General features: G+C 41.9%; 2 protein-coding genes across 3 annotated transcripts; both read left to right on the forward strand.

The window, feature by feature from the left end:
* Positions 1 to 35,118: 35,118 nt before the first annotated feature.
* On the forward strand, positions 35,119 to 209,026 carry LOC135219096 (RCC1-like G exchanging factor-like protein). The gene is made up of 11 exons (XM_064255532.1): positions 35,119 to 35,194; positions 58,387 to 58,491; positions 105,363 to 105,538; positions 126,627 to 126,726; positions 153,598 to 153,692; positions 161,431 to 161,624; positions 171,283 to 171,455; positions 204,834 to 204,992; positions 206,777 to 206,904; positions 208,340 to 208,471; positions 208,869 to 209,026. Exons 1-11 carry the CDS (start codon positions 35,137 to 35,139, stop codon positions 208,944 to 208,946), a joined length of 1,398 nt encoding a protein of 465 aa, XP_064111602.1. The 5' UTR covers positions 35,119 to 35,136; the 3' UTR covers positions 208,947 to 209,026.
* Positions 209,027 to 244,452: 35,426 nt separating this feature from the next.
* On the forward strand, positions 244,453 to 274,068 carry LOC135219097 (gastrula zinc finger protein XlCGF57.1-like). 2 transcript variants are annotated; one of them, XM_064255534.1, is made up of 2 exons: positions 244,453 to 244,609; positions 271,330 to 274,068. In XM_064255534.1, the coding sequence occupies exon 2, from the start codon at positions 271,404 to 271,406 to the stop codon at positions 272,610 to 272,612; it is 1,209 nt and encodes a 402-aa protein (XP_064111604.1). In that variant the 5' UTR covers positions 244,453 to 244,609; positions 271,330 to 271,403; the 3' UTR covers positions 272,613 to 274,068. The 2 variants fall into 2 exon arrangements, with proteins under 2 accessions (XP_064111604.1, XP_064111603.1); XM_064255533.1 differs by having other exon boundaries at positions 244,453 to 244,540; positions 271,330 to 274,067.
* Positions 274,069 to 285,000: the final 10,932 nt, after the last annotated feature.

Here is a 285,000-nt window from a genome sequence, read left to right on the forward strand (position 1 = left end):
CCTTGCGGAAGGATTGCCGCTCCCACCAGCAGAGCCCACGTCTCTGCTCGAGTCGTTTTGGGCCCGAGAGGGAACCCAAACCGACGGTGGGTCTGCCGCGATCGGAGCTTGCCGATTCTGTCTCGAACCAGAGTCTCTCGTCTCCGGACAAGAAGGCTCTCTCAGTTCTGGCCGGTCGATCAAGCAACTTCCACCTCCTCTACTGCGACAGCTGCGTTTCTACGTGTCTTCGGACACCGTATTTAAATACTCCTTCGGTCCTCCTAAGAGGTTTCGCCTCGACGAGGACTGGAATGAGTCGGAGGACGGTATCGGCTCTCTCCTGTCAGGTGTCGATCAGCCCCACCCAGACACGTTCACAGTGGCGGCAGACCCTTACCTACAGTGAGTTTGTAACCCTCCTCGGGAAAACGTTTTCTCCTGACGATACGTTTTTCCCAGACTCTGAGAGGCCATTGCCGCAAGGCGATGGCTGCTCCTACTCTTCTCCAACTGCTAGTTCCACTGGGAAGGCGAGCGAGTATCCAATTCGTCCCCATTCCCTCTCTCCTTACGGCTACATGGGAAAGGGGAGGATCCTACAGAAGATTTCTCTGTAGGATCCCACGTTCGGGACTGCGCTACCCGGGGGGACCTTCGGGTCCTACCTGACGTAAGCCCCGGTCGTTGAGGAGGAATCCTGCCCCATTCTCGATTTCTACGGGAATCGAGAGGACCACCAGCCGATATCGTTTGACGAATTCGGTGGGGGTTTCGCAGACTGCTTAGAATTCTACGGAATTTCTAGCGCATTCAGAGTGTTCGAGTTTTTTAACGATCTCCAAACACTTACGCGAGACCACGGTCCAAAGTGAGCGAAACGAGAATCCCCGATATGTTACACGTAATCGGGAACCTCGCCTATGCTCGAATTCCTGGAATTTCTAGCATTGGGAAGAAGACTGCTGCTGAAAGAAACTATCTCACAGTAGGCGACCAACCTGGAATAGAGAAGATCGGACGGGAATATCCAGTTTGGCTTGAACTATCGTCTTAGTATTCTGTTCACCATTGAAGCTTTCCTTCGAGGAAGACTTCTCCTTCACTCTCTTGATAGAGATCGAAGGTGGTCAATCTCCAATCCTTATTTTGTTTTCTTGAAGGAAAGAAGTTTAGGATGGAGATCGTTGTTCAGAATCCTACAAATATACTACGTATATTAACCTCGCGACATGATTCTACTAAGCAGTTGAATTGTCCGAGGGGTAGGCGCATCCTAGTTAATCCTACGGATTGCGACTTATAAGAGAAGTATTCTAATTGAACTGCAACTCGGGGTTGCCTGCAACCTCCCAGGAGTTTTCAGTTTCAATTTTATATACTTATGGTTTTGTCACGACAACACCATTTCAACTTTTATATTTACCGAAATTCGTTTGCCTAAATATAATTGCTCGAGCATATCTTTTATGCTCGGTAGTTCTAGCCGAACGCATTCCTTCGTGGAATAATGGATTACCTGGCAACTCAGGATGACGAGTCAGCGAGAGCTCAGGCTCAACTACTGCGTATTGAACTGCCTGATAGCAGCTCAGTATCAGCTGGGCTCCGAGATGCACGGTCATGTATGTCTCTCTCTCCCCTGCTTTGATTGACTACCGAACCGTATCTCTACCCAACAATCATGGAACTTAGGTCTCTGATTAACGGGGATTCTCGCAATAATGAAGGACCATCTACTGCTGTGACGTTAGATTCCATCGCCTTCGACATTGCGAGAATTTTCAACAGAGATATCTCTTGGACTCTTTCATCTTTCTGTTTACCGCACGGTAACAGAAGTCTGTACAAGTCTCCCGCCCGCTGCATCGCACTGCGATAATGCGAATGAATTTGCAGACATCTGAGTTTTGTCTTCAAAATATCTCGTATCGTAGGTGTACAATTGTTCATTGTTCAACCCGAATTACAAGATGTGTCAGAAGACATCACCTACTCTCCGACCTGACAGCTCTACTTCCAAATGTTCAGCCCATGAGAGCAGTTCTTCAGGCGGCTTTCCCCTGTGTTTTTCAATGAAATAGCGGTTAGCGTTTTCAGTCATTTGTAAGCACAGGTTATGAATCTTGAGAATCCTTCTCTCGATTCATCTGTGAAGACGTAGGTTGCATTCAATATCTACCTTCGTCTTCAACGGTACATAGTGTTTGTTTCTCCTTAGCTGAGATTCAACAACCATGAGATGTTTTACCTTCAGGGACCCTCGGTCTCTAGAAGGCAATTGACTTTCGCCTGTTGGGCACATGCCTTAAGAGAATCATCACCTCGCTGTCCGGCATTGGTGACAAACAAATACATTTATTTGTTTGGTCTCTCGGCATAACCCTTTAAAGGCGAAGGTCACGTGACTTACTCGGATGCTTGGACAACTTGCCTCTACCGAACGCAGTCAGTCGGCAGCTGTCAGAGCGCCTGAGTCAGTTACGAACTACGCTGTTGACTTAGTTCGGTTGTTACAGAGCAATCATTACTTCGTTTTAATAGCTGGTCACAGTACCCATACCATTGACACCCACCATAGTGTCGGTGTCCTATCCACTACCGAGAACTTCGCTGCATGAGGATAGGAGGATGCGAGACACTTCGTGGCAAACGGACAGACCAGTATGGGTACTGGACATCACCGAAGTAGAGAAGAGGGATAGGTCATGCGACTATTCCCTTCTTTTCCTCTGAGGAACTGCATGACTTTTCCTGCGAAGTCAAGCATCCAGGGGATGGGATCCGTGATGCTCGATTTCGTACCGAACTTCGTAGCGAAGACTCGGAACCCTTCGGTCCCTCCCTGACGATTGGTTCGAGTCGTTCACAATCCCCTCCCTAATGGACTTCACCGCTTCGATGCGAAGGAGATGCTGCCTTGTCCGCAAGAACTTCTCCGTGGCGCAGGTACTGAAGGCAGGGTCTGGTCCAACCAGACCACATGCCCTTCCTTCTACCTTCGGGATATTGCCCACAGGTCCTTGGATCTTTTTCCTTGGGACCGTGGTGGCTGCTCAACACGTTGTGTAGCGAACCCAGACCCTCGCAGGCTGAACAGCATCGAGTCCTGGTGTGACCGTAAGAATGGATGAGTGAATGAGAGTGTGACTGGCTCCTCTTCCCATCTTTTTCTTCCCCTCTACCTGTGGTTTAGAGGGACAACGGTCGTCACCCTGCTGGATAAGGACAAGATGCAGGTGAGCTACTCCAACAGAGCCCCATCCTATCCCTTTCACTAGGGATAGGAGCGTATATCCCCACTTCCTCCAACAAGGGGGAGGAAGTGGATGCCAGCTTGAGACAACCCATACTTTATGTTGCCTCTTGCAAACAGGAACAAGTTCTTGCTTGCTGGTACGAAGAGATACGCTTGCCTCTCTCTTAGTACTCGGCCCAGAGGTCTGACCATTGATCCTGCGGTGCACACCCCGATCAATCGGACAGAGGCTTGGATCCCTCCCTCGCTCTTACGACCAGGGAGGCATTCCAGGGATGGACGAACACCAGTCTGTTCATCAAAAGACTCAGATTCCTCCCACCAAGAAGTGAGTCTTCCTATTGTTAAAGGACCGATGGTTTGTATTACGTATCGGAACAAATGACAATTTGTCGAAATAAAAGCATTTTCCTAACTATACAAACCTGAGGTCCTTTTACATATAGTCCCTCCTCATGCCACCCCTCACTCTGCGTATTTTGCATGGGCCAAAAGCAAAAGTGATTTGTTTACCTCCCAGTCGCGCGCCGCAGTTAACTACCGTTCTCCCCTTGTTCGAAGCTTACGACCGTTCCAGCTGCCGCTAGCTACTTCCTATTGTTAAAGGACCTCAGGTTTGTATAGTTAGGAAAAATGCAATTTTCGACAAATTGTCATATAATGGAATAAAACTTTGCAGTGTTGTCGTCTGCTGCTCGTAACTGTGTTTGTAGAGTGAGCGCTTAGGAACCAGGAACAGCAACATGGTTCAAGTGCAATGTGGAGTGAATTAAGACCAAAATGTGTATAATAACAATCAAATAAGCACTGTCGAGTTTTCAGTTGTGATGGCAGTAAGGATAAACGACCGATTACAAGGTAAAAATGAATTCAGTTCAAACGACCCCGGGAATAACAAGTTTCATACTTTCACTAATATAGGCAACAAAATGTTTGTTTTATTGTGCTGATTACAACTACAATCTTGAGTAAGATCAATAAATGTTACATATATACGCTAACATTGTTCAAATGACTGCTGGGAAGGCTGGGAAAGATGGTGGCCATCCGTGACTAGACTGGCCAGCCTCAAGATCGCCGCCATATTGGATTTCAAAACTGCCTTGAAAACATATTTTACGAAGAGCGTCCTATGCTTATTTTAGTTCGTTTGGGGCTTTCATATATCACATTATGTTGACGAAACTTCAATCTTTTGAATGGTATGCTTAGAGTTGTAATTGTATTCTTGCTTCACCAATTAAATATCCAGTGAATAAGACCCGGCCAGCGTGATGATGGTGGATTGTCCGTGATTGTTTACCCTACTGAACAAGAATTTAAATTAATATTTATTTGGACTACTGTAATTGATCCCCAGGGGCCAGTACTAAACACGGCGAAATACAGTAGTACCTCAAGATACGAAGGGCTCTACTTACGAAAAACTCGAGATACGAAAGCCAATGCGAAAAATTTTACTGCTCTACATACGAAAAGTTTTTCAAGATACGAAAGGTGTTGTTGCTGTAAAGTCCCGAGATTTGCCCGGACCACCGAGAACAACAATTTTAAAACTCCCGTGCCGCCACCTGAGTAAACTCGCCACCATCCTCCCGCTCTCCCACCATTGGTTCCTGATGCTAGTCACCCCATAAGGTCCTGCTCTCCTATTGGTCAGCATCTACCCCTTGTGCTTTAAGTATTCTATTGGTAAAAGGATGCTGTAAATTGAAAAACTTATTCATGCAATACATTTAATAAAAAAAAAATCATTAGGTAAAGATAGAATAAAGAATAAAAATGAATGGTTATTATACTTTTTGGTAATTTCAGTAGTTGAAGAGAGATGATGAAAATTTATGGCTAACTGTGTAAAGTGATTGCTTGTCGATCGTTTGATACTCGTAAGTGCTGGATGTAAACAGACGTTTTGGAAGCTTTTTTTTTGTTTGTTTTATTATAGTTAATGGTTACTTAATAATTATTTGAAATGAGTATACATGCAATACATTTAATAAAAAAATTGTGAATTAGATATCATAAATATAAAAATAAATCAGACTGCCAACAAATACGTATTTTTTAGAATTCTTCTTCTGTTTATTTATTACGTTACGTATACGTATGTTTCATTATAGCTGTCAGTAAACTCGGTATCTCCATTAGGTAAAGATAGAATAAAGAATAGAAATGAATGGTTATTATACTGTTTGGTAGTTTCATTAGTTTGAAGAGAGATACTAATGGCAATTTATGGCTTACTGTGTGCTAGGAAAAATGATTGCTTGGCACTCGTTTCGTCATACTCGTAAGACGGGTAAGAGCTGAATGTAAACAATCGATTGGAAGGTTTGTTTTTTGTTTGTTTGTGTATTATAGTTAATGATTAATTAATAATTATTTGAAATGAGTACATACTGATTATTTATACATTTTATTGGCATATTCTAAGCTTTTAGCTCTTAGGTTTTGTACATGCAACTTCCCCGGCAGATATATACTCAGCTATAGTCTCTGACGTCCCGACAGAATTCAAAACTCGCGGCACACGCGACAGGTAGGTCAGGTGACCAGCCCACTCCCGCCGCTGGGTGGCGGGAATAGGAACCATTCCCGTTTTCTAACCAGAATTTTTCTGTCGCCGGTAGCAACAACATCGTTGTTGGTACCAAATCCTGCATTGGAATTCTTTTCTCGTTGGCCGAGGATTATCTATTTGACCTTTGGTGATGTACATTGATCTTTGGTTTTGGCATAGCGCTTATCGTGGACCGTTTTTTTGGTTGTTTTGGATTTTGGTTTGGATACTCTTTAAAATGTCTGACGTGGCACCTGTATTTAGGGTGTGTGCGAAAGAGGAATGTAAGGTGAGGCTACTGAAAGCATCGGTGGATCCTCACACGGTCTGTAAAAAATGTAGGGGGAACGATGTTCTGCGACTACACCTGTCTGGAATGTGAGAGTTTAACGGAAGTGGAATGGAAGACCTTGGCTTCTTATGTAAGGAAACTTGAGAAAGATAGAGTTAGGAGGGCTTCCATCAGAAGCTCAAGTAGATCCTGCTCTATTGAACAGGAAGTAGCTCCTAACTCTTCTGTTAATTCACCTGCTCATAGTTTGGTTTCAGCCCCTTCCCCCAGCAGCGAACCTGTAGATGCGTCTACGGAAATGGCTGCAATGAGAGCCTCAATAATCAGCTTGAAATCGCAACTGCAAAGCAATGAAGGAGACAGGTAAGCGCAGGTGATTTGTGCAGTGTCCCCAGTGAAGTGGAGGGGGCGTCTGACCGACTCCGCATTGCTCCTAGGCCTAGACCTCTTTCAGACTCCCATGACCAAGGGAGGAGGAATGTCGAAAGCCGCAAGGGGGATGTAGAGTATTCCCAACGGTCAGGCGTCCCTTCGGCAGATCCTGTAGCCGCTTCCCAGGCTGCCAAGGACAGCTACTGCAAAAGCGTCCTCAGGAAGTGCTTTTCGGACTCAGACTCTTCGTCTCCAAGAAGAGGGATGGAGTTTCTTCCTCTAAGTCGCGTCCTCTTAAGAGATCCTGGAAACGCCAGCAAGCGAAGCGTTGCATTCCAGTCCTGAGCCTTTTCCGGAGTATTCTCCTGCTCGTAAGAAGAGAGCTACGAGATCTCCTGACTCTTCCCTGGAAGCTTCTCACACAAGACGAAGGAAGTCTTGGTAGGACTCCAACAGCAGTTGTCTGTCTTAGTGGGAGTTCTTTCTGAAGGCTCTTCTAGGAAGAAAGACGTTTCTCTTCCCATCAAGAGTTCTGTTAGGAGAGCCTCAGAGAGTAGGCGCCCTGGCTTTAGCAGACGCTCCTCGCCTGAAAGGTTTTTCGTCCCCAGCGAGACCTTCTTCAGTTGCATATGACAGGACTCGTGTGTCTTCTCCTGCTAAGAACGCTAATCGGAAACTCCCTACGAGCAAGAGTTCTCCCAGGAGTTTTTTCTAGAGACGATTACGCCTCTCATGGCAAGTATCAGGAGCCTGATTCGCGGATGTCTCGTGAGAGAATTCGTGCGGCTAAGAGCTCCGGGAGAGAAGAGAGCCCCTCTCTTTTCAGAGCTCCGCAAGAAGGAAGGCGTTTCGTTTGTCGTCCTCTAGACCTTTTCCCGAAGGAACAACCCTCTCCCTCTGGCAAGTACCCAGGAATCAGGAGTCCCGTAGGATCTTCTAAATATCCTTCTAAGGACACAAGAGTTTCGCCGATAGGCGCCGATGATTTGGACAAGTTTCTTCGCCTCCCAGGAGGGATAGGAGAGAATCTAGCGCCTCTCCGGATGGACGCAAAGGGAAAAGGAGCTATTCGCCTGCTAGACGCAGTTACCAGGACGCAAACGTCTCCGCTCCTGGACGACGGGAACAAAGGGTTCTCCTTTCTCCTCGCAGGCGCATTTCGCCTTCCAGGCGTCCTCATCAGGACGCAAATGCCTCTCCTTCTTGGACCAGGCAGCCTCACCAGGACGCAAGCGCCTCGCCTTCTTGGCCCAGGCGCACTCACCAGGACAACAAGCGCCTCTCCTTCTTGGCACCAGGAACAGATGTTCTCCTTTCTCCTGCAGGCGCTCTTCGCCTCACAGGCGTCTGATTCAGGACGCAAGCGCCTCTCCTAGCAGATGCAAGGAGCAGAGCAGAAGCCCGAGTATAGGGAAGCTCCAGGACTCGTGCAGGAAGGAGGATAGAAACAAGGACGAAAGAAAAAGGCTTCTTTCTACGGATCGGTCTCCTGAAAAGGCAAAGCCCTCTTCTCCTGCATCGCTTTTGGAAGAAGTTTCGGAAGAAGAGATATCCAAAGATGCAGGAGTTTCGGACTATAAGAGACTTGCTTCTCTTTTGTTGCAGGTGTTTGGAGACTCGCTACGCCAGTCGGATCCCCCTTCTCCGGGATCTTTATTATCCAGTACAAACTGTCGAAGTCCTCCTCCTTCGTTAGGATGACCCTACTCTTTCTATGAGAAAGTCTCTGAAGAGTCTCGAGAGCTGCTCAGATCTAAGAAGGAAGCGGGGAAGACGGTATTCTCTTGTCCTCCCTCTAAACTGACGAGGGGAAACCAGGTATGTGGTATGACACCAAGGAGCCAATGGGCCTGGGACTCCCTTCGTCCTCAGTATGCGGACTTTTCCGCTCTTGTAGATTCGTCAAGACGACGCTCTCTGCATTCTACAAAAGCCTCTTGGGGAATGTGTGAGGTTGATCATCTCATCAAGGGCCTCTTCAAGACTCTCGAAGTCTTTAACTTTATGGACTGGGCTTTGGGAGCTTTAGCCAAGAAGTCTCAAGAACCAGACTTCGTTACCATGGAAGAGTTGGGCAGTGTATTAACCTGCCTAGACAAGGCGGTTATGGATGGCTCCAATGAAGTGGCAACCCTTTTTGGATCCTGTATATTGAAGAAGAGGGCAGTGTTTAGCTCCTTCTTAACGAAATCTGTTTCGCCTCTGCAGAGATCCTCCCTTTTATATGCGCCCCTCTCTAGTCACCTTTTTCCTCCAGGAAATAGTGAGGGATATATCGAAGACCTTATCAGAAAAGGCCACACAGGACCTGCTGGCCCAGTCAGCTAAAAGGCTAAAACCTGCTGTTCAGGTTTCAAAGAAGGAGAAAGTTCCCTTCCAGCAGCCCTTTCGGGGAAGGTCTGCCCCTAGATCTTCTCTTAGAAGTAGACGATCGGAGAAGAGAGGAAGGTCTTCTCGAAGGCCGTTCGTCAAGACCCAGTGAGACTGCGGTCCTCCAGACAAAAGTCGGTGCCAGGCTTCTAAACTTTTACGAACCTTTGGGCACAGAAAGGTGCCGATGCCTGGTCCCCATATCCATCCTAAAGAAAGGATATTTAATCCCCTTCAGGGAAAAACCTCCCTTCCCAACTACAACTCCAAGGGAGTTGACAGCAAACTACAAGGATTCTGTCAAGAAAACAAGCCCTTCTACATCTCGTGGAGCAGATGCTTTACAAGGAAGCCATAGAGGAAGTAAAAGATCTCTCTTCCCAGGGGTTTTACAATCGCCTGTTCTTGGTTCCGAAAAGTTCAGGAGGTTGGAGGCCAGTTCTGGACGTGAGCACCCTGAACGTGTTCGTAGCAAGAGGAAGTTCACAATGGAGACGACAGCCTCAGTGTTAGCAGCCCTGCGTCCAGGGGACTGGATGGTATCCCTGAACCTGCAGGATGCTTATTTCCACGTGCCAATACAACCCGTCTTCCAGGAAATACCTCAGATTTATGGCTCAAGGAAGAGTATTTCAATTTCGGGGCCTATGGCTTCGGACCTATCAACAGCCCCCCAAGTATTCACGGGACTAATGAAAAATGTGGCTCACTGGCTTCATCTCGAAGGGATTCGAATATCCTTGTATCTAGACGACTGGCTGATACGAGCACAGTCGCGAGTCAGATGTCTGGAGGACTTAAAGCTGACACTGGAGTTAAAACACAGTCCTTGGGACTGTTGGTAAACCTCGAGAAATCCCAGATGATTCCCCAGCAGAACATTGTTTATTCTGGGATTCGGATGGATTCTCGGGGTTTCATGTGTTTCCATCACAGGAAAGACAGAACCGCTGCTTGGAAAAAGTAGCAACCTTCCTAGAGAAAGAACAATGTTCCGCGAGGGAATGGATGAGTCTTCTGGGGACCCTTTCCTCGTTGGAACAGTTCATTTCTCTAGGAAGGCTTCACCTAAGGCCTTTACAGTTCTATCTAAGAGAACATTGGGATCAGAGATCCCACAAAATCGTCCGATTCCTTCCAGATCACGAAGGAAATAAAGAGGACCTGCGTTGGTGGATTAATACGTGCAGGATCACGAAGGAGTATCCCTTCACGTTCCGAACCCTCGGCTAGTGTTTGTATTCCGACGCCTCAGATGCGGGATGGGGAGCCACTCTAGGGACCAGAGAAGTGTCAGGCACCTGGAGGGAGAACAGGTGTCCTGGCACATCAATATGAAGGAATTAACAGCGATTCACCTGTCTCTCATACACTTCGAGGCTCAGATCTCAGGTTCAGTCCTGCAGATCAAATTCGGACAACACAACAGCCCTAGCTTACATCAAGAAGCAAGGAGGGACGCACTCGTTCTCCCTTTACAAAAAAGCAAGAGAACTACTGCTTTGGGCAGAAGATGAGAAGAATCACTCTCCGGACGAGATTCATTCAAGGGGACAAAAAATGTAAGAGCCGACCTTCTGAGCAGGAGAGACCAAGTACTGCCTACAGAATGGACGTTGCATCAGGAGGTATGCAACAGACTATGGAACCTCTGGGGGAGATCAAATATAGATCTTTTTGCCACCCATTGGAACAACAGGCTGGAAAGTTACTGCGTCCCCGATCGCCGACCCAAGGGCGATTTCGGTGGACGGCCTTCTCCTCGATTGGTCCGGAATAGACGGGTATGCTTTTCCTCCGTTCAAAATCATATCGGAAGTAGTAAGGAAGTTTGCAGCAGCAGAGGGAGCCAAACTGACCCTCATAGCCCCGCCCCTTCTGGCCAGCGCAAAACTGGTCACAGAGGTACTGGGATGGATAGTAGACTTTCCGAGATCTCTCCCAAACAGGACGATCTTCTCAGACAACCCCACTTCGACAGGTATCACAAAAACCAGCCCGCTCTCACTCTAACTGCCTTCAGACTATCGAAGGACTTCTCAGAACGAGAGGTTTTTCTCGAGAAGTTGCGAAAGCGATCGCAAGAGCAAGAAGACCATCTACTATTCGAGTCTACCAGTCGAAGTGGGATGTGTTTTTCGCAGATGGTGTAGGACTCAGAAGATATCCTCTTCCAGTACATCTGTGACAGATATAGCTGATTTCCTCCTTTACTTGAAGGAAAAATGTAATCTAGTAGTCTCTACAATTAAGGGCTATAAAAGTATGCTATCTTCAGTCTTCAGGCATAGAGGCCTTAACATTGGGGAAGACAAAGATTTACATGATCTGATCAAAGGATCATATAAATAATCAAATGTATATAATATGAAAGAAAGAAAACAACATAGTAGGAGAAAAAATCCAGGAGTGTACGACTAACCCGAAGGCAAGTCTACCACTCAAAGCTAGCCGAGGCCGATACTAAGAGCCGTGGCTAGGGTCTGGATGGAAGGAGCCTACATAAGGTAAAAGACATGCATGCATGACAAAACCGTGTAGACCGTACCCTAAACAAAGCGGATAATTAAAATAGAGCGTACTTAAGTAAGGGGATGTTCTGGGTATGGGCGACCAAGAATGAAACCCGCCACGAAGCAGAACCATGCTGCCATGCTTCCGACCTAGAGTTCGTATTTATACCTAAAAACGGCAAATCGGGCTCAGGGCCGGAAAAAAAAAAAACCAAATAGCAATAAACACTGAGTACTTAACTTAGCTGCTGCGATGGCTGCACGCTCCATGGTAAATAAATCCAGAGAAAAGGGCACAAAAAACACCGAGTAAAAAAGGGCACGTGTGTATCGTGTGCGCTAACTGAAAAGGATGGCCACCAGAGGCGCAGCAGTCGGCAGCATGGGATGGAGTAGTAGTAGTAAGTGCTGCCCACTCTGTGGGTCGGCTCTCCTCTTGGGGGATTTTTGTAGTGGGAGAATTCTATTGGCATTTTTTGGCTCGTGGTAGTGGTCCTCACTCGCCATATGTGTTCATACCGACACCCTCTTGGAGGGTGACGAGTCAGTTATACTGACCTTTTTCTTTATTTATTTATTCTCTGGTATGTGGTTAGTACATTTACCCTAGAAATAATAGATTAAAGGATATTTCGCGCAGCGACACGAGCTGAGCCCAGAAAATCCTTCGAGACGTCAAAGAACAGAGGTATTAGAGCACCTAGTTGGAACTTAGATGTGGTCCTAAAGTACTTAATGACCTCCAAATTCGAATCTCCCTGTAAGGCTAGACGTTCAGAGATCTGACAAGGAAGTCTTTATTCTTGGTCGCGCTAGCATCAGCAAAAGAGTAAGCGAACTACAAGCCTTAGAACATAATGTTGGCATTCAGGAACGACTCGGCGTTCTGTTCCTTCAAACCGATGTTTTTGGCGAAGAATGAAAACCCTTCGAAACCTTGGCCTCGAACCTTCGAGGTAAAAGGACTTTCGTCTCTAGTAGGTACAGAGCGAGAAAGGGCTCTTTGCCCAGTTAGAAGCCTTAAGTTCTACTTAGAAAGGAAGAACAAACTAAAGGGGAGTAAGGGAGTTTATGGTGCTCAGTTAGAGATCCCGGAAGACAGATCTCAAAAAATGCTCAGGCGTTCTTCATCATCAGATGTAATCAAGGAAGCCCATTTAGCGTGTAAAGAAGAACAACTGGACCTCCTTAGAGTTAAAGCTCACGAGGTAAGAGCAGTCGCTACCTCTTTGGCATTCCACAAGAACTTGTCGATACAGACTCTAGTGGAGCAACCTTTTGGAGATGCAATTCGGTCTTTGCATCCCATTACTTGAGAGACATTCAAGTGACGTACGACAAGTGCTTTACTCTAGGAGTCGTACGTATATGCGGATTCGTTTGCTGGGACAGGGAGCTGAACCCAATCCTTTTTTAGTTTTTAGTTTTATTAGGTTTAGGGTTTTTAATGGTGTTTGGTGCGTTTTATTGGTCGATTGAAAGAGGTGCAGGAGTTGACCCTTTCAAATCGTAGTGCTAACATGTTAGTGTGGTCAGGTGATCGGGATTGGTCGTTATGCTCCTTGTAGTGTTCCTTAAGTACCTAAAAGCTCTATCATGGTAAGAGGGTTAGCCCCCCCCCCGTTGGTATGATACAGGTCAAGGTTCTGCCATGTAAGTGGGTCACCCCCATTGGTACGATCCAAGAAAAGCTCTGCCATGTAAGCGGGTATGCCCCATTGGCCATGATCCGAAAAGGGTTATCAGTCACAGGTCTCATCCTCTCTGAAACTTTGATGGCAAGCAGACTCATAGACAGTATCAATGAAGTCTTCTTCCATATCAGGTAGGAACCAAGGTTGTTTTTGTTGTAATATACCTACGTATGTGTTTCCCTGTTTTTATATTCATAAATAATTAGTATGTAACTGTCTCTTGCCCTCCACCAAGGGTGTCAATCAGCTAAGTATATATCTGCCGGGGAAGTTGCATGTACAAAAATGAATATTGTTAGTATACAATAAAGTTTGTACATACTTACCCGGCAGATATATACGATTAATGGCCCGCCCAGCCTCCCCTCAGGAGACAGGTGGAAAAGAAAAAAGAAAACTGGCTTAGAAAACGGGAATGGTTCCTATCCCGCCACCCAGCGGCGGAGTGGGCTGGTCACCTGACCTACCGACCTACCTGTCGCGTGTGCCGTGAGTTTTGAATTCTGTCGGGACGTCAGAGACTATAGCTAAGTATAATATCTGGCCGGGTAAGTATGTACAAAACTTTATTGTATACTAACAATATCATAGATGTCAGAATCATAGACTAGGCTACAGTAGCAACCGCTAACATAGGCTAGGCTTATTGCTAAGGGCATATGCTAAAGTCTTAATATATGCAGTAAAATGGGGTTGAATATTACATGCAATTGAATATTACTCAAGTATGTACAGTATTTTGCCTTTTTGGAGTCATATTTCTTCCGTCGGATCTGCGTTGTAACCCAAGAACATGTGTTTGTTCCGACACGGCATACAAACCTTCGGTCCCTTTTACAATAGGAAGGTACTAGCTGCACTGGATAGGTCGTAAGCTTTCGAACAAGGGGTTCGGTAGTTAACTGCTTGTCCGACGGCGGCGCGTGCGCGACTGGGAGGTAAACAAACCACTTTTGCTTTCGGCCTGCTGGCGTGTAGACGTGTATCATCGTCTCTGCCCGATCATCGTCGTTGCTTTCGCATGGTTGTGTTTTTCTTTTTCTATGTTTATCTGTGAAACTGAATTGTAAGTACAATCATTTCATATTTATTTCCATTGAATTCAATTGTGAATTAAAGGATCTTGGTTTCTCCACGCCCTCCGATTACCCGAGTGCCGGGACTGAAGGGCGTAAGTGCGGGAATTTCCATTTTTTCCCAGAAATGATTCCCTCGTATTGTGATGCTCGGTGCCGAGGGCCGGGAGAGCGCTCGCTCCGAGCTTATATTTTGGTTGGAAATGTGTAGATGAAAAATCGTAAGTAAGTGCCCTTTTTCATTTATATTTTTTTGACCTGTATGCTCGTTGCCGAGCGAATGCGCTCGGCACGAAAACTTATTCTGTATGGAAGTGGAATCGCAAGTACAGTATTCTTTTTCATTTTCATATATTTATTTTTATTGTAGCAATACTCATTTTGGATCAGTTTCCCCGCTCTTACCCGGAAAATTGATCCTTTCCCCTTTTTTTTATTTGAATGAAGTGAAATCGCAAGTGCAGTTCTTTTTCATTTTCATATTTTTATTGAGATTGCATTATTTACTTGGATCAATGTTTCCGCTATTTCCCGGGAATTGATCCTTCCCTTTTTATTTTGTATGAAGTAGAAATCGCAAGCGCAGTATTCTTTTTCATTTTTCATATATATTTTTTGATTGCAAGGTCAATTCATTATGGATCAAGGTTTCCGTTCATAATCGGGAATGGAATCCTTTTATCCCTTAGCCGCTGCGGTCGGGTTACCGAGGGCGCAAATGCTCGATCCAAGCCCTTATTCATTGTAAAGTGAATCGTAATGCAAGAATCTTTTTCATTTTATTCCTTTTATTATTGATTGCATCAATATTTATTTGGGTTCAAGTTCCGCTCAGTCAGGGAATTGATCCTTATGCCCTTGCATTCGGGCCGAGGGCACGATTGCTCTCGGCTCTTATTATTATTGTTGGGTACTGGGTGCTGTGCGGGGGTGGGAACGAGAATCCCCCCCCCCCCCCCCCCCCCCCGCTCAGCTCCCACAGATGGCCCTTCCCTTCGGGGGGGGGGGGGGGGGGGGGGTTATCTGGGTTCTTCTCCTCGCCCGATCCGTCGAGCGCGGGGAGGGCGCTCGGTGCCCGATATACAATTGTATTCGGGGTCTTCCACTCGTTCGGTGTGGGGCTCACCCCCCCGCGCGCGAGGGGACTTTCCCCCCACTAATCACTACTACTGTTATTTCCGCAGGTGCTACTGCCACGAGGGTGGACCTTGGTGAGGTATGGGCGTCCTTCCATTTGCAGGGCGTGCTAGTGTCCCAGGGGCTGCGGTTCTATGTCTGGGCCTACTGCGGTCACCCATGGAGTGGTGACCACGCTCCAGGTGACGACGTCCCTCCTCACCTGGTGTACTCGCCTCACGTGGTAACAGTCTTGCCTACAGCCGCTGTGAAGTGCCGTTCGCCGTACCGAGAGGGGGGCGTGCCGCCGCCGCTCGTGGTTGCCGCGCTGCCAGACCACACTTCCGCTGCCCTAGAGCTCGCCCCTGGACCTGCCCGCCGTACCAGGATGTTGCTGGCTGCTGCTCCACTTCCTGTGTTTTCCGTGCTGCCCTGCCGTACCTGCCGATTCTTGGCTGACTGTCCATGCAGTTTGCTGCTCTGGCTGTCCCCTGCCATTGGCTGCGCTGGCTGTCCCTGCCGTTGCTGCGCTGGCTGTCCCTACTACCGATGCTGTGCTGGCTGTGCCTGCTGTTCCTGAGTGCCCATACCTGCTGACGTCGTCCCTTTTCGTGGTGGTACTACCCCAGACTTTGGTCTGTCTGTACAGGTGCGTCCCGGGCCCTGTGGTGCTTCGGCTACAGCATGCCCCGGCTCCGCCCTGGATAGCAGATTTTAACGTCTGTCCTGAGGAAGCTGACGAAGAAGAGGAGGAATGGTGTCGTCGTCGCGTCTTCATCTTCTTCATCGTCGTCGGCTGCCGCCTCTTCCCCTTCGACTTCTAAGGCTTCACAGCCGAGGAAGAAGAAGGTTGCCTCCTCCCTCCTAAGAAGTCTCCCTCGGGAGCTTCTCGGGACCGTCTCACCTCGGTGGGACGGGAGGGTTCCTTCCGCTGGTCCTCCTGCTCTTCGGAGCGGGGCCCGTCTCTTCTTCCGCAAGGAAGAAGACTACGGGGACCAGAGGGGTACCGGCTAACACCGGTACTTCCTCGCCTGGTGTCAGTGGTTCTGCCACTGCATCAGGGTCCGTCTCGGCCTCTCGTTCGCGGGAGGTACCGAGTGTACGGTCGCCTACCAGCGACCGTGCAGCCTGGAACCAGACCTCTGAGCCCGCTCAGCGTCAGATTCACGGCACGGGGCGGAAGACTGGTGACAGCCGCTCACTGGCGACTCTCACCAGACCAGCTCTCGCTCTCGCGGCGACCAGCTGGCTACCCGGGGACGTGACTGGTCCCCAACCAACCCGGCGGGCACGGGCTGAGGCTGGGAAGAGGTCCCCCCGTTCGCCGGTGCCAGCCACGGCTGGAACCAGCGACGTGACGTGCCGTGAGGACAAGCACCGGTCTCACTGTGACAGTGGAGCCTGCAGGTCGCCTGACCGTCGCTCTCACAGAGAGCGATTGGGTACGGCAACCAGCACCAGCTCTTCTGACACTCGAGATCGGGGCCGCTGTGCTCAGTCCAGCTGTTCTCCACAGTGAGACGGTTCGACCAGGCCTGAACAGGCCGATCGCCACCGCTGGCGTTGCGATCGCCTGCAGCCCTCCTCCAAGCCTGCTGGTTCTGCCAGCGAGCGAGGAGGGAGCGTCAGGTCTGCCTCTCCCGTACCTTCAACCTCCTCGGGTTACACCGGGAGAGCGAGGTATTGAGGAGTGATCGTGAGGGGGTGGCGCCCCTCTGATCCCACCACGACGCCCTACGTGCCAGGCAGGCGGTTTCTTGGACCGGCCAGGACGTATGCGCAAGTGGATGGAGAAGACCGAGAGGGCTGTCGCTGTTCCCCATTCTTAGGAGGAAGGTTCTCGGAATATGCTCTCGTTCGAAGGACTTAACGGTTTCTACTCTGCAAGATGCTGTGACTTCCGAGATCCAGCAGGAACTTTGCCGAGGTTATGGCGCTGATTCGTCAGCACAACGACCTCGGGAAGGATCGCCGCTCCCACCAGCAGAGCCACGTCTCGGCTGGAGTCGTTTTGGGGCCCGAGAGGGAACCCAAATCGACGGTGGGTCTGCCGCGATCGGAGCTTGCCGACTGTGTTGAACCAGGTAGTCTCTCGTCTCCGGACAAGAAGGCTCTCTCAGTTCTGGCCGGTCGAACAAGCACTACTTCACCTCCTCTACTAGCGACAGAGGCGTTTCTATGTGTCTTCGGACACCGTATTTGAATACCCCTTCGGTCCTCCTGAGAGGTTTCGACCTCGACGAGGACTGGAATGAGTCGGAGGACGGTATCGGCCTGGCTCTCCTCCTGTCAGGTGTCGATCAGCCCCACCCAGACGACGTTCACAGTGGCGGCAGACCCTTACCTACAGTATGAGTTCGTAACCCTCCTCGGGGAAAACGTTTTCTCCTGACGATACGTTTTCCCAGACTCTGAGAGGCCATCGCCGTAAGGCGATGGCTGCTCCTTTTCTTCTCCAACTGCTAGTTCCGCTGGGAATGGCGAGCCAGTATCCAATTCCTCCCCCATTCCCTCTCTCCTTACGGCTACGAGGGAAAGGGGAGGGATCCTACAGAGATTTCTCTTGTAAGATCCCACGTTGTGGGGCTGTGCTACCGGGGGACCCCCCCCCCCCCTTCGGGTCCTACCTGACGTAAGCCCCGGCGGTCGTTGAGGAGGGATCCTGCCCCTTTCTCGATTTCTACTGGGAATCGAGAGGACCACCAGCCGATATTGTTTGACGAATTCGGTGGGGGTTTTCGCAGAGTGCTTAGAATTCTACGGAATTTCTAGCGCACTCAGAGTGTTCGAGTTTTTTACGATCTCCAAACACTTAGGCGAGACCCACGGTCCAAAGTGAGCGAGAATCCCCGATAATTGTTACACGATAATCGGGAACCTCGCTTATGCTCGAATTCCTGTAATTTCTAGCATTTGGAAGAAGACTGCTGCTGAAAGAAGAGTATCTCACAGTAGGCGATTAACCTGAATAGAGAAGAACGGACGGGAACTTCCAGTTTGGCTTGAACTATCGTCTTCGGTATTCTGTTCACCATTGAAGCTTCCCTTTGGGAAAGACTTCTCCTTCACTCTCTTGACTAGAGAACGAAGGCGGTCGATCTCCAATCCTTATTCTCATTCCTCGAGAGGAAAGAATTTAGGATGGAGTCGTGGTACAGAACCTACAAAATATACTACGTATATTACCCTCGCGACATGATTCTTTTAACAGTTGAATTGTCCGGGGGGTAGGCGCATACCGTAGTTAACTCTACGGTTTGTGACCGAGACGAATTGTATCTTAATTGAACTGCAACTCGGGGTTGCCTGCAACCTCCCAGCAGTTATCAGTTTCGATTTTAGATACTTGGTATTGTCATGACAACACCAAATCAGCTTTTGTATTTACCGAAATCCGTTTCGTTTAAATATAATTGCTCGAGCGTATTCTTTATGCTCGATGGTTCTAGCCGAACGCATTCCTTCGTGGAATAATGGATTACCTGGCACTCAGGATGACGAGTCACCGAGAGCTACTGCGTATTGAACTGCCTGATAGCAGCTCAGTATCAGCTAGGTCTCGGAGATGCGCGGTCGGTTACGTCTCTCTCTCCCCTGGTTTGATTGACTACCGAACCGTATCTCTGCCCAACAATCATGGACTTAGGTCTCTGATTAACGGGGATTCTCGCAATAATGAAGGACCATCTACTGCTGTGACGCTCGATTTCATCGCCTTCGACATTGCGATAATTTTCAACAGAGATATCTCTTGGACTCTTTCATCTTTTCTGTTTACCGCACGGTAAACAGAAGTCTGTACTAGTCTCCCGCTGCATCGCACCGCGATAATGTGAATGATTTTTGCAGACATCTGAGTTTGTCTTCAAAATATCTCGTATTCGTAGGTGTGCAATTATTCATTGCTCGCCCCGAATTAACAGATGTGTCAGAAGACATCGCCTACTCTCCGACCTGACAGCTCTACTTCCAAATATTCAGCCCATTGAGAAGCAGTTCTTCAGCAGTATTTCCCTGTCTCTTCATTACTGAAAAGCGCTCCGCTTTTATTGCAACTACGATCCTCACCAGACAGCAATGATAGCGTTTAGCGTTCTCAGTCTTTGTAGCACAGGTTCAGAATCTTGAGAATCCTTCTCTCGGTTCAGCTGTGAAGACGTAGGTTGCTTTTTCTGTACACCTTCGTCTTCAACGACACATAGTGTTGTTTCTCCTTAGCTGAGAATCACTATACTATGAGATATCTTGCCATCAGGGACCTCGGTCTCTAGAAGGCAATTGACTTTCGCCTGTTGGGCACATGCCTAAGAGAATCATCACCTCGCCTTCTGGCATCGGTGACGAACAAATTATTTGTTTAGTCTCTTGGCAAATAAACCCTTTTAAGGCGAAGGTCACGTGACTTGCACGGGCGCTTGGACAACTTGCCTCCTACCGAACGAAGTCAGTCGGCAGCTGTCAGAGCGCCCAAGTCAGTTACGAACTTCGCTTGTGGACTTAGTTCGGTTGTTCCATAACAGTCTTTCTTCGTCCTAACGGCTTGTCACAGTACCCATACCATCGACACCCACCATTGAGTGTCGGTGTCCTCATCCACTACCGAGAAGAACTTCACTGCATGGGGATAGGAGAATGTGAGACACTTCGCTGCAGAACGGATAGACCAGTATGGGTACAGGACATCACCGAAGTCGAGAAGAGGGAACGGTAGGTCATACGTACCTTCCCTTCTTTTCCTCTGAGGTAATTGCATGACTTTTCCTGCGAAGTCAAGCATCCAGGGGATGGGGATTCGTGACGCTCGATTTCGTACCGACTTCGTAGCGAAGACTCAGTTCCCTTCGGTTCCTGACGATCGGTTTAGAGTCCTTCACAATCCCCTCCCTAATGGACTTCACCGCCTTCGATGCGAAGGATGCTGCTTTGTCCTGTGAAAGCGCGACCGCGCTTTCTGAAGAAACTCGACATCCCAGGCTGAGTGTTGAAGACTCTTTCGTCAGCACCAAGATGACCTAGAAGTACACTCCCTCGAGTTACACAAGAACTTCTCCGTGGCGCAGGTACTGAAGGCAGGGGTCTGGTACAACCAGACCACTGGCACCTCCTTCTACCTTTTGGATAGTTGCCCACAGGTCCTTGGATCGTTTTCCTTGGGACCCGTGGTGGCTGCTCAACACGTTGTGTAGCTAACCCAGACCCTAGCAGGCTGAACAGCATCGAGTCCTGGTGGACTGTAAGAATAGATAAGTGAATGAGAGAGTGACTGGCTTCTCTTCCTATCTTTTTCTCCCCCTCTACCCCCTGTGGGTAGAGGGATAACGGTCATCACCTTGCTGGATAAGGACGAGATGCCGGTGAGCTACTCGACAGAGCCCCATCCTATCCCTTTCACTAGGGATGGGAGCGAATATCCCACCCAACTTCCTCCTACAAGGGGGGGGAAGTGGATGCCAACAAGAGACAAACCATAACTTTATGTTGCCTCTTGCAAATAGGAACTTGTTCTTGTTTGCTGGTACGAAGAGATACGCTTGCCTCTCTCTTAGTACTTTGGGTCCAGATCTCTGACCAGTTTGAATTCCCTGCGGTGCACACCCCGATCAATCGGACAGAGGCTTGGATCCCTCCCTCGCTCTTACGACCAGGGAGGCATTCCAAGGTTGGGCGAACACCAGTCTGTTCACAAAAGACTCAGATTCCTCCCACCAAGAAGTGAGTCTTCCTATTGTAAAAGGACCGAAGGTTTGTATGCCGTGTCGGAACAAATGACAATTTGTCCAAAATTGCATTTTTCCTAACTATACAAACCTGAGGTCCTTTTACACATAGTCCCACCTCATGCCACCCCTCACTCTGCAGTTTTTGCTTGGGCCAAAAGCAAAAGTGATTTGTTTACCTCCCAGTCGCGCGCGAAGCGCGACTGTCGGACAAGCAGTTAACTACCGAACCCCTTGTTCGAAAGCTTACGACCTATCCAGCTGCCGCTAGTACCTTTCTTATTGTAAAAGGACCTCAGGTTGTATAGTTAGGAAAATGCAATTTTGGACAAATTGTCATTTTAGGCTGGAAATATAATTTACTGGGGGGTGTTTTTTGGAGAGCTTGGACGGATTAGCCATTTTACATGTAAATGTGTTCCAAGATACGAAAAACTCATAATACGAAGGCCGCCTCAGAACGGATTAATTTCGTATCTCGAGGTACCACTGTACATTGGATGCCCCAATCCCTGGTAGATGTCGTATTCGCGGTTACGTTTCTTGCAGGGTAATTCTACAGAATAGGGTAAACAATCACGTACGATCCATCGTCATCATGCTGGCCGGGTCTTATTCACTTGATATTTAATTGGTGAAAGAAGAATACAATTACAACTTTAAGCATACCATTCAGAAGATTGAAGTTTCGTCAACATAATGTGATTTATGAAAGCCCCATACGAACTAAAATAAGCATGTGACGCTCTTCGTAAAATATGTTTTCAAGGCAGTTTTGAAATCCAATATGGCGGCTATCGTAAGGCTGGCTGGACTAACCACGGACAATCCACCATCTTTCCCAGTCTTCCCAGCACTCATTTGAACAGTGTTAGCGTATATATGTAACGTTTATTGATCTTACTCAAGATTGCAGTTGTAATCAGCACAATGAAACAACATATTGCAATACACTCCCTGAACACCTGAATTAGCCCTGGTCACTGACCAGCCTGAACTATATCCCCACATATTTACCCACTAAGTGTAATATTAACTCAGTGTTACCAACGCTGCAGGTAAAATCTAGTCAAATGAGTTACTTGTGTTACCGTTGGCAATGCTGCCGCAAATACCGGCCACCAGAGGCCTGTCACCTCAATTGTTTCTTGTTCGCCAAGCTGTGCGGATCAGTCTCACATCAAGTGAACTTTTGGTCATTTAGCTCGACCCCACTCAAAGAGTTTTTGTATTTTGGATACAGATTACGACCTTGGACTGTTATTAAGGTTTTTTATTTCTCCCATTTTACTTTGGATAGCTACTTTGTACTCGCTATGGATAAGTTAGAAAATAAACGTCATCGCCGTCTGCAAACGCCTCTGCTTCTGCTTCATCTACAGTTCGACGATCAAGCCTTCTACTGCTGGATATGTTGGTGCTCATCGGCTCTGCACGCCCTTCAAGCGTAGGATGAGTACCCTCACACATGATCGACGTTCTTTTCGTTATTTCGTGTAGGAAGGTTCAGTGCAATACCAGTCAGAGATGTTTGTCTTGGTCAGGAGACAAGGAAACTTTAGCTAGTTATTCAAGAAATTAGTGGACAGGTCATCATCTAGTATGTTAAGCATATTTCTAGCCTGATGAATAATTTAACCAAAATAGAGATAGTGGTACTAGTAGTATAGTTGATTCTAATCGTTCTTTTTCAGCCCCCGTGCCTGTTCCAGAACCAGCCCTAACGGGTGCTGGGGGTAATGGAGAACCGTAAGCCTTTGAGTGGGTAGGTTCTGCCGGCCCCCCCGGCGCGGAGCAGGCAGTGTTGGCAGTAGATTCCCCTTCCCTCGATGTGTAAGTTCTCAAGATGATAAAAAATTAGGTCAGATACAGACGAGTAGGGATAATAGGCGGTAATTCTAAGCCCTCATTCCGCGGTACAGTAGACTATGGCAGTTGACGTTTTCCTATGTTATTTTACCTGCTGAACAAGAATTTATAGAAATATTTTTTTATTCGGTCGACTGTAATTAAACCATAATTTACCTCTGAAGACTACATGACAGTATAAGGGGTATGATGTACCAACTACAGAATTCAAAGGTAAATAACAGATTAGTTACAGTCGACCGGAAAAATATTACCGTAAACTCTTGTAAAGTAAGCAAAATAACATATGAAAACGTCAATTGCCATAGTCTACTTCAACTGAACAATCTTCGAAGTGTTGGTTCGGGGCCATGAAACGTAAACAAACCGCCATTTTGTTCATGAAATTTACCTGTCAGATATATATATGGCTGTATTCTCTGAAGTCCGACAGAATTTCAAAACCTACGACACACGCTGTGGTCGGCCAGGGGGTTAGTACCCATTCCCCGCCGCTGGGAGGCGGGTATCAGGAACCATTCCCATTTTCTATTCAGATTTTCTCTGTCGCCGGTACTGTCAACAACGGTTTTCAGTACCTCCATCTTAGAATTTTGTAAACTTATCATTGCCGCTTAAGTATCCTATTTGTCTTTTGGTTTATTGACTGGGATGTGTGGCTAGGCATACGCTATCGTAATTGTTTTTCTGGGCTCAGCTCGTGTCGCTGCGCGAAATATCCTTTAATCTATTATTTCTAGGGTAAATGTACTAACACATACCAGAGAATAAATAAATAAAGAGAAAGGTCAGTATAACTGACTCGCTCACCCTCCAAGAGGGTGTCGGTATGAACACTATGGCGAGTGAGACCACTACCACGAGCCAAATGCCAAAAGAATTCTCCCACTACAAAATCCCCCAAGAGGAGAGCCGACCCACAGAGTGGGCAGCACTTACTACTACTACTCCATCCCATGCTGCCGACTGCTGCGCCTCTGGTGGCCATCCTTTTCAGTTAGCGCACACGATTCACACGTGCCCTTTTTCTCTCTGTGTTTTTTGTGCCCTTTTCGTTGGATTTATTTACCATGGAGCGTGCAGCCATCGCAGCAGCTAAGTTAAGTACTCAGTGTTTATTGCTATTTGGTTTTTTCCGGCCCTGAGCCCGTATTTGCCGTTTTTTAGGTATAAATACGTACTCTAGGTCGGAAGCATGGCAGCATGGTCCCTGCCTCGTGGTGGGTTCGTTCTTGGTCACCCCCCATACCCAGAACATCCCCTTACTTAAGTACGCTCTATTTTTATTATCCGCTTGTTTAGGGTACAGTCTACACGGTTTGTCATGCATGCATGTCTTTTACCTTATTTGGCTTAGGCCCCTTCTCCATCCAGACCCTAGCCACGGCCCTTGTTATGGGCCTCGGCTAGCTTTGAGTGTAGACTTGCCTTCGGGTTAGTCGTACACTCCCTGATTTTTTTCCTCCTGCTATTATTATTTTCTTTCTTTTATTATTATTCATTTGATTTATTTATATCATTGTTTTGGTTGGTTAGTTTAGGCGTTCTGGCTTGCCTTAGCCTATGGGTTATGGCCCGTAGGGCCTATATGCTACCACTCTTCAGTTCGGTTGCTTCCCGATAGCATCTCTCTGATCAGTTGGTTATGTTCTAGGCTTAGTCATTTGTGGTTTTACCGCCCCGTGGTCACTACGTGATCACGAGGTAGCCAGCCGCCTGTCCAGTCACCCCCCCCTCCCGCTCTTCTATAGAGTCGGGGAGGGGTGGGTCGGTCTACCCATGCTCGCTCCGTATACCCGAGCCTGCCTTCTCCTTCCCTCCCCCGGAGGCGGAGGGAGTAGAGGGACGGGACGGACCCAGACTGGACTCGACCTCCCCGGCTTCTCGTCCGGTCGGGTGGTAGCGTGTGGGGGGGACTGGCCTTTCCCCCCTCCGTTGGCTACCCCTTCCGTCTCTGTTTTACTAGCCCGAGTCCCTGTATGTCCTCTCGCTCTTTTCCCTCCTTACTAGGGCTCCTTTACTACCGGAGACCTGGCATCCAGGGGAGAGAGAGACTAGTCCACCCAGCAGGGTGGACCGGAACATACAGTTGGTCCCTTCTAACCACTCCGTCTCGCTGAGTTACACACTCCGCCACGCACGGGACGTAGTCCGGTACGTTAAGTTTTTAGGTTTAAGATCTTTTATGTTAAACTAGTAAGTTTATCTTAAGTTCCTTAAACCAACCCCCCCCCCTCCCTTACCTGTCTCACCGGATCTCTCCGGGGTCATAGCCTATTCAGCAATAGGAGGGGTTTATGCACAAATTTTTTCCGAGCTCCGCATGCAACGGAGTTCTTCCTGGCTCTTTAGCCTGTAAGTGGATAGTCTTTAAGATACTCATGTGGTCTTTTCACTTACAGACCACCAACTGAGCATCCGGGATGCGCTCCGCCACACTTCAGGACCCATGTGGACCACGAAGTTTGCCGGTCCCATGCTCCATGCGCGACTCCGCACGGGGATATCCAGGTCTGGTACCACGAGACGTGTACCATCTGTTACGATCTGGTGAGCCAGCTCTTAGGACGGGGTAAGTATTCCACTCCGGTAACTGGTCCTCATTTGTTTATAGCTTAAGTCTCTACATTAATCACTCTAACTAATAAAATTCAGGGGGTCTTATAGTCCCTATATAATTTTTAAGTTAAGCTTTATATTGATTTTAGCTTTAAGTTATTCTTAAAATCTAATCAATACCCTCTCTTCCAGGCTCCGGCTGTGAGGGATACCGCACTGGCAACCCTGCGGGCCTGGGTCGGCGGTTTTGGGAAAAACGCCGCCAAGGGTATGCCTTACATCCTTGAGAAGAGGTTGGCGGTGCTAATCTTCCCCGGAGGCAAGGCTACAGGCTATGTCGACCCAGCAGAGGCGGCCCCGACTATCGCTTTTATCCAGCAACAGCTGGCTGCCTCGTTGATGGACCAAGGCCAGGACATCTCCTCGGAAGAAAAAAAATCGCGACGTTGGATATCAATGTAGAACCTGGTAGGTGTAGACGACCTGTTGGTCGAGGTAAGTACGTTGGACACCCAAGGGCTACCCTTGGGTGCAACTGGTTCTTCTACCCCTGCAACCTCTCCATCCTTCCAAGGCTTTACAGGTAATGAGCTGTATACTTCTCCTGACGCTTCAGTTAGACCCAAGGTCAAGGGTCAAACGGTGAAATCCTTGACGAAGACGTCGTCGTCGTCTAAGAAGACGGCTTCGGCGTCATCTTCCTCTCGTAAGTCTCCGGCCAAAAACCCCGGAGCAGAGAGATCTAAAGCTTCTGGGTCCGGCTCTAAGTCCTCGAGGAGTAGATCCTCCAGGGAGAGATCTCACACTCCAGCGGAGGCGTCAGTTCCGCTACCCTTGGTGCCGGTTCAGAGCTACCCTTCCACCTCCGCAGCAGCTCCAGCTTTGGACTCCAATGCTGGTCTGTTACAACAAGTGGGCGATTTGGTTGGGACTCTGAAAAGTAGCATGGAACAGATGTTCTCTCGGCTGTCCGACAGGATTACCTCTCAGGACACCATTATAGCCGGACTGAGCCAAGCTCCTCTAGCCTCTCCTCCACCTTTCAGCACAGGTGGAGCCCAGCTACCGCCGTATGACTCACTACCTCCGTTCTCAATGAACAACCCGTGGAGAGTAGCGTCATACTGCCCCCTTCCAGGACGGACTTATTTCTATCCCGGAATGTGGAACTCGGAGAATTGAGGACTCGAGTTTTACCCGGAAGACCTTCAGCCTCCGTTCATCGGCTATGCCAGGCTCACCGCCTCAGTGCCATGTCTCGGGATGATAAAGTTTTCCAAAGGATACAGTCCTCTATTCACGTGACCAGGCTCAGAGAGAATGGCTCAGGTGTTTTAGAGGACATGGATTGTTCCAACACCGAAAATCCAACCTTTTAAAAGTCCGTTCACGATCTTTACGATGGAAGAGAGTACTCCGCTTCCCTTCTTGACAAAGATCGCAACAACTACTATTCCAGCAGCCCAGAAGGGGGATTCCATGCCTCAACTGAAGGAGGCAGATCCTACGTCTCCTCTACTTCCTTCAGCCGGTGAATGTGGGAAGACTTACCTAATACCTTCTCAGCTGGCAAACTCAAACCGACTGTGCTATGGAGCAGTTTGGTGAGAAGCTACCTAGGCTTCCAGATAGCCTTATCCAGGCAGAGTTCGAGGCCAAGTCACGATTAGCAGGTCTATTAATCTCCATGGCTATGACCGAGGTGGCTACCATTGCTTATGGGTCGGAGCCTCTCTTCAAGCTTCTAACCAAATCTTTGACTCAAACGGTACAGTCGGATATGTTTGAGTTCGCCACTGCCAGGACGAATTGTAGGAAGCATGTCCCTGCAAGAAGCGACAATTCGACACGAGCCGAATAAGTTGCTTATGTCCAGCATCTGGGGAGCAGACCTCTTCCCAGATGCGATGGTAAAGGAGGTGCAGTCAGAGGCTACGAGACTGACCATGAGCCTTAAAGAACCGTTGTGTCTTACGGCCAGGAGACGGCAGGATCAAGCCGGTAAGGGTAAGGCTCAAAGGAAACCTAGACGTTTCCAGCCCTACCAGAAAAAGCAGCCACGTTTTTCGCAGCAAGTTCCGGCTGCTCCCTTAGTGCAAACAGCCCAACCTTCCACCTCAAAGGCTCAGGCGCAGCCTATTTATGTTATCTCCCCTCAGCCTCAGCCCTCCACCTCTTACGCCCTCTCTCCGGCCTACAACCAGGTCTTCGAGGGTCAAGCTTCACAGAAGTATGACCGCTCGGGTAAGGGAGGCAGAGGTAAGCGATCCTTTCGTGGGAGAGGATCGGGAGGTCCCTTCAATAGGGGAAAACATTTCAGAGGAGGCCGAGGAGGCTACCAGAACCAATGAGGAACTTCAGGTAGGAGGGAGGCTGTTTCACTTTCGCCACCGGTGGAACTTCAGCAAGTGGGCTCAGAGCATTGTGTCAAAAGGCCTGGGTTGGAGCTGGTTAGAGAACCCTCCCCCTTCCAGACCTTTCCGCCAACTTCCTTCCAAGGAATTGACGGAGTATGCGGAGGACCTCCTTCAGAAAGGAGCTATAGCGAGAGTCAAAGATTAAAATTTCAAGGTCGCTTGTTCAGCGTGCCAAAGAAAGGCTCACAAAAAGAAGGGTATCTTAGACTTGTCCCGCTTAAACTTAGCCATTCGCTGCGACAAGTTCAAGATGCTCACGATCTCGCAGGTGCGGACCTTACTTCCCCGTGGGGCCGTCACCACCTCTATCGATCTTACCGACGCTTACTATCATATCCCTATGCAAGGACACTTCCGTCCGGTATCTGGGCTTCAAGATAGGAGACCAGACATTCTCCTTCAAGGTAGTTCCTTTCGGGCTCAACGTAGCACCCAGGGTGTTTACGAAGCTGGCGGAATGTAGTAGTTCAACAACTAAGATCGCAAGGGATTATGGTAGTAGCGTATCTCGACGATTGGTTGATCTGGGCTTCAACAGTCGAGGAATGCAACAGAGCAACACTGAAAGTGATTCAGTTCCTGGCCGGAATATCTAGGCTTCAAGATAAACAGGACCAAGTCAAGACTCACTCCAGAGTCAAACTTTCAGTGGCTAGGCATTCAATGGAATCTATCCTCCCATACTCTGTCGATTCCATCAACCAAAAGGAAAGAAATAGCAAAGTCAGTCAAGCAATTTCTGAGTCACAAACTGGCGTCAAGAAGACTCAGGAAAGAATCCTGGGTTCCACTCCAGTTTGCATCAGTGACGAACATCCTAATGAAAGCCAAACTGAAAGACCTAACCAGAATCTGGCGCTCACGAGCAAATGTCAGGTCCAGGGACAAATTATCCTCAGTACCTCTGATTCTAAAGAATCGACTCCGGCCGTGGGCGAAAGTCAAGAACTTGTCGGTATCAGTGCCCCTTCAGTTTCCTCCACCAGGGATCACCATCCACACAGACGCTTCATTTAAAGCGGTTGGGGAGGATATTGTCCCAGTTCAAGGAAGTTCAAGGAACGGGTGTCACCTCAGTTCCGTCAGTTTCCATATAAAAGTACTGGAAGCAATGGCAGTGTTCTGACTCTAAAAAGGTTACGCCCGCCAAAGTGCTCCCACATAAAGCTAGTCCTAGACAGCGCAGTGGTAGACATTGTATAAAACAGAGGAGGCTCCAAATCACGTCATCTAAATCATGTCATGGTAGCCATCTTCTCCCTGGCGGACAAGTTCAGTTGGCATCTCTCCTCCACTCATATAGCCGTGTTAGTGAGGAACGTCATAGCAGATGCTCTATCCCGATCAGTACCTCTAGAGTCGGAATGGTCACTGGACAACAGTTCGTTCCAATGGATTCTTCAGAGAATTCCAGGTCTACAGGTGGATCTCTTCGCATCCCAAGCGAACCACAAACTCCCATGTTATGTGGCCCCCAACCTGGACCCTCTGGCCTATGCCACGGACGCCCTGGCTCTAGACTGGAACAACTGGGAGAAGATTTATGTCTTTCCTCCAGTGAATCTTCTCATGAAGGTGTTAAACAAACTCAGGACATTCAAGGGTCAAGTGGCTCTAGTAGCCCCAGACTGGCCGAAGAGCAATTGGTACCCTCTAATTCTGGAACTGGGTCTTCGCCCTCTTCGGATTCCCAATCCCAGGCTCTCCCAGTCAGTACAAACGAAAGACTGTGTTCGCTTCCTCAGGGATTCTCAAAACCCTAACTTTATGGATTTCATGATAGTTTTGTTTGCTGCAAAAAAGGATGGCGAATATTGACCCGCAAAATATCCTCTTTTTTGGAATCCGAATAAAAGGGATTCAACCTTGAGACAGTATGATGCTGCTGTCAAAAAGTTAGCAACCTTCCTGAGAGAATCGGATATTAGAATCATGACATCAATTCAGCTATATCCTTTTTCAGATCCTTATTTGAAAAAGGCTTAGCAGCTAGCACGATTACGACAAACAAGTCAGCCTTGAAAAAGATTTTTCAATTTGGTTTCAACATAGACTTGACAGATTCCTACTTCTCGTCTATTCCCAAGGCATGTGCTAGACTTAGACCTTCTGTAAGGCCTACGTCAGTATCATGGTTCTTAAACGATGTTCTAAAGCTGGCTTCAGAAACCAATAATGACACATGCTCGTTTATAATGCTCTTAAGAAAAACTCTATTTTTATTAAGCTTGGCCTCAGGAGCTAGGATTTCAGAACTGTCGGCTTTCCATCCAGATCCGGATCATATCCAGTTCCTCCCCTCAGGGAAGTGCTACTTTCTCCGGAACATAGCTTTATTGCTAAGAATGAAGATCCTTTGATGAGGTGGGAACCGTGGAAGGTTCTACCCCTTCCACAAGATGTATCTCTTTGCCCAGTTTCAACCTTACGAGCCTTTCTGTCTAGGACCTCCTCATCCTCATCGGGTCCTCTCTTTAAAAGAGAGGAAAGGTACTTTATCTATTAAGGCATCAGGCAACAAATCCTGTACTTCATTAAACAAGCCAATCCTGACTCTTTCCCAAAAGCACATGATGTCAGGGCAGTAGCCACCTCAATTAACTATTTCCAACATATGAACTTCGATGATTTGAAAAGTATACTGGATGGAATCGCCGACAGTGTTCAAACGCCATTACTTAAAGTCCTTGGAAGCTCTGAAATTTTCAGCAGTAGCAGCGGGTAACATAGTTTCCCCTGACTCTAACTAATCTTTAGTAGAAGATCCAGTCCTCCTTTCTACCTGCCTCACCCAACAGTTCGTCTATTCCTGCCTTGTTCATTTACGGTCACCTTGTGTCTTAGCTGCTTTTATAATGATGTGATGGGTGTCCCTTATTTTTTTGCTAGGACACTCACAGTTGATGATGGATATTAATCTCGTGGATGTCATCCCCTTATTTTTATGGCTAGGGGATACATCTTATTGTAATGGTTACGGGTTTTGTATATTAAGTCATATACCATTCCTTTATATATTATTATTGTTGAGTTTGTTTTGTTCAACTTATTATGTTAATTGCTCTAGAATTTTTGATACGTAGCTTTGACACGATAGATACCATTTTGGTACATATATGCCATATTACCCCTGTATATATGTAAATTACCTTAAGTTAAGAATATTATTAGAATTAAGTGTAATTAACCAATATTTCTATTTTGGTATCACTGTGTATATGTATCCTTGTTAGCAATTATATTCTTTTACTTTTAATTTACTTTTTATTTGAGACCTCTTTTTATTTTGTTGATTTTGTTTACAATCTTGTGCTATTTCTCTGGTACGATTTCGCGCAGCGACACGAGCTGAGTTCCAGAAAAGGGATTTGACGTAAGGAAAATCTATTTCTGGGCGATTGGCTCGTGTCGCCAGCGAAATCCCGCCCTACCCATCCCATCGCCCAAGATTGTCTGCTAACTTCAGGATGGCCACCAGAGCGCAGCAGTCGGCAGCATGGGATGGAGTAGTAGTAGTAAGTGCTGCCCACTCTGTGGTCGGCTCTCCTCTTGGGGGATTTTGTAGTGGGAGAATTCTTTTGGCATTTGGCTCGTGGTAGTGGTCTCACTCGCCATAGTGTTCATACCGACACCCTCTTGGAGGGTGAGCGAGTCAGTTATACTGACCTTTCTCTTTATTTATTTATTCTCTGGTATGTTGTTTAGTACATTTACCCTAGAAATAATAGATTAAAGGATATTTCGCTGGCGACACGAGCCAATCGCCCAGAAATAGATTTTTCCTTACGTCCAAAATCCCTTTTTTATTAACCTTTGCATAAGATGTCTGAATCTAGTTCGGCTAGTTTCAGACTGTGTTGTCTGCAAGAGTAAGGTGAGGCTACCGAAGCATCGGTAAATCCTCACTTAGTACGTATGCACGATAAGATGATCAGACGAGATCGATGTAAGGAGTGTGAGAGTTTGACTGATTCCGAAGGGAAGACGTATGATTCGTATGTATGCAAATTAGAGCGTGATTGAAGTCAGGGGGTCTTCCTTAAAAAACTGCATCAGTAAACAGAAGTCAGGGTAGTGAACCTGCTAACCTTCCTGTAGGAACTTTTTTTTGTTTTGCCTAACCCTGTAGTTATGGCCTACGGGCCATTAGGTTATGTCTGCGAGAGGTAATGCCTTTTCTGTTATTGTGGATTCCATCCGTAATTTGGAATCTAAAGTGCTCGCTCTCCAACAATCATGTTGTGAAGTGTAGTGCCCCTAGTGTTGTGGAGGGGGCGTCAGATTGGCCCTATAATGCCTCTAGGCCTGGACCTCTGTCGGACTCCCAGGACCACAGGGAGTGGGCAAGTCGAAAGCCGAAGGAGGGTTACGGGGACTCCCCACCGATCTGGCGTCCCTTCGGCAGGACCTGTTGATGCCTCCCAGGCTGCCAAAGATTTTTTTACGTCCGCACGTTACGAATTCTTGCATAATTTTGTGATAATATTTTCTCTGTGTTTCTTTGATCATTTTACAGTGTGTTATATACCAAAATGATTGCAATTTAGGTACAATACAACGAAAAAAAAAATTAACTCGTTAGCTTTCACCGTTTTGCCTCACAGCGCGATTTGAATACAATTATATATGAAATTTTGTTTTGTTTTTGGCGCTATCATATATCGCATTATTTATATATGATAATTATATTTTTTTTTTATTTCTGATGGTTGCATACTAAACTTCAGGCAATGACAAAAAAAGGACCAAAAATGAACGCTTAATCTTGAAAACTAAGTGCGCTGTGATTTTTTCAAAAAAACATTTTTTCCGCTTCGGTGCTTACTCCTAGACCCCCCCCGGCATACGGGAGACGATTTTTATTATACCCTTCGGCGTTAAAGGGTTAATATTTGAAAATTAGTAAATAATTTTTATATCATAAGAATGTATTTAGTCATGAAAATAACAAAAATACACTAATTAGTGATTATTTTCATCGGAAATGCCGCAAATAGGCGAATCCCCCGCAAATAATGGGTAGATGTGGTTCAGAGAGAAATCCGTGAATCCAGAGAACGCGAATACAGGGGGGGGGGGGTGGGGGTGGGGGTGTCGCGTGGACACTGTATCTGCATTATCCTCGGGAGAGAGTCTTGCCGAGGCGACCACGCTCTCCTAGACCCTCATCCTTATCATCACTGCTGGTTGACACCAGGATGCAGCTCATTCCATCTTGACAGTGGTGTCATTAGAAGGAATGAGAGCCTCCGATCCTCTTCTATTCCCTCTACTTCCTCGGGATTCAGCATCAGAGGCCTATGTTCCTGGAGGGGTTTTAGTGCCCCACCAAACATATGCCCACGCCATTGAGGAAGGATCTACGGGGTCTAGTGAGGTTCTCCCTCAGGGGAGAGTTGATTGGGGGGACCAGTCTCTTGAGGGGATCGGGGACCCTTTGCCCAGAGTCTTAAACACCCCCCAAGATCCAGAGGACCTTTGCAGAGATCATAGCACTGATACATCAGCATAACAATCTCGGGGAAGCCACTGCAGCCTCCTCCACTGGAGAATGCTCCTCTTATCTCGAAGCCTTTTTGGGACTGAAGAGGGAACCCAGGGTCTCAATGGGGCTGCTGTGGCCATGCTTGGGCAAAGGTGTATTGGACCAGGGGAATGGCCTTGTCTCTGGACAAGAAAATTCTCTTAGGTTCAGTTGTTCGGACAAGCCGCTACCCAACTCCTCTACCTCGCCAGAGGCACTTGTACACGCCTTCTGAGAGGCCTTTACTGACGAAGCAGGTACATCATGACTTGGTTCGCCTGGGTCCCAATCTGTCGCTGCAGCACCTGACAAGTAAGAGAGTACAGGCAGTCCCCGGGTTGTGACGGGGGTTCCGTTCTTGAGACGCGTCATAAGCCGAAAATCGTCGTAAGCCGGAACATTGTAAAAAATCCTAAGAAAACCTTACTTTTAATGCCTTGGGTGCATTGAAAACTATGCAAACAGCATTCTTATTGCCTTTTTCATCAAAAAAACCTTCAAATATTGATTCTTTTGCATTTTTGGTGTCATATGTCATCTGCCAGATCAGCGTTGTAGGCGTCATAACCCTGGAACATGCGTCGTAACCCTGGAAATAATGTCTGATGAATATAATTGAGAAGTGCCTTAATCTTGGAACGTCGTAACCCGAACCCGTCGTAACCCGGGGACTGCCTGTATCTCTCTCAGCAGGAAGCAGCGACACTGGAGGCTACTGCAATGGCAGCTCTTCAAGCAGTCTCCTAGCTAGACCTGTGGTCCTTCACAGTGTCTAGAGTTGCTGCTTCCTCCAGGGCCATTGTCCCAGGGGAAGACTTGGCTTTTGGGAGACTGTGCCAGTCTGGTGGTAGGGTTATCTCTTACCTGGCCCACCAGACGGCAAACCTGTAGGCAAACCTGGTGGTCAAGAGGCGTGTTACTGTCCTTTCCCTTGACCCTGAGTTGGCACTGGCTTATCCAATGGACCGCTGCTGGGTTCCACCTCTCTCTTCAACAGAGAACAGGTGGATGCTGTGGTGGACAAGCGCAGGGATGACGACAAAGACCGGCTTGTCCACTAAGCAGTAGTGAAGACCTGTCTCTTCACATTCCACTGAGGCTAAAACCTCGAGTGTAGCTAGCACCTCCTCTGCCCCGAAGAAGACGAACTCTTTTAAGGGAACATGAGGAACAACCCCGTCTTCTTCTTCCTCTTCGAAGGGAGTGACATCACACCCCTTTCAGTCCTCCTTGCCTTCATGAAAGAGGGGTAAGGGTAATAGGAAGAAGGCGAAACGCTAGGATTGGCGTTCCCCTCCAGTTGCTGCCACTGGTTGGGGGTTGCCTGTCGAGCCATTGGGCAACATGGTAGCGACATGGAGCAAAGACCTGGGTTGTAGATTTCCTTCATTAGAGATACTTACTCCCCTTCGAGTCTCCGCCACCCCACACAACCACCCAGTCCAGCTACCATTGCACATAACAGCTGTGTTCCAGCTTCACCGTAAGAAATTCCTAATGTAAAAGACCTCAGGTTTGTATAGTTAGGAAAAGTACGATTTACTTTTAAAAATTGTGATTTTAGGAAAAAAGATAGTGTCTTGGATGCCAGGAAATGTGGTACTTTGTCAGTCAAGTTTAAATGGCTGGTCCAGCTTGCATTCACAAGCAAAATCCCCATGTAAAGAAGTAGGCTTTTATGTCAGTAAAAATGATAACTACTTTTACTTAAAATTTTTCATATTACTCAATGAATCTTATATTATACTACTTAAGTTTGTTTATTAGAATTTTTATCATTAGCATAAGTTTTTATCTTTCCAGATATGTTGAGGGCAACATGATTACCACAGTTAGAAGGGCATTTACAACCTCTTTTCTTCAACCTGTGTTGCAAGGTAAAGTGTGCACATTTTGACATGAATACAAACCTCCATGTTGATGGGAAAGGTTAGCTATTATAGATTAATGAAAATACAGGTTGGACACCAGATGTATGGTCAAACCTTACGTGGAATTCATTCAATTAAATTGAAAATATGGCATGATAGTAGTATTCTAAAATGGATGTATAGGAAGTTCCAAATACAAAATTTGATTGTTCCTACACAATATACAAACCCTCAGTCCTTTACATTAGGAATTATTTTTCAGTGTAGGCTGGAATACAGATATTAAATTCTTGAACAAGGTGGTTAGGCAGTAACTACCGTCTGGTAGGCAGATAGGCCCGCTGCCTGGATGTAAACACTTCCACTATGCTTTCGGCCATCTTCCAAGGAAGACATATGATTGTGAGCTCTTACTGACTAGCCGTTAATCACAATTTCCTGGTGGGATCTTTTTGTATTTTGAGTGAATATATTTTGTGATTGATGTTAATAATTAATTGACTTTAATGATTAAAATACAAACCCAATTTTTGTGATATCCTTGCTAGCCACCTTTCTCCCTTATATGTTAATGGTCGGCATCAGGGGTACCTACACTGTTATTAAATATTTTCGCCTTTTAACTATCAGGGCGAAAGTGTTTCCATTTGAAATTTACGCTTTGAAAATTATGAAAATTACTGAGGGGAACTTTGGAGGTTGGTCCTTTGTTTTTCTTCTGGTATTTCCTCTTCTCTTTAGTTCTTTTGCTAGCTTATTGGATGAAGACAGAGGGGGGTGTGTGTGGTGTTGGTGTTATCTCATCTCATCTCGGAGGGCGGTGGCCTTGGATGTGAGAGGAGTATACTTATTTTTTTAAAATCATATTTCCTTTCTTTTACAGGCTAACATTGGTGATAGTTGATTACAGCAGTAAAGTAATGGTTGGAGATCGTGTTGGCTATATTCTGACCTCGGAATTGTACCTATAACTCATAGCATGCTGTGATACTGGTCCTCTAGTGTGTGTACTGTCCCCTACTGGAAATCATATTTAATTTGCCGCTGTTATCCTGGAGTTTCGTCACTAGACAACGCCTTCGTGGCTGCCCTGTGATTATTAACTCTAGTATTTCTGCTGGTAAATGTGCCTCTTCCTGTATAAGAAGTCTGCAGAATTTGGAGAGGAAGAAGTCGAGAAGGAAGAGAGCTCGTAAAGTTTGGTCATCTTCCTCTTTGTAATCATCATATTTTTCTTCAATCTCCTCCCCTTCGACTTCTAAGGCTCCCAAAGGAGAAGGTGGTCTCCTCACGGGACTTTTAAGGGTCTGCCTCCTCGAACTGAGGAGGCAGCTGGGTCTTCTGCTAGCTTTCCTGTTCTTTTGGGAACAGGAACTGTCACGCTTTCCCCAGGGCCTAGCGTGTTGAGAGCCATAGAAGCGCAAACTTCGGTTTGCACTTCTGCTGTTAGTCGTAGAGGTTCTGCCCCTTAGATTAGTTCCTTGTTGGGTGCTCGTTCATGAGATACCCAAGTCCACATAAATCTACAGATTCGTGTGCATATAAGGTCGGTAACACTGAGTCCGCTTACCGTCACGACTCGGGCACAGAGTGGAAGAAAGGAGTGAGTTGCTCAGGTGACTCACGCCTTGTCGGTACGTAATTGCTCTCATGGTGATCGCTCGGTACCCAGGAGGGTTGACTTGACGGTCCTGCGGGACCATGCATGTAGTAAGACCGATAGGGGTCCTCCACTCAGTCCTCTTGAGAGGTTTTGCCCTCAACGAGAACTGGGACACGTCACGACTCGGGCATAGAGTGGAAGAAAGGAGTGAGTTGCTCAGGTGACTCACACCTTGCCAGTAATCGCTTGGTACCCAGGGTTGATGTGACAGTCATGCGGGACCATGCACGTGGTGAGACCGGTAGGGGGTACCCCATTCAGTCCTCTTGAGAGGTTTCCTCGACGAGGACTGGGACGCGTCGAAGGACGGTACCGGCCCTCACAAGTGAGGTGTGTGCTCAACTCCACCCAGACCATGGTCACGTTTGTGTGATCGACTGGTCTCGGTGGTGGCGAATGTTTCTCTTGTGTGAGAGTTTCATAACCCTCCTTGGGAAAGCATTTCTCCGGGACGAGAATGCTCCCCTAGACTCACATGGCGGCCATCACCGCAGGTCAATGGCTGCCCGCAACCGCTTCTCCTGCTAGTTTGGCTGGCAAGGTAAGTGAGAACATCCAGTCTTTCTCACCTAATCCCTCTACTTCCTTTGGCTACACTGGGAGGGGCGAGGTGAATAGGAGGGATCCTGCAGAGTGCTCTATGTAGGATTCAGCGTGGGTGACTACCTTCCTCACAGTCTCGGCATTGGGGTTTCAAATCTTACAGTTTGAACACCTAGAGACTGTGTCCTCTCTGGCTTTTTCTGTCCTTTGGATGGATTCCAATTTGCAGTCCCCTATGAGTTCTTGCATTTTGGGAGCCTCGAGCGCATATTCTGTTTAATTGTACTCGCAATCCAGTCTTAAATGCCAGCATATAGGACTGGTTTTTATGCCTGATCCTCCTCAATTTTTACAGGAGTCGAGGAGGGATCCCTCCCTAATGATTGTTTTATGAAATTCACAGGTCTCTGAGTGCTTAAATTCTTTGGAGTTTTTAGCACTCTTCAACGGTTTAGGTCTTCTACGATCTGCAAACACTCGGGCGAGACAAGAATTCCCGATAATTTTTATCACAAGGCCCGGGAATCTCGCTGAATGCTCGAATTCCTTGGAATTTCTGGTGTTCTCATGGTGATTTGGGAGCCTTGCTGAGCGCCTGGATCCCTTGATTTCGCTGGCGCTCGTTGAGTGCTCGGCTTCATCATGTTGCCAAGAACCAGAGCGAGACCAGGCTTGCCCGCTTATTGTCTTGCAAAAGTTGGGTTTTCTCGCCTAGCATGGGAATTCTTTTGAATTCTAGCACTCGCTGAGCGCTCACTATCATGAGTGCTTGGATAGCGAGCAGAGCCTTTACCAGTACAGATGAGTTTGCCCTTCACTCTGATTTGGAGTTATGCAATGGTTTGGAGTTATGCAAAGCTTGGTAATGCATGCAACAGCTTCTAAGTGAGTGGTCAAGTGCATCCTTGTGTCTTGGACCTTAGGGTCCGAACACATGGGACAGCAGACACAGAATCCCTCTTAATCCTTCTTCGTAGAGATTTGGCCTCGAAGGAGAACAGTTAATTGGGAAAAAGTGATAGTTCTTTGCTGACGATTACCACTCATGATTATGTAGTGGTATCTGCTCAACTCACTCGACTCAATTCGGCCGAACCGAGTACGATACGGTCCCAAATTATGCAAGAATTTGGTCCATCCATTGCCTCGCAGAATTGGAAAATCCCAGGTTTTGATACACATACCTTATGGGAATAATTCCATTTGGCTCGAGGCAAACAGCAATTTACCCAGTCAAACTTTTTTATACTACCCATTTTCAATACTTTCTGTGTACTATACTGTAAATTTTTTTAATGTGAAATTGTTCTTATGAATAAATAAAACATTAAAAAGGTCTTAAAAACTTGAAAAAGTTTAAATTACACTCAGGATGGTGAAAACTCTCACTCGTAAATACTAATGATAGCTGTAAGAAATAATAGTAGATAGGGTAGCACGGCCGAGTAATGCATTGTCTTCGTCGTGCACTTGTTATGCCTTCGTTTCATAACACACTACATCTCATTGTTTCTTTTCTTCGAGGGAAAAACTGCTCTCGTTGTTTTATAAAGTTTATGATTGCACTTTTTTTTTTTGACGTCTTCAAGCAGGATTTTATCGATCGCTATTATTCTTTGCCGTTGTTATTAATTCTAAGTTCTGTTTGTAGATTGGTATCACTATTGTAACTGTTGAAATGTGTCTATTTATTTAACTATCTTTGCTGCACGTTACGTCTCCTGGATCCCACCGCTGCCACCAAAATGTTATGCTAACGTAGGGTGCTTGATTGTATGCTTCTTTCTTCTTGATGATTCATTTTGCTGTCTGGTTTTATGTTTGACTTTATGCCTCTTCTTAAATGTAGTTCTAGATTAGTAATATTATTAGTCTCTCAGGAGAAGTTTGAATGAGACGAACGTCAGAGTTTCGTTCTTTACTAATGCAAAAAATACAAGTTACAACTGCAAGCCTATAAATGGAAATCTGGTTTGGACCACTGTCAAAGTTTTTGCTTCTTTACTGTTCGGCAGCGGCTGGTCCTCTGACTTCTGGCCTTCTGAAAATCAGCTACCCCCAGGGTCAAATTTAGCCCTGCCCCATAAGGCAGTGTAGGTTGTAGTTCTCTGCCCAAATGGATTCTTGATTTGAGGAGCAGATCCTTTCTTATCTTTCCCCATCCCCTTTTAGGTGGGGTTAACATGTTAATTCCTCCTCTTCCAGGAAGAGTCAGTTAATTTAACATGTTAATACCTCCTCCCGGAGGTGGCGCTTCATTATTGATAAAAGCTTGAGTAAGTCTGGTGCGAGGTCACAGGTCAAAGATTTTATGGCGGTCTTAAGATTTCAATTGCGACGGTGTTATGGCCCAACTCCCTGTGACTAAGGTTTTGTTATGTCTAGGCTTGTCGATCAAATTTTGACTCACACACCAAAGCTCAATTCTCTCTCTCTTTCTCTTTCTTGTTCTCGTTATTTTCACTGTACATTGATTATTCTCTCTCATTCTATGTTTACGCTACCCTATCTACTATTATTTCTTATAGCTATCATTACACAGTCATTTCCTTTAAAAAACTTTTTGGATGGAATTTCCTCTACCTATCCTCTGCCCCAAAAAAACCCTTCAAACTCCACTATCTAATCCTCTGCTAAGAGTTCTTCTGAAGGAAGGCTTTGTGAACCATTTGAGGTTTCGGGGACGGTGGATCATGCGTGTCTTCACTTCCGTTAGGCCTAACATACTTGGTTATGAGTGCCTGTCTCAGTTTATTTGTCCATTACATTCACTATGTAATCGTTTTCATCTAAAAAAATTTTATTCTAGGATAAAAAAGAATTGATGAAAATTCAAAATTTGATATGAAATTACAATTTGTTAAAAAGAAATGATAAAAATTCAAAATTCAACATAAAATGACAGTTTGTTGAAAAGTTTTATATCTCTCTCTCTCTCTCGTCTCTCTCTCTCTCCTCTCTCGTCTCTCTTCTCTCTCTCTCTCTCTGTAACACATCTGCTTTTTTGTTAATCACTTTTAGTAATCCTTTTCATCAAAATCTATTTCAACAATAGAAAAAAATAAATGATCAAATGCCAAAAGTTAGTCAAAACAAGTTATTCTAGACAAAAAAATTCTTACTTCATGTTCAGCAATGACGGATTTCAAGTTTTCAACTGCTGCCAAAATGGAAGTTGCTCTTTCCTTTGTCTTTAACTTAAGGACAAGCTTTCTAGTTTCAGAAAAACAGGTCTTCCCTTCGACTTCTAGGCAGATGCATACATGGTACGTTTGATCAGAATACACTTTGCAGATCTGAATAATATGTATGGTGATGATGATGATGATAATACCGATCATTCATACACATTGCGCCATGACATCACAAATGCGTGAGGATGAGCCTAGAGCCTTCCGACTTAGCTAGTGGCTGAGCAGAAGCCTTCAGAATACAGTTTGCAGATCTGAATAATACCTATGGTGATGATGATGATACCGATCATTCATACACACTACGCTATGACGTCACAAACACGCCTCTCTGAGTGGATGGGGGGCTACTCTCAGTACAAGAAGGTTCAAGGAACATGGTCAACAACATTCCGCCAGTTCCACATCAATGTACTAGAGGCAATGACCACATTTTTCTGACCCTGAAACGACTAGCTCTGGCCAGGAACATTCATATCAGACTAGTCTCGGACAGCGCTGTGATAGTTTATTGCATAAACAGAGGAGGCTCCAAGTCGAGTCAAATAAATCATGTGATGATTGCAATCTTTTCGTTGGCAATGAAACATCATTGACACCTGTCAGCCACTCACCTGGCAGGAGTACGGAATGTCATCGCGGACTCACTGTCCAGGACAACTCCGCTGGAGTCGGAGTGGTCCTTGGACACAAAATCATTCAGCTGGATTGTCAACAAATTCTGGGCTCAGGTAGACCCGTTCGCCACGGAGTTCAATCACAAACTTCCGTGTTATGTGGCTCCCAATCTGGATCCTCTGGCTCACGCCACAGATGCGATGTCCATAGACTAGAACAATTGGCAGAAGATTTACCTATTTCCGCCAATAAACCTCTTGCTGAAAGTTCTACACAAACTCAGATCTTTCAGAGGACAGATAGCATTGGTAGCACCCAACTGGCCGAAGAGCAATTGGTTTCCTCTTCTAGTAGAGTTGAAACTCCGTCCCAGACGGATTCCCAACCCAAAACTGACTCAAATAGTACAAACTCAGACTGTGTCAGCTTCCTCAAGAATTCTGAATGCCCTAACTTTATGGACTTCATGAAGTTTGTGGCACAGAAAGATGCTAGTATTGACCCACTAAACACCCTGTTCGTGGAGTCAGACGAAAGAGAATCAACACTCAGGCAGTATGATTCGGCAGTAAGGAAGCTAGCCATCTTTCTAAAAGAATCAGATGTCCAAAAGATGACTACGAATCTGACAATTTCATTTTCTGGGCTCAGCTCGTGTCGGCCTATGAAAAGGATCCTTAATATCATTCTTTCTAGGTAAAATTAATCTAAAATTACCAGAGAAAAAAAAACAAAATTAAGAAAATGTCAGTAAAACTGACTCGCTCACTCTTAAAAAGAAGTGTCGGTATGGTAATAGGGGCGAGTGGGAATCACTACCACGAGACAATCACCAATTAGAACTTCCCATCAGAATCCCCTTAAGAGAGAGCTGATACCAACGGGCGATGCAGCCGCTACTACTACTACTAGAGGACGCCACGGACAGCAGCGCCCCTAGCGGACATCCTTAATTTTTAGCGCTAGCGTCAAGACGCATTATTTTCTGTGCTGTGCTAATTTCGGGATTTATCTTATTCTTCAACATGGAACGCTCTGCTATTGCAACGGCTAAGTTAAGTAACTCATAAGTAATGTTTTACCACATTTTTATCTTCCGGGTACCAGTATTTTCCTCCTAAATAGGTCATATACGGTTCCCGGTTGTCTCGTGGTGGCGCCATGCTGCCTCGTTAAGAATTCCCGGTCCTCCATACTGGGACTTCTTATACTTATGGGCTTACTATGTTGCGTTCATTGTCTTTTACATCGAGTTTTAGCTAGTTTAGCCCTCCTACCATCTCTCTTAGTTTGGTATTTAGGGCTATTATTATTATTCCGGCCCAGCATCCCGGCTCTTGCTCTTCATCGGCTATCGCTGGCTCCGAGTAGGCTTCTGTTTCTTGGAACAGTCTGCCTCCTCCTGGGCTTCTTCTCTTTTACTAAAAGTGTCTTTTCCATCTTTTCGATGTACAGTAGACCCTTGACTCACGAACACAATCCGTTCCTAGACCTTGGTCGTGTTCCAAATTGTTCGGGACTCGGAGCTAATTTCCCCCATAAGGTTTAATGGGAATAATATTAATTGGTTCTCGACCCCTACGAACCAATATATATTATGTATATTTTGCCTTATTTTACACAGATAATGTAAAAGTCAGTGTAAAAAACCTTAATATATCTAATAATATAATTTAAAATGGTAAACTAACACTATAAAAACGTTTGTAAAGTGAACACTTACTATGACTGGCGAGACTTCTGGCTTGACGGACAAGAGAAGAGGAGGGTGGTGGGTGGGGAGGAGGTTATTGTGCGGAAGGAGACCCTCCCCCATCCAGGTCGGGGAGATCTCGTTCCGGAGATTCAACTCTTCTAGGTTTTTTTGGTGAACGTTTAATCACAAACTTATCCAATGTCTGTTGCCTTTTCCTTCCTTGCATAACTTTTCTGAAATGGCTCATTAAATTTTCATTGAGCATATTCACGATCCTGTTTCGTAACAATTTTGTCCGGATGATACAATTCAAGGAAGCACTGGACATCATTCCACTTTTCCAATGCGGCTTTTATCACATCACTGCTGACATCTGTAACTTCCTCCCCAGCCTCCTCTTCGTCAGTTGATTGCTCCCGAGCAAGTTGCTCCTGCTGCTTTAATGGCATCCTTGTTTTTCAAAATTGTCGAAATTGTCGACTTGGCCATCTTGTACTCACTTGCGATATCGGTCACGCGAACACCACGTTCAAACTTTTCTATAATTTCTTTCTTTATTTCAATGGTTATCTTCCTCTGCACCCTCTTCTCACCATCACTCTTCACTTTCTTACTTTCACCACCACTCTTCACTTTCTTAGGGCCCATTATGAAGAAAAATCACAAGTTTTAGCGCAAAAAATGCTAAGCGAATTGACGAACGTCTTGTACACAATGAGATGAGACAAAGAGCGATGCGTGGGTGACGCCGTGCGTGGGCGGCTGGAGGATGGCTGTTCCCATGGCAACTCAAACGCTCTCACGTGTGCTGGGCGATTTCGCGCATTTTTCAAATGTTTGTGTCTAAAAATTAGTTTGTGAAACAAAGTGAATTGTTATTTTCCAGAAATTTCCAGCATTTTTCAAATGTTCATGTCTCAAAATTAGTTCATGACCCAAACAGAATTTTTATTTTCCGCATTTTTTTTTGTTCGTATCTCAAAGTTAGTTCGTAGGTCAAGGGTGAAATTTTACCTATAATTTTGGTCGGGGATCGAGTTGTACGTGGGTCAATGCGTTCGTGAGTCAAGGGTCTACTGTATATATATATTATATTTAGGGTGTTAGGCTAGCCTAGGTGCATGTTCCTTGTATTGGTACAGCCTGGTTCACGTGGCCCTCTCACGGTTGTGTTGCTCGCGGCCTAGGCCACTTGCGGTCACGTGTTCCATCGCACCTTACCCTGCCCCTGCCCTCCCTTTCTGGTATAGGGAGGGGCTGGGGGACCCCTTGGTTGTCATGACAACCTCAGTCGCCTTCTCTCTCCCTCTCTGAGGTGGCCAGGGGTTCCTCCCAGCGGGGATATAGGGCGACCACTCATGAGGTACCGGGTCTCCGAGCGGGTAGTCGGTGAGGCGGGGAGGAGTAGGCCATCCCCCCCCCTCTCTCTCTCCCGCCGTGTTACGCCGAGACCTTCCTCCCCCCTCCCCAGTTGCTCAGCCACCTTCCCTCGCTATAACGAAAGGAGCCTTCCGTCGCAACCGGGGCACCTTTGGTTATAGATTACTGGCTCCGCCAGCGGGCGGGGTGGGGACTACTAGTGGTCGGTTGCTTGCCTACTATATCCCTTACATCCTCTCCCCCGCTACCGTAGGGCGTGCTTCTTACCCGTGCACTCTTCTAGTAGACGGGTGGAGAAAGGTTTGTTATTATTGTTATTTTAAGGATATACCCTAATTTTACAATGAATTGTTTAATTGTTTATTTTATTATTATATATCTACCATCCCCGCCATTTTCCGTCGTGGTTTCCATTTACCACCACTCCTGGTTGGTTTCCTTTTGTCCCCGCCATCAGCGGAGCTATAGCCTAGGACACCCAACCAACCTGGTTACCACACGTATTATGGCGGGGCTTTGGTTTAATCTAACTTTATCGCTTCGGCACCAGCGGAGCTTCTGTTAGACTGTAAGTGTTTTCCTGATACTCATGTATCTTTCCACTTACAGGCTACAACTGTCAGGTCCCAGCGGTGCAACGCGACGTTGTACGACCCCTGCGGCCACGATGAGTGCAGGTCTCACGCCCCTTGTGCACGTCATATAACGAGATGATCGTCTGCACCCAGAAGCCTGCGCCATCTGCTACGACCTAGTCGGTCAGCTGGGAGATGGGGTAAGTCCATTATAGGCTTCCTTATCATTTTACTAACAACTCTTAGTCATAAGTTTGTTAACCCCGTTCCGCCATTAGAAGCTCATCTCGCCCTTTCTTTCAGGCTACTGGTGTGAGGGAGGTCGCCCTCGCCACCCTGAAAGCGTGGGTGGGCGGCTTCGGGAAGAACGCCGCCAAAGGCCAGCCGTACATTCTGGACAAGAAGCTGGCCGTCCAGATCTTCCCTGCGGGCAAGTCAACTGGTATGTTGACCCCTTGTCCGCAGCCCCTCTGATAGCCTCCATCCAGCAAGATCTCCAGCAATCCTTTGGGGTCGTAGCTTCCCAGGAGTCGGTCCCGGACGTCGCTGCCCTGGACCTAAACATCGAGCCCATGGCGGTAGGGGTAGAGGATTTGTTGGTTGAGGTAGGTGTGTCGGGCGCCCAAGGTCTTTCCTTGGGTGCTCCTGGATCTTCTCCTGTCCCTTCTTCGAGCGCTTCTTTCCAAGGCTTTGTGGGATCTGAGATCCCTACCCGCTCTCCCGCTCTCTCTGTACCCCCAAAGGTGAAGGGACAGAGAGAACCGAAGACTCTAGCTAAGACAACTTCTAGGAAGTCGTCTTCGTCTTCTTCGGCTAGGAAGTCTTCGACTTCCTACGCCGACGCGGTGAAAGCCAAGCCGAGTTCTTCTCACTCGAAGAGCTCTAGAAGCAAGGCTTCTAAGGAGAAGGCTCGCGCTCCCGCCGAGCCAGTGCCTTCTCCTGCCTCCACCGCTTCCACTCCGGCAACGCCGGTGGGAGGAGCAGGGCCTAGCACCTTTGATCCCACTGCTTTCTCAGCAGTGGTAATGCAACAGGTGGGCGAGTTGGTTGGCTCGCAAGTCTCCGCCCTGGGGACGAGATTCGAGCAGATGTTCGCACAATTGTCGAGCACTCTGTCTCAATCAGGCCAGTCTATACAAGACCTCTCTAACAGGGTTAGAGAGAATGAGGACCGAGTAGCCGGGCTCTCTCAGGTCCCTCTTCCAGTCTCCCCAGTGCCAAGCACTGGCATTCTCCAACTCCCGCCATACGACTCTCTGCCAGCTTTCTCCATGGAGAATCCATGGAGAGTAGCTGCCTACGCTCCTTTTAAGGATGGGATGATCTCTATCCCGGAGTGTGGAACTCGGAGGATTGAGGACTTCGAGTTTTACCCTCCGGGTCTGACGCAGCCTTTCATCGTTATGCTAGGCTGACTGTAACGGCTCTGACTAGGGAAGACAAGATCTCTAGAGAGTCTGTCCTATACAGTAGGGATCATGCCCAGCGGGAATGGGTTCACTGCCTTGAGGACTGGGAGTGCACGAACACTAAGCTCCAGGCCTATAAGAGTCCTTTTACTATTTTCGCGACGGAAGAGGAGGCTTCTCTTCCGTTCGCCACGAAAATAGTAGAGAAGACCCTTCAGGCAGTCCTCAAGGATGAGCCCATGCCACAGTTGAGGGAGGCGGAGTCTACTTCTCCGCTCTTCCCGGCTTTCGGAGAATTGTGGGAGAACTTGCCAGCTACGTTCACGCTTGGTAAGCTCAAACCGGACTGCGCCATGGACCAGTTCGGCGAGAAGCTGCCAAGGCTGCCTGATTCCCTAATTCAGGCAGAGTTTGACGCGCGCGAACCAGGTTTGGCAGGTCCCTCAATTCCCTTATAATAACAGAAATGGCTGCTCTCTTATGCGACGGAACCGCTGTTTAAGATCTTGGCGAAATCTCAGTTTCAGACGGTCCTAACAGATGCTTTTGACTTCTTCCAAGCTAGGAGGAATTGCCGAAAGCACGTTCTGCAGGAGTGTACTATTAGGCACGAGCCTAATAGACTCTTGGCTTCTAGCATGTGGGGAGCGGATCTCTTCCCAGAGTCCGCTGTTAATGAAGTGCACCACGAGGCTGCTAGGCTCAACCAGAGCCTTAGAGCTAGGTGGGGTATTTCGTCAAAGAGGAAACAAGAATCCGTCCCCACTGCTGGTAAGAAACCAAAGAAGGCTGGTAAGAGGTTCCAGCCGTATCAGAAACACAGCAACAGCAGCAATTTGTGCAGGCCGTCCCGGTTACCCAACAGGGACAACCTGCTAGTTCGAAACAGAACCAGCCCATCCTCCTGTTGTCTCCTCAATCACAGCCGTCGACCTCCTACGCAATCTCGCCGGCCTTCAACCCTACATTTGAGGCTCAAGGCTACAACAACCGAGAGGTAGGGCGAGAGGTTACTTTCGCCAGCGTGCGGCAGGAAGGGCGACAAGGAGCAGGCAGTTCAGAGGAGGGTGTGGTGGTCAACCCGCCCATCAACAATGAGGCTCCCCAGGTAGGAGGGAGGCTGTTCCTCTTCCGCCACAGGTGGGGGTTCAGCAATTGGGCACAGAGCATAGTGTCCAAAGGATTGGGTTGGAGTTGGATCAAAGATCCGCCTCCAATCAAATCATTCCACCAAGTACCATCACAGGAATTGACAGATTACGCGGAGGAACTCCTTCAGAAAGGAGCTATTGCGAGAGTTCAGCATCTAAAATTTCAAGGTCGCTTATTCAGCGTGCCAAAGAAAGGCTCAACAAAAAGAAGGGTAATCTTAGACTTGTCAAAGCTAAACTCTTTCATTCGTTGCGACAAGTTCAAGATGCTTACCCTCTCGCAAGTAAGGACCTTACTTCCGCGTGGAGCTGTTCACATGCTCCATCGATCTTACAGACGCATACCATCATATCCCTAATAGCCAGGCACTTCCGCCCATTCCTAGGATTCAGGCTAGGAAATCAGACATTCTCATTCAAAGTGATGCCCTTCGGTCTGAACGTAGCCCCCAGGGTATTCACGAAAATAGCGGAAGTGGTTGTACAGCAATTGAGAACTCAGGGAATCATGGTAGCAGCATACCTTCGAACGATTGGTTGATCTGGGCACCAACCGTCGAGGAATGTCTCGAATAGCCACAAAAAAGGTAGTTCACTTTCTGGAACATCTGGGGTTCCAGATAAACAAAACGAAATCCAGACTTACCCCGGAGTCTCGTTTTCAGTGGCTGGGAATCCAATGGGATTTGTCTTCCCACAATCTGTCAATTCCAGTGGCCAAACGGAAGGAAATAGCAAAATCAGTCAGGCAATTTGTCAAATGCAAACAAACATCAAGGAGAAACCAGGAGAGAATCCTAGGGTCCCTTCAGTTTGCTTCAGGTAACAGATATCCTCCTGAAAGCAAGGCTAAAAGATATAAATCGAATTTGGCAATCGAGAGCAAACCCCAAACGGAATCTCGAGACAAGTTTTGTCAGTAATCCCACAGATCCTTCGCAATCAACTCCGTCCATGGTCAAAAGTAAAGAACTTAGCCAAGCAGGTACCCCTTCAATATCCCCTTCCAGTGTTAACCATTCACACGGATGCCTCCCTGTCCGGGTGGGGGGATACTCTCAGTTCAAACAGGTTCAGGGGACTTGGTCAGTTCAATTTCGCCAGCTTCACATAAACGTTCTGGAAGCAATGGCAGTATTTCTTACCTTGAAGAGACTGCTTCCCCCGAAGAAGTCTCATCTAAGGCTAGTTTTGGACAGTGCAGTGGTAGTTCATTGCATCAACAGAGGAGGTCCAAATCCAAGCATGTGAATCATGTCATGATAGCCATCTTTGCCCTAGCAAACAGACACAAATGGCATCTGTCTGCCACTCACCTGGCAGGGTAAGAATGTGATAGCAGACGCTCTGTCACGGTCAGTTCCTCTGGAATCAGAATGGTCTCTAGACGACGGGTCATTCCAGTGGATAAGCCTGAGAGTCCCAGGTCTCCAAGTGGATCTCTTCGCCTCACAAGCGAACCACAAGCTCCCTTGCTATGTGGCCCCCAACCTGGACCCTCTGGCTTATGCCACGGACGCCTGTCGTTGGATTGGAATCAGTGGAGGAAAATTTATGTTTTTCCTCCAGTGAATCTTCTCTTGAAAGTCCTAAGCAAACTAAGGTCTTTCAAAGGGATAGTAGCTCTGATTGCACCGGACTGGCCCAAGAGCAACTGGTATCCTCTTCTTCTGGAATTGGGCCTCCGACCTCAACGGATCCCCAATCCCAAGCTATCACAATCAGTACAAATGAGGACTGTGTTCGCTTCCTCAGGAATTCTCCAGACCCTAACTTTATGGACTTCATGAAGTTTGCGGCTAATAAAGATGCTAATATTGATCCACAGAATATTCTCTTCCTAGAATCAGATAAGAGAGAGTCAACCATTAGACAATATGACTCAGCTGTTAAAAATTAGCATCTTTCTTGAAAGAATCGAACACTACAACCATGACAGTTAATCTAGCTATATCCTTTTTCAGATCCTTGTTTGAAAAAGGTTTAGCAGCTAGCACTATTACCACTCATAAATCGGCTTTGAAGAAGATCTTTCAAGTAGGTTTTCAGATAGATCTGACTGAATCTTATTTCACGTCTATCCCTAAAGCCTGTGCTAGACTTAGACCTTCTCAAAGGCCTACTGCAGTTTCATGGTTCTTAAATGATGTCCTCAAAACTAGCTTCAGATACTGACAACTCGTCTTGTACATTCATAATGCTCCTGAGAAAGACATTATTCTTATTAAGCCTAGCATCAGGAGCTAGAATTTCAGAACTGTCGGCTCTATCCAGGGATGCGGGTCATGTGGAATTCCTCCCATCAGGAGAAGTTCTACTGGCTCCGGATCGTAGCTTTTTAGCCAAAAATGAGGATCCTCTTGCAAGGTGGGCACCTTGGAAAGTTATCCCACTTCCCCAGGATCCTTCTCTCTGCCCAGTATCAACTCTAGAGCCTTTCTATCTCGTACTTCATCAAGATCCTCAGGTGCTCTCTTCATGAGAGAAAAGGTGGTACTTTGTCAGTAAAAGGTATTAGGCAACAAATCCTTTACTTCATTAAACAAGCCAATCCTGATTCATTCCCAAAAAGCACATGATATCAGGGGAGTAGCCACCTCAATTAATTACTTTCAAAACATATGAACTTTGAGGATCTTAAAAAGTATACTGGATGGAAATCCCCGACAGTCTTTAAACGTCATTATCTTAAGTCCTTGGAATCTTTAAAATTTTCAGCAGTAGCAGCGGGAAACATTGTTTCCCCTGATACTGTATAGTAGTCGTAGGTATAGATCCAGGTCTCCTTTCTTTAACCTACATCATCCAACATGCCTCACCCTATCGCCATGCTACTCGGATATCCTAGCCTTAGCCGCTGAATCATATAGTGGATTGTCCCTTATTTTTTTGCTAGGGACATCCACACTTGTACTGATGGTGTACTTCAGTGTACCTACCCTTATTTTTAATGCTAGGGTTATGCCACAATGTTTTGGTGATATTTTGTAAATATTTTCAAGTAAATCCCTTTTTTGTTTATATTACACTGCATCATTGTAATTTACTGTGATTACTATTTTTAAGTACTTTAAGATTACTACGTTCTGTTATTTTACTGTTTAGTATAAGTTAGTTTAAGTACTTAGTTTGTATGCTGTAATTGATTTACTTATATTATATCCATCATTTTACAACTGCTTTTCATTTGTCCCTTTTTTCCCATCTTGTCTGTTTCTCTGGTACTCTTTCATAGGCCGACACGAGCTGAGCCCAGAAAAGGGATTTTGACGAAGGAAAAATCTATTTCTGGGTGATTGGCTCTGTGTCGCCCTATGAAACCCACCCTTTATTGTTTTCCCCCCCCATGCAGGCAAGATGTTTTTAGATTAAGGATGTCCGCTAGGGGCGGCTGCTGTCCGTGGCGTCCTCTAGTAGTAGTAGTAGCGCTGCATCGCCCGTTGGTATCAGCTCTCTCTTAAGGGGATTCTGATGGGAAGTTCTAATTGGTGATTGTCTCGTGGTAGTGATTCCCACTCGCCCCAATATTACCATACCGACACTTCTTTTTAAGAGTGAGCGAGTCAGTTTTACTGACATTTTCTTAATTTTGTTTTCTCTGGTAATTTTAGATTAATTTTACCTAGAAAGAATGATATTAAGGATCCTTTCATAGGGTGACACGAGCCAATCACCCAGAAATAGATTTTTCCTTCGTCAAAATCCCTTTTTAGAACTCTGTTCGAAAAAGGCCTTGCTGCTAGTACCATTACTACGACTAAATCTGCCTTGAGGAAGATATTTCAGTTTGGCTTTAATATTGATTTAACAGATTCGTACTTCTCGTCTATCCCTAGAGCACGTGCTCGTCTGAGACCAGTATACCCGCCCTCCCCACAACGGTCTCCTGGTTTTTTAAATGACGTACTCAGGTTGGCTTCAGATACTGATAATGAATCATGCTCATATATAACCCTTCTCAGGAAAACATTATTTTTAATGAGTCTGGCCTCAGGTGCCAGAATATCTGAACTGTCGGCTCTCTCTAGAGAACCAAATCATATTGATTTCCTCCCGTCAGGAGAAGTTCTGCTCTCTCCAGATCGGAAATTCTTAGCAAAGAATGAAGACCCACAAAACAGGTGGTCTCCATGGAACATTGTCCCTCTTCCACAGGACCCATCATTATGTCCTATTATTACATTAAAAATATTACATTAAATAACGATAAGTGCCAAATTTTCAACCTTCAGTCAACTTTGACTCTACCGAAATGGTAGAAAAATGCAATTTTAAGCTAAAACTCTTATATTCTAGTAATATTCAATCATTTACCTTCATTTTGCAACAAATTGGACGTCTCTAGCACAATATTTCGATTTATGGTGAATTTATGAAAAAAACTTTTTCCTTACGTGTGCGCGGTAACTATTCCGATAATTTTTTTCGTGCGATTGTCGTAATGTTTACACCATTTTTAAATTAGTCGTTACATAAAGTTTTATAGTATATGGAAATGTGCGCAATTTCATGCACAATACAACTAAAAACAACCCAAGGTTGTAGCTTTTATCAGTTTTGAAATATTTTCATATAAATAACGATAAGTGCCAAAATTTCAACCTTCGGTCAACTTTGACTCTACCGAAATGGTCGAAAAATGCAATTGTAAGCTAAAACTCTTATATTCTAGTAATATTCAACTCATTACCTTCATTTTGCAACAAATTGGAAGTCTCTAGCACAATATTTCGATTTATAGTGTATTTATAAGAAAAAAAAAGAATTTTCCTTACGTCCGCTCGGTAACTCTTCCGAAAAAATCAGACATTTTTTCGTGCGATTGTTGTAATGTTTGCACCATTTTAAATTAGCCGTTACATAAAGTTTTATATATGAAAATGTGTGCAATTTCATTTAGAATACAACTAAAAATGATTGAAGGTTGTAGCTTTTCTCATTTTCGAAATATTTGCATATAAATCACGATAAATAGAAAAAAAAACCACGTTCGGTCAACTTTGACTCTACCGAAATAGTTGAAAAACCGCAATTGTAAGTAAAAATCCTACAAGCTAGTAATATTCAGTCATTTATCTTCATTTTGAAACAAATTCGAAGTCTCTAGCACAATATTTAGATTTATGGTGAATTTAAAAAAAATTTCCTTCCCTCCGCGCTCGGGTTCTCCGCCGCAAATCTCCGAAATGCGTACGTCGCGTTCTCGTAATATTTGCTCCATTTAATATTAGGCGTTTCATAGAGTTTTATATATAAAAATGTGAGCAATTTCATGTAGAATACAACAAAACATAATTGAAGGTTGTAGCTTTTCTCATTTTTGAAATATTCGCATATAAATAATATATAAAAAAATTTGACACACGGTCAACTTTAACTCGTGCCGAAATGGTAAAAAACTGCAATTGTAAGCTAAAACTCTTACAGTATAGTAATATTCAATCAATTATCTTTATTTTGAAACAAATTGGAAGTCTCTAGAACAATATTTAGATTTATGGTGAATTTTTAAAAAAGCATATTTTTACGTCCGCTCATTACAATTCATGCATCATTTTGTGATAATATTTTCTCTGTGTTGCTTTGATCGTTTTACAATGTGTTATATACCAAAATGATTGCAATTTAGTGTACAATACAACGAATAAAATATTAACTCATTAGCTTTAACCGTTTTGCTTACAGCGTGATTTGAATACAATTATATATGAAATTTTGTTTTCGCACTATCATATATCACATTATTTATATATGATAATGATATTTTTTTCATTTCTGATGGTTGCTTACTAAACTTCAGGCAATGAAAAAAAGGAGCCAAAAATGAACTCTTAATCTTGAAAACTAAGCGCTCTGTGATTTAAAAAAAAAAATATTTTTTCCGCTTTGGCGCTCACTCCGAGACCCCCTCGGCATATAAAAAAAATTTGACACACGGTCAAACTTTAACTCGTCCGAAATGGTAAAAAACTGCAATTGTAAGCTAAACTCTTACAGTATAGTAATATTCAATCAATTATCTTTATTTTGAAACAAATTGGAAGTCTCTAGAACAATATTTAGATTTATGGTGAATTTTTAAAAAATGCATTTTTTTTATGTCCGGTCATTACAAATTCATGCATCATTTTGTGATAATATTTTCTCTGTGTTGCTTTGATCGTTTTACAATGTGTTATATACCAAAATGATTGCAATTTAGTGTACAAAACAACGAATAAAATATTAACTCGTTAGCTTTAACCGTTTTGCTTACAGTGTGATTTGAATACAATTATATATGAAATTTTGTTTTCGTGCTATCATATATCACATTATTTATATATGATAATGATATTTTTTTCATTTCTGATGGTTGCATACTAAACTTCAGGCAATGAAAAAAAGGAGCCAAAAATGAACTCTTAATCTTGAAAACTAAGTGCTCTGTGATTTAAAAAAAAAAAAAAAAAAATTTCCGCTTTTGGCGCTCCACTCCGAGACCCCCTCGGCATACGGGAGACGATTTTTATTATACTCCTTCGGCGTAAGAGGGTTAATTATCTTTTGGTACTCACTCTCACCTACCTGCCTCGCTTGTAATCCCTGCCTTTCTGCTTTTTGTTCCGAACTGGATTGCTCATTAACCCACTCCTGTACATGTACATAGTTCATTAATATGTTTGTTTTTATGTTCATTATCTGTTGCATTTTCCTGGTGATAGTATGGACTTGGTCATATTAGGTGCTTTTTACCATTTGTAATTTGTTATCCTTACCTTGGTTATTAAAACAATAATTTTAAGGAATTTTTATTTTCCTTTCATATAAATTTTTTTTTACATTTTATTTCCAAGCTTGTATGGCCAATTCTCTGTTACTGTTTCACTGGGCGACACAGGTCGAGCCCAGAAAAGGGATTTGACAAAGGAAAAATCTATTTCTTGGGGAAGACCTGTGTCGCCCAGTGAACCCACATCCCTCTCTTTTCCTTTTCCCCACCCTTTAGCTGGCCCAAGCTTGGGTGCATATTTCAGGAATGAGGGTTCTTGGCAGAGGTAGTAGTAGCGAGCGGAAGGTAGACGTTGTAAGCGGCACCTCTCTAGAGGGGGATTTTGAGGGCAAAGCATCTGTGGTAGTGGTTTCCACTCGCTCCTGTGCTAGACCGACACCCTTTGAGGGTGAGCGAGCCGGAGGTAGTAACTCTGGCATTCCATATGGCTTTTTTCTCTGGTATATTTAGCATTTATTTATACTTAGAAATGAGTGCTATAAGGAACATTTCACTATATATATATATTATATATATATATATATATATATATATATATATATATATTATATATATATATATATATATATATATATATATATATATATATATATATATATATATATATATATATATATATATATATATATATATATATATATATCTATATATATATATATATATATATATATATATATATATATATATATATATATATATATATATATATATATATATATATATATATATATATATATATATAAAGTCCAGAAGGAGTCCATGATACTATATTTAAAAGGCCAAGTTTATTATATATGAGACGTTTCGCACAACTGTGTGCATCATCAGTCTGTGAATAAAATACAAAGACATATTAAAATCATATAAAGTTAAAAGGAATTCACAATTTAAAAATAAAGTCAAAAAAAGATTAAAAAGAGCAGTAAATAAAAAGAGAGACTACTAAAAACACCAACCGTCCATGATCAGAGGTGAAGATGGAATGAGTTACAGTTGGCAGAGAGAAGCGACGACAACTATGCCAGGTACAGAGGTGAGAGGGACAAATTACCGTTTAATGAGGACACCAGTCTTTTAATATATAACGACTCAAGCGTTGTTAGTTGGTCAGGATGTTTTACATAATCAATTATTGTAAAATGTTCTTTTTTTTTTTAATTTCAGTCTTGCATATTATTGAGTGGTTTCTGATATTGGAAAATTCTGGTTGTTTTATCCTTTGACCTGTACGGAAGCTAAAGCCCAAATGGCTACAATATCTGACCCTCAGCAACCTCCGAGTCGATCCAACGTAAGAGCCCGGACATCCAGGGCATGTGAATTTATAAATAACGTTGGATCTCATGAAGGCTGAAGGCGATCTTTAAAGTTGAAAAACGATCGAATAGTGCAAGGATTACTCGACACAAGCCTGACTTTAAGACACGGAATTTCCTGTTCAATTATACGAGTGAGGTTTAAGATAAATTTTGAATCTGAAAAATACGGAACAGTAGCATAAAATATTTTCTTCGGTACGTCAAAAGTAGTTGTTGATGGATGCAAGAATTTGTTAAGTACCTTGTGGTAATTTTATGTACTAAATCTTGTGGAAATGAATTGGCTTTGAAAAAGTTTGCCAAGAAAGACCTTTCATTGTGAAATATTTGCCATGAGGAAGAATATTTGAGAGCTCTATTAATCAGCGTATAGATGGTGTTGAGTTTAAATGAGTATTGGCAAGAGCTATAAAAGTTATTGGTTACCCGTACCCGTAAGTTCGTTTTTCTGTATACTGCCGTGGTGAATTCCGAGTTATTTCTCGTTACCTTAATATCAAGATATGAAGGCTGCCTCTCTCTACCTCCATAGTAAAATTAATCTGAGAATTCTTTCTCTATCTCTAAATTTTTAGCTGGATTACTGTCTGAATTAAGTAACAATGAGTATTCCTTAAGAAACGGCTATGAATTCCAGCAATTAATCACTAAGCAAGATGGACTATTACATGGTCAGCTTCGACGTTGAGTCCCTCTTTACAAATGTTCCACTAAATGATACTATAAATAATTATACTTGACAAAATTTTTATTGATTGATGATACAACATTTCATGGTTTTGACCGGTTGACTTTTAAACAGTTTCTCGATCTTGCTGTGCAAGATTCGATGTTCATTTTTAATAAACAACTCTACTCGCAGGTCGATGGAGTTGCTATGGGGTCTCCTTTAGGCCCTATTTTTGCTAACTTTTTTATGTCTGATTTAGAATCAAAACTTTTAACGGTTGTGACCCTAATTTTAAACCATTTTATATCGAAGATATGTGGATGATACTTTTGCTTATTTAGACATCATGGCAGTGCTCCTTGTTTTTAGAATTCATTAATAACGCTCATTCTCAGATTAATTTTACTATGGAGGTAGAGAGCGAGGGCAGCCTTCCATATCTTGATATTAAGGTAACGAGAAATAACTCGGAATTCACCACGGCAGTATACAGAAAACGAACTTATACGGGTTTAAACCAATAACTTTTATAGCTCTTGCCAATACTCATTTAAACTCAACACCATCTATACGCTGATTAATAGAGCTCTCAAATATTCTTCCTCATGGCAAATATTCACAATGAAAGGTCTTCTTGGCAAACTTTTTCAAAGCCAATCATTTCCACAAGATTTAGTAACATAAAAATTACCAACAAGGTACTTAACAAATTCTTGCATCCACAACAACACTTTTGACGTACCGAAGAAAATATTTTATGCTACTGTTCCGTATTTTTCAGATTCAAAATTTATCTTAAACCTCACTCGTATAATTGAACAGGAAATTCCGTGTCTTAAAGTCAGGCTTGTGTCGAGTAATCCTTGCACTATTCGATCGTTTTTTAACTTTAAAGATCGCCTTCAGCCCTTCATGAGATCCAACGTTATTTATAATTCACATGCCCTGGATGTCGGGCTCTTACGTTGGATCGACTCGGAGGTTGCTGAGGGTAGATATTGTAGCCATTTTGGCTTTTAGCTTCCGTACAGGTCAAAGGATAAAACAACCAGAATTTTCCAATATCAGAAACCACTCAATAATATGCAAGACTGAAATTAAAAAAGAACATTTTACAATAATTGATTAGTAAAACATCCTGACCAACTAACAACGCTTGAGTCGTTATATATTAAAAGACTGGTGCCCTCATTAAACGGTAATTTGTCCTCGTCACCTCTGTACCTGGCATAGTTGTCGTCGCTTCTCTCTGCCAACTGTAACTCATTCCATCTTCACCTCTGATCATGAACGGTTAGTGTTTTTATTTACTGCTCTTTTTAATCTTTTTTTACTGCTCTTTTTAATCTTTTTTTGACTTTATTTTTTAAAATTGTGAATTCCTTTTAACTTTATATGATTTTAATATGTCTTTGTATTTTATTCACAGACTGATGATGCACACAGTTGTGCGAAACGTCTCATAAATAATAAACTTGGCCTTTTAAATATAGTATCCATGGACTCCTTCTGGACTTTTTATAATTGAATGCTGAAGCATATATATATATCTATATATATATATATATATATATATATATATATATATATTATATTATATATATATATATATATATATATATATATATATATATATAGATATATATACTATATATATATATAAATATATATATATATATATATATATTATATCATATATATATATATATATATTATATATATATATATTATATATATATATATATATATATATGTGTGTGTGTGTGTGTGTGTGTGTGTGTGTGTGTATAACTGAATCACGAAAGTTTGAACGTGATAAATTCATAAATAAAGGTATATACCTTATTATAATATATAAACCATATATATTATATATCTATATATATATAGATATATATATATATATCTATGCTAATATATATATATATATAGATATCTACATTAAATAATATTATATATATATAATATATATAAAATAATAATTTAAATAAGCGATTACCACAGGAAAATGATGGGCATAAATCCAAGCGCTTTCGTCTTTACTCAAGACAAAAGTGCTTGGATTTTTGCCTATCATTTTTCTGTGGTACTTGCTTATTTGATGAAGTCACGTGCATCTACTGGGATTTTTTAAAGCATATATATCTACATATATATTTGTTGTACCTAATGCATATATTTATTTTGGTATTTGTATATTTTAAATTTTAGGAGTGGAGTGTCGACCTGAACAAATGGGAGTTTTTAAGCTACATGTTCGAGGGAAGACCAAGTACAGAAAGCCAATGGACCCCAGTCATGCTGATGAAGTGCCCGGTAGGTATGCTTTGTTTTTCTATATAGAAAACTTACCAAGTAATTAAACAGCTATAATTTTAAACTCACACGGCATCTAAAATTTGAAAATCACGTTAGCGCTTCTTTTGTTTTTGGGTAGGAGACATGGACCTTGCCCACCATCAGGAAGGATAGGTACAACACATAGCTGAATAGCTTAATTTGTCTCTGCCGGTCAATGACTGAACATCAGCCTTGGTGACGTACTTGTTTTTTGTTTTGTTAGCCTTCGAGTGTTATTATTTAGTTTAATTTTTTTCTCTGATTTTGTTTAGACTTAGTATGTATGTCTGACACCAGTATTGCCAGTATTAGCTTTGCTGCAAAACTAGGATGTTGTAATTGTAGGGGTCAAACTTGCTCTATCAATTTAACTTGTCAAGAGAGCAAAGATTGGGATCAAGGGAAGTGGAAGTCCCTTAGGGCTCATTTGGATAAATTAGAATGATGGGAAGAGGAAAGCAACTCTTAGACACTGAAGCTAGAGATGTCTAAGTCCCTTCGCTTTGCGAAAGACTTTTTTGTTTTCTCCTTACGACTGTCATTCGTAAGTATTTCTGGTTCCTCCCATCTCCTTGGGATATCTTAGTAGAGTGGTTCTTCTTAACTAAAGGAGATGATTCAAACAGATAAGTTGAACAGATATAACAACTTTATTCTGTAACTCCATACTAGGAGATGCAGCTCGGTCGGAAGACCGATATGGTTGAAGGTTGGCACGGAACTGCCATTCTAAAGCATCGCGTCGATAGCGGAACATTAGCTATCTCAGCGATTCATATAAAAACATACGTAGTCCGCCGGCTCGGAAGTTACAAGTTTCCGGCGTAGGTTAACAGGTCAACCGCTTCCCATGGAAGTTGTTGTGCAAAGTTATCATTAATAATAAATGCTGATAACGCTCAGAGCTAAACCAGGCTACTGCAGACAGCGCATAGCGTAATCTAGATCTGCTTTGGTCACGTAGGTAGGAACCCTCTAATGCCATGACCTCAGGTCATGGGTTTTTATTTACAGATCATGTAAACTAAATAATGTATTTATTACATTAGGCTCGGACTGCTACCTATTCAAGCCTTGAATAACAAAAGTTACTTTAAACATTGTTACTTAGGAGCGTGCTCGTAACATATGTCTAGGTATAAACATAATAAGTGATTAAATGCATAAAAAGGTTCTGTTACATACCCTTTCTGACATATTCATAAACAAAGATAAATGCATGGAAAATATAGATCCATGTTTGGTAATAATAATGATTAGGTACCCAAAATAATAAAAAGGTAAAAATCAAAAGATTAACATGTATACATGATTAATATGATAATAGGTAACCTGATTAAGAATAATGGTTACTACAGAATATAGCATGATCATGGATAATTGTTAAAGAGTACTTGTCACTCTTTGTAATAGATAAATATAATTGTACAATGGTATAATAGTATAACTATGTAATTGTGCACAAATGCAATATATAGGGCTGATATATTTTATTAGGTGCCAGAAAAATACCTTTAGGAATATATTAATGTATAATATTGGGCTATAATGTTTATTAGGTGCCCGGGAGATACTTTAACTGTTCAAATGCAAAGGCGTGAGTCTTTCTTGTCCTACATTTTTGCCAGCATACGGACCGCTTTTCACACACAACACAATTCCAGACAATTCCCTAGGCACAAACTGAAGTGGCCAGGTTCAGGCGGCCCTAAACTCAAACGACTTGAGTTTAACGGGTACGTCATCTAGACGGGCCAATACGTTCCCTTGGAGATCCTTCTGTTTACGCCTCAGCCTACACCAAGCAAAGATGTTGACGGCGATAACCAATATGGCCGTCACGCTGAACACGGCCAGCAAAATGTAGTAGCGAAGATTTTCTCCACCTGCATAAGTCGGTGACGCGTGGGTCATCTCAGCCAGTTGCGTCAAACGATGAGCCACCCGCGCGTTGTATGGGAGAGGTAGTGATGGGATGATTGTAGATGCCCAAGTGTAGTTCGCAAAATACGGCTTCTCACGTATTATCGTGTTGACCCAACCCCTCTGAACGGTGGTTTAGTTTTTGAGATGTCCCCGTACAACCATCCAATCTGCTACAAAGATAGGGGCATGGGCGGTGGTACCGTCCGGACACACTACGTCGAATCCGGCTTTATAGTAACGGATCCAGGAACCATTATTCATCCTGTAATTGAATTTATTACTGTAAAAGGGATAAAGTTTCCCCAGACAACCTTCGCTTGTATGAGAGAGAGAGCCGTTTAGCACTATGCCTAACTCACATGAATCCGTTGATATAGGATAGAATTCAAAAGAGTCAGCTGTACAAATTTTATTATTCATGGCTTCTGAACAGTGAGTGAGTATTTAAGTCTTTAATGACTGTAAATGATTTCTTATCAGAAGAAATCAGTACATGCCCCGTCAAATTGGATATTACTGGACTTGAGTTATTCGTCATGAAAGTAGGAAACGGTGCTATTTTGTATGATTGCCAAGCATCGGAAGAATCAAAAGGAATTGTGATCATAATTCTATCATTTTCAACGCTGACTGATATTAGGCTATAATAGAACTCTACTTTATGGGCGTCTAATAAAGGAATATAACCTAGTTTCTCCCGTCAGTTTTCTAAAGTTAACGTCAGATCTTTAATAGGCATGAGGTGAGGGGGAGAACACAACCTTTGTTGCTAACGTAATCGCTTCTACGTAATCTTTTGACTTTTCAATAAAATGTGATATTTTCACACGGATATGATCTATTTTCGAACTATAGTAAGCTAATGTAGCCAGCAAATGTTGAACTTCCATGACCTGATCGATATTATTTGAATGTTCATTAACGATACTCATTATTTGATTGATTGAAGATAACTGGCTGCGAAGTTCGGACAAAGCCAATTCGGTTTTGTGTTGCAAAAACTCAATTCTTTTATTTTGATTATTTATCTTAAGGCGATTTGAAATTCCTAAGCCTAGATTCGCAACTGATCCTAAGATGTTTAGTCCAGCCAGAATAAGCGGGTTGCGGCGTTCGAGAGTATTGTGCCGCACAGACCACATCAGCAGGTCACGAGCAAGTTCTTCTGCCTCGGCAGTTTTATTTTGTATGTCATAAGACAACATTTCCGCGACGCTTAGTGTTTGAGCTAGCGAAATCTCTGAGTTAGCATGAAAATTACGTTCGTGCATTTCCTTAAGCGAAATAGCAAACCTCATCAGGTCATTCTTTAAGCTAAGGACGTCATCTTCAGGCAAGATTGCATGCATATCTACCTCTATGACAATATTACTTGACACGATGAATACATCATCTATTCTCTCGATAATCGAGCCATGATTAAATTCTATTTTCATACATTCAACTTACCTGTCAGATATATACATAGCTATCGACTCCGTCGTCCCCCGACAGAAATTCGAATTTCGCGGCACACGCTACAGGTAGGTCAGGTGATCTACCTGCCTGCCGCTGGGTGGCAGGACTAGGAACTATCCCCGTTTTCTAATCAGATTCTCTCTGTCGCTGGGAAGGTAAACATATGTTTGCTTTCCCTCCTGATTTGATTTTCGTGTTTCATCGCCATCGATCTTCTGGGCCGACTTTTACAGGGAAGTACTGGATCGGTGGTTTGGCATACGTTTTTAATAACTTTTTGATAACTTGTTAATAAATTTTAATGAATTAACTTCGAAGTTTTCGAAGAATAGAGTATGTGTAACTACCGAAGTTTTCGGTAGACAATTACATAGTTTGCAAGAAAGGGAAATATAAATATTTATTCATTGATAAAGTGTAATAAATGTTAGAATTTGATTGAGGAAAATAAGGTAACTTCCTATTTGAGGAAGTCAGAAAACATAGAACTAGATATGCTTTCTGTAGAAGCTTTAATAGCCCTCGTTCTGACAAGCAGTTAGAATATTAACAGTACTAGTAGTGTTGTTTCCTCATCACCTTCTTACTTCACAGAAACTACAAATTCATTTGCAATTTGAAGATAAAGGAATGTGGCTCAAGATACGAGCTATTATAAGGTAAGAAGTGATTATAGTGTTCCCCATTGCAATAGAGGGTGCGTCTGATCGGCTCTGTCTCGCTCCCAGGCCTAGACCTCTTCCAAGCTCCCTGGCCCGGAGGAGAAGGAATGTCGAAAGCCGTACGGAGGTTATGGAGAACCCCCACCGTTCAGGCGTCCCCTCGGCAGGTTCTGTAGAACGTCCCAGACTGCCAGGGATAGCCATTGGAAAGGCATCCTAATTCAATGTGTTCCCCTTTTTATTATCGTCTTGACGAATAAGGAGTAAAACATTCAACGGCGTAGATTAAATGAAGATGCAAGATAATCTCGTCCTGGCTATCGGAACCTCAGAAGAGACGGAGAAAGGAGAAGTATATGAAAATATATCTATTCTGAGAAGAACGAATTAGATATTAAAGAATATTTGTTTGATCGAATGAATTATATGGATCTCGTTTAGTGAGTACACATATATATAACTTTTAAGCTTCTAGCTCCTTGGGCATGAAGCTCCGGTAACGAGGCTCAATGCGCCTAAAGCGTCTGAAACAAGGCGCAAAGCGCCTGAAACGAGGCGCAAAGCACCTGAAGGGCCTGAATATGGGCGCAAAGCGCCTGAAAGACTATGAACCAGGATCTTTATCGGAAATGGAAGTCCTTCTCATTCAGAAGAAAGGGAGGGCTATGTCGAAAATGGAAGTATTGTCGAATTCTAAGCAAGAACAAATATACAAGAGATCGGAACCTTCCGCACACAGGATCTTCCAGAAGGCGGAAGATTCCAGATTCGAATATCCTTCCAGACGTACAGAACTTTCCAGGCGAGGATCGCCTTTCAGATGCTCGGAAACCTTTCCAACAAGAAACTTTCAAGGGCGATACGTCTTCTAGGATCCAGGAGTATTCTGATCACGATACTCCTCCCAGGCGCCAGGAGTATTCGAAACGCGATACTCCTGCCAAGCACCAGGAGTATTCCGACGAGCACGATACTCCTCCCAGGCGCCAGAGTATTCGGAACGTGATGCTCCTACCAGGCGCCAGGAGTATTCTAGGCAAGATACTCCTGCTTAGCGCCAGACACTTTCTCCTACAAGAAGAGCCTGACAACCGCCGAGAGTCTTCCAGGCGAAGGGTGTGAAAGACATTCGAGGCTTCTCCTGATAGGGACGGGAGTTGTCGCGCAGGCGGCCGTTGCCCTTGTCAGGATCGTCTTAATGCAATAAAGGCAAGAGCAAGTTCGGTTTTTTCCAGGCAGGGACCTCAAGATGGTAGCACAGGCTGCCGTAGCCCTTGTCAGGTTAGAGTCGGTACTGCGAATAGCCCTTCACCTTTCGAAAGGAAGCGCTCTCCTTCGGTTGCTCAATCTTGCCCCAAATTGAGGAATGGAAGATAGAGCAGAATTGTGAGAATTAGTTCAGTATTAGTAAGAGGATATTAAAATCATCCTCCTTCTAAAATAGATTGCAACCAACCATTTACAGAAAGAGGGGCAATCGTTTGGAAGTTGAACAAGATTCGTACGAGCTCTCATTCATTGATTAGAGGCTCTTCCAGATAAGAAAGGCGTAAAATACGGACTTATCTCCAAGATAATAAAAGCTGGAGAGATTCTCTTCGATCCTCGGTTGTCATTTGCAATATCTTTCGACTAATACTCATTCGGGATTATTGACGAAATGAACGAAGAGAGTAAGATTTCTATTCTTTCTCTGCATGTCGGAAAGGAAAGAGTGTCGTAGAAGGCTTGCTGTATATGACTACTGAATGACAAGTCATAATACGCATACCATAGTTGCCTTTCTGGTTCGCTACGGAATTGTCTATATCCTTACAGGATTTTCCTAGTAAAGACTTCGCTTAAAGGTTTGTTACGACAATACCTATTCAGCCTCGGTATTTAACAAAGGTTGTTTGCCTAAAAATTTGCATTATTGAGAGCTTTCTTAGACTCGAGAATAATTTTATTATATCCATTCATTGAAGGGAGTAACTGGCAACTCAGAATGAATGCAGCCAGGCAGTGAACGACACGGCTGTAATTGTGAGCCAATCTAGTACCATCCGGTTCTCGGTCGTGAACGGTTGGTTACATCTTTCTCTCCTAAAGGATCGAATGCTTCACCGTATATTCCCCATACAATCAGGGACTTAACCACGAATTGAGGGGATTTTTTAGGCAAACATGAATAACATCGTATTCGTTTTGCTAAGAAAAAGGATATCTCTCTGCCTCGGCGAGGAAAGAATGTAGTAGGAAATTCACCTTAAGATAACGATACGCTTAAGCCTTATGCACACACCGTGGTTAATTACAGCGTTCCTACTATCCTTACAAGAGTTTCCTAGATGAATGCTGTTTACCACAATGTGATAGGATTATAAAGAATTTTAATTCGGCAGAGCACGATTTAACATTCATTGGAAAGAGTTGTCAGATCCTACGGAAAATATTCACAGATATCTTCGCAAGGCAGAGGATGAACGACCTTCTTATAGATTGCTTCCTTTTCCTCGAAACAAGAGAGGTAGCAAGATACGCCATCTTTAAATTAAATAGGGGAATAAACTTTAGTTTTTTTTTTCCCCTAGTTGTATATATTCTTAACACATATTAAAATAAATGGGCGTCTAAGGAAGAAGATGAATGCATCATTTTGGCAATAAAAGGTTGGATCCATAGAAGTCACGTTCTTCTTTCAGCATGTGTCGGAAGGTTTTTCTAAGAGATTTGATCGGAATCTATTATAAATATTGGACCTGAAAAACCTATTCACTCTGAGTCTGTCTGCGTGCAGACTGACCAGAAGTAAATATGAATGAGAGGATTTTTCAAGGGAAGCTTGATAATTCCTTTAAATATGTTAAAGACATAGAGTTGCTGCAGATCGTGCTAGATAGAAAGGGGAAACTGTCCTCTTACGATACCTCTGTGAACCACATAATGGTTTTCTTCCCTTTCAGAGGAAGAATCACCTTGGTAATTTATGCTATCAATGAACACAGTGAAAAGATATATTCTGTCTAGACAAAGAATATTAGAGATAGTAGAGAATTAAGATCTTCGGGATCTTATACAATACCTCTATACGATAAGAGTAAGAGAGCTTATACTTAGAATGGGATCCTAATTTGGGCCTCAGATTCCGTGTTCCGACAAGATGGAACTGCTCCTAATCAAATGTTTCTCTTGGTCCTAAACGATCAAAAGGACAAGTGAAATTTTGGGCTTTAGAATCTGGAATCAAATTCTATGACGACTCGGCAATGGGTTCTGGCCAGCATAGTATGTTTGGCAAGAGAACTAAAGCCTTTTATTCCTGGATCAACGCTTTAGATAGAGGTTTCGTTGTCCGGGTAATGTAGTGACATTGTCATCTACAGAAGAAGAAAAGGTTTAAACGTTTACTGACAGAGTCTTTGGAACGCGAGAAGGGCTCAAACTACTTCCCAAAAGGTTCAGAGAGATACATTCAAGAGCTAGAAATCAACCAATTTCAGCTCAGAATCTCTTTAAATTCCAAGGCTCCTTCCCTTCCTTCGGGCAAGGATAGGGAAGCTTCTGCAACGAGAAAACTCATCAACATGTAGGAGGAGAACTCGTTAGCAACGGAAGTATGCAATAATGATCCTCCTCGGAGGAAGACTTGTCTCTTGGACTTTTGAGATTTCCTATTGTCTACTGGATGGAGCGGACTAAATTGTGATGAATGTGCAGGAGCAATTAGCGTCTTTGGTAGGAGTACTTTCTAAGGATCCTACTCGTAAAAAGGATGACAGACTTCTGATTAAGAGATCCAAATACCGATCTCCTGTCGGGCGCGACGAACCCTACAGGGGAGTTGTCGCACAAGCGGCCATCTCTGGGGGGAATCGATGGCCGTTATGGGTCCAGGCGAGGACCGTCGGGGAAAGGAAAGTAACTCCTGCCAAGCGTCTGGCGCCAACTAGGAGCCAGGCGCCAAGTAGGCGCAAAGAGCCTGACTTTACTGTAGATCGTTCTAGGCCAAGATCTTCATCCAAGCAACAAGAGCCAACTGGAGAAGAGAGAACTCCTGATAGGAGTATAGCGCCCGCTAAGCGCAATATACTTGCCATTCGAAAGGCCATTCCATGAGCGATACTCCTACCAAGCCACAGGAGTATTCGGAAACTAGATGCGCCTTCCATAGGTCAGGAGTATTGCGGGAAGAGATACTCCTGCCAGGCGCCTTGAGTACTCTGACCTCGATACTCCTCCCAGGAGCCAGGAGTATTCTAGACTTTTTACTCCTACCAGGCGCCAGGAGTATTCGAAGCGCGATGTGCCTACCAAGCGCCAGGAGTATTCTGAGCTTAATACTCCTAACAGGCGCCAGGAGTATTCGGAACGCGATACTCCTGCCAAGCACCAGGAGTATTCCGATGAGCACGATACTCCTCCCAGGCGCCAGGAGTATTCGGAACGTGATACTCCTACCAGGCGCCAGGAGTATTCCGATCACGATGCTCCTCCTAGGAAAGCGATACTTCTGCCAGGCGCCAGAGTATTCCGAGCACGATACTCCTCCCAGGCGCCAGGAGTATTCGGAGAGCGATACTCCTGCCAGGCGCCAGGAGTATTCAGAGGACGAGGAGTATTCCGATCGCGATACTCCTCCCAGGCGCCAGGAGTATTCGGAGCGCGATACTCCTGCCAGGCGCCAGGAGTATTCTGAGCTTAATACTCCTAACAGGCGCCAGGAGTATTCGAAGCGCGATACTCCTGCCAGGTGCCAGGAGTATTCGAAGCGCGATACTCCTGCCAAGCGCCAGGAGTATTCGAAGCGCGATACTCCTGCCAGGCGCCAGGAGTATTCGAAGCGCGATACTCCTGCCAGGCGCCAGGAGTATTCTGAGCTTAATACTCCTAACAGGCGCCAGGAGTATTTGGAGCGAGATGCGCCTTCCAGACGGCAGGAGTATTCGAAGAGTTTTACGACTGTCAGGCGCCAGGAGTATTCTAAACAGGATACTCCTCGCGCCAGCCAGGCGCAAGCCAGGCGTTAGGCTTCATCCAGATGAGACCCAGTTCAAAGAAAGTCCTAGTCTTCTTTGAAACAATGGTGATCTCTAAAGCACTTCATAAGTGACTTGATGATACCTTCAAACAGCTGAGAATTTAAAAAGCTCATGAAGTGCGAGCTTTTGCAAATTCTTGTTCTTTTCGTAACAATATGTCAGGAAGACATATTAGCTTTAACATATAAGAGATGCAACTATGTGTTGACTGCTCATTACACGAAGGACTTCAAGTTAACCTACGAGAGATTCTTCTCTCTTGGTTTATACGTATCAGCGGATACGTTGCTGGGATAAGGAGCCGACACTGATCCTTTAATAATGAGTTGAATTTATTTTAACTCAATGATTTTTATTGGAGGTTTGAAAGGAGGTTGGGGGATAACTCTCTTTCAATTTAGCGCGAACCCTCATGTTAGGAACAGGTGATCGGGATCGGTGTTGCGCTCCTTAAATAAGTGCGTGTTGTCATATAAGCGGATGTGCTCCCATTGACAAACGCCAGTTAGGTTCTGTCGAGTAAGTGGAAGAGACCCCATCGACAGATCCACAAGAACTCTTGGCCACAGATCACTATCTCGCTAAGGCTCTTGAGATGAAGCAGACTCCTATGCAATAGCTAGGAAGTCAATCCTTCGTCTAGAAACACAGAGGAACTAAGGTCTATAAATACCTACAACATATGTTGTTTACCTGTCTAGTCAGTAATTAGCTGTCTCTTGCCCTCCACCAAAGGGTGTCAATCAGCTATGTATATATCTGACAGGTAAGTTGAATGTATGAAAATGATATTGTTATGATACAATAAAGTTTCATACATACTTACCTGGCAGATATATACAATTAAAGACCCACCCAGCCTCCCCGCAGGAGACAGGTGGAAGAGAGAATCTGATTAGAAAACGGGGATAGTTCCTAGTCCTGCCACCCAGCGGCAGGCAGGTAGATCACCTGACCTACCTGTAGCGTGTGCCGCGAAATTCGAATTTCTGTCGGGGACGACGGAGTCGATAGCTATGTATATATCTGCCAGGTAAGTATGTATGAAACTTTATTGTATCATAACAATATCATTTCTTTCGTCCTAGCGCTCTTTCCATACAACAAAGATGTCTGAATACACAATATCACTCCTAACAATAACAGATTCATTTTTGAAACCTGCAATGAGTAAAACATATGTAATAACTCGCGTAAAAGAATAGGTTTACATACAAATATGATTAATAGATATATATATAAATTATTATACAAGTTTCATAAATACAACCATTTTTTCCCTCACTCCATCTACCTTTCTTTAGATTCTGATATGTGCCAATGGAACTATTCTCACATCAGTGGGTTTGGATACATTTTGAACCCTAAATCTATTGGCCGTTAAATTTTCTAAAATGTTAAACGGGCCTTCAAACTTAGGTGTCAGTTTATAATTTAAACCTTTACGTACGTATACTTGTATGTATACCTGATCGCCCACGGCATATGTTCTAGTTGGCTTAGCTATTTTATCATGATTTTTTTTCATTATTATTTGTGCTTCTTCTAGATTCTTACGAAGTATATTATATCGACTTATGCTTGCATCCATAACATCCTTTAGAGGATTTGATAAATTAGTTGTAGGCGTTAAGATGTGGAAAGGCGTTCTAGCCGGGATACCGTACAGTGCCTCGTGCGGTGTCATTTTAATAGACACATGATACGAGTGATTAAGTGTGCTTAGTACCGCAGGTATGGCAATGTCCCAGTTGGGGTCTGTCCCCCCTAAGGTGCACCCTTAAAATGTTTAAAACCTTACGATTTTGCCCATCCACTAGCCCATTAGATTCTGGGTGATAGATCATGGTATTGATTTTCTTTATACAAAGGAATTCGCACAAGGAGTTAAGGAAATGATTATTGAACTCCCCGCCCGAGTCTGATATAATGATGTGTGGAATTCCATGTTTACAAATGTAGCACTCGTAAAACTTCCTAGCGCACTCGACCGGGGTTTTTGTTTTTTGTTTTAAGCGCTATAAGTTCTGTATATCGAGTCAAAGCATCTATAATTACTAGGAGGTGCTTATTTCCTCTGTCTGACTCGTAAAATCCTGTTAATAAATCTAAATGTACTCTTTCAAAGGGTTGATTTGGCACGGGATAAGCCCCTAGGCTGACAGGTGTCTTCGTGTGCCCTTTGTATTCTTGACAAGTGCGACAATTTGCTATGTGCTTTTTTATATCTGTAAGCATCGTATGCCAATAAAATAAGGATTTGGCTTTCTGTGACATCAAGGAATAAACCCGGGTGTCCATGCAGTGGATTTTCATGCAACCATTTTAAGACAGTGGGTATGAGTGAGATAGGTACCACCACCTGGTTGTTATTCAACTGCGGTGTGTTGCGGGTGTTCCTCGTCACGGATCTACACAGGATATTATCCTTTATGATATAATTCTGCTGCTTATACTTTAGGTATTCCTTTTCCTTCGGATTTCCGTTTAACGCAATGATGATTTTTTCTATTTGCGGATCTTTTCTTTGTTCTGTCTGTAATAGTTCAGCACTCCAGCCCAGATCTTCCTGTTCAGATATAGTTTTAACAATGGGCGTGGAGGTTGAGATATCTATTAATTCAGCTAATGGCTCGGTACAAGATGAAGAGGGGTTGCGTGATAATGCGTCAGCAATGATATTTGCCTTCCCAGGTAAATACCCGATCCTCGCGCCAAAGTCCTGAATGATCATGTGCCACCGAGTTCGCTTGGGGCTGTGACTAAAGCCTTTAAAGAAGTCGGTTAGGGGCTTATGATCAGTGAGAACCTTGACGGGATAACCGTATATTATGAATTTAAAATGCACGAGTGAATTAACAATAGCGAGCCCTTCCTTGTCTATTACTGCATATTTACTTTCGGAAGGTCTCAGTTTACGTGAATAAAAAGCTATAGGGAAAAACTGTTTATCATATTGTTGAAGCAATACCCCACCTACTCCTAGGTCTGAGGCGTCTGTTGCTATGAAAAATTCCTTACCGAAGTCAGGAAATTTCAAGATAGGAGAACTACACAGTTCATCTTTCAATTTATCGAACGCCTGTTGATGAATTTCAGACCATATGAAATCTACGCCCTTTTTTATAAGATCGGTTAGGGGAGCGGCTATGATTGAGTAGTTGCGTATAAAGCGGCGATAGTAGCCGCTACAGCCTAAAAATTGCTGTATTCCCTTGACGTTAGTAGGTATCGGAAAGTTACGGATAGCTGACACCTTATCATGGACGACTTTAAGACCTTCACTAGAAACCGTGAAACCCAAATAGACTAGTTCTGTTTTAAAAAATTCACACTTACTTATCTTTACCCTTAAATTATGCTGCCTTAGTCTTTGTAGCACTAACTTTAATTTACGTAAATGTTCTTCTAATGTGTTGGAAAAGATTACTAGGTCGTCCATGTAGGCATGTAGGATATCTCCTAACAAGTCTCCAAACACAATGTTTATCATACGAGTAAAAGTTATGGGAGCACAACGTAAACCAAAAGGCATACGCAAAAATTCATAATGTCACCTGGCTGTGCTGAAGGCAGTGTATGGGATACTCTCTTGTTCCAACGGAATCTGATGAAATCCCTTTAGTAGGTCTAAGCTTGTGAAATATTTGTTCTGACCTAATAGAGATAGGATATCATCGGTACATGGTACTGGGAATCTGTCAGGGATTGTTTCTTCATTTAAACGACGAAAATCGACGCATATCCGCCAAGTTCGATCTTTTTTTCGGTACTACTATTAACGGAAAATTATAAGGGCTGTTTGATTTCCTAATGACTCCTTCTTTTAGCATTTACCTACTTCCTCTGTTATCTCATTCTGAAATTTCATAGGAAGTCGGTACGAAGGTACATAGATTACTTTCTGTTTGTCCTTGAGCCTTATTTGATGCTCGATGACATCCGTTTTTCCTAAGGTTCCATCCGTAGTGGAAAAAACATCATGATATTTAGTTAAAAGTTTCAAAAATTTCTGCTGAATTTCTTCTTCTTGAATGTCCTTACTGATTTTGTTCTTTATAGATTGCAAAAGGGATTCATCCGCAACTGATTGAGCGTGATTTATCTCAGCTACGGTAAGAATGCGATGTTTATAAACTTCGGCATCCAAGATATGTTGATTTTTGTGGATTACTAAAGTGGTATTCAAATGATTACAGACTTCGATGTTACATTGTTGTTGTGAGCCGACTGTATAAATGGCTTCTTGTGTGACGGATAATCCGTGTGTTTTCAGAGTTTAGGAAAGGATTAACGTTTCAGATCCGGGCAAGGTTCTCTTTACACGCACTAATATGTTCGAAGTTACGTTAGGCTTGAGAGTTTGCGTGCAAGCTGATATTACGGGTGAGCGAGAGTTCTGTTGGGTTGCCTGTATTATTTCTTGGTTCATGAGACAGGTGATTGGTTCTGTAATGTAAGTGACAACTCTGTCTGTCTCTTTATTATCTAAAACTGATTTTAGGGTATTAGAAGACCTATAGAATTTCCCTTTGATATACACGCCGTGTTTTGCAGGTGCTAAGATAATATTTTGAGTGCCCATAGACGGGTATCCGATAATTACTGCGGGATACATATTAATGTTTTGTACAACGATAAAGGTATCAGCAAACGTGCGCTTACCGACCTTGTACTGTACATGAGTCACTCCTACAACATTTAATTCATTATTCCCTATGCCTGAGAGCCTTATTCCGGACTTCTCTATAGGGAAATTTGAAAAGAGTAAATGATGAGTCCTTAAATCCATGATATTACGTAGATTACCAGAATCAAAGAACAAAGTGAATGACTTATGGTCCAAATTTACTGCATGTAAGGTTGGTCGCAACTCGTTTTGACTAATAATTGCATGAATTTGTTGCAAATCTACGGGAACCTGCACAGATTTTTGGATTCGGCCGTGTGTTTCATAGGAAAATCAATTGCCTCACAATGATCTGATAAATGATTAAACTGATTATTTGATACAAAAGATGTTGATATTGATGACCCAACATCGCCCTCTCCCCCCTTGGAGTGAACTACGTGGTATTTGTTTTGTCTATCACACCTTGAAAATTCGCTTGCCCTTGCGAGTTCTGGCTAGACGGCCCAGGAACAGAGGTACCTGAAGCACGATTTGTTTGTTTCTGCTGTTGTGCAGAATTTCCGTTTGGTTGTTTCTTCTTATAGTACTGAAGACCCTTCTTTTTATTTGCACTGGCAACTGGTTGCGTGTTTGTAGGATTCTGCTGTTGATTCCTCGAGTAGCAACGGTTATATGAATGAGTTGAACTATTGTGTATTGAACAAAAACACGTCCGACAGTCTGAAATCATGTGACCTGGTCGTTTACAGTTATAACAAACCATCCCTGCAACTTGATTATTATTATGTACCACATTTACTTGTTGTGGCTTGTTCTCATTTTTCGCAAAAACTTGAATGAGCGAAGGATCTAGGTCGGTACATTTAGACATGTGTTTTTTTATTTGTTTATACACATCTAATTCCGTACTGTTGGGCTGCAATTTTTTGTCAAAACACCGCACTAACGCTTCAGGCAACATTGCAGTGATAGACGTAAGGTAGATCAAACGGATAAAATCTTTCACGTTGATTTTGGCACTCGTAACCCACCCGGAGTTACTTAAACTAACTTGATATTCATTTAGCCGGTCGGCAATTAGCGCCGCCCGCTCGACAACATTAAGCTGAGTCATGGAGGCTTGGTTAAGGATATTTCTCAATGCCAATACTACAACTAAAGCCTCTTCACCCCCATACACGGCACGTAATCTGATTTTGAACTCGTCCCATGTAAGCGCCTCTTGGAAAGAAACCCCCCTTAGATAAGCACTTGCGTCTCCTTTAGCAAAGTCTATGAAGCTTTTGGCCTCCTGTAATTGTACTGCTGGGTCTGTGATGCTTTTTGCATTTAAATGAGCGTCTACAGATGAGATCCATGCCTCAACATTTTGAGGCAGGAACCCATTGACCCGACCTTGAAAAGGGACAATTGCTGACCTCGCGCTAACGAGAGTCACCACATTGGGGTTGCCAGTCGGAGGAGTTGCCATCTCCACTTTCACTTTTTTCTTATCACTTCTATTCCTTGCGATCCTATCAAAATACCTATAAGAGTACACTCGACCACTACGTAAACGCATATGCAATGTACTGTATAAATGTGTTATAATAATAGGAAAATCCCCCAAAAGATACAAAAATACAGATAATTTGATAAAATATTATACGGAGAATTCCTGCAAGAAACGATTAACAACAACGAGAAGAGAAAAAAAATAATCTGCGGGCGAGAACTCGTAGTTGAAGATTGATTCTGTAATGAAGGAAGATTAAGATGGCGAACAACTCACCCCCAGAATACTGGACGATCGACTCCTGATGAACAACACTTCACTGAGGAAAGAACCTGAATAGATAAAATGGTACTTAGCTCTGATTATATGGTGAAGGATTGTTGACATGGGATGACGTCTCAGTTCCTGTCTAAGTCTCGCGTCGGAAGTCGTGATGACGTCACGGTCTTCTCTCAGGCTCACGATGCATGAAGAAGTCCAAGATTGATGACGTCACAGCCTCCGTCCTTGCCCTACTGCCTCTTGCTCTACTCTCTGCGTCCTTGCTCGTGATCGCGTGATGTTTCCTGTGTTTGTTTTCTTCTTTCTGTTGATGTTCGACGCTGCTCTCGTCCAGTGTAGATTCTCGAAGATAAGTGACAACAGTCGCTCAAACGTCGGTGTTGATGCTTGTATTCTTCTCGATGAAGGACATATCTGCGTCTTCATAAAATGTTGCGTTGATTGAAGATCCCGTTTCCTCTGTTTAGTTTTGATGTTGAAGGTGGAAGTTGGTTCTTGTAGACCTTCGGTCGGCTGATATGGGTCTTGTTAATTTTATTCTTCGTCATACGCTGCCACCATATCTAAGTCCCTTCGCTTTGCGAAAGACTTTTTTGTTTTCTCCTTACGACTGTCATTCGTAAGTATTTCTGGTTCCTCCCATCTCCTTGGGATATCTTAGTAGAGTGGTTCTTCTTAACTAAAGGAGATGATTCAAACAGATAAGTTGAACAGATATAACAACTTTATTCTGTAACTCCATACTAGGAGATGCAGCTCGGTCGGAAGACCGATATGGTTGAAGGTTGGCACGGAACTGCCATTCTAAAGCATCGCGTCGATAGCGGAACATTAGCTATCTCAGCGATTCATATAAAAACATACGTAGTCCGCCGGCTCGGAAGTTACAAGTTTCCGGCGTAGGTTAACAGGTCAACCGCTTCCCATGGAAGTTGTTGTGCAAAGTTATCATTAGTAATAAATGCTGATAACGCTCAGAGCTAAACCAGGCTACTGCAGACAGCGCATAGCGTAATCTAGATCTGCTTTGGTCACGTAGGACCCTCCTAATGCCATGCCCTCAGGTCATGGGTTTTTATTTACAGATCATGTAAACTAAATAATGTATTTATTACAGATGTAGCTAGTTTGCAGGCTTCTCCTAAATCGGATGTAGCCAATGTGCCTATTGCACTTCTAACTTTTATGCTTTTCCTCCCTTTCCCAGTCTTCTGACTATTATGACCCCTCCCGTACCAGACAACCCATGTTTCCGAAATTAATGCCCTCGTAGATCATAAGTTTGGGCTCATAGTCAGCACTATGGAGCATTTGAGTGCCTCTGTTAAAGTCTCTTTGGATAAAGGTGTTTGTATTAGTGAAAGTGATAGTGCAGCATTTGTAGAGGAGGTGTCTATCCAGCCCGCCGATGCTTCTAGACCTAGGTCCCTGTCAGACTCCCATGCACCTGGGAGGAGGCATACTGACAGTCCAAGGGAGATTGGTGGTGTGTGCCTCCGGGTAGGTGCTCCCTCAGCTGATCCTGTTGTAATGTCCCAGGATGCAGCGGACAGCCATTGGAAAGGCGTCCGGAAGTCAGTGCACAACCTTTCTTCTGGATCGTCTAGTTGAAATTTAGAAGTGAGGCGCTGTAAGCGCTACGCTGAAGTTCATGTCCCTTGAAGGGGTGAGCTGAAGATCAGAGGAGTGGTTCTCCCTCTCCCTACAAACACAGTAAAGAGGTGGATTGAGTCCTGGTTCCTTCTTTTAGTTTATGGAGAAGCCCAAAATAGTCTTCCTCTGATTGTTAGTTTTTATCTCCTAAGCGATCATCCACTTCTAAGAGGAGCCTTCATTCAGCTGTCAAGCATTCCTTGGACTTCGAGTGCCCTCCTTCGCCACATGAGGATGCTGCTGATGAGCACACAGCACACCATAAGTGTCCAGCGCCTGTCCCCGAGCGCCCAGTACTTGCTCACGAGCGCCTGTCTTCAGCCGAGTCTCATTTGGCTCCAGAAAGTGAGCAGGTTGCGGCCCCCAGATTTGACTGCAAGTTTATCAACATCGGACTCTCTTCTTTCATGAATCGCCCCTGGATCCCATTAGTTGTCGCTTAGATGAGATTATGACTTCATTAAAGGTGAATTCCTCTATTTTGCAAGAACCTCAGAATTTAGCTTCTTCTGATATTTCTTCGGATGAAGAGGTCTTGAAGCAACATCCCGTTATGTCTTTTGCTAGCCTAATAAGATATTTCTTAGTAGCCTTTCCGACTTTATTCACCCCTGCGACTCCAGCTTCTCCTGCTTCAGCGTTCTACATGAAGAATCATTAGATGGAAACATCAAGCTTTCGAACATGGTGCTTTCCTTTTCTTCAAAGAGAAGCTTTAAGGGATTTGGATAGTTGGCTCTCAGACAAGAGAGTGCAAGGTAAAGTGACCTTTTGCAACTCTCCTCGTTTGGTTAGCATGAGGTATAACTCTTACGTTGCAGGAGAAGCTCCTTTCCTGGGAATAGTTGTCTCATCCCAGGGAGACTTCTTTTGCCTGATAGACTCGTCTTGACACTTGGCATTCATGAAAGGTGATGTTTTCAACTACGGAGGTGGATCACCTAATTAAAAATATTTTCAAGACTTTTGAAGTCCTCAGTTTTTGGACTTGACAGTCACAGCACTGGCCAAGAAACTAGAGGACTACGCGGACCTGCTGAAAGAATTTTCAGCAGACTTTTTAGAAACACTTTTGTATGCTGATAAAGCCATCAGAGATGGTTCTAGGGAGTTGGCCTCCTTGTTTGCAACAGTTATTTTGAAGAAGGGAATTTTGTTGTTCCTTCACCTCAAACAGTAACAGTTCCTCAAAAGTCTGCCTTGCTCTTTACTCCCTTAAATTCCAATCATCTGCTCCCGCAATCTATTGTTCAAGAGATAGCGTCGGCTCTTCAGAAGAAGTCGATGCAGGATCTGTTGACGCAATCGACCAAGCGTCATAAAGACCCCTCAAGTCTTCAAAGCAAGTTAGCCTCTCCTCTTCAACAGCTTCCTTTTAGTGCATCTAGACTTCAGACCAGACTGCACTCCAATCTGCGTTCGGTTTATCCAGCTAGAAGAGCCTCTGTAAGGGCAAGCACTCGTAGATAAAGATTCAGTCCTCCGTGCCCCAGTGGGAGTGAGACTTTCCCATTTTTGGTGAGAATGGGAAAGCAGACCAGTGGGTCTTACTAGTACAGTGGTCCCCCTATTCGCAGGAGATGTATACCAGAACCCCCTCTCCCCCTGCAAATAGTTAGAACTCGTGAATAGTTGGAACCCCTATAAAAATGCTTAAAACCCCCAATTTTATTAGTTAAAACTCAAGGAAAACCCACTGAAAATTTTTATACCTGGTTTTTTAAATATTTTTATCACATTTTATGATGAAATTGATAAAAAAAAACCAGGAATTTGTGGATATTTCTCATAGAAAAATACCATGAATAGGTGAATTATCCATGAATAATTGGGGGGAAATGTTCCAGTGAGAAATCCGCAAATGCGTGAGTCCTCGAATCCGGAGAATGCGAATATGGGGATCCAATGTACTAAGAGAGGGATTTGCCATTCCTTTCAGGGAGAATCCTCCCTTAATTTTGGATTCAGTTGTATTGACAGCCTACTCACCAGGCTCTGACAAGTATGCAGCTTTAGCCACCGAAGTCGCTTCCCTCATCAACAAGAAGGCAGTTGAAGAAGTAGATGTCAATGCCCTAGGCTTCTACAGTCGCCTTTTTGTAGTCCCCAAAACATCCGGGGGCTGGAAGCCATCTGGATGTCAGCATTGTAAACCATATTATTACATAAATTAAATTCAAAATGGAGACAGACCAATCAGTTCTCTCCTCCATCCATCAAGGGGACTGGATGGTCACAATAAATATGCAGGATGCATATTTTCACGTCCCAATTCATCAGAACAACAGGCAGTATCTTTGTTTTGTGTTCCAGGACAAAGTTTACCAGTTTTGGGCCCTGCGCTTCAGCCTAGCCACTGTGCCCCAAGTGTTTACAAGAGTTCTAGCTCCATTTTGAAGATGGCTTCACCTAAGGGGCATAAATTTTGCATTGTTCATATACAAAACAAACCTTCGGTCTTAACATTAGGATAATACTAGTGCCAAGCTGGAAACTGGTTGCATTAATAAAAAAACTTGTGAGATCCAGGGACTATTGGCATCGGTACCAGGTCATGGAGTATTATAGTTCCCAGAATGCCCTTTAAGATAGGACGTGATTACTTTCTATCTATTTAAAGCCTGTTTAGTTTGCCCGTTTTATTCATATTTTCCTTTTTTTTCCTCATTCTGGGTGATCTCAGTGTGGGTGTGATCTGTTAGGTGTGTGTACATTGTGAGATATAGAGAATTTTGCTTCACCAAGGGAAATTTCTTCGGGATCTTGTAAGAGACAAAGGAAATGCCCTGGAGTGGGTTTCCTTGTTCAAGATTTTTAACATCGGTATCCACAGATCCTCATCCAATGTGTGGTAGGTGCAGAGAAAACGTATGTACTATTACTAATCCTTGTTCAGTTTGTCGTGGTTGGTCGGTGGAACAATGGCTGAAGTTTTGTGGGAAAAGCCAGTACAAAAGAAAGGAGACGACGCCATCTTTGGATGACCAAGCATTGTCGGCTTCTTTTGTACTGGCAATAAGTCAGACTGGTCCATATGTTTTGTCACCTGCTTTTGATGTTTCCCATACCCATTCAGTCTCTTCCAGAAGGGATTTTGGGTAATTTTATGCATAATTACTCTCCATCATTCCAGGCAGGGAGAGGGGAGCATCGCCATCTTTGTCCCAGATTTCAGCACCCGATGCGCAGAGAATGGAAGGAACATGGTCACCATTAGGCCTGCCAGGCATACCAACCTTGGAAGGGTTGCTTTCTCACTATATGGCATCACGTTTCTACCCTGGCCCACCGACAATGAATGTTCCGCATCTCCCTGACCTGCAATTTATGGGAGCAAATGCTACGGCTCTGACAACAACATCGATGTTTCTGGCGATGCAGAACTTTGGAAACAGTTTTGCAGCAACGCAGGGATACCAGCAGTAGCCACTCAGCCCTACAAGCGTGGTGACGCCACAACCGACGTCACACACAGGCATGGCTAACTCCATGATGTCACAGCCTACTGCTTCTCTCACTACTTTGTTGCCTCCAGAGACGAATACGCTTTCTGACTCATTGGTACACACAGTCATGAAGAAATTACAAGCTCTAAAGGACAAAATAGATAAGAAAGACAAAAAGAAAAGACATAAATCGTCTTCTTCGTCTTCTTCCTCTAGTTCGGCGTCATTGCAAAATTCAATGATGTCACTGCGTGTACCAGTCAAGCGTTGGAGGATACAGGACTTCGTGACTGATCCTCATACCAAGAGAAGAGTAAATTCTTCTTCATCTTCAAGCCAGGACTGTCACATCCCTGTCAGCAACAAAGTGAAGAAGGCAGTGGCTAGGAAAGTTAACGTGTACGGCCGAAGTTATTTACAGGCGTCTGAATGGGTGAAAGCATTGATGACCCGCAGGAATGGTGACCGCTGCGGAGATGCCAACGGTAAGGACAAAGTGTTTAGTAGAGACTCCAGTACTGTTAGGAAAATCAGCAGTGAGTGGGCAGCATTCAATGAAGAACGGAGAACGTATACCAGTTTCTCCTGTAAGACCTTTAAAAATAAGAAGGAAGGATGAGAAAGCTCCCATTAAAAGGTCTAATAATAAAGAGTTGGTAACCTCTCCTGATACACTGATGGAAGGCGTTGTTTTTCTCGATGAGAGATCAAGGTCAACTTCCCCGACGGCTGTCGGAGATGATAGTCCAATGACCTTGAATAATATTAATAGAGATAGAGAGGAAATTAGTTTGGTTTCGAGAGACCCATCATCTTGGAGGAATAGATGGAGTTCTCACTCTAGATCTATGAGGATAGAAGCAGTTAGGCCGTCATGTTCTCCTACTGACCATTCAAGATCAAGCCAACATGGGTCGGATGGCCATGATGCACCCAAACATTTGTCAGAGGATAGAAGTGAACTAGCTTCTCCTGCAGCTGAACACAATACGTTGGAACTGGAGGAAGGGGAAAACCAGGAGTTTCTGGCTTTGTATGCAGAGGTGGTTGATTTGATTCGTCAATTCAAACCTTTCAAGGAGTCCGGAGACACTTGCCAGTATATTTCCTCTGGGAATCGATATGGTATTTGGACTGAAAAAGGATACGAAGGTGTCGTATGAATTACCTTGCTCTAGTCATGCGGAGTCAGTTTTACAGCATGTCAAAGCACGGATTGCTGGAAGTGATAATTCGTTAAGATCAAATAGATCATTTAAGTTTATTAAACCGCCATTGATGAAACATAGGAAATATTATGTGGCACCTATGGTTCCTTTGCTCTCAAGACAAATTAACCCAGATATGGTAAGGTTAAAGCCTGGATTAACCTTGGATCAAGTTAAGATGGAATGCCTGTCGATAACTTGTCAGGAGGCTGCTACATTGGAAGCAACGGCTTCTTCTATATTTCAGACTGCTTCTTGGTTAGACCTTTGGTCAACAGCAGTAGCAAAATTTGTGTCCTTAGAAGCAACAAGAAAATTAGTGGACGAGGCAATGTTTTTCAGATTGCTCCAATCAGGTTCCAAAGCGATTGTGTACTTGATGAATTTGAGTACCAATGTATGGGCTAATATCCTGTTAATGAGGAAAGATGCAGCATTGGCCAGATTAAGCCGCACTATTGCGGAATGGGGATATCCTAGAGTTGCAATTGCCGTTACCAAAGGGTATACTGGAAGCTGCTATAGATATAAGAAGAATGGACACTAACAGCAGACTAGTCCAGCAGGCAGTTAGGAAAACATCTGGAAGTCAGGCTAATTCTAATGAGGTAAGGCAACATCAGCAATTACCTCAAAAGAGACCAGTGAACATAACATCCCCCAAAGAAGTTAGCTCATCGGCCCTTTTACAATAGACCCAACAGAGGAAGGGGTATTATGGGCAGGGGGAGGGGGGTGGTTTGCCTGGCAAATCATTGGAGGGTGTGGCAGGAATTTGGAGGGGAGCAGTGGGTAGTGGATGTTCTCAGAGTCGGATATTTGATTCCGTTCGACACGACCCCACCCCTGACAGAACAACCATTACCACACCTCTCCTACGTTCAGGAATCTCAGGAAGCTCTTATTCTGCAAGAGGAAGTGAAGAAGATGATGGAGAAGGGAGCTGTAGAACACGTATCGCTTCCGTCAAAGGGGTTTTACAGCTGTATTTTCTTGTCCCCAAAGCCAACGGAGATTGGAGGACAGTGATAGATGTGTCAACATAAAATCTGTTGATAAGGAAAACCACATTCAGAATGGAAGCCCCAAAGACAGTTCTAGCAGCAGTCAGGGACAAGGACTTTATGCTGACAATAGACTTGAAGGACGCATACTTTCAGATCCCAGTCCATCAGTCTTCCAGGAAATTTCTCCGCTTCAGTATTGCAGAGAAAGTTTTCCAATTTAGAGTCCTGTACTTTGGATTGACAACGTTTTCCCAAGTTTTTACAAGAATATTCACTCTCATCTCATGTCAACATGGGCGCATGCTCAGGGGATCAGGCTAATAAGATACCTAGACGACTGGCAGGTGATAGCAAAATCCAGAGAAAAATTACTTCAGGACAGGGACACCCTTCTGCAGTTTTGTCACAGCCTAGGCATTGTGATATATCAGGAGAAGTCAAAGTTGGATCCAAGTCAGAGGCTGGTGTATCTGGGTATGATTATAGACACAGTAAAAGCCAAAGTGTTCCCAGCAGATCAGAGGGTAGAGAAATGCAAACAAGTGGTGAATGCCTTTCTGGAAAAGCAAACACAGCCAGCAAAACAGTGGCAAGTAGTCCTGGGAATTCTAAGTTCCTTGGAGAAGCTGGTACCACTACACGGGAGACTACACCTTCAATCATTGCAATGGAGGATGAAGGAGTTGTGGTCGCCACCAGTAGATCACCCATATGAGCAAATTCCCTTGTCGACAGAGGTGAGGAAAGACCTACTGTGGTGGGTGCAGGACAACAATCTGACAGTGGGAGTTTCCCTTAAGCAACCCTCTTCGGATCTCTTGCTGTTCTCGGATGCGTCACTTGAAGGTTGGGGCGCCCTCATGGAGGAGCTGATGATTTCAAAGAAGTGGAATTGCAAGGACAGAACTCCACATAAATGTGTTGGAGTTAAAAGCAGCGTTTCTGGCACTACAGGAATTCCGGGAGAGGGTGAGGGGGCAATCAGTGGTATTGATGTCCGATAACACCACAGTACAGTAGCTTACGTAAACAAGCAAGGAAGCCTAGTATCTCGAAAAGTTACACCTGATGATAGTTCAACTTCATCAGTGGGCTGTAGAGAACTTAGTAGACATCAGAGCCAGATATATTCCAGGAAAAAGAAACGTAATTGCCAACAAATTGAGCCATAGGGACCAGATTCTAGGAACAGGGTGGTCCTTCCATCAGGAAGTGGAAGACGGAATGTTCATCTTGAGGGAAAGGCCGATCATAGACCTATTCTCAACCAGGTACAACAAAAAGTTGGAAGGCTGGGATGCCGAAGGCTTTTTGTGAGTACAGGACGGAACTAGAAGGAAGTGTCCAGGAACACAATATCGTTTTGGTTGAGAGAAACGATCAGGAATGCATACATGACAGGAGACAGAGGGTCAAATAGGCTGGAGAGAGCTAGAGCTCGTGGCATCAGGGGCTTGATTGCTTCTTTGGCATTCAAGAAAAAATGTTTGTGGAGAAAATTTTGAATGTTGGTATTTGGCGATGCCAAACAACTTTCACTTCCTTTTATTTAAAAGATGTTGCCCATAGATCCTTGGACACTTTTCCTTGGGTCCAGTGGGGGCTGCCCAACAAGTGGTATAGCTCATCCGGTACCCCTGGTGGGTCAGTTAGTGTCTAGTCTAAGATGAAGGTAGGAAAGTAGAATGATTGAGATGACTGGTCTTCCTTTTTTACTGCATTTCTAACTACAGTAGTACCTCGAGATACGAAAGGCTCAACTTACGAAAAATCCAAGTTACGAAAGCAAAGACGAAAAATTTTACTGCTCTACATACGAAAAGTTTTCAAGATACGAAAGGTTTCTGAAAGTCTGAGATCCGTCCCATAACAATTTTGAAACTCGCGCCGCACGCCGCCATCTTAGTTATACGTAGTAGACTCGCCACCATCCTCCTGCTCTCCCATTGGTTCCTGATGCTAGCCAAGCCATGAATCCTTCTCTCTAATTGGACAGCATCCCTCCCATCATGCATCTTCAATACATACGTACTACGTGTTGGCGTGCTTTACCTCGGCCACTTCGCACCCGAAACTTTACTGTACGCAATCGGCATTCGTTCCCTCCAACAATTTTGTTTAGTAACGTAAATTCGTTAGTGATTTTGTTGCAGTACGTACATATTATCGTGTTGTGCTACTTTATCGTGTTGTGAGAACATAACTTAATTACGTACAGTACGTAGAGTCATGGGTCCCAAGAAAGTTGCTGAAGTTCACAGAAAGAAGAGAATGCTTTCTATGGAGACAAAAATGAAGATAATAAAAAAGTATGAAGCTGGCTTGCGGTTGAGTGTGATCGCTAAGGAATACGGCCGAAATCCGTCGACGATAGGCACCATCCTTAAGCAGAAGGAAGCCATCAAAGCAGCTACACCTTCCAAGAGCGTCACTATTTTGTCTAATAAGAGGAGCCATGTGCATAATGAAATGGAAAGGCTGCTTCTTGTATGGATCGAGGACAAAGAAATCAATGGCGATACGATAACCGAGACGGCAATCTGCCAGAAGGCCAGCGCTATTTTCGGCGATTTGATTGCCCAAGCCAAAGACGACGGCAGAGAGGGGACATCAACGGCAACCCCAGAGTTCAAGGCTTCTCATGGGTGGTTCGAAAAATTCGTAAACGGACTGGCAATCATTCGGTGGTGAAGAAATTGAAATTACGTAAACTATAAAAAAGTAAAACGAAATGTAAAAATCAAAAAAAGACAAAATAAATTTTATTTTAAGTTTTTTGTAAAGTTAAGTGTTACAGTTTTGTTAATGTGTTTTGTAAAGTTTAGTTTGTTTTTTGACATTTTTTTATGTGTTTCGTAAAGTTAAGTGTACGTATCTGCCGTTTGTCCTCCTCCTCCTCCTCTGCCGCCACTTTCGGAGATAGCCTCACTCGAAAGGTAAGCTTCGACATTTTACGTTACAGTAATAATATTTCTTGTACACTAACATACACTTTATTTACAGGTTTGGATTTTTATTCTTAATTTAGGTATTGAATGGTCCAAATTGTTGTAGTATTTCATTGTTTATAGGTCAATTTAGCTTTATTATGAAATTTAATGGGGTGTTTTTGGAGGGCTTGGAACAGATTAGCCATTTTACATGTAAAATGTGTTCCAAGATACGAAAAACTCATTATACGAAGGCCGCCTCGGAACGGATTAATTTCGTATCTCGAGGTACTACTGTACTCCTTTACATATACAGGCAGTAAGAGGGAGAGTACCATCATGAGCTGGAACAGACTAGATGCAGGTGAGGGGTACAGCCACACTGTAAAGATAATCTAGAGCATAGGATACTTTTCAGTAGCAACACACTCCTCTCAATAATAGGAAGAGAGTGGGGTGATAATAGATCCAGGTACAGGGACTGGAGTGGTTTATGAGAACGGATATCTCTCTGCCTTCTGTAATGCAATAAGCCATGGCATTGTATGGAACACCCAGAGAGGGAAACCAATAGAATCTCATATATCTTTGGTTCAAAGGTTAATAGTCCATTGTCTTAGAATACATCTATTCGGAAATGGATAAAGATGGCAAACTCCCAGATATGAACAAATGACAAATTTTTAACCAATTTGTATTTTTCATAACTAACAAACTTGAGGTCTTAACAGATAAGGCCCACCTCAAACCACCCCTCTAACAGTCTAAACTGGGTTGGAAGAGTAACTGATAGGCCACAGGATGCCAAGGGCATTCTGGGAATTACAGTACCCCGTAACCTGGTACAGATGCCAATAGTCCCTGGATCTCACAAGTTTTTCTATTAATTCTACTGGTTTTTCAGCTTGGCTCTAGTATTATCCTAATGTTAAGACCTCAGGTTTGTTAGTTATGAAAAATACAACCAGAAACCATACCGACACCTTTATATAAGGTGAGCTAGCCAGAATATTCTGGCATTTCCATTTTAGCTTTTTCTCTGGTATGTTAGCATTAATTTACCTTAGAAATGTGTGCTAAAGGGACATTTCACTGGGCGACATGGGCCCTTGCCCAGAAATAGATTTTTCCTTCGCCAAAATCCCTTTTCTCTTTTCCCGCAGAACTCTAGCATACAGTAGTGCCTCAGGTTACGAAATTAATCCGTTCCGAAACTTCCTTCGTAACCTGATTTTTTTGTATCCAGAACTATGTTTTACATGTAAATTGCCTAATTCCTTCCAAGCCCTACAAAAACACCACAGTAAATTTTATAATAAAGCTAAATTGAACAATAAACAATGAAATAGTACAACAATTTGGACCGTTCAATACCTAACCTAACCGTTACTGTACCTGTAAATGAAGTGTATTAGTGTACGGAGTACAAAAAATACTTTAACGTACATGTACATACGTATGTAATGAAATGTGGAACCTTACCTTTCGAGTGAGGTGATGTCCGAAAGTGGCGACAGAGGAGGAGGACAAACGGCAGAAAACATGAACACTTAACTTTACAAAACATTAAAAAATGGCAGAAAACATTAACACCAAACTTTATGAAATGCATTAACAAATACTTGTTGATTATCTCCATCTTTGTCTCCATAGAAAGCATCCTCTTCTTTCCGTGAACTTCAGCAACATTCTTGGGACCCATGGCTAATAACGAAAGTAATTAAGTTCACACACAACATGTATCCAGTGTTGGACTCCGTAATGAAAAATAACTTTACACCATATTTCTTTGGCTTCTTGGGGTTTTGTAAGGCATCATCCCCTCATCCAAAGAAAGGTTCTTGCCAGGAACCACAAGAAACTGGCACCGTTCACGAATGTAATCCAACACTGGGCGAACTAAGATGAGTTGGTTGGGGTTATTCTGGGGTATGGCTCTTCGGTTGAAAGTGTTGAAATACCTGTCCAACACCAGGAAACTATCACGTGCCATAATGCCGCGCACATTGGGCATACTTAAAAAAAAAATTCCACCTCCAATATTGCCTGACGTTGACAGCAGGCATCATTCCAAAAAAAAATGTGGAGCCCCATAAAATGTGCCATGTCCTTGAGGTTGCAGCCCCGCCAGCGATGTGACAACATCGTCCGCAGTTTGTCACGGCAGTACCGAGTATAGCCCGTCGTCTCCGCTACCAGGTATTCCAGCAATTCCCACGTAAGGAACAGCTGAATGAACCCCAGAGCAGTGAGAGGAACAGGTACGGTGAGTCCAGGTGCTGCCGTGAATGGGTGCATGTTAGGTGGGTGGGGTCCTCCGACCACCTCTCGTCACTTTCGGACGTATGGCCTTCACTTAGGCTGACGTGACGTTGCAACCTTCTACGGATACGCGCGCGCACGGTTTCGCACTCGCACTCCCCACTGGCCCATCTCCCTCGCTTTCACCCTCGCTCTCTGTTTCGTCCCCAGCAACAAAACTCGACAACTCCTCCTCCTCCTCCTCCTCAGACTCCCCCTCATATGCACTAAAACCACTAAATTCAAGCTCACTTTCAGCCAGCCATCAAAATGAGGACTTGCAACCTGCTCTTGATCGAGCTCCAACAAGTATTCGTCAATTTCCTTTTATTAGAGGCCTTCCAAATGCCTACGAATGCCTCTCAGGACACCCCGATGCTTCCTAGGGGTCGTAAAAGCCACATGATGTAGTCCTCTGACACTTTTGGCCACACGAGGCCACACAACATGGCGTTGGGAAGCTGGGTCATCTTGGGTGCTTGGTCCCTCTCCAGCATCCAAGTACAAAACACGCCTCACACAATCCCTACCGAAAGGCAAAACACGCTTTTTGTGCTCCAGACAATGTTTGGACATCTCTACGTACGTCTTGTACCACCACAAATACTTAAACACTCGCAAAAGTTCGGCAAAACACAAATGCGGCAAGAGCACTCTCGGATGACGCGTCGCTGGTGCTTGCTGATGCAAGAAGAACGCAATTTGCGCGTACGCGGCTGGGTAACGCTTGTAAACAAAGCAACAGCTTGATCCGTGAACTCCCAGCATCCCTCAAGGCCCTTGATTTAAAAATTTTTTCCAAGTAGGCCTATAACTATTTTTCCGCAAATATTTCAAAAAACTTTTTTCAGTTGACATATCGTACATCAATTAAGCACCCGACAGACAATTTTAGTCTGTATAATACATCCAATTGGTGTTTAAGGGGTAGAATAATACTTTATAGTGTCAACTTGGCTCCTGTTGACACCAGAAAAGTTTGGAGAGTCAGATTCTACTTGGATAAGAACTGTGAAACAGGAGCTTGAAGATGAGCTAAGATTTGTGGAACTTAAAGCATAGTAAAGGGATTTTGACAAAGGAAAAATCTATTTCTGGGTGAAGGCCTGTGTCACCCAGTGAAATGGCCTTATAGCACTCATTTTAAGGTATAAATAATTGCTAAATATACCAGAGAAAAAGCCATATGGAATGCCAGAGTTACTACCTCTGGATCGATCACCTTCATAGGTGTCGGTATAATAACAGGGGCTAGTGGATACCACTACCACAGACCTCCAGCCAATTAGGTCTCTCCTCTCTCAAAATCCCTCACCAGAGAGGAGCCGTTACAACGGCCACCCTCCACTCGTCCCTACTTCTTCTGCCAAGATTCTACATTCCTGAATACGCACCCAAGCTTGGGGCAGCTAAAGGCTGGTGAAAGGAAAGAGAGGGATGGGTTCACTGGGCGACACAGGGCTTCACCCAGAAATAGATTTTTCCTTTGTCAAAATCCCTTTTCTGGGATTGGCCTGTGTCGCCCAGTGAAATAGTAACAGAGAATCAGCCATACAAGCTTGGGAGATTGAGAATAAGAACTAAAACATATATATATATATATATATAAAGGAAAAATAAAACTTTTCCTTACCATCATGTTTTAATGATCTAAGATTAACAATAACTAAAACAGGAGTAAATAGTGTAAAAAACATATATGGCCAAGTTCATACCATCACCAGGAAAGTGAACATAGGTAATAAATATACAGTATATGAATAATGAACTATGTACAAGTACAGGAGTGGGTTGATAAGCAATCCAGTCCGATATAAAAAGGCAAGAAGGGGGGGAATACAAGCGAGGCAGGTAGGTGAGAGGGAGTACCAAAAGGAAATAATAGTCAAAATAATGATAATTAATAATATCCAACTTCACAAACTACATAATTAGGCTGTATCAGGTAAGACAACGTTTCCTGCAGGCGTTTAAATATTGTTGGGGATTTTCAACCCGTATACTTTTCGAGATCATCAAAGTTCATATGATGAAAATAGTTAACTGAGGTAGCTACTGCTCGGATATCATGTACCTGAGGAACTGAAGCCGGATTAGCTTGTTTAATAAAATAAAGAATTTGTTGTCTGATGAATTTTAAGGAAATGGTTCCACCTTTCTCTCTAATAAAAAGAGGACCTGAAGACCTATTAGAAGTCCTGTTAAGATAAGACTTTAGTGTAATAACTGGACATAATGATGGGTCCTGTGGAAGAGGGACAATTTTCCATGGGGACCATCTGTTCTGAGGGTCTTCATTCTTTGCCAAGAATTTCAGGTCCGGAGAAAGCAGAACTTCTCCTGACGGGAGGAAATAAATATGATTTGGTTCTCTAGAGAGAGCCAACAGTTCTGATATTCTAGCACCTGAGGCCAGGCTCAGTAAAAATAATGTTTTCCTGAGAAGGGTTATATAAGAGCACGATTCATTATCAGTATCTGAAGCTAACTTGAGTACTTCATTTAAAAACCAGGAGACCATTTGAGGTCGATTTACTGGTCTCAGCCGAGCACATGCTCTAGGTATAGCCGAGAAGTACGAATCTGTTAAATCAGTATTAAAGCCAGACTGAAATATCTTTTTCAAGGCGGATGTAGTCGTAGTAATATTACTAGCGGCTAGGCCTTTTTCGAACAGAGTTCTAAAAAATGAAATTGCCAGATTTGTAGTTATTGTCTGAGCATCTGATTCTTTTAGAAAGATGGCTAATTTCCTCACTGCTGAATCATACTGCCAGAGTGTCGATTCTCTTTTGTCTGATTCGACAAATAGTTTGTTTAGCGGGTCAATATTAGCATCTTTCTGTGCCGCAAACTTCATGAAGTCCATAAAGTTAGGGCATTCAGAACTCTTAAGGAAGCTGACACAGTCTGAGTTTGTACCACCTGAGTCAGCTTTGGGTTGGGAATCCTTCTGGGCCGAAGTTTCAACTCTAGTAGAAGAGGAAACCAATTGCTCTTCGGCCAGTTGGGTGCTACCAATGCTATCTGCCCTTTGAAAGATCTGAGATTGTTTAGAACTTTCATCAAAAAGTTTATTGTTATGTGGCTTGACTTGGAGCCTCCTCTGTTTAGGCAGTGAACTATCACTGCACTGTCCAAGACTAGTCTGATATGAATGTTCCTGGCCAGAGCTAGTCTTTGTAGGGTCAGGAAAACGGCCATTGCTTCCAGGATGTTGATATGAAGCTGGCGGAATACCGTCGACCATGTTCCTTGAACCTTCCTGTGCTGAGAATAGCCCCCCATCCGCTCAGAGAGGCGTCCGTGTGGACCACTAGAGACTGTAGGGGAATTTGGAGTGGAACTGACTTGGAAAGACTCTTGATTGTTGTCCATGGATGTAGTCTTTTCCTTAGCATCAGCAGAATCAAGGAGATTTTGTCTCTGAGTCTGCTGTTGGCTCTTTTCCACCATACCCGGTTGATGTCTTTCAGTCTTGCTTTCAACAAGAGATCTGTTAGTGAAGCAAACTGAAGTGAACCTAATACTCTTTCTTGGGTACGACGAGAAGCCCATCTGTTTTTTAGAAATTGTCTCGTAGCTTTCGCTATCTCTTTGCACTTGGTTGGCGGAAGAGATAGTTTGTGTGTGGTTAGATCCCACTGGATTCCTAACCATTGAAAGCGAGACGCTGGAATGAGACGGGACTTTTCCTTGTTTATCTGGAATCCCAGATACTCTAGGAATTTTATTACTTTGGCTGTTACCCTGCGACATTCCTTGTCGTTGGATGCCCAAATAAGCCAGTCGTCTAGGTAAGCTACTAGCGTAACCCCCTGAGCTCTTAGTTCCTTAACTATTGTCTCTCCCAACTATTGTCTCTCCCAGTTTGATGAATATTCTGGGTGCTATATTGAGGCCGAATGGCATTACTCTGAACGAGTAAGCCTGTCTTCCTAGTTTGAATCCTAGGTAGGGAGAAAAGTTTCTCGCTATCGGGACATGATAATAAGCATCTGTAAGATCGATAGAGGTGGTGACGGCCCCTCAGGGAAGTAAGGTCCGTACCCGCGAGACGGTTAGCATGCAGAACTTGTCGCATTGAATGTATGAGTTGAGACGGGACAAATCCAGAATCACTCTTCGTCTGTGTCCTTCTTTGGCACGGTGAACAAACGTCCTTGAAACTTCAGGTGTCTGACCTTCTTTATTGCCTTCTTCTGGAGAAGGTCTTTGACATAATTTAGAAGGTCTGTCGTTGGGATTTGGTGGAATTTGACTGGTGGAAGAGGCCCTTTTATCCATCTCCACCCTAGACCTTTTGATACTATACTTTGGGCCCATGAACTGAAGGTCCAATGGTCCCGGGAGAAGTACAGTCTCCCACCTACCTGGAAAGGATCATTGGTTGATTGAGGTCTTACTTCCTCTGCCTCCTCTGAAACCTCTGCCCCTGGAGGTAGCTCTGGAACCAGCTCTGTGCCGGTAAGCTTCTCTTGCTCTACTACCTCTTGCTTGCCTATTATGGGTTTGAAAAGTTCCCTGCGTTTCAAAAGAAGCGTTGAAGGCAGGGGAGGTCACGAATGTAGCCGAACTCGAGGGCTGTTGAGTTGGCTGACTTTGTACTAGGACAAATTGTTGTTGTGGTCGTGCCTTAGACGTCGAAGGTTGACCAAGCTGGGAGACAGGGACTGCTTGCACCACTGTCTGTGACTGAGAGGTCTGGAAGGGCTAATACTTCCTGACCCTCTTCCTATTTTTGGGTTGTGGTCCGGAGGCCTCAAACTTCCTCTTGAAGGGAAGGCCCCAGCGAACACGAAGGTTCTGATTAGCCCTAGCTGCCTCACTGATGACGCCATTAACTACGTCCTCAGGGAAGAGTTTGGGTCCCCAGATCGAAGCCTTAATGAGTTTATTAGGCTCGTGCCTGATGGAAGTGTAGGCCAGGACATGCTTCCTGCAATTCCGCCTAGCAACCACAAAGTCATACAGGTCACACTGGAAAGTCTGCAGCAGCGACTTTGTTAGGACCCGGAATAGAGGTTCCTCAGAGTAGATAGAGGCCGTCAATTCTGCCATAGTAACGGAATTGATCGACCTACTCAGTCTACATTTAGCTTCGAATTCTGCCTTTACCAAGGCATCTGGAATTCTGGGTAGTCTTTCACTAAACTGTGTGGAAGCACACACTGGGTCGAGTCTGCCCACTGTGAAAGTTTCTGGAGCGCCTACCCAGCACTCCAAATCTCCGGGAAAGAGCAGAGAGCTAGGCTCTGTCTCTCTAAGTTGAGGCATTGGTTTCTCCTCTATTCCGGCCTGCAGAGTTAATTCTGCAATCTTTGAAGTACAAGGGGTCGGGATGTTATCCCCTACCACGAACATGGTGTAACAACCTTTATTTGGCGTCAACTTCGTGTTGATGCACTCCCATTCTGAAAGAGTGCGGACCCATGCTGACTGTGCCTGGTCCCTAGGATAGATCACCGTCTCCTTGGGGACTTTGTCTACCCTTACAAAGGCTTCCTCGGCTAGACGAGCGTAACCTGGGAAGGGAAATTGGAGGCCCGCCGGGAAGAATTCATAATCTTCCACCGGATGGGTGCCACATCCCTCAATTGTCAGCATGCCCTCAGAGAAAGGAGCATGCAGAGCCAACCGCCATGGGTTGTTGTCCTCGAATGGTGGGAGCTTAGACGCATCCGGTACAACAAAGGATTGCTGTGTGCCTCCAGACTGAATAAGTCTAGCCAGCAAACTTTCCTGAGTTTGTAGTCTCTGAGCAAGAGACAGGATGGATTGTCCTGATGTTTCTAAGCCCGAAGCGAGCTGAGAAGACATCGATTGGAATCTCGAGTCTACCATGCTGCCCATCTTCTCCATGAGGAGATTTGCAAAAACGTCAGTGTTAAAGCCGGATTCCAACTGTCTGGTTTTAGGACCTTTAGCTCTCGACCCCTTATGTGGGGGAGTAGCTTTCGCCGAGGCAGTCAAAGGCTTGGTAGCCAATGATGACCTGGCGGAGTCCGCTGGAGAAGGCTTAGCTGGTCTGGCAGCCTTATGCAGGGACTTCTTTGTTAGCGTTTTGACCTTGGGGATTACCGAACCAGACCTATCCCCAAGGATCCTGGACTTTGAGAAGCCCTGGAAGGAAGATGAAGAAGAGGATGGACTAAATACTGTAATTTTAGAAATAAGACCTCCTGCCTCACTTTTCTCCCTACCTTCTTCCTGAGAGTCGATGGCCATAGGTTCCCAATGCAGGCTGATGTTATGGAGGAGTAATAATAGTTTATATTTGACAACATCTCCAAGGGTGTGTGTGAGAGAGAAGGAGAGAAGAGAGAGAGAGAGAGGAAGGAGAGGGAGGAGAGATGAGAGAGGAGAAGCGAGAGAGAGAGAGAGAGATTTTTTTTTTTTAGATTTGAGAGAGAGAGAGAGATGGTTGAAGAATGAATGGGAGTGGTTAAATGGCGGTCGGAAGCATGTCTGTTGTGGCGCTCTGTGGGAAGTCAATGGAGGTCTGTTACGAGTCGTAAGCAGTGAGGCGTCTGGTCAAGTCAGAGTTGGTTTTGACAGCGGTTATCTTTTGGTGTTTAGTTGTTTTGGTGGTAATTGATAGATTTTGGGGTTGTGAAGTTGTTGTGCGTGTGTCTGTCTGGTTGTGGTGAGGTTAAGAAGGTTGGTGGTGCATTTTTGGTGTCTGTTAGCGGTGGTTGGGGCAGTGTTGGTTTTGGCGGGTTGTTGTACTTCTGTCAGTCATGTGGTTGTCGTGTTTTTCGGGGTGTTGGTGTTCATCTGCAGTGATTTGTCGGGTTATTGAGTTTTTGTGGGGTTGTGGGTCTCGGGGGGGGTTGGTTGGTGCTTGGTTGTCGGCGGTGGTTGTGTCGGCTAGCCTATAGCCTAATATCCAGTGGACAACACAGCCTAGCCCTGAGTAGCAGAAGCCAGAGGTGAGTACCTGTTTGTGTTTTTTTGTTCTGTATGTAGGTTTGAGTTAATTGTCCTGCTGTATTTTGTAGTGTTAAGTGGAAAGTGTGATTGAGGGTGGGTTTGATAGCCAGACAGGTTAACTTTATGTGGGGAGGTTACTTGTATTTTGTGATCCCGCCACAATGTCTGCTACCTCTCCGGTCACTTCCTCACATAAACCCTCTTCCAGGGGGATCTGGGTATCCAGTCGGATCCTCTCTATGATAGGAGCCGCAAGTTCCCTAGCTACTGCTGCCGAAGTCCTTGCATTGGGATAAAGGAGAGAACACATCTCCTCCGACAGCATATAGGGGCATCCAGCGGTCATGCTCCTACCATAGCCGCCCACCCAGATCTTAAGGTTTGCTAGTGAGGAGGCCTTGAGCGCTAGAGGGGTCTGTAAGAAAGGACGAAATCAGATCCTCCAGAAATTGCCCATCTTATACAGAACTATGATTCAAAAATAAATATTACTAAGGTGCGGATGGTACCTACCGACTCATTAGTTACGTTTTGAGCTAAGGCGTAACATACTTCGCAGCCATCCGGATGCCAGACTAGGATGTTGTCCATCTGCACCGAACAGCTGGCATGAGATCGGCAGACTACATGCCCACAAGGTTGTTGGAGAACGGCTGAACAGCCCAACTCTAGACAGTGTACCATCTGTAAGTTAGAATTGATACATGAGTACACTTAAACTAGTTTTATGACAACTAGTTACAGGGAAAAAATCAACTCCTCAGTAAGAATTCTTACTAAATATCAAGCTGTGAAAGTGTCCGCTTGCTCCGGAATCCATAATCTCGTTATCGTGATCGCTAATACTGACGGAACTGGCCTAATACGAGCAGAACAGGGAGCCAGGTAAACCTGGTCTGAATCTGAACGCACCGGAAAAGAGTAGCTATTCCAAGTTAATTGGAAAAGTATTCTAAACCTAGTTACACCGCCCCCGGAATGGGGGCAGTAGCGATAAAATAGAGAATAATGGAAAACAGAGCGGCGGAAACAGCAGTACTAAAAACTTCTGGTGTGTAATAACCTGGCAAGAGTGATGATAGATCACACTTTGACCGGGAAACACAGAGCCGGAGAAGTACCCACAGAGATTACATAATCTACAACTCCTTAACCTCCTCCGACTAATCCCCCAGGAATAGTGCTCGCTGCTCTAACTGCCGTTCCCCGGAAGAGGTACTAGAACAGCGAGCTAACGAAACACCACTGGAAACAATCCGGGCCGGAAGGAAGAGCACGGAGGGGAAGGGTAACTAGGAATCGCCTGGCAACAGCGACCGGTCAGGTGATTATCACCTTCTGAGAAGCCGTGGAAAACCTACAACTAAAGGGGGCAGAAGACGGCAGGCCAACTGACACCCTAAAGGAGGTACTAGCCGAGGCTATACTAAACCAAAATATTGCAACAGGAATTATTGGAAGTACCAACGAATAAAAACAATCCATCTACTAGCCTAGCCTAACCCTCCAAAATCAGATATACCGATCTGGTCGGGTGGCTTAAGACGGCACCTACTGGAACGTCGCAAAAGAGGAAACTCAGAACCTAAACTAACCCTCCAATATTGAATATATCGACCTGGTCAGGAAAGATGGGTCTAGCGCTTACATTCTGTGATAAGAGAGAATTCTCTAGTAAAGGATCACCTTCCAAAACTAAATTATTAGTCTGGTCAGGATCGCCAGAACTAAAACCAACTAAGGTAGAGAGAAAAAACTCTTAACGGCCTAGCCTAACTACCAAAATCTAACCTAGATCTGGTCAGGTAGGCTAGGAACGATAGTAATGCGGCCAAGGATAGATAAATATTCGTGTAGGACTCCCAACCTCATCAATATAATTGCAAATAATATTGTAACATAAACTAAATAACAATAAAATCATCTACATAAAATGCATGAGCACCGCGAAATAATGATTGTTCTTTTACTTCTGAAGTACTAATATGCGTAACACTAGGCTAGCCTAGGTCGCCTCAACACAATACTTGCGCTGTAGTAGAATGAAATATTATTGCACTTTCTTGAGGGAACCAAATCGCTCCTGAAGGCCTTTGAAATAGAGAGAGAGGGAAATCTCTAATAGGCTATAATTAAAATTGATAAAATCTATTAAAACAACCTATCGGAACCCATCAGGAGCGAAATGGTAAAATTCCATGATAATAGTAACGCATACTGTAATGATCAAAAGGGATAATGATTTATAGTAATAAAAAAGTTGAGGAGACTAAATACGCGAACAACAATAGATTTAAATGGCCGACCCGAGAGACGATACACTCGGCTCCCAAGTAACATTACAAATAAATAACACCACATAAAATGCACCGTTGACCAAACGTGTTTAAAGTCAGCAAAATAATACTCAACTTAGATGAAGATGCTTCTTGAAGTTCAGAAGACATGATAAATCCAAAATTCACAAAAATCAAAATCACAAAAAAACATGTCTACGTGTGAACGAGCGCTATGAAGGAATGTTGAATCTTGGCAGAAGAAGTAGGGACGAGCGGAGGGTGGCTGTTGTAACGGCTCCTCTCTGGTGAGGGATTTTGAGAGAGGAGAGACCTAATTGGCTGGAGGTCTGTGGTAGTGGTATCCTCTCGCCCCTGTTATTATACCGACACCTATGAAGGTGATCGATCCAGAGGTAGTAACTCTGGCATTCCATATGGCTTTTTCTCTGGATATTTAGCAATTATTTATACCTTGAAATGAGTGCTATAAGGCCATTTCACTGGGCGACACAGGCCAATGCCAGAAAAGATATGAGTGGTGGAATTTCACTGTGGCCATCTGCACTACATGGCCTTATAGGTAATGATGGTAGTTTTTGGGACTTGGAATAATCTGTCACGGCAGTTAGAGATCACTTTTTATCAAAAAGGGGACAAGAAGATTGTGAGAGTAGACTTTAGATGTAGGTGCTAGTGGAGTTACTGTTTCAAGGCCTTAGAGAAGGCAGTGGTCATAGAATAATAACTGATGCATGCAAGGTCATATGAATTAGAAGCCTTTGTTTTACCAGTGTTAGTTTTGCTTGTCCCAGTTCAAGTGAGTTGCATTACTTCAGTTTGCTTTCTTGGGCAGGCAGGAAGTGAGGCACCTCTGTGTCTCCATAAATTGAATATCTTTTTGCAATAAGTCAGAAAGTGGTATTTGTTCCGATGAGGATACAAACTATTGTGTGAATTTATAGGTAACATTTGACTGGCAACAGCTTGTGTGGTCATTGAAGGTTGGTACTTGGTAGCTAAATGGTAGTTGATTGGAGAAGTACTTCTTGTTCCCATGTAGGTAAATCAGTCACATTTTCTTTGGCTGCCATGAAGTCTGCATGCCCCCCACTGGTATTTTAGTCACAGAAATTGACTTGGTTTATAGCTTTGCATTAATTGATTAAACATTCTTGAGCTTTGTGCTATTTTAATGTTAAAGTATTTAGCTTGTAGTTGCTCAGTGTCTTGAATATTTTAACAACTATTTTCAACATATTTTATTACTATGAATATGTTAGTGGTTGTATAGTATACTGTGTTATAAATGCTTGAACAACAAATGAATGTTTACAAAGTAGTTATCTTCAAAATTGTGAAAATTGCAATGTTGATGAATCTCACTCAAGTTATATTACAAAAACATTGTTGTAAAATGTTACATGTCCTATTAGGAAGTATGTAGTGCACGATAAAGGGATTTTGACGTAAGGAAAAATCTATTTCTGGGCGATTGGTTCGTGTCGCCAGCGAAATATCCTTTAATCCATTATTTCTAAGGTAAATGTACTAACACATACCAGAGAATAAATAAAATAAAGAAAAGGTCAGTACAACTGACTCGCTCACCCTCCCAGAGGGTGTCGGTATGAACACTGGCGAGTGAGACCACTACCACGAACCGCTTGCCAATAGAAATCTCCCACTACAAAATCCCCACAAGAGGGGAGCCGACCCAAGAGTGGGCAGCAACTACTACTACTCCATCCCATGCTGCCGACTGCTGCGCCTCTGGTGGCCATCCTGAAGTTAGCAGACAATCTTGAGCGATGGGATGGGCAGGGCGGGATTTCACTGGCGACACGAACCAATCGCCCAGAAATAGATTTTTCCTTACGTCAAAATCCCTTTTCTGGGCTCAGTTCGTGTCGCTGCGCAAAAATCGTACCAGAGAAACAGCACAAGATTGTAAGAATAAAATCAAATAGACAAAAAGGGTCTCAAATAAAAGATAACATAAAATAAAGAAATATAATTGCTAATAAATATACATATACACAATGATACAAAAATAGAAATATTACTTAAATTTAACTTAATGCTAATAATATTTCTTAAAATTAACTTAAATTTAACATATATACAGGGCTTACATGGAATATATGTTGAAATCAGTATCTGTGTATAAATATTATGTACAAAGAACTCAAAGCAATTATAACAATAACTTGAATAGAACAAACTTCAATAATAACATAAAAAGGGAATGTATATGACTTAATATACAAAACCCGTAACCATTGTAAATACGATGTGTCCCCTAGCATAAAAATAAGGGGATCACATCAAAGAGATCATTATATACAATCAATTGTGAGTGACCCTAGCAAAAAAATAAGGGGCACCCACTATACCATCATAAGAGCAGCTAAGACTCAAGGTAAACGTAGATGAACATGGCAGGTATAGACGAACTGTTGGGTGAGATAGGTAGAACGGAGGACTGGATCTTCTACTAAAGATTAAGCAGAGTCGGGGGAAACTATGTTACCCGCCGCAACTGCTGAAATTTCAGAGCTTCCAAGGACTTTAAGTAATGACGCTTAAATACTGTCGGCGATTTCCAACCAGTATATTTTTTCAACTCATCGAAATTCATGTGTTGGAAATAGTTAATTGAGGTGGCTACTGCCCTGACATCATGTGCTTTAGGGAAGGAGTCAGGATTGGCTTGCTTAATAAAGTACAGGATCTGCTGCCTGATGCCTTTAATAGATAAAGTACCACCTTTTTTCTCTCTTAAAGAGAGGACCCGATGAGGATGAGGAGGTCTGGACAGAAAGGCTCGTAAGGTCGATACTGGGCAAAGAGAAATATCTTGTGGAAGGGGTACAACCTTCCATGGTTCCCACCTCAGCAAAGGATCTTCATTCTTTGCTATAAAACTACGTTCCGGAGAAAGTAGAACTTCCCCTGTGGGAAGAAATTCAACATGATCCGGATCCCTGGATAATGCCGACAGTTCTGAAATTCTAGCTCATCCTGAAGCCAAGCTTAATAAAAATAGAGTTTTTCTTAAGAGCATTATAAATGAACATGTGTCATTATCAGTTTCTGAAGCCAGCTTTAGAACATAATTTAAGAACCATAATACTGACGTAGGCCTTACAGAAGGTCTAAGTCTAGCACAAGCCTTGGGAATAGACGAGAAGTAGGACTCTGTCAAGTCTATGCTGAAACCAAATTGAAAAATCTTTTTCAAGGCTGACTTGTTTGTCGTAATAGTGCTAGCTGCTAAGCCTTTTTCAAATAAAGATCTGAAAAAGGATATAGCTGAATTGATTGTCATGATTTTAATATCTGATTCTCTCAGGAAGGTTGCTAACTTTTTGACTGCAGCATCATACTGTCTCAAAGTTGAATCTCTTTTATCAGATTCCAAGAAGAGAATATTTTGAGGATCAATATTCGCATCTCTTTTAGCTGCAAACTTCATGAAATCCATAAAGTTAGGGTTTTGAGAATTCCTGAGGAAGCGAACACAGTCTGCATTTGCACTGACTGGGAGAGCCTGGGATTGGGAATTCGAAGAGGACGAAGACCCAGTTCCAGAATTAGAGGATACCAATTGCTCTTCGGCCAGTCTGGGGCTACTAGAGCCACTTGACCCTTGAATGTCCTGAGTTTGTTCAGCACCTTCAGGAGAAGATTCACTGGAGGGAAGACATAAATCTTCTCCCAGTTGTTCCAGTCTAGGGCCAGGGCGTCCGTGGCATAGGCCAGAGGGTCCAGGTTGGGGGCCACATAACATGGGAGTTTGTGGTTCGCTTGGGATGCGAAGAGATCCACTTGTAGACCTGGAACTCTCTGAAGAATCCACTGGAACGAACTGTTGTCCAGTGACCATTCCGACTCCAGAGGAAGTGATCGGGATAGAGCATCTGCTATGACGTTTCTCACTCCAGCTATATGGGTGGAGGAGAGGTGCCAACTGAACTTGTCCGCCAGGGAGAAGATGGCTACCATGACATGATTTAGATGACGTGATTTGGAGCCTCCCCTGTTTATACAATGGACTACCACTGCGCTGTCTAAGACTAGCTTTATGTGGGAGTTCTTTGGCGGACGTAACCTTTTTAGAGTCAAGAACACCGCCATTGCTTCCAGTACGTTTATGTGAAGCTGACGGAACTGGGGTGACCAGGTTCCTTGAACCTTCTTGAACTGCGAATATCCTCCCCAACCGCTTAACGAAGCGTCTGTGTGGATGGTAATCCTCGGAGGAGGAAACTGAAGGGGTACTGATATTGACAAGTTCTTGACTTTTGCCCCAAGGGCGTAGACGATTCCGTAGAATCTGAGGGACTGAGGATAATTTGTCCCTGGACCTGACATTTGCTCGTGAGCGCCAGATTCTGGTTAGGTCTTTCAGTTTGGCTTTCATCAAGATGTTTGTCACTGATGCAAAACTGGAGTGAACCCAGAATCCTTTCCTGGGTTCTCCTTGAAGCAAGTTTGTGTCCTAGAAATTGCTTTACTGACTTCGCTATTTCTTTCCTCTTGGCTGATGGAATCGACAGAGTATGGGAGGATAGATTCCATTGAATGCCCAGCCACTGAAAGTTTGACTCCGGAGTGAGTCTTGATTTGGTCCTGTTTATCTTGAAGCCTAGATATTCCAGGAACCGGATTACTTTCAGTGTTGCTTTGTGGCATTCCTCGACTGTTGGAGCCCAAATTAGCCAATCGTCGAGATACGCTACTACCATATCCCTTGCGATCTTAGTTGTTGGACGACCACTTCCGCCAACTTCGTGAACACCCTGGGTGCTACGTTGAGGCCGAAGGGAACAACCTTGAAGGAGAATGCCTGATCTCCTATCTTGAAGCCCAGATACGGGCGAAAGTGTCTTGCAATAGGGATATGATAGTATGCGTCTGTAAGATCGATAGAGGTGGTGACGGCCCCACGGGGAAGTAAGGTCCGCACCTGCGAGATGGTGAGCATCTTGAACTTGTCGCAGCGAATGGCCAAGTTTAAACGGGACAAGTCTAAGATTACCCTTCTTTTTTGTGAGCCTTTCTTTGGAACGCTGAACAAGCGCCCTTGAAACTTTAATCTGTTGACTCTCGCTATTGCTCCTTTCTGAAGGAGGTCCTGCGCATGCTCCGTCAATTCTTTGGATGGAAGTTGGCGGAAAGGTCTGGGTGGGGGCGGATTCGCCACCCAACTCCAACCCAGGCCTTTTGACACAATGCTTTGTGCCCATTTGCTGAATCCCCACCGGTGGCGGAAAGAACAGCCTCCTCCTACCTGGAAGTCCTCATTGATGTTGGTAGCCTCCGCGGCCTCCCCTGAAGTGTTTTCCTCTATTAAGGGACCCTCCCGATCCTCTCTGACGAAAGGATCGCTTACCTCTGCCTCCCTTACCCGAGCGGTCATACTTCTGAAAGGCCTGGCCTTCGAACACTTGGTTGAAGGCTGGGGAGACAGCGTAAGAGGTGGAAGGTTGAGGCTGGGGGGAAATCACATAAATAGGCTGTGATTGAGCCTTGGAGGTAGAGGGTTGGGCTGCCTGCACCAACGGAACAGCCGAAACAGGCTGGGCAAACCGTTGCTGTTTCTTTTGGTAAGGCTGGAAACGTCTGGGTTTCTTCTGAGCCTTACCCCTGACAGCTTGATCTTGGCGTCTCTTTGCAGTGAGACCCCAACGATCCTTAAGGCTTTGGTTAAGCCTCGTAGCCTCTGCCTGGACCTCCTTTACCATTGCATCTGGGAAGAGGTCTGCTCCCAGATGTTTGATGAAAGCAACTTATTCGGTTCATGCCGAATAGTTGCTTCTTGGAGGACATGCTTCCGACAGTTTGTTCTGGCTGTGGCGAACTCGAACATGTCAGACTGCACCGTTTGAGTCAGTGACTTGGTGATTAGCTTGAACAGTGGCTCGGAACCATAAGAAATGGTAGCCACCTCAGTCATGGCCATGGTGTTGAGAGACCTGGCCAGCCTAGACTTGGCATCAAACTCTGCCTGAATGAGGCTATCTGGAAGTCTAGGCAGCTTCTCACCAAACTGCTCCATAGCACAGTCTGGTTTGAGTTTGCCCGCAGAAAAAGTGTTGGGCAGGTCTTCCCACAATTCTCCGGTTGAGGGAAGTAAAGGAGATGTAGGGTCCGCTTCCTTTAGCTGCGGTAACGGATCTCCCTTTTGGGCCGCTGGGATAGTGACCGTAGCAATCTTTGTCAGGAAAGGAAGCGGAGTACCCTCTTCCATTGTGAAGATTGTGAATGGACTCTTAAAAGGCTGTATTTTAGTGTTTGAACAGTCCATGTCCTCTAAGCACCTGAGCCATTCTCTTTGAGCCTGGTCACGTGAATAGAGGACTGTCTCTTTAGGGACCTTATCATCTCGCGTCATGGCAGCGGCGGTGAGCCTGGCGTAGCCGATGAACGGCGGTTGGAGATCTTCCGGGTAGAACTCGAAGTCCTCAATCCTTCGAGTTCCACATTCCGGGATAGAAATAAGTCCGTCTTGGAAGGGAGCGTATGACGCCACTCTCCAGGGATTGTTCATGCTGAACGGAGGCAGAGAGTCATATGGTGGCAACTGAGCTATCCCTGTGCCGAAAGGTGGGGGAGTAGCTAGCGGAGCTTGGCTTAGTCCGGCGATAATGTTATCCTGGGAGTTGATCCTATCAGACAACCGGGAGAACATCTGTTCATGCTGTTCTTGAGAGACCCAACCAGATCCCCCATGTGTTGCAACAGGCCAGCATTGGGATCCAAAGCCGGAGCTGCTGCGGAGGTGGACGGGTAGCTCTGAACAGGAACCAAAGGAAGTGGAGAAACGGTTGACTCCGCTGGAGTGTGTGATCTCTCCTTGGAGGATCTACTCCTTGAGGATTTGGAGCCGGACCCAGAAGCTCTAGACCTCTCTGCTCCGGGGTTTGTAGCCGGAGACTTGCGAGATGTTGACGCCGACGACGTCTTTTTAGACGACGACGACGTCTTACTCAAGGTTTTAACCACCGTTTGTCCCTTGACCTTAGGTCTAACAGAAGCATCAGGAGAAGTATAAAGTTCGGCTCCTGTAAAGCCTTGGAAGGAAGCTGGAGAGTTTGCAGGAGTAGAAGATCCAGTGGCGCCCAAGGGAAGCCCTTGGGCGTCCAACGTACTCACCTCGACCAACAGGTCGTCAACACCTACCATCGGTTCAATGTTTAAGTCCAGTGTCGCGACTTCCGACGAGATGTCCTGGCCTGGATCAGTCAACGAAGCGGCGAGCTGCTGCTGAATTAGCGCAATAGTCGGGGCCGCCTCTGCTGGGTCGACGTAGCCCGTTGACTTGCCGCCGGGGAAGATCAGGACCGCCAACCTCTTCTCAAGTATGTAGGGCTGACCCTTGGCGGCGTTCTTCCCAAAACCGCCGACCCAGGCCCGCAGGGTTGCCAGTGCGGTGTCTCTAACAGCCGGAGCCTGGAAGAGAGGGTATTTGTTAGTTTTTTAAGATTAAACTTAAAATTAAAACTTAAGTAAAAGGTTAACTTAAAATTATAGGGGATGCGAGATCCCATATAAAATTAGCTTAAGTTTAAGATAAGATTAAAATTAAACTTAAGAACTATAATCTTGTAGGGATTGGCTAACGGAGTTGGAAATACTTACCCCGTCTAAGAGCTGGCTCACCAGATCATAGCAAATTGTGCAGGTCTCGTGAAACCAGACTTGGAGGTTCCCGTGCGGAGTCGCGCATGGAGCATGGGACCGGCAGACTTCATGCCCACAGGGGTCCTGGAGCATGGCATTGCATCCCGGATGCTCACAGTTGGTGGTCTGTAAGTGAAAAGACACATGAGCATCCTAAAAGATATCACTTACAGGCTAAAGGTTAAAAGAACTCCGCTGCATGCCGGAGCGCGAAAAAATTTCGGGCATAACCCCTCCCTTATCGCCTGAATAGGCTATAACCACGGAGAGATCCGGTGTGAGCATGCAATGGAGGGAAGGTTTAATGTAGCTAAATTAAACTTAATATAGTTTAAATTAAATACTAATCTTAAACCTATAAACATGGGACGTACCGGACTAAGTCCGGTGCGTGGCGGAGCGTGTCGCGATATCAGCGCGACGGAGTGGTTAGTAGAGACCAACTGTATGCCGCAGTCCGCCCGTCAGGGTGAACTAGCACCTTTCCACGTGGATGCCGGAGCTCCGGTAGATAAAGAGCCCCAGTAAGGTGGGAAAGGGCGAGAGGGCAAACAGACTCGAGCTAGCAACGGAGCGACGGAGTAACGACGGAGGGGGGGGAAAGGCCAGTCCCCCCCCCCTTAGCCATCCGAGCGTACCGAGAAGCTGGAGAGGTCGAGTCCAGTCTGGGTCTGTCCCGTCCCCCTACTCCCTCCGCCTAGGGGGAGAGGGAGGCAGGCCCGGGTATGTGGAGCGAGCGTGGGCAGACCAACCCTCCCCCCCCCCGGCCCTATGGGAGAGCGGGAGGAGGGAAAGATGACTGGACAGGCGTCTGGCTGCTCCGTGATCACGTAGTGACCACGGAGCGGTAACAAGAGATACAATGAAATAATAAAGCCTAGGATACACAACCGACTGATCAGAGAGATGCTATAGAGAAGCAACCGAACTGAAGAGCGGAAGCACATGGGACCAATAGGACACAACCTAGGCTAGGTGAAGCCAGACGCCGTACACTAACGTAAAACATAATACATAAATAAACAAAATTACTAAACGTAAAGAAGAAAATAAAACAGTAGGAGAAAAAATCCAGGAGTGTACGACTAACCCGAAAGAAAGTCTACCACTCAAAGCTAGCCGGGGCCGATACTAAGAGCTGTGGCTAGGGTCTGGATGGAAGATGCCTACGCAAGGTGAAAAAGACATGCATGCATGACGTAAAAACCCCGTAGGTCTGAACCCTTAATATAAATAGGATAACTAATAACAGAGCGTAATAAAGTAAGGGAAGGTTCTGGGTATGGAAGACCAAGAACGAACCCGCCACGAGGCAGAACCATGCTGCCATGCTTCCGACCTGGAGCTCGTATTTATACCTAAAAAACGGCAAATACTGACTCAAGGCCGGAAAAACCAAATAGCAATAAACACTGATTACTTAACTTAGCTGCTGCAATGGCTGTACGCTCCATGATGAATAAATCCAGTAAAAAAGGGCACAAAAACACAGAGCAAAAAAGGGCACGTGTATACGTTGTGCGCTAACTGAAAAGGATGGCCACCAGAGGCGCAGCAGTCGGCAGCATGGGATGGAGTAGTAGTAGTTGCTGCCCACTCGGTGGGTCGGCTCCCCTCTTGTGGGGATTTTGTAGTGGGAGATTTCTATTGGCAAGCGGTTCGTGGTAGTGGTCTCACTCGCCATAGTGTTCATACCGACACCCTCTGGGAGGGTGAGCGAGTCAGTTGTACTGACCTTTTCTTTATTTTATTTATTCTCTGGTATGTGTTAGTACATTTACCTTAGAAATAATGGATTAAAGGATATTTCGCGCAGCGACACGAACTGAGCCCAGAAATACAATCTGGGTGCTTATTTTAGTTTTAAAACTTATAACATCAGCAATGTGGTCTCTTTTAATTGTTATTTTAATGCCCAACCTTGTAGAGTTTCAGTTTGTTGGTCTTCGGAATAAAGCAGACACATTAGCCTATGTGTGGGGAGTAGCAGATCACGGAGGGCTTGGACGTGCTTCATTCTTGCGGCCTGATCCAAAGAGTAGACAGAAGCGAATGCATTACAGGTTTACACCCCATCGACTGGGACTGGGAGAGTACTATGAGGTACATATTTGAGATTGTTGAATTTGTAAGCATTAGCAATTTTTTAATGGAAAACTTATCTTGGCTCATTGATGTAATATTTTGTTCAGATTGAGGAATATTTTTTATAGTGTAGTTGCTGTCTCGTCCTCAATTAGTTACCCTTTCCATGGTCCATCCAGAGCTCTATAGTCAGCTCCCTAGTGACTAGATTAATTTTAGAGAATAATCTTTTAGCTGGTCTTGTGGCTGGATATTATGTCGTAATGATGAACATTGTAACACGTGATAGAATATAAATGAACTCAGGATAAGAGGGCACTTTCTCTTGTCCTCAGTGAATGCTAAACTCAGTTTATTTAATCAAAACCTCTGAGAAGAAGTGGCTACGAACATATGCACCTTACAGTGAATTCCCCGTATTTGTGGACTCACATATTTGCGGATTTCTCTCTGGAACATATACCCCATTATTCGTGGAAAATTTGCCTATTCGCTGTATTTTCTGTGAGAAATATCCACAAATTCTTTTTTCTTTCTTTCTTTATGATTTTCATCATAAAATGCATTTTTTGGGATAAAACTATTAAAAAACTAAGTTTAAACATTTTCATTGGGTTTTTCTTGAGTTTTAAGTAAAAAATAGGAAGTTTTAAGCTTTTTTATAGGAGGTTTCAACTGTATGACCAAAAACGGACCAAGAAACCATTCATTTCTCTGGTCAGTAATGTACATTGGGCATCTAAGTTGAAAGCTAAGTGCATAATTTTAAGTTCCGGTTAAAAATATTTTAGTTTAGACTGTGGGACAATGATTTAATTGTCATGTGCACATGTTGGTGCTTCTCATGCTTTATGATCATTATTTATAAAAGTGCAAATTGTTTTGAAGAATTTATCGCTATTTAGAAGTTTTATCTCAAGAAATGTTCCACAATTATTATTATTATTATGATACATATAGGTAATCCTTTCAGATAACGATGCCTTCAGTAGCCTACAATGTACATCAATTCAGCAAGGATAAGTTAACTAGACTGTAGTAGATATTGTCTGTAGCCTTTAAAGTAGGATTTTATATACATAAGGTGAACAAAAATAAGCCTAGGCAGTAGCCTAAGTTGACACCAAAGACCTTAGGATTAGATAAAAGGCTACAGACATTTACCTTTCAGCATATAGCCTGTATACTTATGCATAGTCTTAGTACTCTAGGCTATATGTGCATATCCTTAAAAAGGTGAATTAAATAATCTAGATTAGACAATAAGCTAGACTAGGTGTTAGCTTAACTGTAAAGTTATTCATCGGTAAGTTCCTGTTTTATATAGTAGACCATTGGGCTATGAGGTAGTATACCCTAGCTTGAAGTCTACTTATTACACCTGGTTATTTCCATACCCTTAAAGGTGAATTAATTAGTCTGGGTTAGACAATAACCAATACTAGGTGATAGCCTAACTATAAAGCTTCACATCAGTAAGTTTTACTTTAGAAAGTTACTATTTTATATATACTATATATGTAGATAGTTTTCCTATGACATCACAGCAGACAAGCACCTGATAAGCCGTCGCCATCTTTTAGGTCAAGCATTGTAAACAAAGGAATTAACAAGTTTCGTTATTCTTAGGAATTATGAACCTTACCACGAAAAATGGCAAGCAAGGACAATTCATAAACAGAATATTGATTACATTGAGTCTGGAGCCTGCAGTGTGGATGAAAGATTTATACTAATAAATTGAAACTCGTAAATAACAAAGACCCCTACAAGTTGACAACTGAACAATGGAGTTCTGATGTGGATTTGCTGCCTGCAGTTATGTATCCAGATATCGTGAACTATTTGGCTAATGATATAAGCCACCACATTTTGGACCAGCTCAAGGCCCACAAGTCTCTGGAGGCTTACGACTATTTTGTATCTGGCTTGGTGAAGGATCTTAATGCATTGGAGCAACACTTTACTGATGTAAACTTAAGGATAATTGCCTTTGTTACACTTAGAGATGCGATTTGATAAATATCCCTCCATAGATATTAGTGGTGAATGTGACTTTGGACATGTGAAATATTGTAGTTCATGTGAATAATGATATATAAGAAATTGAATAGGCTAAATGTCACACAAATAAGGTTTTTTTGTGTGACACTTTTAGACTGATGTCATGGAATTTTCCATGTTTTTTTTTTTTAAACTTTCCTTCCTTGTTTTTGTGTACATTGTCAGATGTTTTAAGGTTGATTTCCCTCTGTAAGTTGTCCACTGGCAAGAGTCTGCTTTTCAGTTTAATTTTGTAAATTGTTTAATTTTGTAACAAAATTGTAAAACCCAACCTAATCTTGCTGAATATTCACCTAATTGTATGCTGATATCTTCCTGAATTCAGGCCAGATCATCATAGTCCCACCTCATCCAGGGACATAGCACTAAGGAAGTGATCTGAGCAGATTTTTGTATATCTTGATGGTGAAAATGAGCCCTGTTTATCCTGGAAATCCACAGTGCTGTCCTTCTTTCACCAATCTCTTAAGTTTTATCTCCCTAATTTATCACAACAACAGGGATTGAGTAATATGATTTGCTGTCTCTGTCTGACCTATTGTGGCACCTAAACACACTGCAAGTGCTCACCATATTTAAAGGATTAATAAGTACAGTATCATTGCAAATTTCAGAAAAATCATACTTATCATGATTGCGTGTGTTGCATTTGCTCAACACAGCTGCCCTATAACGTGGCCAACTTCTGTGTTTACATCCAGGCCTCATCCTGGATCAGAAACTATCAATACTAGACCAAATAGTTTAGAGCTAGATATAAACAACCTGGGTTAGACAAAAATGGTAGCTTAAGTAATGAGTTTACATATGAGTAAGTTTCTGTTTTTTATATAGGCTAGCCTTTACATTAAGAATGATCTGGAATAATCAGGATTAGGCAATACCCTATACGTACTGGGCTAAGAGAGAACAATTTTGGAATTATCCTATTGTTGGTCTACTTGGTGGTAAGTTTAGTCCAAATAGCCTAGGATTAGATATAAACAGTATCCTAGGATTAATAAAATAGTTTTTAAAACTAGATGCTGATGCCTTTGTGGTAGTCTATTGGTTACATTTTTATTTATTTATTTATTTTTTTTTTACTATTGGTAAGACTACATAGTAATGGAACTCTTATATAGCCTATATCCTTAAAGGTGGCAAAAACTCAGAACAGGCTGAGTCTAATCAGATTAAGTAGGAACCCCCTTTCTAAGGGAATATCCTACAAGTATCCTAAAAAGCAGCAATGGCCAAATTTCAGGTAATGATATTCTTGGCCACAGAATACAGAAAACTAGATTTAAAAAAAATAAGTTTTCTTAATGGTTTATATTCTTAAAAGTTTTAAATAAGCCTTTTATAGGCAGTGAGTTAGAATAGGTTGAGCAGGAACCCTCTAAGAAATCCTCAATTCTTAGTTTGATGTGGTACATTATTTTAGAAATACTATTAGTCTAAAGCCATATAAAATAGTAGCTTGAGTTAACTAAACAAATTAGTTCATAGAAGAATAGTGTGAATGGTATGACAATTCAAATTAAAATTTCATATAGCCAGTGCAAAAGGACTAATACAGCCATATACAGCTGTCAAAACTAACTTGAACCTCAAAGGGTTCAAGTTAGCATAGATTTCTAATAGGATTTACCGCAGACCACCCACCCCCCCCTTATTCACGGGAGATGGGTATCTCACCATCCTATGAATAGCGGAAATCTGCAAATAGTATTTAAAACCCATTCAAAAATACTTAGAACTGCCTATTTTGGTAGTGAAAACACAACTAAACCATCTTGAAATGCTTACTATGTCTGTGTATTTTAACATAGTTTTATCACAAAAAGTGCATTTAGTCACAAAAATTATATAAAAATACATACAGTAATTTGTGAATATTTATCAGTGAAAAATGCTGCAAGTAGTCGAACTTTCCGTGAATAATGGGTATATATGGTCCATAGAAAAATCTGCGCATAGGCGAGTCCACAAATAGCAGGGGTCGACTGTAGTAGTACTAGGATCCATCTAACTCCAAATGAAATGACAGTATCTTCAGGGGGTATTGTAACTTACCCAGGACTTCTGCCCCTTGGTTAACAGGCAGTTACAGTTCAGTTGTTGAAGCTCAGTCAAATTGTGTATGCTTCCCCAAAAGGAATGCACAGTTTGCAGCATGTAATCAATTCTGTAAGGAAATTATGAATACGTATGTAACTTCAAAGATGCCCTTGCCACAGAATAGCAACATATGCATGATTCTGAAAAGGAAATTAAGTCAGTCAAGTACACTCCAAAGTATAAAAGTACTGCATCATGTAACCCAAACTTGAAAGAGGATGCAAATACTGCCCAAATAAGGTCTAATGTTGGAATTCCAACTGAATGAAAAACTTAAAATCAAAACAAGATAGGGGCTCCAATACTCATCCATGATGATACTAATAATCCTTGGTAAGATGCCCCAATGCACATTAACAGCTATAGAAGACATCTTTTACTAGTTAAAAAAGAAAAAGGATCTCTACTTCCAATTTTGAATAAGACCCAAGTTGCTCACCATGTAGCCCCAGCCTTCTGTCCCTTCATTTTCAAAATTATTAATCTTGTCAGGAAAGAATTTTGTAGAGACTAAAAGACCAGAGACAATGGGAGAATTAAGGGATTTTGACGAAGGAAAAATCTGTTTCTTGGTGATTGGCTCGTGTCGCCCTATGAAAGGATCCTTAATATCATTCTTTCTAGGTAAAATTAATCTAAAATTACCAGAGAAAAACAAAATTAAGAAAATGTCAGTAAAACTGACTCGCTCACTCTTAAAAAGAAGTGTCGGTATGGTAATAGGGGCGAGTGGGAACACTACCACGAGACATTCACCAATTAGACCTTCCAATCAGAATCCCCACAAGAGAGAGCTGATACCAACGGGCGATGCAGCCGCTACTACTACTACTAGAGGACGCCACGGACAGCAGCGCCCCTAGCGGTCATCCTTAATCTAAAAACATCTTGTCCTGCAGGGGGGGCAAACAATACAGGGTGGGTTTCATAGGGCGACACAAGCCAATCACCCAGAAACAGATTTTCCTTCGTCAAAATCCCTTTTCTGGGCTCAGCTCGTGTCGGCCTATGAAAGAGTACCAGAGAAACAGACAAGATGGGAAAAAGGGACAAATGAAAAGCAGTTGTAAAATGAGGGATATAATATAAGTAAATCAATTACAGCATATAAACTAAGTACTTAAGTCTAACTTATTTTAAACAGTAACATAAAAGAAAGTTAGTAATGTAAAGTACTTAAAATTACAGTAAACACAGTAAATATAATAATGCAGTGTAATTTTTACAAATTAGATTTACTTAGAAAATTATTTACATAATATACAAACACATTGTGTCTTACCCTAGCATAAAAATAAGGGTAGGTACACTGAAGTACAATAACAGTACAAGTGTGGATGTCCCTAGCAAAAAAATAAGGGACAATCCACTGGTATGATTCAGCGGCTAAGGCTAGAATATCCGAGTAGCATGGCGATAGGGTGAGGCATGTTGGCTGAGGTAGGTAGAAAGGAGACCTGGATCTATACTACGACTACTATACAGTATCAGGAGAAACAATGTTTCCCGCTGCTACTGCTGGCAAAATTTTTTAAAGATTCCAAGGACCTTTCTAGGTTAATGACGTTTAAAGACTGTCGGGGATTTCCATCCCAGTATACTTTTTAAGGATCCCTCAAAGAGTTCCTATTGTTTATGAAAGTAATTTAATTGAGGTGGCTACTCCCCTGATGTCATGTGCTTTTGGGAATGAATCAGGATTGGCTTGTTTAATAAAGTAAAGGATTTGTTGTCTAATACCTTTTACTGACAAAGTACCACCTTTTCTCTCATGAAGAGAGGACCTGAGGATCTTGAGGATGTACGAGATAGAAAGGCTCTTAAAGTTGATACTGGCAGAGAGAAGGATCTTGGGGAAGTGGGATGACTTTCCAAGGAGCCCACCTTGCCAGAGGATCCTCATTTTTAGCTAAAAAGCTACGATCCGGAGCAAGCAGAACTTCTCCTGAGGGGAGGAATTCCACATGACCCGCATCTCTGGATAGAGCCGACAGTTCTGAAATTCTAGCTCCTGAAGCTAGGCTTAATAAGAATAATGTCTTCCTAAGAAGCATTATGAATGTACAAGACGAGTTGTCAGTATCTGAAGCTAGTTTGAGGACATCATTTAAGAACCATGAAACTGCAGTAGGCCTTTGAGAAGGTCTAAGTCTAGCACAGGCTTTAGGAATAGACGTGAAATAAGATTCAGTCAGATCTATCTGAAAACCTAACTGAAAGATCTTCTTCAAAGCCGATTTATGAGTAGTAATAGTGCTAGCTGCTAAACCTTTTTCAAACAAGGACCTGAAAAAGGATATAGCTAGATTAACTGTCATGGTTGTAGTGTTTGATTCTTTCAGGAAAGATGCTAATTTTTTAACAGCTGAGTCATATTGTCTAATGGTTGACTCTCTCTTATCTGATTCTAGGAAGAGAATATTTTGTGGATCAATATTAGCATCTTTATTAGCCGCAAACTTCATGAAGTCCATAAAGTTAGGGTCTGAAGAATTCCTGAGGAAGCGAACACAGTCCTCATTTGTACTGATTGTGACAGCTTGGGATTGGGAATCCGTTGAGGTCGGAGACCCAATTCCAGAAGAAGAGGATACCAGTTGCTCTTGGGCCAGTCTGGTGCAATCAGAGCTACTATTCCTTTGAAAGTCCTCAGCTTGCTTAAGACTTTCAAGAGAAGATTCACTGGAGGAAAAACATAAATTTTTCTCCACTGATCCCAATCTAACGACAGGGCGTCCGTGGCATAAGCCAGAGGGTCCAGGTTGGGGGCCACATAGCAAGGGAGCTTGTGGTTCGCTTGTGAGGCGAAGAGACCTACTTGGAGACCTGGGACTCTCTGGCTTATCCACTGGAATGACCCGTCGTCTAGGGACCATTCTGATTCCAGAGGCACTGACCGGGACAAAGCGTCTGCTATCACATTTCTTACCCCCGCCAGGTGAGTGGCGGACAGATGCCATTTGTGTTTGTTTGCTAGGGCAAAAATGGCTATCATGACATGGTTCACATGCTTGGATTTGGACCCTCCCCTGTTGATGCAATGAACTACCACTGCACTGTCCAAAACTAGCCTTAGATGAGACTTTTCGGGGGAAGCAGTCTCTTCAAGGTAAGAAATACTGCCATTGCTTCCAGAACGTTTTATGTGGAGCTGGCGAAATTGAACTGACCAAGTCCCCTGAACCTGTTTGAACTGAGAATATCCCCCCCACCCGGACAGGGAGGCATCCGTGTGAATGGTTAACACTGGAAGGGGATATTGAAGGGGTACCTGCTTGGCTAAGTTCTTTACTTTCGACCATGGACGGAGTTGATTGCGAAGGATCTGTGGAATTGCTGACAACTTGTCTCGAGATTTGTGTTTGCTCTCGATCGCCAAACTCGATTTATATCTTTTAGCCTTGCTTTCAGGAGGATATCTGTTACCGAAGCAAACTGAAGGGACCCTAGGATTCTTTCCTGGTTTCTCCTTGATGTTTGCTTGCATTTGAGAAATTGCCTGACCGATTTTGCTATTTCCTTCCGTTTGGCCACTGGAATTGACAGATTGTGGGAAGACAAATCCCATTGGATTCCCAGCCACTGAAAACGAGACTCCGGGGTAAGTCTGGATTTCGTTTTGTTTATCTGGAACCCCAGATGTTCCAGAAAGTGAACTACCTTTTTGGTGGCATTGAGACATTCCTCGACGGTTGGTGCCCAGATCAACCAATCGTCGAGGTAAGCTGCTACCATGATTCCCTGAGTTCTCAATTGTTGTACAACCACTTCTGCTATTTTCGTGAATACCCTGGGGGCTACATTCAGACCGAAGGGCATCACTTTGAATGAGAATGTCTGATTTCCTAGCCTGAACCCTAGGAATGGGCGGAAGTGTCTGGCTATAGGGATATGATAGTATGCGTCTGTAAGATCGATGGAGCATGTGACGGCTCCACGCGGAAGTAAGGTCCTTACTTGCGAGAGGGTAAGCATCTTGAACTTGTCGCAACGAATGAAAGAGTTTAGCTTTGACAAGTCTAAGATTACCCTTCTTTTTGTTGAGCCTTTCTTTGGCACGCTGAATAAGCGACCTTGAAATTTTAGATGCTTGACTCTCGCAATAGCTCCTTTCTGAAGGAGTTCCTCCGCGTAATCTGTCAATTCCTCTGATGGTATTTGGTGGAATGATTTGATTGGAGGAGGATCTTTGATCCAACTCCAACCCAAACCTTTGGACACTATGCTCTGTGCCCAATTGCTGAACCCCCACCTGTGACGGAAGAGGAACAGCCTCCCTCCTACCTGGGGAGCCTCATTGTTGATGGGCGGGTTGACCACCACGCCCTCCTCTGAACTGCCTGCTCCTTGTCGCCCGTCCTGCCGCCACGCTGGCGAAAGTAGCCTCTCGCCCTACCTCTCGGCTGCTTGTTAAAGGGAGTGTAGCCCTGACCTTCATACGTAGGGTTTGAAGGCCGGCGAGAGTGCGTAGGAGGTCGACGGTTGTGATTGAGGAGACAGCAGGAGGATGGGCTGGTTCTGTTTCGAACTACCAGGTTGTCCCTGTTGGGTAACCGGGACGGCCTGGACAAATTGCTGCTGTTGCTGGTGTTTCTGGTAAGGCTGGAACCTTTTACCAGACTTCTTTGGTTTCTTACCAGCAGTGGGGGCGGATTCTTGCTTCCTCTTAGATGAAAAAATTCCCCACCTAGCTCTAAGGCTCTGGTTGAGCCTAGCAGCCTCGTGGTGCACTTCATTTACAGCGGATTCTGGGAAGAGATCCGCTCCCCACATGCTAGAAGCCAGGAGTCTATTAGGCTCGTGCCTAATAGTGCACTCCTGCAGAACGTGCTTTCGGCAATTCCTCCTAGCTTGGAAGAAGTCGAAAGCATCTGTCTGAACCGTCTGAAGCTGGGATTTGGCCAAGATCTTAAACAGCGGTTCTGTAGCATATGAAAGAGCAGCCATTTCCGTTATTATTAGGGAATTGAGGGACCTGCTAAACCTATTTCGCGCGTCAAACTCCGCCTGAATCAAGGAATCAGGCAGTCTTGGAAGTTTCTCGCCGAACTGGTCCATGGCGCAGTCCGGTTTGAGCTTGCCAAGCGTGAATGTGGCTGGCAAGTTCTCCCACAATTCTCCAAAAGCTGGGAAGAGCGGAGAAGTAGACTCCGCTTCCCTTAGCTGTGGCATGGGCTCATCCTTGAGGACTGCCTGAAGAGTCCTCTCAACTATTTTCGTGGCGAACGGAAGAGAAGCCTCTTCTTCCGTCGCAAAAATAGTGAAAGGACTCTTATAGGCCTGGAGCTTAGTGTTTGTGCACTCCCAGTCCTCAAGGCAGTGAACCCATTCCCGTTGGGCATGATCCCTACTGTAGAGAACATCTTCCCTAGAGATCTTGTCTTCCCTAGTAAGAGCCGCTACAGTCAGCCTAGCATAGCCGATGAAAGGCTGCGCCAGACCCGGAGGATAAAACTCGAAGTCCTCAATCCTTCGAGTTCCACACTCCGGGATAGAGATCATCCCATCCTTAAATGGAGCGTAGGCGGCTACTCTCCAAGGATTCTCCATAGAGAAAGCTGGCAGAGAGTCGTATGGCGGGAGCTGGAAAATACCAGCGCTTGGCCCTGGGGAGACTGGAAGAGGGACCTGAGAGAGCCCAGCTACTCGGTCCTCATTCTCTCTAACCCTGTTAGAGAGATCCTGGATGGATTGGCCTGATTGAGACAGGGTGCTTGACAGTTGTGCAAACATCTGCTCAAATTTCGTCCCCAGGGCGGAGACTTGCGAACCAACCATCTCACCCACCTGTTGCATCACCACTGCTGAGAAAGCAGTGGGATCAAAGGTGCTGGATCCCGCTCCTCCCACCGGCGTTGCCGGAGTGGATGTGGTGGAGGCAGGAGAAGGCACTGGCTCGGCGGGAGCGCGAGCCTTCTCCTTAGAAGCCTTGCTTCTAGAGCTCTTCGAGTAAGAAGAGCTCGGCTTGGCCTTCACCGCGTCAGCGTAAGAAGTCGAAGACTTCCTAGCCGAAGAAGACGAAGACGACTTCTTAGAAGTCGTCTTAGATAGAGTCTTCGGTTCTCTCTGTCCCTTCACCTTAGGAGGTACAGAGAGAGCGGGAGAGCGGGTAGGGATCTCAGATCCCACAAAGCCTTGGAAAGAGGCGCTCGAAGAAGGGACAGGAGAAGATCCGGGAACACCCAAGGAAAGACCTTGGGCGCCCGACACACCTACCTCAACCAACAAATCCTCTACTCCAACCGCCATCGGCTCGATGTTTAGGTCCAGGGCAGCGACGTCCGGGACCGACTCCTGAGAAGCTACGACCCCGAAAGATTGCTGGAGATCTTGCTGGATGGAGGCTATGAGAGGGGCTGCGGACAAGGGGTCAACGTACCCTGTTGACTTGCCCGCCGGGAAGATCTGGACGGCCAGCTTCTTATCAAGGATGTACGGCTGGCCTTTGGCGGCGTTCTTCCCGAAGCCGCCCACCCACAGCTTTCTTTCAGGGTAGCAAGGGCGACCTCCCTCACACTAGTAGCCTGGAAGAAAGGGCGAGATGAGCTTCTAATGGCGGAACGGGGTTAACAAACTTATGTCTAAGAGTTGTTAGTAAGTGATAAAGAAGCCTATAATCGACTTACCCCCTCCACCAGCTGACCGACTAGGTCGTAGCAGATGGCGCAGGCTTCCGGGTGCCAGACGATCATATCGTTGAATGACGTGGCACAAGGAGCGTGAGACCTGCACTCATCATGGCCGCAGGGGTCGTACAACGTCGCGTTGCACGCCGGGACCTGACAGTTGGTAGCCTGTAAGTGGAAAAATACATGAGTATCAGGAGAACACTTACAGTCTAACAGTTGCTCCGCTGGTGCCGGAGCGAGAAAGTTAGATTAAACCAGAGCCCCGCCATAATACGTGTGGTAACAAGGTTGGTTGGTTGTCCTAGGCTATGCTCCGCCGACGGCGGGGACAAAAGATAGAATCCAACCAGGAGTGGTGGTAAAAGGAAACCACGACGAAAAATGGCGGGGATGGTAAGCATATGAATAATAAAATTAAACAACTCATCGTAAAATTAGGGTATATCCTTAAAATACAATAATATCAAACCTTCCTCCACCCGTCTACTAGAAGAGTGCCCGGGTAAGAAGCAAGCTCCCTTCCGGTAGCGGGGGAGAGATATAAGGATATAGTAGGCAAGCAACCGACCACTAGTAGTGACCACCCCGCCCGCTGGCGGAGCCAGTAATCTATAACCAAAGGTGCCCCGGCTGCGACGGAAGGCTCCGTTCGTTATAGAAAGGGAAGGTGGCTGAGCAACTGGGGAAGGGGGGGGAGGGTCTCGGCGTAACACAGCGGGAGAGAGAGAGAGGGGGGGGTGGCCTACTCCTCCCCGTCTCAACAACTACCCGCTCGGAGACACGGTACCCTATGAGTGGTCGCCCTATACCCCCCGCTGGGAGGAACCCCTGGCCACCTCAGAGAGGGAGGGAGGAGGGCAACTGAGGTTGTCATGACAACCAAGGGGTCCCCCAGCACCTCCCTATACCTGGTAGGGAGGGAAGGGTAAGGTGCGATGGAACACGTGACCGCAAGTGGCCTAAGCCACGAGCAACACAACCGTGGGAGGGCCACGTGAACCAGGCTGTACCAAATCATGGAACATGCACCTAGGCTAGCCTAACACCCTAAATAGAATAAAATTACATCGTAAAGATGGAAAAGACACTTTTAGTAGAAGAAAAAAGAAGCCCAGGAGGAGGCAAACTGTTCCGAGGAACAGAAGCCTACTCGGAGCCAGCGAAAGCCGATGAAGAGCAAGAGCCGGGATGCTGGGCTGGAACAATAATAATAGCCCTAAATACCAAACTAAGAGAAATGGTAAGGGGGCTAAACTAGCTAAAACTCGATGTAAAAACGATGAACGTAAAAGGGAAGCCCATAAGTATAAGAAGTCCCAGTATGGAGGACCAGGAATTCTTAACGAGGCAGCATGGCGCCGCCACGAGACAACCGGGAAACCGTATATGACCTATTAGAAGGAAAATACTGGTTCCCGGAAGACAAAAAATTTAGTAAAACATTACTTATGAGGCACTTAACTTAGCCGTTGCGATTGCAGAACGTTCCATCTTGAAGAAGATAATAAATCCTCGTAAAATGCACAGCACAGAGAAAAATGCGTCTGGACGCTAGCGCTAAATATTAAGGATGACCGCTAGGGGCGCTGCTGTCCGTGGCGTCCTCTAGTAGTAGTAGTAGCGGCTGCATCGCCCGTTGGTATCAGCTCTCTCTTGTGGGGATTCTGATTGGAAGGTCTAATTGGTGAATGTCTCGTGGTAGTGTTCCCACTCGCCCCTATTACCATACCGACACTTCTTTTTAAGAGTGAGCGAGTCAGTTTTACTGACATTTTCTTAATTTTGTTTTTCTCTGGTAATTTTAGATTATTTTACCTAGAAAGAATGATATTAAGGATCCTTTCATAGGCCGACACGAGCTGAGCCCAGAAAAAACAATTTGTCACAATCATCCCAGTTTCGGAAAATTCCACCAAGGATGGGCAACATTACAACTTTCTTCTGAAGGGGAAAAGCTCCCTTTATATATAGCCAGCAATTTAGGATCTCTGTGAGAAGAATCTCAGAGGCAACAGCCTCAGCAGAATTTCGTACTAGGATCCACTTTTTATTATTATAACCTCTACCACCTTTTGGAAGTTGTCACCAAAAAGCTTCTGAAGGTTCTAGAGCAATTTTTGCTGTTGTGGACAAAAGTCTTACGAGGACCCTATGACAAGCACACTGTATTTTTAGAGTGGCGCATAAAAGCGCAAATGGAAACATTGGAGGGCTCAAAATGAGTCACTTCCCAATGTAACTTCATTGTTACATAATAACCTCTTCTTTAAGGATCTGTTTGAGGAATCTGTTGTGGTTAAAACTAACCAGCAAGCCCACCAGTAGAATTGTACAGGGTATTCTCTTTGAAAAAAAAAGGTAATGGGGGAATTCAGAAAATACAAACCAAAAACTTCCCTTTACCCAACCCAAAAAGGCTTGCTTTGATAAAAAAATCCTGTAAGCCTTCAATCACCCAAAAGTTTTCTTCAGAGACAGGTACAGTTAGAAGAGACAGCAGCAAGGAAATCGTTTTCACAAGGTCCAAAGACCCTCTTATAGGAAAAAGGAAAGGAATTGCTGGAATGCCTATCAAGGGCAGAGGAAGAGGCAAGATACCAATAGGAATGGTATGGTTGGCAGGTCGACTTTGATGACACCACAGGCAATGGAAGTCTTCCCCTGGGGACAGCATTATTTTTAAACGGGCTGGGATGGAACCAGTCTCATACCTTCCCTCCTGTAAAAAGGTTCTTACAAAAATCAGACCCCTCTCTGGAAGGTTACATGCAGAAAGGCCTTGTTAACCCTTAGTGGATGGATCGCCTCATATGAGTAGCGATAACAGGTTTTGGGTGGTGGATGGATCCATTTATGGTGAGCATCAATACACACCATTGATTTGAAGGAATTGGGTGGGAAAGAATTTCCATTTCCATTACTTCTATGGCCAATAAATTGACTTATGGTATCTTTTAGACTGGCCAAAATCAAGTGTCTCATGAGCTAGTTGTAATCTTGACTTAAAGGGAGCAAGTACTGGTTCTCTCTCTCTCTCACATGACATTGTATTATATAATGTGTTCATAAATATACTCAGAGGTTACTATTGGTTTTAGTTCTTATCTTTTATATTGTGTTGGTTATAATTGTAATTTTGCAAAGAAAGATTAGAAAAGATGTGTATAATCTAAAAAAAATTGCAGCATCTTCAATCTCAGTGAATTTGTGTAAATATTTTTCAATAAATACTATACTCAGAATTGGTTAATGATCTTAGTTCTTATTTGTTTTGATATTGTATGAGCTGTAGTTATAAGTTTACAAAATAAAATGTGCAAATTTGTTTATTAGAAAAAACATGTATAACTTGTAAAATTTATGATTGTCTTGTAAAAGAGGCTCCACAAGGGGTGATACATAAATAGTAGTAATTATGATAGCGTAGTCTCTGTTTCATCCTCAAAGGATTTACCCTCCATGGTGTGTGCCAGCGCCCTATGGTGATCAGACTAATATCAAAAAAATATCTTTTAGCCTGGTCTTTTAGTCAGGTATTATACCATAATGATAAACACTGACAAGTGATAGAATATAATGGACTCAGAGACAAGAAGGCATTTTATCTTGTCTTCAGCAAAGCTGGACCAGTTTCCTATGTCAAAACCTATAGAAGTGACTATTGTGCATGCGCATCAGCCATCTTGTTTTATGCTCAGACCGGCTACAAGTACTCCTCTGGTCAACACAGACGTAAGTCTATTCAGCCAGCGCTTCTCTATTTTGAGAATTTTTCTTCGAAATTACTCCCCAGAAATCATGGAATTGCCGAAAGTTGAAAGTTAAGTGCTTATTTTTAAGATTTAGTTAAAACAGTTAGAGATGTGTAGGTTGTCAGCCTGGACCTTGACCCTGGCTGACAACCTACATATCTCTTGAAAATGGGCCACAGATAGGGCCTGGAAGTACTCAAGTGTGGAGTAAAATTAAATGTAAATACTTAGAAGTAAACATGTTATACAGTAACACTGATGTTGTGGGTTTATTTTTCAATCTTCAGAAGAAAACTGAAAGAAGTTTTTGTTTAGTTCAAGTATCTTATTAATAGAGAAAGACCATGATAGAAGGAGTACATGTTGAATTTAGGGACAGGACAGCCTTTCCTAACATTGAAAGGTGCCTGATGCCACCTGTGTCAGATGTGGAGAAGCCACAAAAGGAAACTATTCTCTTAGCTGGCAATTTTGCATTAAGAGCTGTAGATGAAACTCTTCACCGGGTAAATGGGACAGGAATTTATACGTACATTATGAACAAGACTCGGGTGGCTCACCGTGTACCTACAGCCTTCTGCCCCTTCACATTTAAAATCATAAACCCTGGGGAAACACATTTTAAAAATTATGTGATAACCAGAAAGCCTGAACCATTGGCAGGACTGAAACCATTTGCTTCCGTTATCCCGGTTTCAGAAAACTCCACCAAAGGATGGGCAATGCTTCAACTTCCCTTTGATAGGCGAAAGCTCCCCTTAGATATTGCAACTTAACAATTTGGTACTCCAATGAGAAGGGTTTTTTCAGAAGGTACATCAGCATCAGAGTTTTGTGGTAGGACCCACCTCGTTAGTGTCTTAACCACTTTCTCATTATTAGCAGCAGCCACAAAAAGGCTTCAGGAAGAATCTAGGATGATTTTTGCTGTTGGGGCTAAAAGCCTCATGAGAACATTATGGGAAGCTGTCTATGAATTTTTGGACTTGCGCGTAAAAGCGTGAATGAAGGTACTGGAAAACTCCAGCAAGTTGCTTCCCAATGTGACTGCCTTATTACGGTCTAATGCCTTCTGCTGAGACCTGTTTGAGGAGTCTATTGTGACTAAAAAAAAAAAAGAACAAGCATGTCAACAAAATTGCAGTGTTTGCTCTGCTGGGAAAAGATTTCAGGAAAGAAAAAACCAGAAATTTCCCCTTATCAAATCCAAAAAAGGCACGCTTTGATAAAAAATTATATAGGCCTCCTTTTACTTCCAACAGCTCTCCTCATACTCAGGTAGGTAGTCAGAAGGGACAGCACCCTCAAAAGGGACAAAAACCTGCACAGGAAAAAGCATATCCTTTTCACAAGGTCCAAAAACCAGCTTATAGAGGAAAAGGAAAAGCAACACCTAGAATGCCCATTAAGGGAAAAGGCAGAGGAAGGGGAGGGGGGATCCCAATAGGAATTGTTTGGTCGGGGATTGACTTCAGAATTTTCAGAAGGAATGGAAGTGGAAGTCTTCTCTTTGGGGACAGCATTGTTCTCCACAGACTGGGGTGGAAATGGTTTCACCCCCCTCCAGCTTTGAAAGGGTTCTTTCAAAAACCGGACCCCTCTGTGAAAGATTACGTGCAGAAGGCCCTCTTAAAAGGAGCCATAGAGAAACATTCTTATATTCGTCACCAGGCACGTCTCTTCAGTGTTCCCAAAAAGGATTCTTCAGAATGAAAGGTGATCCTCGACCTGTCAACATTTAACAAACACATTGTATGCCAAAAGTTTCAAATGACTACAATTGCCCAAGTACGTTCTGTCATTCCAAAAGGGACTTGGACAGTTTCTATAGATCTGAAAGATGCATATTGGCACATCCCTATTGCCATTCCCTTCTGCCCCTTCCTAGGGTTCTGGATAGGAAAAAATATATACAAATTAAAGGTCATGCCTTTTAGGCTAAACATTGCCCCTGAGAATCTTTACAAAATTGGTGACAGTAGTTGTTCGGGAACTCAGGAGAGAAGGAACACACGTGATAGCTTATTTAGATGACTGGTTAGTCTGGGGAGCCACAAGAAAAGTGCCTGAAAAACCAGTCAAAAGGCTTTGTACTAAATTGGAAAAAATCCCGCATCACACCCAGCAGACATTTTCCGTGGCTGAGAATGTGTTGGGACACGGTTTACAGCCTCTTGTATCTTCCCCTCAAAATTCAGAACAGAATAAGGAAAACCTCAAAAGGTTCCTGACACAGCCCATTGCTTCCAGATGGCAATTAGAGCTCATGATGGGTTGGCTTCAGTTTGCATCTATAACAGATCCAATACTCAGGTTGCAACTGAAAAATGTGAACAAATTTTTTATGTCCCATGCAAGAAAAAGGGTGCGAGACAAATCTCACAAAATGCATAAAAAACTTGGGGAGATACTTCGGTCATGGACACAGAAGGAATCTCTGGTAAAACAGGTCACCCTGACTCCTCCATCTGTAGAAGTAACAATACACAGAGATGCCCCGCTGACAGGTTGGGGAGGACAATGGGAGGATCGTCAGGTAGCGGGGAGGTGGTCAGCTACTCTAAGGAATGTTCATATCAATTTCCTAGAGCTGATGGCTTTCTTTTTGTCTTTAAGGAAACTCAAACATCTGGAACAGACGAATTTTGCTGGTCCTAGACAATACGACTGCAGTGTCTTGTATAAAAAAATTGGGATCATGCTCACCTCCTCTCAATATGGTAATGTTAGTCATTCTTCAGATGGCCTAGGAAAACAAGTGGCATTTGTCTGCAATTCACCTTTCAGGGTCTCTCAATGTAATAGCTGACCCTTTGTCAAGGAATACAACAGCCTCAACAGAGTGGTCATTGGACAACCACTCCTTTCAAATAATGTACAACCTAATTCCACAACCACAAGTGGACCTGTTTGCCAGATATGAGAATCACAAACTCCCAGTATGTATATGTGTCCCCGAATGTGGACAATCAAGCAATAGCGAGAGATGCCTTCCTACAGGACTGGAACAACTGGAAGACAATATATCTTTTTCCTCCTTTGTCCCTGATTTCGAAGGTTTTGAACAAGCTCCTAACCTTCAAAGGAACAGCTTACCTAATAGCCCCAAATTGGCCAAACAGGGATTGGTTCCTACTACTTCAACAGCGGACGAAGAGGCCAATTCCACTGCAATCTGCTGTACTGTCCCAGAAAGTAGGAGGGAAAGTCATTTACGCATCCTCCTTTCTGAGCCGAGACCTTCACGTGTGGATTTTTAAAATATAATCTACCTTGAAAACTACTCACCCAATATTGCTAGGTACCTAGTGCAAAAACTACAGACATCATCTATCCGGCAATACCAGTCCATTTGGAGAATATGGTTAGATTATATCCAGAGTGAGAGCCCAATTGAGATTTCTATAGAAACACTAATGAATTTTCTTATACACCTCTTTGAAGGCAAATATCTTGCAGTTACAACAATTATAGCATACAAGGCGGCATTAACAGAACCCTTGCTTTATGGATTTGGGATTGATTCCAACATAGTAGTTGTCACTTCCCTTCTGCAGTCCTTTTCTTTACAGCAGTGGTTCTTTAGGGGGCCGGCCGGAACCCCTATATATGGTGGTATAGGGCGAAAAATGCAAAGTCATGAAAAAATTCATGGAGCTTCATATGGCAATTGAGAATACGTATACAAAATATTTCGTCAAAATTCCTCTTACTTTCGTAGTTACAGGGTAATTAGTTATCGTAACTCAATAAGCCTAAAACATTGATCCGTACTAGAAAATGCAATATTTCTTCTATTATCGTAAATTTTGATAATTATTGTCAAAGAAATTGGGAGAAATGGCATCTGTAGACATTCCCCGAGTCGAGAAGGAGACTTCAGGCTCAGCTACCAAGTCCAGTCCTGATTTAGTGCGATCACAGACTTCAAGTAGTCTACACGTTCTATTTCACCTCTGCCATTCGCCCGCTTTTACGTATGTTAATGTATGTTTCGGCAAGAATTTCATCATGCCAATGAGGAAAAGACAAGGAAAACATCTCGCTAACATACAGACGAAGAAAAATCGCTCAAGTATTATTACAGAATATCATAATATATGCGTAGTTAGTGAAGAGAGAGGGGAGGGTTGCTTAGTAACGCCCCCGTCTTGCTTGACAGCACACGTCACACTATGCCTAAGGCTACGATCTTTGAGCAAAGAGATCTTCATTTATGATAAATAACAAATTTTTGGTTTTTCAATACCCAAAATGGAATATGAAATTCATAATAATCATGATTTATTAAATTGTCTTTGTAAAAAAAGAGTACGCCTTCGAGTTTCACCTCTTGACATTCTCTTCCATTTTACGTTTGTTTATCTTTGTTTCGGGCAAGAATTTCATCATGCCAAAAAGGAAAATACAAGGAAAACATCTCGCTAACATACAGAAGAAGAAAATTTGGTGTAATAAGCCGATTTAGTGAAGGGGAGAGAGAGAATTGCGTAGGAAGGAGTGCCCCATCTTTGCCTCAAGCAGTGCCCCAGGCTGCGATATATGAGCAAAGGGATCATCATTTATGATTAAATTATGATAAATAAAATAGTTTTGGTTTATTAATACACAAAAAATAAATATACATTCATAATACGTAATCATTATTTATTAACATTGTCTTTATAGAAATACGAAGGAAAACTTTGAACGCCCGTATCTCAAAACTATACTTATTGACCTTCAAAATCTATCTTCTCACTTAGTTTTAAAGCTATAACATTGGAATTTGGTATATAACTCAGAAAGACATTATAGAACAATCAAATAGAGCCCTTTTTTCCAATTTTTGTTTCGTATTTTTTTTATAAATTTTTTCTCCTGATTTATAGGGTTTATTTTTTTACCATATTGAAAAATTCATATCTAGCAAAAAAATGACTTTTAGAAAAAAAACTCTTCATTCGATTGGAGGTCTACATCAGGTCTATATATGGTAGTAATCCCAGGTCTTAATATTAAATATCAAGGGAGGAGATAGAATTTGAAAAATGGTTATTTTCGGGATAAATCGCCCTGGCGTCACAAAACCGAAGGTCAGAGGCGAAAATCATATGCGGTTTGGAGATGTCCCAAGTCACCTTATTAAGTGGTATGAATATCAAAGTCCTGTCCTTAAAAAAGGGCATTAGCCGGCCGGCCCCCTTAACCTTTTTATGACCATACCCCCTCTAAGAGTTGATCCTTTCTTTCACGCCCCCCTTGCATCTGTGAATAAAATTCCCTCCCAGATTTAAAGGAAAATAAAAAAAAATGAGAAAGCAAAAGGGTTTCGAGGGGTAGATTGGAGGGGAGGCCAATAATTACAAAACATGGTCAGGGGTAAAATTCCCTCCCAGATTTAAAGAAAATAAAAAAAATGAGAGAGAAGGGGTTTCGAGGGATAGGAAGGGAGGCCAATATCATGGTCAGCCCAACGAGCCTAATTAGAGTAGTAGACTCTAGGAAAGTAACGTTAGAAGGCGATACTTTTACATTTGTTCATAAACTCCTGAATATATTAGTTCTCACTCTTGTTAAGATAATAACGAATATAATTAAAGAATTTTTTTTTCACTTTTCGTTAGGGCTCGCGCCTCCCTTGGAAACTGCTGACGCCCCCCAGGTTAAGAACCACTGCTTTACAGAAACCCGCTCCTGAAAGACTTTCAATTACTTGGTCCCTGAATAAGGGCCTCAGACTTTTATGTACGCCTCAATTCAATGGACCTGATGTAACCACCATGTGCATGCTTCAAAAAGCAATCTTCCTGGTAGCATTAGCATCAGGAACACGTATTAGTGAATTGGGCTTTCTTAGATGGGGATTATATATCTCACAAACTGCTGATAACCAGTTATTGTTACCCCCTAGACAATCATTCCTGGCCAAGAATGAGAATCCTTTAAAGAGGAAATCTATTCTTATAAGAAAACTTAATTTAGCAGACAAAAACATTATACGTACCCAGTTCAAGCACTAAAGGATTACCTAGAGGTCACAGCAGATGTTTCAGAAGGTCCAATTTTCCTACATCGTAGCACGAACAAACCACTCTTTCTACAGTGCTAAAATAACTGGCTTCTTGGCTAGAAAGGCAGAACTGCCATCTTGCTATGAAGGGTTGTTAGAGAGAAACTATTATGCCAATTCATAGCTAGGATGAATCAGGTCGGGCTGCTCTGTATTCCTACACCCCTATTGGTTGTCTCCCATTGCCACCAAAATCCTTGTAGATACTGTTTTTTTAACCAGACTCTAGCAGGCGCTAGAGAATTTCCCCTTACATTAAGACCAAAGGTTTGTTTTGTGTAGGGACAACTTTGTATTAATATGAGCTGCTGAGTTACAGTAACAGTTGCATACAATGTGTATAAAAGCTAATGGAGTAGTCTGTAGTTAGCTACAGTACAATAATAATTAATTATAATTTCTCCATATTTTCTTGTTTTTTTTATTATAGTGACTTCATATTGAAAATTAAATTTTGATGTCAAAATTCCTCAGTACAAAAATTTACTTTCCCTTTATCTTTTCAGGTTAAAGATTTGGCATGTGGTTACGGTTTCACTCTGTTTGCTGTTAACGATTCATCTGTTTCCTGTTTTGGTACTGGTCTTAATACAGATTCTCAAATAGGTATGCAAAAAAGCTTACAGTATCACATAATACTAAAAAAATTTATGCTTGTGGTTACTGAAATTTTTTCAAAATTAAATTTTATCATTATAAATGCACAACTTGATCATAGCCTATTTCATGCATTTCACAAATGGTAGTTTGGTATGTGCATGTGATTAAGGGGGCCGGCCGGAACCCCTATATATGGAGGTATAGGGCGAAAAATGCAAAGTCATGAAAAAATTCATGGAGCTTCATATGGCAATTGAGAATACGTATACGAAATATTTCGTCAAAATTCCTCTTACTTTCGTAGTTACAGGGTAATTAGTTAACGTAACTCAATAAGCCTAAAACATTGATCCGTACAAGAAAATGCAATATTTCTTCTATTATCGTAAATTTTGATAATTATTGTCAAAGAAATTGGGAGAAATGGCATCTGTAGACATTTCCCGAGTCGAGAAGAGACTTCAGCTCAAGCTACCAAGTCCCAGTCCTGATTTAGTGCGATCACAGACGTCAAGTAGTCTACACATTCCATTTCACGTCTGACATTCGCCTGCTTTCACGTATGTTTATGTATGTTTCGGCAAGAATTTCATCATGCCAATGAGGAAAAGACAAGGAAAACATCTCGCTAACATACAGACGAAGAAAAATCGCTCAAGTATTATTACAGAATATCATAATATATGCGTAGTTAGTGAAGAGAGAGGGTAGGGTTGCTTAGTAACGCCCCCGTCTTGCTTGACAGCACACGTCACACTATGCCTAAGGCTACGATCTTTGAGCAAAGAGATCTTCATTTATGATAAATAACAAAGTTTTGGTTTTTTAATACCCAAAATGGAATATGAAATTCATAATAATCATGATTTATTAAATTGTCTTTGTAAAAAAAGTGTACGCCTTCGAGTTTCACCTCTTGACATTCTCTTGCAATTACGTTTGTTTATCTTTGTTTCGGGCAAGAATTTCATCATGCCAAAGAGGAAAATACAAGGAAAACATCTCGCTAACACACAGAAGAAGAAAATTCGGTGTAATAAGCAGAGTTAGTGAAGGGGAGAGAGAGAATTGCGTAGGAAGGAGTGTCCCATCTTGCCTCAAGCAGTGCCCCAGGCTGCGATATATGAGCAAAGGGATCATCATTTATGATTAAATTATGATAAATAAAATAGTTTTGGTTTATTAATACACAAAAAAGAAATATACATTCATAATACGTAATCATTATTTATTAACATTGTCTTTATAGAAATACGAAGGAAAACTTTGAACGCCCGTATCTCAAAACTATACTTATTGACCTTCAAAATCTATCTTCTCACTTAGTTTTAAAGCTATAACATTGGAATTTGGTATTTAACTCAGAAAGACATTATAGAACAATCAAATAGAGCCCTTTTTTCCAATTTTTGTTTCGTATTTTTTTTATAAATTTTTTTCTCCTGATTTATAGGGTTTATATTTTTACCATATTGAAATATTCATATCTAGCAAAAAAATGACTTTTAGAAAAAAAACTCTCCATTCGATTGGAGGTCTACATCAGGTCTATATATGGTAGTAATCCCAGTCTTAATATTAAATATCAAGGGAGGAGATAAAAGAATTTGAGGAAAATGGGTTATTTTCGGGATAAATCGCCCTGGCGTCACAAAACCGAAGGTCAGAGGCGAAAATCATATGCGGTTTGGAGATGTCCCAAGTCACCTTATTAAGTGGTATGAATATCAAAGTCCTGTCCTTAAAAAAGGGCATTAGCCGGCCGGCCCCCTTAACGCGCCTCAGGTCCCTGGAAATGAACTGAATCACTTCTTTGTGTTGTCTGATCCAGTGAAAAAGCTGGGAGATAGAGAGGTAGGCATTTGGCTAGAGTACGTAATTGTTTTATAATAGAAAATTTTTTTTTTTTGTTAGTGTAGTCACTGTTTCGTTCATGAAAAGTTACCCTTTCCATGGTCTAACCAGGGCTCCATGGTGAGACCAACCAGATTACTGTCAAAGAATTCTCTTTTATCTGGTCTTGTGGCTAGGTATTGTGTCGTAATGATAAACATTACAACACAATACCCGGAGTATAAATGGACTCAGGATAAGAGGGCACTTTCTCTTATCCTCAGTAAATTCTGAACCCAGTTTACCACCATCAAAAACCTGCAAGAAGAAGTGGCTATGCACATATGTGCATAGCCACTTCTTCTAGCATATTGCTGTCATATTGTTTACATACTACCAGGAACGGACTAGACAATTACCTTTTCTGGTCGGTCAATGTATAGTGTACTGAAACCGCCACTGTAATTTAAGCTCTTTGCATCTCTGATTTCATCACTGAGGATCATGGAAACATCTGAGGTGAAAGCTAAGTGTATAATTTTAAGTTCCAGTTAAAATTTTTTTTATTTAGATTGTGGAACAATTATTTAATGTGTGTGTGTGAAAAGCCATAAACTGGTGCTTCTCATGATCTCTGATTGTTACTTGTAAAAGTGCAAATTGTTTTGAAGAATTTATCATTCTATTTAGAAGTTTTATCTAAAGAAATGTCCCACAATAATGATGTTGGCAATAGCCTACTAGGCAGTAGCCTAAAATCCACATCAATTCTGTGAGAATATGTTAGGTAGACTGTAGTAGATACTGTCTGTAGCTTATAACCTAGGATTATATATCCTTAGGGGTGAACAATAATAACCTGGGTAGTAACCTGAATTAAGGTAAGAATTAAGATATATCATGTTAAGCTATGGGCCTAGGCAGTATCCCAAGTTTACACCAAAGACCTTAGGATTAGATAAAAGGCTACATACTTTTTCCTTTTATATAGCCTGTATACTTAAGCATAGTCTTAGTACTCTAGGCTATCATGGGCTTACCCTTAAAGATGAATTAAATAATCTGGATTAGACAATAACCTAGACTAGGTGATAGCCTAACTATAAAGTTTCACGTTAGTAAGTTCCTGTTTTATATAGTAAACCAAATGGGCTATGAGGTAGTAGCTTAGCTTGAAGTCTATATTATGCCTGGTCAATCCCATACGCTTAAAGGTGAATTAATTAATCTAGGTTAGACAATAACCTATACATGGTGATTGCCTAAGTAAAAAGTTTCACATTAGAAAGTTACTGCTTTATATAGTAGAACAAATAGCCTAGGGCTAGATATAAACAACCTGTGTTAGACAAAAATATTAGCCTAACTATGAGTTTATTTATACAGTGTTCCCCCCGTATTCGCGGGGGATGCGTACCAGACCCCCCCATGAACAGTTAGAATCCGCGAATGTTTGGAACCCCTATAAAAGCGCTAAAAACAGCCTATTTTGTTAGTTAAAACTTAAGAAAAACCACTAAAAATTTTCATACTTGGTTTTTTTAATAGTTTTATCACAAAAAGTGCATTTTATGATGAAATTGATCACAAAAACCAGGAATTTGTGGATATTTCTCATAGAAAAATACCGCGAATGCATGAATTTTCCGCGAATAATGCGGGGAAATGTTCCCGAGAGAAATCCGCGAATGTGTGAGTCCGCCGAATCCGGAGAACGCGAATACGGGGGGTCCACTGTATAGCCTTTACATTTGATCTAGAATAATCTGGACGAGGCAGTACTCTATACTAGGCTAAGAAAGAACAATTTAGGATAGGCTTAATTAGATAACAGTTTCTTATGACTAAGGGTTGATACCTGATACAGTAGCCTATTAGTAAGGCTACATAATAAAGGGATTTTGACGTAAGGAAAAATCTATTTCTGGGCGATTGGTTCGTGTCGCCCAGCGAAATAATCCATTAATCCATTATTTCTAAGGTAAATGCACTAACACATACCAGAGAAAAATAAAATAAAGAAAAGGTCAGTATAACTGACTCGCTCACCCTCCAAGAGGGCGTCGGTATGAACACTAGGGCGAGTGAGACCACTACCACGAACCTCTTACCAATAGAAATCTCCTACTACAAAACCCCCACAAGAGGTGAGCCGACCCACAGAGTGGGCAGCAACTACTACTACTACCGTCCATGCTGCCGACTGCTGCGCCTCTGGTGGCCATCCTGAAGTTAGCAGACAATCTTGAGCGCAGGGATGGGTAGGGTGGGATTTCGCTGGGCGACACGAACCAATCGCCCAGAAATAGATTTTTCCTTACGTCAAAATCCCTTTTCTGGGCTCAGTTCGTGTCGCTGCGCGAAATCGTACCAGAGAATTAGCACAAGATTGTAAAGGAAAATAACTAAATAAATAAATAAGGTCTCAATAAAACTTAAAATAAAATAAAGTATTATAATTGCCAAAAAGAAATATACATACACATAATTATACAGGTTAGAAAATTATTCCTTAAAATTAACTTAAAGTTAACATATGTACAGGGCTTACATGGAATATATGTTGAACTTAACACCTGTGTATAAATATTATATACAAAAGTAAATAAAACAATTATAATAAAATTGATTCTGAACAAACTTAGACAATAATGTAGTAAATAAATTTATATGTCTTAACATACAAAACCCGTAACCATTGCAAAAGTAGATGTGTCACCTAGCATAAAAAAATAAGGGGACCACATCATAGAGATCAGAATATACAAATAATTGTGGGTGACCCTAGCATAAAAATAAGGGACACCCACTGTACCATCACAAGAGCAGCTAAGACTCAAGGTAGACGTACATGAACATGGTAGGTATAGACAAACTGTTGAATGAGATAGGTAGAAGGGAGAACTGGATCTTCAACTTAAGACTAAGCAGAGTCGGGGGAAACTATGTTACCCGCCGCAACTGCTGAAAATTTCAGAGCTTCCAAGGACTTTAAGTAATGACGCTTAAATACTGTCGGCGATTTCCAACCAGTATACTTTTTTAAATCATCAAAATTCATGTGTTGGAAATAGTTAATTGAGGTGGCAACTGCCCTGACATCATGAGCTTTAGGGAAGGAATCAGGGTTGGCTTGCTTAATAAAGTACAGGATCTGTTGCCTGATACCTTTAATAGATAAAGTACCACCTTTCTCTCTCTTAAAGAGAGGACCTGACGAGGATGAGGAGGTCCTGGACAGAAGGCTCGTAAGGTCGATACTGGACAAAGATGAAACATCTTGTGGAAGTGGTATAACCTTCCACGGTTCCCACCTCATCAAAGGGTCCTCGTTCTTTGCTAAAAAGCTACGTTCCGGAGAAAGTAGAACTTCCCCTGTGGGAAGAAATTCTATATGATCCGGATCTCTGGATAACGCCGACAGTTCTGAAATTCCTCGCGTCCCTGAAGCAAGCTTAATAAAAATAGAGTTTTTCTTAAGAGCATTATAAATGAACATGTCGTATTGTCTGTTTCTGAAGCCAGCTTTAGAACATCATTCAAGAACCATGATACTGACGTAGGCCTCACTGAAGGTCTAAGTCTAGCACAAGCCTTGGGAATAGACGAGAAGTAAGAATCTGTCAAGTCTATGTTGAACCCGAGTTGAAAAATCTTTTTCAAGGCTGACTTGTTTGTCGTAATAGTGCTAGCTGCTAAACCTTTTTCAAATAAAGATCTGAAAAAGGATATAGCTGAATTGATTGTCATGATCCTAATATCTGATTCTCTCAGGAAGGTTGCCAACTTTTTGACTGCAGCATCATACTGTCTCAAAGTTGAATCTCTTTTATCAGATTCCAAGAAAAGAATATTTCTTGGATCAATATCTGCATCTTTTTTAGCCGCTAACTTCATGAAGTCCATAAAGTTAGGGTTTTGAGAATTCCTGAGGAAGCGAACACAGTCTTCGTTTGTACTGCCTGGGAGAGCCTGGGATTGGGAATTCGAAGAGGACGAAGACCCAGTTCCAGAATCAGAGGGTACCAATTGCTCTTCGGCCAGTCTGGGGCTACTAGAGCTACTTGACCCTTGAACGTCCTGAGTTTGTTCAGTACCTTCAGAGAAGATTCACTGGAGGAAAGACATAAATCTTCTCCCAGTTGTTCCAATCTATGGACAGAGCGTCCGTGGCATAGGCCAGAGGGTCCAGGTTGGGGGCCACATAACATGGGAGTTTGTGTTCGCTTGGGATGCGAATAGATCTACTTGTAGACCTGGAACCCTCCGGAGAATCCATTGGAACGAACTGTTGTCCAGTGACCATTCCGACTCCAGAGGAACTGAGCGGGATAGAGCATCTGCTATGACGTTTCTCACTCCAGCTATATGGGTGGAGGAGAGGTGCCAACTGAACTTGTCCGCCAGGGAGAAGATGGCTACCATGACATGATTCAGATGTCGTGACTTGGAGCCTCCTCTGTTTACGCAATGGACTACCACTGCGCTGTCCAGAACTAGCTTTATGTGGGAGTTCTTTGGCGGACGTAACCTTTTCAGAGTCAAGAACACTGCCATCGCTTCTAGTACGTTTATGTGAAGCCGGCGGAACTGGGGTGACCAAGTTCCTTGAACCTTCTTGAACTGAGAATATCCTCCCCAGCCGCTTAATGAAGCATCTGTGTGGATGGTTAATCCCCCACGGAGGAGGAAACTGAAGGGGTACTGATATTGACAGGTTCTTCACTTTTGCCCAAGGGCGTAGACGATTCCTTAGAACCTGTGGGACTGATGACAACTTGTCCCTGGATCTGACGTTTGCTCGCGAGCGCCAGATTCTGGTTAGGTCTTTCAGTTTGGCTTTCATCAAGATGTTTGTCACTGAGGCAAATTGGAGGGAACCCAGGATTCTTTCCTGGCTTCTCCTTGAGGCAAATTTGTGTTCTAGAAATTGCTTTACTGACTTCGCTATTTCCTTTCTCTTGGCTGATGGAATCGACAGAGTATGGGAGGATAGATTCCATTGAATGCCCAGCCACTGAAAGTTGGACTCCGGAGTGAGTCTTGATTTTGTCCTGTTTATCTTGAACCCCAGATACTCTAGGAACTGGATTACTTTCAGTGTGGCTTTGTGACATTCCTCGACTGTTGGAGCCCAAATCAACCAATCGTCGAGATACGCTACTACCATTATCCCCTGAGACCTCAGTTGTTGGACGACTACTTCCGCCAACTTCGTGAACACCCTGGGTGCCACGTTCAGACCGAAGGGAACTACCTTGAAGGAGAATGCCTGATCTCCTATCTTGAAGCCCAGATAAGGGCGAAAGTGTCTTGCAATAGGGATATGATAGTATGCGTCTGTAAGATCGATAGAGGTGGTGACGGCCCCACGGGGAAGTAAGGTCCGCACCTGCGAGATGGTGAGCATTTTGAACTTGTCGCAGCGAATGGCCAAGTTTAAGCGGGATAAGTCTAAGATTACCCTTCTTTTTTGTGAGCCTTTCTTTGGAACGCTGAATAAGCGCCCTTGAAATTTTAATCTGTTGACTCTCGCTATTGCTCCTTTGTGAAGGAGGTCCTCCGCATACTCCGTCAATTCTTTTGATGGAAGTTGAAGGAAAGGTCTGGGTGGAGGCGGATTCGCAACCCAACTCCAACCCAGGCCTTTCGACACAATACTTTGTGCCCACTTGCTGAATCCCCACCGGTGCCGGAAGAGAAACAGCCTCCCTCCTACCTTCAAGTTCTCATTGCTGCTGGGTTGAGTAACCTCCGCGGCCTCCCCGGAAGTGTTTTCCCCTGTTAAGAGACCTTCCTGATCCTTTCTGACGAAAGGATCCCTTACCCCTGCCTCCCCTACCCGAACGGTCATATTGCTGAAAGGCCTGGCCTTCGAACACTTGGTTGAAGGCTGGGGAGACAGCGTAGGAGGTGGAAGGTTGAGGCTGGGGGGAAATCACGTAGATGGGCTGTGATTGCGCCTTGGAGGTAGAGGGTTGGGCTGACTGTACCAACGGAACAGTCGAAACAGCCTGGGTGAAGCGTGGTTGCTTTTTCTGGTAAGGCTGAAAACGTCTCGGTTTCTTCTGAGCCTTACCTCTTGTTGGCTGGTCTTGGCGTCTCCTTGCGGTGAGACCCCAACGATCCTTAAGGCTTTGGTTAAGCCTTGTAGCTTCCGCCTGGACCTCCTTTACCATCGCATCAGGGAAGAGGTCTGCCCCCCAGATGTTGGATGAAAGCACTTATTCGGCTCATGACGAATAGTTGCTTCCTGGAGGACATGTTTCCGACAGTTAGTTCTGGCTGTAGCGAACTCAAACATGTCAGACTGAACTGTTTGCGTCAGTGACTTGGTGAGGAGCTTAAAGAGTGGCTCAGAGCCGTAAGAAATGGTTGCCACTTCCGTCATTGCCATGGTATTGATGGACCTGGCTAGCCTAGTCTTGGCCTCAAATTCGGCCTGAATGAGACTGTCCGGAAGTCTAGGCAGCTTCTCACCAAACTGATCCATAGCACAGTCTGGCTTGAGTTTGCCCGCCGAAAAGGTGTTGGGTAACTCTTCCCACAATTCTCCGTGTGAAGGGAGCAAAGGAGATGTGGGGTCTGCTTCCCTTAGCTGTGGCAACGACTCCCCCTTCTGGGCCGCCGGGATAGTGACCGTAGCTATCTTGGTAAGGAAGGGAAGCGGAGTTCCCTCCTCCATCGTGAAAATGGTGAAGGGACTCTTAAAAGGTTGAATTTTCGTGTTTGAACAGTCCATGTCCTCTAAACACCTGAGCCATTCTCTTTGAGCCTGGTCACGTGAGTAGAGGACTGTCTCCTTAGGGGACTTTGTCATCTCTAGTTCATGGCCTGCCTACCGTTGAGTGTAGCGTAGCCAATGAATGGTGGTTGTAGACCCTCCGGGTAGAACTCGAAGTCCTCAATCCTTCGAGTACCACACTCCGGAATTGAAATAAGACCGTCCTGGAAAGGGGCGTATGACGCCACCCTCCAGGGGTTATTCATAGAGAACGGAGGCAGAGAGTCATGAGGTGGGAGCTGAGCTATTCCGGTGCCGAAAGGTGGGGGAGTAGCTAGAGGAGCCTGACTAAGTTCGGCGATGATGTTGTCCTGAGACGTGATCCTGTCTGACAACCGGGAGAACATCTGCTCCATACTGTTCCTCAGAGAGCCGACCAAGTCTCCCATGTGTTGCAACAGTCCAGCATTGGGATCCAAAGCCGGAGCTGCTGCGGAGGTGGTTGGGTAACCCGGAACAGGTACCAAGGGGAGAGGAGAGACGGCTGACTCAGCCGGAGTATGTGGCCTCTCCTTGGAAGACCTGCTCTTTGAGGATTTGGAGCTAGAACCAGAAGCTCTAGACCTCTCCGCTCCGGGGTTTGTAGCCGGAGACTTACGAGATGATGACGCCGACGAAGTCTTTTTGGACGACGACGACGTCTTTTTGAGGGTTTTTACAACCGTCTTTCCCTTGACCTTAGGTCTTACTGAAGCGTCAGGAGAAGTATAAAGTAGCTCAGCTCCTGTAAAGCCTTGGAAGGAAGCTGGAGAGTTAGCAGGAGTAGAAGACCCAGTGGCGCCCAAGGGAAGCCCTTGGGCGTCCAACGTACCTACCTCGACCAACAGGTCGTCAACACCTACCATGGGCTCTATATTTAGGTCCAGAGTCACGACGTCCGACGAGATATCTTGGCCTGGTTCCTTTAACGAAGCGGCGAGCTGTTGTTGGATCATCCGCCATAGTCGGGCTGCCTCTGCCGGGTCGACGTAACCCGTCGACTTGCCGCCGGGGAAGATTAGGACAGCCAACCTCTGCTCCAGAATGTAGGGCTGTCCCTTGGCGGCGTTCTTACCGAAACCAACCTGCCGACCCAAGCCCTCAGGGTTGTTGCCAGGGCGGTATCTCTAACGGCGGGAGCCTGGAAGAGAGGGCATTCATTAGTTTTAAGTTTGAACTTAAGATTAAAACTTAAGTAATAGGCTTAATCTAACGACATAGGGGATGTAACATCCCCTATAAAAAGAGCTTAAGCTTAAAATAAGCGATTAAAATTAAACTTAAGAACTAAAACATTCCTTGTGATTACCGAACGGAGTTGGGAATACTTACCCCGTCCAAGAGCTGACTCACAAGATCGTAACAGATGGTGCAGGTTTCGTGGAACCAGACCTGCAGATTCCCGTGCGGAGTCGCGCATGGAGCATGGGACCTGCAGACTTCATGTCCGCAGGGGTCCTGGAGCATGGCATTGCATCCTGGATGCTCACAGTTGGTGGTCTGTAAGTGAAAAGATACATGAGTACCGTAAAAGACATCACTTACAGGCTAATAGGCTAAAAGAACTCCGCTGCATGCCGGAGGTCGAAAAAAATTTTGGGCATAACCCCTCCCTTACCGCCTGAATAGGCTATAACCCCGGAGAGATCCGGTGTGATAATGTGGGTAACGGAGGGGTTCGGCTTAGGCTAGCTTAAATTAAACTTATGATAGTTTAAATTAAACAATAAACACTTAAGCCTAAAGCACTGGTACGTACCGGAATAATTCCGGTGCGCGGCGGTGTTCGTGTCGCGATATCAGCGAGATGGGGTGGTTAGAAAAGACCAACTGTATGCCTGAAGTCCGCCCGCAAGGGTGAACTAGCAACCTTCCACGTGAATGCCGGAGCTCCGGTAAAATAAAAAGCACCAGTAAACAGGGAAGGAGCGAGAGGGCGAAACAGACTCGAGCCAACCACGGGGCGACGGAGTAACGACGGAGGGGGAAGGCCAGTCCCCCCCCTTAGTCATCCGAGCGCACCATGAAGCAAGAGAACGGTCAAGTCCAGTCCTGGGTCTGTCCAGCCCCCCTTACTCCCTCCGCCTAGGGAGAGAGGGAGGCAGGCACGGGTATGTGGAGCGAGCGAGGACAGACCTACCCCCCCCCGGCTCTATGGAAGAGCGGGAGGAGGGTAGGGTGACTGGACAGGTGTCTGGCTGCTTCGCGATCACATGGTGACCACGGAGCGGTAACATGAGTAATACAACGAAAAAACATAGCCTAGGTAAAAGCAACCAACTAATCAGTGAGATGCTATAGAGAAGCAACCGAACTGATGAGAGGAAGCAATGGACTGGTGTGGACCAATGAAATACGGGACCTAGGCTACGTAATATGCCAGACGCCGTAGGCTAACCTAAAATATAACATAACTAAAATTAGATAAATAAAGTAAGAAAGTAAATCAGTAGGAGAAAAAATCCAGGAGTGTACGACTAACCCGAAAGAAAGTCTACCACTCAAAGCTAGCCGGGGCCGATACTAAGAGCTGTGGCTAGGGTCTGGATGGAAGATGCCTACGCAAGGTAAAGAAGACATGCATGCATGACATAACCCAAGCAGGCTGGACCCCTAACATAATATAGATAACTAGGAATAGAGCGTAAAGTAATAAGGGAAGGTTCTAGGTATGGAAGACCAAGAACGAACCCGCCACGAGGCAGAACAATGCCGCCATGCTTCCGACCGAGAGCCAGTATTTATACCTAAAAAACGGCAAATACTGACTCAAGGCTGGAAAAAACCCAATAGCAACAATAACAGATTACTTAACTTAGCTGCTGCGATGGCTGCACGCTCCATAATTAGGTAAATCCAAGAAAGGGGCACAAAAACACAAGAGCAAAAAAGGGTACGTGTGTACACAGTGCGCTAACTGAAAAGGATGGCCACCAGAGGCGCAGCAGTCGGCAGCATGGGACGGAGTAGTAGTAGTTGCTGCCCACTCTGTGGGTCGGCTCACCTCTTGTAGGGGTTTTGTAGTAGGAGATTTCTATTGGTAAGAGGTTCGTGGTAGTGGTCTCACTCGCCCTAGTGTTCATACCGACGCCCTCTTGGAGGGTGAGCGAGTCAGTTATACTGACCTTTTCTTTATTTTATTTTTCTCTGGTATGTGTTAGTGCATTTACCTTAGAAATAATGGATTAAAGGATTATTTCGCGCAGCGACACGAACTGAGCCCAGAAATGGAATTCTTATGCAGCCTATATCTTGAAATTTGATAAAAACACAGAACATGCTGTACCCTAATCAAATTAAGTAGGAACCCTCTTTTTAAGGGAATGTCCTACCAGAAGCCTAAAATACAGCATGGTTTGTATCTTTAAAAGTTTTAAATAAGTTTATAATTTGAAGAGAACTGGAATAGGTTGAACAGGAACCCTGTAGGAAATCTTCTATTCTTAGTTTATTGTACACTATTCTAGAAGCATTAACCTAAAGCCATATAAGTCAGTGGCTTGAGCTAACTAAACAAGTTAGTTCGTAGAAGATTAGTCTGAATAGTATGGCAGTTCAAATTAAAATTTTACATAGTGCAAAAGGACTAATACAGCCATATATGGCTGTCAAAACTAACTTAAACCTCAAAGGGCTTAAGTTAACATACATTTCTAATAAAATTTATTACAAGTATGGAAACCTTATCAAGAACTACCAAGGTGTCCCTCATTAATAATTCTATACTGAGTAACTTCTAAAAACAACTTGCTTTAAATCACTACAGGACTGCCATTATGCAGGACCCTCAGTTCAAGTGTTCTGTATGCAGCGGTTAGGTATGTTATGGTGCCGTTAACCGAAACTCGGCCTTTATGGTGCCATAAATCACCGATTTTATGGTGCTAGATAATCACCATAAAACTGGATTGTCATTAACCAAGACCTCCATTAACTGGAGACTGCCTACTATGTTTATCGGAGGGGTATTGTAACTTACCCAGAACTTCTGCCCCTTTGTTAACAGGCAGTTACAGTTCAGTTGTTGAAGCCCAGTCAAAATGTGCAATCTCCCCCAAAATGTATACACAGTATAGGCAGCATTTGATCAATTCCATAAGGAAATTATGAATAACATCGAAAAATGTCCTTGCCACAGAAGGACAATGCATAAGGGACATGATGCATGATTTGGTAAAGGAATTTAACCCTCTTACGCCGGAGCGGTAAATAAAAAATTGTCTCCCTTGTGCCGGAGGGGTTTCGGAGTGAGCGCGGAAGCGGAAAAAATAATTTTTTCAAAAAATCACAGCGCGCTTAGTTTTCAAGATTAAGAGTTCATTTTTGGCTCCTTTTTTTGTCATTGCCTGAAGTTTAGTATGCAACCATCAGAAATGAAAAAAATTATCATTATCATATATAAATAATGCGATATATGATAGCCCAAAAACAAAATTTCATATATAATTGTATTCAAATCGCGCTGTGCGCAAAACGGTTAAAGGTAACAAGTTACTTTTTTTTCGTTGTAATGTACACTAAATTGCGATCATTTTGGTATATAACACATTGTAAAACGATAAAAGCAACACAGAGAAAATATTATCACAAAATAATGCATGAATTCGTAACGCGCTGACGTAAACAAATATATTTTATTCAAAAATTCACCATAAATCTAAATATTGTCCTAGAGACTTCCAATTCTTTCAAAATGAAGACAAATGATTGAATATTACTATACTGTAAGAGTATTAGCTTACAATTGCAGTTTTCGACCATATCTGACGAGTTAAAGTTGACTGAATGTCGAATTTTTATATATATATATTTTTATATGCAATTATTTCGGAAATAAGAAAAGCTACAACCTTCAAATATTTTTCGTTTTATTCTACAGGAGATTGCGCACATTTTCATATATAAAACTATGAAATACCTAATATGAAACGGAGCAAATATTCCGAGAATGGGACGTACGTATTTCGGAGATTTGTGGCGGAGAATCCGCGCGGAGGGAAGGAAAGATTTTTTTTTAAATTCACCATAAATCTAAATATTTTGCTAGAGACTTCGAATTTGTTTCAAGATGAAGATAAATGACTGAATATTACTAGACTGTAAGAGTTTTAGCTTACAATTGCGTTTTTCGACCATTTTGGTAGAGTCAAAGTTGACCGAACGTGTTTTTTTTCTATTTATCGTGATTTATATGCAAATATTTCAAAAATGAGAAAAGCTACAACCTTCAATTATTTTTTGTTGTATTTTACATGAAATTGCGCACATTTTCATATATAAAACTTTGTAACGGCTAATTTAAAATGGTGCAAACATTACCACAATCGCACGTATGATTTTTTCGGAGGAGTTACCGCGCTGACGTAAAGAAAATGTTATTTTTTTCATAAATTCACCATAAATCGAAATATTGTGCTAGAGACTTCCAATTAGTTGCAAAATTAAGGTAAAAGATTGAATATTACTAGAATATAAGCGTTTTAGCTTACAATTGCGTTTTCTGGGCTCAGCTCGTGTCGGCCTATGAAAGGATCCTTATATCATTCTTTCTAGGTAAAATTAATCTAAAATTACCAGAGAAAAACAAAATTAAGAAAATGTCAGTAAAACTGACTCGCTCACTCTTAAAAAGAAGTGTCGGTATGGCAATAGGGGCGAGTGGGAACACTACCACGAGACATTCACCAATTAGAACTTCCAATCAGAATCCCCACAAGAGAGAGCTGATACCAACGGGCGATGCGGCCGCTACTACTACTACTAGAGGACGCCACGGACAACAGCGCCCCGAGCGGACATCCTTAATTATTAGCGCCAGCGTTCGGACGCATTTTCTTGTGCTTGTGCTATTTCACGAGGATTTATATCACCATCTATCATGGAACGTTTCTGCCATCGCAACGGCTAAGTTAAGTGCCTCATAAGTAATGTTTTACTGTATTTTAGTCTTCCGGGAACCAGTATTTTCCTTCTAATAGGTCATATACGGCTTTCCCGGTTGTCTCGTGGCGGCGCCATGCTGCCTCGTTAAGAATTCCCGGTCCTCCATACTGGGACTTCTTATACTTATGGGCTTACTATATCACGTTCATCGTTTTTTTACATCGAGTTTTAGCTAGGTTAGCCCTTTTACCATTTCTCTTAGTTTGGTATTTAGGGCTATTCTATGTTCCAGCCCAGCATCCCGGCTCTTGCTCTTCATCGGCTATCGCTGGCTCCGAGTAGGCTTCTGTTCCTCGAACAGTTTGCCTCCTCCTGGGCTTCTTTTTCTTCTACTAAAAGTGTCTTTTCCATCTTTACGATGTAAATTTAGTTCTATTTAGGGTGTTAGGCTAGCCTAGGTGCATGTCCCATGTATTGGTACAGCCTGGTTCACGTGGCCCTTCACGGTTGTGTTTGCTTCGCGGCTTAGGCCACTTGCGGTCACGTGTTCCATCGCACCTTCCCCTTCCCCTTCCCTCCCTACCAGGTATAGGGAGGCGCTGGGGGACCCCTTGGTTGCCATGACAACCTCAGTTGCCTTCCTCCCTCTCTCTCTGAGGAGGCCAGGGGTTGCCTCCCAGCGGGGGGTATAGGGCGAACCACTCATAGGGTACCGGGTCTCCGAGCGGGTAGTTGTTGGGACGGGAGGAGTAGGCCACCCCCCCCTCTCTCTCTCCTGCCGTGTTACGCCGAGACCCTCCCCCCCCTTCCCAGTTGCTCAGCCACCTTCCCTTTCTATAACGAACGGAGCCTTCCGCCGCAGCCGGGGCACCTTTGGTTATAGATTACTGGCTCCGGCCAGCGGGCGGGGTGGTCACTACTAGTGGTCGGTTGCTTGCCTACTATATCCTTGCATCTCTCCCCCGCTCCACCGGAATTGGAGCTTGCTTCTTACCCGGGCACTCTTCTAGTAGACGGGTGGGGAAAGGTTTGATAATTATTGTTATTTTTAAGGATATACCCTAATTTTACGATGATTTGTTTAATTTTATTATTCATATGTATACCATCCCCGCCATTATCCGTCGTGGTTTCATTTTACCACCACACCTGGTTGGATTCTATCTCTTGTTCGCCGTAGCCTAGGACCATCTTGTCTCCCCGCCGTAGCTAGGACAACCAACCATTTTACTACCACACGTATTATGGCGGGGCTCTGGTTTAATCTAACTTTCTCGCTCCGGCACCAGCGGAGCAACTGTTAGGCTGTAAGTGTTCTCCTAGATACTTATGTATCTTTTCCACTTACAGGCTACCAACTGTCAGGTCCTGGGATGCAACGCGACGTTGTACGACCCCTGCGGCCACGATGAGTGCAGGTCTCACGCTCCATGTGCACGCCGTACAACGATATGATCGTCTGGCACCCGGAAGCCTGCGCCATCTGCTACGACCTAGTCAGTCAGCTGGTGGAGGGGGTAAGTCGATTATAGACTTTTTTATCATTTTACTAACAACTCTTAGACATAAGTTTGTTAACCCCGTCCCGCCATTAGAAGCTCATTTCGCCTTTTCTTTCAGGCTGCTGGTGTGAGGGAGGTCGCCCTTGCAACCCTGAAAGCGTGGGTAGGCGGCTTCGGAAAGAACGCCGCCAAAGGCCAGCCCTTTACATTTTTAGACAAGAAGCTGGCCGTCCAGATCTTCCCCGGGGCAAGTCAACAGGGTATGTTGACCCCTTATCCGCAGCCCCTCTCATAGCCTCCATCCAGCAAGAGATGCAGCAATCTTTCGGGGTCGTAGCCACACAGGAATCGGTCCCGGACGTCGCTACCCTGGACCTTAACATTGAGCCTATGGCGGTAGGTGCGGAGGATTTGTTGGTTGAGGTAGGTGTGTCGGGCGCCCAAGGTCTTTCCTTGGGCGCTCCTGGATCTTCTCCTGTCCCTTCTTCAAGTGCTTCTTTCCAAGGCTTTGTGGGATCTGAGATCCCTACCCGCTCTCTCCCGCTCTCTCTGTACCCCCAAAGGTGAAGGGACAGAGAGAACCGAAGACCTTAGTTAAGACGACTTCTAAGAAGTCGTCTTCGTCTTCTTCAGCTAAGAAGTCTTCGACTTCTTATGCTGACGCGGGGTGAAGGCCAAGCCGAGCTCTTCTTACTCGAAGAGCTCTAGAAGCAAGTCTTCTAAGGAGAAGGCTCGCGCTCCCGCCGAGCCAATGCCTTCTCCGGCCTCCACCGCATCCACTCCGGTAACGCCGGTTGGAGTAGCGGGACCTCGCAACCTTTGATCCGCACTGCTTTCTCAGCAGTGGTGATTGCAACAGGTGGGTGAGTTGGTCGGCTCTCAAGTCTCCGCCCTGGGGACAAAGTTTGAGCAGATGTTCGCACAACTGTCGAGCACTCTGTCCTCAATCGGGCCAGTCCATCCAAGATCTCTCTAACAGAGTTTAGAGAGAATTAGGACCGAGTAGCTGGGCTCTCTCAGGTCCCCCTTCCAGTCTCCCCAGTAACAAGTGCTGGTATTCTCCAGCTTCCACCATATGATTCACTACCAGCTTTCTCTATGGAGAACCCATGGAGAGTAGCCGCTTTACGCTCCGTTTAAGGATGGTATGATCTCTATCCCGGAGTGTGGAACTCGAAGGATTGAGGACTTCGAGTTTTATCCTCCGGGTTTTGACGCAGCCTTTCATTGGCTCCCAAAGGCTGCCTGATTCCTTGATTCAGGCGGAGTTCAACGCGCGAACTAGGTTTGGCAGGTCCCTCAATTCGCTGATCATAACAGAGATGGCTGCTCTCTCGTATGGCACGGAACCTTTGTTTAAAATCTTGGCCAAATCCCAGCTTCAGACGGTTCAGACGGATGCTTTCGACTTCTTCAAGCTAGGAGGAATTGCCGAAAGCAACGTTCTGCAGGATGCACTATTAGGCACGAGCCTAATAGACTCCTGGCTTCTAGCATGTGGGGAGCGGATCTCTTCCCAGAGTCCGCTGTAAATGAAGTACACCACGAGGCGGCTAGGCTCAACCAGAGCCTTAGAGCTAGGTGGGGTATTTCATCTAAGAGGAAGCAAGAATCCGTCCCACTGCTGGTAAGAAACCAAAGAAGTCTGGTAAAAGGTTCCAGCCTTACCAGAAACACCAGCAACAGCAGCAATTTTGTTCAGGCCGTCCCGGTTACCCAACAAGGACAACCTGCTACTTCTAAGCAGAACCAGCCCATCCTCCTGCTGTCTCCTCAGTCACAACCTTCGACCTCCTACGCACGTCTCGCCGGCCTTCAACCCTACGTTATGAAGGTCAGGCCTACCCTCCCTTTAACAGACAATCGAGAGGTAGGGCGAGAGGCTACTTTCTCCAGCGTGGCGCAGGGAGGGCGACAAGGAGTAAGCAGTTCAGAGGAGGGCGTGGTGGTCAACCCGCCCATCAACAATGAGGCTCCCCAGGTAGGAGGGAGGCTGTTCCTCTTCCGTCACAGGTGGGGGTTCAGCAATTGGGCACAGAGCATAGTGTCCAAAGGATTGGGTTGGAGTTGGATCAAAGATCCTCCTCCAATCAAATCATTCCGCCAAATACCATCAAAGGAATTGACAGATTATGCGGAGGAACTCCTTCAGAAAGGAGCTATTGCGAGAGTCAAGCATCTAAAATTTCAAGGTCGCTTATTCGCGTGCCAAAGAAAGGCTCAACAAAAAGAAGGTAATCTTAGACTTGTCAAAGCTAAACTCTTTCATTCGTTGCGACAAGTTCAAGATGCTTACCCTCTCGCAAGTAAGGACCTTACTTCCGCGTGGAGCCGTCACATGCTCCATCGATCTTACAGACGCATACTATCATATCCCTATAGCCAGACACTTCCGCCTTTACTCCTAGGATTCAGGCTAGGAAATCAGACATTCTCATTCAAAGTGATGCCCTTCGGTCTGAATGTAGCCCCCAGGGTATTCACGAAAATAGCAGAAGTGGTTGTGCAGCAATTGAGAACTCAGGGAATCATGGTAGCAGCATACCTCGACGATTGGTTGATCTGGGCACCAACAGTCGAGGAATGTCTCAAAGCCACCAAAAAGGTAGTTCACTTTCTGGAACATCTGGGGTTCCAGATAAACAAAACGAAATCCAGACTTACCCCGGAGTCTCGTTTTCAGTGGCTGGGAATCCAATGGGATTTGTCTTCCCACAATCTGTCAATTCCAGTGGCCAAACGGAAGGAAATAGCAAAATCTGTCAGACAATTTCTCAAATGCAAACAAACATCAAGGAGAAGCCAGGAAAGAATCCTAGGGTCCCTTCAGTTTGCTTCGGTGACAGATATCCTCCTGAAAGCAAGGCTAAAAGATATAAATCGAGTTTGGCGATCGAGAGCAAACGCCAGATCTCGAGACAAGTTGTCAGTAATTCCTCAGATCCTTCGCAATCAACTCCGTCCATGGTTAAAAGTAAAGAACTTAGCCAAGCGGGTACCCCTTCAATATCCCCTTCCAGTGTTAACCATTCACACGGATGCCTCCCTGTCCGGGTGGGGGGGATATTCTCAGTTCAAACAGGTTCAGGGGACTTGGTCAGTTCAATTTCGCCAGCTCCACATAAACGTTCTGGAAGCAATGGCAGTATTTCTTACCTTGAAGAGACTGCTTCCCCCGAAAAAGTCTCATGTAAGGCTAGTTTTGGACAGTGCAGTGGTAGTTCATTGCATCAACAGGGGAGGGTCCAAATCCAAGCATGTGAACCATGTCATGATAGCCATCTTTGCCCTAGCAAACAAACACAAATGGCATCTGTCCGCCACTCACCTGGCGGGGGTAAGAAATGTGATAGCAGACGCTTTGTCCCGGTCAGTCCCTCTGGAATCAGAATGGTCCCTAGACGACGGGTCATTCCAGTGGATATGCCGGAGAGTCCCAGGTCTCCAAGTAGATCTCTTCGCCTCACAAGCGAACCACAAGCTCCCTTGCTATGTGGCCCCCAACCTGGACCCTCTGGCTTATGCCACGGACGCTCTGTCGTTAGATTGGGATCAGTGGAGAAAAATTTATGTTTTTCCTCCAGTGAATCTCCTCTTGAAAGTCTTAAGCAAGCTGAGGACTTTCAAGGGAATAGTAGCTCTGATTGCACCGGACTGGCCCAAGAGCAACTGGTATCCTCTTCTTCTGGAATTGGGTCTCCGACCTCAACGGATTCCCAATCCCAAGCTGTCACAATCAGTACAAATGAGGACTGTGTTCGCTTCCTCAGGAATTCTTCAGACCCTAACTTTATGGACTTCATGAGATTGCGGCTAATAAAGATGCTAATATTGATCCACAAAATATTCTCTTCCTAGAATCAGATAAGAGAGAGTCAACTATTAGACAATATGACTCAGCTGTTAAAAAATTAGCATCCTTCCTAAAAAATCAAACACTACAACCATGACAGTTAATCTAGCTATATCCTTTTTCAGATCCGTGTTTGAAAAAGTTTAGCAGCAGCTAGCACTATTACTACTCATAAATCGGCTTTGAAGAAGATCTTTCAGTTAGGTTTTCAGATAGATCTGACTGAATCTTATTTCACGTCTATTCCTAAAGCCTGTGCTAGACTTAGACCTTCTCAAAGGCCTACTGCAGTTTCATGGTTCTTAAATGATGTCCTCAAACTAGCTTCAGATACTGACAACTCGTCTTGTACATTCATAATGCTTCTTAGAAAACATTATTCTTATTAAGCCTAGCTTCAGAGCTAGAATTTCAGAACTGTCGGCTCTATCCAGAGATGCGGGTCATGTGGAATTCCTCCCCTCAGGAGAAGTTCTGCTTGCTCCGGATCGTAGTTTTTTTGGCTAAAAATGAGGATCCTCTTGCAAGGTGGGCCCCTTGGAAAGTCCATCCCACTTCCGCAAGACCCTTCTCTTTGCCCAGTATCAACTTTAAGAGCCTTTCTATCTCGTACATCCTCAAGATCCTCAGGTTCTCTCTTCATGAGAGAAAAAGGTGGTACTTTGTCAGTAAAAGGTATTAGACAACAAATCCTTTACTTCATTAAACAAGCCAATCCTGATTCATTCCCAAAAGCACATGACATCAGGGGAGTAGCCACCTCAATTAATTACTTTCACATATGAACTTTGAGGATCTTAAAAAGTATACTGGATGGAAATCTCCGACAGTCTTTAAAACGTCATTATCTAAAGTCCTTGGAATCTTTAAATTTTCAGCAGTAGCAGCGGGAAACATTGTTTCTCCTGATACTGTATAGTAGTGTAGTACAGATCCAGGTCTCCTTTCTACCTACCTCATCCAACATGCCTCACCCTATCGCCATGCTACTCGGATATCCTAGCCTTAAGCCGCTGAAATCATATTAGTGGATTGTCCCTTATTTTTTTGCTAGGGACATCCACACTTTTTGTACTGATAATGTACTTCAGTGTACCTACCCTTATTTTTTATGCTAGGGTAGGACACAATGTGTTTGTATTTTTGTGTAAATAAGTTATCTAAGTAAATCTATTTTGTTAAAATTACACTGCATTATTATAATTTACTGTGTTTACTGTAATTTTAAGTACTTTACATTACTAACTTTCTTTTATGTTACTGTTTAGAATAAGTTAGACTTAAGTACTTAGTTTATATGCTGTAATGATTGATTTACTTATATTATATCCCTCATTTTACAACTGCTTTTCATTTGTCCTTTTTTCCCATCTTGTCTGTTTCTCTGGTACTCTTTCATAGGCCGACACGAGCTGAGCCCAGAAAAGGGATTTTGACGAAGGAAAAATCTATTTCTGGGTGATTGGCTCGTGTCGCCCTATGAAAACCCACCCTGTATTGTTTGCCCCCCCCTGCAGGACAAGATGTTTTTAGATTAGATGTCCGCTAGGGGCGCTGTTGTCCGTGGCGTCCTCTATAGTATAGTAGTAGCGGCCGCATCGCCCGTTGGTATCATGCTCTCTCTTGTGGGGATTCTGATTGGAAGTTCTAATTGGTGAATGTCTCGTGGTAGTGTTCCCACTCGCCCTATTGCCATACCGACGACCTTACTTTTTAAGAGTGAGCGAGTCAGTTTACTGACATTTTCTTAAATTTTTGTTTTTCTCTGGTAAATTTTAGATTAATTTTTTACCTAGAAGAATGATATTAAGGATCCTTTCATAGGGCGACACGACCAAATCACCCAGAAAAGATTTTTTCCTTGTCAAAATCCCTTTTTTCGACCATTTCGGTAGAGTCAAAGTTGACCCGAAGGTTGAAATTTTGGCAATTATCGTTATTTATATGAAAATATCTCAAAACTGATAAAAGCTACAATCATGAGTATTTTTTTTGTATTCTACATAAAAATGCGCACGTTTTCATATATAATACTTCATGTAACGGCTAATTTACAATGGTACAAAAATTATGTCAAAGTGACGAAATAATTTCCGAGATGTGTCACAGATACTTTTTAGTGCGGCAAGAAAGAAATTCGCGCTTGCGCGCCTGTGTAATGATTGTAAACTAAACAACACCTTGATCCGTGGAACTCCCAGCAATCCCCCAAGGCGCGTGATTCAAAGTTTTAGGCTGGTAGGCCCCTAATAAGTATTTTTTCCGGCGAATTTAAAAAAAAACTTTTGTAAGTCGACGTAAAATACGTCCAGTCGGCACACGGGAGACAAAAAATGTCGACGTAAAATACCTCCAGTCGGCGTAAGAGGGTTAAGTTAGTCAAGTACAATCCAAAGTGTAAAAATACTGCATCCTGCAACCCAAAAGTGAGAGGGAATGCAAATGCTACCCAAATAAGGTGTAGTGTTGAAATTCCAACTGGAAACCACTAAACAGTCAGTTCTGAATACAAAACTTCAGATCAAAACATGATCAGGGCTCCAATACTCATCCCTTATGATACTATTAATCCTTGGTTTGACGCATCAGTGTATATTTCCTTTTCCTATGGTAAAAATCTAATTAATGAGAGAAAAACTATGGTTGAGACTGTACATGTGAAAGACCACAAACAGAAACTGTTTTCTTACACTAGGACACGTTCGTCACTAATTAGTCCCAGTGTACTGTCCATTCATTTTCAAAATTATTAATCTTGTAAAGACAGATTTTCGGAATTTTGTAGTGATTAAAAGACCAGAGACAATGGCAGAATTAAAGCCATTTGCCATGGTCATCCCAGTTTTGGAAAACTCCACCAATAGATTTATGGTAAAACATTTGTAAATTCTTAATAAACATTTTGTTTGAATACAACCCCATCGCTTCAGTCAGATTGCCCAGCTTCTGGCCTTGTGGCTATGCAGCAGATGAACCAGACTACACAAAGGATGATCTAGTTAATCACCAGGTTCTTAAGGGGGCCGGGCGGCTAATGCCATTTTTGAAGGAGAGGACTTTGATATTCATACCACTTAACAAGGTAACTTGGGACATCTCCAAACCACATATGATTTTCGCCTCGGACCTATTTTGTGACGCCAGGGCGATTTATCCCGAAAATGACCATTTTTCAAGTTCTATCTCCTCCCTTGACATTTAATATTAACCCTCTTACGCTGATTGGACGTATTAAACGTCGAGTCAAAATGTCTCCCGTATGCCGATTGGACGTATTATACGTCGACTCAAAAGTTTTTTTTAATATTCGCGGAAAAATACTTATAGGCCTACCAGCCGAAAACTTTTGAATCATGCGCATTGGGGGATGCTGGGAGTTCTCGGATCAAGGCGTTGTTTTGTTTACAACCGTTACGCAGGCGCGCAAGCGCGAATTTCTTTCTTATTGCACTAAAAAGTATCAGTGACACATCTCAAAAATTATTTCGTCACTTTGACATAATTTTTGCACCATTTTAAATTATCCATTACATGAAGTATTATATATGAAAATGTGCGCAATTTCATGTAGAATACAACCAAAAAAATAGTCATGATTGTAGCTTTTATCAGTTTTGAAATATTTTCATATAAATAACTATAAGTGCCAAAATTTCAACCTTCAGTCAACTTTGACTCTACCGAAATGGTCGAAAAACGAAATTGTAAGTTAAATCTCTTATATTCTAGTAATATTCAATCATTTGCCTTCATTTTGAAACAAATTGGACATCTCTAGCACAATATTTCGATTTATGGTGAATTTATGAAAAAACTTTTTCTTTACGTCCTCTCTGTAACTCTTCCGATAAATTTTTTTCGTGCGATTGTCCTAATGTTTGCACCAATTTAAATTAGCCGTTACATAAAGTTTTATATATGGAAATGTGTGCAATTTTATGCACAATACATCTAAAAACAACCCATGGTTGTAGCTTTTATCATTTTTTGAATATTTTCATATAAATAACGATAAGTGCAAAAATTTCAACCTTCGGTCAACTTTGACTCTACCGAAATGGTCGAAAAACGCAATTGTAAGCTAAAACTCTTATATTTTAGTCATATTCAATCATTTACCTTAATTTTGAAATGAATTGGAAGTCTCTAGCACAATATTTCGATTTATGGTGAATTTATGAAAAAAAAAAATTTTTTTTCCTTTCATCCGCGCGGTAACTCTTCCGAAAAAAATCAAAAATTTTTTCTTGCGATTGTCGAAATGTTTGCACCATTTAAAAGTAGCCGTTACATAAAGTTTTATATATGAAAATGTGCGCAATTTCATTTAGAATACAACTAAAAATGATTGAAGGTTGTAGCTTTTCTCTTTTTTGAAATATTTGCATATAAATCACGATAAATAGAAAAAAACACGTTCGGTCAACTTTGACTCTACCGAAATAGTCGAAAAACGCAATTGTAAGCTAAAACTCTTACAATCTAGTAATATACAGTCATTTATCTTCATTTTGAAACAAATTCGAAGTGTCTAGTACAATATTTAGATTTATGGTGAATTTAAAAAAAAAACTTTCTTTCCCTCCGCTCGCCGATTCGTGGCTGCAAATCTCCGAAATGTGTACGTCTCATTCTCCTAATATTTGCTCCTTTTCATGTTAGGCATTTTATAGAGTTTCATATATGAAAATGTGCGCAAATTCATGAAGAATACAAACAAAAATATGTGAAGTTTGTAGCTTTTCTTATTTTTGCAATATTTGCATATAAAAAAAAATATATATAAAAATTTTGACATTTTGTCAACTTTAACTTGTCCGAAATGGTTGAAAATTGCAATTCTAAGCTAAAACTCTTACAGTATCGTAATATTCAATCATTTTTCTTCATTTTGAAACAAATTGGAAGTCTCTAGAACAATATTTAGATTTATGGTGAATTTCTGAAAAAAACATTCTTTTACATCCGCGCGTTATGAATTCATGCATCATTTTGTGATAATATTTTTTCTGTGTTGCTTTGATTGTTTTACAATGTGTTATATATCAAAATGATCGCAATTTAGTGTACATTACAACGAAAAAAAAAGTAACTTGTTACCTTTAACCGTTTTGCGCACAGCGCGATTTGAATACAATTATATATGAAATTTTGTTTTTGCGCTATCATATATCGCATTATTTATATATGATAATGATAATTTTTTTCATTTCTGATAGTTGCATACTAAACTTCAGGCAATGAGAAAAAAAGGAGCCAAAAATGAACTCTTAATCTTGAAAACTAAGCGCGCTGTGATTTTTTGAAAAATTATTTTTTCCGCTTCCGCGCTCACTCCAAACCCGCCTCGGCATACGGGAGACATTTTGGTTTTTAGGGCTTTGGCGTAAGAGGGTTAAGACCTGGGATTTTACTACCATATATAGACCTGATGTAGACCTCCAATCGAATGAGGAGGTTTTTTTTCTAAAAGTCATTATTTTTGCTAGATATGAATTTTTCATTATGGTAAAAAAAATAAACCCTATAAATCAGGAAAAATTTTTTTATAAAAAAAGACTAAACAAAAATTGGAAGAAACGGCTTGATTTGATTGTTCTATAATGTCTTTCTGAGTTATATACCAAATTCCAATGTTATAGCTTTAAAACTAAGTGAGAAGATAGATTTTGAAGGTCAATAAGTATAGTTTTGAGATATGGGCGTTCAAAGTTTTCCTTCATATTTTTATGAAGACAATGTTAATAAATAATGATATTATGAATGTATATTTTCTCTTTTGTGTATTAACAAACCAAAACTGTGCTATTTTTCATAATTTAATCATAAATGATGATCCCTTTGCTTATGTATCGTAGCCTGGGGCTCTGCGTCAGGCAAGACAGGGCACTCCTTCCTACACAACTCTCTCTCTCTCTCTCCTTCACTAACTCGGGTTATTACAGTTAGCAATATGTTTTCCTTGTATTTTCCTCTTTGGCATGATGAAATTCTTGCCGAAACAAAGATAAACGAATGTAAATTTAGGAGAATGTCTGAGGTGAAACTCAAAGGTGTACTCTCTTTTTACAAAGACAATGTCAATAAATCGTGATTATTATGATTTTAATATTCCTTTTTGGGTATTAATAAACCAAAACTATGTTATTTATCATAAATGAAGATCCCTTTGCTCAAAGATTGTAGCCTGGGGCACAATGTGACGTGTGTGTCAGGCAAGACGGGGGCGTTACTTACTACGCAACCCTCCCTCTCTCTCTCCATTAACTATGCTAATATTGCATATATTATGATATTCTGTAATCATATTAGAGCAAATTTTCTTCGTCTGTATGTTAGCAAGATGTTTTGCTTGTCTGTTCCTCATTGGTATGATGAAATTATTGCCAAAAAAAAGATAAACATATGTAAAAGCAAGCGAATGTCAGAGGTGAAACTCGAACGTGTAGACTACTTGAGGTTTGTGCTCGCACTGAATTGTGATTGAACTTGGTAGCTGACTGACTTCCCTTCTGCGAGTCATGGAATCTCTATAGATACCATTGCTTACAATTTCTTTGACAATAATTATCAAAATTTACGATAACAGAAGAAATATTGCATTTTCTTGTACGGATCAGTGTTTTTGGCTTATTGAGTTACGTTTACTAATTACCCTGTAACTACGAAAGTAAGGAATTTTGACAAAATATTTCATATACGTATTCTCAATTGTCATATGAAGCTCCATGAATTTTTTCATGACTTTGCCATGACTTTGCCTTTTTCGCCCTATACCCCCATATATAAGGGTTCCGCCCGGCCCCCTTAAAGGACCATTTGCACTTGCACCATACTAGTACTTGAGTCACCTGACTGATCATCTTTTGTTTCGACAATGGAATGATGTTTGGCAGTTGATGCAAGAATGAAATAGGCTGCTCAAGTAATTGGTTTGCATAAAAAACATTTTTTTCAGTGAAATATGATTTTACTGCTGAGTAAATATAAACTATTCAATCAGGATTAGTAATATATTAAGTTCTGTAAATATTTTTTCTCAGGTAACCAAGTAAACACTAAAAAGAACCGTCTAGGAATGCTGATAAGTCCTGGTCCCCTTGATATTCCACTCACCAATCAAGCAAAGGTTAAAAAGGTATGTTGTGAGAGAATAGTCATGATGCTCTTAGTTGTTTTGGTACCAATACAAGCTCCAGTCCTTTACATTTTTTTTATACATGTCATACTTAAGCCTTCTTTATTTGGAGGAAGGAATGACTGAAAGTGTCCCAAGATAACATGCTCTCTCATCTACCCATTTTACTTCGATGATTCTGGCAGAACCTGTGCCCAGCATGTACTGTCTGCATTTTGTCTTGTTTCCCCTTTGTAGTACGTAGTGTTTTTCTTCGGTTGCCTGCTTGTGTATGATACAAAGCTGCCATAGATATTACTAGCATGCTTTTCGTGATTGTTGTATATTTATGGCTTGGAAATTTTGGTTCAGCTTCATTTTGTACACCTTGCTTTACAAGTAAGAGTGCTGCCCAGACTCCTAATTTAGTAGTTCATACACAATATATAAACCATCAGTCTTTGCATGAGGAAGATGCTTCATTGTAGCTGGAGACTGGCCATTTAACTTTAAACAAGATGGTTAAGTATGTAGTGAACTACCAACTATGGGTGGGGAGTCCCCACCCACCCAGTTGGTACGCATTCACTTTGCTTTTGGCCGCTGAAGGAGAGAGATGTGTGTTCTTACCTCTTTTCCCGCCATTTGACTTCATAATTTGTTCATATTTTGGTTTATATATATTAGTGTGTTTTTTTACTTATAGTATCAATATATTAATAGTTGAAACCCTTATACAAATGCTTAAAACTTCCCTATTTTGTCAGGTATAACTCAAGAGAAACCCACTAAAAATGTTTATAGTACCTGGTTTTTTAAAAATAGTTTTATCACAAAAGGTGTATTTTGGTGAAAAGCTCTTGGATTCCAATCATAAAAAACCTAAAACCTTTTTGGTCCAGGGTCAAGCCACTAGTTTCAAGACCCCATTCTTTATTCCAAATACCTCTAGGTTCGGTAGCAAAGAACAATAAAGTAAGTGCGAACTTTTTTTTTTTTTTTTTTTTTCTCCGTGTGAACTTCTGTCGTGGTTTAACTCAAGCATGCTGGGTATGGATGCAATTTTGTCAAACCCTCCTCAGCGATAATTATCATACTTGCCTGTTGGGAAGACCCGTGGTTTGCCGCTGTAGCGCCTATGGGTCGAGAATATCTATGCCACCTACTGATACACAGTGTAGTCAAATTTGTTCTAGCTTGTGTCAAATGTTGCTAGAGTGTAGAAAAAACAGACCTTTTGGGATGTCTGCCATGACCTCTAGGTTAACCTTAAGTGCTTGAACTGGGCATAATGTTTTGTTTGCTAATTCAAGTTTACTTAAAATAGGAGATTTCCTTCTTAAAGGAATCCATTCTTGGCCAGGAATGACAGGCCAGAGGACAATAATGATTGTCAACCCTTTGCATGATATTGTCCCCATCTACGAGAGACCAGTTTCCTAATACGAGCTCCTGATGCTAATGTAATAAAGAATATTGCATACTGTAGCTTGTGAGTGTAGTTGTCCCTAAGAGGAAGACCTGTGGTTTGTATCAGGTCCACTAAACTGCAGGGCTGATTGAAGTCTAAGGACCTTGTCCAGGAACCAAGTAACTGGAACCCTTCTAGAGCGGATCTTTGTAGTGCAAAGGACTGCAGAAGGGAAGTGACAACTCCTATACTAGAGTCAAATCACAAAATCATAAATCAATGATTCTGTTAATGCTGCCTTGTATTCCATGATTGCTATAACTGCAAGGCGTTTCTTCAAAAGGGATAAGAAATTTAACCTTTATTTCCCTAGAATTTTTGACTAGGTTCTCAATATGGATGTACTAATGTAACTATATCTTCCGTACATACTGGTATTGACAGATATATGAAGTCTGTAATTTTTGCACTAGGTACGTAGTAATGTTGGGCGAGTAATTTTCACAGTACAATAGATAATACATTTAAGAAAATCCACTTGTGAAGGTCTTGGCTTAGAAAGGAGGATCCTTAAACTACTTTCCCTCCCACTGACGGATATAAAACAGCGGACAGTTTTGGAATTTATCTCTCTGCCTGTTATTTAAGTAATAGGAACCAATGCCTGTTGGCCAATATGGGGCTATTAAATAAGCTGTCCCTTAGTAGGTTAGGAGTTTGCTCAACACCATTGAAATCTGGAACAATGGAAGAAAGAGTATATCATTCTCCATAGTTCCAGTCTTGTAGAAAGGCATCTCTTGCTGTTGCTTACCTGGCAGTTTGGGATTCTTATATGTGACAAAAAGTTCCACTTCCATTTGTGGAAGCATGTTGGCTATTTCCTAAAGAGGGTGTTGAGGCTGTCATTTTCCTTGAAAGGGAGTCTACTCTTACATTGAGAGACCCCATAAGGTAAATTGGAGAAAAGTATTACTTCCTTTCTTGCCCCATTGAAGGATGGCTAGCATTACCATATTGAGAGAGGGTGAATATCATCCTGACCTCTTAATGTAGGACATTGCAGTCATGTTGTTTAGAACCAACTAAATGTCTCTCCTCTGGAGGTTTGAGTTTTATGAGGGACAAAAAGACACCCATCAGCTCTAGGAAATTGATATTTACAAGTATTAATCAATGAAAAACCAAATTACACTGTATGTTATTAATAAATTTTAAGTGAAAACAGGGGGTGCTGCAGTTCCCCTGTGCCTATACACGAGCTGCCCCTGAAAAGGGCACTAATCTAACATGTCTTTGGATATTTTGGGAGGATGGTTTGGGGTGTATTTTTATTTGAATTGATATTAGATTATTTTGATATGGTAATTTAAGTTATATTTGTGTTTGAACTACTAAATTAGGCATTTAACTTTTAAAACAGTCAGTTATAAGCATTTTAGTTTAAGGGGTAAAGGGTATTTGGCAATTATAAGCACTTACAAATGTTTTTAGAGGGGATTTTGCATTTCTGCGGTGGGTTCTAGAACCTATCCCTGCAAAAAAAAAAAAAAAAAAAAAAAAAAGAGGAAGCGCTGTAATGGCAATTCAGTTAAATTGTTGTGCACTCAAGAATTTCCTCCATATCCACCCTTTGTAACCACTTCAATACAATTATTTTATGTGCAAGCACAATTTATAGTTTAATGATAACCATATTCAACAAAATAGATTAAAAAATGAAGCATCATACAATAAAATCTAACATAAAAGATAAACAAAACCATATGTCACTACAGTGATGAGATAGAGGGAGGGAGCAATTATACTGTGGAGGAGAGAAGAAGAGACAGTAAAAACATTATGTACTGGTGGTGAATTATTGGGTAGGAGACAGGGGTCTGCTTCCCACTGATATGCCAGCTGGGCCGGGCTTGGATGATTTTTCTAGCACTGTAAAAGCAACACATCCCCCACATCATGAAACAGACTGGCGCCATATTCAGCTTCTTTGTTACTTATTTGTTTGCAAAACCTCATGTTTATTGGATTACAATTTTACCGTTTACCAACAGTAAGTTGACGTGTTGGGGCATAATTAATCTCCTTCTTGCACTCAAAAAAAAACAAGCTGACAATCATATGCTTGTGAGGGATTATTTTCATATCTGTCAGACTCAGACATCTCTCTCTCTCTCTCTCTCTCTCTCTCTCTCTCTCTCTCTCTCTCGCTCATCTCTCTTTTTTTTTTTTTTTCTCTCTCTCTCTCTCTCTCTCACATACATGCACACACACACTATCGATTCCTTGGATTATCCCCGCAAAATGTGAATAAAAATATATTTTGTTATCAACCCTTGTTTCCTGCAATCATTTTGGTTTCTCCAAGGGGTTTCTGTCTTTCCTCCCTCAATTCTGGAAGGCTGCATGCCATTTTCCACCAAACGACTCATGAGTAGAATTTTTAGCTTATACATTGAAAATTTTGGTAACATTTTACTTTGTACCATATCCATATCCATTTTTTGTCTGGGGACAAGAGACGACTTCTCTAATTTGCCAGGATTTGGCAGTCTTGTTCAAGTGTGAGAAGCCTGATCTCATACTCGAGCAGAACACGCGGGGGATGTGTACCAGACCCCCCGGCGAATAGTTAGAATCCGTTAATAGTTGGAACCCCTACAAAAACGCTGAAAACAGCCTATTTTGTTAGTTAAAACTCAAGAAAAACAAACTACAAATTTTTATACTTGGTTTTTTAATAGTTTTATTACAAAAAGTGGATTTTTTGACGAAATTGATAAAAAAAAATAAAACAGGAATTTCTGGATATTTCCCATAGAAAAACACTGAATCAGCGAATTTTCCGTGAAGAATGGGAGGAAATGTTCCAGAGAGAAATCCGCAAATGTGTGAGTCAGCGAATCCGGAAAACGCGAATACAGGGGGTCCACTGTATTCCCATCTCTAAAGGAACAAAGTCCTCCTCGTTCACCTGTTGCCCTTGGGGAAGGTGGGCCCTTATGAGTGTTATCACTTTCATTCCCATCAGTGAAAAATGTAGGATTTCTAGTCTCCAATAAGGGACTCCCTATTCCTTTCCATTCCTCCCGGGAAGGAAGTGAATTGGGAACTATCCCGGTGGCTAGATGACAGGAACCTTGCTGGAGTGTCTCTTTATACTCCCCTTCTTGTCTTACCTCCTCAGGTACATTGACCAAGGGACAAGACGCACTCTTGGAAGAGTTGTTGTTTTTAGGTGAGTGGAACCAGAACAACAAACACCTCCACATCAATATTATTGAACTCAAGCCAGGTTCCTTAGCTCTTCGAGAGGTTCAGGATCTTGGTAAGTTTTTAAGTGGCGCTGATGATTGTCGGTATCCCCTCACCATAAGAGTAACTTTTGTCAACAAATGGGGTGGGGTGGGACTGGTTTCCTTTTAACTCTCAGCTTTATGAGTGAGTGGGTACACACTCATTAGATCTGTTAGCCAGACACATTCCAAGGAACCAGAACGTAATGGTAAATAACCTCAGTCACCCATGTCAGGTGACAGGGATTTGGCCTTTATACTCAGTCATTATGCAAGATTTCCTAATCTTTGGAACCTCCCAACAATAGATTAACACAACAAAAACTGTCAGTGTATTATTCCATCATTCCACTTCCATGGTCATTGGTGGAAACAATCATGAAAACTTTGGAAGGGGCAAAGGGATCACTCAATTGCTATCCCCTGTTTACAGACACGGGGACTGTTGTATGAGGCTCTTCAAAACCCTGTGCCTCAGGAGCAATAGAGGCACGGGACTCTTAAGAACACCCATACCACTGATACTAATCCCCTGAAGTCACCTTCCATGATTTCTTTCTAGCCTTGTGAGGCTATCAAACAAGTCGACTCTATACCTGATATGTAGCCAGGAGTTCATTCTGACCACCTCATTAAGATAGAGACATTGGTCTGGCCCTTGCACTCTGGAGGAACCTGCCAGTTTTACTGGTATTAGGACAGAAAGTTGTCTTGGCTCTTCACTCACATCTTTCTACCTTTAGGACGTTGGCCACAGGCCTGGAACTTCTTTTCCTTGGGTCCTGTGGTGGCTGCTCAACAAGTTGTGTAGCTGGTTGGCCTTCTTCCCTTTCTCTTTCCTCAACCTTCCTCTCCCTGTGGGCAGAGGGTAGGTTGGTGAGCCATCACTTGCTGGAACTGGCGTGGGGTTGGTGCAGGTGAATTTTACTATCAAGTATCCATTTTATTATCTCTGTAATCTGGATGTATAGAGGCAAGTCCTGCCCTCTTCCTAGCAAGAAGAATGTGGGCCAGATGATGAATCAGACTTGTTGTTTATACAGTGATACCTCAAGATACGAAATTAATCCTTTCCGAGGCGGCCTTCGTATTATGAGTTTTTCGTATCTTGGAACACATTTTACATGTAAAATGGCTAATCTGTTCCAAGCCCTCCAAAAACACCCCAGTAAATTATATTTCCAGGCCTAAAACACATGTTCTAGGGTTACAACGCCGATCCGACGGAAGAAATATGACTCCAAAAAGGCAAAATACTGTACATACTTGAGTAATATTCAACTGCATGTAATGTTCAACCCCATTTTTATTGCATATATTAGGACTTTAGCATATGTCCCTTAGCAATAAGCCTAGCCTATGTTAGCGGTTGCTACTGTAGCCTATCTATGATTCTGACATCTAAACCTAAGAGCTAAAAGCTTAGAATATGCCAATAAAATGTACAAATAATCAGTATGTACTCATTTCAAATAATTATTAATTAATCATTATCTATAATACACAAACAAACAAAAAACAAACCTTCCAATCGATTGTTTACATTCAGCTCTTACCCGTCTTACGAGTATCGAACGAGCGCCAAGCAATCATTTTTCCTAGCACACAGTAAGCCATAAATTGTCATTATTATCTCTCTTCAACTAATGAAACTACCAAACAGTATAATAACCATTCATTTCTATTCTTTATTCTATCTTTACCTAATGGAGATACCGAGTTACTGACAGCTATAATGAAACATACGTATACGTAATGTAATAATAAAACAGAAGAATTCTAAAAAATACGTATTTGTTGGCAGTCTGATTTATTTTATATTTTATGATATCTAATTCACAATTTTTTTATTAAATGTATTGCATGTACTCATTTCAAATAATTATTAAGTAACCATTAACTATAATAAAAAAACAAAAAAAAAGCTTCCAAACGTCTGTTTACATCCAGCGCTTACGAGTATCGAACTATCGACAAGCAATCACTTTACACAGTAAGCCATAAATTTTCATTCTCTCTACTTCAACTACTGAAACCTACCAAACAGTATCCAATAACCATTCATTTCTAATTCTTTATCTATCTTTACCTAATGTTTTTTTTTTTATCAAATGTATTGCATGAATAAGTTTTTCAATTTACAGCATCCTTTTACCAATAGAATACTTAAAGCACAAGGGGTAGGTGCTGACCAATAGGAAAGCAAGACCTTATGGGGTGACTAGCATCAGGAACCAATGGGAGAGCGGGAGGATGGTGGCGAATTTACTCAGTTGGCGGCGCGGGAGTTTTAAAATTGTTCTCGGTGGTCCGGGCGAATCTCAGGACTTTACAACAACAACCTTTCGTATCTTGAAAACCTTTCGTATGTAGAGCAGTAAAATTTTTCGCATTGGCTTTCGTATCTCGAGTTTTTCGTAAGTAGAGCCTTTCGTATCTCGAGGTACTACTGTACATTGCTTTGTTGTCTCCAACTCGTAGATTCAACATAGCCCCTTTTTGAATGATGTTGCTTTTACTCCCATTCATACAAAAAGGCCCAGTAGTCTGACAGTTGAATACACAGTTTCTATACTCCATTCAATATGTCAGAGGAACTGTAGCTCTTCCTTGATCTACCTGACCAGGAAGAAGACCCAGGTTTGGCGAACTGCCGGTCAGTTCAGAGACTTACTCTGATTCCTCCCACCAAGGAAGTAAGTCTTCTTTATGTAAAGGCTGATGGTTTGTAGATTGTGTAGAACAAATGACAAATTTTAAAAGCAACCTGTATTTCTCTTAACTATACAAACCTGAGGTCTTTACAGTTAAATGACCACATCATGCCGCCCCTCATTCTGATACCTGGGTCGAAAGGCAAAGTGAATGCTTACTGCCTGGATGGGCAGGACTCCTACCAATCCAAAAGTAGTTAACTACTGAACCACCTTGTTTTAGAGTTAAACGCCCATTTCCAGCTGTGCTGAAGCATACATATTCCATAAGTAAAGACCTTAGGTTTGTATAGTTAGGAAAAATGCAAATTACTTTAATAATTTGTCATTTTTTATAGGTTGCAGCTGGCCGAGCACACACTGTGATGTTGACTGATAGTGCAGGTGTGTGGACAGTAGGAAATAATGCTTATGGACAATGTGGAAGGCCAGTCATTACTGATGAAGATTACTCAAGAAAATCTGTATACCATCAGATCAGAGTGCTTGAAGATAAAAAGATAGAGCACATTGAATGTGGCCAAGATACAAGGTATGTTTATTTTTATTTACAGGTCTTGCATATTGAGAGAGAATTCTTTATCATCAATGATTCTTCAAGTAAATAGTGTTGGTGAATGTGTTTGATATCGTAACCCCTTTTTGTCCACAAAGTATTTACCCTTAGGGGTTCCATCCAATCTGCCTCTTCACCCAAATCAAAACTAGGGGAAACCAGTAAGTGGTTGTAGATGACTCTGCAAGTAGACTTACAGGCACCAGCCTTAATGACATGACACCACTAAGCCATCTCTATTTATATTGGCACCCCTACAAACAAATACATACAGATTTAGGATTCAGGTATTAGTGAGTGATATAGAGTTACACGATATGAAAAGGCAAAGCGTGCAGTTGGGTGGTAATTCTGGGTTTGTTAGATATTCAGAATTATTTGTGGAAACACATTTGCAATATTAGAATGCACATGTAGCATATGATCATAATATTGCACATTGCAAAGGATTTACCCGAACAGCTTTTTTCTCTCTCTCTCGCTCCTAAGATATTAGGCTAGTTTGTAAGTTACCAATGACATATAGTTGATATTGATCCATGAAACAATGACTGCAGTAACAACAGTTTACGTATTTGAGATGAATCTTACCTACTGTTAAAGTTAGCTATATCTCTGCTCTGATTAGGCAAGTCAGCATTCAAACAAAAAATCGAATGACTACCTGGATGACTGTCTAGTTTACCTGTTCTCCACCAGGTGTGTTTCGAATGTTTTAGCTCCTGTCAGAATTCTCCTTGCCGCCATTGCGGTTAGGCGATGATTGGTATTCTATGAAGTTTGGCTGTTTTACACATGTTTACAGTAGTATTGTAATTTCATTTCCTAGGATACCCTCCACTGGAAGCAAAACCATTAACATCAGGCTACGTAAGAATGATTTTGGTGTGACCAGGATATTGAAATTGGAAGTTGATCAACATTGGTTTGTACTGGCAATGGTACAGAGTGTGATCTTGGAACTACTGGATGTGAAGAATATAGGGAGTTGTTCTGAGAAATTTATCCCTGAATATGTCAGATATAGGAATGACAAGAAATTAATAGATTGCGGAAGCAATTAGTTAGGTCAGGACTTAAACCTATCAGTTCTATCATACTTAGTGTCCCTTCATCTGCAGCTATCCCTGCTCAGACTAGGCATTTTGGTAGCACACTAGTATTGACTTCCTTTGTAGCGCTGCCTTTTGCTCCCCATTCGGTTCAGGAAAAGCGTCCCGAGAAGTTAGAACATTACATTAAATCTATTTTTAATTCTAATACAAGTTGAACTAAGTTCGTGACGGGAACGTTCCGAATCCCTCCATAGTGTGTGCTCTCTTTCATGTTCCCTGTTAGAAGTAAAGTGTTGGTGCCCTCGTCTGTACATATCCCAAGCCTAGGACTGCCCTGCGACAGTTGGTTATATCCACTGCCAGGGAACCAGGTCGGTTCTCGAGACGATGGGGTTCTGTGCCCTCCAATACCTACTTCGCCCTTTTCATGGTCTGAATCTCGTTTAAAGCGTTTGCCAAAGGACGGTTAAAACGATCGCCTAAGGACTGTTAAAGTGTCGCATAAGGACCGTTTCGGTAAGCTTTAATGCTCGCTCCGTAGGCACGTTCTGCCATCTTCAACACCTAGTTTAAGGTGTTAGCATGTATAGGTTTAATAATATATAATATAGGTATAGACATTTTATTGAGATGATAAGGTATCTGTAGCGAGTTTCACACATTTAGATATGTCGACTCAGTCGACTTTTTTTCTCTCTCATGTTTTGGTTATTCTAAATTCTCGTCTGCTAGCATATTCGTCTTTCTTCGTAATGCTTGTGTTTGTTCTTTGCCTGCATTCTCTTTGGCTATCGGCAAATCTCTTACTACTGCCTAGATTAATGCTTCTCTTTAAAGTCTACACTGTCTGTAGTATCTAAAGTTCTCTCCAAGTTAAATATTCTAGCTTCAGAGCTTTCTAACAAAGTTTCATATAGGAATGCTTTCAATCTTTCTCATGTTCTGGCACCTCGTTTTCTTTCCCTCGGTCGACTCATGCGGACATTGTTGACTCTTGTGGATGTAGTTGACTTGTGCGGACTTGGCCTAGTCCTGAGTCACTTAAACTGTCTTCCTTTCATCAAGTCATGGTGGATGCAATATGGAACTCAGCTGCTGTCACCTCTTATTGATAAGTGTCACTTTCTATCACCAAGGGTTGCAGAGAAAGAGCAATCCTTTAAGCTCTTTTGTTTATCTTCTGTCGCCCGCTGGCGGAAGAAGAGTTTGAAATGGAGTTGGAGGAACTCGTTTGGGCTGGTCTGCGTTTGTTGCAACATTATGCCTTGCTGTATCCTCATTTTCTTGAGGAAAGAGGCCACATAGAGAATATATCTTGCTTGTCTTAGCGTATTTTGGTGCCCTCTAAATATTGGAGAAGAGAACCAACGCTTTCTCGTATTAGAGAGCATTTCATAACTTTTCTCGTCCTCGGATGCACTAATGTCCCTTAAGGTCTGCCTTGGCTTGTCGTCTTGTCTTTTAAAGTTGCGGAGAGCCGAAGACCGCCTCTTGCGGTACACATGCATATTGGTCCTTTAACCGTCTTTAGTAGGAGGTTCGCTTTCTTTCTCTTTCCTGTGGGGAAATGAACTCGAGACTGGCAGACATGCTGATGGATTTACAGTCTAGCTTGTTGAGTTGTTACCTTTTACTTGGCTACGTTGTCTTGTCTCTGTGACTGCTTAGAGAGGTGGAGGTGCCAACCCAGCGAGTTTGTGAAGTCAGCTTTAGGGTTTGTCGCCAGCGGGAGTTTTAGCAAGGAAGACAAGTAACTCATTTCTAATGCTGCAGGGCAATGTCCTCATGCTTATACTCACTCGGTTTGGAAGAAGTGAGTGCACTTTTGCTTCCTGTCTGATTGTGCAGCTCAGTTTAAAGGTGATAAGGGATTATTTATTGGTAGTCTTGTTTTATACTTTTCGGGGATAACTGCAGACTCAGGTTCTGGGATATGGACAGTTTCAACCTCCTAACATGCATTAGGAGACTTGGGACCAGTACCTTACATGGTGGAGATGGTGAAGGGCAGTTGTGATTCTTTTTTGGTTGTACTGGTTTAATCTCCCTCATAGCTTCCTTTGTCTTCAGCAGAAATCTCATAAGTCTCGTTTTAGTAGGAGATTGTATACAGAGGGAATGATGGTCTAATGGTAATTCTTTGGGACGAACTCCATAAGTAATTGTAGATATTCTTGGACGTTTGGAGACTGAATAACAGGAAGTGTCTGCCCACATACTTTCTGGTTTTCTAGCATGGTTTTAGTGCCTTTTCAAAGAACAGTCAGACTTGTGGTACACATGCAGAATGCATTCCACTTATCAATACATCCACAGTCATGCAAGTTCCTTCCAGATGTTTTTACAAGAAGGTATTGCTGTTCTGTGCACTTTGTTTGGGTTAGTGTGCAGCCCTCTATAAGTTTTGTCAGGGGCTTGTTGCCCATTGGTAGATTGTGTCGACTTTAGGAGCAAGACACTTCTACTGAATCAGTGATTCAAGTTGGCCAACTCTGTCAACAGTATTCCAAAGGCCAAGGACCTGTCGCTTCTTCTGGCCCAATATCTATGCATTATATTTTTAATTCTCTATATCCTCATTTGTATCTAGTGATGTGGGGATGATTCTTATTATGCATAGGTATGTGCTGCTTGAAGAATTTTAGGCCTGAAGGAAACTTCCTATATGGTAAGGGCTTTTCCTTATCAGGAAACATGGCCTCACTGGGGATTTTCTCAGATAATCATGTTAAATTAATGTACAGTTTCAGCGTAAGAATTACGACTTGCAAATAACGTTCATTAAATTTGTAAATAATCCAGAACCATCTTTGGCTCTAGGACTGTAGGAGGGACTCTGTAACCAAGAATTGTCCGTTTTGTTCTTAAACGTCATGCAACATAACGGAGTTTAACTAGTGTCATTACACTTTCATGCAACATAGAATGGTCAACACGACACCTGGTAAAACTTTTTAGATGTCAGGGCAGTGGAAAGAGATCAGGATCCTTAGCAGATTTATTCCCAGTCAGAAACAAAGTCTTTGTGGGAAGTTTGCGGCCTTGAATGAACTGAAACAACATATTGGTTTGATCATTCATTCTGTGGAAGGACAGTGTTTTAGCAATTGGGGAATCAGGAAGAACAAATTGCCTACAAGGGCCTTTACATCCGTAAGTTCGGCACTTGGTGTGGGATTTAAGGAGCACTCATTTAGACTTACTAGAATATAGATGAACAGGGACATTCGAATATAGATGAACAGGGACATTCGAATGATTACTACCTCTTTGATAGCCCTCAGGCTTGAGCATTGGATGTTTCCTTAAATTTGGCCTAATTCAGACTCATAGGCCTGGTCCTCGTATCTACTCTGAATACTGTTGAGCAATTTCCAGCTCAGGAATTGCTTAGTGTCTCCTGTAGAGCCATTGTACCCTCAGAGTAAATAATTTTCAGAATTTCCAATGCTCTCGGTAGATGTCTCATTCTTCCATTAAGAGGAAATCAACTCTACTACACAATTCCATACTCTTCCATTAACTTAGGCATCTCCTTAAGCTTGGAGATGTTAGAATCCCCTCCCAATAAGATTTTCAAGTTATCATAGGATCTGTCCTTAACTGAAAACTGCCATGGCCTGGGGTCAGAAGCAGTGGTCTTTGTGTTGCTGAGGGTGCCATTTTTGAGGAATTTTTAGCACCTGGAACCTTGTAGATGTCAATGTTTTCTGTTTAGAGATAATAAGACTTTTCACTGTCTACTTCCAAAGTTATTGTTCCATACATACTTTTCTCAGTATTTCATCAAGTACTTTTAGATCTTGCTGAGGACCAGCACTGTAAGGTGTTGAGATTGAAGCCCTTTCATCTCTATATCAGTCTCTCTCTGGAGTTTAGATGTGGGTCTAAACTTTATCTGAATTTACTATGAAATTTTTTATTTAGCACTAGCTGCAGTCAATAAGTTGTCAGCACCCTTCTTTAAGCTGGTGTAAAGGAATGCTAGTTTAGCTTTCTGCCTTAGAGCTGAGGGTGATGTTAAGGCTATGCTTTACAGTGTCCTGTAAGAATTTCAATGTAACCCCTTAGAGGGGAAGAAAGGGAAACTTCTCTATCCTGTTGGGGCATTTAAAATTTAATCATATAGGTCAAAACTAGAACATTTTTATCATCCTTTTAGAAACCTTGAACATCTTTGTCAAAGGTTAATCCTGGAAGAGGCAAAGCTAACCTTTAGTTTTGTGGTTTTAGGAAACGTAGATGTCGTGGTCAAAGGTTAAGTCCGGAAGAGGCAAAATCAACCTTTTGTTTTGTGGTTTTAGAAAACCTTGCTGTCTTTGCCAATAGTTAAGCTTGAAGGCTAAGTTAACTTTTTGGTTTTGTGGTTTTAGAAAACCTATATGCCTTTGTCAATGGCTAAGCTTGAAGGCAAAGTTAACTTTTTGTTTTGTGGTTTTAGAAAGCCTAGAATGTATTTGTGAAGGTTTTAGAAAACCTAGATGCCTTTGCCAATGGTTAAGCTTGAAGGCAAAGTTAACTTTTTGTTTTGTGGTTTTAGAAAACCTAGAATGTATTTGTGAAGGTTAAGCCTGGAAGAGGCAAAGTTAATCTTTTGTGTTGTGATTTTTAGAAACTTATAATGTCTTTGTCAAGGAACACGAGGTCCTCTGTGACATATTGAATAGGCTAGTGCATGAATGAGAACTAGCTCCATATCTTCTATCTCATTGAAGGTAAACATTCATAATGTGAGCGGCAGTTGTAACTTCATTTAGAGTTAAGTCAATTTGTCGCTCCGGAATAGGGTTGATGTTGCGCAGTAGAAGTACAATTCAGCTTTTACCTGCTGCTCACTACCTTAAGTATACAGTGGTCCCCCCCCCCCGCTGTATTCGTGGGGGTATGGGTGCCAGATACCCCGGTGAATAGTTAAAACCACCACTAAAAATGCTTATAACTGCCTATCTTGAAAGTTCAGATACCAAATGTATACCTTAAATAATATCCTACTACAAATATACTTAAAATTACTAACCTATTACTGTATTAATCTGAGGTTATATTATTAATATAATTTCAAAGTCATCTTAAACATTTTACCATTAAAAATATATACCTACAGTCAATAACACAGAGAGAGAGAGAAAGAGAGAGGCCATTGAATGGCAACATCATATATCTGACTGACCATGAAGAGTGAAATTATGAATTATTTCTGAGACAAAGAGAATAATAATGGAGAGAGAGAGAGAGAGAGAGAGAGAGAGAGAGAGAGAGAGAGAGAGAGAGAGAGAGAGAGAGAGAAAATAACTCCTAGACTCCGACTCCTCTGCCAATTCGTATATCGAACTGTCATTTACTCCCCCTGCCCACTTTCCTCCAAGTGGATAAAAATGTATACCTTAAATAATATCCTACTACAAATATACTTAAAATTACTAACCTATTACTGTATTAATCTGAGGTTATATTATTAATATAATTTCAAAGTCATCTTAAACATTTTACCATTAAAAATATATACCTACAGTCAATAACACAGAGAGAGAGAGAAAGAGAGAGGCCATTGAATGGCAACATCATATATCTGACTGACCATGAAGAGAAATATGAATTATTTATGAGACAAAGAGAATAATAATGAGAGGAGAGAGATGATTGAGAGAGAGAGAGAGAGAGAGAGAGAGAGAGAGAGAGAGAGAGAAAATAACTCCTAGACTCCGACTCCTCTGCCAATTCGTATATCGAACTGTCATTTACTCCCCCTGCCCACTTTCCTCCAAGTGGATAAAAAGACTGGGAATTGCTATTTTTAATTAATTTATTAATATTTGAAAATTAGTTATAAGGTAAATCATTTATTTATACTACAAAACAAATAAACATACATAGAGAAAGAGAGAGAGAGAGGAGGGGGGGGGGGGTTATCCTTATTTAAAATATTGAAATGGATAGGTTATTGTATTTCTTTAAAATACTATCACATATGAATTTTCAAATTAGTTATATTGTTATTATTATACAAAAATATTAATAAACATACACGTGTACCATAGAAATTCTCTCATCTCAGTGAGAGAGAGAGAGAGAGAGAGAGAGAGAGAGAGAGAGAGAGAGAGAGAATTTACATGATCTTGAGTGGGCAACACACTCCTCCAGCCATCTCAGCTTGGCTACCTGGAGTTCAAAGACAAGATGCAGGGTAGAATGGATTTTCTTTCATTCTTACATATTTTTTTTTACTTATAAACTAGAATCTTGCTAATTCACTTTAGTATTTTCTTCAATGAATTGATATTATTGCTGTTTACATTAATATTGATATTTGAAAATGAGTAAATCATTTATTTATCATACAAAAAATATACATCTCTGTAAGAGAGAGAGAGAGAGAGAGAGAGAGAGAGAGAGAGAGAGTGAAATGGAAAGATTATCGTAGTATTTCTGTAAAATACTTTCACATATGATTTTTGTAATTACAGTTATTACTATTATTATTATTATTAAACATATTATACATAGTACGAGTACCATAAAAATCTCTCATCTCAGTAAAGAAAGAGAGAGAGAGAGAGAGAGAGAGAGAGAGAGAGAGAGAGAGAGAGAGAGAGAGAAACAACACACACTCCCTCCCCTCTTGTCACATTACTTGATATATTTGACAGCTGTTGGACCTCAGCTTGGACCTGGAGTTCGAAAGAAAGATGTGTGAAGACTGGGATTTCCTTCATTCTTACATATTTTTTAAATTTATAAACTAAAATCTTACTAATTCACTGTAGTATTTTCTTTAATGAATTGATTGCTCTTTACAATAATATTAATATTTGAGAATTAGTACATCATTTATTTATCATACAAAAAACATATATCTCTGTAAGAGAGAGAGAGAGAGAAAGAGAGAGAATTATTATTGTTATTATGTGATATCATTTAATCTTATTAAACTTACTAGTACAGTATTGATCAATATTAATATTTTAAAATTAGTAGATCATTTTTGTATCATAAAAATGTATTTAGGCATGAAAATAACATAAAAATACACTAATTAGTGATTATTTATCGTCGGAAAATCCCGCGAATAGGCGAATTCCCCGCAAATAATGGGTGGATATGGTCCAGAAAGAAATGCAAATCCGTGAGTCTGCGAATCCGGATAACACAAATACGGGGGGGCCACTGTACAGAATTGTGTTTGAAAACATTAAAGCCCTTAATCAACTACTAGTAGTGGGTAGTCTTTTCTTGAACCGAAAAAAAGAGCAATTCCCCAGGCTTTTTTGTTTAAATCCCTGATTTTGATATTTTGGGGAGCATGAAGGTAAAAATTTTGTATATGAGCGTACCTTTATTTCGTAAAGGTATTTATTTTAAGTGACTCGTTTTATAAGGTTTTGGACCCAGGCTCAGGGTCCCTCATACCGCTTGCATTTCATTCTGGCTGAATCAAAGCGGTTTTTTCTGCAAGGCTGCTCTTTGCTGCATATGTATGAGAGCCTTGCTCCCTGAATGGAATCCAACTTCCAGTAGTAGTAAAATCCACCAAGGATTCCAGATCAGGTAAGAATGTTTTGAGTTTCATGCAAGAAACCTTTAACTCGATGGCTGAGTGGATATTTGTCTAGCTGCACTACCCACCATCCTCTTGTTAATGTGGGAATCAGCTAACTTTAAAAGTAGGTAAGATTCATTTCAAATAATATAAATTTTCATAATAAAATTTATTGTTTGGATACTTACCTACTGTTAAAGTAGACCCACCCAGCCTCCCCACTTAGTGGGCTTTCAAGGAGAATTATGATGAGCTAAAACATTTGAAACACACCTGGTGGAGAACAGGTAAACTAGACAGTCATCTGGGTAGCTATTCGATTTTTTGTTTGAATGCTGACTCGCCTAATCAGCGCAGAGATATAGCTAACTTTAACAGTAGGTAAGTATCCAAATGATAAATTTTATTATGAAAATTTATATTTGAGCTCTCTCTCTCTCTCTCTCTCTCTCTCTCTCTCTCTCTCTCTCTCTCTCTCTCTCTCTCTCTCTCATCTCTCTCTCTCTCTCTCTCCTCCAAATAAATAAATAAAATAAATAAAAAATACACCAGTTAAAATTATACACCCATTATCAAATTTTACTAATAATTTATGAAAGTTCCAATAACCATTTTAATACTGACAAGAGATGCTGCATCCATTCAAGAGAGAGATCACAAGAATGCAGTATGGGTAATTAGTAAAAAAGTATATAGTTAGAAAGATATTCTTATTACCTTATATTTTATTGAGGCCAGAAAATTGTATGCACTACCATGTATTTTTTTTTCAAGGAAAATATGGGAAGCTCTCCTTAGCAAAGTAAGACATGATGATATTACAGAATAGTATACGCAATCCACTAACGCAGACATTAAGGGACTTGTAGGTCCTGCATGGTGCTTTCTTGCAAGGATTAGTGAAGAGGTGTTATGATATTTTCCGGTAAATCAGGATGCTCCTTATAATGCATGTTTGCCTAATGTGGTGAAAAATACAATTATATGCTACGAACTTATTTTTCTCATTTTATTTAGTATGCTTCTTTCCTATTTCTTGCAGTTTTTTCTTGAGCGGTGATGGAGTTGTATATTCTTGTGGTTGGAGTGCAGATGGCCAAACTTGTAGAGGCCATTATAACAATGAACCAAACGTTGGACCAATTGTTGGTGATGTTGAAGGAGAAAAAATCATTAAGGTATCCTGTCGAGGTGACTGTGCATTAGCTCTAAGTGGTAAGTCATTCTCTTCACTTTAGTGACTGAATTCTTCTCTACTCTGTTTATTTTAATGAACAGACTTTGCTCTTTTGTTATAATGGGATGTAATTTAAAAAAAAAGGTAGTTACATTACTTTGTCCCAAAGGTAGTTACATTACGTTGCCATATATTTCTGATGTATTGTCTTCTTAGTGATTGCAGATATTTCATGTATAGTTTTGGATAGAATGATGTAAAGTATTCAGTGAACAATATGTTAACGATTTTGAAATATATTGTATCTGTGTGATCAATCATTTGTGTAATGCCAGTTTCTCACAGGACTTTTTGGTTTAAAACATGTCTTTGTTTGGTATGAATTTTCCTATGTCAGGTTATGGTATGGGTAGCAGAGACTCTTTACCCATGGCAGCAGCTCTTCCAGGAGGAGGACACACTGAAATCAAATCAATGGGTTGAAGGAACTCTTTAGCCTTGGTATGCAACCCTTCTTAGAGAAGGTTACTCTAAATACAAGCCTTGTTCCCTAACCTTGGACTGTGCCATAACCATTGTGCTATGGCATTTTATGGTCTTGCGTTTGAGTTCCCTTGCCTGCAGATGCAATCAGGCATTTATCTCTTTTTCGTTCTCTTTACTGTTTGTTCTGAAAATGTATAGGAGAGGCCAATGAAAAAGCAAAAGTTGTTCGGTGGATTATCAAGAAAACGATGTGTACTGACCCCATCTTGCCAACCAGTTACTTCCAGCATTTTTTTTAATGACATATGGTGATGTTTATTTATGCTCTCAACAGAATTTGGGAAAATAGAGTAAATAATGTTGTTGATAGTACATGTTGTATTGTTTATTATTCTGTTGATTTTTACAGTGGTATGAGTTGGTATGTTGGTATGAGTTTATTAGTTTTCATACTGATTTTATGTTGTTAATTTTGCTGGTAGTTCTTTTGGCTGACATTCCTGAACTTTGGACCTGTTACTCATTACAGTAAGAAAAATTGCAAAATTACTTTACTCAAATAATCTGGGCTTAAGGTAAAATTTTCTTAATCTCCAGAGTTGTGCCAGTAACTATGATTTAATGTTTTAATCCAAGACTTGTAGTAATAAGTTAAAGATGAAGTTTTTAATCATGGGGTTTGATTACCCTGATTTTGTTTATTGTCGTAACATCCCACATGCGCAAGGTATGGCATTGCAGTGGTGCCCCACTTTTAGGCAGGAATAGGTTGCAGAACCTGCCGCGGAAATGCATGAAGTGTGGAAATGCAAAAATCCCCTCTAAAAATCCTTATAACAGGCTTTGTGCTGTTTTTTTTTTGTTTGATCTTCTTTTCTTATTTATTTGGTTTGGTTTAGTATTTTATATCTTTTATCATTTCTTGCTTAATTATTATTATTTGTTTGAGTCTCTCAGTCAGGAGTGTTTAAATGAGATGCTGCAAGTTTCTTCCTGTCATTCACACTAGAATGATACAGTCACAGTTACAAGTTCAACAATGACGACTCCGAATTGAAAAATGAAGTTTCCTTGACTGCTTCAGCTCTGGGAAATCTGACTTCTTTCTGGGACATGCTGTTCTTTCTCTAATTCCCTTCTTCTCACTGATCCTCTCCTTCGCAGTTGCCTCCTTGAAGATTCTACAAAGGAGAATGTCCATCCTAGTATAGGCGAGGGATAAGCTTTTGCCCCGCCTGTTTGTCATTCATATTGGTTGCAGATTATCTAACACCGTCCTTTAGGTGTAATGAATTGACTTAATTCCTCCCCTTGTGGGTGAAATGTATGACATCACCGGAACTGTCGAGTTTCCGGCAAGAGTGTAGAGCTCAGGTCACAGGTGAAGATTTTTATGGGAGCGCTTCGATTAAAACTTTGCGTGTGTTATGGCTACTGTACAAGACTCTTCCTGTGACTAATTCTCTCTCTCTCTCTCTCTCTCTCTCTCTCTCTCTCTCTCTCTCTCTCTCTCTCTCTCTCTCTCTCTCTCTCTCTCTTGTTTATATTTACGCTCTTCCTAACTGACATTCTCCTCTCTCTCTCTCTCTCTCTCTCTCTCTCTCTCTCTCTCTCTCTCTCTCTCTCTCTCTCTCTCTTATATTTACACTATCTATTCCTAACTGACATTCTCCTACCTATCATTACATCTTATAACTTAAACTGAAATGCTTATAACTGTCTATTTTAAATTTCACTACTGAATTTGATAGTTAAAGCCAAAATAACCTTAAATTATCATATAAACCTATTTGATATTTCAAATAAAATACACCCCAAAACATCATCATAAAGAACCCAAATTAACCTTACATTACAGTATTCTCCTACTACTTTTACTAAGTAAACTATATACACCCCTAAAATGCCTTTGATTGCCTATTTTAACCACCTAGAAATATCTTCCCAGAACACCCTAATATCATTTCAAAGTCATGTTGCAAAATTGTGTACCAGCCGTCAACTGTTATTCATATGTATCCCTAATGATTCAGACTCATGTTTTCTTTGGCCTATGTAACTTTGCCCATCATTCTGTGCCTACATTTTATGTATGTTGCTGGCATAATAAAATGATTTTGAATGATATTTACTGTACAAGTATGTATTTTAGGATTGTACTATTGTATAGAGCAATGTTTCTCAACCTTTTGGCCTCAGGGCGCAGCTATGAATTAACAGAAACTTTGTGGTGCACTTTTGATTTTAATATGGACAAAATACTTATGAAATTTTAATTTATTGTGAAGTTTCAGAAACTTTAGATTGCTGGTACGGTTATAGTACTTTCTTCCTGAGATGATATTTTACTTTTTTTTGTGCATAGCATTCAAGCATATTTTAAAATATGTTTTTTTGCATGCTGCATATTTTTATTTTCTTTTAATTGTCTTTTTCCTCACTTATTTCCTTTGGGACTGCTTTTCCTGCTAGTGCCCCCGGGTCTATAGCAGTTGGGGTTCATAGTCTGTATATTGTATAATAATAATAATAATAATAATAATAATAATAATAATAATTGATAATAATAATAATATAATAATAATAAAATACTAATAATAATAATAATCTAATAATAATAAGAAAATAGTAATATTATGGTTATTATTATTATGATTTGTAGTAGTAGTAGCAGTAATAGGAAAATAATAGATATGTATTCTAAAATAACTATTTATTTTTTTAGATATTACATTTTGCATTCAAGTATCCTAATGAGAAACCTGTGCTTGATGAGAATTGGCAATTTTGTGAATGGTAGGCCTTATATGTGATAAACGAACTCTCAACTCTTCATCAATAGATTTGATATTTGATCTATTTCTACATTTAATGCTAGATAGTACAGGAAATCCTTTTTCACAAGGATAAGATGAGGAAAACTGCAATAAAACCATTAATGCCTTGTTACCTATTCTTCTGTAACTGAAATCCAAAACTGATCAATGGGTACCTCTTTATGCTTGATCTTTACTCCTTGATCAGTAGATATAGTGGCCAGCTCTTCCTCTTCTGTTAACGAAAAGCCAACGTCTTTGGTAGAAATATCAATGAAAGGGTTGCGAATCCAGTCGTACTGCTCGGTGTTTATTGAGGGAAAGTAATAATTCAGATTACCTTCCAGAGTCGCAAAATGATCCACTATTAAAGAAATTAAATTGTCTGAATAGCCTTTTCTCAGCAAAGGAAACATTTCCAAACAGCCTGAACTTGCTTTTCTTTTCCAAATCACTATTTGTTATTGTAATGCTTTGATTCTGTCGGTAGATGAGAGAAGATTTTCATTTCCACTTTGCATAGACAGGTTCAGATTATTCAAGTGTTGAAACATATCAGTCAGATATTCCAATTTTGATGTCCAAAACTCGTATTCCAAAAGTCCACAAAATTTACTTTTATTTTCTTTTTAAAAAAATGCCAATAGTTCTTCGCAAAGTTCAAGCACATGACAGAGTACCTTTCCTCTCGACAACCATCTCACTTCTGTGTGCAATAGCAAGCGAGTGTGTTGTGAATCCATGTTTTCACAAAGTTGTTCAAATATACGAGCCTTTACTGGTCTAGTCTTAATAAAATTTACGATTTTGACAACTTGATCAAAGACTTTTTTCAATTTAATACCCAGTTTAATACCTAGTGTTTTTGTCATCAGGACCTCTCTATGCAAAAAACAGTGAGTTGTTATTATTATGGAGGAGTGATGGAGTTCCATCTGACAACGTCTGTGTGTGTGTGTGTGTGTGAGAGAGAGAGAGAAAGAGTAATTGGTGGTTGGATGATTAACGATTGGATTGGCTGTTTGGGAGTTCTGGGTTGTCTGTTGGTGCTGCTGTTTGTTAGAGTTCTGTGTTTTGAGTTGTTTTTTTTTTTTTTTTTTTTTTTTTTTTTTTTTTTTTTTTTTTTGGTGAGTTTTCAGTTAGTCTTTGGTGATAGCTGGTGATAGACAGTAGTGTTGGCAGCATTTCAGTGAAGGAATTGAAATTCATTTGAGTTGTGTTCTGTTGATTTGTGGTTAGTCATTGTTAAGTTTTGTTGTGTTGTTGTGGTCCTTGGTTGTTGTGCTGTTGTTGAGTTGTTGGGTTGTAGTCCTTGGGTGTTGTGTTGTTGGGTTGTGGGTTGTGGTTCTTGGTGGTTGTTGTTGGTATCTCTGTGACCTCGACCAGCGGACAGCCCAGGATAGCCTGGAGTATCTGGAGTGGTTGGTAAGTACATGTGTTTTGAGAGTTTTTTGTTTTTTGTTTTTGTGTTTTTTTGTTTCTGTGTGTAGGTAGGTCAATTGTCCTGTGTGAATTTTGTCGTGTGAAGAGGAAAGTGTGGCTGAGTGTGAATTTGGCAGCTGGAGTGATTAGGTTTATGTGGGGGGGATTTAGCCAGCTTGTTTTTTTTAGCTTGTGATCCCGCCACATTATCTTGGGATTATTTTGCTTTACAAATGATGCAAGACCTTTAAGGGGGCTGGCCAGAACCTTATATATGGTGGTATAGGGCAAAAAAGGCAAAGTCATGATAAAATTCATGGAGCTTCATTTGGCAGTGGAGAATACGTATACGAAATATTTTGTCAAATTCCTCTTACTTTCGTAGTTACAGGGTAATTAGTAAAAGTAACTCAATTAGCCAAAAACATTGATCCGTACAAGAAAATGCAATATTTCTTCTTTTATCGTAAATTTTTATAATTATTGTCAAAGAAATTGTGAGCAATGGCATCTGTAGAGATTCTATGAGGCGGCAGAAGGGAACTTAGTCAGTTTACCACTTTCCAGTGCGAGGAGAAACCTCTTGTAGTGTACACATTCGAGTTTCACCTCTGACATTTGCTTGCTGTTTCGGCAAGAATTTCATCATGCCAATGAGGAAAAGACTAGCAAAACATCTCGCTAACATACAGACGAAGAAAATTCGTTCCAATATGATTACAGAATATCATAATAGACGCGATATTAGCGTAGTTAGTGAAGAGAGAGAGAGAGAGAGAGAGAGAGAGAGAGAGAGAGAGAGAGAGAGAGAGGGGTGCGTAGTTAGGAATGCCCCCATCTTGCCTGACACACATGTCGTGCAGTACCCCAAAGAGATCTTCATTTATGATAAATAACATAGTTTTGGTTTATTAATACCCAAAAAGGAATATGAAATTCATAATAATCATGATATATAAACATTATCTTTGTAAAAAGAGAGTACATGTTCGAGTTTCACCTCTGACATTCTCTTGATTTTACGTCTGTTTATCTTTGTTTCGGCAAGAATTTCGTCAAAGAGGAAAATACAAGGATAACATATCGCTAACATACAGAAGAAATAATTCGCTGTAATAAGCCAAGTTAGTGAGGGAGAGAGAGAGAGAGTTGCGTTGGAAGGAGTGCTCTGTCTTGCCTGACGCAGTGCCCCAGGCTACAATATATGAGGAAAGGTATCATCATTTATGATTAAATTATGATAAATAACATAGTTTTGGTTTATTAATACCCAAAACAGAAATATACATTCATAATAATCATTATTTATTAACATTTTCTTTATAAAAATACAAAGGAAAACTTTGAATGGCCGTATCTCAAAACTATACTTCTGGGCTCAGCTCGTGTCGGCCTATGAAAGGATCCTTAATATCATTCTTTCTAGGCAAAATTAATCTAAAATTACCAGAGAAAAACAAAATTAAGAAAATGTCAGTAAAACTGACTCGCTCACTCTTAAAAAGAAGTGTCGGTATGGTAATAGGGGCGAGTGGGAACACTACCACGAGACATTCACCAATTAGACCTTCCAATCAGAATCCCCACAAGAGAGAGCTGATACCAACGGGCGATGCAGCCGCTACTACTACTACTAGAGGACGCCACGGACAGCAGCGCCCCTAGCGGTCATCCTTAATTATTAGCGCCAGCGCTCGGACGCATTTTCTTGTGCTTGTACTATTTCACGAGGATTTTATCACCATCCATCATGGAACGTTCTGCCATCGCAACGGCTAAGTTAAGTGCCTCATAAGTAATGTTTTACTGTATTTTAGTCTTCCGGGAACCAGTATTTTCCTTCTAATAGGTCATATACGGTTTCCCGGTTGTCTCGTGGCGGCGCCATGCTGCCTCGTTAAGAATTCCCGGTCCTCCATACTGGGACTTCTTATACTTATGGGCTTACTATATCACGTTCATCGTTTTTTACATCGAGTTTTAGCTAGGTTAGCCCTTTTACCATTTCTCTTAGTTTGGTATTTAAGGCTATTCTATGTTCCAGCCCAGCATCCCGGCTCTTGCTCTTCATCGGCTATCGCTGGCTCCGAGTAGGCTTCTGTTCCTCGGAACAGTTTGCCTCCTCCTGGGCTTCTTTTTCTTCTACTAAAAGTGTCTTTTCCATCTTTACGATGTAAATTTAGTTCTATTTAGGGTGTTAGGCTAGCCTAGGTGCATGTCCCATGTATTGGTACAGCCTGGTTCACGTGGCCCTCCCACGGTTGTCTTGCTTCGCGGCTTAGGCCACTTGCGGTCACGTGTTCCATCGCACCTTCCCCTTCCCCTCCCCTCCCTACCAGGTATAGGGAGGCGCTGGGGGACCCCTTGGTTGTCATGACAACCTCAGTTGCCTTCCTCCCTCTCTCTCTGAGGAGGCCAGGGGTTCCTCCCAGCGGGGGGTATAGGGCGACCACTCATAGGGTACCGGGTCTCCGAACGGGTAGTTGTTGGGACGGGGAGGAGTAGGCCACCCCCCCCCCCCCCTCTCTCTCTCCCGCCGTGTTACGCCGAGACCCTCCCCCCCCCCCTTCCCCAGTTGCTCAGCCACCTTCCCTTTCTATAACGAACGGAGCCTTCCGCCGCAGCCGGGGCACCTTTGGTTATAGATTACTGGCTCCGCCAGCGGGCGGGGTGGTCACTACTAGTGGTCGGTTGCTTGCCTACTATATCCTTACATCTCTCCCCCGCTACCGGAAGGGAGCTTGCTTCTTACCCGGGCACTCTTCTAGTAGACGGGCGGGGAAAGGTTTGATAATTATTGTTATTTTTAAGGATATACCCTAATTTTACGATGATTTGTTTAATTTTATTATTCTTATGTATACCATCCCCGCCATTATCCGTCGTGGTTTCATTTTACCACCTGGTTGGATTCTATCTCTTGTCTCCGCCGTAGCCTAGGACAACCAACCATTTTACTACCACACGTATTATGGCGGGGCTCTGGTTTTATCTAACTTTCTCGCTCCGGCACCAGCGGAGCAACTGTTAGGCTGTAAGTGTTCTCCTGATACTTATGTATCTTTCCACTTACAGGCTACCAACTGTCAGGTCCTGGGGTGCAACGCGACGTTGTACGACCCCTGCGGCCACGATGAGTGCAGGTCTCACGCTCCATGTGCCACGCCGTACAACGATATGATCGTCTGGCACCCGGAAGCCTGCGCCATCTGCTACGACCTAGTCAGTCAGCTGGTGGAGGGGGTAAGTCGTTTATAGACTTCTTTATCATTTTACTAACAATTCTTAGACATAAGTTTGTTAACCCCGTTCCGCCATTAGAAGCTCATTTCGCCTTTTCTTTCAGGCTGCTGGTGTGAGGGAGGTCGCCCTTGCAACCCTGAAAGCGTGGGTAGGCGGCTTCGGAAAGAACGCCGCCAAAGGCCAGCCTTACATGTTAGACAAGAAGCTGGCCGTCCAGATCTTCCCCGGGGGCAAGTCAACAGGGTATGTTGACCCCTTACCCGCAGCCCCTCTCATAGCCTCCATCCAGCAAGAGATGCAGCAATCTTTCGGGGTCGTAGCCACACAGGAGTCGGTCCCGGACGTCGCTACCCTGGACCTCAACATTGAGCCTATGGCGGTAGGTACGGAGGATTTGTTGGTTGAGGTAGGTGTGTCGGGCGCCCAAGGTCTTTCCTTGAGCGCTCCTGGATCTTCTCCTGTCCCTTCTTCAAGTGCTTCGTTCCAAGGCTTTGTGGGATCTGAGATCCCTACCCGCTCTCCCGCTCTCTCTGTACCCCCAAAGGTGAAGGGACAGAGAGAACCGAAGACCCTAGTTAAGACGACTTCTAAGAAGTCGTCTTCGACTTCTTACGCTGACGCGGTGAAAGCCAAGCCGAGCTCTTCTTACTCGAAGAGCTCTAGAAGCAAGTCTTCTAAGGAGAAGGCTCGCGCTCCCGCCGAGCCAATGCCTTCTCCGGCCTCCACCGCATCCACTCCGGTAACGCCGGTTGGAGGAGCGGGACCCAGCACCTTTGATCCCACTGCTTTCTCAGCAGTGGTGATGCAACAGGTGGGCGAGATGGTCGGCTCTCAAGTCTCCGCCCTGGGGACAAAGTTTGAGCAGATGTTTGCACAACTGTCGAGCACTCTGTCTCAATCGGGCCAGTCCATCCAAGATCTCTCTAACAGAGTTAGAGAGAATGAGGACCGAGTAGCTGGGCTCTCTCAGGTCCCCCTTCCAGTCTCCCCAGTAACAAGTGCTGGTATTTTCCAGCTTCCGCCATACGATTCATTACCAGCTTTCTCTATGGAGAACCCATGGAGAGTAGCCGCTTACGCTCCGTTTAAGGATGGTATGATCTCTATCCCGGAGTGTGGAACTCGAAGGATTGAGGACTTCGAGTTTTATCCTCCGGGTTTGACGCAGCCTTTCATTGGCTATGCTAGGCTGACCGTAGCGGCGCTTACTAGGGAAGACAAGATCTCTAGGGAGAATGTTCTCTACAGTAGGGATCATGCTCAACGTGAATGGGTTCACTGCCTTGAGGACTGGGAGTGTACAAACACCAAGCTCCAGGCCTATAAGAGTCCTTTCACTATTTTGCGACGGAAGAGGAGGCTTCTCTTCCGTTCGCTACAAAAATAGTAGAGACGACTCTTCAGGCAGTCCTCAAGGATGAGCCCATGCCACAGCTAAGGGAGGCGGAGTCTACTTCTCCGCTCTTCCCAGCTTTTGGAGAATTGTGGGAGAACTTGCCAGCTACGTGCCGCTTGGTAAGTTCAAACCGGACTGCGCCATGGACCAGTTCGGCGAAAAGCTCCCAAGGCTGCCTGATTCCTTGATTCAGGCGGAGTTCGACGCGCGAACTAGGTTTGGCAGGTCCCTCAATTCGCTGATCATAACAGAGATGGCTGCTCTCTCGTATGGCACGGAACCTTTATTCAAGATCTTGGCCAAATCCCAGCTTCAGACGGTCCAGACGGATGCTTTCGACTTCTTCCAAGCTAGGAGGAATTGCCGAAAGCACGTTCTGCAGGAGTGCACTATTAGGCACGAGCCTAATAGACTCCTGGCTTCTAGCATGTGGGGAGCGGATCTCTTCCCAGAGTCCGCTGTAAATGAAGTACACCACGAGGCGGCTAGGCTCAACCAGAGCCTTAGAGCTAGGTGGGGTATTTCATCTAAGAGGAAGCAAGAATCCGTCCCCACTGCTGGTAAGAAACCAAAGAAGTCTGGTAAAAGGTTCCAGCCTTACCAGAAACACCAGCAACAGCAGCAATTTGTTCAGGCCGTCCCGGTTACCCAACAGGGACAACCTGCTACTTCTAAGCAGAACCAGCCCATCCTCCTGCTGTCTCCTCAGTCACAACCTTCGACCTCCTACGCACTCTCGCCGGCTTTCAACCCTACGTATGAAGGTCAGGGCTACCCTCCCTTTAACAGACAATCGAGAGGTAGGGCGAGAGGCTACTTTCGCCAGCGTGGCGCAGGGAGGGCGACAAGGAGTAAGCAGTTCAGAGGAGGGCGTGGTGGTCAACCCGCCCATCAACAATGAGGCTCCCCAGGTAGGAGGGAGGCTGTTCCTCTTCCGTCACAGGTGGGGGTTCAGCAATTGGGCACAGAGCATAGTGTCCAAAGGATTGGGTTGGAGTTGGATCAAAGATCCTCCTCCAATCAAATCATTCTGCCAAATACCATCAAAGGAATTGACAGATTATGCGGAGGAACTCCTTCAGAAAGGAGCTATTGCGAGAGTCAAGCATCTAAAATTTCAAGGTCGCTTATTCAGCGTGCCAAAGAAAGGCTCAACAAAAAGAAGGGTAATCTTAGACTTGTCAAAGCTAAACTCTTTCATTCGTTGCGACAAGTTCAAGATGCTTACCCTCTCGCAAGTAAGGACCTTACTTCCGCGTGGAGCCGTCACATGCTCCATCGATCTTACAGACGCATACTATCATATCCCTATAGCCAGACACTTCCGCCCATTCCTAGGATTCAGGCTAGGAAATCAGACATTCTCATTCAAAGTGATGCCCTTCGGTCTGAATGTAGCCCCCAGGGTATTCACGAAAATAGCAGAAGTGGTTGTGCAGCAATTGAGAACTCAGGGAATCATGGTAGCAGCATACCTCGACGATTGGTTGATCTGGGCACCAACAGTCGAGGAATGTCTCAAAGCCACCAAAAAAGTAGTTCACTTTCTGGAACATCTGGGGTTCCAGATAAACAAAACGAAATCCAGACTTACCCCGGAGTCTCGTTTTCAGTGGCTGGGAATCCAATGGGATTTGTCTTCCCACAATCTGTCAATTCCAGTGGCCAAACGGAAGGAAATAGCAAAATCTGTCAGACAATTTCTCAAATGCAAACAAACATCAAGGAGAAGCCAGGAAAGAATCCTAGGGTCCCTTCAGTTTGCTTCGGTGACAGATATCCTCCTGAAAGCAAGGCTAAAAGATATAAATCGAGTTTGGCGATCGAGAGCAAAACGCCAAATCTCGAGACAAGTTGTCAGTAATTCCACAGATCCTTCGCAATCAACTCCGTCCATGGTCAAAAGTAAAGAACTTAGCCAAGCGGGTACCCCTTCAATATCCCCTTCCAGTGTTAACCATTCACACGGATGCCTCCCTGTCCGGGTGGGGTGGGGGGGATATTCTCAGTTCAAACAGGTTCAGGGGACTTGGTCAGTTCAATTTCGCCAGCTCCACATAAACGTTCTGGAAGCAATGGCAGTATTTCTTACCTTGAAGAGGCTGCTTCCCCCGAAAAAGTCTATCTAAGGCTAGTTTTGGACAGTGCAGTGGTAGTTCATTGCATCAACAGGGGAGGGTCCAAATCCAAGCATGTGAACCATGTCATGATAGCCATCTTTGCCCTAGCAAACAAACACAAATGGCATCTGTCCGCCACTCACCTGGCGGGGGTAAGAAATGTGATAGCAGACGCTTTGTCCCGGTCAGTCCCTCTGGAATCAGAATGGTCCCTAGACGAAGGGTCATTCCAGTGGATATGCCGGAGAGTCCCAGGTCTCCAAGTAGATCTCTTCGCCTCACAAGCGAACCACAAGCTCCCTTGCTATGTGGCCCCCAACCTGGACCCTCTGGCTTATGCCACGGACGCCCTGTCGTTAGATTGGGATCAGTGGAGAAAAATTTATGTTTTTTCCTCCAGTGAATCTCCTCTTGAAAGTCTTAAGCAAGCTGAGGACTTTCAAGGGAATAGTAGCTCTGATTGCACCGGACTGGCCCAAGAGCAACTGGTATCCTCTTCTTCTGGAATTGGGTCTCCGACCTCAACGGATTCCCAATCCCAAGCTGTCACAATCAGTACAAATGAGGACTGTGTTCGCTTCCTCAGGAATTCTTCAGACCCTAACTTTATGGACTTCATGAAGTTTGCGGCTAATAAAGATGCTAATATTGATCCACAAAATATTCTCTTCCTAGAATCAGATAAGAGAGAGTCAACTATTAGACAATATGACTCAGCTGTTAAAAAATTAGCATCCTTCCTGAAAGAATCAAACACTACAACCATGACAGTTAATCTAGCTATATCCTTTTTCAGATCCTTGTTTGAAAAAGGTTTAGCAGCTAGCACTATTACTACTCATAAATCGGCTTTGAAGAAGATCTTTCAGTTAGGTTTTCAGATAGATCTGACTGAATCTTATTTCACGTCTATTCCTAAAGCCTGTGCTAGACTTAGACCTTCTCAAAGGCCTACTGCAGTTTCATGGTTCTTAAATGATGTCCTCAAACTAGCTTCAGATACTGACAACTCGTCTTGTACATTCATAATGCTTCTTAGAAAGACATTATTCTTATTAAGCCTAGCTTCAGGAGCTAGAATTTCAGAACTGTCGGCTCTATCCAGAGATGCGGGTCATGTGGAATTCCTCCCCTCAGGAGAAGTTCTGCTTGCTCCGGATCGTGGTTTTTTGGCTAAAAATGAGGATCCTCTTGCAAGGTGGTGGCCCCTTGGAAAGTCATCCCACTTTCCGCAAGACCCTTCTCTTTGCCCAGTATCAACTTTAAGAGCCTTTCTATCTCGTACATCCTCAAGATCCTCAGGTCCTCTCTTCATGAGAGAGAAAGGTGGTACTTTGTCAGTAAAAGGTATTAGACAACAAATCCTTTACTTCATTAAACAAGCCAATCCTGATTCATTCCCAGAAAGAAGCACATGACATCAGGGGAGTAGCCACCTCAATTAATTACTTTCAACATATGAACTTTGAGGATCTTAAAAAGTATACTGGATGGAAATCTCCGACAGTCTTTAAACGTCATTATCTAAAAGTCCTTGGAATCTTTTAAAATTTTCAGCAGTAGCAGCGGGAAACATTGTTTCTCCTGATACTGTATAGTAGTTGTAGTACAGATCCAGGTCTCCTTTCTACCTACCTCATCCAACATGCCTCACCCTATCGCCATGCTACTCGGATATCCTAGCCTTAGCCGCTGAAATCATATTAGTGGATTGTCCCTTATTGTTTTGCTAGGGACATCCACACTTTGTACTGATAATGTACTTCAGTGTACCTACCCTTATTTTATGCTAGGTAGGACACAATGTGTTTGTATATTTTGTAAATAAGTTATCTAAGTAAATCTATTTTGTTAAAATTACACTGCATTATTATAATTTACTGTTTACTGTAATTTAAGTACTTTACATTACTAACTTTCTTTTATGTTACTGTTTAGAATAAGTTAGCCTTAAGTACTTAGTTTATATGCTGTAATTGATTTACTTATATTATATCCCTCATTTTACAACTGCTTTTCATTGTCCCTTTTTCCCTTTTTTCCCATCTTGTCTGTTTCTCTGGTACTCTTTCATAGGCCGACACGAGCTGAGCCCAGAAAAGGGATTTTGACGGAGGAAAAATCTATTTCTGGGTGATTGGCTCGTGTCGCCCTATGAAACCCACCCTGTATTGTTTGCCCCCGCCCTGCAGGACAAGATGTTTTTAGATTAAGGATGACCGCTAGGGGCGCTGCTGTCCGTGGCGTCCTCTAGTAGTAGTAGTAGCGGCTGCATCGCCCGTTGGTATCAGCTCTCTCTTGTGGGGATTCTGATTGGAAGGTCTAATTGGTGAATGTCTCGTGGTAGTGTTCCCACTCGCCCCTATTACCATACCGACACTTCTTTTTAAGAGTGAGCGAGTCAGTTTTACTGACATTTTCTTAATTTTGTTTTTCTCTGGTAATTTTAGATTAATTTTGCCTAGAAAGAATGATATTAAGGATCCTTTCATAGGGCGACACGAGCCAATCACCCAGAAATAGATTTTTCCTCCGTCAAAATCCCTTTTATTGACCTTCAAAATCTATCTTCTCACTTAGTTTTAAAGCTATAGCACTGAAATTTGGTATATAACTCGGAAAGACATTATAGAGCAATCAAATAAAGCCCTTTTTTAAATTTATAATAATTTTTATGAATTTTTTTTCCTGATTTATAGGGTTTATTTTTTTACCATAATGAAGAATTCATGTCTATCAAAAAAATTACTTAGAAAAAAAACTGCTTATTTGATTGGAGGTCTACATCAGGTCTATATAGTAGTAATCCCAGGTCTTATTATAAAATATCAAGGGAGGAGATAGAATTTGAAAAATGGTTATTTTCGGGATAAATCGCCCTTGTGGCATAAAACTGAAGGTCAGAGGCAAAAAATCATATGCAGTTTGGAGATGTCCCAAGTCACCTTATCAAGTGGTATGAATATCAAAGTCCTGTCCTTCAAAAATGGAACCCACCATTGATGGAGCTCCATCAGTACAAATTCCAGCACACAACTCCCAGGTTACATAAATTCCATTTCTCAAAATAACCATTCAAAATAAGGAAAATATCTTCACCTTTAGTAGTGGTAAGCAATTCCTTGTAACAAAGATACTGATTGACTATTCTATCCCCATCAGTAAAGCAAATAAAAGCCAGTAGTTGTGTTTTGTTACTTATGCCTGTTGATTCATCAACTAGTAGCGCAAAGTGTGCATCATGAAGTTTATTACGTCAAACATTTTCCTCAATATCTGTAGACATTTCTAGAATATGCCTATGAATGGTATCATTTGATAGTGGAATTTTACTTAATTGTTTCTCTGCACCATCTACTAAGATAGTCTTTACCATCTTTCTGCAAGCAGGCAACATAATAGATTCAGCAAGAGTATGTGACATCATCTTTACAGCAATCATTTCCAATACTTCATAAGATGCAATTGAGATTTTTCAGACAATGTTACTATACTTTTGAAAGCAAATGGTTGCATTGTTTGTTGCTCAAGTAGTCTTTTGAAATAATTTACATCTTTTCCTTGAAGACTGCAATGCGATGTTTGAAAATGTTTACTTAATTTACTAGGAAGCATCAACTCACTTGACATTTTGCAACCACAAACCAAACACAATGGGAGGGGCTGATTTTCATCTCCAGTCCACATGAAGCCAAAACTTAAATAACTTTTGTCGTATTTCCGATTAGGTCTAATCTTAATTTTCTTAGCTGGGCACTTCACTACTCTCGAAAGGGTTTCATTATTAGAATTAAGTTCCTCACTGGTATGTTTCTTGCTTAAAAATCTGTCCATTTTATGGGTAGTCCACCTGGTTTTCTATTATATAAAAAAGTCCATGAATTGTGATTCACTGTCTTGAACGAGACCTTTGAAGAGGAATGTAGCAGCAGAATCGCAGATGCCCTTGCTTTTAAACTGGACACGGAGGTCATCATCACAAATCATAAAACTGCTTTGAGATGTCAGCCATCATATGGTGAAGTCATTAACCTGGATTATAAGTCACTAACCTGGATTGTTGCACTGGTTAATTCTATAGCCAACCGACCTCAAGGAAAATTAGGTATTAGCTATGTCCTTTCATCCACTGCACTGACCATATGGTGAAGCCATTAACCTGGTTCCACAAATCTGGATTACTGTACTAGATTGGGCTTAGTTTATTCTGGTGTCTGGCCTCAGGGGAAATGCAGGAACTTGAGAAGTTATGTTAATAGAAGAATATACTACTCTTCATCACAACAGTTCTACAATTTAATATTCAAGTATCAGAGAGAAAGAAAAGAGAATCATGAAAAAAATATATTTAAAAAATTCTACCAAAAGTAATAAAAGATTAAGATTGTCAGTTCCATTTCAACCAAGATTGAGACTGAAGATTTCGTAGAACCAGTCAAAAAGGACTGGTTCTTAACACATTTTTTATGGAAATTCATTTATCGGCAGTAAAATTATTTGTTTAAAAATATTTTTCTGATACTGAGATTAAGGATGAAATAATTAAGAATATAAGTTTTCATTTAGCAATGAATTTTGCAAAGCATAAAACAAACACATAAACTTGTGAGAAAGGTGTTCGTGAAAGAAAAAAAAACTGACGGTTGTAATTTTCAGCTAAGCAACTAGGCAGTCCCCGGGTTACGACGGGTTCGGCTTACGACGTTCTGAGGTTAAGGCACTTTTCAATTATATTCATCAGAAATTATTTCCAGGGTTACGATTCATGTTCCAGGGTTACGGCACCTACAACGCTCATCTGGCAGAAGAAATATGACACCAAAAAATGCAAAATAATCAATATTTGAAGGTTTTTTGATGAAAAATGCAATAAGAATGCAGTTTACAGTTTTCAATGCACCCAAAGCATTAAAAGTAAGGTTTTCTTAGGATTTTTTTATGATGTTCCGGCTTACAACAATTTTCGGAACCCCCCGTCGTAACCTGGGGACTGCCTGTACTATGAAGATTAGCAGGATAGAAATTCGTAAAGAAAAGAGGCCAGTAATGATGGATTTAAACCCCCAAGGAAATGAAAGGGAAAGATCAAGGAATTTACCTTATCACCTCTCTCTCTCTCTCTCTCTCTCTCTCTCTCTCTCTCTCTCTCTCTCTCTCTCTCTCTCTCTCTGAGTACTATAAAGTAGTATACTTGAAAGAGAAAATGCAGCAAAACATCTATAACATATTATTTCACTTACAGAATCCATTTACGTATACTGTATTGATGTAATCACCATAAAGATATTTTAAATCCATCGAATTTCTTATGTAGGAAACTTACAACCTCCAGGCTTCAGGATTGTAGCAATTTTTCAGTGATGATGTATCATCCTCTTGATGTATCATCCTCTCTCTTTCTCTTAAGAAATGAAGGGAGATTAACGAATGAAAAAGGATATATACAACACATTAGCAGAAAGTTATGAGAGAATTTACCCCTAGAATTGATAATGAAGATAGTGAATATTTATCGGACATAGATATTAATGAAGCCAATATAGTGCAGGCTATTAATGAAATTAAAAATGGATCAGCAGCCAGACCAGATGGTGTCCCTGCTATTTTGTTAAAGAAAGTAGTTCATTCTATCGCAAAGCCACTCACAATATTATCAAGACAAAGAGACTACTTAATGGTGCAGAAGTCTAGCATCTTATTATTTCTGGGTCGACCTGTGTTCGCCGGTGAAAAGGTCCTTCTTGTCACTTTTCTGATATAAATAATTTCCAATTATACCAGAGAAAGTTTAAGTAATGGTATGCAGAGGTTACTACCCTCGCGTCGTGTATAAGGTAAGGGCGTGTGAAAACCACTATTCACAGGTTGTCTTCCATTTAGATTATTCCTTCATCAATATACACATGTGGGGTGTGCCGTAACAGCGGCTTCCACCGCGTCCGACTGGATCACCCCACCACCGCCCGACACCAGCGCCATCTGACATCCTTCTTTTGGACTTATAGAATCGTAGCACACTTTGTTTTTGTGGTAGTGATTTTTGCCAATTTGGATTATTTTTCAAGATGGCTGAGGCTCTGGTTGCATCTACACCTATGTTAAGTACCCCAATTTATGTTTTCAATAAAAACAGTTAATGAAATTTGGTATAACCCGCGTATTAGCGTGTTTTTGTTAGAGCGTGGTATCGACCATGTGTAGCCATTTCGAGAGTACACAATGCATGTTGTGTTTTGATCTACCTATTTATGTACGATTCAAGGTTGCTCTTCACATACCCTTTTTATTGCTATATTCGAATTATATAGTTCGTAGTTTTTAATAACTGAGCATTTTATGATTCAGATTACTTAATGCGATACTGTTCGTATTTGGCGATGTGAAATATGCTTAGGTGCTACGAGTCCCGCTTTTGGATTTTAGATAGTCTTGGTTAAGCGAAGAAGAGAGCTACCTTTTGGGCAGTACGAGGTTTCACATAACCATGTTAATTTGCCATAGTATGTCGTTGAGAAGGAATATGTTTCTTTTCCAGCCTAGCCTAATAGTTCTCCCTTCCTCGCTTATCCAGTTTTTTTAAAATATAACTATCCCTTTTTTATTATATGCTTAGTGGTAGTTTTAACGTTTTTTATGAGAGCGTGTTTTGTTCATATATGAATCATGAATTTTAGTATTCTAGTGCTGGAAAGAGGCTGGATCCCTCCCCCTCTTTTCAGGTATTTTTTGGTAGCCTACTAGGAGTTTGAAATAATCTCTAATTACCAGGAAGAGGCTGGAATTTTTCCCACTCTTTTATATGCATATTTAAGTACTTCATAATCTGTCTAAGGTATTTAGGCTACATGGAATTTGGAAGAATTCCCTTTGCCAGATTCGAAGAGAGGCTGGAATACTCCCCCTCTTTTCATTGCTTTATCAAGTACTTTTATAAGCTGGGCTACGTTTTATAAGGTCATTATTCATATACACTATTTATGCTCTCACGTTTGCATTATTTATTCAAGGTGTTTTCGTTAAATGTCTCGTACTAGAGCCAGTTCGTGGTACCATTCTCGAACTTAGGTTAGCCTATATTCCTCTGTTCTTGGCCCATATCGGTAACATGGTATTTATTACCAGTCTATGACCAGGTTTCCAGGGAAACTGTTTTGCATTAATTTCCCCGACGTTTTATCAACTTCAATTAGTTGATATTAATATTTTCTTTGGTCTTTGATACGTTATCACGGAATAGGCCAATTCTGATCACATATGGTTAGCCCTTAATGGGTCGCCATTTGCGTTTCTACCCTTGTCCCTCCTTCCATTAGCCCCTCTCCTTCTTTCTCCGCTATGACTCGAGGAAGATAGGGACAGGGCGGAAGATTGGGTAATTCGATAAGAATTACTATATGGAGCTTCTTCGCCGGAGCTCCTCCGATGGAAACTCCGTCGGCTTAGAGAGTTTGGGTTAGAGACGCTATTACTATATTTAATATCTTATAAGATGGGTTATTTATCATCTCCAGTGTTGCCTATGACGGCTGGGAGACACCTCCCCTCGATAGGCTTTCCGAATTTTTGATATGGTACCCGTCCTCGGCTCCGGTATTACTTACTCCGGTGGTCTATCTCCGCCGGAGATTCACTGTACTGAGAATAAATTTTTGAAACAAAATAGTGAACTACCTTGTTAATACTTGTTTGTGGGTACTTTAATTACTCCGGTGCTCACCGGACCTCCGGCATGCAACGGAGTAAATTAGTGAATGTCTCTTATCATTCTTGCAAGTAAATATATGACATACAGTACACTTTCTCTTTGGGTGTGACTAGCTCCGGCAAGCCTCCCACATGCATGTCAGGTTAAGAATACTTGCATGCTTTATTAGTTAAGTTTAGTTTAGTATAATCAATAGGAGATGGTGTACTTATTGAAAATATTATATTACAGAAAGCCCGCTGTGCCTTCAAAGGTTGTCCGGTAACCTTCAACGATCCGGTGGGCCATGACGTCTGCCAGTTGCATGCCCACTGTGCCATTTCCTTCGCACTAGAGGAAAACCAGACCCCATACATGGTCTGGTTCCCGGAGTCATGCTCGTTATGTTTTGAGTTGGTTTCGATTTTGTTAAATGATGAGGTAAGATTTAGGAACAGATGTTCATACACATGTTTTCTACATATGTTGATATGAACATAAAAATCTATTCTAAGTTCTAGTCAGTAAGAGTTTTATAATCCTATCCCCTCTTACAGGCGGACGAGGAGAGTTTGAAAACAGCCAAAGCAAGTCTCCGGCAGTGGGTCTCCGGTTTCGGCCGTAACACTCCCCAAGATTGCCCTTATGTGTTGGATGGTGACCTGGCTCCCCGTTTGTTCCCTGGGTCTCCGTTGGCGGCGGTGGAGAAAAGAATAGCTGCTCCCATTATAGAAGCCATTCGAACCGCAATGGCCCCACCCTTGGAGGACCAGCATCTGACGGGAGAAGTAGCCACTCTAGACATCCATTTTGAACTGATGGATGAGCAGGCAAGTGGTGTAGAGGTTTCGGCAGAATCCTTTATCTCTCCTACTCCTTCTTCTTCTTCTGCTTCTTTCTTAGGATTTGACAAATCAATTCCTTCACCTTGGGAAAGATCTAGGTCAGTCCGACCCAAGGTTAAGCCCTTAAAGGCATCAAAGCCTTCATCTAAGGCTGTAAAATCAACCCCGTCAGCGACATCAGCGTTGTCTCTGGCCTCTAGGCCATCGACTTCGTCTGAGTCGTCGCTGTCTGCCAAGGTCCCTCCTCCTTCTAAAGGACAGAGGGGTAAGTCCGCGAAGTCTAAAAAGACGGGGATTGATGTAGAATCTGACCTTTTTGTGGACAATCTTTTGTTCAGATTCAGAGAGGTAGTGGATGAAAGGCTGGATGAGAGAATGTATTCTCTTACTCCGGCCTCCACTTCAGACTCGCAGTTGGTGTCTGATATAGTGGCGGAGCAGTTAAAACCGATCAAAGATATGATCGCAGGACTACTCCACTCCGGAACTCAAGCTTCTCCATCGGCAGTTCCGGAATGCCTCGAAACTTCCGCCGTTCGACAAGAACAATCCCTGGCGGTTTGCCCTCCATGCTCCATACTTGGACGGCACTTTAACCCTTGAAGGACTGGGTACTCGGCCGTTATCGAACTTCGAGTTTTACCCAGAAGGTCTCCAGTTTCCTTTCAACGGTTTTGTTCGTTTAACGGAGAATGCCCTGGTCAGGATGGACAAAGTTCCTAAAGAAACTGTTATTTTCCTGAAGGAACAAGCCCAAGCTGTCTGGGCTCGCACACTGACTGACTGGGGTTGTGCGAATACTACGCTAACACCGCACAAGGGGTCGTATACTATTTTTACGACTCTCCAAGACATCCCCTCTCCGTTTATAGACAAGATTACGGAGCTAACGCTCCAAGCAGAAAATGACGATCTACCAATGCCAACCCTTAAGGAGACGGATGCTACCTCCCTCCTCATGCCAGCCACTAGGCAATTCTGGCATGAAGCTCCGTCAACCTTCACAGTTGGAAAGCTAGATCCAGACTGTGCGTCTTCCTTGTTTTCGGAAAAACTCCCTAAACTGCCGGAAAACTTGCTCAAAACGGAGTTTGAAGCAAGATCAAGGTTGGCTAGATCCATCAACGCAGTGACATCACTGGAGTTGGTGGCTTCAATCTACAAGGAAGAACAAATCTTCAAAGTTCTAGCGAAGAGTCTGCTACAGACTTACCAGCTAGACCTCCATGAGTTTATTGCAGCCAGGAAGAGCTGCAGGAAATTTGTTTTGGCGGAGGCGTCTATTAGGCATGAGCCTAACAGACTAATTAAAGCTTCTTTCTGGGGGAAGAACCTTTTTCCGCAGGAGGAAGTGGACAAGGTGCTTCAAGAGGCCGCTAGGGCAAATCAGAATCTTCGAGTTCAATGGGGACTTACTTCCAAACGAAAGTTTGACCCTACATCAAAGCACCAAAATCCTAAAAAGAAGCAAAGATACTTTGCTTCTTATAAAGCTTCCCGTGGCCAGCAACAACAGCAACAGCCTATCCCTTTGGCCCAGACGTCGAATCCATCAACGTCAAAAACACCTCCGCCACAGCAGTTTATGATTGTTCCCGCACCACAAAGCAGACAATCATCAACCACGGCAACGTGGACGTCCTCTCCAGCTTTCAATTCGGCTTACGAAGCCACTGGAGCCTTTCGAGGATACAATAGGCAACCCGGTGGTAACAGAGCTAGAGGCCAGTTCCGCCAGCGTGGCGGTCCTAGAGCCAGAGGCGCAAGAGGTGGTAGAGGATATAAGCCAACTCACAATCAATGAGAAGGACCGGGTAGGAGGGAGACTATACCGGTTCCGAGATCAATGGACCTTCAGTCCTTGGGCACACAGTATTGTATCCAAGGGTCTGGGTTGGAGGTGGATAAAGGGGTCCCCACCTCCGCCAGTGAACTTCTTTCAGACACCCACACCAGATCTGAAAGAATACACCAAAGATCTCCTACAGAAAAATGCTATAAAGAGAGTAAAAAGCCTGAAATTTCAGGGACGTCTGTTTTCTGTTCCAAAGAAGAATTCTTCCAAAAAGAGAGTGATTCTGGACTTGTCCAAACTGAATTCTTACATTCTTTGCGACAAGTTCCGTATGCTGACTGTCTCTCAGGTACGGACCTTACTTCCCCGTGGGGCCGTCACCACCTCTATAGATCTTACAGACGCTTATTATCATGTTCCGATAGCAAGAAATTTCTCTCCCTACCTAGGATTCCGTCTAGGAAGAAAATCCTACACATTCAAAGTGATGCCCTTCGGCCTCAACATTGCACCCAGGATATTTACGAAACTAGGAGAGACAGTATTGCAACAGCTCAGGAACCAAGGAATAATGATAGTAGCCTACCTAGACGATTGGCTCATTTGGGCGAATACAGTGCAAGAATGCCACGAAGCAACAACCAAAGTAATTCGGTTTCTGCAAAGTCTAGGCTTTCAATTGAATCTAAAGAAATCTCGGCTACAACCAGCAAGTCAGTTCGAATGGCTGGGTATTCATTGGGACCTAGAGGGTCACAAGCTATCTCTTCCATCCAAGAAGGTCAAAGAGATAGCATCGGTGACAAAACAGTTCATCAGGAACAAAAAGATAACAAGGCGATCTTTAGAAAGAATTCTCGGCTTACTCCAGTTTGCCTCAGTAACAGACGTCATACTGAAAGCCAAACTCAAAGACATCAATCGAGTTTGGAGGAAGAGAGCAAAGATACATTTAAGAGACAAAGTATCAACAATTCCCTCTATATTAGTAAGGAGACTACTTCCATGGACAGAGTCCAAGAAACTGGCCAAATCAGTTCCTATGCAATTTCCCCCTCCTCAAGTGACGATTCATACAGACGCGTCACTCAGTGGTTGGGGGTGTTACTCCCAACACCAAATGTTTCAGGGGACCTGGTCTCTCAGTATGAAACAATTTCATATAAATGTGTTGGAGGCGACGGCAGTGTTTCTAACCTTGAAACAATTGTCTCATCACAAGACAAGTCATGTGAAGATAGTCTCAGACAACTCGGTGGTAGTCCACTGCATAAACAGAGGGGGGTCCAAATCACCCAAACTGAATCATGTTCTAGTAGCAATCTTTACCTTGGCAGCAAAAAGAAACTGGTTCCTGTCAGCAACACATCTGGCAGGAGTAAGAAATGTCATAGCGGATGCGTTATCCAGGACCAAACCTTTAGAGTTGGAATGGTCCCTAGACATGAATTCGTTTCGGTGGATATCCAGACTAGTCCCAGATCTCCAAGTAGATCTGTTTGCGACAAGCGCCAATCACAAACTACCTTGCTATATAGCCCCCAACCTGGACCCTCAGGCCTTTGCCATGGACGCATTGGCAATAGACTGGAACTACTGGCAGAAGATTTATCTGTTCCCTCCAGTGAATCTTCTGATGAAGGTACTACACAAACTACGTTCCTTCAAGGGTACAGTAGCCTTAGTAACACCCAACTGGCCCAAAAGCAATTGGTTTCCGCTCCTAGTAGAGCTGAAACTCCATCCCAGACGGATCCCACATCCGAAGTTGACACAAGTAGTTCAAACACAGACTGTGTCAGCTTCCTCAAGAATAGTTCAAACCCTAACTTTGTGGACTTCATGAAATTCGCAGCCCATAAAGATGCAAATATTGATACAGATAATGTCTTGTTCATTGAATCTGACAAAAGGGATTCAACGCTTAGGCAATATGATTCGGCTGTTAAGAAATTAGCGGACTTTATAAAGAATTCAGACATTCGTCAGATGACCCCAAATTTAGCCATTTCATTCTTTAGAACTTTGTTTGAAAGAGGCTTAGCCGCTAGTACTATTACCACAATTAAATCGGCCCTGAAAAAGATTTTTCAGGTTGGTTTCAAGATCAATTTAGCAGATTCCTATTTTTCGTCTATCCCTAAAGCCTGTGCATGGCTTAGACCTTCAGTCCGTCCACAAATGGTTTCATGGTTTTTAAATGATGTTCTGAAACTAGCTTCAGATACCAATAATGAATCCTGCTCTTATATTTCCTTACTCAGGAAAACCTTGTTTCTTACAGCCATGGCTTCAGGTGCCAGAATATCAGAATTAGCAGCTCTCTCCCGCAATCCCGAGAACCTAGATTTCCTCCCGTCAGGAGAAGTACTGCTCTCTCCAGATAGGAGTTTCCTAGCTAAAAATGAAGACCCTCAAAAGAGATGGTCCCCTTGGAAGATTATTCCTCTACCTCAGGATACTTCTCTATGTCCGGTAGTGACTCTTAAGGCTTTTTTAGCTAGGTCGTCCTCTCGATCCTCTGGTTTGTTATTTATCAGAGAGCGCGGAGGTACTATCTCCATTCAAGGTATTAGACAGCAAATACTCTACTTCATAAAACAGGCTAACCCGGAATCTTTTCCACACGCTCATGATATTCGGGCAGTAGCCACTTCTATTAACTATTTCCAAAATATGAATTTTTATGATCTTAAGAAGTATACGGGTTGGAAATCTCCTATGGTCTTTAAATGCCACTATCTTAAGAATATACAAGCTCCAAAATTTTCTACTATAGCAGCTGGAAGTCTGTCTCTCCAGATTTTTCTTAATTTCATTTCGTTCCATTCTTGATTCTTTTTCCCTTCTACCTGCCACTCTCACCACGATGCCTCTCACCTCGGTAAAACGAATACAGCTATCCAGATATCCTGATCTCCTTTAAAGAATATCAATCAGCCTTGAAATGTGTTCATTATTATAGGTACATATTGTATTATTAAGTGTATATAAAACTTTACTCCTAATATAACTTATGAATATTTACTTTTAAGTTTTTTATAACCTAGTCTTAAGTTAGTGCTTAAGCTTATATATCAATATTAATTTAGTAAACCTTTATATAACTATTAAAGATGTTTTCATTGTACCTGGTATTAGAATTGATATTCATAGACTTGGAAGGCATTCTCTTGTAAATTTTCACCGGCGAACACAGGTCGACCCAGAAAAGGGATTTTGACGAAGGAAAAATCTATTTCTGGGGAGAGACCTGTGTCGCCCGGTGAAACCCTACCCTGTTTATTCCCATCCCATTCCTTTCCAAGCTATTATTGAAATCCAAATACAGAAGGATGTCAGATGGCGCTGGTGTCGGGCGGTGGTGGGGTGATCCAGTCGGACGCGATGGAAGCCGCTGTTACGGCACACCCCACATGTGTATATTGATGAAGGAATAATCTAAATGGAAGACGACCTGTGAATAGTGGTTTTCACACGCCCTTACCTTATACACGACGCCCTTAGGGGTGCTCGCGCGAGGGTAGTAACCTCTGCATACCATTACTGAAACTTTCTCTGGTATAATTGGAAATTATTTATATCAGAAAAGTGACAAGAAGGACCTTTTCACCGGGCGACACAGGTCTCTCCCCAGAAATAGATTTTTCCTTCGTCAAAATCCCTTTATTAATAGGGCTTAGTTTTTCCAGACCTCTGAGTCTCAAGTAGACTCTTCTCTGGCTGGTTCTCAGGGATTAATCCTGATAAGGAGAAGGGGAAAAATAATAATTAAATAAAAATAAAAATTAGTCTTTATTTGAGAAACCTGTCTTATTTAAAAATTTTTGATGTTATTAACCCTTTAATGCCGATTGGACATATTAAAGGTCGATATAAATTGTCTGTTGGGTGCCGATTGGACGTATGGTACGTCGATATGAAAAAGTTTTTTTAAAAATTTGCGGAAAAATAGTTATAGGACTACAGTGGTACCTCGAGATACGAAATTAATCCGTTCCGAGGCGGCCTTCGTATAATGAGTTTTTCGTATCTTGGAACACATTTTACATGTAAAATGGCTAATCCGTTCCAAGCCCTCCAAAAACACCCCATTAAATTTCATAATAAAGCTAAATTGACCTATAAACAATGAAATACTACAACAATTTGGACCATTCAATACCTAAATAAGAATAAAAATCGAAAACCTGTAAATAAAGTGTATATTAGTGTACAAGAAATATTATTACTGCAACGTAAAATGTGGAAGCTTACCTTTCGAATGAGGCTATCTCCGATAGTGGCGGTAGAGGAGGAGGACAAACGGCAGATAACGTACGTACGTACGTACGTACACTTAACTTTATGAAAACACACAAAAAATTTAAGGAAAACCATAAAACTAAAATTTACGAAACACCTTAACAAAACTGTAACACTTAACTTACAAAAATCTAGAAATTACGTAAAAAAAAAAATTTTTATTTTTTTATTTTTTTTATTTTAACTTTTTTTTTTTTTTTTTTTTTTTTTTTTTTTTTTTTTTTTTTTTTTACTTTTACGTAGGCTTTTTTTTTTTTTTTTTTTTTTTTTTCAACTTCATCACCACTTTCAACGTTCTGTTTTTCATCACTTGGTTCTTCCTTTTTGCTTTCAACTTTCTGTTTTTTATCACTTGGTTCTTCCTTTTTGCTTACTCCTGCTAATGCTGAAGGCCTCTTTAAAAAATAACGATCCAAGGAAGATTGCTTCTGCCTACTTTTCACAATGTTCCTGAACGACTCAAGCAAACGTCATCGAACCTGCGCAAGCATACGACCTGTGTGCCTTGCCTTTTCGGGTGTCTTTTTTCGATAAACAATTGCACTTTATGAAAAGCGCCTAGAATATCCTTAATTTCTGCCATTGTCATAGGCTCCTCCTCCTCTTCCTCGCCGCTGCTAGAGAACTCCTCTTGAACGACGTTTAAGTTGCATGGCCTCCAACTCCTTCAGGTCATCCGTCGTAAGTTCCTCTTGGTGCTCCTCGAGAAGGTCGTTGATGTTGTCCTCGTCGACGACCAGCCCCATGGACTTTGCCGAGTGCAACGATCTCATCAAGATACTGGTTCCAAAACAGTTTCGGGATTATCAACTGTTTCTGACTCTGCAGTACCAGCTTCGCACGTCGAATCCCTCGAAGTCTCTGGCGGATACGGCATCAGGCCAGAGTTTCCTCCACGAGGAATTCAAGGTTCACCTTGAAACCTTCTGCCAAGCTAGGTCAATGAGTCGGATGCAAATGACGATGTCAAAATGCTCCTTCCAAAATTGACGCAAGGTGAGGTTTGTGGTATCGGTGATGTCGAAACATCTCTTGAAAAGATGTTTCGTGTACAGCTTCTTAAAGTTCGCTATCACTTGCTGGTCCATGGGCTGGAGGAGAGAGCTGAAAATCAGCTCAGTGGTCTGGTAAAACTACTTTTATAATAATAATGGAGGAGAGGGGTGGTGTTGGGCGGAAGAAAAAGAATCTTAACGAAGGAATACTCCGCTAGGATATCTTCCTCGAGGCCAGGAGGGTGGGGAGGGGCATTGTCCAACACCAGCAGACATTTCAGGGGGAAGCGCTTCTCTTCCAAAAAAACTCTTCACAGTCGGGCCGAAACACAGATTTACCCACTCCGTGAACAATAGCCTCGTTACCAGGCTTTTTGCATTTAAAGCCCTCCACATCACTGGAAGCTTCTCCTTCAACACTTTGTGTGGGCCTTGAAGGCTCGAGGAGTCTCGGAGTGATACACCAGTAGGGGCTTCACCTTGCAATCCCCACTGGCGTTCGAACAAAGTGCGAGCGTAAGCCTGTCTTTCATAGGCTTATGCCCGGGTAGCTTCTTCTCTTCCTCCGTGATGTATGTCTGACGAGGCATTTTTTTCCAAAAAAGGCCAGTCTCATCACAGTTGAAGACTTGCTGAGAACTGTAGCCTTCCTTGATCATCATCTCGTCGAACGTCTTTTTAAAGGCTTTGGCCGCTTTCGTGTCCGAGCTGGCAGCCTCCCCATGACGCACCACCGAATGGATGCCAGTCCATTTACAAAATTTCTCGAACCAGCCATGCGAAGCCTTGAACTCTGGGGTTGGCGTTGAAGTCCCTTCCCCTCCCTCGTCTTCCGCCTGCGCAATCAAATCGCCGAAAATAGCACTGGCCTTGTGAGCGATTGCTGTCTCTGTTACTGTATCGCCAGCGATTTCTTTGTCTTTTATCCAGATGAGGAGCAGCCGTTCCATCTCGTCGTACACATGGCTCCTCTTGCTGGACAAAATAGTGATGCCCTTCGATGGTGTAGTTGCTTTGATGGCATCCTTCTGTTTAAGGATGGTGCGTATTGTCGACGGATTACGGCCGTATTCCTTTGCGATCACACTCAATCGCATACCAGCTTCATACTTCTTTATGATCTCCATCTTTGTCTCCAGAGACAGCATGCGCTTCTTTCCGTGAATTTCAACTTTCTTGGGACCCATGACTACGTTAATTTACGTAAAGTTACACAAATACGTAATAATAGTCTTCGCACAACACGATAATATGTACTGCAACGAAATCACTAACGAAATTTACGGTTACTAAACGAAATCGTTGGACCGCGAACGAATGCCGATTGCGTACGTAAAGTTTCAGGTGCGGAGTGGCCGAGCTAAGGGACGCCAGCGCGTACGTATAGAAGATGCATGATGGGAGGGATGCTGTCCAATCAGAGAGAAGGATCTCATGGCTTGGCTAGCATCAGGAACCAATGGGAGAGCAGGAGGATGGTGGCGAGTCTACTAGCACTAAGATGGCGGCGTGCGGGGCGAGTTTCAAAATTGTTATCGGGCGAATCTCGGACTTTCAGAAACCTTTCGTATCTTGAAAACTTTTTGTATGTAGAGCAGTAAAATTTTTCGCATTGGCTTTCGTAACTTGGATTTTTCGTAAGTTGAGCCTTTCGCATCTCGAGGTACTACTGTACTAGACAAAAACTTTTGAATCACGCGCCTTGGGGGATGCTGGGAGCTCACGGATCAAGGCATTGTTTTGTTTACAATTGTTACGCAGGCGCGCAAGCGTGAATTTCTTTCTTATTGCACTAAAAAGTATCAGCGACAATTTTTGCACCATTTTAAATTAGCCGTTACATAGATTATTATATATGAAAATGTGTGTAATTTCATGTAGAATACAACAACAAAAATCTCATATTTGTAGCTTTTATCAGTTTTGAAATATTTTCATATAAATAACGATAAGTGCCAAAATTTCAACCTTCGGTCAACTTTGACTCTACTGAAATGGTCGAAAAACACAATTGTAAGCTAAAACTCTTATATTCTAGTAATATTCAATCATTTACCTTAATTTTGCAACTAATTTGAAGTCTCTAGCACAATATTTCGATTTATGGTGAATTTATGAAAAAAAAACTTTTTCCTTACGTCCGCGCGGTAACTCTTCCGAAAAAATCATAAATTTTTTCGTCCGATTGTCGTAATGTTTGCACCATTTTAAATTAGCCGTTACATAAAGTTTTATGTATGACAATTTGTGCAATTTCATGTAGAATACAACTAAAAACAACCCATTGTTGTAGCTTTTATCAGTTTTGAAATATTTTCATATAAATAACAATAAGTGCCAAAATATCAACCTTCGGTCAACTTTGACTCGACCGAAATGGTCGAAAAACGCAATTGCAAGCTAAAACTCTTATATTTTAGTATTATTCAATCATTTACCTTAATTTTTCAACAAATTGGAAGTCTCTAGCACAATATTTCGATTTATGGTGAATTTATGAAAAAAAAACTTTTTCCTTACGTCCACACGGTAACTTCCGAAAAAAATCAAATTTTTTCATCCGATTGTCGTAATGTTTGCACCATTTTAAATTAGCCGTTACATAAAGTTTTATATATGAAAATGTGCGCAATTTCATGTAGAATACATCTAAAAACAACCCATGGTTGTAGCTTTTATCAGTTTTGAAATATTTTCATATAAATAACGATAATTGCCAAAATTTCAACCTTCGGTCAACTTTGACTCGACCGAAATGGTCGAAAAACGCAATTGTAAGCTAAAACTATTACATTCTAGTAATATTCAATCATTTACCTTTATTTTTCAACAAATTGGAAGTCTCTAACACAATATTTCGATTTATGGTGAATTTATGAAGTACTTTTTCCTTACGTCCGCCCGGTAACTTTCGAAAAAATTATAAATTTTTTCGTCCGATTGTCGTAATGTTTGCACCATTTTAAATTAGCCGTTACATAAAGTTTTATATATGAAAATGTGTGTAAATTCATGTAGAATACAACAAAAACAACCTATGGTTGTAGCTTTTATCAGTTTTGAAATATTTTCATATAAATAACGATAAATAGAAAAAATTCGTCCTTCAATCAACTTTAACTCGACTGAAATGGTTGAAAACTGCAATTGTAAGCTACAACACTTACAGTCTAGTAATATTCAATCAATTACCTTCATTTTGCAACAAACGGGAAGTCTCTAGCACAGTATTTTGATTTATGGTGAATTTTTGAAAACTGCTTTTTTTTACGTCCGTGCGTTACGAATTCACGCATCATTTTGTGGTAATATTTTCTCTGTGTTGCCTTGATCGTTTTACAAAGTGTTATATACCAAAATGATCGCAATTTAGTGTACAATACAATTGAAAAAATTAACTCCTTAGCATTAACCGTTTTGCTCACACCGCGATTTGAATACAATTATATATGAAATTTTGTTTTCGCGCTTTCATATATTGCATTATTTATATATGATAATGATATTGTTTTTCATTTCTGATGGTTGCATACTAAACTTCACGCAATGACAAAAAAAGGAGCCAAAAATAAACTCTTAATCTTGAAAACTAAGCGTGCTGTGATTTTTTTAAAAAAACATTTTTTTCCGCTTCGGCGGTCACTCCCAGGCCCCGCCGGCATACAGGAGACGACTTTTATTATACCCCTTCGGCGTTAAAGGGTTAATTGAAAAATCTTTGCTTCCAGCAAGAATACTTTTCATTTTTGAATTCCGTATACAAATTGATCTTTGCTGGGTCCAATTTGGGGTAGATCTAGGGTACTTATCCACGGCGGCCTAGACTATGGCAGTTGCAGTTTTTCTATGCAGTTTTACCTACTGAACAAGAATTTTAAGTAATATTATTATGGACAACTGTAATTAACCCCCCAGGGGCCAGTACTAAACACGGCGAAATACATTGGATGCCCCAATCTCTAGTGGATGTCGTATCCGCGGTTACGTTCCTTGCAGTCTGTGCGGACTGCTTCTGTAGAAATACCAATTTGGGCACTCAGTAAGTAAATGCTGTACTGTCAGGGGTGTTTGACATCTGTTACACTTTATTGGGTCAGCATGTGGTGTTGACATTAAGTGACCATGCGAGAATTTTGTGTGTCCTATACGGAGCCTTGTTAGGATCACCTCTTCTGATCTTTACTCCTGTGAGGATGTTCTCCATGCATACACTTCAGTTTTTATGTTTTTAAGTTTATTTGTTGTTGGCACTGAGGCCCATTCTCTATTCCAATCCTGGCAAATCAATGGTTTAACCGATGTTATCCAGTCTGACACTGAGGCATGTGTAATTGTTGGAGGGATAGTGCAGGGTAATTTGGCAGCTGAGTCTGCATTTTCATTTCCTTTTATTCCCACGTGTGCTGGGATCCAACATATTTCTATTGATAATTCTGATTGGAGGAGTTGATGAATTTTTATTTGTATTTCCTGCACTATTTGGTTTCCTGATTTATACTGTCTTATAGCATCTATAGCACTACATGAGTCACTGAAAATAACAGAGACACTTGCTTTTGCCTCAGATATCATATCAAGAGCCATCTGTATGGGTGTGACTTCAGCTGTAAAACCTGATGATATTAAAGGTAGGCTTCTTTTGATTAACATATTTTTCGAATATGCAGATGCTCCTACTCCAACATTATTTTTGGAGCTGTCTGTATATACCATAAATTTGTTTCCTTTTCTTCTAATGTGCTCCAAAGCATGTTGGCGGTACATTTCTGTACTTGTCATTTGCTTTTGAAGTAGGTAAGACAGAGAGGTACATATCTTTATTCATTTTAAAATCCATGATGGTGGCAATTCCATTGGTGGGTGAAAAATTGGATCTATGTTATGCAAGTTCTTTATGTATTTACCTCTTTTTGGGAAAAAGCTATTGCTATTAAGTTCTGTTACTGGATTACAGTTTTGAAAGCAGTCAGCTGCAGGAGACGATCCCACTTGCAGTGAAAGACCTCTTCATATTGTTATCAGATTACGGTGATGTTTCAAGGGCAACACACCTGCCTCTACCGGAAGCGAGCTTGTTGGAGACGATCGGAATGCTCCTGCATCTGGTACATCGCATTTCCACAGTGCTCTAGAGGTGTGGGGTTCCTTCCTCTGCTCCTAACAGACTATGAGGGTAACACCCCAGGTTAGGTGAACTTACCAGGCGGTTCAGAGAGTACCCAAATTCCTCCCACCAATGGGTATGTCTAGGTTTGTACTTATGTAGGAACAGATAGTAAATTTTAAACTAATTTTTATTTTTCCTTACTTACAAACCAAAAGTTCTTTATAAACATATACAGCCCGCAGCCACCCCACACTCTGGTACCTGCGCTGGAAGGCAAAGTGGAGTGGAGACTGACAGGTGGGTGGGGCTTCCCCCCTGCCTTTCACTATAGTTGACTATCTTCTCAGTTTGAAATGGCTGTTCCAGCTCACATTTGCAAGCTAAATCCTTTGTAAAGAACTTTGTGTTTGTATGTTTGGAAAAGTACAAATGACTTTTAAAATTTTTTAATTTTAGTTTAGTGTTGCAGGAATAAATTTACAACTTTGGCTGGCAGAGTTTTTCCCCTATGAGCCAATTCTTGTTTTTCAATAATGCGCACACTTTTCTTTTAACTTCCTAGCTAAATTTCAATATAAGAAATGTTCTGAAGGGAATTCTACTACATGGGTACCCTTGTTTGGATTTGGCCACGCTTCCCCCACCAATGGGTAAGTCTGTGTGTGTAACAAATATAAAATTTTTAAAGTAATTTGTATTTTCCCTAACATCCAAACCATAATTTCTTTGCATTCACACCCCACCTCAGCCGCCCTTTGTTCTGGTACCTGGGCCAAAATCCCCGCTGCTGTCGGTAGTTAACGAACTTATCTGAAAGTGAAATGGCCATTCCAGCTCGCGGCCGCTAGCTAAATAACCATGTTAAGAACTTCAGTTTTGTCTGTTAGGAAAAATACAAATTACACACTTTAAAAATTTGCTATATTTGTAAGAAGACTTAAGGTAGTAATTTAGCAACAGACTTTCTTTTGCCCCTCTCATGATTTGAGAATTATCTTATGTATAGCTGCTTACCATGACAACGAATGAGCCAAGCAATTAGAGAGGAACTTTTAACCATTGTAAAATCCATATATAGTTTATTTTGCAATGGAAATTAAAAGCTGATGAAAAGTAATGCATATTGCACCTGTTAACGTTGGAATGAACCTTTCAAGTTTTATATTAATGATTTTATATATCAAAGTAATTTTCTTTTCCAGATAAAGGGGAAGTTTTTGGTTGGGGTAATAATGAGTATCACCAACTCAGTTCTGTAACGCAAGAAATGCAGATTCATACATCTCGTAAAATGGATTTACCTGGCGTGGGGCGGATAGTTGATATTGCATCTGGAGGCACTATGTGTTTGGCTCTTAATGGTAAGAAGTTTTTTGCTTATGGTACTGAGTTTTTTTTTTAATATGTATGTGTTAATGTTCTGAGATTGTAAACAGAAAGGCATGGTGATTTGTGTACCTGCAGTAAACATGAGGTTTAAGTGTTCAGAGCTTTAAGTCTTTTTATACTAATAAAACATCCATAGGCTACCTATATGTTTATCTTTCCACCTCAAATGTAACGCAAGTTATGGACCCAGTCACGGTTTGAAGTGGTTGATAAACTTAGCCTGGAATGTATGTACAGTGTAGGTTGAGTCTGGCTAGTCAGCAAAATGACTGGAAACCTTTCATCTGTGGTAGTGTACATTTATGCCCAGATGTTATCCTAACCTTGCGAAGATGGAGAGCCAATTAATGAGACAAACTGTGTAGCATGGCAAGTGCAGGTCAAAATAATCATATTAACAGACAAACTTTTAGAGGTAGTTCAGGGTAATGGTAGCTCCATAAGCTGGTGATGTTTTGGTGGTAAGAAAATTCCGTTTGCATCTTTACTTTTTTAAGATCCCAGATCCAGCAGTTGTATAGAGGAAGTTACAAGACATTTTTCAGAAAAAGACTAGGACTAATAAACTTTTTCTTAATTCACTGTCCTCATTTCGTGACAGTTATTGTACATTAGTTATAATTTTAGAAGCAATGGATAAAGTGCCATCTTGGGAGTCAGTCACAGAACGACTGCTACATGCAGAAAAAAAACTTGAGAAAATTAACGGTGATGACCTATCCATTATTGACAGTAAAGTTTGGTTAGCCAAAAAGAATTTCAGAAGGCATGTCGAGTGTTTTGAATGTGGGAAGACTGGTCATGTCACAAACTTATAAGTATGTATATTGAAAAATGCAAGTACGTAATTCAAAGATGAAGATAGATAAATTCATGTAAATAATGTTGTCACGAAATCTGATGATGAAGTTACTTTGTTTGCTAGTGCTTTGTTTACAAATGTCAATAAGACTGTTGGATCATAGATTCAGGTGAGACTTAACAATACTGCTCAAATTTTGTTTAGATTTCTACTTCAGTGTCTGCGGAAGTAGGTGATGGTAGACACTTGGCTGTAGTCAGAGAAGGTTGTGTACTGTTGAAAGTCAACCTGCTCAATGAAAAAGTGGGAACTTGTGTCTAGAGAAACTTTTGTTTGTACCAGAATCAACACATGATTTGATATATGTTTCTTAGGTTGCACAAGGTGGGAAAATAACAAATGTATGATCTTATGTATAAGTTTTTTTAATGAGCAAAATGAGCTAGTGGATGGACATGGGAAACAAAATAGTAGGGATATTGTACTACATGCTTAATTGTTTTGATAATGCAGCTGTTCATTTGTCAGGTAAGGAATTTGGTTCTAAAGGATATTGACTGTAAAATCACTAAAGGCTTTTTTGTTTGTAACAACTATTGTGATAGTAAAAACCATAGTTTCATTTTCAAGAGTAAAAAGTAACAAGCAGAATAAAGTTTTTGACTCAGATGAAGTAGATTAGATAGAAGACTTGCCAAGTAACTGATAACAAAGTTGTTATTAAAGGGAAATCTGGTTAGCAAAAAGTCGCATGTGGTGGACCCTAGGACGCAGTGTGCCATTCTTTGCTATTCATTACATATCTATATGAATGAACCGTGCGTACGGCTCTAAGAAAATAAGCAAGTTTGTCCATGACAAGAAAGTGAATAACAGTGATGCAACTATGGCAGTAAAACAGTAAGAAAAATCTGTAGAAAAATTAAAATAGATTAAAAATTTGTCATTTTTCAGAGGATGGTGATGTATTTAGTTGGGGTTTTGGATTTCTTGGAAAGGGACCTGAAGTTTCATATTCGAAGACCCCTGTGCAGATTCCATCAACTTTATTGGGTCGAACACCATTAACACCAGAAGCAAAGGTTAGTTGAATTTCTTTATTTATATTTATCACAGTTCCGTTTATAACCCTTTACTTTTGCAGGCATAAAACATTTTAGAGTGTACTGGATGCAGCTTGTGTAGTTATTCTGCAGTAACTTCAGTTGAGCGTTTGTAGGTTCTTACTACAGTGTTCCTTGCACAGCATACTTTATTATTATTATTATTATTATGTGAAGGAGTAGACCCTCTTTTAAACATGTTATGTTGAAAAGCATGGTAACATCAATGGATTTGTTTTGCACATGCCCCTTTCTCATTTATTCAAAGATGTTATCTGCTAAAAGCTGGCTGATACACATACTCTGGATAAGATGAAATGCCAGGGTTCTGAATTAATCCCGATTTATTCTGGTTAATGCAGATGGAAGTTAAACACGGTGTGATGCTGCCATAGAGTTTCAGGTTGTCAGTACATGTAAGGTAACTAAAATCTTGATTGTTCTCATTTTAGAGAATCTTCATAGAAGTTTTCTAAGGGCATCAACGTTTCTGCTTGTCTGATCAGCTATCCTCAGGATGGGATGGGTTTGTTTTATTTAGAATGGGCTCATCATTTGGTATATAAGGCAGTCCTGGTTATCGGCGGGAGTTCTGTTCTGACAGAGTGACGATAACTGAATGAAAATTGCTGATAACCGAAAATCTGCAATTTTTGGGTATTAAGACGCTGATAATAAAGTGTTGTCACTAATACAGGCCTTACAGAGGTGCTATTAACTGGTTATCACTGCCAAAATCCAGTTATGGCTATTGGTGATTTTTGCTTTTCATTAAACTGTCGGAATGGAATCCCCTGCCAATAAGTGGGGACTGAAAAGAAGGAATCGCCACTGAAAATTTCAGATTTTCATTGCTAGAGAATCCCTGTAAAACCGGATTGCTGATATAACTGACCCTACCAATAAACGGGGACTGCCATATAGGGTCCTAGATTATGTTGGGAGGGGAGTTGAATTCTGATTGGTTATTAGGGAATTAGTGGTCTTGAGGGAAGCCTTCTCCCATACATTTATGGTTATACCAGTCTTCATGTGCTGACGTTGGAGATAGTGTGGATGATGGTACAGGTAGGCACCTATTTAACAGCGATCTGGTTTTACAGCACTTTTTAGTGACACCATCTACGAGTGTTTTTGTACTAATTTTATGTTATATCCCAACAGATGTAAAGACATCTATGAGGAAAGACTAAACCACTATACATAGTTAGATTTTAACTTGCACACTGTTCTTAAAAGATTAGCCAGAATGATGTTAACTTGCCTAGCTTCCTTCTATAAAATTGAATGTATTGGAAATAAAAAAAAGAAAGGTGAGGATAGAGAAATGTTTACCAAAATTAGGATAAAAACTGGTAGCAGGTGAAATAAGTAATTTACACATTAAATTATTTATTTGGAAATTAACTTACAGGTCGTGAGCGTTTACAGTGGAGTCAACAGTTTTGCAGCAGTTAATAACATTGATTCACTCTATACTTGGGGAAAAAATCCTGGAGGCTGCCTAGGGCTTGGACACTTAAAGGATCAATATTTTCCTTTTAGGGTAAGTTTTACAATACGTCCAGTGGGCGTTTAAGGGTTAAGGCCACAAACTATGTGCCTGGATAGTTAGTCACTGCAAATGAACAAATACATGATTAATAGTTTGTTTCCAAACAGTAGGTTTTTATTTGTTACAAAAGTTACTTTAACTTTATCAGTATATAATTTTATTTTAGCTTTTATTAAAATTTTTGCAAATTCTAGTTAGAATCTTATTTTAGTTTATGAACAAAAAACTATATGTATAAAACTATATGCTCGACTTTTGAAATGTGTACATATGAATGGTAATTTCTTTCAAAATCAAGGTACTTTCAAGTAATAGCTTGATATTCTCATGAAAATATTTTGGATTGAGGTTTTTATGCACTTATATTAATATTACATTTTATTTACAGGTAGCACTTGCAGGAGGAATTCGTAAAGTAAGCATTGGAGTTGATCATATGGCTGTTTTGGTAAAAGAAGTCTTCTGATGTCTTGTGATAGGATTTGTGAGCAAGCTGTATTTTCTTTTATAGTGTGGACATTAATGTATTACTGTAAATATATCTCTTCAGTAAGTATTTTTTTTTATGCTTCCTATCTCAGGTATGCTAACCTACTCTTTGGCGCTTAATGCAAAGGAAAATGCCTGCCTCTTAAGAAATGCCACACTCAGATTATCTGGTCAATCCTTGAAGAATCCTTTAGCCTCTAGTGATAGTACATAATGGTTAAATTATACCTGTCAAACTTTCATCTCAGCAACCTCGAGAACTAAAGGTTAATAAAGCAATTGGCAATTGGACATAATAGAGGTTGTTTGAGTATTTAGTGTTGGGCTTCTATTATAGAGACCTCTCTCTCTCTCTCTCTCTCTGGTGCGGTTTATGACGGGGATTATGACCCGCCCCCCACACCTGGCCAATTCATCCAGGTGTTTACGAGGTAAATGTAAGGTCACGAAGGAGAAGGGACCCTGAAAACACCAGACCACTCCTCTTTCCACCCCACCCCCTAAATCATAGGGCCTAAAGGCTGTTATATACTCGATATATGGGCATCATTCCCCCTGACCAACTTTTTTTATTATTATGAATAAATAAATGAATGCGGGAGACACAGAGAGTGTATAATATATATATATATATATACTATATATAGATATATATATATATATATATATATATATATATATATATATTATATATATATATAAATAAAGTGAATACCACAGGAAAATGATAGGCAGAAATCCAACCGCTTTCGTCTTTAGTAAGACATTGTCAAGGAACAAATGAAATACAGTGGGAAAGAAAGTTATGGGGTAAACAAAAAGATGAAGAATACCAGATGGTTAATAATTGTCAAAAGTGTGCAAATCAAAATAGAGATAATTCAGGATAATCGAATATCACACGGTCACAAACTCAAACATAGATTTAACCCTAACAGAAACTACAACGAATCCGTTTGGTCCAAAACATGTAAAAACTGAATATATTAAATTTGTTGCTTATATTTATCTACAACTTCTTTCGTTATGAAGCAAGACTTAAATTTAGAACATTTCCATTATTTGACTAGATGATACCAGATTCAGTGATATTCCTTTTAACTTTGTCATGTTTATTAAATCAACATTGTTTTTTACAGTCCTGGTGGTATTGGAATATTCACGGCCAGTGGAGTTTTTTAAGTGAACATGTGCACCAAGATAAGAACCCAAACCAAACCCCTCCAAAACAGTCCCCACTACAAGGACCCCCTTACTCCAAATCGCATTTGTAGGCCTAGAGGCTTTCGGACAGAAAGATGCCCTTATTATATATTATTATTATTATTATTATTATTATTATTTTTAATCGATTTCTGTAGGTTGAGAGGGAGTTTTTTGTGTTCTCTCTCTCTTTGTGCAAGTGCCTCAAATAACCTAAATAGGGAATCATTCACTTGCTGTGAAAGGATACAATTTCATTTAATAAAAAAAATCACAAATTGCATTGATAAACAAAGATGGCGGACAGAGAGAGAGAGAGGAGAGGATAACTACTTCCAGAGAGTTCAAGTCACCTTCTTTGTCTCCATGGCAACGATCACGCCTCCGGTGACGTCATCCTGTGACGTCACACAGGTTGTCATCAGGTGGCGGACAAATGCTTCCCACCCCAAACCCCCAATCCCCCAAACCCCACCTGAGGGAGAAGAAGAAGAAGAAGGAAAAGGAGAATGAGGGAGAGAGAGATAGAGAGAGAAAGAGAGAGAGCAAGAGAAGAAGAAGAAGAATGAAGGAGAGAGAGAGAGAGAGAGGTAGAAGGAAAGTAATAATTTTGGAAGGAGGTTGGGACATGATTCCTAGATGTTGCTGGTGTGAACTCTCGAGAGAGACTGAGTTTCCAGCCCTGTGATTGGCTTCTCATCAGCCAATCGGGAGCGATGTCAGTAACGGCGCTGGGCATGAGATGCACGGGTGAAGTGAATCTATTATGGGAAGCCCTGCAGTATTTGGGAATGGGGGTGGCTGATGGGGGGGAGGAGAAGATAGCACCAGACAACCCCCACCCCCACCCCCCAAACACACAGGGGGGGGCTCCTTCTTCTCCTACTCCTCCCCCTAAATCCATTGAGGCCCAAAGGCTTCCAGAGCCTCACTATGTAGACAGACATTATATATGCATACATATGTACGTAAGGAGAGAGAGAGAGAAAATGGCGTCTATACATATGAATAGCGCCAGTCCTCCTACGGGTGGACAATGACACAGAGAGTGTGTGGGGAGGGGGGGGGGTTGCAGAAGGGAGTGGTGGTGTTGGGATCACAAAAGGGGCAACACCTCTCTCTGTCTGTCTGTCTGTCTCTCTCTCTCTCTCTCTCTCCAAAGGAGAAAAAAAAAACGCACACACACACACACACACACACACATATATATATATATATATATATATATATATATATATATATATATATCTATATATATATTTTTTTTTATTATATATAATTTGATATATATATATATATATATATAAAGGTAGATAGATAGATAGATAGACTGATAGACAGATATATATGTAAATATAGTAAAAGCCATAAAAATGCATAAAAAATTATCTGCCCACTGGAAAGATTGACTATTAAGAATTTTCGCCTCTATTACCAAATTCCACAAAGTCGAAAGTTGCAATTCATATTTCTCTCTCTCCCTCTCTCCATTGATAGCATTAAACAACTGGGAATATGATCATATGCGCACACACATATATATACATATATTTATATATATTAAAATAAGAATCATATTAACTGATACGTAGATAACACAGCCTCGGTTATCAAACCCCCCCGCCCACTCTCTCTCTCTCTCCGAGCACCGTTCTCTAAGACGACCGCTAATATGATCACTCATAATAATACATATATGCATACAAACATTCATGCATACATGTATATATAAATACATATACGTAAATACATGCACAGAGACACAGGGCAAAAGTGTGGGAGAATGGGGTGGGGGTTGGGGGGGAGAGACATCGCATTATCAGAAACCCTCAATAGGGGGGGTTGGGGTATGGTGTTACCCGAGTTACGGAATGTTGGGCGGAGTAGGGGTTTCATTCTTCTTCTTCTTCTTCTTCACAAAACTCAGAATTTCCGTCTAAATTCGTTGCCTTTTATAGTACGAATAGATACTTTTGGTTATGAATAGCTTATCTCTCTCTCTCTCTCTCTCTTGACAACGTTAGCAGAATGACATGCCAATATTTAGTTTGTAGGTAATATGTCCCCATGACTTCCTCTCACTCCCCCCCCCCCCCCCCCCCCCCCCCCACCCCCCCCCCCCCCCACCCCCCCCCGCCTCTCTCTCTCTCTCCTCTCTCTCTCTCGACAACGTTCGCTGAATGGACTGCCAATATTTAGTATGTAGTATGAATTCCTCGTCTCTCTCTCTCTCTTTCTTTCGCGCGCCACATGTTCGTATAATCTTATTCAGTTGATATAAAAAATATGAAATATGCTAGATATTTATAACTATCTATAATATATATGTAACAAATTGTTTTTATAATCCCGTGCGGAATCTGGCTGAAGGATTAGAGGTTGCCTTCTGCAGCTGCTAATCCTTTGAGTAATCCTTGTAGGCGATTCCTCGCGCACGCACGCACGTAAAAAGAAATAAATTATAAATGTATGTCTGTGTTTGTGAGCGCGAACCGCGTAGGTGTTGAAAAAGTCCAGGCACAGAATATATTGTATAATAACTAACATAATAAAAATGTTCAGATCGAAGGATGAGGGAGAAGCCTATGGTTGCTGCTTGCCAGTTTTCATTCTCCTCAGAAAAAGTTGGATTTTGTTATATAAATAAATAATTGAAAAACGTCATATTTATTCACTAAATATTATATTCAAACGTCACGAATATAAGCGAACTTTAGGGAACGTCGGCGAATATCAGCGAATGTATCTGAATATGAACTCTAGTGAACGTATACGAATGTGAGAGGAAGGGAAGAGAAATAATAATAATAATAATAAAGGGATTTTGACGTAAGGAAAAATCTATTTCTGGGCGATTGGCTCGTGTCGCCAGCGAAATATCCTTTAATCTATTATTTCTAGGGTAAATGTACTAACCACATACCAGAGATAATAAAATAAGAAAAAAGGTCAGTATAAACTGACTCGCTCACCCTCCAAAGAGGGTGTCGGTATGAACACTAGGCGAGTGAGACCACTACCACGAGCCAAATGCCAATAGAAATCTCCCACTACAAAAACCCTCCAAGAGGAGAGCCGACCCACAAAGTGAGCAGCTCGTACTACTACTACTCCATCCCATGCTGCCGACTGCTGCGCCTCTGGTGGCCATCCTGAAGTTAGCAGACAATCTTGGGCGAAGGGATGGGTAGGGTGGGATTTCGCTGGCGACACGAGCCAATCGCCCAGATAGATTTTTCCTTACGTCAAAATCCCTTTTCTGGGCTCAGCTCGTGTCGCTGCGCGAAATCGTACCAGAGAAATAGCACAAGATTGTAAACAAAAGTAATAAAATAAATCAGAATAGGTCTCAAATAAAAGAGAAAATAAATATAAAAAAGAATATAATTGCTAAAAAGATACAAATACACAGTGATACATTAAAAATTAGAAATATGCTTAAATTTACACTTAATTCTAATCATGTTTCTTATCATAAGGTAATTTACATATGTACAGAGGTAAAATGGTTTACATGTAACAAAATGGTATCTGTGTAAAGGCATGTATCAAAAATATAAAAGCAATTAAAATAATCAAATGAACAAATTAATCAACAATGATAATATATAAGGAATGTATATGACTTAATATACAAAACCCGTAACCATTATAAATAAGATGTATCCCCTAGCATAAAAATAAGGGGGTAACATCCATGAGATCAATATCTATAATCATCTGTGAGTGTCCCTAGCAAAAAAAATAAGGGGCACCCACTACATCATCATAAAAGCAGCTAAGACACAAGGTGAATGTAAATGAACACGGCAGGAATAGACGAACTGTTGGGTGAGGCAGGTAGAAGGAGGACTGAATCTTCTACTACAAATTAACTAGAGTCAGGGGAAACTATGTTACCCGCTGCTACTGCTGAAAATTTCAGAGCTTCCAAGGACTTAAGGTAATGACGTTTTGAACACTGTCGGCGATTTTCATCCGGTATACTTTTTCAACTCATCGAAGTTCATGTGTTGGAAATAATTAATTGAGGTGGCTACTGCCCTGACATCATGTGCTTTCGGGAAAGAGTCAGGATTGGCTTGCTTAATAAAGTACAGGATTTGTTGCCTGATGCCTTTAATGGATAAAGTTCCACCTTTTTCCCTCTTAAAGAGGGGACCCGATGAAGATGAGGAGGTCCTGGACAGAAAGGCTCGTAAGGTTGTAACTGGGCAAAGAGATACATCTTGTGGAAGGGGTAGTACCTTCCAAGGTTCCCACCTCATCAAAGGATCTTCATTCTTTGCTAAAAAAGCTACGTTCCGGAGAAAGTAGGACTTCCCCTGTGGGAAGGAATTGAATATGATCCGGATCTCTGGATAAAGCCGACAGTTCTGAAATTCTTGCTCCTGAAGCTAAGCTTAATAAAAATAGGGTTTTTCTTAAGAGCATTATAAACGAGCATGTGTCATTATCGGTTTCTGAAGCCAGTTTTAGAACATCGTTTAAGAACCATGAAACTGACGTAGGCCTTACAGAAGGTCTAAGTTCTAGCACATGCCTTAGGAATAGACGAGAAGTAGGAATCCGTCAAGTCTATGTTGAACCCAAATTGAAATATCTTTTTCAAGGCTGACTTGTTTGTCGTAATCGTGCTAGCTGCTAAACCTTTTTCAAATAAGGATCTGAAAAAGGATATAGCTGAATTAACTGTCATGATTCTAATATCTGATTCTCTCAGGAAGATTGCTAACTTTTTGACAGCAGCATCATACTGTCTCAAAGTTGAATCCCTTTTATCGGATTCCAAGAAGAGAATATTCTGAGGGTCAATATTCGCATCTCTTTTTGACGCAAACTTCATGAAGTCCATAAAGTTAGGGTTTTGAGAATCCCTGAGGAAGCGAACACAGTCTTCGTTTGTACTGACTGGGAGAGCCTGGGATTGGGGATCCGAAGAGGACGAAGGCCCAGCTCCAGAATTAGGGGATACCAATTGCTCTTCGGCCAGTCTGGGGCTACTAGAGCCACTTGACCCTTGAATGTTCTGAGTTTGTTTAAAACTTTCATGAGAAGATTCACTGGAGGAAAGACATAAATCTTCTTCCAGTTGTTCCAGTCTAGAGCCAGGGCGTCCGTGGCATAGGCCAGAGGGTCCAGGTTGGGGGCTACATAACACGGCAGTTTGTGATTCGCTTGAGATGCGAAGAGATCCACTTGTAGCCCTGGAACTCTTTGAAGGATCCATTGGAACGAACTGTTGTCCAGTGACCATTCCGACTCTAGGGGCACTGATCGGGATAACGCGTCTGCTATGACGTTTCTCACTCCAGCTATGTGATGGAGGAGAGATGCCAACTGAACTTGTCTGCCAGGGAGAAGATGGCTACCATGACATGATTTAGATGACGTGACTTGGAGCCTCCCCTGTTTATACAATGTACTACCACTGCGCTGTCCAGAACTAGCTTTATGTGGGAGTCCTTTACTTTGGTGGGCGTAACCTTTTTAGAGTCAAGAACACTGCCATTGCCTCCAGTACGTTTATATGGAACTGACTGAACTGAGGTGACCAAGTTCCTTGAACCTTTTTGACCTGGAATACCCTCCCCAACCGCTTAAGGACGCGTCTGTGTGGATGGTGATCCCTGGTGGAGGGAACTGAAGGGGTACTGACACTGACAAATTCTTGACTTTCGCCCACGGCCGAAGTCGATTCTTTAGAATCAGAGGGACTGAGGATAGTTTGTCCTGGACCTGAACCATTTGCTCGTGAGCGCCAGATTCTGGTTAGGTCTTTCAGTTTGGCTTTCATTAAGACGTTCGTCACTGATGCAAACTGGAGAGAACCCAGGATCCTCTCCTGAGCCCTCCTTGACGCCAGTTTGTGACTTAGAAATTGCTTGACTGACTTCGCTATTTCTTTCCTTTTGGTTGATGGAATCGACAGAGTATGGGAGGATAGATTCCATTGAATGCCCAGCCACTGAAAGTTTGACTCTGGAGTGAGTCTTGACTTGGTCCTGTTTATCTTGAAGCCTAGATATTCCAGGAACTGAATCACTTTCAGTGTAGCTCTGTTGCATTCCTCGACTGTTGAAGCCCAGATCAACCAATCGTCCGAGATACGCTACTACCATAATCCCTTGTGACCTGAGTTGTTGCACTACCACTTCCGCTAGTTTCGTGAACACCCTGGGTGCCACGTTGAGTCCGAAGGGAACTACCTTGAAGGAGAATGCCTGGTCTCCTATCTTGAAACCCAGATATGGACGGAAGTGTCTTGCAATAGGGATATGATAGTAGGCGTCTGTAAGATCGATAGAGGTGGTGACGGCCCCACGGGGAAGTAAGGTCCGCACCTGCGAGATCGTGAGCATCTTGAACTTGTCGCAGCGGATGGCTAAGTTTAAGCGGGACAAGTCTAAGATTACCCTTCTTTTTTGTGAGCCTTTCTTTGGCACGCTGAACAAGCGACCTTGAAATTTTAATCTCTTGACTCTCGCTATAGCTCCTTTCTGAAGGAGGTCCTCTGCGTACTCTGTCAATTCCTTGGAAGGAAGTTGACGGAAAGGTCTGGATGGAGGTGGGTTCGTCAACCAGCTCCAACCCAGGCCTTTTGACACTATGCTCTGAGCCCATTCGCTGAAGTTCCACCGGTGGCGAAAGTGAAACAGCCTCCCTCCTACCTGAAGTTCTTCATTGGTTCTGGTAACCGCCTCGACCTCCTCTGAAGTGCTTTCCCCTATTAAAGGGGCCTCCCGACCCTCTCCCACGAAAGGAACGCTTACCTCTGCCTCCCTTACCCGAGCGGTCATACTTCTGTGAAGCTTGACTCTCGAAGGCTTGATTGTAGCTGGGGAGTATGGCGTAAGAGGTGGAGGGCTGAGGCTGAGGGGATATCACATAAATTGGTTGTGATTGAGCCTTAGAAGTGGAAGGTTGGGCTGTTTGCACTAAGGGCACCGCTGGAACTTGCTGAGGAAAGCGTGGCTGCTTTTTCTGGTAAGGATGGAAACGCCTAGGTTTCCTCTGTCCCTTACCTTTAGGTGTTAGGTCTTGCCTCCTCTTAGCCGTAAGGCCCCAACGGTCCTTAAGGCTCTGGTTCAGCCTCGTAGCCTCTGACTGGACTTCCTTCACCATAGCTTCTGGGAAGAGATCTGCTCCCCAGAGTGTTGTTTAGACGAGAGTAACCTTTATTCGGCTCATGTCGAATGGTTGCCTCTTGTAGGACATGCTTCCTACAATTCGTTCTAGCAGTGGCAAACTCAAACATATCCGACTGTACCGTTTGAGTCAGGGCTTTGGTTGGTCCATGAGTTTAAAAAAGCGGAGGTTCCTGAGCCATAGGCTATGGTTGCTACCTCGGACATAGCATAGAGTTAAGTTGACCTGGCTAATCGCGATTTCGCGTCAAATTCAGCCTGAATAAGGCTATCTGGGAGCCTGGGTAGCTTTTCACCAAACTGCTCCATAGCACAGTCAGGTTTGAGTTTGCCAGCTGAGAAGGTGTTCGGCAAGTCTTCCCACAATTCTCCGGCTGAGGGGAGCAACGGAGATGTGGGATCTGCTTCCTTCAATTGAGGCATGGGTTCCCCCTTCTGGGCCCGCTGGGGGATGGTAGACCTCGCGATCTTTGTCAGGAACGGGAGCGGGGTACTCTCATCCATTGTGAAAATGGTAAAGGGACTCTTAAAAGGTTGTATCTTGGTATTAGAACAATCCATGTCCTCTAAACACCTGAGCCATTCTCTCTGAGCCTGGTCTCGTGAATAGAGGACTGTCTCCTTTGGTACCCTATCATCCCGAACCATGGCTGAAGCTGTAAGCCTTGCGTAGCCTATGAACGGAGGCTGGAGGTCTTCCGGGTAGAACTCGAAGTCCTCTATCCTTCGAGTTCCAAATTCCGGTATAGAAATGAGACCGTCCTGGAAGGGGGCGTATGACGCTACTCTCCATGGATTGTTCATCGAGAACGGAGGTAGCGAGTCATACGGAGGAAGCTGAGTTCCACTCGTATTGGAAAGTGGAGGAGAGGCTAGAGGGGCTTCTCTCAGTCCGGCTATAATGGAGTCCTGGGAAGTAATCCTATCAGACAAACGAGAGATCATTTGTTCCATGCTACTCTTTAGGGACCCAACCAGGTCGCCCACCTGTTGCAACAGGCCAGCATTGGAGTCCAAGGCCGGAGCTGCTGCGGAGGTGGAGGGGTGGCTCTGAATCGGAACCAAGGGTAGCGGAACTGGTGACTCTGCCGGGGGGCGAGATCTCTCTCTGGAGGATTTACTCCTCGAGGACTTAGAGCCGGAGCTAGAAGCTTTAGACCTGTCTGCTCCGGGATTCCCAGCCGAGACTTACGCGAGGAGGATGACGCCGAAGCCGTCTTCTTAGACGACGACGACGTCTTAGACAAGGATTTCACTGCTTGACCCTTGACCTTAGGTCTAACCTAAAAACCGAAGCGTCAGGAGGAGTATTACAATTCATCACCTGTAAAGCCTTGGAAGGATGAGAGGTTGCAGGAGTAGAAGAAACAGTTACGCCCAAGGGTGACCCTTGGGTGTCCACCATACCTACCTCGACCAACAGGTCGTCTACACCTACCATAGGTTCCACATTAATATCTAAAGTCGCGACATCCGTGGAGATATCCTGGTCTTGGTCAGTTAATGAGGCAGCCAGCTGTTGTTGGATGAAGGCGATAGTCGGGGCCGCCTCTACTGGGTCGACGTATCCTGTCGCCTTGCCTCCAGGGAAGATTAACAGCGCCAACCGCTTCTCTAAGATGTAGGGCATACCCTTGGCGGCGTTCTTCCCAAAACCACCGACCCAGGCCCGCAGGGTTGCCAGTGCGGTATCCTCACTGCCGGCGCCTGGAAGAGAGGGCGTAGATTAGATTTAAGAATCACTTAAAACTAAAACTTAAAGTATAACTTAAACTTAGATGCCTTAAGTTAAAGTGAATGATGAAAACTTAAGCACTAAAACAGAAGCGGAGCAGCTACCGGAGATGGAATACTTACCCCTTCTAAAAGCTGGCTCACCAGATCGTACATATGGTACACGTCTCATGGTACCAGACCTGGATGTCCCCGTGCAGAGTCGCGCATGGAGCATGGGACCGGCAAACTTCGTGTCCACATGGGTCCTGAAGTGTGGCGGCGCATCCCGGATGCTCACAGTTGGTGGTCTGTAAGTGGGAAGACACATGAGTATCTTAAAGAATCACTTACAGGCTAAAGGACAGAAGAACTCCGTTGCATGCCGGAGCTCGGAAAAAATTTGGGCATAACCCCCCCCTGCTTCGCCTGAATAGGCTATAATCCCGGAGAGATCCGGTAAGACACGAAAGGGAGGGGGGGGAAGGTTTAAGGTACTTAAGATAAACTTATAGTTAATCTAATAACACTTAAACCTAAAACTCAAACGAACCGGACCAAGTCCAGTGCGTAGCGGAGTGTAGTAACTCGGCAATACGGTAAGGTTAGCAGGGACCCACTGTATGTTCCGGTCCACTTCTACTGGGTGGACTAACATCTTTCCGCTGGATGCCAGGACTCCGATCATGAAGGAGCCCTAGTAAGGTGGGAAAGAGCGAGAAGACATACAGGCTCGAGCGAACACGGAGCGACAAGGAAGCAACGGATGGGGGGAAAGGCCAGTACCCCCCACCACATTACCACCCGGTGCCGGACCGAGAAGCCGGAGAGGTCGAGTCCAGTCTGGGTCTGTCCCGTCTCCCTGGCCCCTCCGCCTGGGGGGAGAGAGGGAAGCAGGCTCGGGTATGTGGAGCGAGCATGGGCAGACCGACCCACCCTCCCCCGACTCTATGGAAGAGCGGGAGGGGGGGAAAGGTGACTGGGCAGGCGTCTGGCTGACTCGTGATCGCGTAGTGACCACGAGGCGGTAAGACCAAAACAAAACAACTAAGCCTAGGACAAACCAACTGATCAGAGAGATGCTATCGGGAAGCAACTGAACTGAAAAGCAGTAGCATAAAGGCCCACTGGGCCAAAACCAACTGATCAGAGAGATGCTATAGGGAAGCAACCGAACTGATGAGCGGTAGTATAGGCTCAATGAGCCAGGACCTAGGCTAAGCCAGACGCCTAACTAACCTAACCATACAAAATACATGGTACAAATAAATAAAATTAAAAGAAAGAAAACAATATAGTAGGAGAAAAAATCCAGGAGTGTACGACTAACCCGAAGGAAAGTCTACCACTCAAAGCTAGTCAGAGGCCGATACTAAGAGCCGGGACTAGGGTCTGGAAAGAAGAAGCCTACATAAGGTAAAAGACATGCATGCATGACAAACTGAGTAGACAGTACCCTAAGTAAACGGATAATTAACATAGAGCGTACATAGATAAGGGATGTTTCAGGTATGGGAGACCAAGAACGAACCCACCATGAGGCAGAACCATGCTGCCATGCTTCCGACCCAGAGTACGTATTTATACCTAAAAAACGGCAAATACTGTCTCAGGGCCGGAAAAAACCAACTAACCATAAATACTGAGTACTTAACTTAGCTGCTGCGATAGCTGCACGCTCCATTATAGATAATCCAACGAAAGGGCACAAAAAACACAGAGAGAAAATAGCACGTGTGACTCGTGTGCGCTAACTGAAAGGATGGCCACCAGAGGCGCAGCAGTCGGCAGCATAGGGATGGAGTAGTAGTAGTACGAGCTGCTCACTTTGTGGGTCGGCTCTCCTCTTGGAGGGTTTTTGTAGTGGGAGATTTCTATTGGCATTTGGCTCGTGGTAGTGGTCTCACTCGCCTAGTGTTCATACCGACACCCTCTTGGAGGGTGAGCGAGTCAGTTATACTGACCTTTTTCTTTATTTTATTTATTCTCTGGTATGTGTTAGTACATTTACCCTAGAAATAATAGATTAAAGGATATTTCGCGCAGCGACACGAGCTGAGCCCAGAAATAATAATAATAATAATAATTATGCTAAAAACAGAATTAACTGTAAAATGTGAGACTTTATAAAAAAAATTATCACATTCTACCACTGATGTATCATTGTGGAACTTATACAAAATAATAATAATAATCATCATCATCATCATCACCATCATCATAATAATAATAATAATAATGATAATAAATTTAGTGATATTGTTTCTTTATACTGTATACGGGGTTGGGGGGCCGGGGGACTGGGTGCTGAGGAATTAGGGGACCCTTGAAGCCGACCCAGGTAGGAGGAGGGATTTCTTCCCGGGGGGCTAAAGGCCTGGTCGCTGACGTAATCCCTGGAATCCTACTGATGGCCCGGTTAGAGAGAGAGAGAGAGAGCGCTAGGAAGGCCAGTTACTCTGTCGGCCTGTGAGAGGGCAGTTCAGTCAAGAGTCAAAGCACTAGAGACGATGCTCGATTCCGGCCAGTAGACCAACTCAATGATGTTATGAAAGCAAATATGACTGTCAGGCTGAGAGAGGCCCGAGTCAAAGGCCGAAATTGTAGATGAGAGAGAGTCAGAGCCTAGACACGATGGTAGAAGTTGGCCAGAAGGCCGAATGAATGTAGGCAAAGAGTGCTGTGGGCCTGTGAGAGGACCGATTCAAAAACGAAAATTAAAGTTGAGAGAGAGTCACAAGCCTAGAGAGAGAGAGTTGTAAGGCAGAGAACACTGTCGGCCTGAAAGAGGGCCGTTCAGACAGACGATACTCGATGTCGGCCACTAGATCGATTCAATGAAGTTATGAAAGCAAATATGACTGTCAGGCTGAGAGAGGCCCGAGTCAAAGGCCAAAATTATAGATGAGACAGAGTCAGAGCCTAGACACGATAGTAGAACTCGGCCAGAAGGTCGATTCAAAGTTGAAAATGGAAGGCGGAGAGATTGGAAGTAGAGGGAGTAATTATAGACCATGGGCGTTTTTGCCACTATGGACCACGAGCGCTTGTTTTTGCATACTATATACAGATGGCTATGTGAGAGAGCAACCCTCTGGGCCACCACTGACCACAGAGTCAGAGGCCTAAATAGACGACGGGAGACCGCGTTTAAAGATCGGCTAGTTGGCCGATTGGATGTACTTGCAAAGGGCAAAAAATACTTTTGTGCTGAGAGAGGGTAGTTCAAAAAGTCAGAGATTTGGATATGACCCTTGATGCCAGCCTAGACTGATTCGATGAAGTTATGTAGTCAAAGTAAAGTCAAAGAACGTCTCGAAGACAGAGCCAATTCTTGGATAAATACAAGTATGCTCAATTATTGCCAGTGCTCTTTAAGAGGGGCTGGCGGTAGCGTCGAAGATGACGAATGTTTAATTTGAAATTGAATTTTGTTGTGAGAGAAACGTAGACAATAATGGTAGAATTCTGCCAAAAGGCCAATTCAATTAAGTTATGATGGCAAAGAGCACGATGGGCCTGTGAGAGGGCTGATTCAAAAACTTAAAGTGAATTTGAGAGACAGTTAGAGGCCTAGAAACTATGGTAAAACTAGGCCAGAAGGCCAATTCAAAGACGGAAATTGAAGGCAGGAGAGAGTGGAAGGAGAGGGACTCATGATAGACCATGGGTGTTTTTGCTGCTGTGGACCACGAGCGCTTGTTTTTGCATACTGTATAGAGAGAGAGAGTGACCCTCTGGGCCACCACTGACCACACAGTCAGAGGCCTAAATAGACGACAGGAGACTGTGTTTAAATTAGGTCAGCTAGTTGGCCGATTGGATGTACTTGCAAAGGGCAAAAAAATACTTTGTTCCGACACGGCATACAAACCTTCGGTCCTTTTACAATAGGAAGGTACTAGCGGCAGCTGGATAGGTCGTAAGCTTTCGAACAAGGGGTTCGGTAGTTAACTGCTTGTCCGACAGGCGCGCGCGCGCGACTGGGAGGTAAACAAATCACTTTTGCTTTCGGCCTGCTGGCGTGTGGACGTGTATCATCGCTCTCTGCCCGCTCATCGTCGTTTGCTTCGCATGATTGTGTTTTTCTTTTTCTATGTATCTAGTGAAACTGAATTGTAAGTACAATCATTTCATTGAATTCAATTGTGAATTAAAGGATCTTGGTTCACAACGCCCTCCGATTACCCGAGTGCCGGGACTGAAGGGCGTAATTGCGGGAATTCATTTTCCCAGAATGATCCTCGGATTGGGTATGCTCGGTGCCGAGGGCGGGAGCGCTCGCTCCGAGCGTATATTATTGGGTTGGAAATGTGTAGATGAAAATCGTAAGTAAGTGCTCTTTTCATTTATATTTTTTTTTGACCTGTATGCCCGTTGCCGAACGAATGCGCTCGACACGGAAACTTATTCAGTATGAAAGTGGAATCGCAAGTACAGTATTCTTTTTTCATTTTCATTTTCATATATTATTTTTTTATTGTAGCAATACTCATTTTGGATCAGTTTCCGAGCTTACCCGGAGATTGATCCTTCCCCCTTTTTATTTTTGAATGAAGTGAAATCGCAAGTGCAGTTCTTTTTCATTTTCATTTTTTTATTGAGATTGCATTGTTGTTGGGACTGGGATCAATGTTCCGCTATTCACGGGAATTGATTCCTTCCTTTTTTTTTTTTTTTTTTTGTATGAAGTGAAATCGCAAGCGCAGTAGTCTTTTCATTTTCATATATTTCTTGATTGCATCAATTCATTATGGATCAAGGTTTCCAGAAACCTTGATCCATAAAGGTAAGGAATGAAACCTTTCACCCTTGCGCTCGGTGCCGAGGGCGCGAATGCGCTCGATCCGAGCCCTTATTCTTTGTGAAGTGAATCGTTTGCAAGATGCATTTTCATTTTGTTCCTTATTATTGATTGCATCAATTTTATTTGGTTCAAGTTTCCGCTCAGTCCAGGGACAATTGATCCTTATGCCTTGTATTCGTGCCGATGGCACGATTGCTCTAGGGCTCTTATTTTGTTGTTGGGTACATGGGTACTGTGCGGGGGTGGGGGGGGAACGAGACCCCCCCCCGCTCAGTTCCCACAGATGGCTCTTCCCCTTAGGGGGGGGGGGAGGTTATCGGCGTTCTTCTCCTCGCCCGATCCGTCGAGCGCGGGGGAGGGCGCTCGGTGCCCGATGTACAATTGTATTAGGGGTCTTCCACTCGTTCGGGAGGGATCAAACCCCCGCACGAGGGGATTTCCCCCCCATTAATCGCTACTACTATTATTTCCGCAGGTGCTACTGCCACGAGAGTGGACCTTGGTGAGGTATGGGCGTCCTTCCAATTGCAGAGCGTGCTGGTGTCCAGGGGCTGCGGTTCTATGTCTGGGCCTACTGCGGTCACCCATGGAGTGGTGACCACGCAACCAGGTGACGACGTCCCTCCTCACCTGGTGTACTCGCCTCACGTGGTAACAGTCTTGCCTACAGCCGCTGTGAAGTGCCGTTCGCCGTACCGAGAGGGGGGCGTGCCGCCGCCGCTCGTGGTTGCCGCGCTGCAGCGACCACACTTCCGCTGCCCTAGACTCGCCCCTGGACCTGCCGCCGGTACCAGGATGTGCTGGCTGGTGGTCCACTTCCTGTGTTTCCGGGGCTGCCTGCCGTACCTGCCGATTCTGGGCTGACTGTCCATGGCAGTTACTGCGCTGGCTGTCCCTGCCGTTGCTGCGCTGGCTGTTCCTGCCGTTGCTGCGCTGGCTGTCCCTACCGATCATGTGCTGGCCGTGCCTGCTGTTCCTGAGATGCCCATACCTGCTGATGTCGTCCCTGTTCGTGGTGGTACTACCCCAGACTTTGGTCTGTCTGTACAGGTGCGTCCGGGCCCTGTGGCTTCGGCTACAGCAGCCCCGGCTCCGCCCTGGATAGCAGATCTTACGTCTGTCCTGAGGAAGCTGACGAAGAAGAGGATGGAAGGTGTCGTGGTCGTCGTCTTCATCTTCTTCATCGTCGTCGGCCGCCGCCTCTTCCCCTTCGACTTCTAAGGCTTTACAGCCGAGGAAGAAGAAGGTCGCCTCCTCCCTCCTAAGAAGCTTCCTCGGGAGCTTCTCGGGACCCGTCTCACCTCGGTGGGACGGGAGGGTTCCTTCCGCTGGTCCTCCTGCTCCTTCGGGAGCGGGGCCCGTCTCTTCTTCCGCAAGGAGGAAGACTACGGGGACCAGAGGGGTACCGGCTAACACCGGTACTTCCTCGCCTGGTGTCAGTGGTTCTGCCACTGCATCAGGGTCCGTCTCGGCCTCCCGTTCGCGGGAGGTACTGAGTGTACGGTCGCCTACCAGCGACCGTGCAGCCAGGAACCAGACCTCTGAGTCCGCTCAGCGTCAGGTTCACGGCACGGGGCGGAAGACCTGGTTGACAGCCGCTCATAGCGACTCTCACCGAACCAGCTCTCACTTTCGCGTGAACAGCTGGCTACCCGGGGACGTGACGGTCCACGACCGACACGGGCTGAGGCTGGGAAGAGGTCCTCCCGTTCGCCGGTGCCAGCCACGGCTGGAACCAGCGACGTGACGTGCCGTGAGGACAAGCACCGGTCTCACTGCGACAGTGGAGCCTGCAGGTCGCCTGACCGTCGCTCTCACAGAGAGCGATCGGGTACGGCAACCAGCACCAGCTCTTCTGACACTCGAGATCAGTGCCGCTGTGCTCAGTCCAGCCGTTCTCCACAGCGAGACGGTTCGACCAGGCCTGCAGCTCGATCGTCACCGCGGGTTGACGATCGCCTGCAGCCCTCCAAGCCTGCTGGTCCTGCCAGCGAGCGACGAGGGAGCGTCAGGTCTGCCTCTCCCGTACCTTCAACCTCCTCGGGTTACACCGGGAGGAGCGAGGTATTGAGGAGTGATCGTGAGGGGTGCGCCCCTCATGATCCCACCACGACGCCCTACGTGCCAGGCACGGTTCTTGGACCGGCCAGGACGTATGCGCAAGTGGATGGGGAAGACCGAGAGGGCTGTCGCTGTTCCCCCTTCTTAGGAGGAAGGTTCTCGGAATATGCTCTTGTTCGAAGGGCTTAACGGTCCCACTCTGCAAGATGCTGTGACTTCCGAGATCCAGAGGAACTTTGCCGAGGTTACGGCGCTGATTCGTCAGCACAATGACCTCGGGGAAGGATCGCCGCTCCCACCAGCAGAGCCACGTCTCGGCTCGAGTCGTTTTGGGGCCCGAGAGGGAATCCAAATCGACGGTGGGTCTGCCGCGATCGGAGCTTGCCGACTGGGTTGAGCCAGGTAGTCTCTCGTCTCCGGACAAGGAGGCTCTCTCGGTTCTGGACGGTCGAACAAGCTCCTTCACCTCCTCTACTGCGACAGAGGCGTTTCTACGTGTCTTCGGACATCGTATTTATATATCCCTTCGGTCCTCTGAGGTTTCGACCTCGACGAGGACTGGAATGAGTCGGAGCGGTATCGGCTCTCTCCTGTCAGGTCTCGATCAGCCCCAACCAGACGACGTTCACAATGGAAGGACGGCATTCCCCCTCACCTACTGCCGGAAGTGGGGGAGTGCCTGGCCAGCCATTGGGACCCGGCTCCAACAGCATGCGTACGTTCCAGGGCATCGAAGGACGTAGCATTGAGCAAAGGAGATCAAGACCATGCTGAGCAAGAGAACTGTAGAAATCGGTACGGATCAGTCACCGGGCTTTACAGCCGACTCTTCCTGGTGGAAAAGTCTACAACAGGCTGGCGCCCAGTGATAGATCTCTCTTCCCCGAACCGGTTGGTTCGCCAGACCCGGTTCACGATGGAGACGGCACGCTCAGTGCTCGACTCTATCAGGGAGAACGATTTCATGCTTTCAGTGGACTTGAAGGATGCGGATCTACAAATACCCATTCATCAGTCCTCCAGAAAGTACCTCCGCTTCATCCTCGACGGGACGGTGTACCAGTTCAGGCCACGTTGCTTCGTCTCTCAACCGCCCACAGGTGTTCAGCGAGTGTTCACTCTGGTGTCTGCTTGGGCCCATTCGCACGGGATACGTCTGATGAGTATCTCGACGATTGGTTAGTCCTGGCGAGCTCCCGCTCGCAGTTGCTACAGGACAGGGATCGACTGCTCGAGTTCTGTCGCGATCTGGGGATCGTTCTGAACTTCGAAAAGTCCGATCTCGAGCACAAGCAGAGGATGAAGTACCTGGGTATGCTGATCGACACGGTAGCAGATTCAGGGAGGCAGCCAACAGTTCCTGTCTCGGCAGGAACAGGTAGCTCAGCAATGGCAAGTCGTGATCGGACACCTGTCGTCACTCGGGAAGCCAGTCCCTAACGGGCGTCTTCACCTGCGGTCTCTTCAGGGAGACCAAAGGAGAGTTGGTCAACAGGCGACGGATCCCCCAAGCCTTCCATGGTCACTGACACAGAGGTGAGGCAGGACCTAGCCAGGTGACTGGACGACAGGAACCCCTTAAGAGGAGTGCCTCCGGGCACTCTCCCCCCGGACATGCAGCTGCTCTCAGACGCATCGACCGAGGGATGGGTGCACACCTGGAAGAGTTGCGGACTTCAGGAGTGTGGTACGAGAACGACAAGCACCTTCACATCAATGTACTGGAACTAAAGGCAGCGTTCCTTGCTCTCCAAGAGTTCCAGGACCGCTTGATGGGACACTCAGTGGTGTTGATGTACGACAACACCACGGTGGTGGCTTACGTCAACAAACAGGGGGGGCCTAGTGTCTCTCCCGTTGTATCAGTTGACTCGGCAGGTGCACGAGTGGGCCGAGGCACACTCAATAGAGCTGTCGGCACGCTACATTCCCTCCAGGGAATGGAATGTAGTAGCAGACACGCTCAGCCGTCGGGATCAGGTGATAAGGACCGAATGGTCTCTACACCAGGACGTGGCGGCAAAGGCTCTTCGACCTGTGGGGGCGACCAGTCGAGGATCTGTTCGCCATCCGGCACATCAGGAAGCTCCAGGTGTTCTTCTCGGCCGTGCCGGATCCATGGGCAGCTGCAGAGGACGCTCTTCAACACCCGTGGGACAACCTCTTCGCCTATGCCTTTCCCCCGTTCAGCCTGATTCGCAAGGTGATCAGTCGAGCACTGGTCATCCCGAATCTCAGGATGATCCTGATGGCTTCCAGATGGCTTCCAAATGGCCACAGGCCATTTGGTATCCGGACCTGCTGGCTCTTCTCGGCAAGAGAACCGAGAGAGCGATTCCCCATTGGCTACAACCTTCTCGGCCCAGCCACACGTCGAGCGGTACCACCGAGCAGTCCAGTCCCTACGTCTTCACGGCTGGCTGTTATCCACCTTCTCTTGCGAACGAGAAGCTTTTTTTCGTAGCGCAGCAACAGAGATGGCTGGAAACGTCCGTCAGTCCTCTGCAGCTGTGTACCAGGGGAAGTCGGCCGTCTTCGGTGGTTGGTGTTGTAGACGGGGCCTATCTCTTCTCAGAGCCAATCTTCAGCAGGTAGCGGATTTCCTCGTTTTTTCTTCGCCGAGGAAGCTCCTCTAAGTTCCCACAGTCAAGGATACAGAGCCGCCTTGTCGCTCCTCCTGAAACTGACGGGATTGGACATCTCGAACTCGTTCGAGATCTCCTTGCTAGGAGGCAGCTTCCAAAGGTCTTGCCAACCCAGGGAACTCAATGACCCTCGTCTTGCTGGACCTGGCATCGGCGAAGAGAGTACGGGAGCGTCATGCAGATAATGATGTGGATGAGATGCTGCTTTGTCCTGGGAGGACGCTACGGCGCTATCTGAAGAGAACTCGACACCTCGGCCTGAGTGTCGACGCCTCTCCGTTAGCAAAGGGGTCAACAAGAAAGAAGTATCAAGAACACTCTTTCGTCCTGGCTGCGTGAGGTCTTCAGGAGGGCGTAGGAGGCTGATGGTAGTGACGACATCCGTACGGTCCCGTCGAGACTCACGAAGTCAGAAGTATTGGCCCCTCGTTGGCGTTTCGTAAGAACTTCTCCGTGGCGCAGGTTATGGAAGGCGGGGGTCTGGTACAACCAGACCACCGGCAACTTCCTTATACCTCTTGGATATTGCCCATAGGTCCTTGGATCGGTTTCCTTAGGACCCGTGGTGGCTGCTCAACACGTCGTCTAGCTAACCCAGTACCCTAGCAGGCTGAACAGCATCGAGTCCTGGTGTGACTGTATGAATAGATAGTGATGAGAAAGTGACTGGCTTCTCTTTCTATCTTTTTCTTCCCCTCTACCTGTGGGTAGAGGGATACGGTCATCACCCTGCTGGATAAGGACGAGATGCCGGTGAGCTATATGACAGAGCCCCATCCTATCCCTTTCACGAGGGATGGGAGCAGAATATCCACCACTTCCTTCTACAAGGGGGGGAAGTGGATGCCTACAAGAGTCAAAACCATGACTTTTGAAACTTTGCTCCTGTACAGGAACAAGTTCTTACATTGCTGGTACGAAGAGATTACCGATTGGTCCTCTCTCTTAGTACTCGGTTCCAGAGGTCTGACCATTGATCCTGCGGTGCACACCCCGATCAATCGGACAGAGGCTTGGTGAATCCCTCCCTCGCTCTTACGACCAGGGAGGCTTCCAAGGTTGGGCGAACACCAGTCTGTTCACAAAAGACTCAGATTCCACCCACCAAGAAGTGAGTCTTCCTATTGTAAAAGGACCGAAGGTTTGTATGCCGTGTCGGAACAAATGACAATTTGTCTAAAATTGCATTTTTCCTAACTATACAAACCTGAGGTCCTTTTACACATAGCCCCACCTCATGCCACCCCTCACTCTGCAGTTTTTGCTTGGGCCAAAAGCAAAAGTGATTTGTTTACCTCCCAGTCGCGCGCGCGCGCCTGTCGGACAAGCAGTTAACTACCGAACCCCTTGTTCGAAAGCTTACGACCTATCCAGCTGCCGCTAGTACCTTCCTATTGTAAAAGGACCTCAGGTTTTGTATAGTTAGGAAAAATGCCAATTTTAGACAAATTGTCATTTTGTGCTGAGAGAGGGCAGTTCAAACAGTCAGAAGTAGAGGAAAAGACCCCATATAGACTCCACTTTTCTAGACCCGCCCCCCACCCCCCTGCTGATAAGCTCATGTACATACGTGAGGCCTAAAAAGGGGCGGGGCAACCCCAAAAAGGGGTGTGGCCACCCCGACCCCATATAGATTCCACTTGTCTGGGGGGCGTGGCCACCCTGATCCCATATAGACTCCACTATTCTGGGGGGCATGGCCACCCCTGACCCCAAATTGACTCCATTTGTATTATAAGCTCGTGTACGTACATGAGCTCATAATTGACTCCATTTGTATGATAAGTTCATGTACGTACATGAGCTCATAATTGACTCCATTTGTCTTACAAGCTCATGTACGTACATGAGCTCATATTAGGGGGGCGTGGCCTCCCCTAACCCCAAATCGACTCCACTTTTCTACCCCTGTGACGTCACATAACTCTAAGGGAATAAAACCATTCTTTCAACCCTCCACTATTCTGGGGGGCGTGGCCACCCCTGACCCCAAATTGACTCCATTTGTATTATAAGCTCATGTACGTACATGAGCTCATAATTGACTCCATTTGTATGATAAGTTCATGTACGTACATGAGCTCATAATTGACTCCATTTGTCTTACAAGCTCATGTACGTACATGAGCTCATATTAGGGGGGCGTGGCCCCCCCTAACCCCAATCCGACTCCACTTTTCTACCACTGTGACGTCATGTAACTCTAAGGGAATAAAACCATTCTTTCAACCCCTCACCCGAAATTGACTCCACCTTTCCTAACCCCTGTGACGTCACATAACTCTACGGGAATAAAAACCAACATTTCAAGCCCTCACCCCAAATTGACTCCACTTTTCTACCCCTGTGACGTCACGTAACTCTCTGGGAATAAAACCATTCTTTCAACCCCTGACCCCAAATTGACTCCACTTTTCTACCCCTGTGACGTCACGTAACTCTCTGGGAATAAAACCATTCTTTCAACCCCCGACCCCAAATTGACTCCACTTTTCTACCCCTGTGACGTCACGTAACTCTCCGGGAAATAAAACCATCCTTTCACCCTCGACCCCAAATTGATTCCAACCTTTCCTAACCCCCTGTTTACGTCACTTAACTCTCCGGAATAAAAACCATCTTTTCACCCCCGCCCCGACACCCATGAATCACCTCCTTTAACCCCCTTGTTGACTTCACGTACTCTCCGGGAATAAAACCAACATTTCAACCCCTGATCCAAATGGACTCCACTTTTCTACCCTGTGCGTCACATAACTCTCTCGGGAATAAAACCATCCTTTCAACCCCCGACCCAAATTGACTCCACCTTTCCTACCCCCCTGTGACTCACGTAACTACTGGGAATAAAATAAAACATTTCAACCCCCACCCCAAATTGACTCCACTTTTCTACCCCTGTGACGTCACGTAACTCTACAGGAAGGATTTTTTGCGACTCATGCCCCCTTTAATTGTTTTCAACGTAACCGGGACGTTTACCTCATCTTCCTCCTACAAAATCTCTAAATTTATATATGCACATTGCGAATATAGTCTTTCTCTCTCTCTCTCTCTCTCTCTCCCTCCCTCCCTCTCTCTCTCAGCCGTTACATTTTGTTTTATATATATATATATATATATATATATATATATATATATATATATATATACAGCTGCTTAGATATTCAGAGTATCATGATAAAAGGATATTTGGCGACTGACTTCATCCTCATGTGATACATATGTTTATCAATTTGATATCTCCCCCAATAACCATATCAGGGTCAATGTTATCTGATGATGAATCACGCACACACACACACACACACGAAGAAACGAGACCTTGCCCCCATATCTGCCAAGCTGACTTCACCCCCACGTGAAATTTTATTTACCATAGAATTTGAGTCATAATCTCCATACCGAATACGAGGACAAAGGTACACATTTCAATTTTGTTTATTTATTATACCGAGTTTGAAAGAGGTTGAAAAATCAAATTACAGACAGAATTGTTATTTATATTTGTAACCAATGCTAAATACAGGGGAATGAATTAATATTCCATACAAATACATACATTAGAAAAAACTGTACAAACACGAACGCGATAATATACGCATTCGCTTTTTCAAAAACAATACTTCAACGAAACATACGGCTACTATATATTTTCTAACCTGTTCCTTCACATCACAGCCCTAGTATATACCACAAACATCTTCTCCAGCACTTTCCTGACCGTGTATCAAAGACGACGTTTCATCTAACACCTCAAAGCTTTTAAATTTAGCAAACAAGTTTTTCACTAACTTGCACGAGGAGGTTGATGAAGCCATGGCGAGAGTTCACGTCTTGATGTGACAATCCTTCAATCGCAACCCGAGATCTCTCTATCACAATCACTGATTACAAACCAGTTGTGACGAAGCATCAAGTCTTATCATTCCCTCACGCCAAAGGTCATCCACACATGACTCATTTTATCAAAATTAGTATCACGTGACTAAACAGCTCCGGTATCATTGTTCCTAAAATGTTAATAAGCCACCCACACACTCGCCATCTTGTTTTTCGCATGTCCCACCCCCTCCCCCTCCTCTTCCTCCTCCTCCCTTTTTCCCCATATTACGCCGCGTTTCGATTTGTTTTTTAATGGCTATATTCCTTAACATCCAATCTTTAACCCCCACCATTTCAATGAAGTAGCGATAATTCAAAATATTATTAACGTGGGTTTTTTTATTCCCTTGAAATTCTCGAGTTATATCTAAAATATTATAACCTGCGAGCGGATGAGTTAAATCTCCTTCTTCATTCCATTCAACCGTGTTAGAATCTTGTAAGTGCTTAACAAAAGCCGTAACGTATGACTTTTGAGATTTTTTAAAAAATATTGGAATAATACCTGTTAAATCGGGATTGCTCTTTTTGCGAGTCATGTCCCCTTTAATTGTTTTCAACGGAATTGGGGCGTTTACCACCTCCCCTCCAGTCACTGCACCTACACTTTCTATAGGAGGAGGAGGAGGTGGAGGAGGTCCTGTGAGCGATATAGCCGGCATAGGTGGTTTTTGGATATTAAGGGAAACGTGTCCGCTACTACTAACAGCTGCCGTATCCAACTTGCCAGTACCCTCCAGGCTATTAGTATCACTATCACAAACCTCTTTTCTATTCATTAACCTCTCGTAGGTAATGGCAGGGATAACGTAAAACTCCTTCATTTTCAATTAAAAAGACTCCCTACCAAACTTGCAGCAATAGGCAATAAAATCGATAGAATAGTTCCCCTTTACGACTTTTCAGTATATTTTTCTTCTTAGATATGGACGTTGTTTTCAAGGACACAAGATGAATTTCTCGTCTACAATTACTTAAGTGTTTAATAAACTTCTTATCTTGAGTTAGATTACCACAAAGAAAATTTCTAAAAATTTCCGAGAGAGTAGACACCATACCACCGTTTAAGACGGGAATAACTTTACTTCTTTCACTGGGTGATAAACCAGAGATGAATAAAATAAAGTTTTTATTTTTACGTATTAAAGGTTGCTTACAGTTCATATCCGTACAATTTGAGATTCATCAACCCAGGAATTGAATTGACTCGGATAACCTTTCCAATGAACGTAATATTGAGTTTTATTATCTTTCCTCCTCCTTCCCAGAATAGTGATATCATACGTTTCTGGTAGATTTGTACGAATTAATTCTTCACAATAAAATACGCCCTTTATTTCTTCACCCGCTAAATCTTCCAAGAAGTATACGACCGGATTTTGCGTTGTATACACTTTTCGGATTTTAAAAATTTCCAGAGTATTTTGAATTGTATATCCCCTCCTAAAAATTGCGTTGCGACGCTCATCGGCAATACGTACAACGTCTCCAACATTCAAGAGCGAAATAGCGGGGGGATTAACGAGAACAGCCTTTTTATACATACTCGAGAATTGACGTTCAATGTCATCTCTAGCCGTTAATGTGTGAACCTCTTGCGGGGTGCGACCCAAACTTCTATGGGGGGTATGATTATAACTTTGAACAATGTCGCGCAAGACGTTAATGTATTTTAAGGTATTCTTATGTGTGAGATATCTATATATCCGACCCTTAATAGTCCTTATGACTCTTTCAGCTATAGAAGATTTGATTTCTCTCGAATAAACGCTATATAATTTTATATTTTTACTATCTAGATATTCTCTGACGTGTTTGTTATAATATTCCCTACCCTCATCACTATTCAAACGTGAAATTCCCAAAAATTCGGTAGACTCGATAACCTTCTTCAAAGCGTGACGCATAGTAACACCATCCTTCTTTTTCAAGGGAACAATTTGTAGATATCTGGAAAACACGTCAATAAAAACTAGCAAATATTTAAACCCATTATTATACCGAGCTAATTTGGACATATCAGCTAAATCGGTGCTCACTATTACTCATGGTTTGGGTGACATGATTTTTCTTCTGGGGAATTTTTTTCGAGTAACTTTATGCAGTGTGTAAGACTTTTGCCCACGTAAGATTTCTTTAAAATTTTCACGCGTAATTTGGCTATTCAGATTTTTCGCTACTCTGAATAAAGAGTCCACTCCGCTGAAACTACCCACACCCCGTGCATCTCCGTACAAAGTTTTTAGCAGTTTTATCCGTTCTTTATCCATATTGGTAAGCTATTTGATATTCCGTTTCACCCAGAATATTAGTTCGGAGCTGTAACAGTTCAGGTGTTGACGGAGCGAAGTCTACTAACAAATAACCTTAGCGGTTACGTGATAGGGGCCTTTTTTATATATGTCCGCCAAAAGGCTGAAGCTTTTTTGACGGCTGAATAACTGCCGACCTAAAGTTTCAATTTGACTAAAATCACGATTTTCATTAGAATATAATGTGAGCAATTCAAGCTTATACTTCTACTAAACTTGCCCGAATGAAACATATTCTGCGTTATGAATATAACTGAAATAGATGAATGACGTCCCGCTGTGAAGGCGTTAGTGACAAATTTATTATCACTGGCCTCGAGGAAGCAATCATCGAGTATGAATAATAGACCTTTATTAACCTCCGTCTCCCCCTTTTCAGCGTAATCAAAGGGATTTAAAATTTCTTTGGATACTTTAAATTTGGGACCTATTGAGGGATGCGTTTCGAGGGGGTGTTCAGATACCCCGCAATATAAAATGTATTGGAAACGTGTTTCATAGAGTTCAATGATTTTTTGACATAGGACGGACTTGCCACTGTTACTAAACCCCGCGATGATAATACGAGCGGGATTAGCGAACGGGTCTAACAACTGCCCAGGGAAGGGACCTGTCGCAGCCATGATGTTAGCGCGTTTAAGACTATAGTTGTGTACTTTACGCGCTCCTTTTTATATACAAGCCTTAATAATAATTAGGGTGAATGGAAGTTGACGGCAATAATATTTGTTTAATTTCCATAATGAAATACATACAGGTTTTTCCTACAATATAAAAATAGAACTTACAGTAAAAATGCAAACTATAATAAAAAAATAAAATATAATAATTCAAAAATATAAAAAACTGTGTATATGATTATATGATAAAAATTCATTATAAACAATATAATATATTAAAATATATGAATATAGGATAAAATATATAGTAAAATATACAAACTATGACACCCGGTCAAGGTGTGATACGACCCCGTTTAACTGGAGGAGAGGGTGAAACCATTTCCCGTCGAGGAGAAGTCAAAGACGTCGAAGAGAGAGAGGAATTAACATTGTATACTTTACTATTCTCTCTTCAATGTTTTGAACATCCTTTCACCCGTGGGAAGTGAGGTGATGGATGTAGGGTCGGAGGAATAGGAGGAGTAGGAATTCTCGAGGTGCTAGGAGCGGGAATATTTAAAATTGGAGAGATTGCCGCTACTACCGGCGCCACCACTACCCTCTCTAGCTCCTCCTCCTCCCCCTCCCCCCTCCTCCTCCGCTATACCCTCCTCCACCCCAATGTCTGGATGTCCATACGCCAACAATTTATAAGGTGTCACATAATATCTTTTGTCCTCTAAGGGATAGAGAGATACCTTTCGCTGGCTCGTATGACACATCGTGCCTCCTACTCTTTGCAAATTGTGCACACAAGTATAAGTAATCTAATTCTTTTCGATTACAGCTCGATACTGGTCATGTGGAATGGTCTTTTGCTGGCACCTTTGTACACCTTTCAAGGTGTTACTACGACTAGTTTCCGTCAGATACGAATAAACTTTAGGTTTAATGCCGATAAATTCCCTCATGAGTTCAGCCCCCGTTTCAACCTTCACTAACCCGAGTTCCCCCTTACGTGACTCATCATACAATTCGTGAGTTTTGGGGAAATTACTCAAATCCATGTAGGGTTTGAGCGCACCCTTCAGTTCCCGATTGAGGTTATCAGTCACCAGGGAAAAGATCAAGCTGTCAGTGTCGGTATAAAGGAGCTGAACTCGGTGTCCATACTGCTTTCGAAGAACGTCGTAATAGAACCGATACATCATATCCTTCGCCATGTCTAGTATACTGAAACCGATATAAATCGGGGATTCAGCCATAACAGACTCTTTGCAATGGTTTACAATGTACCTGTCGTTACCCAGTTTTTCCAAAGACTTGTACGTGTGTTTGGACACATTCCTGAGGAGAGAGGCTTCACCGGTGGTGACGACAGTTCGGGTAGAATAATTCAATGAATTTTTAATAGTGACACGACACCAAAAAGACCATTCATTATGATTTTGATGGTGTTCCTCTTGTCCGGATCGGTCTCTATAGCACGCCTTTCGGCATTCTCCAGAATGTATTCCCTCAAATAAAAATCCTGTTTGAATTTGTACACTTTCCTTATTACATCAACTTCGAGACCGAGCCTTATCAACGTTTGTAATAAGGGAAGACAGATCAAGTGATTACGCATGGGTAAATGCGTACCCGTCAACTTAACATTTTTATTGGGTAGCTTCACCTTGAACTTATTCATTAGGTTTTTACTATATGGCGATAGATCCTGGTGAGTCACATTCATGTGATGAATGGCGAGAGGGAGATCATCCGTCTGTAGAGTTCAAAGTCGCTTGAGCACATCCGAACAAAATTGGTGAAACCTCCACCATCTAATTTTAATTCCGCCAAAAGCAAATCACCATAGGGTCCCTTTTCAAAAAAATTCCTCACCCATATCTTTCTCTTTTTCTTGACCTCCCTTGACTTTATTAAAAGTGCCAAGTAAAATGCAGACGCTGCTGCAGCAACCTCTACACTCATCACAGGCATGACCACAAATGAGGTGTGGACAGGAAACATTGTTTGGAAGTAGTTTACAAATAATTTGCAAACTGTTTCCAAACAGTTTGAAAACGGTTTCCAAACTGTTTGGAATCAAGTTTTCGGAAACAGTTTCCAAACTGTTTGGAAACCGTTTCCAAACATTGTTTCCAAACAATGTTTCCAAGTGTGTACGGGGCTTAGCTGCTGTCTCGGCTCTGATAACGTAGTCAGTCACGTTTTCTTCCTCAGACTTCTTCAGAGATGTCAACTCCATGTATAAGGCTATAATTCTTGGTTTACTGCAGCCTAAATAATGATTCCTTAAAACTTGTATAGCCTTCTTCCCGTCGTCTTTAGCATCTCTTATAATTAAAGATAGGCTATGATCATCCAAAAGTTGCACAATCTCGGCATACACTTTGGCATTATCTTCGGCGCTTGGGGAGCCGGAACCAGTAACCATTTCAAGTAACTTCTGCAATCGTAGATAGCCAAAGAACTTCACTTCCCATAACTCGTATTTTGCCTCATCACCGTCGAAATAGAGTCTGTTGACTGTTGAGAGGAAGAATGCATGACAGCGGAAAAATGGGTAATATATGGGAGGATGCTTGAGTAAAAAGCAGAACGCCAGCGGGCAGCGGCAAATCACAGACAATGTAATAAAAATAAAGGGTAAACTTAAATAAAAACGTATGGCATTATTTATCTTGAGTTTATTACTCAACAATAAGCATTATAACCTGACAAAAACGATATTAAACACGTAGGTCTATGCCACCTTTTACGATTCTGATAGTTTGACATAAAATATTTCCCTAAGAGAATGGACAGCATATTATTATGCCGAAGTCACTCTCGGCAGGGAGATCGCTATGCTTTGCACAGCAGACAGATTTGCACTTTCAGTTGTCCGATTTTTATGACTGAGTTGGAGACGCATTATATATAATTTTAGCAATGGTAAATACATTGAACAGACGTGAGGATATAATATGATGTTAGTGCCTCTCTAGTGGATATAATGAACAATGAAAGTAAAAGTATTACTAGGGAGAAAATTAGCCGAATAATGGTTGTCAAAGCCAGTATCAATAGAATGTATTGAAACATTGCATAGGCTGGCTGTGGTTCGTGCAGGCGGGAAGTTAAGAGACAAACACACCCAGTTATTTTTAAACATCAAACTACGGGCAATTTTCGCCTTAATTTGGCCGTAAGTATAATTTGTAGTAGAGTTCAAATTTTCTTCCTTGAATATATATGGTAACGGATACTTGGTGATAGCGTACAGATCAATTTGAGTGAGGGAGGTGAAAATAAGTGGACTATTAGATAATGGACATGCTATTATAGACCAACGTAATTTGGGAGTCAGGAGCTCAAGTTGTATGATCGTCAACTTCGGGAGGGGGAATAGAACGGGGAAAATGTTTTGTAGTTAGTCTATCTTGAACAATTCATTCACATTTCCGTTTCCAGTAATTATTTGTGTTGTAATACATCATCTCTTTGTGAATGTGCGGCTGTTAAAACAGCTCTTTATGATGGGTCTTTGGTCTTAATATCAATCGAACTCCCATACAGTTCTCTCGATGTCTGTTCGATTCTCACAAGTGTATCATATAAAATTTTCATGGAGACCTGAAAAACCAAAAAAGAGAAACATTAGAAATATAGGGAAAACAAATGAATAACAATCAGGCTTTAACAAACAAAGAAGAGGAATTGGTAATTAATATATCTTAGAATATCGCATACAAGAAATGTACAGAAGGAAGGACCCATTAATTGTGGTATCAATAGACTTCCAAAAAAGCATTTGACTCCATTAATAGAAAAAGCTCATAGAGGTATTGATGGCTAAAATACTTTCATTTGCAGATATTTTGAGGGGGAGGTTGAAAATAGAAAAAATTATATAAAAGAATTATGATATTGCAGAAAGAAAAAACTTAAACGAGCGTAAACAAAGGAGGAATAAAAACATGCAGGTGAGCTGTTTCAATAGCAAATTCCACCTACTACTAATACTACTACTACATCGGCCTGAGCACCTGTCACGAAAAAATTAGTGAATGCAAAGAAGGATATTAAAAAAAAATATCTATAGTTCCAGACATGACTGCTAAAGAAAGAGAAAAGGATAGCATATTAAGATCTGAATTAAAGAAAAAGCAGGATAACAAAGAGGAAGGATGGTTCATAAGGGAGAACTGAAGAGAAGGGAAAACTTTCAGATGACCAGAATGCTCTAAAAAGGAAGTCCAGGGGAATATAAATAGAAACAATAGAATTGTTAGAAGTGTAAATGAGTTAGAGGTAGGAAAATGTAAAGTAGATAGAATTGTAAATAATTTAGAGATAGGGAGTAATAATATTTTTAGGAATGTAAATAATTTAGAGTTGTTTGCAAAAGATAGATAAATGGTTAGATGGTAGAAGCAATTTTGTAAATAGAGAAAGTGAAAAGATAGTGAGCAAGACAGAAGATACATCAAGAAATCTTGAAATAAAGCTTATAAACACCCAAGGACTGACAAAAGTAAAAATAATCGAGCTAGTGGAGATAACAAATGAAAACACAATTATGTGCATCACAGAAACACACCTTAAACAGCAAAAATTACTATTCCCAACAAGCATCAGAGTGGTAGACTCAATGAGAGACGAAGACGACACCAAAGGAGGAGGTTTACTAATAGTGTATAGAACCAAAGGAGAGATCCAGATGGAAAAAGAAAAGTCGGAACACAAAGACATTTTAATAGTAAAGGTTAATTATAGAACAGCAATATTTAACATAGTTCTGGTGATAAAGAAAGAAATAAACGAATAATAATAAGCGCCTTACATGTAACAATAGAGAAAGCCACAGACCTGCTGTGATTGTCCTTGGGGATTTCAATGGGCATTTAGGTTTCATAGGGACACAAGAACTTGACCAAAATGTAAAATATGTTATGGACCTAATGGAAAAATATGATCTAACGCTATTAAATGGAGGTCCCAGCTGCAAAGGAGAGATAACCTGGAGTAGAGGAGATCAGAACAGCGCTATAGACTTTGCCTTAGTCAACCAAAATATGTATAAAAACTATGAATGTATGGAGATAGATGAGGGAAAATGTGAATATGACCTATCAGACCATCACCTCATAAAGGTCCAATTCAGAATGAACACTAAAGTAAGGAAAACATTCAGAAATGAAACAAAAGAAATCAAATATTTGAAAGTTACAGAAGAGTCTACCAGGAAATACCTTGAATATATAGAGTATAAAGTAAGCCAACAAGACAGAAAAGGAGATCTAACCCAGTTGGAAGAAACAATGAGTGAAGCAGAAACAAATAACCTAGAGAAGATAATCAAAAGAAGGTTAAAGACAGGAAAGCAAGAAGAAATAGAACCAGTATGGGTCACCAAAGAAATAAAGAAAGAAATAAGCCAAAGAAGGGTATATAACAAATTAAAAAGGAAAGCCACAAGAATAGAAGAAAAAAGACACTATGAAGAAGCATATCTTAAACAAAAACTGAAAGTACAGATAATAATAAAGAAAGCATATGAAGAACATGAAGAAAAGGTTAGAAATAAGATAATGAATGATAAAAACAGACACAGGAAAATCTGGGAATATATAGACATGCTGAGAGGAAAGACCACATCAGAAAAAGAATGGATAAGAATATTCGATGAAAATAAGCAAGAAATGAAGGACGAAACCCTAGGGAAAGAGCTGGTAAAATTCTGGGAAACAATATACCAAAAAGAAGAAATCAAAATAGGAGAGATATGGAATGAAAGCAAGAAAGAACAGTACAAACATGACATGGAAGAAATAGTGAAAAGTTTAGGACAGTAGATGAAATGCCATATATCTTTAAGGGAACATATGCATGGAGTGTATGACCTAACAGAGACAGAGATTAGACCCATGGAAGAAATCATCATAACAGAAGATGTAAAAAATCAACTCTAGAAAATGAAGGCAAATAAAGCACCAGGGCCAGATGGAATGAAGCCCAGTTCTGTTCAAACTACTCTAACAAAGTAACAACCTTCAAAAATAATTGGCAGAATGTTTAAACAGCATACTGAAGGGCAGGAAAACGCAGAGAAGCTGGTTTAAGTAAAAAACAACACTTACGCCCAAAAAACAAAACCCCACAATCAAAGATCTAAGACCAATTGCTCTAACAAATGCATCGCATAAAATTTTCATGTGGATCCTGAAAACCAAAATAGAAAAACATTAGAAATATAGGAAAAATGAATGAACTACAATCAGGCTTTACTGCACAAAGGAGAGGAATCGATAATTTATATATCTTACAATACTGCATACAAGAAACGTACAGAAGAAAGGACCCATTATTTGTAGTATCAACAGACTTCCGAAAAGCATTTGACTCAGTTAATAGAAAAAAGCTCATTGAGGTCATGATGAAATATAGGCTGCATGCAGAAGTAATAAATGCAGTTGCAAAGATATATACAAATGATGTAAAAAGCCTATGCCTTAACAATATAGAACAAAAAGAGCTAAATGTAACTAATGGAATAAGACAGGGATGCAATGGCTCAACCATATTCTTTCTACTAATAACGTACCTGATAATAGAAAAATTAGAAAATTACAACAGAAGGTTTTAGAAATGAAGTAATAAGGATAGTGGCACTATTATATGCAGACAACGGATTAATACCAGGGCACACACTAGAAGAAATAACAAAATCAATAAAAACCCTTATGGAAATCGCAAGTGAATGTGGCCTAAACATAAACAAGGATAAGAGTAATACCTACACTAATATACAGCGACTGGTATAGTATCGATGATGTGGAGAATATGGAGCACGTAGAAGGAATGAAAATAGTAAGAATATTAAATACCTAGGAGTAACAATCAACAACATGAAAGACTGCTTCAGAGAACAGATAGAAAGGGCCCAAATTAAAGCAAAACAGATGGCAAATATGGCTAATGCAGTCATCAATAAAAGCTGTAGCAGAGTAAAATAGGAAAATTGTACAGGAAAGGACTAGCGATGCCATCATTCATGTATGCAATGGAAGTCATGAAACTTGACAAGAAAACTGTAAATGAATTTCAGAAGATAGACTATAAAGTATATAGAGCAATTTTGAAAGCGCCAAGTTACACAGTAAGTTGTGCGTTAAGATCTGAAATAGGGGCCTCTTCCTGCCACTCAAGAGATATCAAGAATTAACTATTCTACCTGAGACATAGGTACACTGAAGAGTGGTGGAAATAGGCTCCTATATGAGATAACCATGGATCAGTATGAAAAAAAAAAAACCTGGATAATGCAAGTAAAAGAGTATATGAAAGAACTAAACATAAACTTAAGTAAAATTGAAGCAGTTAAAGACAAGCAGTTAAGATAAATAAACAATTGGGACAGAAAAGCATGGCAGAAAGAAATGAATGAAAAGTCAACGTTAAGAATCTACAGAAAATATAAGGTAAACATAAGAGAAGAAATCTGGTATGACAACACTGAAAAAACAATGCTGATCAGTAGGGCCAGACTAGGTATACTAGGATTAAATGATAGAAATAGGATAAAAGGAGAAGATAAAAATGTCTATACTGTGAGGAACAAAATGAAAATTTAGAACATTTCTTACTTTACTGTCCAGCATACAATGAGATTAGAAATAGATATAGCTTTATGCAGCAACCATATCAAGAAAATAAAGAGGAATTAGTAGCAAATATACTCTTATTGGTAGTTCTAGTTCTACTGAGGGAGGAAGTGGAGAATAGGAAAGATTTTATAAAAGGAATGTGGTATTTCAGAGAGAAGAAACGCAAACAAACACAAACAAAGGAGGAATAAAAGAAGCAAGGGACCCGTTTCAAAGGCATATCCCACCTACTACTACTACAGTTGGATGAATAGATGGATGGATGAGTTTTAGGGCACCACGATAAAGAACTCCATCTGAAGGCCTTAGCTTTCCCTCCATTCTCACCCAGTGGCGGCTGGCGGCAGACATTTATTATTTCACTAATTTTTCTGCATTGAAAACCATACCATTAAAGTTGTGCCTTTTTATTTATTAATTGGTTGAGTTTGTCACAGTGGAAAAGTTGAAATCGTACTGTAAAAATCACTAAGTGGCCGGGCTATAAAAGCCGATGCACGTACACAATCTCTAACTCTCTACTAAAATCCATACATCTAGCAAGACTGGTAGTAAGCAGGGTCTGAGGACCGCCAAAGCGCCTCAGCGGCGTGGTTGGTATGGTATTATCGTCCCACCTCAGTGGTCGCAGGTTCGATTCTCGCCCATTCCATTGAGGAGTGAGAGATGTGTATTTCTGGTGATAGAAGTTCACTCTCGACTAAGTCACGTAAAGCCGTTGGTCCCGTTGCTGAATAACCACTGGTTCCATGCAACGTAAAAGCACCATACAAACAAACTGAGGACCGCCAAACCGAATATGTTTCCACCATTCGACCGTAACTGAGTAACCATTGAATGTATTTTTCTTAGGACCTTTGTTTAAAACAAAATTCGCGTATCAGTGATCTCATATGAATAATTGTGTAGCAATGAAATTAGGTTTATTTTCCTAATAAAATTGTAAACTTAGTTCTTTCATCCTCGTGTATGGGGTGGGAACTTTCCGTTTTCGGTAAATCTATTGCCCCCTAACGTCGGGCCCAAACCCGTCCCTAACTACCCAAGGTATATAGTCGTCGAAGAAAATTCGCAACAGTACTTATCATTATTTATCTTAAATATCTCATAATTAAATAAGTTATCTATATTTTTTATTATTTATCCAGTGATTATATCTAACTTTCCCCTTTTCATCAATTAGGTTTGAATCAAAACATCAAAATAATTCGACAGGAACCGCGAACGAGAAGTCCTTAGGAGACGACGCCCAAAACGTAAATAAACCTCCATTAAATGAATCCATTATTTGTCTCAATTATTACCATTAAATTATCCAGTTCATTAGTAAATTATCTAAATTTTAAGTTGTATTCCCAACGATTGCTTACAATTGTCCACCAATTGACTTAATAGAATGAATGAAAACAAGCGAAACCACTTCTAAACCAGAACCATAAACAGAAACACTGTCAAATAGAAGACACCCAAAATGTCAACAAGTGACGCCATTGGCTACCTCATTATCGTAACTTCTATTCAAACGTCTTTTATCTTCTAGGTATACCAATTAACGTCTTAATCATCGAGACAGTTCATAATTAATCGTAATAATTGATAAATTACAAAGGTAACTGATAATTAGTGTAATAATGTGGGCCTATAAGGACCGTAGGGTAAGGAATGAAGAGTGCAGGGGTTGTGTTGGGCTTAGAGCACTCAATCAATCAATCAATCATTCAGTCATTAGCCTAAGTACTATAAGTACGGGATGGACGACGGTAGATGTAGGGTACCTATCCGCGGCGGCCCAGACTATGGCAGTTGCGGCGGTTTTTCTATGCAGTTTTACCTACTGAACAAGATTTTTAAAGAATATTTATTCGAACGACTGTAATTAGGAACCCCCAGGGCCAGTACTAAATACGGCGAAATACATTGGACGCCCCAATCCCTAGTGGATTTCGTATCTGCGATTACGTTTCTTGCAGGGTAATTCTAAAGAATAGGGTAGAACACCACGGCAGGCCAACCCTCATCACGATGGACGGGTCTTATTCACTCGATATTTAATTGGTGAAACAAGAATACAATTGCATCTCTAAGCATACCATTTAAAAGACTGAAGTTTCGTCAACATAATGTGATATATGAAAGCCCCATACGAACTAAAATAAGCATGTGAGCTCTTCGTAAAATATGTTTTCAAGGCAGTTTTGAAATCCAATATGGCGGCTACGTTTTGCATGGAAGGTTCTCATCAGTGAAAGCCACCATCTTTCCCCAGCCTTTCCAGCACTCATTTGAACAATGTTAGCGTATATATGTAACGTTTATTGATCTTACTCAAGATTGCAGTTGTAATCAGCACAATAAAACAACATTTTGTTGTTTATATTACTGAAAGTATGAAACTTTTTATTCCCGGGGTTATGGTTGGAACTGAATTCATTCTTACCTTGTAATCGGTGGTTTATATCCTTACTGCAATCACAACTGAAACTCCACAGTGCTTATTTGATTGTAATTATACACATTTTGGTCTTAATTCACTCCACAGTGCACTTGAACCACGCTGTGGTTCCTGGTTCCTAAGCACTCACTCCGCAAACACAGTTACGAGCAGCAGACAACAACAGTGATTATGAGATGCAAAGCTTTATTCCCTTAATTGTTTACTTTACTCAATATTTAGTTTAACTTTACTTCAAAATGTTTATTTAATTCATGTCTATTATCCCTTTTTTGCAACCAAATTAACCCCCAAAAATTACAAATGTTTTGGATGTATACTTATGAGCAGACGACGTGAGGAAAAATGACTCATCGTTGCCAATCTAGTGGAGCGTCACACATACGCCGATGCATTTACAAACTGTTTCGATGAATTCTAGTTGTCATAGTAATGCAGTAATGATAAAATTGCTGTAATATGTACGTATATATAATACAAATAGATACGCTAATTTCACTTATTTCCCCGGTTTTGTGTAAGTCTTATACCTAGTTTGGAGGGTAAACACATACCAATTGACAACACTGATAAACAATTGAAGAGCGCAAAACGCCGCAAAGAATGCCGTAGTCCCCTTGAATAAGTGCTGGTAAGAGGTTGGTTTACGATTGTTGTGATGAAAGTGCCCCAGCGTCTATGGGTACAAGTGGTGTGCAGATTTAGCACAGGAAATGGGAAGTTTGTTGACACAAGCGACTCCGTAAACATCAAGATGGAGTCAATCTTCGAAACATTTTTAGTTGTAAGTAAAAATTTCGAAAGCGTTTTGGTGAGATTTCCACTGCCGTAGCCACCCTTTTCACTACCCTCTGTTTAAATCTTAAAATTTGGCCTTAATTTCTAACTTTGGAGAAAATACTTACTTCGAAAGGAGAGTAGAGGTCTTTAGCTCCGTTTCTCACCAACAACAAGTCGCGACTGATGCCCATCTCCGGTGTCAGGACGCGTTATAATGTACTTTTTCGGAGGGTGGCAAGCGTTGATTGTAGGTGGCCTGTTTGGCCTGCTGTGATGTTTTACCCTAGTTCCGCACGAACTGCAAGGAACGTAACCGCGGATGTGACATCCACTAGGGATTGGGGCTTCCAATGTATTTTTCCGTGTTTAGTACTGGCCCCAGGGGGTTAATTACAGTCGTCCGAATAAATATTATTTTAAATTCTTGTTCAGTAAGTAAATTAACATAGGAAAACGTCAATTGCCATAGTCTAAGCCACCGCGGATTGCTTCTGTAGAAATACCTGGACGACCTTTGCTTTGGGTGAGTTATAGATGTTTAGGGTAAAACGGGTGGACCATGTACGATCAATGTGTACCACCCCCAAAAAAGTACATTATAACGCGTCCTGACACCGGAGATGGGCATCATTCGCGACTTTTTGTTGGTGAGAAACGGAGCTAAAGACCTCTACTCTCCTTTCGAAGTAAGTATTTTCTCCAAAGTTAGAAATTAAGGCCAAATTTTAAGATTTAAACAGAGGGTAGTGAAAAGGGTGTACACAGCAGTCAAAATCTCACCAAAACGCTTTCAACATTTTTACTTACAACTCGAAATATTTAGAAGATTGACGCCATCTCGATGTTTACGGAGTCGCTTGTGTCAATAAACTTTCCATTTCCTGTAATAAATCCGCACACCACTTGTACCCACAGACGCTGGGGCACTTTCATCACAACAATCGGAACACGGAAACTTACCAGCATGTTTTTTAGTAAACAACTGTTTTGGTAGAAGAAGGCGACGAAGCGTGCACTTGGATAATTTTTTAAATAAATAGTAAAACATCAATATTTTACATATTTGTGATGATTAATTTGAAAATATTCATTATTGAAAAAGTAACTCGATTCTGACTCAAATTTAAGTAATTAGTTTTTGGAATCAGAACGTTCGTTTAAGTCCTGTATTATGACGTCACGACATCTTGATTTTCGTACCTATTGTAAATAATTGCTTTACTCAACTTTCTTGCAGAACAGTTTACCAGTTATTCCTGCAGATTATCAGCTATGCATGTAATTGTTATAATCGTAATACGCATATATATCTTTATTATTTACTTTTTGGATATATGAAGATGTTTTACGGCCGGATTATCGCCGTAGTGTGACGCAATCGTTTTCGGTCCCTGGGCCTCTGTCTGTTTTCACACCATAAGAAATTATGGGGCTGAATTTGCAATGACCAGAAAGTCGTTAAAAGAGGAAAGTTAGCATTGAGGGGCATATGTTTTGATTGTGAAAAATACAAATTTATTCAATAGCTAGCTTGTAAAAAATACTTGATTACAAAAAACTTGATTGACAACTAAGCGGCATACCTACTATGGGTTTCAGAGACAGTGCAAGCACGTTTTTGGGCAATACCTATTTCTGTAACGAACACTCGTATCTGAACGAGATTTTGCTATAGTGCATTACACCCAGTGCCGTAATTTATTAGGGTGTCATGAATCACTAATCGTAAAGAATAATGACACTTGTCCTTGTACCAAGAGACAAAAACTCCATTATGCAGAAATGGATACGAACGTGTAAAAAGCTCCACCTACCCTCTCCCCCTCCACCGCCACCCCTTTCCTTCTTCCTTCCTTCGCCTTCCTTTCTTTCTCTCTCTCTCTCTCTGTTGCCATTCGGTATGTGTTCACCCTCCAACCTGGGTATAAGACTTACACAAAACGTGGAAATTGGTGAAATTAGGCTATGTATTGGAAGTATATATACATAAATATCAAAGCAATTTTATCATTATTGCATTACTATGACAACTAGAATTCATGGAAACAGTTTATAATAATGAATTGGCGTATGTGTGAAGCCTCCACTAATGTGGCAATGATGATTTTGCCATTCTTAGCATGCAAACATTAAAGGTTACATTTATTTCTGGCATACAGTTATTAAAGAAATTCAAAATACTAAATATAGACTTAAATCAATGTAAAGTGCTAGCAAAAACAAAAAGCAAAAAAAAAATATATATAATCCACTTATCCGTAGTCGTTCCTCTATGGTTTTCGGCAGCAAGATGTACGACAAGGTTAGAAACATTGGATTGTATCTACTTTAGAAATATCTGTAATTTTTCCAGGTAATTTGGTTACAAAAAATGGATAATATACATGAATTAAATTAAAATTTTTAAATAAAAAAGTAAAGTTGAACTAAATAACGAGTAAAGTAAACAATTTAGGGAATAAAACTTTGCAGTTTCGTCGTCTGCTGTTCGTAACTGTGTTTGTGGCGCGCGCGCTTAGGAACCAGGAACAGCAACTTGTTTAAAGTGCAATGTGGAGTGAATTGAGACCAAAATGTGTATAATAACAATCAAATAAGCACTGTGGAGTTTCAGTTGTGATGGCAGTAAGGATAAAAACCACCGATTACAAGGTAAAAATGAATTCAGTTCAAACCATGACCCCGGGAATAAAAAGTTTCATACTTTCAGTAATATAAACAACAAAATGTTGTTTTATTGTGCTGATTACAACTGCAATCTTGAGTAAGATCAATAAACGTTACATATATACGCTAACATTGTTCAAATGAGTGCTGGAAAGGCTGGGAAAGATGGTGGTCGTCACTGATCAGAACCTGTACATCCACACGGTAGCCGCCATATTGGATTTCAAAACTGCCTTGAAAACATATTTTACGAAGAGCGTCACATGCTTATTTTAGTTCGTATGGGGCTTTCATATATCACATTATGTTGACGAAACTAATATCTTTTGAATGGTATGCTTGGAGTTGTAATTGTATTCTTGTTTCACCATTTAAATATCGAGTGAATAAGACCTGTCCACCGTGATAAGGGTTGGTAGTCGCTGGTGTTTCCCCCTATACGTTGTATCACTAACTTCTAGAGTCATGTTAGTACTCCTAGGTTACCCTAAAGACCTTAGCCTTCTATGAGGTCTTAACCTAAGACTGTGCGAATGAAATGAATTACTGTATTTTATGATATCTCAAAGATTCACTCAAAGGCTAATGTTAAGTTTACGCTGTACCTAAGTTTCTGTAGGATCTCATCACTGTAGGCTACAGGATGCCTGTATCGTGGCCTACTTTACTCTGAGAGTGTTTGGTTCAATGATACTGTATGATTCATTAATGATTTCATGGAAGGTTTAGGTACGGCAATTTAATCTATAACCTTATAGCGTAGGCTAGGCTATAGCCTTATGTCCTAGTTTACTTTTTCAATTGGTCAAAAGACGAGCGTAGAGGAGAATTTACACTTCAAAATAATTGGTGCAAATTGTGTCTTTCACCAGTTTTTGTTGTTTCTCCTACTTACAATGGGGTTAGGTTCCAAGAAACCCATCGATTGTTGTAAAAATGGCATCTCGAGTATAACCTAACCTACACGGGTAATCAGTACCATCCTTACTTATATGGTAGCCTAGCCTACATTACACAGTATACTCTATACATATGTGGTATATTTCTCTATGTTCAATGCGGATTGACTTGATGATAATTCAGTGCAAAGAGAAATTGAATAACACTAATGAGTTTGCCTAGATATACTATGGTATATTGTATACATATACAGTAGCCCAGTCTACAGTATATTATATACTAAAAGTATAGTAGAGTAATTATTAATATCAGCTAATTCTGGAGGTTCATTACGTTCTGATCATATGATGATTCAGTTTAAAAAGAAATTAAATATGAAAAGAGAATCTGATCATATGATGATTCAGTGTAAAAAGAAATTGAACACGAAACGCAAATCAGATTCAGTCCAACTTTGTCATAATTGAACAGTGTAAGGCTGCTGATGGCTACATATAATTATGAAATACAAATGTAAGGCATATGCATCTTTTACTTGAATCTTTTTAAAAGATATATATTACTTTACTGTATCCAATAATATTGTATGTATTCTCATAGTACTGTATTATAAAATACTAACATAGTGTTCTTTGTTTTGGTTTGAAAATCAGCTGATGGCAAATACGAGTTTATTTCACCGTACTTAACTCAATTCTGAGTGAATTTTTTCTTGCTTCTAGTTAGCATAAATGAATATCTAGATATGTACTTTACTTACATGGAACAAGGTCTTTTTTGCTATACGAAGTGTTTTTAAGTCGAAATATGAGTTGAATACATCTCGTTGTGAATTAGTAATAATTTTCTTTGTAATAAATTGTGTTGGGGGCATGTTTCTTGTGTAAAAAATTTGATTCCATTCACTATTTTCCCTTTATTTCATTATGATAAGAACTTTACGTACCTTATCTTTTATCGGCATGAGAACATCATTAAAATGTGTTTTTTCATTCCAGGTAGTAAGTTTATGGTAGTTTTATCTTTGTTGCCAATGCACGATAATAGTCATTAGCAGCTTAAACATTGTTTCCTCAGCTTCAGCTACAACTTATAGTTTAGATTTAACAGTACATTACCTTCCTGATTGTTTATCCATAGCGAATAAAGTTATTACGTAGAAATATATCAGTTCTATTCTACATAACGTCATTTATAACATAACTATGGCGATTGTATATTATCGTACGATGGTTGAAATACAAGCAAAACAGATGTTGTTATCCGATTCAGTTGTACTTATCAATGAAGTAGTTTCTCGTTCAGATGTTCATGGCTGTACACATTTAGGCAGCGAGTATGATGTTAAAACTACTTTTATCATTCTCTAATACTTTTTTTAACCTATTGACTAGATGGGATAAAGATATGGAGGTAAAGAAGTCAAGCTAATGTAATTTGATCTCTCTCACTGCCTGATTGTATGCTGCTGCCTGCACCCACTGCAAGCGAAATTTAGAAATATTTTTCTAAATATTGTCATATCAGTATTAATCTGACTTTATGATGGGGTTAACCCCATCATAAAGTCAGGTTATTGTAATACTAATTATCATATCTTGAACTACTGTACAGGTAGTTCAAGATATGTGTAGGCTGGAATACGGCCGTTAAATTCTTGAACAAGGTGGTTAGGCGGTAACTACTGTCTGGTAGGCGGCTAGCCCCGCCTGCCCAGATGTAAACACTCCACTTAGCTTTTGGCCGTCTTCCAATAAAGATGTATGTTTGTGAGCTCTTGATGACAAGCCGTTAATCACAGTTTTCCTGGTGGGATCTTTCTTTTAATACTTTGAATGAATGTATATAGTATACAGTTATGTTTGATATTAATAATTAATTGACTTTGATAAATAATATACAAACCCACTTGTTCCTACACAATATGCAAACCATCCCTCCTTTACATTAGGAATTACTTTCAGCATAGGCTGGAATATGCTGTCAAATTCTTGAACAAGGTGGTTCAAGACATGTTTATGAGCTCTTGCTGAGTAGCTGTTAATCACAATTTTCCCAGTGGGATCTTGCTTTTGTTATTTTGAATTTTATATATATTATATATATATACATATATATATATATATATATATATATATATATATATATATATATATATATATATATATATATATGAATAACATATATATATATATTATATATATATATATATATATATATATATATATATATATATATATATATATATATATTATATGACGGTACTTACTCTACGCATAGCCCTTAGGTAACGTGCACCAATTTGGAGGCTGTAAATTGGGGAAATAGGAGTATATAAATTTTCTTACCTTTGCTGAATGTTCTCACTCTGGAATTATTTAAAGGTTATAATTTTGGGAGAAATTAAATTGATGTGTCCTTATATATGTTTATTCTTTGCTAGGGGTTCTTATAAATTTTCCACCAATGAGTTTCTAGGCTCTTGGACTAATAAAACTTATTTCCTTGAAAGGCACTTGTTTCAATTACGAGTCTATAGGCACAAGAGAAATTTACTGATTATTGATTGTCACGGTCACTGTCTATTTCACACACCACACTTCTGCACTATCCCTCACTTTCTCAGTACTGCTACTGCGCCATTCTGCTGTTCTCCCCTCGGTTCCCCTCTTTCTTTTTGTCTTCTCTTGTCTCTTCTGTTCTTTCTTTCTCTCTCTCTGTCCGGCCCTTTTATTAGGATGATATCTTCTTAGCACCGCCTTTGGTTTTTAGGATTTTGACTGGGTGTGGCATCTTCTGAAAGACTTCTTGTGTCTGAGTGGCTACAGACTTTATACAAAACCGCCTTCCTGTCAAATTTTCTATAGTGATTCGTAGACTCTAAATTAGGAAATGCCCCTTGTTCATGCCCTGGTTTTTTGGGGGTGTATCCCTTTGGTAACCTCATAGGTCATTCGTTGAGAAACAATTCTGGGCTGTCTTATGACCGGCACTCATGGCTTTGATTCGTCAAAGCTAGAGGCCTATCCTTGGAAGGGGTGGAGCCATGATTTTCACACGATCCACCTTTGAAACAAGGGAGCCTTGAATTTCCCTCGGTTATATTAAACAGAAGGCTCTTGAGAAGGTCCACCTTACATTAATTCTCAGACGCTCGAAGTGTCACAAATGTCGGGCGCGCCAGAGAGTCACTTAATCTTCGGAGATGAGGTGTACAGAGTTTAGGGATATACAAGCCAGATGCCTGATGGCTAAAAGACCTGGTCGTTTTGGAGTAACAAGATCCCTTCTTAAAAAATCATTATCCATTCCTTTCCCATTTCCGTGTCATTCTCTTAAGTTCTTTTAAGTTAATGCCTTTTGGACTAATTTCCTTAATTCTTTAACGACACTGTAACATATAATATATATATATATATATATATATATATATATATATATATATATATATATATATATATATACATGGTGGTCTCCGGTACGACGGGGGGGGGGTTCCGTTCTTAAGACGCGTCGTAACCCGAAAATCGTCGTAAGCCGGAACGACGTTCTTGAAAAAACATGTCCACAGGGAAAATTTCACTACTAATTTGCAATTTTTCTTAGGGGCCGTATCTCTAAAATTATCACTAATTTACTTTTTTCACGTGCAACACTGTGTATTCACAAATTACTGTATATTTTCATTAAAATACAAGAGAGAGAGAGAGAGAGAGAGACCGAGAGACGAGAGAGAGAGAGAGAGAGAAAATAACTCCTTAGGTTTCAATAGATTTAAATGGACGTCTGTAGGCAACTTTTTCCCCCTCCCATAAATACATATATTTCTCCAGAGAAGAGAGAAAGAGAGGACTGTGCAATTATGTTTGTCCGTCTATCCAATTCTTTTGCTGAGAGCGAGAGAGATAAAAGGAAGAAATAGAAACACCAAATGTATGACAAGTATCTTGTAGAGAGAGAGAGAGAGAGAGAGAGCGAGAGAGAGAGAGAGAGAGAGAGTTGTTTAAAAGAGGAGAAATGGATGATTATTGTATTTAAAATACTCAGATATGATTTTTTTGTACTTATAGTATTATTATTGGAAAATAAATATTAATGATAACTTAGACATAACCTGTCCATAAAAAATGATCTCATCTCAGTAAAGAGAGAGAGAGAGAGAGAGAGAGAGAGAGAGAGAGGAGAGAGAAGAGGAGAGAGCGATTACCATAAAAAACCATTAAAAAATTCGTTGACCATTGTATGGCCATTGTTTTTTTTAGCTTGAGTGTCACTCGAGTTTGAGGTGGGGAAATTGAATACAAGAAAAAAAGACAAGGGTGAAAAATTTTCTTTTTGAAATTATTTATCGTTATTTATTACTATTTTGTCCCCTATTATTTATTATTAAATTATTATTGAAAATATAATAAACACGTGCATCTACCATAAAAATTCTCTCATCTCAGTAAGAAAGAGGAAATTATCCTTACAAGTGAAATGGGAAAGGTCATTTTCATCTCTTTTAAAATACGACCATTATGAATTTTGTAATTAAAGTTTTATTTTTTATTATTATTATTATTATTTATTATTATTATTATTTTATTATTATTATTATTATTATTATTAAATAACTGAAATTATATCAATAAACATTTTACATATTAGTACCATAAAAATTCTTTCATCTCGGTAAAAAGAGAGAGAGAGAGAGAGAGAGAGAGAGTGTTTATCTCTCTTTGTTTATTATAACGCTTCCAGCGAAAGAGAGGGAGGGCTACCACTATGACTCATTATTATCTTGTGTGGCAAAAGAGAGAGAGAGAGAGAAGAGAGAGAGAAGAGAGAGAGTTAACCTTAATTAAAAGTGACATGGATAGATTAGTATGTATTGTATTTGTTCCCTTTAAAATACTATCACATATGAATTTTTGTAATTACATTATGTTATTATTATTATTATTATTATTTATTATTATTATTATTATTATTATTATTATTATTATATTATTTGAAAGTATTAAAAACAAATAGTACAAGTTACATAAAAAATCTCGAGTCTCAGTAAATGAGAGAGAGAGAGAGAGAGAGAGAGAGAGAGAGAGAGAGAGAAGAGGGAGAGAGATGAGAGAGAGAGAGAGAAAGGGGGGGGGGGGGGGGAAAAAAAATGTCAGGACCACTGATTGCAACACTGCAGCTCTCCCCCAGCTACTTCCCCCTTTTGCTGTCGAACAGAAATGATATATCTCACAGTTTTAGTACCTGGAAAGGTTACAGAGAAGACTGGGATGTTTCCTTCAACAGAGAAGACTGGGATTTCCTCATTCATTCTTCGATAATTTTTTAAATATAAAGCTAAAAATCTTACTAATTCACTATGCTATTTTCTTTAATGAATTGATATTATTGCTGTTATAATTAATATTAATATTTGAAAATAGTAAATCATTTATTTATCATACTAAGAACATACCATCTTTGTAGTATAGAGAGAGGAGAGAGAGAAAAGTTATAGTGATTATTTTCTTGGAAAATACAAAGAGAGAGAGAGAGAGAGAGAGAGAGACTGTCTGTGCTAAACTATAAAGGATTCTTATCTTATCATAATATGTGTTTTTAAAAGCGTAGTAAAACTCGGACGTCGAAGCGTCAGCGTCCCGTAACCTCGGAACAAGCGTCGTAACCCAGGGCGGATTTTTCAATGAATATTTAAGAAAAAGCATCGTAACCTCGGAACGTCGTAAGCCGACCCTTCGTAACCCAGGACCGCCTGTATATATATATATATATATATATATATATATATTATATATATATATATATATCTATATAGATATAGATATAGGATATAGGGTATAGATATACAGTGAGCCTCCCATATTCGCGTTCTCCGGATTCGCGGACTCACTGATTCGCGGATTTTTATCTGGACCATATCTACCCATTATTTGCGGTGAATTCACCTATTCGCAGGATTTTCCGACGATAAATAATCACTAATTAGTTTATTTTGATGCTATTTTCATGCCTAAATACATTTTTATGATACAGAAATGATTTAGTAATTTTAAAATATTAATATTGATCAATACTGTATTAGTAAGTTTAATTAGATTAAATGATATCACATAACTAATAATTCTCCCTCTCTCCCTTACAGGGATGTATGCTTTTTGTGTGATAAATGATTTACTAATTTTTCTAATATTAATGTTAATGTAAAGAGCAATCACTTCAGTAAAGAAAAAATACTACATTGAATTCGTAAGATTTTTAGGTTATGAATTTTAAAAATTATGTAAGAATGAAGGAAATCCCGGTCTTCACGCATCTTTCTTTCGAACTCCAGGTCTCTCTCTCTCTCTCTCTCGTCTCATCTCTCTCTCTCTCTTCTCTCTCTCTCTCTACTGAGAAGAGAGATTTTTATGGTGCACTTTGTATAATATGTTTATTAATATTTTATATGATAATAGTAATATTAATAATAATGATAATAATAATAATAATAATAATAACTGTAATTACAAAATTCATATGTGAAAGTATTTTACAAATACTACGAAAATCTCTCTCTCTCTCTCCTCTCTCTCCTCTCTCTCTCTCTTCTCTCTCCTCTCCGCTCTTCTCTCTCTCTCGCTCCTCTCTCTCTCTCTCTCTCCCTCTCTCTCCTCTCTCTCTCTCTCTTACAGAGATGTATGTTTTTTGGATGATAAATGATTTACTGATTTTCAAATATCAATATTAATGTAAGCAGCAATAATACCAATTCATTAAAGAAAATACTAAAGTGAATTAGCAAGATTTTAGTTTATAAATAAATAAAATTATGTAAGAATGAAAGAAAATGCATTTTACCGGCATCTTTCTCTTTGAGCTCCACGTAGCTGTCAAATTTATCAAGTGTCAGGAGGGGGAATGTGTGTTGCCCTCCTCCCCCCCCCCTCTCTCTCTCTCTCTCTCTTTTACTACACGTGATAGTATGTCCTAGTGGTAACTCTCGCCCTCTGTTTGGGCTGGAAATGTATGTATAAGTATATCTTTAAGGACATTACTACATTTTATGGTAAAATAATAATATACAGGACTAGTTTACAAATAATATGAAGTTTAATGAGATTAAACAGTAACAATAACATTCTCTCTCTCTCTCTCTCTTTCTTTCCTTCTTACCTACTTATGTTTATTTGTTTTGATGTATAAATAAATTATTTACCTTATAACTAATTTTCAAGTATTAATAAGATTAATTAAAAATAGCGATTCCCAGTCTTTTTATCCACGTGGAAAGGTGGGCAGGGGAGTAAATGACATTTTGATATACAATTGATTGGCGGAAGGGAGGAAGGAGTCGCAGTCTAGGAGTTATTCTCTCTCTCTCTCTCTCTCTCTCTCTCTCTCTCATTATTATTCTCTCTGTCTCAGAAATAATTCATAATTTCACTCTTGATGGTCAGATATATGATGCTGCCATTCACTGCTCTCTCTCTCTCTCTCCTCTCTCTCTCTCTCTCTCTCTCTCTCTCGTCTCTCTCTCTCTCTCTCTCTCTCTCTCTCTCTGTAGTTGGCTGTAGGTATATATTTTTAATGGTAAAATGTTTAAGATGACTTTGAAATATTAATAATATAACCTCAAAGATTAATACAGTATTAGGTTAGTAATTTTAGGTATATTTGAAGTAGGATTTTATTAAAGGTATACATTTGGTATCTCAACTTTCAAGATAGGCAGTTATAAGCATTTTTAGTGGTGGTTCTAAACTATTCGCGGGTTTTAACTATTCCACGGGGGGTTTGGGGGTCCTGGTATACATCCCCCGCGAATACGGGGGAACACTATCTATATATGTATATATATATAATATATATATATATATATATATATATATATATATATATATATATATATATATACATATATAATATATATATTATGACGAAGTGGCCTAGAGTATCTGGGTCTGGATACCATTAATACTTGGTGCACGAAATAGTCAAAGATCTGTGTCTGGACACCATTAATATTTGTTAACCCAAATTGTCAAGTATCTGGTTACTACACTTACCATTTGTACTTGCTAGTACAAGAGACCCTTTTATTCCTGGGTCTGGGGACACCCTTTGTACTTAGGGCACAGTTTGTTCAAGTACCTGGTTAACTACCTCACTACAGCCAGATACCTGACCCTTCGATCACAAATACTAAACGACTGAATACTCTAAAGGTAAGAGTGAGCCCTTATATAACTGAACAGTCAAGAAAACAGTCAGTCTAAGTTCATTAAAATAGGTGTGAGGTAATCTTAAAGGGCATCACTCCTTCTACAATTTAAAATCTAAGTATTTCCCTGATTTTGTTTTATATGTGGGAAACGTCACAATTATCACTATATTTCTACCTAAACAATATTAAAATGCAATACTGATGGTTAAAATGAAATACTTATATAAATTTTAAATACAAAATTTTATTTCTAACTTCAAAATTTATAAGTGAAATTCACAATCTCAGGGAAATTGTTATTACTTGAAAACAAAAGTTTAATTAATTCTTGAATTAATTGTTAAGCAAAATTAAATAAAAGTTTCTCAAGAAAATCAATTAAATTAAATCATAAAGCAATAATTGAATTTGAAATGAAATTCACTTAACTACAAATTAATTTGCAAGTGTTAAATTCCAACAATTACATAATAGAATATTATTCAACTAATTAAACAAAATAAAGACAATGCAAAAACATAATGCATAATACGAAAACAATTAAAGCATTGACAGTTCAAACATTAAGCATATAAGATTGGATATGTCAAAAGAACAAAGCAAAAGATAAATGTGTTTAAAAATGATAAAACCTCGAAGTGCACTTCAAAACATTTGTAAAAATACCTTATACACAGTTGCAACTCCAATCAAAAGGCCTGTTACAATATCAACCTCTTCACTATTTTCATGGGCGCCTTCACAAAATTAACAGAAATAATACTATGTTCAGATCCCACAAACAACACATATTTTACTAAGAAGTACGAGTGACCAGCTTGAATACAAAATTAATGTGAGCTACGTTAAGTTACTGAAACAGCCTCGCAAGCGAGAGAGAGAGAGAGCATTGTTAAACTCTAATGCACGCCGCTATGTCTCAAAAGCGAATTAATCAGGTTCTCTATCCCTGTAAGCGTATATGGCCTATGGGGCGGTTAGCAAAACGAAAACATACTACGTCATCTCTATAGGGGTATGGAGCGGAATGAACAAGGCCCTTGTTCTGTTACGAGCCTGATCGGAACGATAAAAAATTAGGTTAACTAATCTATTTTCAAGGGGTTGGATAACCGTAAGTTCTGCTCGGACAAAGCAGTCTCTCTCTATGTTAATCCATGAATAACCTCTTTGGAGGGAAGGTTCTCAAAGGACTCGATACGGCAAGGGAGGTCTTACACACGTGTTTGTGCCGATAAAGAAATCAGCTTAGCTAAGACATTCTCAAAGTGTGAATACAACCCTCTTCACAGAGGCTTACATATAAGCACTTAATCTCGGTCTTGCGTTACTTCAAGATGAAAAGTGGGATCACTTAACACATGTTATCTTTAAATTTGGGAATCTGAACATAAAAAACATACATTTCATAACATGATACACAGGTTCTGAGGTGAATTAATCATATTACCACAATTATAACTGCATTCCAAACTTACATTATAAGATTCCTCCCCCCAGAAGATTAGTTATTCTGGGGTTGAATCCAACGATTCACAACGGGATAAATAATCGGCAACTACATTGTTCTTACCAGATATGTACTCAACCTTTATATTATACTGTTGCAAGCACAAAGACCACCTGGTCAGTCTTTGATTATGGTTTTTCATCTGCTGTATGAATGACAGGGGATTGTGATCAGACAACACTAAAACTTCTTCATTCCTTGGTCTGTTCACATACACTTCAAACTTTTTCAATGCTGTGATTAAGGCTAGAGTTTCCTTTTCAATAGTTGCATAGTTTTTCTGATGCTTTTTCAGTTTCTAAGACAGGAAACACACAGGGTGTAGAAGGTTATTTTCATCTTCTTGAAGTAGAACAGCTCCAATTCCACAATCAGAGGCATCAACTTGTATCACAAATTTCTTAATAAAGTCTGGAGCTTGAAGCACTAGTCTTGAAGTTAAAATGGCTTTTACCTTCTCAAAGGAGGAATTCTTGACATTCTGGGAGTCCAAACAAACTTAGCTTTGGGACTAGTTAAGTCTGTCAAGGGAGCTACTACGGCTGAGAAATTTCGACAGAACGGCGATATAACAATCCCCAAGCTATGCCCAAAAATCTTTGTAGTTGCTTCCTAGTAGTGGGGGGGGGGGGGGGGGGGGGGGGGGGGGGGGGGGGGGGGGGGGTGGGGGGGGGGGGGGGGGGGGGGGGGGGGGGGGGGGGGGGGGGGGGGGGGGGGGGGGGGGGGGGGGGGGGGGGGGGGGGGGGGGGGGGGGGTTAGCCTTACGGATACCTTCTACATTAGCATTCACCGGAGCGAGAAGGCCTTTTCCAACTTCAAACCCAAGGTACTGAACAGTCGCCTTCCCAAACTCACTCTTCTCTAGTTTGACTGTTAGTCTGCCTCTTGTAGTTTCTTGAAAACTTTCTTCAGGATCTGCAGATGTTCTTCCCACGTTGTAGAGTAAATGACTATGTCATCAAGGTATACACCTACTCCTTCTTTAGATCCTAGCAGTTGATCCATCACTCGTTGAAATGTGGCTGGTGCATTCATCAGACCAAATGGCAATACAGTATACTGATACAATCTAAAAGGAGTAATAAAAGCTGATAGCAACTTTGCATTTTCATCTAAGGGTATCTGATAATATCCCTTCAATAAGTCTATCTTGGAAACAAACTTGGCTTGCCCAATATTATCAAGTAACTGATCTATAAGAGGCAAGGGGTAATTGGAATTCAGTTTCCTATAATCAGTACACATCCTAAAGGAGCCATCCGGTTTTTTCACTAACACACATGGAGAACTGAAGTGACTTCAACTGGGTTCTGCTAATCCATGTTGCAGCAAATACTGAACTTCTTTCTTCAGAACATCTCGATGATAAGGTGATAAGCGATAAGTTCTTTGCTTGAACGATTTTCCATCTTCTTGGATCTTGATTTCATGTTTGGTCAGATTAGTACGTCTGGGTACATCTACAAAAATCTCTGTGAAGCTTCTAATCACTTCACTCAATTCCTCACCTTGTTCAACATTAAGATGTTTCAGTTTATCCTCCAAATTTTCCAAAATTGAAGAATTATTCATCTTGCTTTTCAGCTCCCAATTCATAGCCGTCATCGTCTTCTGTAGATGAAGTTTGTCTGCATATTGACACAGTTTCAGTTCTATTTTCTGAGAAGTAAGGTTTCAAAAGGTTCACATGTATCTTCCTCTGTCGTTTTCTTCTTTCTGGTGTTTCAATCACATAAGTTCTATCACTTAACTTCTCAATTATCCTGTAGGGACCTTGAAATTTATTTGTAAGGGGAAATCTCTTGACTGGCAGAAACACTAACACTTGTTGACCAACACTAAAACTTCTTAGCTTAGTCTTTCTGTCATAGTTTCTTTTCATTTTCTCTTGACTCATTTTCAGATTTTCTAAAGAGAATTTTCTAATCTCTTTCAACCTTTTCCTTAAGTTCTTCACATACTCTCCTTGGATTTCCTCTTTATTTTCTACCCAATTTTCTGCAAGAATCTTCAAAGGTCCTCTCACTTCTCGTCCAAAAATCATCTCATTGGGTGAACATCCCATGCTTTCTTGATAAGCATTCCTAACTTCAAATAACATTAAGGGTAAACCAACATCCCATTCTCTTCTTGACTCAGAACAATACTTTGTCAGCATACTTTTCAATGTCTGGTGGAACTTTTCCAAGGCACCTTGAGTTTCTGGATGATAAGCAGTTGATAACTGTTGTTTCACCCCTAATAAGTTCATCACATCATGGAATAACTTGGAAGTAAAGTTCGTTCCTCTATCACTTTGTACAATTTCTGGTATACCAAACTTTGAGAAAAACTCCAATAGTTTCTCAGCAACTATCTTGGTAGATATGTTTCTAACAGGGATCGCCTCAGAATATCTGGTAACAGGACACATTAGTGTCAACAGATATTCATTTCCTTTCTTCGTCTTCAGAAGCGGTCCAACCATATCTATAATCACCTTGTTAAAGGGTTCTCCTCTAACTTCTATAGGTTGTAGGGGAGCTTTCTGAATGGTTTCATTAGGTTTTCCAGCTATCTGGCAGGTATGACACTCTCGACAGAACCTGCTAACATCTTTATGAAGTCCAGGCCAGAAAAAATATCTCATGATCTTCTCCACAGTCTTCCTGATTCCCATATGCCCAGAATCATGAGCTACTGCTACCACTTGCTTTCTCAATGGACATGGAATCAAAATCTGATGATATTCGCCCCATTCAGCATTTCTGGGTATACTTCCTCATCAGCAAATCTTCCTTGGAATGTATGGAAAAGAATTTACCTCTTTCCTCCAGTGAATCTCCTCCAGTGAATCTACTCCTGAAAGTCCTGAACAAGCTCAGGACGTTCAAGGGTCACATTGGACTAGTAGCCCCCAATTGGCCCAAGAGCAATTGGTTTCCTCTACTACTGGAATTAGGACTCCGGCCTCAACGGATTCCCAATCCCAAACTTACGCAGTTGGTACAAACGCGGACTGTGTCCGCTTCCTCGGGAATTCAGAAAGCCCTAACTTTATGGACTTCATGAAGTTTGCGGCTCAGAAAGATGCCAACATCGGTTCTTAGAATCTGACAAACGGGAATCGACCTTGCGTCAAAATGACTCAGCAGTTAAGAAACTGGCTATATTTTTAAAGGACTCAAATGCACAAACCATGACCACGAATGTGGCCATAACCTTTTTCAGAACCTTGTTCGAAAAAGGTACAATTACTACTACCAAACCGGCACTTAAGAAGATCTTCCAATTTGGATTCAATGTAGATCCAACAGATTCGTACTTTTCATCCATTCCAAAGGCTTATGCTAGGCTTAGACCAACCGAGAGACCCAGGACGGTCTCATGGTTTTTAAATGATGTCCTTAAATTGGCTTCTGACACTAATAATGACTCATGTGATTATATAACCCTCCTAAGGAAAATGTTATTCCTAATAAGTTTAGCCTCAGAAGCCAGAATTTCTGAACTGTCGGCCCTATCTAGGGAACCAGATCATATCGAGTTTCTCCCTTCAGGAGAATTACTACTCTCACCAGATCGTCAATTTCTAGCTAAGAATGAGGACCCACAAGATAGATGGGCTCCATGGAAGATTGTCCCACTTCCCCAGGACCCGTCCTTATGTCCAGTTAATTCCCTAAGAGCATATTTAAGCAGAACTACCCTGATATCTTCAGGTCCTTTGTTCATTAGGGAAAAGGGTGGTACTATTTCCCTAAAAGGAATTAGGCAACAAATTTTGTACTTTATAAAGCAAGCTAACCCCGAATCTTTTCCACGGGCACATGATGTTAGGGCAGTAGCCACCTCAATTAATTATTTTCAACATATGAATTTTGACGATCTCAAGAAGTACACAGGCTGGAAATCTCTGACAGTATTTAAACGCCACTATTTGAAGTCATTAGAGGCCCTTAAATTCCCAGCAGTGGCAGCTGGAAACACAGTTTCCCCTGACACTGCATAAAACAGTAATAAGTAGTTATGTAGCCTATGTCTCTCCTACCTGCCTTGCTAGCATTCTTGCCGTAGCTCGGTCGTTACTGGGTTTTATACTTTACCTTGGATGGCACTTTCTATGTATATTGATGATTTGTACTGTATATATTTGTATCTGGGTCTAATTTCCCTATGTGGTAATTTTGTTGACTGGTGTGTGTTAATTGAGCCATTGTGGGTTATCTAACCCTGTTGTGTAGATAAGCTTAATTTTAAGGATCATTAAAACTTTCATTTGTTTGATATCTTTATTGTTTATTGTAGAATTAATTACCTAGATTATAGTATTTAATTCTAATCGAGTTTTAATTTACCTAATATTTATTAGTTATCTGCACTATCTTTCCAAGCTGGTGTGGCCAATTCTCTGGCACTATTTCACAGAGCGACACAGGCTGAGCCCAGAAAAGGGATTTTGACGGAGGAAAAATCTATTTCTGGGCAATGACCTGTGTCACCCAGTGAAATCCCACCCCACTTTTTTGCTTCCACACCCTATTTGGCCCAAGCTTGGGTGCTATCTACAGGAATGAAAACAAAGGCGCTAGTTGTAGTGGTAGCGGGTAGCAGGGCCTTAGATTGGCTCCTCTGTAGACGAGGGATATTGAGGAAGGAAGAGACTAAATGGCAAGGGACCTCTGGTAGTGGTTTCCACTTGCCCCAGATACCATACCGACACCTTTAAATAAAGGTGAGCAAGCCAGTATACTCTGGCACTATCATTTTAGCTTTTTCTCTGGTATTTGTAGCAATACTTTTACCTTAGAAATGAGTGCTAAAGGAATCATTTCACTGGGCAACACAGGTCATTGCCCAGAAATAGATTTTTCCTCCGTCAAAATCCCTTAAGTGATATCCTTGAAAAAAGCAGTTGGTAAAAATGACTGAGTATTATTCCTGCAAGAGAGGTTTTTTTTTCAGTAAATGTCGTTCTAAGTCACCCAGGAACAGCAATCTGAACGCCCTGAAATCAAACAAGTGAATGAATTGAATGACTACACAGCAAATGGATAAGGCCGGTTTACTTAGCTCGTATATATGGCGTGTCTTCTGCTTGTGTATAAAGACGTCATAATCCGGTCATCTGTAGGTTGTCTTTTACGTCCCAGAGGTGGATGCGTTTGTTTGTTGCAGTGATGCGGGCTGTTTCTCTCTGTCGTCCGGTTGATGATCTTCCAGGAAGCGTATGTTTACATGGTGTTTTGCAGCCGATGATATGAAGATGTAGACACCGATGATATGAAGATGAAGACACGGATTGATAATATATTAGTATATTGTGTTGTTAAGTAGAAGTCGATATTCATCCTAGATCTCCTCAGTTGTATGTCAGTGAAGGTCGGCCTGGGAAGTTTTCATGGCCACTGCACAACGCTGCCCGACTTATAATTCACTCTTAAGATGTGGCGAAAGTGATGTGAAGCCCAAGTCCGTAGCTGTCTAACTGGTTTCCCTCATAATGGTTTCTAGCTGCCACCATTATTGTGGCTTGGACCAGCTTTCTATCATATACAGAAAAGCGGTCTGCCACAGAGTTATTTAGGATTCACAGTTGTAAATAGCAGTTGGTATGCGAGGCACATATTCAGCCTCTCTCTCTCTCTTTGCATTGGCCTGGATAGTAGAGGACTCAAGTTGACTTCTCACTTCCGTTCATGGTTGGTTTGCTTGAAGGTGTAGTTTAAAACACATCGAAGTATAAAACAGGCATATATTCTCTTAACTATTTACAAGTCGAGGCACATCTTTGAGATAGGAGCTCTTCTGAAGGATTCTTGAGTAGATGAGAGAAAGGAGTAGAATGTAGTCATGGTTTAACAAACACAGCGGTTTCTCTTGGTATTTATTATCCAAACCTCAAGTTACAAGATACAGTTCAGTACTGAATACTGAGAAATAGTATATACAGGAAGTAAACAATGATTATGATAGTTAACAGCAAAAGCAGTTAAGAACTATTACAGCAATAATTAGCATAACAGTTATATGAATATTACTTCGGTGAATAACAATCGTTAGACAGTTAAGTATACAAACTATCTCACTCCCCTTCTTATTTATGAGACAATATATGAATAAATTGGGAATGCCAATAAAATAAATTTACTAAATAATACAAGAATAAAATAACATAAAATAAATAATTGCCATTTAACATGTTACGTTTATCAAGACGAGCATTATCATTACTATAAGCAATTCTGATCGTCTTCTAACTCATTTTCGCTGTTAGAACATTCATCCCAGAATTCCTCCTCTTCCGATTCATAGGATCTTTTACTGGGATCCACCTGCAAACGACTTGGAGGATGGCGCTCCCGAGTAGACCGACGTATTCCTTCTGAATTACTTCCAATCCCTGACTCTATTCTGATGACTTCTTCATCTGAATGATCTGCCAATGCGGTTTCCCATGAATATTTGCTTACAGGGGCCTGCTCCAGTTTGTCAAAATGTCTTATTTTTACTTCGTCTGTTATAGTCTCTGCTGGGGTTAATTTATACGTCCAGCCACCACGAAGTATTTCTATAACTCTATATTTCTTAGAAAGATATGGTGCAAGTTTACCACCTCCACAACGGCGTCTCTCAGCTGTCGATAACTTCAATCGAACCAAATCTCCAACTTTGAAAGCTTTGCCGTAAGACTTCCGCTGGTTATTCCTAATCTGTTGTGCCATTGCAGTCTTGTTCCGTGCGACCTTAATAGTTTTCTCAATTTTCTCTACTTTCTCTCTCACAAATCTTTCTGCGATTGCTGCATTATCCAAAGAGCCCGGTTTGATAATCCTCATCTTTGCAAGTTTCCTTTTTTTGGAATCTCCTCTGGACGTCGAGCCGGAGTCCCATAGACGAGCTCATGTGGAGTAAATGTAGTCGTAGTATTTACAGCTGTATTATGAGAGAACTGTACCCTGGGTATCATTTCAGGCCAAAGATCCATATTATTGTGGCACATGCAACGAACGTTGTCTAATAATTGATTTTGACGTTCTACCTGGGCCTGACTTCTTGGATGGTAAGGAGAACCAAAATCCTGCTTAATTCCAAACAGGTTACACACTGCCTTGAAGATATCAGCCGTAAAATGTGATCCTCTATCCGACGTTATGACACGGGGCACCCCAAACATGCAAATCCATCTTTCAACTAGAGTATCCACGGCTGTTTTTGCTGAACAATCCTCAGAGGTACCAAAACAACATAGCGAGTCAAAATGTCTTGCATTTGAAGGATATAACGATATGGATGTGATGATGAAATGGGAAACGGACCCATGAAATCAACTTGCACCTGTTCATTCATATATTCCGGGAGCTCGCAGTTCTGAAAAGGGGCCTTCCCTGGTTGCTTTGATCTTTTGTTACTCCCACATGCTTCACATTTACTGACATCTGCCTTCATGCGAGGCCACCAGAAACTCTTCCGAGCTCTTTCCCACGTTCGATCACGACCCATGTGACCACTCATTGGACTGTCATGAATCATTTGAAGTGCATAGAGTCTCATATCTTTAGGTATTACAGGTAGCCACTCTTCTTTCACGCCATAGGGATGTTCTTGTGAGCGTCTTCCTTTATAATTTATATAACACAGAATTCCATTGTTAGTAATACCTAAACGGTTACCATATTTGGCAAGCTCATTCTCCTCTGACACACATCCCGGTGAACTCGTATTTTTCATAAAGTTCACTACTTCCCTGATCCCTTCATCGCAATGCTGTTTTTCTAACATTTCATCGGGATCCACAAATGCTGTGGCCCACTGCTGAGAAGATCCTACTGCTATACTCGCAATATGCGATACCAGATTTCCATCAGCACCAACTCTTGACAGATAATCAGCCATGGACATCACAGCACTGCGACCACTTTTATGAATTGGATTTATGTCAAACTGCTGAATTGTTTCAATCCATCTCCCTCGACGTCCTCTCTCTTCTCTAATATCCAGGGTGTTTAGCCATCTTAATGCCTGATGGTCCGTTATCAAATCAAACGGTGCAGAGGAGAGGTACATCCGAAACCTCTTTATTGCCAGGATAACCGCCAGTAATTCCTTTTCCGTCGTTGAATACCTCTGCTCGGATTTGGAGAATGTATGGTGGTAAAAGGCAATTGGTAACAGTTCCTTGGATGCTGACTTGTTGGCTAACATTGCTCCTGCTCCAAAGTCACTTGCATCAGTAATTAAAACGAACTGTTTGCTATAGTCAGGAAGATGGAGTGCTACAGCATTTGCTACCTGGTTTTTAAGCCTCTCAAAAGCCTCAACCATCTCGACCGACCAATGCAATTTCTGGTGTGGGTTTTTTTCCAAAGCCTCATACAGGGGCTTAGCAGTCTGTGACATCCCTGGAATCCATTTTTGCACATAAGAAAATGCCCCAATGGCCTGACGCAACTGCCTGACAGTCAAAGGCCTAGGAAGATCCCTCAGTTGATGAACTCTTTGCTCACTAATGCGAAGCATGCCATCACCAACCACGGAACCCAGATACTCCACTTCACGCACCCCAAATTTACTCTTATTCGGGGCTAGCGCAAGACCAGCATCACGAATCCTGCTCAACACATTTCTGAGCCTTGCTATGTGTTCTTTCCATGTTGAACCCCAGACCAGTATGTCGTCGAGATAACACAATGCATCCGTATAGTTGCAATCACTGAGTATTGTAGCCATCATCCGTTGAAACGTATAACCTGCCCCTTTCAGACCGAAAGGAGTTCTAACATGCCATTCAAACTGCCCCCATGGGACTACAAAGGCCGAGACCTCACAATCCTCCTTCCGAAGAGGCATCTGATGGTATCCAGACTTTGCATCTAGCACTGAAAAGTATTTTGCCTGACCAAGTCTATCAAGAAGATCCTCGACCACAGGAATTGGATGCAATGTTGCTGGCTGGGACACGCTATTTACTCCCCTATAATCAATAGCCAACCGAAGGCTTCCATCAGCTCGACGAGCGCAAACAATAGGAGCTGCCCAAGGGCTACATGATTTCTTTATTACACCCATATCCTGAAGTTTGCTTAGCTCCTTCTTGACTTCTGCCTATTGGTGCTGAATCTGGGTTAACTCTGATTGTGTGCTCCACCCCTACCTGTACCAGCGGCAGTGGGCCTCCATTATAGAAAACATTCTTGAACTCATGAAGTACCTTGTCCATTTCCTTTTTCTGCTCAAAAGTAATCTCCTCTCCACTCTGCACAGTTTCGTGTTTATCCGATACATTTGCAACTCTCACATACATTTTCTTCTTGATTGAACCTTGGATGCAGCAATGAGGAGGGGCAACCGGAGAACCCTCAGGGCATCTGGGACACAACAGATACTGCTCATCTGGAACCATCCCATCAGCTGAGCAGCATATAAATAATTCTGTCCTAGGAGGTATCACAACTGCATTCTCAGCTCTAACAATGAGCTTCACCACTCCATCAGAGCATGATTTATGTGATTGTGTCCTTTCCCCAGTATTCAATGGCAATGATAAATTTATTGAATCCACTCGCAACCTCCCTTTTGTCAAATCTAGAGTGACTGTGCCAAGTTTTATCCACAAGTCCAGCCCAAGTATCACTCTAGTAACAAGTTTAGATACCACAATGAACCTATGTTGTCTCACTATGGTTTTGCCTAGTTTTACATCCACCAGAATTTCTCCCTGAATTTGAAGTTCTTCACTGCTCGCTCCGCAAGCTGTAATATTACTCGAGCTGACAAGAGATTTCTGAGCATCATTCAAGATATCCTCAGAAACTAAAGAATAATCACTTCCGGTGTCCACCAAAGCATTATACTTAGTTTTCATCATCTCCACAGTAATGTAATTTGTAATATTTTTCAATACCTGAGTTGCTGCTCGGCTGGAGAGCACATGCCGATATCTCATTTGACCGTTCACCTTTGGCTGCACCAAAGCCACAGTGCGTTGGAAAGCGGAAGTAGAATTCATTTGTACAGACTGCTCCAAGCTCCCGTGTGGAGCAGTCCTCACTGAAAATTTCTTCTTTGAGCCTGGGGGGGGAGGGTACCAAGCAGGGTTTTCATCTCTCCTTCGTGCACATGCTTTCCATCCACCCACATGTGTCATTTTACAATAATAGCACTTAAATTTACGAGAAGAATAGGATTCCCTCTTCTTGCTGCCCCATGATCCAGCATTTCCTCGTACAGTTGCAACCTCCATAGTTTCCGGTGTGTCCTCCATCAAACAAACATTGGACGTACCCTCAATTTGATTCACATGGACACTGGGATTCCTAGGTCCTGTTGCTTTAGTTGCTCGTTTAGTAGACAACGCTGCCAATGCAATTTTCACCACCTCATCATACAACTTGGCAGTCTCCTCTGACTCCGTCCACTTCTCTCTAATCAATTGGGATCGAACATCTGCATCGTGCAACCCCGAGAGAAATCGCCATACAACACGCTTCCGTACAATATCAGCTGGTTCTTTAGCAAATGCTTGACCTGCCAACAGTTGCAAACGAGTCATATAATCACTCAGACTCTCACCCTGCAACTGTATAGATTCCTCAAACTTCAGAATCCTTACTTCAATTGCATCCGCCGTGAGAATACGCTGCGCAAGTCTGTCCATAATTGCAACATCGTCCTTATCCCACTCAGGGTCCTGTAACGCCTGTTGCTCCACATAGTTGGCTGTTGGTCCCCTAAATTGTAATCTCAGCATGAGGGCCCGATATCCTGCGTCGCGCCAAGACGGTACCCCTCGTAGTAAGTTTGCTTGCTTGACTAAAGAGAAATGCGATGAAAAGGACTGCCAAGACATTGGAGACACATCATCCCCAAAAGACACACTCAGCATAATCTCCTTTGCAACAGCGTTATGTTCGGTAGGCGTGGATTCTGACTTGCTGCCACCAGTCATGGTTTAACAAACACAGCGGTTTCTCTTGGTATTTATTATCCAAACCTCAAGGTACAAGATACAGTTCAGTACTGAATACTGAGAAATAGTATATACAGGAAGTAAACAATGATTATGATAGTTAACAGCAAAAGCAGTTAAGAACTATTACAGCAATAATTAGCATAACAGTTATATGAATATTACTTCGGAGAATAACAATCGTTAGACAGTTAAGTATACAAACTATCTCAATGTAACAGAGTTCTCAATTTGATCTTAGAAAAGTGAGAGTGTACAAACTAACACACATACATGACTTTTGGGGTCATAAGAAAGAATAATAGATTCAAGGCTTGATCCAGATTCTCATGGGAGTTCGGTCGGTCGCGTCGACCCACGGAACTGACTAGATGTTTGTTTATACGAAACACGTTGAATCTGTATTTGCACATATCCTGAGTGGACTAGATAATTTTGGGAGTTTTTTCCTGACTGACCTATCATACAAAGCCTAGTAATATTTTTATAATGGAAGCAGAATGCATTTCCATTTTATATGTAATTCTATTACAAATATACCACTGCCTCCTGCAATAGCCATACTCCTAGCTGAAGGAGCTTTTCTAATGAAAACTACTACCATTTTCTACCTCAAAATCCACATGTAGTGTGTATAAAAAAAAACCATTCTTCTCTAAATAGAAGGAAAGGTGCTGTTCATTTGATTGTCAAAATTAGAGTAAGTCAGGTTGTTGGATTGTCAACAAGTTTTATTTCTTTTGAGACTAATTGCGTCCAGATGATCATTGCATTGTGATATTTGTTTTCCCTGAGGATGCTTAATTTAGAGATGTTATGAACGGTGCTATCCAGAAGATGTTTTTCTCAGATTGTTTATTTTATTTCAGATTATTCCAAACAGAAGAAAATTTCATCAGCTCCTAACTAGGATTGAGTATTGCAGTTAGAACATCCTGTGAAAATGGAAGTTGATAAATCGCCATCATTGCTGTTAATCAAAGAAGAGAAGGAGAATTTAGAGGAGGGTCTAACAGAAAACACAGGGGAAGGCTCCTCACTTGCAGACCCCTTCTTAGAAGTCAAGGCAGAACCAGAATTTTTTGACAGTGGTGAATTTGATGTGAACTGCTCATCCCAGTCTATTAAATACGAGGAGGGCAGCTCTCCAAGCTGTGCTGATAAAAGTGGAAAGGAAAAGATCTGTATTGCAGAAGAAAATAGACATTTGGGTAGAAGCAACACAGCAGGGAAGCAAATAACTTGTGCTGAATGCCAAAAGACATTTTCATACATGTGCCACTTGAAATCCCACATGAGAACTCATACAGGAGAGAAACCACATACTTGCTCAATATGTCAAAGAAGTTTTTCTCAATCATCTAATCTCACTAAACACATGAGATCTCATACGGGAGATAAACCATATACCTGCTCTGTATGTCAAAGAAGTTTTACTCGTTTATCACTTTTAAAAAATCACATGAGAACTCATACGGGAGAGAAACCATATACTTGCTCTGTATGTCAAAGAAATTTTACTCAATTATCTCATTTAAAATTACATGTGAGAACTCATACGGGAGAGAAACCACATACTTGCTCTATATGTCAAAGAAGTTTTTCTCAATCAACTAATCTCACAAAACACATGAGAACTCATACAGGAGAGAAACCATATACTTGCTCTGTATGTCCAAGAAGTTTTACTCACTTACCTAGTCTCAAATGTCACATGAGAACTCATATGGGAGAAAAACTTTATAGTTGTTCTATATGTCAAAGAAGTTTTACTCTATTACCTAATTTAAAAAATCACATGAAAACTCATATGGGAGAGAAATCATTTACTTGCTCAACATGTCAAAGAAGTTTTTCTCGTCTATGTGCTCTCATAAGACACATAAGAACTCATACAGGAGAGAAGCCTTATAGTTGCTCTATATGTCAGAGAAGTTTTTCTGATTCAGGTAATCTCAAAAATCACATGAGAACTCATACGGGAGAGAAACCATTTACTTGCTCTATATGTCAAAGAAGTTTTACTCAATTAACTCATTTAAAAACTCACATGAGAACTCATACAGGAGAGAAACCATATACATGCTCTGTATGTCAAAAAAGTTTTTCTGATTCAGGTAATCTCACAAAACACCAGAAAACTCATGCATGAGAGAAAGCATTTACTTGCCGAACAATCTCGAAAGACACGAGAATTCACACTAGACAGAAACTGTTTATTACTTGATCTTTGTCCAAGTAATTTTTATTAAATGCTTTTAACTGCTGTAATCTGAAAATTGTCAAGAGAGAACTTAAGTAACATTTGTAAGTGAAATTTCTTTCGACATAAGTGTGGACAAGAAAAAGTTCTCTTTCTTCATCGGGGGAAACCTTTGAGTGTTCTGAATTTTACTTATGAGCTCAGATAAGTGCAGCAAGTTAAAATTGATTATATTTGCTTAATGAGAATTTTTGTTATAAGATTATTGGTTAATAACCACTAATCTTATAATTAACCACTTGTTCTTAGATAAAAACATTGATTCACTTTACTTTTTTGATGTCTTGCTGATATTCTAACGATTTCAATGTTTTAGGCAACTGATTGTTCAGTTTTTATAAATCACAAGAGACCAATTCATTTGTCAATGGTATCAATAAATGTGTTGAGGGAACACTGAGAAAGAAGGAAAGTTCTAGCTTACTGTTTCTGAGCGCAAATACAATTTTTTTATTGACATCTACAAATTTATTTTTGCTAACATAACCTTGGTTTTGGTCTCATTATGAAGCTGAGTAATTGTACTTTATTTCTTTACTTTTATGTGAAGTAGTTTTGTAAAAGCAATGTAATTTAAGTTCCATTTGATCAGTGAGAAAGTATAATATATTTTCTTTCCAGTGACTTAAATGTTTATGCAATTTGTCTGGTATTTTGCTCATAAACAGCAGGAAAATCAGGTAGTATTATTTTCTTTCAACACATATTTGCTTGGCACAGCAGTAGTTTTGAAATCTCCCATACATTTTAAATTTAACACATTGATCTGACTGCATAATTATTTAGTTTTGGTTTTCAAAGATATTAAGATAAAGTACAATAGGCTTCAAAAAGTTTTGGTTTTTCAAAGATATCCAGATAACCACAGGCTCAGCATCCTACCACGAAATTTAGGTTCATAGAAAGTGATTTAAGACAGTGACTAGGGCCCACAAAAAAGTTAAGTATCTCTTGAGTTTTACCAGACCACTGAGCTGATTGATTGACAGCTCTCCTATGGCTGGGCCCGAAGGATTAGATTTTTTGATGTGGCTAGGAACCAATTGGTTTCTTAGCAAAGGGACCTACAGCTTATTGTGGGATCTGAACCACATTATATCGAGAAATGAATTTCTAATCACCAGAAATAAATTCTTATGATCAGCTGCTGAAAGGAAACACGGGATACTAGATTGATAGTCGAGTACGGGACCCACTCGTCCAGTGAGGAACTGACCAGAGCCCACAGGATTGAGCAATAGTAATATAATTGAGTGTAAAGCAGGTTCATCGAAACGGTACAAAGTTTGACTTTGCTCAAACTTATGTCAGAATGAAATTCATATCGAAATCTCGTCATATTTTAGTGTAAAGTTGAAAGTTCTAAATATTAAGGTTCTAAAATTCAAATTCTCCAGATGTAGTTTGTTAAACTGGAAAGAATAAAGGCTTGTGGCCTCACTCTCAGGGGGTTGGTTTTATGGAACTGCTGCTCCGTCACTTTTCGAGTCTTTGTGCTGTCTGTCCTCCTGTGCCACCAGAGGCTGTGTAGGAGTCGTAAACAGTCCCTGAGGACTTCACTTGCTGTTTTTCTTCTCTGAACAGGAATGCTGTTAAGATGTGGCATTTGATGGCTGCGTGTTTACTGAGAGCATTTCTTCACTTTGACATTATCCAGTTGGTTAATGTTTGCTATAATATGTCCTTAACAGCTTGATAGTTTTGTCTAGAAATGATTATAGCTTGAAACTATGTTACTGACATTTTTCTTGTTGATATAGTTTATTTTATGACTGCCAATTGTAAATTATGTAGGGGTTTCAAAGATACCAAGGATAATCTTGGACATTCATGGAATGGACATGAACCTGACCTATCTTTGTAAATAAACACATTGTCAGATTTTCTTTTTAAGTTCCATTTCTCTAACTTTGGAACGAAGTGTATTTTGTAAAACTCACATAAAGTCCTTTGGTAACTTTATCAGAAGTGCTAAAGAGGTCATTCAATTTTGCTGTGCAACCTAATTTTTGTAGAGAATGCATAAAATAGGTAGTAACTCCAATTTTTATGAAGACAGAATCTCCAGAAATTCAAATAATCAGTCTTAGATCTTCTGAGCTGCTTCGAGAATAGAAATGCCTTGATAAACAGAAGACATCACACTGTTAAGATGCTTAAATCACCAAAATAAGAATGAGTTTTATATACTAATTTCTTTGTTTAACAAGTAACCTTATATTTGTTACCAAATGGATTGATTGTTAGGGAATATTTCTTAACATTCTGCGAGTTATATTTCTATTAATTTGATCTCATTACGGACACCTTTTTATATGTTTCTTAAACTCAGTAATTAGGTAATGATGCATTTATCCTTGTGAGAATGTACTAATTGGCCTGAAAAATATTTATGCCATTGCATCAGAAGGAACTATGAATGTAAGTCACTGGCTCAAGGCTTTTTTAGTTTGCTCCTGTAACATTTCCCCTTGTAGGACATGAAGGAATTTTGAGTACACTTTTTATATTAAGGTTCTTGAAGACTCCTTAGAAAGGAGCCCAATATCACTCTACACATGTCCGAGGTTAATCAGCAAGTTGTGTTTCCGGGATGTTCAATTGGCCAAAAAAAGTGCAACATGCAAACGGATGAGTTGTTTCTCACCGAGAACTGGTGCAGAAACATTTTTTTTCATTGTCTCAGAATTTCTGTACAAGTATTGTTATTTCCTGTCATGATGTACCAGAGGTGAAGCAAAAATGCTCTCAACTCATGTGATTCATTTGTCAAAAGTTCCTGTGGAAAGGGTTCGTAAAAGTGGCCCAGAAATGTCATAAAGAGCCAAAAAATAATAACTGAAATGGGTCCTCATTGTTGCATGCGTGGAATGATTTCAAACGTCCCCTCTTCATGGACATTTCGTGGCAACATGGAAGCTTTGGTTTTGGCCGAATGTGGTCTCAGATTTTGATTTGCTTTTGGGTTTTCTTAATTGTAGAGCAGACGTAGTTCACTGCTTCCATCTTGGGTCCTCTCTGTCACATTATTATTCAGGAATGATCTAGATGTATTTCCATCTGGGCTTATTTGTAAAGACATTAAATGTCTCTGATGTAGAAAATGAAGTCCCACTTTCATATGTATTGTGTAGACTCATGGTTCTCCCATTTCATGGAGGTTGTGTTAGGTCTAGTCCATGAAGATTGGCAAATATTGCATCCCTCAAATGCAGATGGTTTTTGCAACTGGTGTGTTTGAGATTTCTGCAAGAGAATGCAACTATATAAATAAATGGTTTTAACTGTTTAATAAAAAAACTGTAACAAAACCTGGGAGGTTGATTATGACCAGAATATCATGGCTTAGAAATGTATCCTAGGAATCACTAGCTGCTGCATTCAGAAAACGCTTTTGCTGTGATCACAGATAAATGACAATCCAAAATCCTCAGTTTAAAAAAGCTTTGTTCTACCGATTTATTTTATTTTATAGTTTTCCCAGAAATAAACCACTGAATTTGACATTTAAAGTCAATTTTGACGAGTCAATAGATCATTACAGGATTCAGATCATTGCAGCAAGTTGCCGGAAGTTTATTGCAAGGTGGAGATGTTTTGAAAGTCTTTTAAGCAACGTGCCTTCCAGTTTGTGAAGGAATTTAAAATATCTTAAAGAACTGCTAGTGTTAGTCTCAGTGCTATGTATACTTCATTCATAGATGTAGTATATATGAATCTTTTCACCGGACGTTTCCTGAGAAAGCACAGCCACTAAATTCTCTGCTTTTCATTCCTTCTGTTGTGAAAGACATTTAGTCCTTGAAGCCTCTATGGATCCAGTCAGAATGGCTTCTCTTCCCTCTGGCTCTGAGGAATCATTTTGTCTCTCTTGTTCCTCTCTTTGTCCGGGATTGAACTCTCTCCAGTCTGGAGGATTTGCTTTTGATTGTGGTTTTAATCAAAAGGACTATTTTGTCCTCACGATCCTTAGACTAGTCCAGATTTATTGGCCTGTCTTGAAAGACTTGTATCCTAGCTTTGTTTAGAAGTCTAAAGCTGGCCTCACACTAGTCATTTCTAGCTCGCGGTTTTGGCCAGCATCCAGCCGATGGCTCGCGAGCAAAAGTGTTGTATCGTCACACTAGGATCTCGTGGTTTCGAGGAGCAGTAGGGAAAAGTAAACATCCTCCCATTTGTACTTTTTAAGCGTAGTTTTCTTAAAAAGGTCATCCGTGTGATCCCACAACACTCGGAACTCTCTTACTTTTTCTAACAATCCATGGAGAGCAAAGGACGTCCACACATACCGATGTCTTTGTGTGGGAAGAGACATAGTTCCTGAGCACGTCCTGTTAGAAGCAGCCATCTTGTTTGTTTACACTACGCGGTCGCTCGAGCTAAAATCTCCCGGTTTTCGATTCTCGGCAGCAACGGCTCGTTGCTCGAGAAAAAAAGGCCCAGTGTGAGGCCAGCTTAAGGGATTATTTTATTAATGGGTTGTGGGTCTCGTCCTGTCTTTTTTTTTAAGCAACATTGAATTGGAGCTCAAACCAAGTTTAAGTTCATTTTACAAATATTAAAATATTCAGTCTGTCTGAGAGAAGCTTTTGAGTGACACTTTTACTCTTTTTGTGAATCTGCTTTTGTTGCTTCATTTCCAGTTTATTTCCTCTTTTGTGGGCCTCTGGAATTACTGTTTAACTTCCAGTTTTGAGCGTCAAGAAAAATGCTCTTTTTGTCAAGAACCTTTACCCGTTGCTTGGATTTCCTTGTTTGTGGCTCTAGTTTCCTTGCTTGTGGCTCCAGATTTCTTGTTTGGGGCTCTAGATTTCTTATTTGTGGCTCTATTTATTTGCTTTGTGGCTCTAGTTCCCTTGTTTGTGCCACTAGATTTCTTGTTTGTGGCTCTAATTTCCTTCTTTGTTGTTCTAGATTTCTAGTTTGTGGCTTTAGTTGCTGAATGAAAATTGTGACTCAAGAAGCAAGTAAATTGGTCATGTCTAAGTCATTACTTCCATTACGAAGCTCTCTCTCTCTCTCTCTCTTCATTTAGTCTACAGAAGACCAAAGTTTGGTCTCTGTTATGAGATAGATCTCATCTCTTGTGTTGAACTTTGTCGTTCCTTTCAAGAGGTCCTTTTGCTTGTGTTTTGACAAATCAGACAGAAATGGTGTTAATTTGAAGGGCTAAGAGACCTATGTTGGATTTAAAGGCAAAAAGGACTATGCTGGATTTAGAGGTCTATGACAGGAAGGTCCGTTCCAGAGATTAGGGATTAGACAGGAAATAGCACGCTTAACCCTGGCTGAATATCGAGGAGAAATTTGACCTTAGATGATTTTCAGAACTTGATTCCATTTCAGTTACTGATTGACGAAAATATTTGAAGGCTTTTGTCGCTAGAGTGTGGTTTTAGGATGATGTACGATGTCTTTTGCGCAGTGTGGCTTGTGTCTGTCGCAGATATTTTAGACAAGTGATCTCTTGGGAGTGGACTGCAGGGTCTCCAATGATTTCTTTATTTCCAAATTCTTTATTCATAGCTTGTAAGCTGTTCCCACTGTGGCGGGATCACAAGTTAAAAAAACCAGCTGGCAAAATTCCCCCCACATAAACCTAATCACTCCAGCTGCCCAACTCACCCCAGCCACATTTTCTTCTCCACACTACAGAATATGCAGAACAACTGACCTACCTACACACAGAAAAAAAAAAAAAAAACAAAAAAACAAAACAAAAAACTCTCAAAAGACATGTACTTACCCAACTCTAGATACTCCAGGCTATTCTGTGCCGTCTGCTGGTCGAGGTCACTGGAACACTAACAACCACGAGACAAAAACCAAGAACCACAACAAAACAACACCCAAGGACTACAACACAACAACACAACAACCAAGGACCACAATACCAACCAAGGAACACAACCACCTCACACACAACCATCAACCAAGGAACACAACCACAACCTAACAACACAGCAAACAACCAAGGAACACAACCACAACCTCACACATAACAACAAAAACTCAACAACACAACAAAAGACCACTGCACAAACACAAAAAAAGCAACCCACACCCACTAACAACCAACACCAAACTTAACAACAACCAACAACAAATCAACAAAACACAACTCAAACGAATTTCAATGCCTTCACTGAAATGCTGCCAACACTACTGTCTATTACCAGCTCTCACCAAAGGTTAACTGAAAACTAACCCCCCCCCCCAACAAAAAAAAAAAAAAAACAAAAAAAAAAAAAAAAAAAAAAAAAAAAAAAAAAAAAACTCAAAACACAGAACTCTAAGAACCAACAGACAACCTAGAACTCTCCAACAGCCAATCCAATCGTTAACCATCCAACCACCAATTTCTCTCTCTCTCTCTCTCACACACACACGTTGTCAAATGGAACTCCATAACTCCTCCAAGGACAAGGAGTGATGCACCTCCTGACAATTTGGTTCCTCCCTATCTCGCAATTGCTGTTAGGCCTTGTTCCAGGTTAGAGGAACTTTTTAAAAGCTTCCAGTTTCCAGAATGTTCCTGTCTTTGGTGACTGCTATTAAGTCTTGTTGCGGGTTAGAGGAACGCTGTGGAAGTTTTGTCTAGTTTCTAGAATGTTACTGGGACCAGTTTCCCTGATCACAGAGAGTTTATAAGATTTTGGTTGGACAATGAGTTTCTCTCCCGAACTGTTCGCAGTTTTTAAATGGGCCGATACAAGCTTCAAGTCATAAATTTTTACTGATTGGTTTGTGGTTGTCCTCCACAGGGCGCGTTAGTCATTGTCATTGTTGAATTATGTGATTTGTTATATGGAATTTGAGGGCATTTTTAATTTCAGTTTTAACCTAATTTGGTTCCAGACTGAATCTTGTTCTTACCTCAAGTTGGTAAATGATGTCTCATAAGCATTTTCCCGAGTGATCCTTTGAGTTGGATTCTGTATGGTCATCTCTTTTGTTTCATTGGCATCAGACTTGAATTGGATTATCTTGGCCCATTTATCCATAAGTCTTAGGCAACTGTTGCTCATTTGTACAATAGTCGGATGGTTGGTTTGCATCATATGGATGTCTCTGTTTCATGTCATACCACTGAGAGGCTAAATTTTCCACAAGTATCCTGAAAAAGAAGGTACAGAGGACAGCTTATTCTTGTCTCCTTGTAGAGTGAAAGGTGGAAGGGAAACGGTTATAACAAAATGTTGCCATATTTGGTGCATGTGGATTAGTCCATAGGAATTTTCCTATCCTCGGCAGAATCAGTCACAGATTTTTTGTGCCATTGATAATTCATCCAGAGGCTTTTTGGTGCCTGATGAGTTTGGATGAATAGGTGGTTTGTTCCCAACAGTTGGCGGTCATACTTGTTGGTGTATCAAAGCATTTTGGGTTGTAGGTCAATGCGTCTGAGAACTGTACCATTGAAAAAGAAGAAAATAATTTTGTAAAGTTTTGAAGTTTTTTGGTTAGGTCATCCAGAGATTAAAGATGGTCATATGTGCAGATTATAATTGATAAAGGCATTTCACATAAATATTGCCTTATGGTTCGCAGTATGCAGGAAGTAGCCATATTATGTATGGGCAGATTGGGTCAATGGAAAGGTCAGATAATTCCCTGCCCTCCAAGGGAGACATTTGACTGCTGTTTTTTCCAGTGCCAAAGGTCATCTCAGGATAACCTCATCACCAAAAAAATGTCTTTCAGAGCCTGTGCTAACTCGTCAATACAGTGGAATGTGACAGCAGTCCAATCGCGGACTCACCCAGGAAGCTTCACTTGGAAGGGCGTCTCTCGGAGGTGTGTTTGGTCTTACTGCTTACTGGGGAGCCTTTATGAACCTCTTGTAATCAAATGAAATAAGGACTCCTGCCCTTGGTGGGGACTTGGGACATTTAGGCAGAATAAAATTGTCTGAACATTATTGATATTTCATTCACATTTATAGTTTTCTGAAGGGTTTATCAATCTTCTACTTGGGACCTTTTGAATGCAAGATATGTGCAGCTAAGGTAACGTAAAGTATACTTATACTTGAATGGAAAGGTTAGGTAAAGTAATAACATTAATAAACTTGAAGATATTCACTGCATCAATCTCATGCATCAATGGTGTATTTCACAAGGCGATTTTGCTTTCTTGTTAGTGAACTTTGAGAGCAAGGGACAGAGAAAGTGAGTGAGTTTTGTTACAAGCAAGACTCGAGAACTTTCACTCGAGATCTTTTCGTGTCAAGAGATTTCATGGGACACTTTGAAAACCCTCCTGAATTTCAGCCAAGTATAAACTTGAAGTAAATCAGCAAGCAAAGAATGTCAGTTGCAGGGATTTAGCTTATAAATATCCTCTAGATATTTATAATTTTTTTTTTAGGTTATTTCAGCAAATGTTAACCAAACACTTGACATTATGGAGGAGTAGTGATAGTTTATATTTGACAACATCTCCAAAGGTTGTGTGTGTGTGAGAGAGAGAGAGAGATTGGTGGAAGAATGAATGGGAGTGGTTAAATGGCGGTCAGAAGCATGTCTGTTTTGGCGCTCTGTAGGAAGTCAGTGGAAGTCTGTTACGAGAGTCGGAAGGAGTAAAGCAGTTGGTGAATTCGCAGAGTTGGTTTGGCAGCATTTGTCCGTTGGTTGTTAGTTGATTTTATGGTATTTGATTGATTTTGGTGTTGTAAGGTTGTTGTGCGTGTGTCTGTCTGGTTTTGGTGAGGTTGAAGAGGTTTGTGGTGCATTTTTCGGTCGTCTGTGAGTGGTGGTTGGGGCAGTGTTTGGTTTTGACCAAAGACTATACACGAAAGATGGGAAACTGACTATTAATACCATTAAAAAAAACATCATCCAACCCGTCAGAATGCGCGCCATCTATTGATCATGCCCTCAACTAAAACTCTGCTGTGGTGTAGCGCGGCTTTTTTAAATGGTAAAATTTATTCTTATGTTGCAATAAACTTCTCTTTATAAATTATTGAATACTAAATCGATTAATATTGCTTGTTAACATGATTATAGGGCTCTATCATAGCTTATGACATATATTAGGCATTTCTGAATCATTAAATAAAATCCTTCAGTTAATGTAACATTAATTGCTAAGTATCTTTATCTAAAATTGAGAGGGCAGTTAGAATGAAACAAACTTATTCTCATATTATCTTATTATTTCATATAGTATACAATTAATACAGTAATTATTTTCCTTTTTTTGGGCTTGTGCTTATGATTGTATACTGTACATACCTAAGCGACTATACACAAATGTTCTTGCAAAGAACATAAACAAAGTAAAAGAAATGGCACATGCTTCATTTGCATGCAATAGTCATACAAGTCATGCAAACAAAACATGCATATATCAGAATTTAAATAGCAAACAAAGCATGGGATAATCAAAACCAATAATATGAAATCAAAATGAAAAAGCAGACTTAACTTGCATGCTGATTAGGCAAAAGTTAAGCAATATTTGTTAATAAAACTAAGAAAAGTACAACAACAAAGTAGTAAAAGTAAGGTACCCTTTTATAACAAATGCAATACTGTATTTTACAGAATACTGTATAAGCAAAAATCTAGGTTTAACTTAATTTTCATCAAAAGCAAATAAAAATTTAAATCACAAATCAAATAGGAAACAAACCACAGATAAATCATTCAACCAAAACAATTAGATTTCAAAACTTTCAAAAAAAAAAAAAAAAAAAAAAAAAAAAGGGATATCATCAACAAAAAACTGTCATGGTCAGAAATAAAAAATGTAAGCATGCCAATACTGTATATCAAATTAAGTAAAAAAATACAAAACTTCAAGAAATAATACAGTACAGTATAATGAAGTTGATAAACATAATATATTGAAAGGATGCTATCATGCAACAGGAAAAAACATAGGAATGCAAAAACAAAATAAATACAGTACATGCGTAAGTAATCTTTCATTTTAAATCAATGAAAACTGAATAAATACATACGGTAGATTTTGTTAATGTCAAAGTCAGGAAGTGGCCTAAAAGCCTGAAAAAAAATATTATAGACATTATTTTACTGATGAGTCACTTTAATTACCTTTCTCATTTTTTTCTTTCATTATAGTCATTATTTTGCCAATTTATTACTAATGTATTACTGCGTACATTTGCTGCCAAATGGTAAATTTACTTTGGAATACTATGTGGGGTGTTGGTACCAATTACAAGGTTTCATTTTAAAAATTGAACAATTATGAACATATAATGCAGAAACATAGATGAAACGGTAAGAATGGATCTTGTGGGAGCAGATATGCTGGTTTGCATGTAATTTTTTTTTTTTTTTTGAATGCTTTTATACATACATATAGGAAAATTCAATCATAGATTAAAAGGTTAGTGAACTTGAAATTAAAGTTAGACACACTAACTTAACTAACCTACTTATGCTCTCCCATATGAATGCTCCCACAAGATCCATCCTTCCTGATGAAACAACTTTGGTTTGCTAAATAGTTGTTTATTAATGAAAAATTAAGGTAAACATTTATAACTACAACCCAAGGGTAAGCTGCTGAGAATATAACATAACTACAGTATATATACAGTATATCAAAGTTGCTGTGAGTAGCCTATCTGGAAAAGGCATGGAGACCCAATATTCACGAATTGTATGACAGTGATAGGAATTGGTATGTTTATTTCATATTTCTAGAGATTTTCAAGATATGCAAATATAACTTTAAGGTATTTATTTGAAATACAATTGACGCCTCTAAATGACAAGAAAATAAAGTTTTTCTATTGATTTTGATATGTTTTGCAAGATAGCTTCATTTCCATTGCAAATTACTGTTGACATGGTTAGGTAACTGTTGGCATGGTTATGGTACTGCTGATATGGTTAGGTTTACTGTTGACATGATTAGGCTACTGATGTTACACTACCAGGAAGGTTAGGTTGGTTGTTGGGGTTTCAAATGGCAAATATTTTTTTCTAGTCGAAAATCACATATAATAATATTTTCTTTCTGCTTAGAGGCGTCCACCGTATTGTAAATACCTATTTTCTAATATTTATTTCGGAATAACATTGCACCGACATTCAATTTTGCTTTGGTCTATTTTATTTCTTCATTTTCTCTAAAAGTCATCATGTACTTTGTAACAGATGAAATTATTTTATTACCTTTCTTTATTCTGAGGAAAAGCATGACAAATCAGATGAAAATCATTTTTCGTCCTATTGCAAACCACACACGGGTGATGATGGCTTCGCCCACTCATGATTGAAATTGAATGCCCCGCTTTGTGAAAAAGTAAACAAACAGACGATGTAAGTAGGTGCAATGCTACCGCCATCTTCATTTCATGCCAGGTACTAAATTGTATGCGGCCGATGCGGCTGTGTCTTGAGCTTCCCATCTTTCGTGTATAGTCTTTGGTTTTGACGGTTGTTGTGCTGGGAGAAGTCGAGTGGTTGTGTGTTCTTTCAGGCTGTTGGTGTTCGTCTGCAGTGATTTGTCAGGGTATTGAGTTGTTGTGGGTCTCGGGTGGTTGGTTTGTGTTTGGTTGTCGGCGGTGGTTGTGTGTCGGCTAGCCTATAGCCTATATCCAGTGGACAGCACAGCCTAGCCCTGAGTAGCAGAAGCCAGAGGTGAGTACCTGTTTGTGTTTTTTTTTGTTCTGTATGTAGGTATGGGTCAGTTGACCTGCTGTATTTTGTAGTGTCAAGAGGAAAGTGTGATTGAGGGTGGGTTTGGTAGCCAGACAGATTAAGTTTATGTGGGGGAGATTTGCTGCTTTCTCATAAGCTTGTGATCCTGCCACATTATTTTTTGGCGCCCGAACAGGGACTGCTGGTGTGGCAGCTGCAGGACGATTGGCCTAGGCTAGTGTGAGTGAGTAGTGAGAAAGTTTGGGATGGAAGGATTGAGTGAGGTGGAGAGGCTGAAGGAGGAGTTGAGGTTGGAGAGGGAAGTAAGAGGAAAATTGGAAGTGGAGAATGAGAGGTTGAGGGTAGAGTGTGAGGAGCTGAAGAGCGAGTTAGAGGAAATGAGAGGAATGCTAAGGAGTGCAAAAGTGGAAATGAAAGAAGTGAAAGGAGCAGAAGAGAGAATGGTTGAGAAAATGGACGAAAAATTCTTAGTGATGATGAATGCAGTGCAGGAGATGATGAAGGGGTTCATGGGAGAGGGAGCTGTAGGAGGTAGGCCTACTAGGTCTTGTGATAGGCCAGAAGTGGTAAAGACAGTGGAAGAGCGAGGGGATGAAACTACGAGTGACGAAGGTGACTTGTTTGTGATAGGT

This window comes from Macrobrachium nipponense, chromosome 1 (genome assembly GCF_015104395.2).
Source record: "Macrobrachium nipponense isolate FS-2020 chromosome 1, ASM1510439v2, whole genome shotgun sequence".
NCBI classification, from domain to species: domain Eukaryota; kingdom Metazoa; phylum Arthropoda; class Malacostraca; order Decapoda; family Palaemonidae; genus Macrobrachium; species Macrobrachium nipponense.

Excerpts from the sequence above, each read along its gene's own strand:
- LOC135219097 (XM_064255534.1), top strand. The coding sequence starts at position 271,404 with ATGGAAGTTGATAAATCGCCATCATTGCTGTTAATCAAAGAAGAGAAG.
- LOC135219096 (XM_064255532.1), top strand. The coding sequence starts at position 35,137 with ATGATTACCACAGTTAGAAGGGCATTTACAACCTCTTTTCTTCAACCT. Across the intron at positions 35,195-58,386 it reads TCTTCAACCTGTGTTGCAAG|GAGTGGAGTGTCGACCTGAA; the intron begins GTAAAGTGTGCA and ends TTTAAATTTTAG. Across the intron at positions 208,472-208,868 it reads ATCAATATTTTCCTTTTAGG|GTAGCACTTGCAGGAGGAAT; the intron begins GTAAGTTTTACA and ends TTTTATTTACAG.